Below are 267993 nucleotides of genomic sequence, written 5' to 3'. Positions count from 1 at the left end.
TTCATACAATTATAGTTTGCCAATTTCAAGTTAGATTCATATTGTTTCACTTTCACGGGGCCACAGTTTGTTTATTTCAGCTATCAACCCTTCTCTTACATACAGCTGGAAAACAACAACCCAAAAAAAGAAGAGAAAAAACGTCATACAGGTGGAGATATGTATATTATAAAGGGATAAATTGCCAATTTGTGATAGAGCAAAAGAAATCGGGCGCAGAACAGAACAATGGCCAACTATTTTGCACCGAAAGCCTCATTTAAAATTTGGAAGCTGTATGTTAATAATTATTTTGTACTCTACTTGACATTTACCGATGATAATTCATTGAACCAAGATCGTAATTTGTCACTCTATATTCATTATAATCCCAGGTTCTACTAATAAATAACATAGTTAATCGATACAAAAGTTATGCATTGTTTTAAGCGTAAAGAAAGTGACACATGACATAAGGAAAAGAGAGAAGGTTAGAGAGATGGTTAAGAAGAAGATTGCTAGAATTCCCCTTTATAATAAAGAAAGTTGTCATCAGGCAATTGTAAGATCATAATTGAGCTACTGCATGTTGAGAAACGTGTAAATAACATGATAATATTGTTTTGCTATATCCAACTAATTACATTCTGTCATATGTAATAAAGATTTCACATAACAGAGCATGATTGAATGAAGATAGTAAAACAATGTTATTCCCGTGACATGCAAGTTTTTTTTCATTGCATGACACAAATCTTAATAAAGCGTATTCATTGGGACCAATAGTACTTCTTATGTTCCTAAAGCGGCTTGGGTCTAACTTGAAAGAAGGGTGAAGATAATGACAAAGGGCCGGGTTGGAGTCGGGTATGTCATTATATCCTCGTCCCGTCAAGTCAATGGTGGAACTAGGAATTGTTCGTAGGGTGGGTTAGCTAAATTTTTTAGCTTAAAATCTAATGATATTTTGTAACTTACAATTTCTATATATTTTTTTTCTAGAAATAAAAGTATACATTAAATCATATAATTCAAGTTCATAGCTAATTTTCAATAAGTTTAGCATATAACAAATACATATTAAATGCAACAAAAGGGTTAATGTACGAACAATGGGGAAACCACCAAGAAGACCACAAAATAGACTTTGGAAAAAAAAAAATCCCTATTCAGCGGGGAAATTGCCAAAAAAACCACAAAACAAGGGCCCCAACCACAAGTGAGAACGACAAGTTGATGGGCTATATAGGTTTAATTTTGTTTTTATTTAAACATGGGCTACAAGCTACAGGCTACAGCGTAGGGTAGCCTTGTAGGCATCGGTTAAACGGTGTCACATGAAACTTATCTCTTTGAGTTTATTATCCATCAATTTCGAATCCCCACAGTATTATAATTGTGTGTGTGTGAGAAATCTCAATTATCTTTAATTTAAACTATCATTTGTATGCAAAAACAGAAAGAAAAAAAAAAGAGTGCTAATTCCATGTCTTTTTGCAACATAGGCCTCAAATGTTAAAAACAAAACAGAGGCCTCAAATGTTAAAAACTTGCCCCTCCTACCATCAACCATGGGAACTTTTCACAGTACTAGAACAACATAGGGCAACAAAACATACGAGCAATAAATGAGCACGAAAAATAATTTGCTCCTCCTTAAACGCAGCCTGCAACACTCGTGCAACTCTGAAATTCAAACAGTTTTCTCTCTCTCCCTTCTAGATTGTTCTTACCAAAATAATATAGTGCGTGTGTACGTGCAAGCAAGCATGCATGCACGTGAATGTCGGCCTATTTTGGGAGTAGATTAGTTGACTTCATTAATTTCATCATTTAATTTCGTGATTAGTTTAAGTTTGCCCTTGTATGTGGCCAATTATTATTATTATTATTATTAAGGCTAATTAGTATATTAATTATAGACAGAAAGCTTAGGCCAGAGAGCCGGCAAATCATGCTCTTGTTTCGCTGGCATCGCGCAGATTTCTGCTTTCATGATAAAGGATTAATTAAAATTAATGACTGAAGAAGGAGAGCCAAATGTCAATACTTAACTAGGCCTTTGGGCTTCCATCTGTGTGCAACAAGCCTCATTGAGTTAGTTTGGCCTATCACTGTGGCAATATAGATATAAAACTCATTTGAGTAACTCAAATTTTTGGAAAGTAACTATGGCTCATCTGGTAATGTTTTCAGAGAAAAACTATGGGCCGGGATTTTCCCACCATATTACATAATGAATCTAGTTAAATCTATCATTTCTTCCATAATTTTGATCATAGGAAAAATGTTACGATAAATGAAAAATCTTATGTGAGGAGGTCAGTTACTCAACTTGCCACATAACAAGAAAGATTGACACGAAATTTTTGCGTACACTAATTTCTTTGGATATACAGTATACTTGAAGAGATAATTGAAGTATGACCATGGGTTGTCAAATTCGTGAGAAGCCCATATGAAATTTGATGTGACCATAAAGCAAAGCAATGCCGTAGATGTTTATTTTTTGGTGACATCCTGTCACAAAAATGATCAAAACTCAAGAGAAGAGGAGTAAACCCAAAATATTGTGCTAAAAGGGTGAGCCAATCCGACACGCCGTCAACATGTTGAAGTAGAGAGTAGTAGTAGTAGTAGTAATTCCGGTTCGATGGTTTGAATGGAACGGTCAAAATTCAACCCAATCAAGTCTAAATATAGACACACACATATCTCCCTTCCTTCCGCATTCTCTCACTCTTTGTCCTTTTTTGGGTGACGTCTTAGCATAGCCTTGTCATGTTTGTTCATGTTGGATGTTGGCATTACCAACCGCAACAAGATTATCACAAAATTAGAATAAAACTCCTACTTATCCCATCTTAATTATCCTTGTATTGCACAACTTTTATAATACAAATACGAATATGACCCATTTTATGTATTGCACCACTTGTAAGTTGCGTCATGGGTGTTGTACTTTATTATTATAAATTTGAGGTGATTAAGTCGGGACTATCTATGGCCCTGTGTGACATTAAGTTGATTTTGCGTAACTTTAAGTGGAGGTGTAACATATGAGAATAATATTTGATTTTACTTATTTATCACTTACACTTTTTAGTTATAAAAACACCACTCTAATATTATTATATTAATGACTCATTTCAAACTCGTTACATATCTAATACTTCTATTTAGAAGTGCTTTTTTAGAAGTGTTTCTATTCTATCATAAGAACAATGTGAAAATTTGTATTGAAAATTGAAGTGCTTATTGAAAAAGCACTTGAAAATTATTCGTAGAAAGGTACTTGAAAGTGATTCTTGAGAGGACTTATGTGACCTCGAAACACTTACAAGTTTTTTTGCTCAACGCTATGAAAAGTTTGTACTTATTTTAGAATTATTCATAAACATACCATAACATCATAAGACCCATACACTATTAAAATGTTTTGAAGTTCGAACGTAAAACTACCGATGCGCAAAAATGAACACTGCTCGACTCCTTGTTAGTTGAAAAGTTTCAATTTCCGTACAAGAAAGATTCAGTTGTAACCACAAAATACAGCGGCGGCATACGAGCCCTCGTGTATTGTACAAGTCGTGTTTGAGTAGCAAAAGGGAGTCAAAACTGTCAAAAATTAAGTCTTTCTTGCAATTTTACCTTCTTCCATTTTCCCAATTTTCCATTTCCACAGTGTCTCTCAACGACTGACGCTACGGTCGCTATTACCACCACAATTGACAAAAGCTACAGAGCAACAATTTTTTTTCCCACAGCTGCCTTTCGAAGACCATCGTCTACTTCCTGAACTTCCAATCTTTTTTTCCCCCAATTTTCAACTATCGCCACCAGCAGCAGCAGCTCAAAACGCAGCGTTTCATGGAAGCTCCAACTCCGCCTTCGCCTACAGAGCTCGACGCGGCGGAGAGGATTATTCTCCTGTGGGACTCAACGGCCTCTGAAGAAGCCAGGGAACGAATGATATTCGAAGGCCACCGCGACGAAGTCGATCGCTACTTGCAGGCCGTCGATGAAATCCAACGCTCCATGTCTTCCGCCTCCCTCGTCTCCGACGACGACCAGGCCAAGCTCAACTCCGCCATCCAGATCGCCATGGCGAGGCTCGAGGACGAGTTCCGCAACATCCTCCTCAACCACACCTCTCCCATCGAGCCTGACTCACTCACCTCCGCCGATCCGAGCTCGTCCACTCACTCCTCCGCCGCTGATTCGACCTCCGAGTTCGAGGATTACTCTCCCGACGACGACTCCGGTTTGACCACTCCCAAGGCCTCCTCCGCCTCCGTCGGCGACGCCGACGAGCTGCTTCAGCGTGGCGATTCGTCGAACACTTGCAGCTACAGGTCCACCAGCAGCATCCGTGAGCTCGATCTCATCCCCTCCGATGCCGTCGTCGATCTCCGCAACATCGCCGAGCGGATGATCTCCGCCGGTTACCTCCGCGAGTGTATTCAGGTGTACGGTGGAGTACGGAAGTCCGCAGTAGACTCGAGTTTCCGAAGGCTAGGGATTGAGAAGTTGAGCATCGGCGATGTTCAGAGGCTTCAGTGGGAGCAGCTCGAGGCCAAGATCCGACGCTGGATACGCGCAGCCAAGGCCTGCGTCAGGATCGTCTTTGCCTCGGAGAAAAAGCTCTGCGAGCAAATCTTCAACGGCATCGGCACCGCCATTGACGACGATTGCTTCATGGAAACAGTGAAGGGCCCCGCGATTCAGCTCTTCAACTTCGCAGAGGCGATCAGCATCAGCCGGAGGTCCCCGGAGAAACTCTTCAAGATTCTCGACTTGCACGACGCTCTAATGGACTTGATGCCGGATATCGAATCTGTGTTTGAATCGAAATCGTCCGAGTCGATTCGGATTCAGGCGGTGGAGATCCTGTCGAGGCTCGCGGAGGCGGCGAGGGGGATTTTGTCGGAGTTTGAGAACGCAGTGCTTCGCGAACCTTCTAAGGTCCCGGTCCCGGGTGGGACGATTCATCCATTGACTCGGTATGTAATGAATTACATCAGTTTGATATCGGATTATAAGCAGACTTTGAATGAACTTATTGTGTCAAAACCCTCGACGGGGTCGCGGTACTCCGGCGACCCCACCACCCCGGATATGGAGTTTGCCGAGCTGGAGGGAAAGACCCCTTTGGCTCTGCATTTGATTTGGATTATTGTGATTTTGCAATTTAATTTGGATGGCAAGTCCAAGCACTATAAGGATGCTTCAATAGCTCACTTGTTTATGATGAACAATGTTCATTACATAGTTCAGAAGATCAAAGGGTCCCCGGAACTGAGAGAGATGATCGGTGATGATTATTTGAGGAAGTTGACCGGGAAGTTCCGCCAGGCGGCCACTAGTTACCAGAGAGCTACTTGGGTGAGCGTGTTGTATTGTTTGAGGGATGAAGGGTTACATGTGAGTGGGAGTTTTTCTTCTGGGGTGTCAAAGAGTGCTCTGAGAGAGAGGTTCAAGTCTTTCAATGCCATGTTTGAGGAGGTTCATAGGACTCAAGCTACTTGGTTGATACCGGACTCTCAGCTTAGGGAGGAGCTAAGGATATCTATCTCAGAGAAGTTGATCCCAGCTTATAGGTCGTTTCTTGGGCGGTTCAGGAGCCATATAGAGAGTGGGAGGCATCCGGAAAATTACATCAAGTATTCAGTCGAAGATTTGGAAACTGCTGTATTGGATTTCTTTGAGGGGTACTCGGTATCCCAGCACTTGAGGAGGAGATCTCAGTGAATGTGATCAAATTGAAGTTAAGTTTTGCAAGTTTAGAAACTAGGACACATTCTTTGAATTTTTTTGTGGAGTGTTCGGGTGATGATGGTGCTGGTCAGTCTGGGATTCAATGAGCTTTCCATTTCATTACAAATACATAGTTCAATATTCTGTTGATTGGAGGAGATCAGATTGTTTGTGAAGATCTCAGTTGTAGCTCTACAGAGTGGCCAAGTCTACAAGCCTGAATGCTTCTGCCCTGTAAGCATGTTATTTATTATCATTATTATTATTATTATTACTACTACTACTAGGATCTAGATTTTGTTTCATTTGTTCATATTGGAATTGTTGTGTGTGTGCTTTGTTCCACTCTTTTTAATAATATCAAGAAGCAGTTTCTTATAATTAGTTCCAGGTGACTTGTATACCATGTCATATTTTTAGCCTTTTCATAAGGCAAATTTGGAAAATGAAATCTTAGATAAGTTTTGACAATTGTAGCAATTTCCAACACAAGCTTCAGATGATTTCTATGCCATATCGTAACTTTCTGGCCATGATTGAGATGCATATGGAAAATGTTGTATAAATAGGCTTCGACATCAAAGAGGAAACCTTATGGACAATTGCTTCTAATTTTAGTAAGTAAAACCACGCATGTGGAGTCGATTTTAATTAAAGTTCGTTTGAAGTTGTTTGCATCTCTCAGTAACAAAACTACCATATATAATATGTAGCTTTGTCCCTTCAACTGCCCCTCTCAAGTTGCATTACGGTGCCTCTGCCATCTCTGCTTCAGTTGAGGTTTCTGTATGTTAAATGAGTTAGTTTTCTAATTACCTTAGTTTTGCTCCTTATGTTATTTATGATATATAATAAATTTAGGTTTATACTTGGCATTTTTATTGAATTTCTCTCGGTAAATGTAAATATGTTTTTATGGATTTTATAAGAGAGAGTTCTGTGATTAATAAGTTAGCTGTAGCCTGGATGTAGAATGTATTTGGCAAGAAGAGTTGGTGCTTCTGTTTGTTCTGAACCAATATTTTGGAATTCCTATTCCTTCCAACTCTGCAAATCTAGCTTAACTTGGGCAAAGCCATTCTTTCTTCATGTGGAAATGTTTCCCATGGCCGAGAGAGGACTTCCAACCAGGCCTTGGGGTATCGATCTCTCGTCGGGCCTGCCAGATTTTGCATCCACTAGTACAGAGCAAACAATTTCCTCACCTTTACATTTCATAATATAACCTTCAGGATCAGATGATGATTTGTTAAAATCTCACTTTAAGACATTTCCATTGACATAGTTCGTTCAATCAGTCGGTTCTACGTATTATAACAAAATATTTGAACCAGTCACTTATTTGCAGCCAGATGGCGTGAGCACAATCCTTCCACAAAAGCTAACAAATCGTTTTCCATGCAAAGGTACTATGATATCAAATGAGTACCACGCGCATCATAGTTTCTGTGTCACATGAAAAATTCCCATAAGAGGGAAAATGCTCAGGATCCACTCTATCAGGTACTAGATCTTACGGTAAAGAATCGCATACGTGCAAACACTTACAAACCATGTGCTAGAGAGATTAAAGTGTTGTTCTCCCCCGTGTTTGATCAACGAAAAGAAGGGAAATAACCTTAAATATTTTCAAACAGGAATTAGATTGATGGATAACAGGCGCGTTTAAGCTTTTGAAATCAACCAAGGGCTTCACCACCACCAGTACTGAGATAAAATGTGAACCGCCAATGATATAAATATATTTATCAGAAAAGAACACGACAACAACAGATCTCATTTGCGTATCTTTGACTACTTGTAAGTGGAACATTAATAATAATAACGAAATAATCGAATACACAAGGACATGAAACAAAACTAACTAACGTTATAATCCAAACATACAATTTGAATTTTCTATCCCATGACCAATTCTGCTCCTCTGTTTATCATATGTTCCCTTTGTAGTGTAAGGAGCAGCGGGATATTGTTGCAATGCAAACAAAATGTACCAGCTGAGTGGTTCTACTTTACTCTATCTTGTCTTCTTCATCATCACCTTTTGATAACCCATTGCTGCCTTGCATTGCTCTAGCTTCTGGTGCACTAAGGACATCCTTGGCAGGCGTTAGAGATGGCTTTATGAGTGTCAAGGTCGTATCATCCTTGTCAAACTCTTCGCTTGCATCTCCCAAGTAAGCATATCTAAGAAAACAGAAGAGAGATAGGGTGGGGATAAGGGATAATTCATATACCAAAAGAAGGAAGGGTTGCCAGTTTTCAAATAAAATATACAAAAAGGGTAGATTCATGTAACAAGTTTAAGCATGACAACTTTTCTGAGTGGAAGGATGGAAGCCAGATCTTTACCTTGTTGAGTTCTGCGATGGTGCCCAAAGAACACAGATGACAAATAGGAGAGAGAAAGATAAAACTTGCCAGAAGGCAGGGACGATCCATGCATTCTGCCACTGCTCATTGTATACATCATTTGATTTGAAATATAGCTGCAAGTACAAAGTTCAAAATGCTTCACTTTGTCAAATTAAAAACAATGAGAGCTGCACACACGATCATGTTGTATTCAACAGATGCAAATCATTTATAATTATCCTGGACATGCTAACCCACAACCAAATCACAAATACTTTATTCATCTTCTTAGGTAAAAGTGCATGCATTTCAATTTCGAGATTACCTCATAGCATATCCAACCCACGGACACAACAACAGTCACTGCCAAAGCGTTGGTAAACTTCCTGTAAATATCTAGTTTAACCATCATTCGCCTAGCCTGCCACATCACAGAAGCAAGAAGAAGTTATCAGCCAGATACTTATAAGTTAAAGTTCTTGACAGAAATTGGTGGCATCACATCATGCAGCATACATTAAACCTGAGTATACCAATACAATACCCCTGGATAAGCCACAAACAAGAGATGAATGGTAAACTATGGTTGACAAAGAGTATGATTTTACTTCATTTTCTCATATAATTTTCCTCAAGATTCAAGCATATTGGTTTTTCATTTTGTTAAGACAAATTGGCAGATTATATGAAGCAAGTGCAGCAAAATTAGTAAATGAAGTTTATATTGAAAATAATTCACTAAATATCCTTGGAATCAAAACCAAAGCACGTACCTGAAGCTTATTTAAAGTTGCGGAGAGGGAAGTGAATATCCAAAGAATGAAGAAAGCATCCAATATTGCAACAGGAAGAACCAAGAACAACCTTGCCTTTCCGGAAAGATCACTTACTGCACCTACGTTTTCTACCATCTCAAGAACCTCGGATGCCACAAAGAAGGTCAGTCCAAGCAAAATCACCTTTGATGTAAGCCCACCAAGGGAAGGCCTTACAACACCGAAGCCCATGGAGACCATTAAAAGTATCACACGTGCCACCGTACGTTTAACTGTCCCAAAGGTAACTGCCCATACAGTTATCCCAGTTGGTCGGACTCCGGTCTCGTTGAATTCAGCATACTCAAAATACCATAGAGCCATCTCAAACATACCCAGTGTTATTACCAGAGTGATACAGTTCTGCAATGGGAAAACTTCTCTCCAAAATCTTGCATACTGTGAGAACCAAAAGATCCCAAGTATGACAAAAGCAAGGGACATAAACCCATAGAAATTCATAAAAGGTGCCATTCTACCAGGTAAATACCCAGTAGGGTTTTTCCATATAGTTTTCCCCTCAACAACCAAATCGTTCAGCTTCAGATCGCAATGAATGAAATACAAATTGTACATCCCAGTTTTAGTAATCTGTATGGATTTGGATGGCAATGTGGCAACTTTCTCATGTGCTTCAAATGAGACACCAAATACCTGAGGCCAACCTGGATTCTTAGTAGACGGGCGGTGTATGATTTCGCCTTCGGTACAAACTCCCAGTTTTGCAAGATCCCCTGTGCAACACACTGCTCTTTGACCACCATAGGCTGAACCCCCAATAGTCTCTCTATCCTCCACCTCAAAAACAATGGCATGGACAGGCCATGAGCTCAAGTTAGCAGATTCTTTGCTTCTCCTAAATGTAATCTTTTCAAAGCTGGTTCCAAATTATAACACAAAATCAGACAATGGGTACAAACAAGGTGCAAGTAAAAAATAAAATAAAAATAAAAATCAGCTGCAGCCACTAACACATGAACTGGCCAATCACGTTCAAAATTCCCATGAAAAAGCTTGGTTTCTTTACAATTTACAAATCAGAATTACCAATTATGCACCCAATTAATCAAATATTCAAGTGAAGCAAATTGGGCAGCAGGATCTTATCCAACTACAAAGTAGACAGACTACAGCTAGAAAGCAAAGAGAGGAAATGGGAAAATGAAATTCATGATTTACCGTATAAATGAGTCGCCGTTGGCAGAGACGGAGGTCGATTGAGTAGGGGCAGAAGAGTAAATTCCCTCGCTGCCGCCATGGACGACAAAGGCGTTGCCTTTAGTGGCGAATCTCTCTCCGGCGTACTCGTGGACCGAAGCTTCCACGCTCAAAACGCACACCAGAAAAACAAGGGCTGAAGAAGAGAACCACATTTCAATTTCAAAGCCCTAAATTCCAATTCCTAAAACCCAAATCTAAGAGACAGAAGAGAAAGAGAGGAAGCTTCTCTCTGGTGGTCTCTGAAATCTGATCTGTTTTAGCTTTCAGCTGCCTTTGTCTCCCAAGACTCTCTCTCTCTCTTTCTCGTTTCTACTCTTTCCACTTGACACTTGCTGGGACTCTGTTTAATTAATGTTTGTTTAATGTTGAGGTGGGAGAGAAAGTCTTGTGTGTAATACACGTATGGCTTGGTTTTCGTGTGAGTGGGGTTAAAGCCGTTGAACTGAATGCACGAGGGAACGTGCGAAACCATGAGCGTCCGATTATTAACTTTTCATATAATAATTATTTATTATTTATGGATTTTGAAATATAAATAATGTGTTTGTTTGGTTTGGCCTTTGAGACTCTGAGTAAAAGCCTGGCCAGTAAGATTTTCATCCTTATGTTGCGACGAGACGAATGCCATCAAAGTCAATGCTGTCGGTGTTTAGAAGAATTGGACACTCCATTCCACTCTCCTGTTCTATACTGAATGAGAAAAACTTACTACGGAACAGGGTTACGTTATGTGGCTTGTTTGTTTGGTCAGGCCGCCTGATCACGTGAATTGTCCGGTCATCCGGCCAACTTCAAGAAAGAAAGAAACCCCTGTTCTTTGATCCCACTCTATGTGATAGGGCTGCCGGTGAGAGCGGCAGCCCCACCATTGTTTTCAGCACTACAAAATTATGTTAAGATGCCAATAACAGCTTGGCGGGGCTAGACCAAATAAGAACACCAGATGTTAAGCCGATGAGAGATTACCGGAATTAGTACTGCGTCGGCTTTGATACGTCATTCTTGGTGTTCATTTGATTCTTTGATGTTCTTTATTGCGTCAAAAGCCCCTGGACTTTCGAATCCACACAAATTTTTGTCATACTACTAAAAGCAAAGGGATACTTCTATTCAACTCAGACAAATATTACAGAAACAAATTTGAACTATTGTTCATTACAATTATAATTTCCAAGGATTTTAAAACCTCTACCATCTACGAACACCAGACAACCTGAGGGAGAAGACGAGAAAGAAAAGATGCCGCTATAATATTTGCGGATGGACGACAAGTGAATAACTCCATGAACTTGGTGCAAAATCCTTTAATCCATGTCAAGGAACTCCATTCTTTTTCTCATGGTACCTTTAAGATCAGACGCTTCTCGTTCTGCTTTCTGTGCCTGCACAATTACAAGGCAAATCATTAGTACAGGATTCCAATAAAAGCAAAGCACATCAAAATATAACAAACAAAGCAGAACCAAATATAACAAGAACACTGGAAAGGAAAAATGGAAAACCATTTGTTCATGTACCCTACCACCAGGAAAGCCCTAATTCAAACCCCACTCGGGGACCAACATCTTTTGGCCAGGTTTCTAGACATTCTGCCTCTTGGTATGACTTTTGCAAAATGGCTTACCAAGTTTACTCAAATTCACAGAATTATTTAACCCCAGTTTTGGTAACCTGGAAACCTTTTCTGTTGATCTGTTGACACCAATACATAAAGTAAACTGATATACAAGAAAACATTTTTATGAAGGTCATTTGGAAAAAAAAAAGGGCATAGACATTAAAGGTACTTAGAATTTCATATACTAACACAAACTCTTCAGAAAAGATATTTGGGCTAATCATTACAATCATCTTTACTCCAGCAATGTCAGATATTTCTCTCTTCTAGAAATGTTAATGATTTCTCTTATGGATACTTAAACACACATAGAACAAATGATCCTATTATCCCGCCAGACATTTGTATGCTTACATTTTGAACATATAGCGCAAAATTATACACCAGCTCAAGCATCCTATAAACTGGAATCAAACTTCCAAAATTGTGATGAACATATGCTTCTAAACTGCATCATTCACCTACTAATTTCCATTGCAAATTTTATTCCCCTAATCTTCTCAATATTTATTTTCAAACCAAGTGTTTTGAAATCATGCAGCTTTACAAACTCAATCTGAAACAACTCAGTAACTTAAACAAATTGAAGTCCAAAACGAAGTTTTCTTCATGAAGGAAAAAGGAAGGAACTGAGGGAGTTCATATCAACACACCATTCATAGATAACATCAAGCTGGTAAGACTTACACTTTTGATTTCTGCAGCCGAAACACGAGTCATGTGTGGTGGAAGTTCCTCTCTCTCCGAATCCTAGAACATCAAATGCAGATCTTAACATTATTCAAAGATGCAAAATTTCAATCTCTTGTAAGTTGTGGATGCCAAATCAACCAATAACTAATCATACCAGCTCGCCAATTAGAACAACATTCTCCCCACGGATTACATAAAGACCTAAAGGGATGTCACAGTAAAGTTCACCAACAATGACTCGCTCACATGCACCCTCGAGAACAGCATTGGCTGCAAATCAGAAATAATAATAATTTTAGAAGATTGAGCAAAAGTTTAGCATGCGTTTCCCACAACAATAGAGGAGATAATGTTGGTACCAAATTGATCAAAAGAACGAAGAATCCCCAAAAGCTTCCGACCATCTCGGAGCAGCACAAGAAGTTTTTCTGCAGCATGAAAAATAACATCAGACCACTGCGCCTTTACTGCAAGAAAACAATCGCTGAACCCACAACTAAAAAGCCAACCTAAACCCATCATGCAATCTTCGAGTCAATTTTATTAATATTCATTCAAAGATTTCACTGACAGTGAGATTTAAAGAAATATTGTTATGCACCATGCACCAACTTCAGACCTCATAACATATTTTTACACACTTCTGAAGTATTGATGTATCTACAAGGTAATTCAAATACGAGAAGAAGAAAAATTCAAATGGAAACCTATAAAGAACATAGATTACATTGAAAACAAAACCTTGAGATGAAATTGAATAAACAAATTGAACCACAAAGAACACAAACAAGAACAAATCAATGGCACAGTGACAAAGATGCATGAAAACAATCAGGAAAGAACTAGAAATGATATCATAACTTCATGCAACCATTAAATTCATAACCCCAGAAAAAGTAGAAATTAGAGAAAGCATACTGTCAAGATAGCTGGCAAGAACAAATTGAATAAACAATCAGGAAAGAACTAGAAATGATATCATAACTTCATGCAACCATTAAATTCATAACCCCAGAAAAAGTAGAAATTAGAGAAAGCATACTGTCAAGATAGCTGGCAAGAGAAGTGGAGAGGTAAACATCTTCGGGGCCCGCCCAAGACATTGGTGTTTCTTCCTAGCTCTAAAAACTTCAACCTTTTCGGTTTATCAAAAATCACCGAAAAATTTACCAATATCCAAACCAATAATGGCATTGGCAGCACAGGCTTCTCTCTGATGCCCCGCCAAGACCTTCAATTTCCTCCAAGATAAACACCACCAAAACCAAGGGCCTAACTTCGAACAAAATAAGCAAAAGACCCTAACTTTAACGAACTAAGCAAGAAAATCCTAGCTTTTCAGATCCAAAAACCCTAGAAATTGCGGAGAGAAAGAATTCGAGGCTTCTCTTCCGGATTAATGGGACCGGATAGATTTGTAATTAAAAAAACAATCAGATCCAATCGCCCCGGAAGAGTACGAGGGGGAGAATTTGGCCGGCGAAACGAGAGAGAAAGTGAGAGAAAATCCAGAAACAATGGAGGCAAGGGGTTATTTTATTTATTGGGTCGAGAATTACAATTATTCTAGGGTTTGGAGAGAGACATGGTTTTGTTTGGAAGTTAAGCAAATATCTTAGAAGTGTTTTTTTTTTGGTTGATCAAAGATCCTAGGATTGCTTCTTTAGGAAATACTAATACTTATAAGTGTTTCTATTATAAAAATTTAGAATTTTCAAAAAAGATATCTAAGTGCTTCGTGAAAAAAATACTTGAGAATGCTTCCTAACGAAGCATATAGCTCTAGAAAGTGCTTCAAGACCAGAAGGGCTTCTAAACGTTTTCAAACATTATCGTGTTTTTGTTGTTAGAAAACGCTTTTAGCCTTTAGAAAAATACTCTCGTAAGTTTCTTAGTAGTTCCTCAATTGGTTTTGTCTAATCTATTATTTAGGTCGAAATCTATTATTTGAATTTGATTCATAATTGGAAATCGTTGGATGATTCATAGATGGAAATAGTAAATTGTGACAGGTAATTAGATAGAAGGGTAACACTACTATACTAAATGAGTGCTGCTACTTTCATGTATGTTTTATTTCCATCTTGTAAATTTGAAAAAACACAATCTTATCTTTCCACCCACTATTATTCCTAAAATATCTTTTAATTATTAATTCTATTTTTCTCATTCTTTCTTCTCTTCCTTCTCCCCTCCCCTGATTCAATCTTCCACCATGAAGCAAGCTGGTTCCTTCATCTTCGGAAAATCTTGAGAGGTCCTTTTTTGTTCAGAATGAAAGGTCTCATTTTGTTGTTTAAAATTTTAGCGTTGTAGTTGGGTGAATGGCTGCTGAATTTTTGCTTCTATTTTTTTTTTTTCCATGCAAACTTGAACAACTCACATGCCCAATCCACCATGAAAGCAACATGTTTGAAGCAAAGAGAGAGCCCATATAGATGGAATGGAAGTATCGTTAAAAAAAGAAGAAGCAAACACAGTTTAGATATATGTCATTTTAGAAGCAAACACAGTTTAGTTTGTACAAAGAATATAAAGCACAAGCGCATGACCTCGCAGTACAAAAATCCTAGATTACTTATTCTAGGAGGATCGCTTGAGTATCAGAAAGTTCCGAACCAGTTGGCGTCATTACTACATCAGGTTTTGTTTTGTTTTGTTTTTACCTCTCTCTCTCTCTCTCTCTCTCTCTCTCTCTGTGTTGGGGAACTGAAGACAATTTCCTTTATCTTTCAAGAGAGCAAAACAAAAATGAATGGCCTTGCTTCCACCCCGTCCTTAGAGGTCATTTTACAGAGAAGTAAATTTGATTTCAAAATTTTGAAGATAAATGTGGGGCGAGTAGAACAAGGGTGAAAATAGCAGCTTTGTACTAAATTTTAATTTTGTCAATTTAGTAGTTGTATTAGAATTCGGTCTGATTTGATTCGATTTAGATCTAAAGGGTATACTAAATTTGTGTAATATTACAGTTCGAATAATACACTTTAGCCTTATACTAAAAGTATAATCAAATTAACCCTCACAGGTTAGCCCAGTGGTAAGGGCATTTTCCAGGCCCTATGTAAACGGGAGATTCTGAGTTCGATTCCTGTCGTTGGTGAATCAAGCGATGAGGGCCAGGGACGGGTGAAATTCCTATAGCCTCTCCAGATCCCGGAAGGGGTGGATGGCCGTGGCTTGCCACCAGCTGTCCCCCTTTTAAAAATTAAAAAAAAAAGTATAATCAAATCAGACCAACCTATTTAGTAATCGATTTGATTCAGTCATTTGATTAAACATCAATTGTAGTTCCTCTAGTACATTTCAAATAGAAATTCATGTTGTATTCTTTGACGTAGATTGACCCGAATCAAATCAAACAATTGTGATTTGTTATTCAATCTAAGATCATATTTTTTGGTGTAAAACGAACTGAACCACTAAAGTTGATTTGGGTTGCCCGATTTAAATGGTTCAAATGGTTTTTTGCTCACCTTATCTATGTGTTATTCTCTTAACACAATTTTTACTATCCTTCTATTTCATTTGGGAAAAACTTGCATCATTTCCCAAGTAGGAAGTTTTACATTCATGTCCATAACAGTTGGAGTTTACTATGTGTGTGTTTTTGTTTTTGTGTTGTTGACACATTGTTTTTGCACATGTGTGGGTTGATAAGCATGGATTAACGGCTGCAGGGAATTAAGCGAGCTCCTCCTAAGTTTTAAGGAGCCAAACTTTTTCTTTAATGAAAAAAATCCAAAAATGGGTTGATAAGTGTGGATTGTGGAAATGGCCCATGAAGTGCAAAGCCCAGTTTATTTCAATCCTACCTTAATAGGCCTTCTCACAAAATTTTCTCATATGATCTCTCAATTGCAATCTCCTTTTCCTTAGAAGTGTTCTTATCCATGACATCCCTGATTCAACAATTTGACAGTCTTATTTTCCATTTGACGTTTCTTATTGTGCTCAGTTCAACCATGTTTATAATTCATTATATCAAAGGTGGTTTTCTGTAATCTCACTTGGCATTTAAATAAAGAAAAGAAAAGAAAAGTGATGGGCTAATGGTTGGCATACAAATTGAACTTCATTTTGAAAACAAGGGGCTCTGGGCAGGTGAAGAGAATCAGAAACTCTGAACCATGCCTTCATAAGTTCATGTCAATCTAAAATTTATTCACCTCAAATTATATTACAAGATAGTAATTCAGCCAAAAAAAAAAAAAAGGAAAAAAGAGAGAGAAAAACAAAAGACAGAGAAAAATGTGTAGAAAATAAACAGGATGAAAAATGTAGATATCGTCTAGCTCAATTTGCCAGCACAGACTACAGAAATCCCTTGTCCCCTTGAAATTTCATAACATGCATTGCAACTGTTTACACAGATGCAACCATGAAAAAAAGGGGAACCGCCACCGTTAACAAAATAGAGAAGCTGTCTCAGTCATACATGCATATTTTATGGTCATCTCAGGAGCCACTGGGGATGAACTTATTGATGATTTGGTGTTGCCCCTATGAAATTTCTCAGACTTTGCCATTTCAAGTATTTGATTTGAGTCATATAATTGTATGAAGCATAAACTTCTGACTCTGCAGATAAAAAAAGAAGAAGAAGTTTAATTAGCATATATGAAAGTGAAAAGAGTGGCAGTCTCATTTCAATGAAACTGAAAAAGGGTTCTCTTACCTTTGTAATAACTAATAAGAATGCCAATAAAGTCAGAGGCACACTCAAATTTCTAGGACTATATCTGCAAATGAAAAAAAAGAGGTCACATCAGATCCACAGAGTTTGTGCAATTTGGTTCCCCTATTTCTTCCTCCCCTCTTCCCCACCCCCTTCTTTTTCTCTAAATTTGAGCATGTTATAAATCATGCTATTTGAAGAAAAGAAAACAGCACTTACATTCAGAATCTGTCTTGACCCATTTACATCCATCATTAATTTTCTCTTTTGTATCATCTTCAGTGTTACTTTCCTTCTTTGTTGGAATCTGTCTATCCTCCAGGTATTTCTTCATCGATGCTGCTCGAGAAGATCCTTGCGGATTGATGATCTTCTTGTTAAGCATTACCCTCAAAAGCTGCAAGCCAAAATATGGATGATCAATTAGGATGGTACTTAATTAAATAACTGACATAATTTTATAATTTTATAATGCATATGTGCATGTTCATATTCATGTAAGCTTTTCACATAGTTTTTGTGAGCATAGTCATGGTTTCATACCTTCTCCATTCTTGACTCTTGAAATGTATCTCTCAAACTTGGTTGTGGTGCAAATCCACTTCTGCAAACAAACATCTTCTTGAGAAGAAAAGAAATGGATTTCTTCCCAATTGCCTTCTTATTATTATCTCCACAAATTTCTTTGCATCTACCAAGTATGACACTAATAGTCTTCTCAATGTCTTCATCCTTGTGATCATCTGCTGAATCGGAGCAAAGTGCATTGCTGTTTCTCCGATCAACCTCCAAGCTTGATGGGCAGTTTAGAAATCTGTCCAATGGAAGATCTGCGATTTCCTTTTCGATGTTTGGTTTTCGCGTTAAGAGCTTTGTTAACTCTTTATGTAATTTGCCAACCTCTTCAGGAGTGAAATTATCTAGTATTTCTTCTGATGAAGTTGGATCTTCCTGAATATCTTGGCTTTCAGCTGCATTTTCTTTCAAATCATTGTTTCCAAAAGTTCCAATTGCTAGTAATCCATGAGGCCAGTCACTGAATTCTTCACGAGGCTCTTGTTTTGCAGGATCTACACAACAAATACATAATTACATGACAAATCCTAACTGACATGAATGATATGGGAGTTGAAAAGCTGCGTTACCCTTATTATATATATGGACAGGCCATATTGAAAATAGTGCAAGCCTTTTTCTTTATTTTTGCCTTTCTGTATATATAACTTTAACTTGTGCAGCATTTTCAAAGTGTCTTTTTGTAAAGACAGTAGATCTACTTTGTGCTCCAGAAAAATGATCCTTTTATGATCCCTACATCACATTCACTTTCCTATTGCTTTAATCTATATGAAAAAGTACGTGAAACCTCTTACTGAAACAAAAAAGCACCAAGACTTGATCAAAATCAAGAGCTTTGGGATCTGATCGTGGAATATTGTTGGATTTGAAACTTACAATGAGGTTAAGAATATGGAATTTGGCAGAAATTGCATGTACTGTAGATCTGGATCTTTATAAACAATACAACTGGTTAACTTAGTTCATTGATAATTCCATGTTCTGAATCTTAATCAATTTGAAGTACACGTCTGCTCATTAACATGATCCTAGAATGCTGGTGTTATCAACAAATCGTGCATTACTATGGATTCATCTTGAGATCCACAATTGTGCACAACTCACCCACTTATATAATACACGTGAACGACTGTTGCTAGCACAACTCTTTAATTAATTAAGATCCTAGTAAACTAATTGCTTTTCGCTTCAAAATGGCAAATAACCCTTAACATTGCATATATAGCTTGTTAAAGAAAACAATTCCCCTGATATAGGAAGCAAATCCCATCACTTAGATTGAACCACAAACTATGGATCATAAAAGTAACATAGAAATGCAGAGGTTTTTTTTTGGGGGTAAAAGAATAAAGCTTACGAGTAGTAGTAGGAACTGTATTTGGTTTCTTGTTCCCCTGCTTTCCATTAAGCTTATTTTGCATCCAACCAAAAAGCTGCAATCAAATAAAACCAAGACCATCATTGAAGAACCTCATTTGCCAGTCACTCAGGCCTGTTTCAGCTGGAAAAAAAGAAGAAAAAAAAACCAGACCAATCTCTCTGTCTCTGTCTCTCTGTTTCTCTAACACACACAAACAAATACATAAACACAAATGTAAGTTTATGTAACAGAAGCAAAGACTCACCTTCATTTTCTGATATACAAATAGCCAAGGATCTTCTGAGTTCTGACAGAAAGGTGGTGGAGATGGTTGGAGGAGAGTGGTGGGTTTTGTTTTGTAGAAGTGAGGTGTTCAAGAGTAGATCTTAAAAGCCAATGAGAATTGAGCTTTGGGAGAATAAAACTAAAGATGAGGGGTTGTTGAATTTCATGGCCAAGCTGATCAAAGAGGGTTGGCTAGCTAGCTAGCTAGGTAGCTTGATTTCTACTGGTTCAAGTTCCTAAACACAGGCTTTATATCTTTGTATCTAGCCACTATCTTTGCCAACTCTCCTCTTGCCTTTCTTATATAATAACTCACACTCCCATACACCACTAGCCCAAAAAACATTCTGTTTAATTCTTTACTTTTAGTTTAAGCCGTACACATACTTAATTACACATGGGTCAATCTGATTTTGCGGACACATTATTCTGGAACATCTGCTGTGAATTGTAGCCTCTGTGTCACCAATTTTATCCACATGAAATTTGGAACCAATCTCTATACAATTTTGCTATGCTACATTTTGTCCAACTTGTGGTTTTTAATGCCTAAATTGTGTACTTAAATCCCTTTTAATATTTCATGGTTTTCACCAACCTCTTCGACAACCTTCTTCTTCTTCTTCTTCTAACCTCAATACATGCACATAAATCAGTCACTTTTGTACTTTGTACTAGAACTCTGCAATTTTGCAAGTAATCAAATCATTTACTTTGGAATGAAGCATATGCTTAGTCTATTATGGTTTGCACAAAAAAGTTGCTTGCTTCAAACACTGCTTTTGCTATTAATTCTCACAAGTAGATGCCCCTCCAAAAGTGGCATTTGTTAACATAATGCAGTTTCAAAGTCCAGCCTATCAATATGCTGGCTTTTTATCACTGAGGGCTGTTTGGGAGTGATTTTGGATAGGCCAAAAATCACGTCTATGAAGAATCACTTCTCCATATAATCACTTAAGGTGGTTTTAAGAGATTTTATAGAGAAACGCATGGAAGCTTCTCCCCAAAATCACTTAAAATCACTTAAAGTGATTATATGAATAAGCGCGTAGGATATGCTTATCCTCATAAGTGGTTCTGGCCTTCCCAGAATCACTCCCAACTTACTTCTGAAAGTGCTTTTTTTTCCTTCTTCCATTAATACTAACATTTCATACAGATGGCAGATGGGAAAATGTTGCTCCCAAAAGGGCATATTGGTAGCATAATTCAGTTTTGAATCCTACAACAAATTATTTTGCCACTGCATTTGCTTGTCCAATGCACAAGCTTTCAGCAGGAAAAAAACAATGAGCCTAATGGGAACAGAAGAGAGTAGAGGAAGCCTTAAGAAATTTTACTCTGGCCAGCAGATAACAGTTGGAGGCTACCTAGCGATACACATCAGAAAACTTTGCTGAAAAGTTTATGAGAATAAAAATGACATATTGATGGCAGATCCAGACAAATGGTTTAGGTTATAGGAACTTGGAGGCATGGGCAGCATGCAACATTAGCAATATATCCAAATATAAATTAAAATAATGGGGCCATGAACAAAAGGCCATCAATCTTCAAGTGAAGAAAAACCTCACGTTCGCGTGGGAATGTCCCTCACTCACCGGACTGGCAGCCTCATAATCTCACCTGCCTCCCCCAAAATCTTGTAGGGCACAAAAAACCTCTCACAACAATGCCAAGCTGCTTCAAACTCATGGACCCTTTGGCCAAAAAGAACATCTCATGGACCCTGTTGTTCTAAGGACAAATAGAAATGCTACACTAAACACTAGTGTTATGTAGTTTGGCAATGTTTGGGACGGTTTTTGGACTGGTTAAAAGTGTTTTCTAACAATCAAAAGTACTTTTGACAACATTTGATAGAAAAAATTAAAATGACTTTTTTGGAAAGCACTTTGAAGCACTTGGGTTTTTAATAAAAATTTCGACATGCTTCTGTTAAAATTGCTAAAAATAAAAATATTCACGAGTAGTGTTTTCTATAAAGTTAGCTGCAAACAAGCTCTTATAGTACGTAGTTAGTGATTGTCTATTTGTTAATTTCCCTTTTTCCATAATAAAAGTACAACTAAAGTTTAGTTATCATCCAAGAGAAACATGTATTTTTTGTTACATTGGGAGGAAAGAAACCGCTTGGGGTTTTGAATTTGGGTGTCAAGCAGAAGGGAAAGGGGAGGCCATCACTGTGGTGCCTGCTCTCGACAGAGGAACATGTATTTGATAGCAATGAAAACTTACATTCTTTGAAGTTAAATTATACCTGAAAGGGCAAAAGGATAAATAATATACCACACATGCTAAAAGTACCATTGGTCAAGTTATTGGAAAGATCTGGTCATTTCCCAAGAGATATTTCAAAGTATAATCTCATTTCATGACCACCGTCACCAAGATATGCAGGAAACACAAATTTAAGATGAAGAACATGTTGGAAAAATCTCATTGAAACATGAGCAGAACAAATCCCTCTGCAACAAAGAGAAGCAGAAATTCTTCAACTACAGATCCCTATTTTGAAGGGACACCTACATATTAATTGACTTGAAATGAACCATATCAAGCAATTTGATGACTGCCCATTTTTCTGAAATCCTACTAAAAAATACCCCCATTGAATCCCAAAATTGATAAAAATGCATGGTTTTTGTTGTGTTTATCAAACCCTCATGAAAAAGATAATATATTTCATTGCAAATTATGAGTTGATTGGCCAACACGAACGGCGTCCAGCTCAATAAAAAAGGAAATAGACTTCCGGATCAGTGATATCACGGTCGGGCTCCTATGTCACTTTGGTAGCGTGTGTTTATATTAAAATGAATAGACTGGCCAACTGTGAGATGTGAAGAAAGTTTTCAATTCAATGTTGGCTTCCACATCATCGTATTGTGGACTACCACGGTGGAGCTGGGTTAGGTTATGGCAGTTGGCCACGTGTCACGACAAAGAGAGTCCCATCATCTTCTGTCGGACCAACACGTGTACCAAAGAATGAGAGGTTGACTTGTACCAAAACTACCATGATTCATATCGTTCCTCGACTGCCCAAAAAAGGCAAAAACTCTCTCTCTCTCTCTCTCTCTCTCTCTCATGATCTGCCAAATATCAAACAAATAGCAGCAAACCATCCTTCTGATTTCTGCATAATTAATTATATAGTTAATTCATTGCTTCTTTCAAGACCTCCCCGTCTTCTTCTATATCTTTCTTAAACATGATTAATTTGGATTATACCAATATAAACAGTAGTATCTTAGAGACAAACCCTGAGAATTATAATTAAGTGAGCATAATTAAACACAGTTTACTTGGCTGAGTGTTGTGTTCTGTCACTCTCACATTGCAGGATGCCACATCAAATAAAGGCATTGCCCCAAAATCCAAGGCCAAAGCTTGGCTTAAACAAACCCTTTGATTGGTGCAAAGTTGCAAACCACTCTCACATGCATGGACAAAACTTAATTAAACAAAAACCAACTTGTGAGATTGTGCAGTTCGTACAGAATTTTTTACATTGCTTAATTACTACTCGCATGTTGAACAAATCAATGAAGCTATGTGTAGGATGTTCTGTGGTTTATATTCTTAATACACGATTAACACTGCTAAACCGCACCTTAATTATAATCTATGAATGCAAGTGAAATTGTGAAAATATCCAAATATATATTATGTATATATGTATCGTCACTGCATTTGTCACACTTCGCCTTACATGCCTAAAAAGTTGCTCAGAATTCGAAAATTTTCTCGAGATGCAAGCAAGGGGGCAAATGCAAAGAGTTTGAAAGAAAATCACTCCCACCAAGATTCAACTTTAATGGAGAAAAGAAAAAGAAGCCATGTGCATCTACTAGATGTCTAGGGTTTAGAATCCCAGCTAAATTAAGCAACTGTAGATTCTAGACTTTCTAATTTTGGAAAGCTATTCACCTTCTCCAACATAAACTAAGGCCTTGTGAGATGTGGAACTCTCTAGGCCAGAAGGCTGGTGCCATCATTGTAATTTGTATTGACCAAGCTCTTCTTTTATTGGATCTTCAATTAAATTAATAAAATATAATGTGTCTTGCATTAAGACTAAGCAAATGTTTCATCTTGCAAGAAGGTCCTTAAGGACCTCAGAGCAATCAAAATGCAATATGTCAGTGACATGAAAGTAATAAACTCTGGCCTGTGTCTCTCAGAAACACAGAGAAATCCCTCATTTTTGGCTGTTGATTAGGACCTTGTTGGTCTAGTCTAGCTGTAGTTGGAATTTAATTAATTAGAGGGTTAAGTGTTTTTTTTTTGTACAAACGATAATCTAACTTAAACTAATCTAAACTATGGGAAGAGGGATTCGAACTCGGATGCAGAGTGGAGAGCACATCCACTCTAGCCAACTTGGCTAAGCTCATATCTGCTCTGCTTGAGGGTAATGTTTAGATAACTTAAAAAATTAGAGAAAAACAAGTTTCAAGGCCAGCATCCTACTGGCATGCATGCTTATATCAAGCAGTATCAGTTCACACTGAGCTTGTATGGAACCTTTTTCAGTATATTTCATTTGAAATCTTAGTGAAGAATGGACTCAACGGTCTACAACTCTTGAATCACCAAATGGGAAAAGAAAAAAAAAGGGAAATCTAGCATTCAAGATACTCAAAACCAGTTGGATAACCTTCTGATATAGGCTCTCCAAGTAGTTGGTCCATGCCACAAGAATTTATTAGCTTTCAGGAACAAAACCTTTTCTTGCTTATGCACAGAACCTCCCACTCTCGATATGTTGTGAGCAGTTCTGAAAAATAAAATGTTGTTAGCAGCTACACTCGGATTCAAATCACGAAAGAAAATGGAACTTATCACACACTTGTCATTTTTTGTTGCATCTATTACGTATGTTGTTTGATTGTCAATCTAGATCATACATTCAATCAATGGTTTATATTGGAGTCTCCTAATAACATGTCAGACAATTTAACAAGAAGACATTCCCCTTTTATACATATGTACCCATTGGATACAAATTACCACCTGATGTACAGTGTACTGTGTGATTTCCAGCCTGTGATACTTTACTATATCTAATAGATAAGATCACACATGAGTCTTTTTGGGATTTCCAAAAGCAAAAACAAAGAAGAAAATGAGAAAAGAGCGGGATTGATAACACGTGAGAGCTAAGAATAAAAAGATTTTTACAAGATAGCAATTGCCTAACTGTCATAAGGGATTGGTACAAAAGTTGTCCTTGCCCTTCTAGACATGGTGTGGGACAATTGAGTGTAAAAAGGCTTCTCGAAGACTTGTAGGTCTGCGAGTTTTCACCAGCTACAATTCGTCATGTTCTGTAACTGCGCTGCCTGTCAAAATAGCAGCATGTGTTTATGACACTTGAGGTTAGCAAGAGAAACTTCTCCTTTTCCCTTCACAAATCAGTTCAGCATTTCATTTAACATATTTAAATAACATTTTTGAGTCTGTAGTTGAGTTGTTAGACCATTTTCTTGTATGGAAACCATTTGTAGGTATGCTGAATTCCAAAGCTAACATCACAACGTAGAAAGATTATACCTGAAGACTTTTCTTTAAAGAAAAATGAGATCTCTCGTTGAGCCGATTGAGGAGAATCTGACCCGTGAACACAATTCTTTTGTAAATCCAGCCCATACATGGCTCTGATGCTGGGGAATAAAAAAGGAACTAATCAGGAGGAAATTCAAGGAAATGGATACCAGGTTACGTTGTATGGTAGTATGAAACTATTTGAAAGAAAGAATCAACAAGCAAAAATAATGATTAAATAATGACAAAAGACCTGTTAGGATGAGTAATCTTTGCTTTACTCGCATCAGTTGGGCCAATTAAAGCACGCCAATCAGCAACAGCGTTTTCCTTCTCCAAAACCATAATCAATACTGGTCCACTGATAAAAGTAATGAGTTGGAGGGGGAGAGAGAAGGAGAGCATAGTCCCAATATAATGTAACAACATAAAAACATCACAGAAACTACCCAAAATGTGTTGTGAATTGAAGCTCATTCAAGCATCAATAGGATGAGAGCTAGAAAGAAACCCAGGGGAGAATGCTACCCTCATAATATGTCTATCTTCTGATTAAAAGAAGGAAATATTTGCTACAACAGCAGTACATTGTAGGACAAAGGCTTTTAAACAAGCGAGGTAGGCCTCGCAAAAAAGACTTCTAATAATTGAGAACCTGGGGAGAACCTCAACCCTCCAAATAACTAGTTCTATTAAGCTTCAGATAATTCTTGTACATGCATGAATAGCTTATGCATAAGATGCATCTAAATTGCCATCGGTAAAGCACTGAGTGAAAAAAGATGCTTTGTTTTTTTTATCAGTTGTGACGAAGTGGTCTATGCTTATACACAAGTTTTGCACTTTGCAACTTCCATTGGCATGCATTTGTGCATAGGCAAAGCATGCATCTATGATCCATGCGTGTATGGCATAGATGCCAAGAAATTAAGAAAGATAAAAGTTGACATGTAAATGCATGTTATATAGAATAAGAAAGATGTGAAAGCAAAAAAGGAAATACAATCAAAGAAAAACCATCAAAGATGTACTATGCATACAAAAAAGTAATTGACATGAAGCTTGCAAAGAGCAACCATCCAAACATATTGGTCCAGAAGTTAGCCAAGGAAACTAAGAATCATTTCCGTGAGTTTAATGGATACCTTGTCATGTACTTGACTAGGCTAGAAAAGAAGCTCCTCGAAGAATGCTCGGCATAGAAGCTCATTGCAGCCTCCTCATCAAGTTGAATGAGCATTTCCTTGACGATTGTAAAACCCGAATCAAAGATAGCATTCTTTATTTTATCAGTGCAGTTATCATACAACCCATCTGGCTTTATTATTGCTAATGTTTTTTCCTTCTCTGCAAACCCATCAGACCTATATTTTGTTTGAAACATTAAATACAAGAAGATAGAAGTAGACTCATATTCTGTTTGGTTGTGAGGAAAATGTAACAATAAATGTATGGAAAAGCAAGAAACTTTGCAATTTTGAAATATGCTATCGATATTTATCCGATGTGGGATAGTAATCAAAAGAGAAAGTTGAAGCCTTTGCTTTAATTACCTGCAAGGGATAGACAGAGAGACCACAAGGACGACGATGAAGAGAAAGTTGGAGCGGAACGGAACTCTGGGGAGCATCGCGTAGCAGTAGATTCACTGTAAAAGCAATCAATTTACCAGATTAGCAACAATTAGAAATCGCAGAATCAGATAATTGACTGTTTGGTTGCCCAAATTGCCGTGAAGATTGATACTGTACGATCTGAGAGAGAGAGAGAGATTACTTTTTCTCGGTAACCAAACAGAAGTTCATAATTGAATAGGAAAATAAAAAGATGCGCGGGAAAGGGAAAAAAAATGGGACAAACCAGAAAATGACAACTTCGAACACGCTGAACTCAAGGCTGAGAGAGTTTCATTCAGCCTCGAACTCAACGCATATTAGTTCGAATTCAAAATTTCTCTTCGAACAAAAAAATAAAAGATATTTAGCGATGTACTCATTCTTAGCATTAAAACTATAAACTTTATATCATTTAATTTCTATAAACAAACAAAAAAAAATCCAAAAAATGATAGTTGGCCTTATTGAATTTAATTTTGATTATTAAATTACTTTGATACCCTATTGAGTGTTTTGGGTTTCTTTAGAACTTTTGAGGTTGAGTTTGTTTTAAGAAATCAATAACAGTTTTGTAATTTAAAAGAAGTTAAAAACCTTTTTGTTATGTTGTAAGAGCATCCACAACGATGTTCTCTATTTCTTAGCTAAAATTTGGCTAAGAATATAAGAAAGTTATTTTAGGAGCTCTCTAAAAAATTTTAACTCCAATCATACTCCATAATTTGGAGAGTCATAAATACTATAGCTCTTTTTTAATTGGTCCATCTCTATTAAAAAATAAAATAAAAAATAATTAGCATTAAATAGAAGTTTGAAATACTCATTAAATAAAGCAGCATTAAATTATAGGGAGTCACTAAGAGTCCTTTTTCTCTCCTCAGATTTAGGAGCTCCTAGAGGACTTCCTATTTTAGGAGGTGGATAAGGAGTGTGGTTGGAGTTGCATTTTTACGATTTCTCCCTAAAATTTGTCTAAGGAGATGGTTTAGGGAGCCCATTATGGATGCTCTAAATGAGCTTTGAGTGTATTTCTAAAGTTCATTTTATATAGAGTTTTTTTTTCTTCAATAATTTGGGCTCCTATATTGAGTATAATAGTGAATCTCCCAAAAATAAACTCCAACTAAATTGTGGTGTTACCACTGACAACGTTTATTTTAAAAAGGGTTAATATCACAAAACGTCTCTATGGTTTACGAAACTATCAGATTGCATCTTTAATTTTTTTTTGTCATTTGTGGTCCTCAATGTTCGTATATGTGATCACAAATGGTCATTATTAGGTCACATATACGAACCTTGAGGACCACGAATGACACAAAAAAACATTAATGATGCAATCTCATAATTTCATAAATCTTAAGGACGTTTTGTGATATTACGCCTTTTTAAAATACTCAAGGTTTTATTAATGAGAAAAATAAAATAAAAAATTGGAATTAGATTTTGGCTTTTATCGTATAGTTCCCATTGGATATGAATTGATGGCATATTTACTAATTTGTAATCGAAATTGGAGGAATTCAACGCGTCTTGCACTTCATTTTAGTATTTACCTATTTTTCCAATGATAATTTTAATAGAGTTGTGATTTCCCCACTCTTTTTTCTCCTATTTTATCCACTTACACTCCTTTTTTATAACTAAAAAAGGAGTGTAAGTGGATAAAATAGGAGTAGGGAAATCATTGCCCTTTTAATATAAAAAAACACTCTTAATGGAGCAATTCAAATGAGAAAATATATTATACATTGAAAATACAACACAAGGTTATATATACAAACATTGGATTCTTGTTTGTGCCTTACTGTTTTCAGTTGCATTTCATCCTGCAAATAATTCAAAGCAACAATTGATGCACTCAAAACAAGCAAGGGCAGCGCAGACTTGTGTGAGAAGAATTGCACACTGGTTGTTCATGTGTGAACAAGTCCTAATGAAACACATGCAACAGACGCGATCAAGTACTTGGCTACAGCAGTTGGAAGCAGCATTAAACAAGAGCTCTGTTGGATCAGCTGGCTTTACTTCTTCGCTTGCCGGTGCTTTATTCTCAACCGTTGCCTTCAAGTTACCAAATCCAACACCCAGGTTTCCGAGGACTATGACCTTCTGGCGATTTGACTCCGTCTTGTTCAGCTGGGTAAATTTGTTGTAGACCTACTTGGAAGTAGGAACAATGTGATTACGTTTTGTTGTTGCTAAGCAATAAGATATTTACTTTTTTGATCAATTGGGGGAAGGGGCATTCGATCTTGAAATTAGACCAATAGATAGTTGATCAATAAGAGATTACTTAGATTTGATGTGAAAGCTAACTGGTAAAAGGACCTAGAAAATTACAAGGTATGGGTGGCTAAGCTAAGATTTCAAAAACATGGGAAGAGCTGAAGATGCATACCCCTTGTATTGTAACGGATTCCGGCACTCTCTTCCCGTTATCAGTCTGCAGACTCTGCACTAGTATCATGCAACTGTACTCAGATGGGACTCCGGTTTGTTTGCTCATTTTGGAAACCTACAGCCAAAGCAGGTTGGACAATTGTGATTGATGTCAAATGAATACAGAAGTCAGGACTCGGCTACAAAAATATGAACATCATCATTGGCGTTAACACTCAATAATGCATCTACCAAAGGACCGTTAAACTATATTTAGAGATAACATGAAATTTGAATAGGAAAACAATGAGGGTTATGGTCTATGCTTAGCAACGAACCTTCTCTTCCAGCTCTTTACTTCCCAATAACCATGCATGAGCTGTAAGCATGTCAATGTGCCTTCTTGCAAGCACCTGTTCCAGAAAAAAAACAGGTAAGTTCACTTATTTGAAGAGAAAAGAAGGAGAAAAAAAATGGTAAGTTCACTAATATCAATAGTACGTGCAGGGAAGGGCAGCAAATTATTGAATACTATGGTTCAATTCAACATTTTTCAATTTCATATCACATATAAGGTACAAGGTCGGTACCCGATCAAGTGGAAATTCCTTAGATCTTTGTACTTTCAAGTCTATGACAAAATTACTCATATCAGCCAAGGTACCACGAACTTTGATGGAGTCGGGAAAGCTTCCCTCATATCTGCCTGATATGATCAATGGACTTCCAGATGAAAGGTCTGGGATATGAGATGGAAACAGCTGCAAGGAGGAACAAAGAAGAAGTACAACGTACCACTATGCAATTAGAAATTGGAATATACAATTTTTATTAATAAAAGAAACAAATAGGAATATACGAAGTCCTCCAAGTAAAATAGACACCAATATCAATAATCCTCAAAAGACAAACATGGAACACAAAATTTCAGCCAAGGTCCAAATCTAGCATACCTCAAGCGAATCGAGACATTCTAAAGTGTCGATGGTTATATTGGCAAGAATCACTGATGAAGCACTTGTGAATAGCCTTTGCATTTTATAGTCAATTGAATCTGGAAAAATAAAATGAATCATATAATAAGAGATCCCTATTTCAACAGTAAATAACAAATTTGCAGACTGAAAATGACTTTATTTAGCATTTAGTTTGTCTGTGACAACAATCAGTACTTACAAAAGAAAAATTACGTAATTTTGCATAGATGACTTGTTATCGCGGTGAACGATGATGAAATCACAGTAAAATAAAGGGGGAACGAAACTAACCTGCATCATAAGCAGCATCATAGTAACCCCTCCCAATTTGGGCTAGCATTTGCAGGAAGTAATGATTACAATATAAACCTGGCAAGAAATTTCAGAAACATTAAATTCTAAAACTCTAAAATAAAGATGGTAAGAAGATTTGTCAAGATTACAACAGTTATCGAAACAGCTAAAGGAATCTTTACCTATGCCAAAAGTAGATATACGAGGACAAACCGAACCAGCACTTGTAAGGTAACCTTTCATAATAGTGCAAATCTCCCTCTCATCTTCAACAGCACCATCAGTAATGAGGAAAATGAAAGGAATTGAATCACTGGTTTTGGCCAACAACTGCATAGCCTAAAGTAAACCAGATCACAGGATACAAAATCAGATACTATTCGAAGAGTGTGTGTGTGCACTGTTGAATATTGGACATGTAAAACTCAACATGTTATGCATGGCATATAGTGAGTACAGAGATGAAAAACGAAAGCTCAACAGAAATATAAAGATCTCTGATTTTCATTATAACCAATTAAAGATTATTGTTTTAACTCAAACAGACAAATCATTTGAATACAAATGATTGGTCAGTGGTCACTAGGAAGAGGTGTTAGCATACCTGTTTGAGGGGAAGCAAGATATTTGTACCACCATTTGCAGTAAGATTAGTGCTAGCCCACTCCTTAGCTTTTAGCATTGCTTCATTTGTTGCCAGCTCCATTGATGATGAGAATAAGTGAACCTCTCCATTGAAAGCTATAATGTTGAAAGTATCATCTCGGTTGAGATTAGAGAGTGACGCCAAAAGTGCATTCTTTGCATTTTCAAGAGGGTCTCCCAGCATGCTTCCACTTATATCAATAATAAATATAACTTCCTTTTTGAAAACCTATATAAAATTAAAACTAGGATTACACATTTGCGAAAAAGACTGCAAAGCCTCTGTTCAAAAATCAAAAAGGGTTTGGGACTCTGGGGCAAGATATTTAAGAAAATGGAACTGGCAATTTGACCATCTTTTAGGAGTGACAATGCCAATAAAGACTCAATGTAACATGATCAAGATGCATTCCTCCCCCGCATATTCACCCGTGGACTCACTCTTGCCCTTCCCTCCCACCCTCCCTTTAACATATGTTGGGATTTCCTCTGTTTTCTTAAGCAATGAATAGGTAGTATATTAGAGCTAACGAACCTTCCTAGTCTGGCTATTTCCGGGGAATAGATAGAAGCAAAACATCTCTCTATCATCAAAATCACGAAGCGATGGGGATTGCAAAAGCATACCACCAAATAAGTCACTTGAACAAACCTGTAAATACAGCCACCAACAGAGATTAATTAGACAAGTATCATTACTGCTTTATGACCATCATTTTCCCAAAACACTATTCAGAAATGGTGAATATTTAAAGATCCATTCACAACACAAACAAAAATTCAAAGTCTTACAGTGTATGAAAAGCTGAAGCCTGCACTTGACCATGATGATACCTCTGCTTCATATGAAAAACTCAATCTACCACTTTGGCGCCTAACTTCCTGGAAATAATAAATCAATATCAGTTCAAGTGTATCCAAGGCCTAAGTGGGACTTACGAAAATGATTTACCTTAAGAGGATGGCTGGTACTTTGGCATAAAACTTCTGCGTCAATACCCGTATTCACATTCAACAAAATCTTTTCTCCTTTCAAAAATTTTTTCGCCACCGGATTGACACATGCTGGAAAACTAAAAGGTATACTGAGGGAAAACTGGCCAGCGTGATACAACAATTTCTGAGACCATCGAATTTTGAATGAAAGGAAGGAGCCTCCGTAAACCTGAAATATACGATATATTGTAAGAACATATTCAATAAAAGTTACAAAAGTCACAGCTGGTCACCGCAAGTTGAAATCTAACCTGTGGGACTTTTAGGGTGTATATCTGGCGTTTCAGAAAGTACCCATCTTTGGCCACTTTCTCCTTATCTGTTGTGTCTTCTGCTGTGATTAGTTGAGTACTATATGATCTTCCGGTAATTTCAGCCTCAACACCTAGAAGTGAACCCTGTTAGCCACATGATGTTTTTCTTGAGAATTTAAAAAATATAGCTTCATCCCTCAGAGGAAAAGTAAATTCACAAACATCTATATAGCATGAAATAACCAACCAATCTTTCTAATATTAACAAGACAATTAGAAATTTACCATGTACCATATATTCTACTCGTATCTCATTCCAATTCCAATTACTAATCTCTTCAACTTTCTTAATTTGGATTAACTATTAGCACAGCCCATCACTTTCTCTTCAACATCAATGAAACTACAACACTCTTCATCAATTCACTCTTTTTTTTATGGACCAAATAAATACATAGTTTTTAGTTCTATACAATCCAATTCGTCAAGAAAACTCTTACTACCTTATCGCCCATCGGTACCGCGACGCGACAATCGCACCTCTTTCCCGCGGCAACACAATGCAAGCGCCACGTGCCGCTCACAGTGACGAACGCAGTGTCCAAATAGCTCTCGATTTCCATAGTTATCCCATGCATATGCAGAGGCATCAAAGCCGGCGGCTCACACATGCCGTGAACGTACGGCTGGTAGCTCGGAATGTCCGGATTATCCACGATTGACGGGTCGGGTACGACCGCGTACACCATCGGAGCCTCCGGCAAGTACGACTCCGAAGACCTGGTCATCGCCGACGGGTCTGGAACCGACTCTTTGCCGTAGAACACCCGCTTCGAGAGCCCGAGGCCGTACTCGACGCAGCTGGAGAACTCGGCGGCCATATCGCCGGCGGAGGTTTTCCGGCGACGGTGATGTCCTTGCAGCTAGAGGTGGTGATGGTTTTGAAGGGGATGTGTGTGAGAGAGGAAGGCGAAGGCCATTTTAAATAGCTGAGGCCTTTTGGCTTTTGAACGGCAGTTAGAAGAAGAAGAGAGTGAAGGCGAAGAGGGACGAACGCAGAGCTGGAGGGAAAATTAATTTTTTTATTAACTGTGAAATTAATGGATTATTTAATAGTGAAATGACGAATGGGCGGATGCCACGTAGTGGAATTATCTCGTGCAGAGCTTTTCACCAGAGAAAGACAAATTCGAAGAGGACAGGTCATATACGTGGAGGGTGGGATCATGTGCGGCGACGTTCGATGAGGAAGTCCTGTGCTCCCTACTGGGACCCTACCAACGATGCAGCCAGGGAGCCAGCCAACCACTGCCAACTGTGTAATACTTTTATTTATTTATGAACAACTGGGTAATAATTTCAATATTTTCAGGAAGGCTTTGAAAAGGACTAAAGGAGGGAGAAATTTTTTTAAAGAAGCCAAAATGAACAAAATTGCCTTTATTTATTTTTGAATTTTCTAATGAATTATTTACATTTGCATGTCTTTAGTTTGAAAGTTGAGAGGTTTTTCTGTATTTTTTTTTAAAAAGTTTTGGTTTTTTTTTTTGTAACTAAAACCTAAATTTACTTTGTTAGGTAAAAGGTAATTACTTTCTTAAAACTTTTTTTGTTGTGACCAATGGAAAATGACATTAACTTATACACCAGTAGTTTCAGGTTTAAATTTCATAACACTTTGATTCATTTACTGATGAGCCTAACTTTAGAGCATTTTTAAATGACAAGGAAAATGGGAAAGAAACTCACTCTGCCCACATCAATTTTTAGCCCCTCGAATGAATTAGGTTAAAAGTAAGGCAACCGTAAAACATGACATATATGTAGATTATTAATAAAGTGATTTGTTCTAACCATTTCACGCATCGTTCAAAATAATAAACTTTTGATGAAGTAAATGTCACAGGGCAAAGTGTCACATAGACTATCAAATCAAATGACACAATTTACCTAAATATCACAATTGTAACTTGTAACATAATTGGGGGGAGACAAATTGATATTGTGGTGCCCCATCAATCACCTTTGTTTTTTAATAGTTCCAAATAGCAGATTTGAAGATTCTTGGTGACGATGGTAAAAACATCATATTTAAAAGTGAATGACTTTTGGGGAAGACTTGAATTTCAAATGATGTTTTTAAGTAAGGTGATTGTGGAATTGGAGATAATTGTTTAGATAGAGGCCTTGAGCTTCTTTGCCTTACATGAAAGGGAAGCATGTTTGTGGTGGAGATTAATGCCTTATTTAGTTAGAAAGGGGATACCTACCTTTGATTCTATGCTATTTTGTTATGCACTTGAACTCTTGCCATGAACATAAACTAAAATAAAGATATTAGTTTATATGAAAATGGAAAAATGTGTTGATTAGACTAAACTTATTAAATGGGAGCCACCAACCAATTATTATTATTTTTAATTTTTGCTTTTAAAATTATGTAAAATTAAAAACCATTGTGGATTTGTAGTGGGATTAAATTATTAATTCTTCAACCCAACAAACTTAACCATGTCTAAAAACTTGTCAAAAGCTTCTTCTCTCTTAATCATTTTTATATGCTTATTCATCCATTTCATGTTTTTTTTAATAAAAAAAATTTGTATATGTGAATCACACATTAAAGAATAATCATATAATACATATGGTTAGGAAAACGCCAAAAGTCTCACGTTTAAAATATGAAAAAGGACCTCATTTTATGTTCATCTTCTAGTCTTCAACAATGACAGACACTTGCTAGAAGAAAAAATATCAGGTAGTGTTCTCAAATTTGAACTCTATAACATCTTAGTGCTCGTTTGGCATTGCTTATTTGAGGTGATAAGTAATTTTTAATTTTTTTTGGAAAGCCCAGCCTGTTTGGTAAACTATGGGAAAATCACTTATTATTAAAAAAAAATATTATGAGAGAAAGCGATAAGGAAAAATAGATAATGAGATAATTTCATTTTCTGATTATGCAGGAATCAGTTTGGAAAAGGCATTGAGTTTAATGAAATTTACAAACTTTCGAAATTATCCAAATCTCTTTCACGCAATTCTCTTTATCTTGAATCTCTTCCATTCTTCATACTATTTTTTCTTGCTGAATCAATTAAAGTGCACTCCTGAAAAGCCACAAGACTTAGGTAGGAGTCATATTATATTTATTTCTTATCTCATTCTTCTCTCTTTCTCTTTAATTTCTAGGGTTTTAACTATAAATTTTTTTCTTCACTTGCTCTTTAATTTCTAGGATTTTAACTTCAATAGTTGTTGCTGTTGGTTTTTATTTATTTAATTTTTTTTATAGTTCCTGTTTTCATTGACATAATATTTATTTTTAATGGAATATATTGGATTTAATTTGAAACATTAATTCAAAGCATTTGGATACAAATATTTAATTTTCAACACAATTCTTTATTTATTTTATAATTAAAATAATATGTAGGGTGTGATGGAAACTTATTTAATACCCAAAAAAAAAAAATTATCCAAACTAACTTGGAATTTTTTTTGGGATAAATTGAATACATTTAATAAGGGTAAACTTGGAAAGTAAAAGTTAAATTATATAATATATTAATGACATTATTTTAAATATAAAGAGAATGGCATATCAAAAAAGAAAGAATGTCTAAAAGAAGGTTAAAGAGAATGTTCTAGTATTCCTAATATCAAATTGACCTTTAACAATGTATTTAATTTAGCCTATTGCTTGTATTAAAAAAAAAAAAAATCAGATTTCCAACATAACCGCTAATTAAGGAGGGTGATTATTACTTGACAAGTTGCTTTTTAGTCTTTGAGTGGAAGACCTCAATATTTGTCTGCCACGTTTACTCAAATAAATGCAGCTACTAATCATGTATTAAGAGGACCACTGTGGTGTGGTCCTCCTCCATATGGCCTACTATGTGGTCCTCCTCCATATGGGCTACTATGTGGTCCAGCACTTGGAAATTCTGCCAAGATAAACATGTGTGAAATGACTTGTCTTTAATTCACCGTTGGATAGTTGTGGAGATTCGTGAGCTGAAATTACAATTTTAGGACTTGCCATCACTCATGATTTTATCAAAACGTGGGCCAAGCCATTTGATACCTTTTGCTGTTGCTTTGAGAGCAAGTCGTAAAGCTAAAAGGCATTCCAAATTTGATTTGAGGATCGAATTTTGGACCGACAATGTGAAAGAGACTTTTTTTGTTTTTATTTTTGTGCGGAGGGAAAATGTGGCATTGACTAGAAGAGGAGAACCACTAGTGATGAGACCAATTAGATTAAAGCAGGTAACTTTCTATATTTTGGTACATGGACAGATGTGACATGAATGACATTTTATCAACCATAATTTAATGTCTTGGACATTGGATACCAAAGCCGAAAGAAAGAAAGACCTTGCAATGACTTTTAGAAGTAGTCAAGAGGATTTACTCTTATATTATAGGTTCTATATTCGATTCACTCTCCCTCAATATCGCTTGTATTAAAAAAAAATAGACCGAGTCACACGTAACAAAGGATTATGAATTTACCAACACTTAACATAAGATGTTAGGCTAATTATATAACGACCGCAAAGCTGAAGAGAGAAGAAAAATGCATTTGAATATTTATAAAAGATTTGCGGCAAACTACATAAACAATTGTCAATATTGCATTTCACTTCCAGAAAAATCTTGAGGATGTGTTACAAGAATCGGGCCAAATGAAGCCCTACTTCAATGACTAAAACGGGATGCAACTAGTACCAAGTTCAACTCAATTGGCCAAACAATTTTTGTAACATTATTGTTTTATGAACATGATACATATTATAAAGCTTATTTGCTGATCAAAGTGCTCCACAACATACTAATAACCGATATTCGGATAGCAAAGTCACAAGTCTAAGGACCCGGATGAATCAGGCAAAAAGAATACAATACTTGCAAGAGTCTGAAATCACAATTTTACCATCAAATGGGATTAAACTTTCACTGTTGTCACCTGCTTCAGAAGCATTTGCACAACATCACTTGAAATCCTTGAGGCCTCGGAAGAGAGGTGATTGATCTTGTGCTCAGTTTCATGTTCAAGACGCTTCACATTAGCCCCTGAATCTCCACTGCTCTGCTTGGTGGCCATATGAAAACATAGGGGCAAAATGCCAGAATTAACACAGTTGTATCCACAACAAAAGTCAAGGGGCAGGTTCAGATAATAAAAAACAATGGGGGATAAACTTATAGTTGGTATACTCATTTTCTAGAAATTGTAAGGCACACATGAAAATGACATGGGCAAGCCATTGGAAAACTGAGAATGCCAGACCTAATGAACATTCAATGCATAGCTTTCACTAACATCTACATACCGCTGCAACTTTCTTCTGGAACTGAAGCTCCACTTGGGAACGGGATTCAGCAATCTCCCTTTCAGCCTCATCTTTGGCTTGTTTCAGTCTAGCCATTTTTGCTACAAGCAGAAAACCAACCACCAAAGCGATTGGAAGAAAACTCAAAATGCTAAATTATGGTGTAAAATCTAAAACCCTTTAAAAGAGTACATTAGGACTGCACATTTCATACATGATTTCACCTAAATAACGGTCTTGATCCATATTTTGACAACACCATATGTTAGACCGTCCACAAGAGAAAATTACACTATACATAAAATCATGGACAAAAAGAACATCCCTTCCAATAGGGAAGTTGGAGGCATGACGCTTCTCCAATTAAAAGCAAGAATTCATAATTCAACACAACTTCGCAAAGAGGCCAATTCATAAACAATGCAACATAGTCCCTTTTGTTTGCAAAATGCAAACCCAGAAATTCATGCATCAAGTTAGTGAACAAGTGCAGAAACAAACAGATAATAGATTCATATACAAAATACCCTAATCAAAAAGTAAATCTAAAAGGAAAAAAAATACCACTTCTGGCAGCATTGACAATGTATTGAGCTTCTTGCTCTGCAGTCAGCAATTGTTGAATTCCACCTTGACCCCTGTTGGATGCCATACTTTCTGGAAGGAAAAAAAAAACAGATACCGATTCAAATTAGGCATCCTATAGCATAATGTACCCATATATCATGCATCCTCAAAACTGAACAGAAACAGACTTTCCAAGCATACAAATTATACAATTCCAGAAATAGAGATTCAAACAATAGACCCTGCAATCCAGAAACCCTAGAAATCAAGCAAACCCCTTCAATCCAGAAAACATATGTAGATCGATGAAACAAAACAGAAACTCGGATACATTCACAGATCTCTAACATAAATCAGATAAAGACCCAAAAAAATGAGCTGAAAACTGAGAAGGGGCTCACGAGTTTACCTGAGAAGGTGGTCGACGGCACCGGCGCAAGAGGGCTCACCGGAGAAGAGAAAGATTGGAGTTCGACTGAGAAGAGAAACAGAGAGGGCAGCGATGAAAGAGTGTTATTCACCGTTGGATGGTTGGGCAGATTCGTGAGATGAAACTCCGGTTATGATTTGCCATGATTTTAAACGTGGGCCAAACCATTGGGCCCAGCCCACCTTGAGATCCATAAATCAAACCCGAAGGCCGAACCTGACCCGCCAAATCCAACGACGTCGTATTAGAGAATAAGATTTTTAGCTTTCAGCTAGCTTGGGAAAAAAGCTTTCGTTTTTCCTCTTCTAATAAATCCATCGCAGTAGCCCACTATAGTCTGATTCTGATATACACAAAGGTAGAAGGAAGACCCAGAAAGCCCTAAGCAGAGAAGAAGAGGCAGAAGCTCAGAAATCGAAGCATTTCAAACATGAGTCGTGGAAGTGGAGGCGGATACGATCGTCACATCACGATTTTCTCGCCCGAAGGCCGTCTATTTCAAGTCGGTAAGTGACAATATCCCAATACCTCCATTGATGTTTCTCCAGTCTCAATCTCGAACAGCGCCTCAAAGAGAGCTGATTTGTGGGTTTTGGGTATTTTATGGGTCAATGAGATTAAAGCCCATTTCAATTTTTGTTTGTTTGTTTTGTTTTAATGATGAAATCTGAGGAGAAGAGGGGAAAAATCACGATTATGAATCTCGTTCTGTCTAATACAAGATGAAAGGAAAAAGGAGAAAGTCGAATGATTAATTTGTTTGTATTAGTTTCACTTTGGTGTGTAATACTAGCGAGCTCAATGACATATCAGTAAAATTAAGTTGCTCAATTTATCCAGATTTATGGTTTCTCGGGCTCATGGGCTGAAAGCCCACTTAATTTCGATAGTTGATTTGATCCCTTGTTTGGATGCCGAGATTTCTGAGGGAAATAGCAGAAATTACAAATTTAAATATCATTTTTCATATTACCAAAACAAAATGCTTAAAAAAAGAAGAAAAGAATTTCAGATTGGAATGGGGTGTAAGAATATAATATGTTTTTGTGTTAATGTTGAGTAGCACATAAGGGCTCTTCTGTTCTGAATTCGCTTTTTTTTTATGATTGATAGAGTATGCATTTAAGGCTGTTAAGGCTGCTGGGATCACCTCAATTGGTGTCCGGGGAAAGGATTCTGTATGTGTTGTGACTCAGAAGAAAGTCCCGGTGAGTAGTATTGGTTGATTGAACTGAGTCTTAACTTTAGTATGGATGGAATTTGTGCGGGTTATAAATAAATTGTGAAATTAATGCAGGACAAGCTTTTGGATCAGACAAGTGTCACACATCTTTTCCCCATCACAAAGTTCCTAGGGTTGCTGGCTACTGGCATGACAGGTTTCTTTTTTGCTCCTTCTGGAAGCTTATTGGAAGCGCTAACTCAAACAGTTCATTTGACAAATTTAGATACTTATGTGCTTTTGTTGTTCACAAGCTCACATTTGGTTCATTCTTTTGGCATGTAATTTTCTAGCTGATGCAAGGACCCTAGTTCAGCAAGCAAGGAATGAAGCAGCTGAGTTTCGATTCAAATATGGATACGAGATGCCAGTAGACGTACTGGCTAGATGGTAATTACTTTATAACTGTTTACACCATATTATGTTACTCTATAATACAACTGAACTTTTAGCTTGCAGTTTTAGAGTACTCCTATGATGTATTATGTTTAAAGTTAAAATTGTTTAATTGCATCCATTTATGTTGTGCACTTGTTGAGGCTTTTTTATTTTGGGCCAGTGCAGTTGCTGATTTTAACTGCTCAAAAAGATTTTTCACCCCTTCCCCTTATTTGGATATGTAGAATGATGGACTCCATAATGGGATGACATGGTCCCATGGAATCTTGGACTTGTGTAGTGATAATTTTAAATGACTCCTCTCTCTCTCTCTCTCTCTCTCTCTCTCTCTCTCTCTCTGTGTGGGAACTGAAGACAATTTCTTTTATATTTCAAGAGAGCAAAACAAAAATGAATGGGCTTGTTTCCACCCCCTCCTTAGAAGTCATTTTACACGGGGTAAATTTGACTTAAATTTTTTGAAGATAAGGTGGGTGGGAAAATAGGACACATGGTGGAAATAGCAGCACCCTACTAAATTTTAATTTTGTCAATTTAGTAACTGTATTAGGATTCGGTCTGATTTGATTCAATTTAGATCAAAAGAGCATACTAAATTTGTGTAATATTACGGTTCGAATTATACACTTTCTCCTTATACTAGAAGTATAATCAAATCAAGCCAACCTATTTAGTAACTGATTTGATTCAGTCATTTGATTAAACAATCAATTGTAGTTCCTCTAGTACATGTCAAATAGAAATTCATGTTGTATTCTTTGACATAGATTGAACCGAATTAAATCAAACAATTGTGATTTGGTTTGATTCAATCTAAGATCATATTTTTTGGTGTAAAACAAATTGAACCACTCAAGTTGATTTGGTTGGCCTGATTTAAACGGTTCAAATGGTTTTTTGTTCACCTTAATATCATTTGTATGACAGGATTGCAGACAAATCACAAATCTATACTCAACATGCTTATATGAGACCACTTGGAGTAGGTTTGTTTCTACTCCTTTCTACAGCAGTGAATAACCTTTTCTTCTTGCAAAGAACTACATCATGCGACAATTTTTGCTTGATTAATTTGTGTTTGCATATTTACTGATCCTTTCCATTTATGTTTGGTTCTGAAGTTGCTATGGTTTTGGGTATTGATGAAGAGTTCGGACCTCAACTCTATAAGTGTGACCCAGCTGGCCATTACTTTGGTCACAAGGTATATTTCTGCTTGTGTAACTTATTATGAAGAACTCAAAATACACAATATCACTGAAAAACCTTCCCACACTTGTTTACAACTTTCATCTGTGCATCAACCATTATTTTACTCATCAACAGACACTCATGCAGTTTTCTTTCACCCCTCTTTAGAGCGCGTTTTTCCATTTATAAAAGCACTTAAGGTTAACTTGCACCACTACAATATGTGGATCGTTTCAACAAAGAATGAAAAAGTGTGTTCGTCTTGAGACATCACTATGAGCTCTACTCTGCCATAGTGCTATATCTATCTTTGTTAGAGCATCAATGTATGGTGCTTGTTCTCACTGATCAACTATTATGCATCTTAGGCGACAAGTGCTGGATTGAAAGAACAAGAGGCAATCAATTTCTTGGAGAAGAAAATGAAGAGTGATCCATTATTTACCTATGACGAGACTGTGCAGGTAGACATTTCTTATCCTTTGATTAATCTAAAGCTGTGATCTTGAGTTATTAGGACCCAATTTGTTAAACAGGTTCATAAGATATTTTGCACGTTTGTGAATTAACTTTTAGACTAAATTTCTTTCTGGAGATTTTAGTGGCTGTTAAATAATGAATTAAGATTATGTTAGACTTGTGAAAATAGGAATGTTAATACGCTCGTTTGATTCCTTCTCTGACTTCCCACATATCTTTCATTGTTAGACTGCAATTTCTGCCCTGCAATCAGTTCTGCAAGAGGATTTCAAGGCCAATGAAATTGAGGTATTTGAAACCCCCTTTCAGTGAAATTTTATACTGTTTTGTGATGGGAACTCTTAATGCATTGTTCGTGGCATATTGTTCATAAACTTTTTATTGCTTGTATGATGTGACAGTATCTGATTTCCACATAGGTTTTACCATGTCTCAAAATTGCTTTCCACAGTTGCTTTCCATATCCTATGTTTTATGCTTTTATATCTCAAATTGCAGCAGTAATGACTTTCATCAGATAAAATTTATGTTAATTTTCCATTGTCATTTGTTAGGTTGGAGTGGTGGTAAAGGAGAATCCTGTCTTTAGAGTGTTGTCGACTGACGAGATTGATGAGCACTTGACTGCTATAAGCGAGCGAGACTGAGTCCTTGGGAAAGCTGATACTGTCTGGGGCAATGTTTGGATTTGATAAAATGCTGGACATTTGTCTATTCCTTTTGGAGTATCAGACGTTAACTTAAATCCTTTAGCCAGTGCTTATGCAATTTGGCCGGGACGTTTACTCCACCTTCTGTAACTTTTGTCAGTTGAAGTTGCTGTTGTTGAACTGTTGAATGATTGTCAACTTCATATGTTTTCATGATTTGTATCCTTTTCCAGAATTAGTAGTTGAGTTGATAAACTTGAAACCTCAAAATTCCCTTGGTCTCTTCTGTGTTCTTTGGATGTTGATATGACGGAAGGATCTCTACTTTTGGACACTATCCCATGTCCCAAAAAAGAAATTTAAAAAAAAAAGAAAGGAAAATTATAACATAATTCATGGCTAACTTGACCACTCAGAATCCACACCTTATCCGTATTACAGATCAATCACCATTACTTAAATTAGATTAGATTGGGTGTTCTTTTCATGTCCCAAAGAAAAATACCATGGCTTCTTACTAATAAAGAGCTGTTATTCACAAATCACTGTTATGTTAATTTTCCTAAATTGTTTTGAAGTCTGAATTTTATTTTGACATTAGTGGTTGAAGTAGAACACTCTATTTTATAATTTCTTAACGTAGATTAATATTACAGACTAAATTCTCCAAGGATGTTATAACCATACCTGAGTAATTATTTGCATTAGAATTTTAAAATCGCGTTGGATTTCTAGTGATGTTAAACATTCCCATTCTTTTTTATTTATTTATATATTATATAAGTGATATTGGGGAAAGAGGAATCAAACATAAGACCTCGGATAAATGAGTAAATGTTCTTAACTACTTAAGTTACAAACACCTTACGCTCACTATCCAATTTTCAATAGGTGAGCATGAAAACTTTAGAATTAATTTATCATCATATTCTAGCAAAATAAATAAATTATTTTTGGTAAATTCATTTTCTTCTACTTGAGAGAAAACGTAGAAGCCAGCGTGTGCGGATCTGCGGCTGCCTGCAGATCTCCACCTGATCATCTGATTCATTCGCGCGGACTATCTCAGTTGAGGTCGGTTTCTACTTGCCACATCCCTCCCACTCAGCCTCTTTCCCTGCCAGCCACGTGTCCTCCTCGCCCCAACCCCTACAAAACTACGTCGTTGCCTCGGCGTTTTGCTTCAAAACTGCGCAAAAGCTCTCTCGAGTCTTTCACAAACAAAAAGGAAAACAGAAGAATAATCGGGGTCTCGTTCTCTTTGTCACAGAGAATAATCTTTTTGATGCCTTACAGACGAAGAGATATTAATTCCCAATAATTTACGCCAAAATCGATATCTTCAGGTATGCTTTCGCTTCCTCTTCCTCATAGCATCAAATCCTCCTGCTCTCGCAAATGTCTCGCAAATTTCGGATTTTTAGGGGTTTTCCGTTAACCCAATTTATCAATTTAATCAGGTTCGGTGCAATTTTTTGCCTCTTAACGTTTTTCTTTTCCGGTTCTATGTACTTTTCTTGAGGAAAAACGTTGATCTTTGGGTAATTAAGCGAAAATTAGGTGCAAAAGCACAAGAAAGTAATGCAATTTTGATTTATTTGGTGTTTTTAGCTTGAGAGGTTGAGTAAAAAACGAGTCTTGCTTATATATTTGTTAATTGCTGTTTGGATTTCAATATTTATAGGGATAGTAAGCTAATGGCAACTGCAACTATGGCCACCGCAGCCGGTGCAGCTGCCTTGTTGTATTATACATTGAACCGTAAGTTACAGTCCCCCACAACTGGCGGTGATGATGACGAAAATGGGGATGATAGTGTGCCAAATCAGGCTCCTTTGGGAATTGAACGCGTTTCGCATAGGTTAATTCAAGCCCCGGCTACATGGTTGGAGACCATCTCGACCTTGTCAGAGACTCTTAGGTTTACTTACTCCGAGACTTTGGGAAAGTGGCCTATAGGGGATTTGGCATTTGGAATCAACTTTCTTCTGAAGAGGCAGGTAAAATGCTTTCATGGCCATCGTTTCGTTACTGTGCTGAATTCAGTGCTTGCTTAGATTTCATGTTTATTGCTTGTGGGATTCTCTGTTAATGTGCTGAATTCAGTGGTTATGTTGATTTCATGATTACCGTTGTGGGTTCTGCACTACTTTGTTGGTCTTTGGTCTTTTTCATGAATATAGATGGTTATTGCTTTTGCACAACTCATTTACATATATCTATTTTCTGAATATAATACTCAAACTAGAGAAGTTAAAAAAAGGTGGTTGATTTATGAAAAGCTTCATTCTAACTGAGAGTTAGAAATAGAATTGGTGAAAAATGTGACTTTATATTTTGCAGCTTTAAAAATCATTACTCCATTCTTCTTTAGGATATTAATGACAATGAAACTGGCATTTTTGAGTTCAAATGTTGTTTGCCAATCTGGAGATGACAGATTTTATTGTTTGTTCCAAATTTTTAAATTAGTTTTTCATGTTTATACCAGGCGAATGAATTTATTTTATTTTAATTTTTTGGTTTGGATGAATGAGATTTGATACTATACTATCTGTACTTTGCAGGGAAACTTGAATGTTGATGGTGTATTTGGTGGAATAGACAGTCAACAGCTAAAAGGATCTCAAATAATTGCTGAACTCAAATACCTCTTAAACTTGCTGACACTGTGTTGGCATTTTTCAAAGAAACCTTTTCCTTTGTTTTTAGAGGAGACAGGCTATTCCGAAGAGAATGTTCTTCTTCAGGAACCCAAAGCAGGAGTAAGTATGTTAATTTAAATAGTGTTACTGTTGTACTGATTGTTTGCCAGTGCCTTTATGCATGATTTTACTGTCAACGGTATTGGAAAATAGTTGAGCCGTATCTATCCATTAATATCAAACCGTCTATATACTTTCTGCTGCAGATCTTGAAGCCTGCTTTTACAATTCTTGTTGATCATAATGAAAAATGTTTTCTCTTGCTGATTCGTGGAACCCATAGTATTAAGGACACTCTGACGGCTGCAACGGGAGCTGTTGTACCATTCCATCACAGTGTTGTACATGAGGGAGGAGTCAGTAATTTAGTTTTGGGTTATGCGCATTGTGGAATGGTTGCGGCTGCTAGATGGATTGCAAAGCTTGCGAAACCCTGCCTTCTAGAAGCACTTGACCAATATCCTGGTTATGAACTTAAGGTAATGGTATTGATGGGATGTTCTTTCTGCTACTACTCATCTTAACAAATCAATTAGTAGACGGTTTATGAAGATAAATTAATTGACTACTTAATTTCTTGTTTTCGTATACGATACTGTGCTTTTATTTCTTATCTTTGTGTCAAGATATCTTTTGTGTGATGTAGTAGTTTCTAGAAAGTATACTTTTGTAGGAGTCTTCTTGGTTCTTAAACTTTTCAGTATCAGATATTTTCTTGGCATCTGTAATCTGTGTCCCTGTAGCAGCCTTGCTGATGCAGATCTCGGTGGAGAATTTGTTGATTGGTTGATTAGTTATTTTCAGCAAAGTCTTCTACTGTTAACTGTATCATTCTTTTTCGTCCAAAAAAAAAGAACTGTATCATTCTTTACGTAAATTATATATACCATATGACCAGCTACTGTTCTTTCTTGGAACTTGATTGAACTTACTATCGTTGTCTCTTCTTGATCGCTTTGGTGGCTTCCAACAATATTCTGGTCCATAAGATTAAGAAATTTATCAAAAGTAATGGTTTCTGACAGATTGTAGGGCATTCTTTGGGTGGAGGCACAGCTGCACTTCTAACATATATATTGCGAGAGCAGAAAGAACTTTCAACAACCACCTGTGTGACATTTGCTCCAGGTTGGTGTTCCTTACATGCCATGGCCTAATATTAATTTCAGTGCTACATATCAAGTCTAGTTCCTTTCTTAAGTTCTGTCTTGTATTATTTTGTTCTGAATCCTGATGTTTGTTTAGTTTAGCATGGTGTAAATTGTTTGGTTGAGTATTTCTATTAGTGATGACTTGATATACATTGCAGCTGCCTGCATGACATGGGAGTTGGCAGAATCAGGTGGTGATTTTATTACTTCCGTTATTAATGGAGCTGACTTGGTGCCCACATTCTCTGCTGCATCGGTGGATGATTTACGTGCTGAGGTTATGTTCTAAACTCTGGTTAATTAAATCATGTTGATTTTGATGAGAGAGTGCTTCTTAAGCAATTGCTATGTTTTCCTTATAATTGATTTGGAAAAAGTGTGTAGTACTGAACTTATATTGTTGCTGCTGATAGAAGCTTTTTTACTGTACTTTTTTGGTTCTAAATATTTTGTGCTCTAACTTGTGATTTTAGTCAGATTACGACCATGAAGTTGAAAAAAAAAATGCATGCAGGAATTCCTTTTACTCCTAGCATGCTCTTTTCTCATTTATAATACACGGAGATATTATATTTGTCAAGTATACCCAATTTATTATTATTGTTATTATTATTTTTCACACAAAAGCTTATTAGCTTCAATAAGTTTTCCTACACAGCCATCCTGTGCTAGTAGTTGGATCTCTGGCTTGTTGGTACGTGACAGGCTTGCATACTTGCTTTGGTTCTTGTGGAACATTGCTAATGCTGATATACCTGTCATGCTTCTAATATGTGTTAATTTCTAATATATTCTTTTATTCAATTTATTTCTTTTTACAGGTGACAGCATCTGCTTGGTTGAATGATTTGAGAAATCAGATCGAGCAGACAAGAATCCTTAGCACTGTCTATCGTTCTGCCTCAGCTTTGGGTTCGCGGCTTCCGTCCATTGCCAGTGCTAAAGCAAAAGTTGCTGGGGCAGGGGCAATTCTGCGCCCTGTTTCCAATGGCACACAGGTAGCCTTTTGTCTTTCTAATGTAATTTTGCTACACACCATCTTCTTTTCCTTTCTGAACCTTCTTGTAAGAAATCGAATATTATTTTTAGTCTTTATCGTGTCTTGTGACATTCTTGTTATAGAAGCTATCAACCTTGTTATTTGGTGGTTGAAACCTATATTCCTCTTCGATCTAATCATTTGGTTGGCTTGTGAAACTTTCTAATTTCACAGGTTGTTATGAGAAGAGCCCAGAGCATGGCTCAAGCAGCATGGACTCGTCCTTCACTTAATTTGTCGTCATGGTCGTGCATGGCCCCTCGTCACCGAGCCTCAGCTGTTCATTCAAACTCAAATGATGAGGGAAGTTCTCCAGGATCCTCTGGCAGAAACAAAGAGACTTCTGAGCCTCTTCTTACATCCCCAAAGAGAATGACAAACTCAACTGGCATTGAAACCATTGATCTTCCTGTATCTTCATCTGTAGGAATGGAATGGACTTCAGAGGTTGGTTGTTCTTATTCTGATGGAATGCATCCAGGCACTGATGGTGATGTCGGTAATGAAGGTGAGAGGCTTATGGACCGTGATGGACATGAAGACCGCATGACCGAAGTTGAATTGTGGCAGCACCTTGAGCATGAGCTTTATGATAGAACAGAAAGTGAGGAGGCTGATGTGGCAACTGAAATAAGGAATGTGGAAAATGAAATAAGGGAAGAGGAAGAAGCGGCAATTGCAGAGGTAAGTGATGGTCAGCCAGAGAGCTCTGCCCCTGATATGAAGGAAGCACACAGATTTTTTCCTGCTGGGAAAATCATGCATATTGTTATGCTTCACCATGGTGGGCCTGAGTGTGAAAGTGGTAGCCCTAGCTCAAGTGCATCAGGTAATGAGCAGCCAGAAGAGACTAGGGTTGGTATTTTCCTCACTCCAAGATCTCTGTACAGTAAGCTGAGGTTGTCACAAACCATGATTAGTGATCACTTCATGCCAGTTTATAGAAGACAGATTGAAAAACTAATTAAAGAACTTGAGGAGGAAATAGCTTCAACTGGAGATGTAGTGTTATAGGGAGAGGGAGATTGGAATTATACTGTGTATATGCATTGCACCGGACTTGGAATTTTGACCCCATTGATTTTGAATCTGAGCTGCATAGAGACGTTAACCATCTTTCATTTCTTTGCCGCAGTGTAGGAAGAACGGTGATAGCGTGGCGCAGTCTAGGGATAAAAACATTCATTTGGCTGCCTCTTTATCACTTAAACCTGTATACAGTTTCCAAAATCCTCGTCTTCTGTAAATTGGTTCATTTTTTCTTTTAATTAGTTGGCAGGCAAGTTTTAGTATTTCTCTGTTGAACTTGTGGATTGTAACATGTCCTCTTTGTGGTTGCCCTGTTGGGCTTACTTATTTTCAGCCAGGGAAACGCACTCAGAGGTTTACCATCTTGGTTTTGTTATTGAAACATCTTCTTTATGATTTTAGAAGTAGGCAATATGGGAATGTAAATATTTTTGCAAATATTCGAATACATCAGGATTGACATTTTTTATATTTTTTATTTGCACATCAGGATTGAATAATTGATGCACTAATCGGACAATAATTTAAATTAATCATAGACCAAGAATCCCAGAAAGGAAATCCACTTGTAAAAGCTGAATGAGGATTTGGAGTTCCACGTCAAATCCAACTCTTTAAGAGAAAAAGTCCAAATATCATGCCGACTTCCACCACAAATTTTATTAATCAATTGATTAGCTTGTTTGTTTTTGCCGATATTTACAGGTTTATATTTAATGCATTGTGCCAAGCCAACGTTGATTTATATATTTATATATAAATAACCCAAAACCTCAATTAAGAAAGATAAAAATAAAAATACAACTTCATTTGAAAGGCACAAATATGTAACAGAGTTTTGAAAATACAAATAATTAAAAAAACCAAAAAGAAAATAAGAGTCGATGTTAAACAAAATTTTTCTATAATTAAGGATTACAAATTCAAAAAACAATTTTGGTTTATGAACTAGTTCGTGATCTCATGGTACTTATGTTCCTAATACTGAAAGAGATCCCGAATTCGAATCATCTGCTCTCCATTAATTAAAAAACACACACACACAATCATGATTTTGAACTTGTTGACCATAACTCATAGTAATTATCACAAATACTTGATTTATATATGAAGCAACTATTTCATATTTTAGACATCAAAACAGAAAAGAGTGGTAGAGAATTTTGTATTTCTATTGAAGTTTGTGTGATTGTTAATATATGATGAGTCACTCTCTATGCTCACATCATTCGATCGTTTGAAGATCTTCATTCATTTTTCTTCATTTATTGCTACACAACAGTTAAATATGGAAGTGATGGTCGACCGAACTTTAATTAACTCAATAAATCTTTGAGCTTTTATTATTTTATATTAATAGGGATGTAATTCATACTTGATGATGCTTTTGGTGATTTCTTTGTCGAGATCGATCACAACTTTGCCACTTTGCCAAAGGAACAAAACAAAGGTCTTCTTCTACCCCATGAAATGAAACTTAAAGGCCAATGACTTTTTGTGGTATGATGGATGGTGATGCAATGCAACCACATTATGGGAGTTTTATTTCTTTTATTTTACTCATGTATAGTTTTTCTTCCTACACCTTGACTTTCTAGCCTCCTTCATGCATTTATAAACGAATAACAAAATACTTTTGTGTTGCATTTGTTTGAGTTTTTATTTATTTATCAATTCATGCCACACAAAAAAAAAACACAATTAGAATGGTAAAATGATGAGAAACCAAAAAGAAAGAAGAAAAAAAAGGCAATTAAAATTATGTTAATGGCCCACTTGGATAATTTAACTAACTTGATTAGTGTGCAACACGTAGCTAGTGACTCAGATGCCATGTCAGAATTTCATTTCAATTAGTCACCACGTCACCCACAAGAATATTTCATTGTATGCATTGGATAATTATGGATGCCAAGCCAATTGGCTCTAGTTGCCCATTCAACAGAACCCAGAAAGCTAGCTTGACATCACATATGTTGATACCCAATCTAATATTTCTTTTTATTCTATATTGTATTTCAATCATCCGAAGCGTTATCGTTTAAGTATATATATCTCCTACTTTGGATAATGTATATTGATGCCAAATTGTCCTAGGCTAGCATGTGAAACATGCATGCATATAAAATATATAACGAGTGTGAAATTTATATATGTGCCCATGTGAACTTGTGGGCATGCATGCAGTGCAGATGCAGTTCCTCTGCGTCCTTCAATGAGGCATTAAGAGGAGCAACAAATATGGTCCTTGTTTTTGTGATAGGAACAGATCGTTTGGTGGGTTGCCTATCTATTCTTGCAAGGTGTCATAATAATAATCACTTGGAAAAAAAAAAAAAAAAAAAAAAAGGGTCTCTTTCGTGATCGATATCAGCAATAATTTCAAAAGTCTCTTTTAATTTTGAGGTTTGGCAGAGCTTGGTCCATTCATTATTTTTGAAAACAAAATTAGACATGTAATTTTGATGGCGATTGGTTGGCCTTTGATTACCAAAACAATCAGATTGTCAAATTGATCATGAAGAAGGGCCAACCAGGTAATATAGGTATACCCTCGTGCTTCAAAAATTAAAGGAGTGGGGGCTAAAGAGGGGGTTGCGTAAGATGCACTTGTGTTCAATATGAAACTCCAATAATTAAGGCGTGATCACATCACTGTGCACATCATATTCAAAAGCCCCACCTCTTAATTCTTATTCACTTACAAGTTAGACATGTGATAGCTCACGCGCATATGAATGGTTGTAAATCATAAACCTATATGAATCAATACTGAATAGATATAAGTCTCACGATAAGACTTGTACATCAACAACAATCAACAATCGTTATACAATTTAACATCGCATATTCATTTTCATGTTGTTTCTATAAATTGTTAATTAGAAATTATATAAAGGGAATTGCCATGATCTTACTTTTTATCTTTACTATTTTAACTTCGTTAGATCTAAAGGCCAGCCATCAACCACATAAAAATAATAATAATAATAATAATAATAATAAAATCTAAGTTTCCATTTCAATACACTGTTTATCGTACCCTAGTTTAATATTTTTCTTTTTGAATGAATATCTAATAGATTTCAATTTTACTGTCATGTAGGATTTATTTCGATATAGGATTAATCACTAAACCTTATAGTCTAGAATTGTACTTTTTCCTTTTACTGTGAGCAAAATATGTACGGCTTTATAATTCCGATAGCGTAACAGAGTTCGACTCTAATTCTTCATCTTCTCTGAGTTTTGTTTTAAAAATATGAGTGGTGATTTCCCCACTCCATTTTCTCCTATTTTATCCAAAATAGAATATATATTAGTTAGGTATCTTTAACTAATCTCTGACTTCCCATCCCACCCCTCACATGCTAATAATTACTCATTTATCTCCCCATAGTGAAGAAACAGACAGTCTGAAAACAAAATTGTTTGTTAGCTCAAATTAATGTGAAATGACCAAAACTAGCGTAAGCCTGGAAGACCCAATTAGGCTGTGTTTTGTACCCAGACAATACGAAAGCCTTGCAGTAATTTGATTTGGAAAGACTTCTGGAAGTTTAAGCAGAAAACCTGAAAAAATTAATTTTAAAAAAAGACTTGTGGGAGGAAGCAGACAATCAAACATGTAGCTTACACGTTTTTGATCTACACGTGGATGCCATTCATTGGTTTAAAATAGCAGGAAAGAAATTAGAAAAGCCTTCAAACAGCACATATTGGCTAAGAAAAGAAGAATATTCTGAAAACATGATAATGCTTAGTTGGCAATCCAATAATCAACGGTCAGAATTCCGGGACAGCAAATGTCGCTGACGTGGATTATACTTTGTAGACTTGTAGTCCTGCCCCTTAAGCCTTCAATCATTGGGTCCTCTCTCTCTCCTCTCTAGAAAGTGTTTGTGTTTCTCTCTCTACATCTCTCTAGTTCTCTACTATTCACATATGATTTAATAGCAGATTTTGCGTGGGAGAAACAAAAAGCAATCTCTTTGCTTGCTCAGAACAAGAGTTGGGTTCTTGCAGAAAACAAAGACAAAAGAAGAAAAGAGATCAAAGTTTGAGTCTTGATCATCAGGGAGGAGCTAGCTTTGGCAAGTTTGAGAAAGCTAGAAAAGGGCTTGTTTGGAGGTTTGAAGACTTCTTGGAAATGGTTTTCATGTCTGACATTTTCTTTGCTGCGGAAGAGAAGGTGGAAGAAGGAGCTTGGGAGAAAGAGCGATAAAAGATACGCATAAACAAACCCAAATTAGCAGAAAGTTGAGAGAAAAAGCTATATAAAAAAAAAAAAACGTTGGGATTCAATTTTGATCTGCTTCTTCTACTGGTAATTCTCTTGACTTGTTTTTGTGCTTCTGCTCTGTTTTCACTTTTGAAAGAGAGTGGAGTTTCACAAAAGTAAAGGATCTGATTGGATTGATTTCCAAAGAAAAGAGGTGTTTTTTTTTAATATTCAGAACCCAAAATTTTATATTTTCTATCTTTTGATAATTTTTTAAAACCAACAAAGCTAATTGAAGAGCATGGTTGGAAGTACAGCTTGTTCCAAATGCGGTTTCCAGCTCACCTCTGTGTTTTTTTTAGGTTTTGCTAAGAAGCTCATCCTTTTGTTATCCAAACCATAATTCTGTTTTCTTTCGGAAAGTGTAACTGTACAACCTAAAACCCACACACACAAACACAAATTTTTGTGCTTCTTTTGTCGTTGTCAACATTAAGAAACATAAATAATTTCAGTTTTCTGTTTTTGTGACAACCAAGTAGACATTTAACCTTTCCGTTTTTCCTCACCAAACAGAGCAGCATAAAAAAAGAACACAAGATTTTGCTTCTTGCCATCAACCAATTCCATTTGCAGTCAGAGAACTCATGATTTTGGCAATCTTGTTTGGATTGTTTGTATTGTTTGCAGGGTTTATAATGGCATTGTCTGCAACTATTCTCGGCGACCCAATGGTTCTGCCACCAGCCCCAGAAACCCAACAACCGCAAGCCACAAAACTCATTGCCCAAATCGAAATCGAGTTTGTTAAATGTGACTGCTGCGGCCTGTCGGAGGAATGCACCCCGGCCTACATTCATCATGTTCGGGAGAGATATCAGGGCCATTGGATTTGTGGGTTGTGTGCAGAGGCCATCAAAGATGAGATTGTGAGGTCTGAGAGGCTCATAAGCACAGAAGAAGCCATGGCTACCCACATGAACTTCTGCAAGAAGTTTAAGGCCTCAGGGCCCCCTCCAGACCCAACAGTTCACTTGATATCTGCCATGAGGCAGATTCTTAGGCGCAGTTTGGATTCTCCAAGGGTTAGGGTTTTGAGATCAACTCCAACTAGTCCAACAAAGATCAATGGCAAGGGGCTTACAAGGTCTGAGAGTTGCTTTCCAACTCTCACTGGTTGAGATTGATCTGGCGGTGTCGGAATTATGGGAATAAGAATCAAAATGGGAAAAAGTTTGGCAAATTTACAATTTCATTTGCTGAAAATAAAAACCCAGAAAGGAAAAAACAAAAAGAGAAATTTAATTTCTAAGGGTAGATGTTTAATTTAGGTTGTACTTAGTATTGAATACAGATCCTTTTTCTTTTCCTCTCCATTCCTTTTTTGTTCTTTCTGTTGCTAGAAATTCAATCTCTCTTTCTGATCAAAGCTTTTTCTTTCTTTCACATTTTTTAGCTATCATGATTAATGAGCTTTAATTTTATTTTTATTTTAGCAATTCATGAGATTTAATATCACTAATGCATTCTAGTTCAAAATTAAAAAAATACAGTTCGACTCTTCAATTTAAGATTATGAGAAATCTTGACGGCATGAGGAAATTTTTTTGAATGGTGTCAAAATGAACACCGGGGGTACATAACAGCCTAACCCCTAGAACTACAATCTTCCAACAATTTAGATTAAAGAGTTTAGATTTAACCAATTTGGTATGAAATAAATATTTGTAAAATTTAATGGTGATCTTGGCTAGCCAACTATTTATGTTCTGGAGTGATTCAGAACCATTAAAGATGATCTTGTTTTGGCAAGAATTTCTTGGCATATATAACTAACTAATGAGAATGGAAGGATCATTCTGCAAAGGAATCAAGAGAAATGTGGAACCTACATACATGGCCATCGAATTTCTAAAATAAGGAGTTGTGAAGTTGTGATGAGAATCATTCCTACTGATCTACAACTTTGACTATAACATTGAAAATGCCATAGCATTGGATTTGTGTTTTCTTTTTCACTTGCAATCAACCTCATTCTGTTTTCAATTTTAGACAATGCCTTATTCTTCCCTTCCATATTTTTTTTTCTCATTCTTCTTCTGTGATTTCAAATGATAAACACACTATAATTGTAGTACAAACCTACTTTTGATAATGCCCTTAGTGCTCAATTGCGCCGATAAATTATGTACATGGTTTTATGAGAATTCTTCAAACGTCCGTAAATGAGACATTTATTTTAAAAATATCATAAATATCACGCACGCACTTAGAAAAAAAGAAGAAGATATTGCATATGCCTAGGATGAAAAAGATTGGTGTGAGGAGGAAAATTAGGAGTAAAAATGGTGGCCAAAAACGGAAGTGAGACAATGTACCACCAATTATCCTACTCTTTGCTGATCAAGAAAGTTAATAAAATTGATGAAAATAGTAAGACTCTCATAAAGGGTCACTAGGAATTTAGCCCAAAATAATGCAGTGACAACTAAAAAGACAGTGAACATGAGAATCAGTGGGAGACAGACAGCAGTGCTTGTCTTAATTCTGTTGCGTGGAGTCTCTGCTGGATTTAGAAGGCTGTGGATTGATGCCTATGGGAATCGGATCTGGTGCATTGCATTGCATGAATGGCTGCCCTGCCCACAATATATATTCAGGCCTCAGAGGCTCAGGGTTTGATTAAATAATGGCACATCAATATATATTCTTCAGTATCTCTAACTCTCAATCATTGATCAACAGCACAATTTTACTCGATTCCTGCTTGTAGCTCCAATCCAAAACGTGTAAAGCAGTATGCACAGCTTGGCAATTGATTTTCGGGGTGCAGTTTATGCAGGGCGGTTTTTCTTCTGTTCGGATTGTGCAAACGCATTTTCACGTCGTCGGTCTAGTACATTGTGTGAAGGTAAAAAGTCCCATATTGGAAAGTTAGAAAACCTTGCAATAACTTATAAGGAGTTGTGCTACTCTCCCCATTAGCAATTGGTTTTTGGGTGGAACCTCAACTTCCTTTATGACACCAGAGCGAGTTGCCCAAGTGTGAAAGCCCAACGATCACACGTGCTCCACGTCACCCAAAATGCTCTAGTACATTGCTCTTTCAGAATAATAGATTAAGTCGCTCAAAATAATAATTTATCATTCCAAACACATGCATCATAGCAACAATTAGCATATCCAAATTGCTCACTAATTTCTAATGGAGGAGGTCAAAATTATTAGATGCACTCACCAACCAGACTGACAGAAAATTAAAATAAAAATAAATTTAAAAAAAAGAGAGGAAATCAAGTGTCTTTTTCTTTGGAAACTGGTGGTAACTTGTGAGAAAAACACCAACAGTACAAACCACCCTAATTAGCATCTAAAGTCTTGCACCAATTATAAGCCTAGTTTGCTCAATTATTTTAGGCTCATTTACCTAATCCCACAATAAGATATATCTAATATATTGCACTTGTGTTTAGTTTATGTCTAGACTCAATCATTGATCTCTTATTTAATGTGGAATTAAAATGGTCACATGATTCATTCTTTCTTGTCTTCACCTCAATAAGATCATTGGAGATTAGTTTTGAAGGAGTTTGGTTGACTTGGGTGTGGTTTTCTGTTTTTAACCCCAAAATATCTTGTGCCTTAAGTCTTTTCAACCAGAAGAATATGAACCTTCCTCCACAATCCACAGCCCTCTCTTGCCTCGCAATTAACATGGCTTCAATTATCAATATAAATTTAAGATTAAAATGCTAAAAAGATTGCGGAGAAGAAACACGACGAGTGTGGATGGCTTAAGGAGAAAGTCTAGATGTGCTCCCCACTCTGCGTCTACACACGAGTTCAAATCCCCTTCCACGAAGTTTAGATTAGATTAAAGTATAATATAGGTTTTATCCACACGCTCAAAAAAAATAAGAAGAAGAAGAAAAAAGAACTGTACCAGTCTGAAATTGAGCCTGGCCACATGCCTAAAATTGGATTTGGCTAAGAATTGGTTATTTGCTTTTACTGGGCTAAACCACAAGCCCATGAGCTGGTCCACGTTTTGTGGTCTGCGCCTAATTTAAGATTGACCCAAAATACAAATTTTGTGGTTTCAGCCACAAGGACCATTTCATGTGCTCAGTTTTTAATATAATCTTCTTCTTCTTCTTCTTCTTCTTCTTCTTCTTCTTCTTGATGTTCATCATGTTAATATTATTATTTTCAATAAAATATTTAAATGAAATAATAATTTTCAGGAAAATGGAAATTAGTGATAGCGAGAGAAATGAATGAGTGAGGAAGCGATGTGCCTTGCTTTGAAAGGAAAAGAAAGCATGGAAGAGCACATTTACTAAGGTTCATGCGTCATGCATACCCATGAAAAGCGGATCGGATCTAAGTCACCCACCAAACTCCACTTGAACCTTTTCTCCTTTTTATTGGTAGGAGGTCAACTTGGCACTATATGAATATGGATGTGTTAAATTTGTTTCCAAAAAGCGAATAGCAGAATTGCTGGAAGCATTGGAAACACCATTGAATACTATAGTTAGGAGATAATGAAAAATTAAGTGATATTATATCTTAATTCAAAGATATTTAGATTTTACGTTCGAATCGCCTCGTAAGAATTGGTTTATAAACCAAGTACACTTATGATATATTTAAGTTTCAATCCCCACGTCACATGATTTGATTGAATATAGATCAATTTCCCCACAACCCCACTTCCCTTTTTGTGTAAGGAATTTTGTGAATATGAGACAAAAAAATACGTAGGAAATAATGTAGTTAGGAAACTTCCCCCTGGTTGCCTGTTGAAATGCATGCCATAAGAAATTGTAGCAAAACTATCATCATTAATGAATTGGAGCTGTATTTTACTTGTACTCTTGAAAGTCCTTGATCTTTGATGTGTATTTCTCACAAACATGAATGAATGGTTAACAAAATCATTGTAAGAAGCAAACCTTCCTATCAACTGATTTATCATTGTCTGTCACTAAAATGAAAAAAAACAGAAAAAACAAAAAATCAAATAATCAAATAATAGGTAAAACCCGAATTCTTAATGACTATTGTTGTTCTTAATAATGTGGTGAAGCACAAAAATAAAAAAACACGGCCCTTTAGAGCACGAAATACCGTAACTTATATGCCATTGAGGTCTAGATCTCTAAACCCCATTAGCACACGAAGCGAAATGAATACCTATTGAACTTCAAAATAATAGAGCAAATTACTTGCTCTAAGAGTTGAAAGTCCTCATAGTTTGAGTGTACCTCAACTCAACGATTACTTGAGTAGATGGGAATTTTGCGAAATTATGGCTGTTATTCTCGCAAAGCTTGTCTTGTCGTAGATGGGCATTTTTGTTTGAATTCGTAGATGCGTAGAATAGAATCGAATCCATGCCATTGCCCATTCCCATAGGCCATAATAGTATATTCACGGACCACTCCACTTGATTCATCATCCATTTCATGTCGTTTTCTTCTAAAGCCCGCATTCATTGATTTGTCATTTACCAATTGGTTGCCATCTACCCCTTAAACCTCTTGGTCCCACATTTTGTACCATAAGCGGCGCGTACAAGACTCAATTCAGTTCGTTAAAATGGATCCATCCAATTTTATTTCAATCGATTTTGATGATTTGGTGAATTGAATTGAATTCGTAATTTTCAAAATCAAATGATTGAATTAGATAACGGATTTGCTTATGAAAATCTAATTCAATATAATTAGTTTTATACTTATTTTACTCTTGTAGGTATTTGTAGTTGAAAATATTATGAATATTTTAAGTCATTTAATGGAGTTATGTTTAATATATTATATAATCAAAGCAATTTTTTCTAGTATTTCATTTATATTTTACATTTACATCTATTAACATGTTTGATTAGATTAAACCTAAGGATAAATGTTTAATATTTCATTATCAAAACCGATCATTCAATTCAATTATCGGAATGAGTTTAAACATCTAATATGATTAGATCGGATTGAAAAAAAATCACAATCCAATCTATATTGTATCGTATGCGGATTGACTAAATTATATTAGCTTCGAAACGATGTACAACCCTTAAGCCGATCATCCATATTGTCCATTCTCATTGGTCCAAAAATCCCCACATAACAAGAAAAGCCCATACAATATTTTATCCAATAAAATAAAATATCCTTTGATTAAATCCCATAAATATTTATTTTCCCTTGGGCTCTTATTAATCGGATGAACCTGACCAAAATTCATGCACAAATTAAGGCCAAACAAAATTTGTGGAGAGACAAGTGGGCTTAAAAAAACCAGCCTAACAAACCATTTGTTGATCCCTCCAGTTTCTCAGGAACCAAACACAACACTCATGGCCACTTCCACTCTCTCCCTCTTCCTCTTCCTCTCTCTCTTCTCCTTCCTGCAACACTCTCAATCCCGCCCGACCTGTCCGACCGCCCAAAAACCTTCATCGTCCACGTGTCCAAATCCCAGAAGCCCTCCCTCTTCTCCTCCCACCGGAGCTGGTACACCTCCATCATCCAAAATCTCCCTTCCCCTCACCCCACCAAGCTCCTCTACACCTACGACCGCTCCGTCCACGGCTTCTCCGCCACCCTCACTTCCTCTCAGGCCACACAGCTCCTCAGCCACCCGTCCGTACTCTCCGTCACGCCCGACCAGCCACGTCAGCTCCACACCACTCACACCCCCAACTTCCTGGGCCTCGCCGACTCCTTCGGCCTCTGGCCCAACTCCGACTACGCTGACGACGTCGTTATCGGCGTACTTGACACCGGGATCTGGCCCGAGCGCCCCAGCTTCTCTGACTCGGGTATCGGCCCGATCCCCACCCGATGGAAGGGCACCTGCGTCACCACCGCGGACTTCCCTTCCTCCGCCTGCAACCGCAAGATTATCGGCGCTCGCGCCTATTTCAACGGCTACGAATCCCACATCGGAAGGTTGATGGACGAGACGGCAGAGGCCAAGTCGCCGAGAGACACCGAAGGCCACGGGACCCACACGGCCTCCACCGCCGCGGGCGCCGTCGTTGCTAACGCGAGCTTCTTTTCGTACGCTCAAGGCGAAGCCAGAGGAATGGCCACCAAGGCCAGAATCGCCGTCTATAAAATCTGCTGGTCTTCTGGGTGTTTCGATTCTGACATCTTGGCCGCAATGGATCAAGCCATTGCTGACGGTGTTGATATCATCTCGCTCTCTGTCGGAGCCGGCGGTCGCGCTCCGCCGTACGATCGAGACTCCATAGCCATCGGAGCATTTGGGGCTGCCCAGCATGGTGTTCTTGTTTCAGCCTCGGCTGGGAATTCTGGGCCTAACCCATTTACCGCCACCAACATAGCTCCGTGGATTTTAACAGTGGGTGCATCCACCATTGACAGAGAGTTCCCGGCGGACGTTGTTCTTGGCGACAATCGGGTTATTAGCGGGGTTTCGTTGTATTCCGGCGAGCCTCTTGTGGACTACAAGCTTCCGTTAGTATATGGCGGAGACTGTGGAAGTCGGTACTGTTATGAAGGGGCTCTTCAGCCATCGAAAGTTCAAGGGAAGATTGTGGTGTGTGATCGCGGAGGCAATGCGAGAGTGGCAAAGGGAGGCGCGGTGAAGCTTGCAGGTGGGCTTGGGATGATATTGGCCAATACAGAGGAGAGCGGAGAAGAGCTTCTTGCTGACGGTCACCTCATACCTGCAACAGAGGTGGGTGAGATCGCTGCTAATCAGATAAGAGAGTACATCAGATTGAGCCAATACCCAACAGCCACCATTGTGTTTCGCGGAACTGTAATTGGGTCTTCGCCATCTTCTCCAAGGGTCGCAGCTTTTTCGAGCCGAGGACCAAACTCTCTCACACCAGAGATTCTCAAGCCAGATGTGATTGCTCCTGGGGTGAACATTTTGGCTGGTTGGACTGGGGCTACTGCCCCCACTGATTTGGACATTGATCCTAGAAGAGTTGAGTTCAATATCATTTCAGGCACATCCATGTCTTGCCCACATGTGAGTGGAATTGCTGCTCTGCTTCGAAAGGCTTATCCGAATTGGTCGATTGCTGCTATAAAATCTGCTCTGATTACAACAGCTTACACTTTGGACAATGCCGGGAAGAAAATTAATGACCTTGGAACTGGGGAAGAGTCAACTCCTTTTGTTCATGGAGCAGGGCATGTTGATCCCAACAGAGCTCTTAATCCTGGGTTGGTTTATGATCTCAATGTCAACGACTATGTGGCGTTTTTGTGCTCAATTGGGTATAGTCCAAGGCAAATAGCTGTGTTTGTAGGGAAGCCTACTGGTTCCGATATATGCACAAGAAACAGTTTGGCTAGCCCTGGTGATCTGAATTACCCTTCGTTTTCAGTGGTTTTGAGTTCGGATCAAGGCCTGGTAAAGTATAAGAGAATCGCCACGAATGTCGGGGCAGACGCGGATGCAGTTTATGAGGTGACAGTGAATGCTCCAGCTGGTGTGGAGATCAGTGTTGAGCCAAGAAAGCTGGTGTTCAGTGCAGAAAACCAGACTCAGAGTTATGAGGTTACATTCAAAAGAGGTGTTGGGTACGATAGCGGGGAGAGATATGGTTCGATTGAGTGGACGGATGGCAGGCATCTGGTGAGAAGTCCAGTTGCTGTGAGGTGGAGCAGTGCTAGATCCTTAGCTTCCATGTGAGTTTTAGTAGTTTGAACAGCCGCCATAGCAATGGGTGGTGTTCTTCCGGGCAAAGATCAATGGGAGCATAGTCGCTTGCTTTGTTTGAACTTATTAATCAGCCTCTTGTGTAAAGTTGAAGGGCTTTTGAATTGTTATGGGTAGGCCCTGATTATGTGAATACGTTACATTGTTGTTGCAAAATCGAAGCTTGAGAACTTATCTAAGCAATAAATTGAATCACATTATGCTTCTCTTTTGTGATTATTTGCCATGAAAGTGAGATATAACAATATGTATGCTTTGGCTAGGGAGGACCCTGTTCAGTTCCACATTGATGCGTCTTTTGGTTACTCAATAAAGCTCTTGCATTTAGATATGCAAAAATATCCCCAATTTGATCTGCAAATGCAGTAATTTATTGTGTGCAGTATAAGAAACTTTTATTTTTGGGCTAAAGTTACGAATGGGGAGGGGGGAAACTCACACACACGGGTATCATGAGGGATTGAATACAGGATCACTTAGGAGCACAATACCAAAAGCCGAGCCAGTCCAACTGATAACCCATTGGTTAAGAAACTTCAAAGCTGAATTGGTGGAAGGGAAGACTTAACAGGCATTTGCAGTACGCATGCGTCACGTTTTTCAATTTTCTAATACTCTAACGTCTAGTTGTTAGTCTTCAAAAAAATGATCGAGAGATCAATTAATGTAACAAATGAAACACTCAATGGAATAGATAATGTGCAGCTCAAGGCATCAAAACGAGGATCGTCGCGTGTAGATCTGGACAGTGCTATAAGAATCATTGTTGTGTTCCATGTGCACGTGCCGTATGAATAAGTTAAATGTAACGTTTTCAGAGACGTTAACAACAACGACGCTTTGGCCGAGTGGTTAAGGCGTGTGCCTGCTAAGTACATGGGGTTTCCCCGCGAGAGTTCGAATCTCTCAGGCGTCGAATTAAATTTTTTCAATCTTTTTTTTTTTGGCAATTTTTTTTGTTTATATAAAACCCACATGAACAAAATGATCAAGGAAAACCAAGTTGGGCTCCAAAAGTGGCAGCCTAAAGAACCCAAACCTTTTTGAGAGAATAACATGGGCTAAGATGGATTTAGAGCTCAAGTCTATGCCCAAAACCCAACAAAAATAAAAAATAAAACTTGACTTAGTTTGTAATTTTGTTTTTTTAAAATAAAGATTTAGTTAGTTTGATGAGAATAATGTAGAAAATCCTAGGGCCATTTGATAAATCTAAATTATTATATGCCACATGGTTTAGTACAATAAAAAGAAAAAACTGCAGATGAAGAGGCATATATAATAATAAGAGAATCTTCCCCTTTTATTTTGAATTGGGAGCTGCCATATAAAATGGATACTGCTTGTCTCTTTCTCTGCAAAGAGATACTCATTCTTGCAAATCACAATTTGACATATATATAAACATAAAAATAAAACTTTCTGCACAAATGTCACACTGTTATTCACATGAATGTAGGAAATAAAGTATATCAAATACATATGATTTAAAACTTACATGTTAGAATTAAATATTTCAAACTTAATCATGTTTAATTTATTTTAGAGAGACTATTAACTTAAATTACAAGTTGTCGATCATTAAGTGTAAATAATCATGTCTAATATATTATTACGAAGTGTATATAATATATAATATAGTAGATATATAAAAAAATTGGGGGACCAAGGCCACTCCTGCTCCTACTTACGTAATAAGAAGAGAAGTATTTTCCGCATAAAATAGAGCATGAATTTGATAATGATGCTGCATAGCACAGTCATCACCTACGTAAGATTAATTGTATTATTAGGAGGTTGCTTTTAAAATTAGTGCATGGATGTAATACACATTATTATACAAGGAAGTTGCTTAATTATTATTTTGTTTAATAAAAAAATTTGTTTGTTATTCTTCTTCAATGTCAAATTTTATTTTTATTTCTACTTTATAATATAAAATTGTGAAAACACTCTTGAGTAAGTATGAGGCGCAAGATGACATATAATAAAGTACAAAAGAACAACTCAAAGTTCACCAAACCAACGAGAGACAAAGTCCAAATCCAAAAATATTTTTATTTATATGGAAGCTATGCTTGTGGATGGTATTCGAATTTACCAATCATATATGTATGAACTCAACTTCACCACCTACCTGAGTAGGTATACATGTGTGTACGCTTTTGACATATAAGAGCTTTGGTCAAATTACGAACCCAAAAGTTATAAAATAAAAACACTTGTTCAATTGATCTTCAACCCTACCCACACTACTATTTAAATAAAATTTCTCTATCCATACTACTATTTATATATTTCCAATTTTCCACGTTCTATTTTTCTCTTGTTTGGAAATTTAGAACATTGCATATGTTTGTGAAATATATACATATATTTGATTTCAATTATATGAACTTGCATGTAATACGATGATATTTATATCTTTCTATCTTTCTTTTCACGTGACTCGACACTCGTGTAGAGAAATGGAGCGAAACGAGTACAGATCCCCTTGTTGTTGCGGGTAAGTTTCACTAACTGCACGTAGAATTTCATCATTTTTTGAAAAACAATCATAAGGGATAAGAATAGCAAAAGAAGAACGAGAATACCCTAAACCTTAAGGCCCTGTTCAGTAACGTTTTAAGGAAGTTGTTTTCATTTTCAAAGAACAAAAATTAAGCAAAAACAAGTTCGGTGACCCAAAAACAGAAAACCCCTGAGAATGTTTTCATAAAATGAAAACAAGTTTATGTGTACTTGTAGAAAACAGAAAAAAGTTGTTTTCATTCTCATGGGAAACGTTTTCATAAAAATAACTCACATATTATTATTTCAAATTGTACTATCATACACCTGTTTTTAATTGTTTTTGTTTTCAGAAGATGTTTTCTAATTAATCTACCAAACGCAGTTTTATTTCCTGAAAATGCAAATTCATTTTCTTGTTTTCATTATCTAAAAATATTATAAGAAAACATTCTCCGAAAACGTTACAGGACAGGCCTAAACATCTGACCTCATAAAACATAGTCTATTATGCATGTTGTTCTAGTCATTCATTAATCCAATCTAATGGTCAGTATCAATCCTCATAATTATGGAAGTTATGATATGAATCTGATTATCCCCTTTAAATTAATCTGATTAAGGTTGCTCCACATCCACACTAGTTATGATTTCCAAATCTCAAACCTTAATTAATCATTACAAATTGACATGAGGGTCAACTTTTTGGGTGTGTTTACTTGGGTTTTTTTATAATTTCACATCCTTAATCAATTGGAGGGCCCCACATGCCTCATATACCCCACATACCCCACTCAAAGCGTGATGCTTTTGTTCTCATTTGGTCAACTTTCTCTCTTTTTGTAACTTATATGAAGTTTTATCACTATATCCTCCTCTCTGTTCCTCTCTCTCTCTCACACCTTTTTCACACCCCAAACACAAACACATGGCTCAAGATCATGATCTCCACAGCCAAAATCAGCGGCTGGTGAGGCGCGGTTTTCCTCTGCGCCGAGGCCGGAAACTGCCGGTTGCCCGCCTAGGCGGCCCGAAGCCGAAGCGGGGACTTGTGTTTGTTAAAATGCTCAAGAGGATCAGGATGAGGTGGCTGAAGCTTCAGTACTTGTGCATGTTGAAGAAGCTCAAGGAGTCTTACAAGAACATGATGAAGGACTTAATGACAGCTGGCGCGAGCTTGGAGACCTTCCACCAGAGGATTTTCATGGAGACTTCTTTCGCCATCCCAATGGGAGTCTCTCTTTCCAGCTACCCTTCTGTTGCTGGATCAGATCGGCCTCGAACCCTTTTCATGTAGAAGAAGTACTTGTTCTCTTTGTCAAATCTCATCAACTTTGAATCTCTTGAAAATTAAAAGAGAAAAAAAAAAATGTCACCCTTTTGTTGTTTTGTTTTGTACGTTATGAAAAATATTTTATTTTATTCTCTCTCTCTCTCTCTCTCTCTCTCTCTCTCTCTCTGTCTGTAAAGGAAATGAACAATTTATTTCCTGGAAATGTAGATTTATATATAGTTTGGTGGTTGCAGACTTTTGTAGGATTTGTTATTGTGGGAATTATATTGTATGGGAAAGAAAAGAGATGACTTAATTAAGTCTCAAAATCATAGTCTGAGGTTGGAGTAGATTGATTTCTGAATTTTCTCCGTTTTCTTGCATGTGATTTCTTTGCAACCAAACAGATCGGTGTTTGCAATAGCATTGGGCACAAAACTGTATGCATCTCATTTCAAGCATGAACAGTGGGATATTTTTTTGTGTAGAATTATTCAGTGGTGGAGGCAAGAAAATAAAGCATATAAAATCCTGGTCAAGATAAGTCAGAAACCAACATAAATTTCCAGCAGAAAGGGTCAGAATTTGGGGGGTGCAAGCAAGTTTGGCACTTGGCATCATCAGTTACAAGTGAAGACTTTACTCGCACGATAGACTATTGAAGAGTTTGGAGTTACTTTATGTCAATGTTTTTAATTGGGCTTAAATGCGCATGAATTGAAAAGATCGCCTTATAAAATTATCAATGCATTAAGCATCTTGGGTGCTGCGATCTGACTGGTTTGGGAATCAAAAGCAGAAGAAAAATTTAGCAGCCCACCCACGCAAGGAGAGAAACTCGCATGAATCTATACACTCTTCTTCTTGAACACTATTATATATCATCTCGTTATGAGAGAGAAAACGTGATCACTTATTATGAGATAAACTTGGTAAATTGGTGACTCATGTCGTGCTTAACATGTGATTAGTTATTATGAGAAGAAGAGATATTGTGTTTAACACGTGATCACTTATTATGAGAGAAAATCACATGCCAATTACAGGCAAGTTTTTCTTTGGAAGCCTAAAAGCAATAGCTGTTCTTGCTCTTACATAAGTCATTCCAAAAACCTATAACCGACAATAGCTGACAGAGGGAGCATGCAAAAGATGGGTAACATGATGTTGAAAACTTGAAAATTAGATTGGTGTCTAGTGCTTACATAGAAGGATGGCATGGGGATCCAATGAGATCTTCAATAATTTCTCATATTCTTTGATGATTAGGGTGCAGCTAGCAACAGCATTTCATGCTTTGTCTGTGTCTGAAATGGGAATTTACAATATATACATATATACACAGACATAGTACAAAAATATATTTCATTTTCATGGCTTTATTTGACCACTAACAAGAATTCTGTAGACAAAAAGGAAGGACCAAAATAAAATGAAATCTTAGAACCAAATATTATTAATGAATGCATTATTGAATTGAGTACCCCATTGCATGGCCAACAGGTGGGAGCTGATATGACATGAAAGCTGTCACGATATGCCAAAGTTTGGCAATGCCTAGCTAAGTCATAGCTCTGATGTTGTCTTCTTTTGTGCTCCACCATGTGACTAAGCTAGCTCTTCATTTAAATTATTGCCACTTGTTGTTCTCATATTTTTGTACGTAGCAGGATATGTTTCTCTTCACCGCCTGCTTCATCTGTTTAAGTAAAAGATTGATAGTTTATGCACATACACATTAATATTTTATTATAAAAAGATTGATAGTTTATTCATAACTTGCATGGGGATGCAATTGATCAGTACTATTTAAGATGGCTATGAAAGATTCACCGGTCGGATAAGACGGCAAGGTTACGGGTTGAAACTAAAACTTTAATTTAATTACTTATAATCATGCAACAATTAAGCTCAAAGCCAGACCACAATAATCTATATATGCGTTGGTGTGAAAGCAACTTGCTTATCAGATAATACTTTTGTCATTGACTTGTTAAATGGTTAATTAAAATAGTTGTTGGGTGGAATGTCCTTTGTCAATTCTGATAAGTTAACGCAAATATCTCCATCTCCTCAGGAAATAAAAAATGATTGAAATTATGGTTAACCACCCCTGAATTTCCAGGCAAATGACATGGTCAATGAGTCAATGAATCCTCAGACTCAGTCAATTAAACAGGTTAACCAGTTGGCTGGATTAAGTCGGGCACAAAGTATATATTCTCAAGAATCTCAACCCTGCAGCAGCTAGACGAAAAGGTCAAGAACAATATTTTGCAAGTAATTGATGCGTTCAATGGCAAATGGCAAACCAACTGATATATATTTCAGACCAAAAAAAAAAAAACTGATATATATACAAAAATATTTGCTTACCAGACATTTTAATATATAGTTGTTAGTCTATCAATTAAGTTACAAGTTTAATTTTATTCAATTCATTTTATTAATGACTGATAAACATGTATGTGTTCAAATTCAATGGACTTCGGTAGGAAGATTCCTCAAATAACACGAGTTTACGAATATATTGTAGAACTCGATCCGCGTTGTAGTTCAATGATTCAAACGTTTCAAATTTTCCATTTTTTTCAAACTTCATTTAAGTATCATCCCCACAATATGTCCGTCAAATAGTATTATTTGAGAAATTTCTCAACTGAAGTGGATTGTTTAAATTCTTAGATATGCACATACATAGGGTTATATGTATTTAACAGAGTGCTTTTAATGATATGATATATGTGTTATCTTTCTTTTTTCCTTTTTATCGAACCCAAAAGATTATCTTAAGAACTAAAAAGAACCATATACATATCCAAAAAGATAATCGTGGGCCCAAAAAAGGATCTGAGTTAGATGGGCTTGAACATATAGCCTGTTGATCCAATGTGATGTGTCTTCTTTTCCTTGACAAGCCACGTTACCCCAACAACCCACAATCAAAATGAAATTATGAATAACTGAAAAAATTGGAAAGGGCAGAATCGCTGATATCAATTTCTCTTTAAATCATGTTTCTTTACTATTTGTCAATCAACATTGTAGCCACTTAATCAAGCTTCTATTTAGGCATCGGCTAATTAGGGGGTTGATTTACTTGGGAAGCCTGTGGAGAGAGATTCTTGAGTGCGACTGTGGTATACGGCAACATAGTCAAAAGTGCGGGATTATTGTAGAGTCCAGTGGACCCAAATATATAGAAGCTTAGACTTTTGTGAAAGTGATCGGACTATGTGTATTGTCGATTGCTGGACTGAACATTTTTCGCCATTCATTATAACCTAGGTGGCTGGATCTATCAAACGTTATACAGGAAGGTGCCGAAAGATGACACATCAAATGGCACCTAAAGATTCGAAGCAGATCGGTCCTATTCCAAGCACTGAGCACCACCAGCTGCTTTTTTGTAAATTAAGAACATGTTTTCCATGTAGAGAGCTAGCTAAAAATATCAATATCTCCATATGGGAAAAATAGTAAAATTAAATTCGTCTTCTTCTTCCTATCTAATTTTATCCTAAAAACAATGGCCATGAAATTTTTAAACGTTGCATCCGAAAAAACGGCAGGACTGTGTGTTGGATTTTCACCTATGCTTCTTGGGCGGTGCTGCTCACATGCAGTGTTGGGTAGACTGATTTTCTCAATTATATCTGGCATTCTGGGTCAAGATTTGGTATTTTGGAAGGTACCCTAGACCAATGGGATTGTGGCAAGTTTGGGAAACCAGACCACAAAAGATTGCAACTTCTTATATGTACTACGTGCCCACAATTTGGTCTGCACCACACAATTCTTGTAAGATGTGTAAATATATACGGATCCCACGTACATGTTTGCAATGCATGGTATGGTAGTCTTGTCATAAAGGGTCCAGATGTATTTCTATTGTCAATTGCAAACAAAAATCAACCTGATTAATAATTCAAGGGTAAATTATTCAAATGGTCTTTAAATTTATACCCAATTTATATTTTGATTTCTAAACTAAATTATTCGTTCAAATGGTTCACTAACTCTTTATTAATTGGCGCTTTGGTCCTACCGTTATATTTTCTGTTAAATTTAGTCATGTGAGCAGCACATGTTACATTTGTGGGGGTAAAAAAGACTTTTGACCTATGTATCGCCCTTTTATCACCACTGTATCACTACTTTATCACATATTTGGAGAACATAAGACGGTTATGGACGGTTTTACCCTTACATTTGACGGCAACATTAACATAATGTAACAGTAGGATCAATTGAGCGATTAATATAGAGTTGATGGACAATTTGAACGAATAATTTAATTGAGGGACCAAAATGTAAATTGGGTATAAGTTTGAGAACCATTTGAGTACTTTACCCTTAATTCAAATTCACTGTTTAAAATGGGCTCTTTAAACCAGCTTCTTAAATTTTGGGGAGGATTTGAAAAAACACAACTTCAACCATGTTCCCTATCCACCTCCTAAAATAGGGAGACCTCTAAGAGCTCCTAAATCTGAAGAGAGAGAAAAGACTCCTAGTGATTCCTTATAATTTAATGCCGCTTTGTTTTATGAGTATTTTAAATTTTAAATTAATGTTAATTATTTTTTATAATATTTTTTTTATAACATTTATGAATCTCTAAATTAGAGAGTATGATTAGAGTTAAATTTGTATAAAGAGTTCATTGAATAGCTTTTGTATGTTTTTAGCTAAATTTTAACTTAAAAATAAAGAGTATGATTTTAACAACCTGTATGTCCGACACCATGACGTGCCGGCCAAAACATATTTTAGTAATGCATAAAGTCAAAATCAATGAGTTGTAACCTTTCATTGTTGTGATATGGAAACTTTGAATTCCGCTCTGTATGTAGGGTCAAATTCATATATCTTATGGGAATACAAAAACTTGTGTAGCTCATTTTTACAACTAGTCGGAATTTTTCTCATGTATAATAAGAGATCATACTCTCTAATTAGCGTTGTTGGCATGCATTAATTAGCCAGAATTTTAGGTACAAGGAGAAATAAAAGAAGTCAAAATATATAACAATATATAAATGAAAATAAATATATAAATTACAGAGAAGGACAGGAGGTCCGCATTTTATTTTTCTAACCCTAAAAAAAGTCAATGGGATGAATACTTTGATGACCTGAGGAAAAACCAAAGTTGACCTGCAACAACATTTAAAGAAGTAAATACAACTTCTCTCTTGTTTCCTCCCAATTGTTTAGTTTTATTTCCACGCGATAACCAGATTGAATTGGATTCTGATTTATACTTAATATTAATTACCATTAATTTGACCAAAAACCCCCAATAAAAAAACAAAAATCTGTCTTTTATATTTCTTATTTTGGCTACTTTTCTATTTCGGCCGTAGTCAAACTTCAATGCGGGTGTTCTGTAGTCAATCGCTAGCTATGACACTCAATCTCAAAGCGTGCGAAATGAAATCCACGGTTTACTACAATTCTATGACCCATTTCGTCTGTTTTGGCCTGCGTTTTGGTCATTTAATATGTTGACATTTGAAAATCGAAATTTCTGCATGGGAGGATGTTACTAAGAAATTATGTTGGCATTTTTTAGAACATAATATAGATTTTGAAGTGTTATTTAGTTAGAGGGTTGAAGCAAAATTGCTATATTTGATTTCCAGAAACTACAGGATTGAAACAGCTCAGCAATTCCCGAATTCTATAATTCCAGAATTGTGACTTAACACGTATAAGACATTTGATCTTAAGGGTAAGACATGTCATTTTTCATGCACTCATAATAGTAAAGTTTTTTGGAATATAATATAATTTTATTTCCTTGATTTTCCTTCATTTTAATCAATTAGAATCCCTTTAAGAGTGCATCTTATTTAAACATATTTCTTAATATCTTCTATTTTGTTTTCTTTTATTATTCAATTCTTCTTGTCTCTCATGTATTTTTGATTGAAAATCACATTGGTAATTGAAAAAGATCATGCTAAATAAAAATCAGTTTTTAATTGTGTGATTATCCATATCTTACTTTCTTGGTTGGCTTCACTTTTCTCAACTCTAGAATAGGAAAACTATCTTTGTGATTTTTGTCAAAAGTTAAAATGTGGAGATTTTGATTTAAACATGGGTTTTCACTTTTACGAAGAAAAACTCATATAAATCTAGACCTTTGTCTTCTTTCTTCGTAGAGCTTTCACGATCATATTTTCAGTCCATAAACTTTGGAAAGCTGAGTTTTTATTTGAGACAAATCATCAAATGTTCCATGTTTGCTTGATGATTTATCAAACATTTTTATCATTCATATTGCATTCATTTGGAAATTCGGTGACTCATACGGTTAAGGGCACCAAGACAGTTGTGGCGGTTTTTCTCCGGTTAGCTTAAATCGATCGTGACCAGTATTAGATTTAACATAAGGAGAGTTGGAAGAACTCCGGCGAGCTTGAAGCAATCGTGACTAATATTGCATTCAACATAAGAAGTGTCGAAAGATCATCCCGTGATAGAAGTTGAGTTAAGAAGAAGCCAGTAAACATTATTTATAATGTGTCTACGATAAGTGTGTGAGTACTTATTGTAATCATCGTTCTATAGTGGATTTGTTTTGGACTGAGGAGTCCTGTAGATTTTTCCAAAGGTAGGGTTTTACCATACAAATAATTCTCTGCGTGTTTCTTTATTTTATGTTATGCATGTTTAGGATTGATAAGTCATATTAATCATGCTACTGAAGTTTATTTTTATTTATTGATTATAATTTCAAATTGGCCTATTCACCACACTCTAAGCATACTTAGTCATCCTATAGGTAATTTATATTAGTTTAGAGCACTTCCACTCATTTGCCATAGCAAAGGGCAAAGGCAAAGGCAATGGCAAGTAAGGGTGGTTACTATTAACGTGAGTAGTATCTGCCATATCTTTTTTTTTTTTTTTTTGCTTTTCCGCCATTGCCATGGCAACCGAAGGGAAATTACTATTCACATAGGATTAATTTTATTTATATGTATGATAATTTTTTGGTATTTTTTCCATTTATTTTTTAAAAAAATTCTTCTCCGATGTCAGCGCTGACATCAGCGCCCCTATGCAACCACTTGAGTTCTTCTTGCCTTTGATGGAGCCCACCATCTACCAGGGGCCCTTTTGCCCTGACAATCCCAACCGGTGGAAATGCCCTTAAAATAGATTATTGTTTGTAATATATACACACACATATGTAGTGTATGCTTACAATGATATAAGTTTATAGCTTTACTTGCTCTCCTAGAAAAGTGGTTTGAAAAGGCAAAACATTTTGTACCAACAAAGGAGGAAAAAGATCTCAAGAGATTCACATAGGAATTATTAGACTAGTAGTGGACTGGAAAGCTGTGGGATGAATTTATATACTTTATATCAATATCTGTAGAAATTTAGTTGTAATTTTGAATTGTTCCCAATAATTAAAGAGATATTTGCAGCCTCAAGTCGACACGAAAATGCAGCCATCTACTAAAGTTTTTCAGAAAATTAAAACCATCCTTAAAATCAATGCACGTCTCATAAGTAGGAAGATAATTTGAAGTTCATTTGGAATTTGAGTCAATTGGGCTGCGATGCCATGTATTCATGCTATGCTACTTTGCATCTGGTATGATATTGATTAGACCCCTTCTCCTTTCAGAAGCAGTAGAGAGGAAGGTTCGAGTTGGGAATAGGTGCCAAACTGGCGGCAAGTGACCTATATAAATTATTATACACAAAATGTCACAATTGCAGCACAACATAAATTTGCCAATTTCCATTACAACCCACTAATTAGATGGCCCCACTGACCATGCACTTTTAGTGGCAATATATATATGTCCCTGTCCGTGGCTAATTATTTTAATCACTACTTAAATATATGAACCTATATTTGGTAACCAAAAGAAAAAGATTTTTAAAAAACTCCACTTATGGCAGCTTCCCAAATTATGATTTTATCTTTCCTAATCCTTAAGGCCTCGTTTGTTAGGTAAAATTAGATAAGATTGGACTAGATTAGCAAAATACCTGCATTTCACGTGCAATCAAGATATAATATGGATATTGTTGTCTAACTTAAAGGATGGATGAGGACTACTCATAATAAGGACTATTCATAATAAGATATTAAAATATCAAAGCATAATAGAAATAAATCTGGTAAGTGACCAAAGTACTCCTCTATTCCACTTGGAAATGTCATGGTGGTCAATGTGGTCATGGTCAATTGAGGCTCATTCTCTTTAGCAACTTCTGGGTTGCTAGAGTGGTAGTCCAAAACAGTAATAACACCCATCACCATGTTCCTGCATTTTGTAGAAGTTTTTATTTTGTATAATATATATATTTTTTAATACATAAGATTATGAAGTTGACATGGCTTGGGTTTGAGTTGGAACTGTGGTCCATTTCCCCACTAGCACATCTTATTCACATATCCCATCCGCCCATTAAATTGAGTGCAAACTTCAATTCAATATTGTTTTTCGTTGGATCCCCATACCATATGTTGGATAATACTTACATACCTGTATTATCTTTACATATTTGTATCAAATTTTTGTGCTACTAATTAAATATGGTCAACACCATTTCAAGCGGATGCTTATTGCTTTGAATTCATCGGATTATTAGAGTATCTTCAACAGCTTCTTCAACATTTTTGGAATTCTAAAATAAGTGAGCCGTATCAGAAAATCTCTCTCCAACAGTCTTTTCAACCTCAGTTATCAAAGCTCATTAAATAAGTTAATCGAAATACAAAGGAGTCCATTATGGTTATTATGCTTCCTTATTTCTATAACCTATGTAGTTATTTGTGTTTGTATCAGTCATTATGACTGACAACCATTAAGCTTAAATTATGAATGCAATATGTCGTTTTTCTTTCGGAGACTATGACACTAGGTAGTGCCCTCAATCTCTTGCGTTCAAATGAGGCCGTGCTTTCATTCATATCATTAACAAGGTACTAATATTAAATTGAATCTTGTCTCCTTGCATTCTCGCAACTCATTTATTATTGAGAAAGGGGATACTTAAAATTAAAATTGTGATATATTCAAATATTGAGAAGAAAATACCATTAAATTAATAGTTATTTGATTCTCAAGAACTGATTAACGCTTATATGATAATTTTTCTGTCTAATTATCTTATAGGATTTTGCATATAGAAACTTTAGGAAAAGGAAACAAAACTATAAATTGACTATAAAATGTCACCAAATATACCCAAAAAAAGCTTTTTGTTTTGAGGAAATTTTAAACAAGAAGCAAACTTTCAATGAAAGAATGAATCTTTAATTTAAAATATTTTTCAAAGACTTCAAATTTGGTCAAATCAACCATGGATTATGGACCGTAGACTAGTACAGTTGATCGCTTTTACACGATTCAATTTCTCACTCATGAAACTTTCCAATGAACAGGGACACAGTTGCCATTTTCGGAGAAGACAAGGAGACACATGTCCTTTGCACCCAACAACATATCCCAGTTTCTCTTTGCCTTCCCCCACGCCGCGTGTTTACTCGGAAACTCACGAACTCGCTTTGACTCGGGACCTCCCTTTGAACTTCTCCAAAGTCCCAAATGAAAAATATGTTTCCCGAATCGAAAAATACAAAAAATAAAGAAGGCCAACATTAAAAAGTAAAACCAAGTGTTTTCACAAGCACAATTTCTTAAAAACGTGTGTGGACGGTGAGATCAACAGTACCCCAACTTTTTCTCTGCCATGATCATTTTCTCTTTGTATATATACACCACAAAGCACAAACACCAACTCATCATATTCTGCATATTCTGCACTCACTTCTTTTACAACCACCATTCTTTCTTTTTTTTTCTTTCTCTGCACAAACCACAAAGCAAAAAGACTCAAACTTTCTGAACTAATTAAGTTTCAGAGTGAACTCTGTTTGTGCAGAGAATTAAGCCAGAAAAGATGGCACTTACTAAACAAATCATGGGTACTTCTTTGATGGACAAGTCTCAATTTGTTTCATCATCATCTAAATTGTTTTTGAGTCAGAACCAGTTTTTGGTCAGACCAAGTTTGGTTCCTTCACAGAGGAGGAGGGAGCATTTGAGGAAGGCTAACTGGAATATTGTGGCTGCCATCAGTGAAGATTTGGTGAAGATTGTGCCTGTTTTTTCTGCAGAGAAGCCTGTCAAGTTCAAGGTGAGGGCTGTTGTGACTGTGAGGAACAAGATCAAGGAGGACTTTAAAGAGACCATCTCCAAACACGTAGATGCTCTCACTGACAAAATTGGTAGAAATGTTGCTTTGGAGCTCATCAGCACTGAAATAGACCCAAGTAAGCAACTTTCTTTTATTTGGGGTTGTCACAAATGAAATATTTTGCTAATATTTTGGACCCAACTGAGAATTTTTATACTTTTTTTTTTTTAAAATTGTTGTTAATTGGGTTCTTCCTCAAATTTTTTATAGGAACCAAGGCACCCAAGAAAAGCAGTGAAGGTGTGCTCAAGGACTGGTCAAAGAAATCTAATCTCAAAGCTGAGAGGGTTAATTACACAGCTGAGTTTATGGTGGACTCAAATTTTGGTATCCCAGGAGCAATCACAGTTACAAACAAGCATCAAAAAGAGTTCTTTTTGGAAACTATAACCCTTGAAGGTTTTGCCTGCGGTCCATTACATTTCCCTGTTAATTCTTGGATGCAATCTAAGAAAGATCACCCTGAGAAAAGAATAGTCTTCTGCAACAAGGTAGATTAGATTTCATTTTTTCCATTTTCCATTGATCATGGTTTGCCTGGATGGAAAAGTCAAACGGTCTAATTTATTAGGTTTTGAATATCTGCAAGTGACTAATAATTAAGTTGGTACGTCAGAAAAGTTGAATGGTTCATGGCTAGCAGCTTAATATTTTGTTATCCTTAACTTAATTACCTGGTCTATTCCCCTTCTTTCATGAAATTAGTTTCTGTCTGTCTTCTCCCTTGATGAGCCAGTCATTAATTGGTTTAGATCATGGGCCCCATATTTAAAGCCTACCGACAACCTACCATGATATCATTCCGTGCTTTTGTTTTATACTTGTATATTACAGAACTAATATTTTTGGCAGCATGTTTAAATAAATATTGACTTTTGTAATTTTTCGTTTTGAGCAGCCATATTTGCCAAACCAGACTCCTGAGGGGCTCAGAGAACTGAGACAGAAAGAGCTGAAGAATTTGAGGGGTGATGGAAGTGGAGTCAGAAAATTATCTGATAGGATCTATGACTATGCTTTGTATAATGATTTGGGAAACCCTGATAAGGGAACTGACTTAGCTAGGCCTACTGTTGGTGGTCAAAAATTTCCCTATCCAAGAAGATGTCGCACTGGTCGCCTCCCAACTGATACTGGTAAATTACGCTGAAATATTTTAACACGTAAATGTTCCCTTGTGAGACGGTCTGAAAATCTATTATTGTAATATGTAACTAATTTTTATTCTGCTTTGTTTGTGGCACAGATATGTCGGCAGAGAGCAGGGTTGAGAAGCCACTACCAATGTATGTTCCTAGAGATGAACAGTTTGAGGAATCAAAAATGGACACATTTTCTTTTGGGAGGCTCAAGGGTGTTCTTCATAACTTGATCCCTTCCTTGAAGTCTAGTTTCAAGGGTGACAAAGATTTCCGGGTATTCGGCGACATCGACAGCCTCTACAGTGAAGGAATCCTCCTTAAATTGGGGCTGCAAGATGAGCTCCTAAAGAAGCTTCCATTGCCAAATATGGTCAGCAAGTTCCAAGACTATAACCAGGGCATTCTCAAATATGACACCCCCAAGATTCTAAGCAGTGAGTCTCATCATGTTTTTAATTAATCACTATACATTATTATAAAAATTATAATCCCTCCATGTGCCCACTATCACTATGCAGATAAAAAATACATGCAGTGCGAAGTCATTGTGTGTGGGAATATAATAATTAACTAAGATCTGATTCCATGTGCAGAGGACAAGCTAGCTTGGTTGAGAGATGACGAATTTGCCCGTCAAGCAGTGGCAGGGGTTAACCCATCGAGCATTGAGAGGCTCAAAGTTTTCCCACCAGTGAGCAAACTTGATCCTGAAATCTATGGGCCTTTAGAGTCTGCACTCAAAGAAGAGCACATTACACCTAATATCCATGGCATGACTGTGCAACAGGTACCACCAACTACACCATTTTCCATTTTAATACTTTTGATGTTTTTTAAGAACTGCTGTTCAGACTTCGAGTTTGTAAATCTACTACACTTGGAAAATAATAAAATAATAAAATATATTTTTTATGATAAACTGAGAATGCGAATAACAATTCTTTTCTTCAATTGTGTTTTCTTGCGTTTCTCATTTTGGTTTTATATTTTGTGCAGGCATTGGATGAGAACAAGTTGTACATAGTGGATTACCACGACGTTTACCTTCCATTTCTTGATCGGATTAATGCTCTGGATGGCAGAAAAGCATATGCAACTCGTACCCTTTATTTCCTGACGCCAAACGGAGCTCTTAAGCCCATTGCCATAGAGCTTAGCCTCCCAAATTCAGGACCAAGTTCGAGATCAAAGCGTGTTTTGACACCTGCAACTGATGCTACTTCCAATTGGATGTGGCAGCTTGCTAAGGCGCATGTCTGCGCCAACGATGCCGGGGTCCACCAACTCGTACACCATTGGTAAGTAAAGTTGTCGCCATAACAATAGTTGACCACATTATGTGTCATTTGATATTCTTGCTTAACTCTTGTATAATATATAGGTTTTTTTATTATACTGAATAATTGTTGCATTGGTTGCAGGCTACGTACCCATGCTACCCTAGAACCATTTATATTGGCAGCGCATAGACAATTGAGTGCAATGCACCCAATCTACAAGCTTTTGGATCCTCACATGAGATATACACTAGAGATCAATGCATTGGCTCGCCAGATCTTAATCAACGCTGATGGTGTTATTGAGTCATGCTTCACTCCTGGCCGCTATGCCATGGAAATCAGTTCTTCTGCATACAAAAACTGGCGCTTCGACCGTGAAAGCCTTCCCGCAGATCTCGTACAAAGGTACAATACCAAGAGCTTAGCAAGATTCTTTAACACATGTTATGTTTTAAATCGATGGTACTTGTCAGGTCATGGGGCAAGGAAGTCCTTCCCCCAATAAGCTTTATTATTATTATTTTTTCCCTTTTTTTTCCTTGGTCGGAAATTTTTTAACCATTTTATGTGTTGTCTTTCTGTGTTCTCTGGCTAATCTTATTTGGTGCATGATTTTTGTGATGCAGGGGCATGGCAGTGCCTGACCCAACACAACCCCATGGCGTGAGACTTGTGCTCGAAGATTACCCATATGGCAGTGATGGTTTGCTAATCTGGGGTGCAATTGAGAACTGGGTCCGAACCTATGTGCACCATTACTACCCAGACTCGAGCCTGATACGAAACGACAGAGAGCTACAAAATTGGTACTCAGAGTCCATCAATGTAGGCCACGCGGATCTCCGCCACGAAAACTGGTGGCCCTCATTGTCCTCAGCAGATGACCTAGTCTCTATTCTCAGCACTCTAATTTGGCTAGCATCAGCACAACATGCTGCACTCAACTTTGGCCAGTACCCTTATGGAGGGTATGTGCCCAACAGGCCACCCTAATGAGAAGGCTGGTACCAGAAGAAAATGACCCTGAATATGCAAGTTTCATATCAGACCCACAAAAGTACTTCCTTCTTCACTGCCTAGTGTCCTACAAGCCATCAAGTACATGGCTGTTGTGGACATATTGTCCACACATTCACCAGATGAAGAGTACCTAGGGGAGAGGCAGCAGCCCTCTACGTGGTCAGGGGATGCAGAAATTGTTGAGGCATTTTACAAGTTTTCTGCAGAGATGATGGAGATTGAGAAGGAGATCGAAAGGAGGAACAGTGACCCAAATCTTAAGCACAGGTGTGGGGCTGGTGTTTTGCCTTATGAGCTTCTTGCTCCAAGTTCTGAACCTGGGATCACTTGTAGGGGTGTGCCTAATAGTGTTTCTATTTGAGTCCAAAATAGAGGGCTTATGAATTAGTTTATTATTTTGTAATTATAATTTATATCATAATGTAATATGTCTTTTGATATCTAGCGGATGATGAATATGTTAAATACTACAGCTAATCGTAATTAATGGATGTTCTTCAAATTGGTCACATCTTTTGTCTATTCTCTGACTATCTCACTGACATTTTTTTTTAAAAAAACATCTTACTTTTTATATTCTAGAACAATATGGAAATCTCTACTCACCTTATGGGCTAAATGTGATGGAAGCTAGTGCGAGTGTGGCCCTTCACGTTTGTTTTTGACTGGTCACTGTTATTGGTCCTTACTTTTTTTCATAATTTTAATACAAGCACAGTCTAAACTTACAAGGAGGAACTCTCGACCCTTCTGCTCCTTTCCACTCTTTTTTTTTGTCTCTCTTCTTTGCAACCTCCTTTAGTTTTAGGGATTTTTACTCTTGGAACCAACCTCCTTCGGCTAATAAATCGGGAGACTCTCTCCTCCGTCATTTTATAGAGAGATTTTTTTCCATAGTTTTATGCTGGATTTTGCTTTTCTCCAATTTTGTGCCGAGGTTTTGTTTATCTCTAATCCTTTTGAATTGACTTTTAAAATCTCTTATATTGAGGAGGAAGATCTAAATGGATCTTTCATACTGAGTCTTGTGAGATCATGTGAGATTAAGGACGGAGCTACCTACAAGGCTATAACCCTGAAGCCTAGGTAGGATTTTTTATTTTCCCTTAAAGAATAGAACTATAGCTAAGGTAGGTTTAATATTTATTTTTAGATTTTTTCTTTGGTCGGAAATTCAAAGAATAGACCTATAGCCCATCAACACAACTTTCTGCCTCATTTTGGGAATATGGGTGCGATTGCTTTCTTTTTTATTCTTTTTATTTTTATTTTTATTTTTATTTATTTTATAATAATGTCTCTCTTGCCAGTTTCCCATTTAATTAAGGATCCTAGTGCGACATGATGAAGTATAAGTGGTCGAACTTGAAATCACAAGTTTACAAGTTAAGGCCCTTCCACTAGGCTAGACTCATTGGCTTATTGGTCCTTACTTTTGCTAGAGCAAATTAGAATCTGAATATCTTTATAATTACATTGTTTTAAGGTGTTAGTTTATTATCAAAACACTAAGAGCATCTCCAATAGTAGTAGCAAATTAAACTTTTCAAATTAAACTTTATTGACCTATATGGCAATTTGAAAATGTTTATTTGCTACTTGAATAATTTTTGCTCAAACGGACTCTTCAATTCAATTAATGTAATATCAATGAGAAGGAATGAAAAATATGAAAACATGTGAAAAATGTTCATGCATTTATTATCTGAAAAGTAAAAAAAAAATGCATGTTTTTAACCTTTTTAAGGTAGGTTTTATTTTTCCAAAATTAAATTAAATGTTTTGAAGAACCAAAGTCAACTTACCAGTCTTGAAGAGAGAGAAAAATTGCAGTTTTGATGACTAAATTTGACAAGGTTGTTGGAAAGATTTTTTTGTTATGTGGCTCACTTATTTGAGCGTCCCAAAGTGGTTGAAGAGGCTATTGGAGATGCTCTGAGGCCATGTTTGGTATGGAGAGTTAGATTGGACTAGCTTGGACTAGTAAAATGACTAGATTTCATGTGCAATTAAGGAAGAATATACATGTTGTCTTCTAACTTAAAGGATTAAGGTGAACTATTTATATGAGATTGATGTCTAAAACTTATCCTCACTAATTCTCTTGAAAATGATTGGATTAGTAGGGATGAATTTTAGGCATCAACCTCTTATGAATAATTCATCCTAATCATCCAAGTTAGAAGAGAACACCCATATTATTCTTTGTTGATTGTACATGAAATTAAAGCATTTTACTGGTCTAATATAATCCTCCATATGAAACATGGCATAAAGACACTGCGAATGCGTTAATGATGAGTTGGTATAGTCTCCACTTTATCAGTACAGATAATGAATTACCCAAAGAAAACGTTATTTCAGATGCAAAATACGATACCAACACATGAGATTCAAATTTGGGCACCTACAGCTAATCGTAATTAATCAGTATGTTCTTCAAATTGGTCTCATCTTCTGTCTATTCTCTGACTTTGTCATTGACATTTTTTCTCAAAAAAATCTTACTTTAAAAAAAATAAAATTCTAGAACAATATGGGAATCTTAAAAACATCTTACACAAACTATAAAAAATAAAGGAAAATACTTCACTCTTCCGTACGAGTAGAAACTTCTATATATTAATGTCAATGACAGTACGAAAAGTACGTGTGAAAATGTAATTTGCAGGGACTCCTTCTAGAAAAGGAGGCAAGTAGTATACCTGATATTTCATATGCAAAATGTGAAACCAACACAACATGAAACTCAACCCTAGACACAAAATGACGTTGTTTTCCTCAAATTTCGGCACCTTGTGTATGTAAAAGTTTCTCTAATACCAGATTGATCATGGACAAAGACAAATCAGAACAGTAGACAGAAATATTAGGGCGAAAATAAACAGAAGGAAAGAAGAGAGAGCTAGAAGGAGAAGTATGGAATCAAAAGCAAAGAGTTTTTGTAACTTGTGTTAAATTCATCCTTTGGTCCATTAGCAACAGTGTCTTGTGCTTGGGTTCCAGTCTCCTCTTTTAACTGGACCTAATGGGCTGCAGCCCATCCTTCTAATTTTGAGCCCACCAATTGTGTTAAAGTCAATTTGGGAAATTCTGTAGTTCCTTGTCTTTCACCAATTGGAGGCTCTTCTTGTAATTGGTGGCTGTATGAACTATAAAGAGCAATGTCAACAAATCATGATGGCCAGACTCTAAATGTTGTCACCTTTTCAATGGAGAGATATTTAAGTTCACTAAAGTTATAATGGTATAGGTGTGTTTTCAAATTATAATGATATGGTTTGCCACACTAGTATTCAAATTCCAACTTTTTCTCTAGTTTTTGTATATATCCAATTCTCTAATGGATAGTAGACCCTTTTATCCATTTGTATTGCTTGTTCCTATATTTTTAATTGACTTGCTTGATAATTATTGATCTATCTATATATGTAATTTTGTTGTTGTTGAAGATTTTAGCCTTTTAAATATTGAAATTAAATTGAACATATGCAAAGAAGGAAGTTGTTTAAATTAGATTAAAGTAGATTATCCCTTTTATATAAAAAAAGTTTAAATTTTTTTTTCAGATAGTACCCAAAAGCTAAAGAAAGAGGTGAACAAGAAGACATCACCTTATATGTCGTCAAGTTGTTAATGGAGGGACAAACTATGCTTTATTGGCCAGATTAAAAAATATAAAGAAGGAAGAGGACTATGCTTTATGCGGCTAGAAAAGTCTACAACCAATGCAATTGAATGTTGAACAATTGTTGCTGTGATTATTCTATATTATTAATCCGAATAATACAAATGTGTAGTAGTTACTAGTTAGCATCATAACACGTAATGAAATAAAAACCATAAAAATTTTATTACCTAAGAAAATACATAACCAATGGGGTTCTATATCGCGGACTATAAGAGAACCAGAGGCAGAATTAGAAATTTTTCAACGGGAAGGCAAAAAGCTAGCTAAAGTTATTAGCTTAAAATTTAATGATCATTTTTTTTTAAACTTACAACGTCTATAGTCTTTCTATAATCTTTTTTATTTTATTTTTATACTTAAATTAAATAATATAAATCAACGCTAGTTCATAGCTCATTTGACTAATTTCCAATAAGCTTTAACATTTAACAAATATTAGATGCAACCGAAAAGCATATTAACAAAATGAAAATTTGTTCAACAACAAAATTGAAACTGTACCTATTCATGTTGTGCCCTACGATTCTTGAGAGAATTGAAATATTTTGTTATTGCATATGAAAATGTAGAGAGTTAAAGTCGTGAATGTTTACTAGGGATTATGTCTCTTAATTGAGCAAACAAATTAATCTAATAAGATGATTATAGGCCTACACAGTTGAGTGGACAATGAATTACTAGGTTATAATTTGGTGGACTACTAAGCTTTTATGGGTTAAATCACATTATTAGTTCCGCCCTTAAAGATAACGTCATTTTAGCTATCACAACAGGAGAGAGAAGTTGTTGTAAACCTACATTACATGTTCACTTATGAGACTAGGATTCGAAGTATTGATTAAGTTGATTCATAAACTGAATATGCAGTTGAGATTCACTCAAAAACCAAATCGTAAAAATCAGAAATACTATTGGAGTTTGTGGGTTGTGAATTTTCCTGGGAATCATTATTGGTCCTCAAAAGTATGGGCAGGCACGCAACACTTTTGTACCTTCAATTATCTGTCCTCAAACTTTCCTTTCAAATTATAAGAAACAAGTTCACCCCACTCAGATAAAGCAAACAGTTTTTTCTTCTAAATCATTCACTGCATAGAGCCAAATAAATCTGGAAACGTCAAATTCCTTTCTAGTCCCTTTAACAACCAAATTGCTTCCTCCAACTCACTGAAGCACTAGGGCCACACGCACTCTGACTGCCGGGAATATGTGCAAATGTTAGTACATTGGAGCACATGCCGCCTAAATTGAAGTGGAAAACCCTAATCAGCCTTCTACCCTATACTCGACTTCTATTATTGTTTTGATAAGATATCTTGCATCTAAGCTTTTTAGATTCCACTCACATCACATGCTATAGTCCTTACTCTCAAAATTGCCCTAGTACTATTTTATCCAACGGACAGACAGATTTTTATTCCATATAGATGCCATTCTTCTTTCATCATTTACAATTGTCTTGCAGTGTATCACTTTGTTTGAAGCCTAGTTGAAGGCCGAAAAGAGATTATGGCCTAATTTCATCTATTTTGAGGAATTTTTTGACGTTTGAAGAATCTAGTACTAAGCACATGTAATATCTTTTAAACGAAGAAATAGATGAAATTCGTCATAAATGTCTCAATATTATAACAATATTTTAATTGAAGTGACATATTGCCTCAATTTTCTTTCTCAAGTGGCACTTATAATAATGCCTAAAATTACTCTAAACAATCTTATTATACGAGAATATGAAGTCAAAATCCTTTATCAAATTGTTCACACTGAATCTGAAAGTCGTACATATAATTCTTGTGTGATTGAAGTTGACCTAACCCCCTAAATTATTTCTCTATCTTTATGAGATAGAGATACACAAAATGTGATTGGTAAGTTTTATATTTCCAAGCTTCCAAGCTTCTCTCTTCTCGACCAACCAAGGGAGGGGATGCTGTTGGAAGACGAGTTCTAGTGGTCCAATTTCTTGCAGCTAGAAACACTACTCATCTCCCCCTGATTTCTTGTTCCTTTTCAAAGCTGCAAGTTACCACAGCCGTCGGACAATATCCAAGGGACCACGTTTGGGCCAAAAACCTTAAAGATTAAGAAACTAGAGGCTGAGCCTGAACCAGTACAGTTCTTGGGTGGTTGTGGGGAGGGGATGCTGACTAGAAATAGCGTTTTGCCTAGATTTTTTTATGGACGAAAGTAATATCATTCGTATATATCTCATTTGTACACATGACACACGCTATGTGTTACGTGATTTGCCTTTGATCTTGATGTACTTAATTTTATATAATTGTTTCCTGCAAATTTCAACTTACTATATAAAATCTGAATTATCATGCATGGAGCTCCAAAAAAAAAAAGAAAAAGAAAAAGAAAAAGAGAGCTCAAGAAAAACGAGCGAGTACAAAAATGTGTAACATTCAAGATTGTTTGACGTGGCACATTTAATACTGTTTTGATTGAGTCTACTAACCATTGATTGAAATGTCTACTTTATAAATAAATAAAAATTAAAAACCCGTTATTTAATTGTTCTTCGGATCTAATGATCTCAAATTTTCGGGAGTATTTTTAATTACCACTTTAATTAAATATGTATGTTCATTATCTTTCTCAATATTTGATACATGTCTATAAATATAATCATAGTTACATAAATTAAAGTAAAAATTTAACAGTAATTATGCTATGGAAAATTTTCGAGGAAATTCAGGAGAAATTAAAGTGATTTTCCAAGGCAAGTCAATGGTCAAGTCCTTCAAACTTTTCCCAACCACCAACTCAGAAAATATACTTTTTCCTTTTTTCTTTTTCTTGTTTTGCTTTTGGTGGGTTTCGTACTAATTTCACCAAAGACTAAGAGAGGGTCTTTCTTTTCTTTGTTTTAAACTAAGCATATTGATCATTGACCAAGTATTAGTCCTCTCCAAAATGCCCTTTATTTTCAAGTAAATTTCATTCAAATTATCAAGTTGGCCTTAAAACAACCACCAACGACTAAGTTAGTTATCAATATTATTTTGATTCAACCACAAGGCCACAATCAAATTTAATTTTGAGTGTGATGTGAATAAATGCGCAACCACTTGAGTTACAAGCTTCGCACGAAAATGCTTACCTTGCCGTATGAAAAGAGTAACCATTGACTAACGGGTCTTTCTTTAGTACAAAGACCAAAGATGCACAAGGACAACATGGTCAATTTATAATCGAACTAAAGCATGAATCAAGTCACGTGTAGTTGAAATCGAGGATATCGACAATAAAAAAACTGTTTGATATTAAAATATTCAAAGTGGGTCCACTTGTGCCCTGACTTGTTTCAATTATAAATCCCCCCCTCCCACCACCTCAAAACACACATCAAACACTAGACCACACAAACCCACTACACAACAAGTTCCACAATAATGGAATCCATTTCTTGGGTTGCATACGCTGCAGCATGGCTGGGAGCACTAGCTCTCATCCTCCTCTCCCGCCGCCTCCGCCACCGCAAGCTCAATTTGCCGCCCGGTCCAAAACCCTGGCCCATCATTGGAAACCTCAACCTCATAAGCCAACTTCCCCACCGGTCTATCCATGCACTCGCCCACAAATATGGGCCCATCATGCAGCTCAAGTTTGGGTCCCACCCGGTCGTTGTGGGCTCTTCGGTTGACATGGCTAAGGCCTTCCTGAAAACCCACGACGTTACCTTCGCCGGACGACCCAAATTCGCAGCCGGTAAGCACACCACATACAACTACACGGACATTACTTGGTCCCCTTACGGCCCATATTGGCGCCAGGCCCGTAAAATGTGCGTAATGGAGCTTTTCAGTGCCAAACGCCTAGAATCATATGAATATATCAGAAAGGAGGAAATGAACGCATTGCTCAGAGGCTTATTTGAGTCCTCCAACACCAACATTTTGCTGAAAGATCACCTTTCAACTGTGAGTCTTAATGTTATAAGCCGCATGGTGCTCGGAAAGAAGTACACGGACGAGTCGGAAGACTCGATCGTGAGCCCCGATGAGTTCAAGAAGATGTTGGATGAGCTCTTCTTGCTGAGCGGGGTGTTGAATATTGGTGACTCAATACCGTGGCTTGATTTCTTGGACTTGCAAGGGTACATAAAGAGAATGAAGGCTTTGAGCAAGAAGTTGGATAGGTTCTTGGAGCATGTGTTGGATGAACATATTGCAAAGAGGAAGGCAGGTGGTGAAGACTTCGTTGCAAAAGATATGGTTGATGTGCTTCTGCAACTTGCTGATGATCCTGACCTTGAAGTTAAACTTGAAAGACATGGGGTCAAGGCCTTCACCCAAGTATGATTAATTCTTTTATGCAATACTGCTAGAAGCATTAAAATTTTCCAAAACTCTAGTTGATGTCACATGTCATTTTTAGTGTCTCATGTGTTAGGACGAATTTTAGGCTTTGTCATCTACTCTCGAGTCAATGACAACGAGCCGTTGATTTGTGTGAGTCTTACATGCATTAACGGCTCACAATTACACGCTTATTTGGGATTGAAAACTTTTTGGTTTTTTTGGGTTTTACTCATCTTACTCACGCTTTTGTTGATTGATGGATTCTATTAGGACCTAATTGCCGGTGGAACGGAGAGCTCAGCGGTGACCGTCGAATGGGCAATTTCAGAGATGCTAAAGAAGCCGGAGGTTTTCAAGAAGGCAACAGAGGAGCTAGACAGGGTGATTGGAAGAGAGAGATGGGTTGAAGAGAATGACATTGTCAACTTACCCTATGTTGATGCCATTGCCAAGGAAACCATGAGGCTGCACCCAGTGGCACCCATGTTGGTGCCAAGACTAGCCCGAGAAGACTGCCAAGTTGCTGGCTATGACATCCCCAAGGGCACCAGAATCCTAGTAAGTGTCTGGGCCATAGGAAGAGACCCTCAACTTTGGGACAACCCAGAAGAGTTTTGCCCTGACAGGTTCCTTGGCAAGGACATCGATGTCAAAGGCCAAGACTTTGAGCTGCTCCCATTTGGGTCAGGCAGGAGGATGTGCCCTGGCTACAGCCTTGGCATCAAGGTGATCCAGGCAAGCCTGGCCAATCTCCTACATGGGTTTACATGGAGATTGCCTGACAACTTGAAGGAGGAGGATTTGAACATGGAGGAAATTTTTGGGCTTTCAACTCCAAAGAAGTATCCTCTTGTTGCAGTCTGTGAACCTCGTCTTCCACCTCACGTTTACTCACTCTGATTTTTGTCCTAGTTTCAGTTACTTCTCTTCTTCCCTCTGAATAATTACTATTGGCATGCTAAGTTTTACTACAAAATAAATTAGCACTATTGTAAAATTGTGATGTGTGTGATCAAAATCCAGAGGCTCTTGTTGTAATTTCCTGTTCTTTCCATTTTTCTCCTCCTCTGATCTGTTTTGCTATTACCGGTCAATCACAAAATGCCACATGAAAAAATTATCACACATGGCATACCGTGATCGGCCAGGGATAGCAATTTCATGTAAGTGTTTCCACAACCAGACATCTAAACTATACATTTGATGGGTGAGTTCCACTTGCTGACACACTAGAGTGCTAGCTGCCTCAGAATCCACTGGTATAAATTTAATCACTATTTTCACTGAACAATATTGCAAATCAATTGCAGAAACTTGACTAAATGATGAAAAGAGTTTGAACATGGGGGCCATCTTAGATTAAATAAAGGAATAATTGATGAAAGATAATAATATGATTCAGACTAATGACTTTTATTGCTGATTCACTGTATATATATATATATACAGTCCCCTTCTATTGAGGGATCCCTCAAATAATTTTATTTGAGGATGCCCTTTAGGGTACCCTACAATTTTTTTTCCAATGATCAAAACCATCTATTTTTTAGGTTTTCATTCATAGATCATCCTTACAAAAAATTAGACAAATCGGAAACCGTTTCGACATCCAATTATGTCCTACAAAATCAATGAACATGGTGCTTCAAGAAAATACTAAAATTTCAATAACTCAATTGCATGGTCAAAAGATATCGGATTCAAGTGATTTTTTGTAGAGATGATCTTTGAATATGTATCTACAAAATAGACGGTTTGGATTAGTGAAATACAATCCGAGTGGCCTCTGAGGTGTCCTCAAATAAGTTTTATTTGAGGATCCTCAATGGAAGCTCTCTGTATATATATATATATATATATATATATATAAATACAACTATAATAAACATATCTGAATCCTAGAGAAGAAGAGATCACTTAATTTAATAGATGCGACGACAACTTACCTCAAGTTTGTCTCCTATTTGGGCGGGGCCTCCACTAAAAGCCAACTTTGTAAAGGTTGTTGTAGTTGCAAAACTTATCTTGTCACCATACAAGACTTTTCAAAATCTCAGCATAGCAACCATGGTTTTCAGCTAACACAGCTATTACCCAGGATCATATGGAAGGCAATGACAACGGCATCAAACTCACATCTCACACAGAAAAAGTATCAATATCATAACCCCAAAAGACCAGGTCATGCGTTTGCAAACTTTGCATGCTGAAGCCTAAAATGTGCATTATTTCAAAAGTCATATCAAAGGGGACATTTTAGAAAAAGTAAAAGGAGAGAGAAAAATTTTAAAAGAAGCAAAAATGGACAAAAATGCCCTTATTTATTTTTAAATTTCCTAAGGAATTCAATACATTTGCATGTCTTTGATTTGAAAGTTGAGCGGTTTTTTTGTCTTTTTGAAAAAGCTTTGGCTTTTTCCAAAAGTGAAATTTTTTTTATGTCTAAAACCTAAAAAACCTTATTATTTATTCTAACGCCAGTTTGTAAGGATGCGGCCGTGAGCTACTTACCCCGCTTCTATGCTTTACGTTTATGCTGGCCCACTCTATTGATACGGACTTGGTACTAACCCTAAGTCATGCTGGCCCACTTTATTGACACGGACCTGGTACTAACTCTAAGTCACGCATTCCTTAAATAATTGTGTAGCAAAATTAGGATTTGATACCAATTGATTATAGTCATGACATGAGTATAACTTGTCCATTAAAAACCAGCTTATAAGAAGAAAAAAAATGACAACTCTTAAATCATCCCGATTAAGGAATAGAACCTCATCTAACAACCTTACTATAGAAGGACTCATCTAACAAATTCCAGGCATAGATCGACACTTTACAAATTAACGAAGTATGGTCATTGGCACTAGAACCCAAAATGAACCCATTGCTCTTCACAATTAGAAGCCCACATATAGTTAGTAGGCCCAAAGATATACATTGGGCCAGCCCATACATGACATGTCGTAACTTAAAAGAGGGAGGCCTAGTGCGCGCGCACAAACGAGAGTAAAACGACATACCGGGAATGAGATCAAGCATTGTGAGAAAGCCGTTAAGTCTAACGGCGACACTACTCCTCCGTTACCGTTTCTCAAGTCCGCCGTCGTTTCCATCTTCGCGCTTCTCTTCCTCTTCAGCTCCGATAGGCTCCGCCGCTGCGGACAGCTCGGCGGCGACTCAGTGCAGCGGGTTGACTCGTTTGGCGTCGCTGGTGGAGGGCTGCGACTACGAGCACTGGCTCGTGGTTATGGAACCTCCTAAGGGCTACCCTCTTCGTGATGAGATCATCAATGGCTACATCCAAACCCTAGCCACGGCCCTCGGAAGGTAAAAACTGACAAAACGCCATCAGGGTTAGCGTTTTAAGTTGCAAAGTTTGAAACTTGAATTATTGTTAATTATTATTTTTAATTGTTTTTATTTTGCATTTGTTTTTTCAACTAGTTTGTTGTATAATTGCAGTGCAGAGAAGGCAAAGAAGTCAATTTACTCTGTTTCTACAAAGTACTACTACGCATTTGGCTGCAAAGTCCCAGAGAAATTGACTTTTAAGATCAAATGTAAATTCTTCAAAACTCTTCTATTCCATTATTATTATTATTATTATTTAAAGTTTTTAATTTGGTTTTGAAAAAACAAAATTGGTTGCAGCTCTGCCCAATGTGAAATGGGTTCTACCAGATTCTTACTTGTGTCATGGTGAAAATGACTATGGAGGTATTTTTTTTTTCTTGGTTTATCTTCATTTCTTCATGTTGAGCTAGATTTTTTTAATATCTAAAGTGGAAGCTACATGATTCATGAACAATGATGTTTTTAAGAGATAAGAAGAGAACATTGAAAAATATGGATTTTGAAAGATTATTGATATTGGTATGATTCATTGCAAATAAATCCCAAGTCATAACTCATCAAGTGGAATTAGAATGTAAGCCCTACTCATCATAATACCATGTAGACTCATCAAGGTAATCTCAAGCCACAATGACTTGGTTCATTTCAGTAGGAAAATGAAGTTTGATTCTTGTTTCCAAGAAGAGAAAATTCCATAGGTGATCCGTCGTTGTCTAAATGCATTGGTTTTGGACAGGAGAACCTTTGGTTGATGGTGGGGTTGTTCCATATGATGAAAAATATCATGCAGACTGGGTGTGTGACGAAAATGACAGAACAGTTAAGTCTTGATCACACTTAAGCCCCCGAATTTTTACCCTCGACTAGTTAGTTTCGATCTGGATGCTCAAGTGTTTCACCTCCTGGAGATTTAAGCAGTAAGACGTTACAATGAGAAACTTTTTTGGTAATATATGAAGAGATGTAGCTATATACAGCATTGCAGATATAGACTTGTTTTAGAAACTTAATTGTATCTTTGGCTCCAACCATGGAGTTTTTTATATTTACATTATCACATGGTTTTATCTTCAAGCTAAACCTAGTTTTTGCCTTCTCCCACTAAAAATTTGGTTAAAATTTGCATTGCATTTATGTATCCCAAATCCTTGTCTAACCGTACTTGGTTTGAATTGGGGATGCATGATCCTTCCTTTCTGCAAATCCTTGAATTGGAGGGGACCCACTTTTTGTTATAGTCATAGACTCATAGGCAATAGCAAATTCTTCAGTTGCATCAGCACGTAACTTGTGATTTAGGCCAACTTGGGATTTGGGTGGGGTTTGGTGCAAGTGTTGAAATATGAGGCTGGCCCCGAAATCTGCTGGGTGGGTTGTTCAAACCTTTGATTGGTGCGCCATGCCGTTTGAGCTGATTTTGAACACACAAAAAAAGAAGAAATATTCATGGAAATTGACTTTGGAATATTGAATACATTATTTGCACTGGAGAATCTAATGGAAGATTAGAATAGTATAGGGTTTGATCAATCCACCAACATGAGGCCATAAACAAGATCATCTTTTATTCTTTCTATGACTTCATAGTTTGAAATAAACATTTTTTCCATTTAAAGGAAAAACTCGTTTTATGGGAAAGCATAGAAAATTGAAAACAGAGTGCTCTGAGAAAGACAGAGTTGTCTCAAAGTAGTTGTATTTCTTGTAATAATGTAAGAGAAGCTACAAAAACTCTGAAGCCAAAGACCCCACATGAACATCATACACAAGGGAAGATCTCCAACAAAGTGCAACAAATAAAACAACCCTAATGTATTATGGTACACATATATGCTTATAGTTTTTCTTTTCTTCTTCTGTGTTTGTTCTCCTAATTGTCTCGAATGCTTATTTGGGAGAGTATAAACCAGTTCCAAGAATTCTATACAGAGCTGTATCAGAATAAACAGTGCTAGACCTCAATGACTTAATCCGATTTCTATACCGATGACCTTTTCGGCTCCTGTGGCGACCCTTCGCTTTCACTTCCACCTCTTTTTCCTCACCATTTTTCCCATTTTTCACCACTTCACACTCAGCTTGACCCTCTCTTTCAATTTTATACGCGGGAGCTTTGTTTTTTTCCTCAGTTGGAACAACGTACACAAAGGGTCCAATTGGAATGTCATTCAAATCCATCAGAGGCTCTAAGGTCTTGACCACAGTGCTCATTGTTGGTCTACACTTGGGGTTATGGCTAAGGCACTGATGAGCTAATGCAGCTGCTTTCCTAGCACCTTCGGTTGAGTACTGACCCTCGAGTCCCGGGTCCATCACACGGTCAAGTTTATGTGAGTCCTTCAAAAATGGTTTAGACCACTCCACCAGGTTCTGTTCTCTACCATGGCGGCTCTCATCCACGGACCTTCTACCTGTTAGTAGCTCCAAAAGAACTACACCGAAGCTATAGACATCGCTCATAGTCGTTAAATGACCTGGAAAAAAAGAGTGTATATGATTAGTGAGCTGTGGAAATTTTCAAGGCCACTGATGAAAAGAAGGAATGAAAGTAGTAGCTTAAAATCAAATTGCATTACCTGTCTTGACATATTCTGGAGCTGCATAGCCATGAGTGCCCATGACACACGTTGTAATGTGCGTTTCATCTCCTTCCGGGCCATCTATGGCTAGACCGAAATCAGAGAGCTTGGCTGTGTAATCCTGGGGAGAAAAAGACAGATATTAGTACTCAATTTTTTCTGGAACTTCTTTTGTTTTGTATGAGCCATATTTATATGCTTGTATTAAGCGCAGAAGAGAGCTAAGTAGAAAAATTACAGAGTCTAGTAAGATGTTTGAAGCCTTAAAATCTCGATATATGACTTGCTTTTCTTCTTCATGGAGGCTGCTGAGGCCTTTTGCAGCTCCAATTGCTATTTTTATTCTTGTTAACCAAGGCAGGGTTCCACCATAACCTGCATTAATGAACAAACATACAAATTCATAAGTTCTGTCATCCTGCTAGTAAAATTGTGAACTCCCAAATCAATATTTTCTGATTGTTTCAAAACAAAAATCCTGCATGCATGATCTTAATTATTTGCAGTTAAATGTTAGCAGATGGTATATTTACATTTGAATAGTCGATTTTCTAGGTTGCCCCTCTCCATGTACTCATACACAAGAAGCCTATGTTCGTCTTCGCAGCAGTAGCCGATCAAGTTAACAAGATTGGGGTGCTTCAATTGCCCAAGAAAAATCACTTCAGCCTACAAATACAGAAGTTTTTGAGAATTAGCATTTTTTTAACTTAGGAAGCGTATGATATTGTTAGCAACATAAAATTTGAAATGGGCTAAAAAAAAGCAAGAACAAAAACAAAAAGCTTACCAGCCACTCCCGATGTCCTTGTTTGCCATCTAAATCCAACACCTTAACAGCCACAGGTTGAGCTTCCAACCCAGGCCTAAGCTTGTCATCAATGAACCCTTTGTATACCTTCCCAAACCCACCTTCATCAAGATAGTTGCTCTTAGAGAAGTTTTGGGTAATCTTTTTGAGTTCCTTCTGTGTAAAGATATGAAGGTTTGATCCAATAAGTGAATTTGACAGATCACTGAGGACAGTGCAGATTGATGAATTACTCACATCGGAGAGTGACAATCTCCGCGAATAGATTTCTTTCGACGTCTGGGATTTTTGATCTGAGATTGGTTTGTTGGTTTTGAAACAACCTGGTGTCAGTAAGTTGAGCGCCAGTTTTCTGAGACTCATATTTTACTGAGGCTATATGGTCTCAGGATCAGGTGAGTTAAAAGAAGCCTTGTTTGTGTGGCCAAAACATATGGTTGGATTAAATTAGAGAAAGATCTAGGGGGAATAGCTAAATATATAAGGTATATTCTACAAGACTCTGCAAAAAGAAGTCAATGATCCAATGATGATCATAAGTTAACCAACCATATTCTTCTTTTCTATTTTGTTTGATCTTCATGTCTTACACAATAAAATATATGATTCTTGAAACCATTTTATTTCATTTTCAGTCCTGAGTCTAAAGTAGTGTATAAACTTTGGTCTCTTCAAGACTTGGAAGATTCACAGCAGAAGAAGAAAAAGACACTTTTGGATGGTTTCATATTATGTAAGACCAGGTCTCTAAAGCCTTTTTTTTTCTTTTTTCTTGATCATGTGTCAGATTAATTAGCGGAGTTTAGGTTCAAGTGTGTTTTTGTTGGTCTTTGTGAGACCTCTAAGAATTGATTGGGAAACTATATATTTTTGTGGCAAGACTCATTCAAATGGAAACACATATGTTCTCATTTCCTTGTACACTTCCAAGTCTGGCTTTTCCCCCATGACTGCAGCAATTAGTGTTTTGGGTGCATGCACCATAAATTTACTACATGTATTTTATTCTAACAATGGTAACTTTTGTGCTTTGGAAAGCAGAATCTCCCAATATCTGGTACCGTTTGCTCTAATTGTTTGCTCTTGGCTATAAACACAGCAATTAGATGACAGATTGAAATTTTTTCCAAAAACCAAATCCCAGAACCTGTTTGGTAACCTTTTCATTTTTCCTTTATTATTAATTTTTCGGTTTTTTGGTTAAGAGATAGAGATGAAATATGTTAGAGAAAGGGAGGGTTGAAGAAATGTGTATGGAATGCTATGTAAAATGAAAAAACTGAAAATAATTTTACATTTTTCAAGTTTTTGTTTAATTCATTCTCTTTCATTTCTAACTCCTCTCTCACGCTCTTCATTGAACTTTTCCTCCATATATTTCCTCTCTATCTCTAATAAAGGAAAATGAAAACTAAAAACTAAAAACTACAACGTTACCAAACCAATCATTAAATTTCGACTAACGTGAATATATGTTTGATTTGTTTATATTGTGTACCACTAATATATCCTCGACCTGTTACATAATTCTATGACTAAAATTTGGTAGGGACTACGGTAACACAAATTATTGAACCATGAACTTTAGGAAAAGCAAAATGAATCATCTACCAATAGATGATAGACCTTTGTTGGTTACCACCTACATGATGAGCAAATGTAAACTTTAATTTTATAATTTGACGCAACCAAAAAGAAAAAGAAAGAAAGGCTCATAGTCATCCATTCACTGCTTTCCTTGGGACCGCCGTGTGAAATTGAGGCAGACTCAAAAAGTTACAGCCAGCTTAGGATACAAAAGGAGGTCAGCACATTTTGTAAGACCTACAATATTTTTTGCTTCAAGAGGTTGTAACCAAGAAAGTCAAGTGACTAATTATTTCCACTGATCTTCCATGAAATTTCGATTAAATCCTCTGTTTGTGTTTTCAAAGACAAAAAAATGAAAGTTCAAAAGCTAAATTTTTTAACCAAAAACAAAAGGGCTCTCTCTGCTTGTGTATGGGTGACGAATTAAAGCTGACGTATTTTCATTAGATCAACCCCATTACTAGTTGATGATTTCTGGTTCTCAAAAATTTAAAAATGACAAAATAAAAGTATAGCTTAGTTAGTTGAGCTCTTACCCCTTCACTCATACGGGCAGAGTTACAAAATCCCCAGACCCCAATGAATATTTGTGTGTAAATCTCCCTCTCCCAATCGCTTGTACTAAAAAAATTGACAAAATAAAAACAAAGTTTAGGGTATTTTCTGCTATAAAAAGAAAAAGTTTAGGATATTTTGTGACATGATTAGACGACACCAGTAGGAAATATAGAGAAAATCGCAGATGGCTAAGGGGTTTTTATTTTGCTTGTGTAATGGGGCGCATGACATTTGATATTTTTGCATGCTGCAATTGTACCTAACAGCAAGGAAACATATTGCCTCCATTAAAGGTTGATTTGATACTTTGATGGAAAACTTGGCTATAATCGTCTATGGTCAACAGCAAGAACGTCAAGAACGATGCCTCCAATAGGGTTTACAGAAACCTTGTTACAATCTCCCACAAGCCAACAAGAATTTCAAGTAACACCAGATGCCGGCTTCTGATGGTTGACGGACAATGCAGCAAGGAATTTTGTCATGCTTTATGGTCACAAAACCCATCAATGCAGGGGTGAAAATAGATTTAAAACAAAACCTACGGCCACATCAGTACTAAACCCTCATTTTGACGAGAAACACTTGTGTGATATAGGAATAGCACTATTTGGCTATCCCGGCCAATCATAGTGTGCCACGCATAATCACTTTACTATTTGGCATATCATGATTTGCCAGGGATAGCACATCCCCGTTTCACGAAGTTATTCTGCATTTTGAGCCCCCAAAGAGAAACATTTTGTACGCTTTGCTGCTTTCTTAAACATAAAGAGTAGATTTCCGGAACGGGCGGCATCCCAAAGTTATATGACATTCTGATAAACAAGGTACATAAACTTGAAGAAGAAAGCATTAGAGGGAGAGTTCCTCTCTTTTTTTTTTCTTTTTTTTAATTATTGACTTTATAAAGATTATACAAAAAATCTCGACGAAGTAGAGCTTCAAGCAGTAAAGCGTGACTAAAGAAACATAAAGACTTGGATGAATCAAAGATTGGAAAATTGCATATGGCTAAAAATACAAAAAGATGATGTTTACATCGGGTAGAAGAAAATAATCGCTATAGACAACACAAGAACCTTGATCTCAGACTAGGCAGCTCCAATAGATGGATGTAACAGAACTTCTTATACAATTAGCAGAACTTCCTCCTTAAATATACAACTGTAGAACAACAATTGGAAGGGCCAAAAAACAAATTAGCAACTATACAAGTCATTTGGACTACTTTATTTATCAGATTTGGTTTTAACCAATATGAAGAATTTATACCTTGTCCATAACATAGCCGCACAAAAGCTATATACAGAAAGAACCTGCAACATTTACCAGAGTAAGTACAACACAGAAATACATACAAAAATATAACATTCCAAATAGGTACAACAAATCAGCAGAGATACACAAACATCAGCTGTAGTTACCTTGAGTGAACAAAAATGCATCGCCAGAATTGCCACAAAACAAAAATAAGGAACACACTGACATGAGATGATGTCATTTGTCTACTGTGGCAATGCTATCTGACAACAAGACTCCCATTCTGCTGAAGTCTTAAATTTTCAATAAGAGACTGGTAGAATGACTTCAATGCCTTGATATCACTACCCTGCAGAAAAAATGAGCAAAAAAAAAAATCATAAACCAATAATTGGAAATGTTCTACTAAATATTGAGCTCTGGTTTATTTCTGTAAGCAACACTTTTAAGAACATCCTGTAAACCAACCCCAAATCCACTGGAATAAGCTCAAGACACTTGACCAACATCTTCAAATAGGTAAATATTGGAACAACATGACACACGTGCATTCACAGATCAACATATTAGATGACAATATTACATTAACACAACAGGTAAATATCACCAACCTTGACATCTTCTCATAATATCATATTACAAATTTAACACTCTTCAGGGAAACAACAAACTGATACTAGTAGCTTAATTAATATTAGCGGTGGCATTTGGCAACTGCCAGAGTGATGGGAAAGAACAGAGGCCATTCCTTTTCTTTTTCCTAATTTCTTTTAACTTAGCCTACTCAATTATTAGACTACTTTACCCCTTTTTTAATATTTTCTTCACTTTTAACCGTTGTAGTTATTGATGAAATTCTATGGAAAATCAGTATATGTCATCCAATAACCAAAGTACGTATTAGCACCACTCCAAGGAAATAGATATGCATAAACTACAGGAACAAATAAAGACAAAAATGACAAAATGCATCAAAACGAAACACTTTTGTATTTGGTCCACCAAAACATGGTAATCTACAGCCACTTTTTTATACCTGCAGCTTCTGGCAATATGTCTCAGCCAAATCTTGGGGGCAATGCGCTGCTGGAAAACCTTTTGAGACAAAATGAACTAGAAAATCATTGCCAAACTTTTCATACATGACCTTCTGAGCCAATACAATTTCTCCAAACAAAACAAGCTGTGACAAATGAAAATAACAATTATCAAGGTAAGTATGAAGTAATAAAATAAATCCAAGGAAAATTATAAATAAAAGTATTCGTCATCAACTTCTCATATAATTATATAATAAATCCAAGGCAAATTATAAATAAAAGTATTCGTCAGCAACTTCTCATATAATTGAACACTACTAAAAGAAAACATCTCTGTCTCCAAATCTGCTTCAGCAATTTAGTCCTCTTAGTTATATGGTGTATGGTCTACTCTTCGTTTTATGGTGTATATTCTGCTCTTCCTTTTATGGTTTAACAACGAAAACTATCAATAAAAGTATCACAAAGATTATTAATTCCAATCTTACAGTATTGGCGTCACGAAACTCGAAAGAGTTGTCAAGCAGGCTGTACAAACAACAGTTTGTAGCGAAGTTCTCTATTATAAAACTCTGGAAACCAGGTACCTGAAAACAAGGACCCCATATTAAGATGAAAAGCAACATAGTTTAACATTACCAAGCAGGAGGACTAAAGGTAAGCTCCTACCTTTTCTTCACCATTAGGCATCGCACACCAATCTCTGATCAGTCTAATAAATATCTGTACGCATACCTAAGTTACAGCAATAATATGTTAGAAATTATCCTAATGCAGAGTAATTAGAATGAATAAGAACAACACACCAAAGGTAAACCAAGAACAGATACCTTTCTTACAAGAATATCCTTGTGCTTACAAGATGTGAACAAAAGCAACTGCATGATTGGCTGCAAGTAGCTCCTACTTTTGGGGGATAGGAAAACAGAAGATAGATCATGTGTAGTTATCACATGAAGAAATGTATATAATGTTCGCTGAAGTTCTTGCAATTCGCGATTTTCCTACAAGGAGAATGGAGTATTAAATAAAAGTATAAAAAGTTTCGGCCTTGACATTCAAACTTCACAAATAAACTTTCAATACTGTTAATGTTCCAAATGATACTCTAAAGTAGTTTTGGTTCCGCAGAAGCTTTCACATCCAATAATGAAAATGAAGAACACACAAGCAGCTCATTGCTACCAACATTTGGGAAAAGGAAAAATAAGTGGAATTAAGTAAATTACAAAAATACGATCAATGAAATAAACATTGTAACTTTGTATTTGATATTGGGCATTTAAATTGCCTAAGTTGGTGTTCTTTTTTCCTTATTTTTCTTTTTATCCGATAGCAAAACAAATAAGAAAAAGAAAACACATACTCACACAAACAGAACTCGTCGTCCACAATAAGTTAAAGATCCTGTTGTAAGTACCATTAGAGCAAGCAATGATGCATTACTTTTTATACCATATGTCTGCCCAACTGTAATTGGTCTAAACCTAAATTTACATGGCACATAAAAGATGGACACAGGGGGAAAAGATACAAATCAATCATTTAAGTAACAACCTTTGTATGATGGCTTGATGACATCAACTGATAATACTTATAACAACATGTACATTCGCCATTAGCATAAAACTCTATGAGAGATCATATGCTTAGCACAAGGAACAGGTCATTCAATGTTGAAAAACAGCAACAGTCAGTGTCTCATACCTCAGTATTGGATCCAGGTCCTGAAGGGACTGCATCTACCGGAATAACATTTAATATCCGACCAGCAATGGCAGGAAATACTTCATCCAATATGTCACGGAATAACGTATTGAATTTGCATATCAGTTGATTAAGCAATATAAGCAACCCAACCAACTCCTTTGGCTGCATCATAATTGAATCCATAGTCAAATATTGTTGTCAACAAAAAAATGAGAAGATAACTGGTGCAAAATATACTTATGTGAAACAGAACTGTTATTTTTCTAAATTTTATTTCTTGGTGACACAGTACCTGTCCAAAATTTGTTCTCTATTTATTACCAAAAATTATTTTCTCAAAGTTAGATTTAACCCAAAATAATAATAATCAGAATAGAAGAATTTAGTTATAACTGCTTTATACCTCACTATCCACAAGCAATTGCTCCAGTGCCTTTGGGAGGTAGGGAAAAACAGATGCTCCTAGAGTGTCCACCATGCGGTGTACAAATGATGTTACCTGGATACCACACATTAGCATCAGGTTACAAGCGCAGATGATAAAATATCAAAACAAAGTACTTCTGGCATCCCACACACAACTCCTTACCTTACTGCGCAAAGTCTCTACATTAGGAAACACAACAAGTACTTGTAGGAGAACATCCAATGTCTGGATAACCATGGGAAAAGAAACACACATTGTTAAGACATGAAATATTTAGACAGCTTCTCCACAAGTACGGAAAGACCAGTTCCCATCCATATGCCAACAATCACTAATTACAAGGGGCTGTACTTAAAAAGGGAAACTGTAAGATCAAAACGTTATAAAACAGCATTGAAATATCAGAGAGCCCACGAGTGCTAATCATAAAGTTCATCAAATAGGCAAACATCAAGGTGTAGAGACAGTGAGTCACAAAAAACAAACAAAAAAGCAGAGAAACAGGCATTCAGAAAAATTAATCAGACCACGTACTTGAAGGAAGGTGAACAAAAGAAAGATATAGATGCTAACCTGCTTGAACATGAGACCTATTGCAGGGCGACTAGCAGTTACAAGACGCTCACTGAAGCCCTGGATGGCATATAAATTTCAGTAGAGTACTTTCATGTATATAAATACAAATCTCAAAGCATTCAAACATAGTGAATTTCCTGAAACCATACAGCTTACTAAGCAGGATTGGCAGAAGCGGTAAAGGACTGTGAAGACTTTTAATATAAGTGACAACATAAAAACTCCTCTTTTACCAGATCTTGTAAGTGAATTGATCAAGAGTTTTATAACTTTTTTTGGGGGCATATGCTATTTTACATATAAACAAATCAACCAAGAAACATGTTAACTAGAAGGTCAAAGGATGTTGAAAAACCTTGCTGAGAGAATTAATCGCCACGATTATCTGCTGAATATTAGCAAATTTTTGAGGTGCCTCTTCAGGAGTCAATACTTTGGCATTCCTGAGCAATGCTTCAACCTAGACAGTAGAAAGACCTCGTCAAATGCTTATCTCACATTTTCACTCGGTCCTTAATTTTGAGTCAAAACAAAATATTTTGGGGGTCGAAAGGAGAGGGTGACACCCATGCAATCATTATTTTGTAAGTGCAAAGTCAACAACCTGTTGGCAAAGAGGAGTGAGAAGTGAAGAGAGATAATCAGACTGCTTTGCTGGTGGTACATCTTCCATGCCAATTAATAAACCAATTGCCTGCGAAGAGACCCGATACAAGTTAGAATGGAACAGGCACCTACATTCTCTATTAAGAATACTTCCTTTCTTTCCTAAACACACTCATGAGCGCACATAAAAGGTATAGTAACAGATGTCAAAAAATATTAAGTGAATACCTCAAAAATATGACTACCATCTTCAGATCCCGAAAGCTCTTTCGATGTATAATCCATACTTGTAAACCCAGCGACTGTATCTTGCAAACTCTGTAAAATTAATTTAAATTAATTTAGCAGAGATGGAGATAAGTTGAAAAAAGGAGTGGTAATATGTATAAAGCAATTCAAAGGAGATCAAATTAAAAGGCGAAAGCAAATTAATGAGGTCTGGAGGAACTGAAATATAAGTACGTGGATATATAGGAAAGCAATTGGAGAACGAATGTTTGTTATCATACCTGCAAAATATTCTCTATAAAAGGCACAAGCTTCAATTTCAGCAATTTCACAACCCTCATAAACAGATAACTTGCCCTTCGACTCACATTGACGTTTGGATGGTGTATACCCCTTTCATCAAGGAAGGCAGCCAAAACCATGTGAATATATTGGGTATTCTCTTGAACAAACTTCATATATCTTGTTACTGTTTCCAGATACACAAGTGCAACTAGCCTATTTGAATGGCAAGGGAACCTTGTAGATAAAAGCATTGGTACCAATTCACCCAAGAGACCACTCCCAGTTCTCATTGCCTCACCATTTATTGACTCCCCAAATGCATAGAAAAGGGAAAGTGCAGCTTCCACTTCTTCAACATTCCAATTTGATGATGATCCAACAGCAGTAGCCAATGAGTTTCTAATAAATATCTGAGTAACATCAGGTGCTACACGACCTACATTACGCAGCAGCACAAACAAATCCTTTCTAAACTCCACCATCCTATCTTCCTCCTCTCTTCCAATCTTATCCAATATATCTAGATTTTTACGGTACATAGGATCATAGCGGATCTGCGAACGGATCACTTCCAAAATCCGGCCCACATGAAGCAACTGTGTTTCCCTCAATGGAGAAAGAGTCTTCATTGTGGCAACATAACCTGAAAGAAATTGCACAATGCTAAATGTAGAGTCCAACTCACAGTTCTGCATCACGTAAAACACAGAGGGCAAAACTTCATTCAAGAGCTCCATTGAAACACCCTTAGCATCCTCAGAATTCAACCTTTTAAAGCATTCAAGAACCTCAACCGCATACCCAGTAAGCAATGCAGCTACGTTAGAAACCAAATCTGAGTCACTATCCTGAGCTACTAACCCAAAAACCCGACGCATTTGAAGACTCTGCAACAGCGGTAGTTTTGACTGAGGATCCATCCTTTTTGATACTACTGCTGACAAACATCCAGCTGCAGCACCACGGAGTTGTTCTGAGAGCCCACCAACCAAAACCAACTCAAACAATAACGGGATAAATGCGTCATTCACAATTAATCCAATGTCAATCCAAGAAATATACCTCCTCATTGATTCTAATACACTAGCACAAAGCTCTTCATCAGAGTTCTTATACATAGACACAATGTCGTACCAAGCTCTAACTATTTGACCTACACACTGCTGCCTCATAGCATCCTTAACCCGCGCTGCCACTGCTAGTTCTTCAGGTGTCCGAGGGTAGTCTAAATTAATCAATTCCTCATCCAAAGCATTCAAAACCCGACAAAACATATCGATGACCATTGCCCCTTTACTCAATTGTGACAAAAAATCAACGAACACCGAAGACCAAACCAATGGATACTCGAAATATATCAAAGTCACCAAAACCTGCGCAAGTTTGTTCTTTATAAATGCAGGACCTTCTAAAACCCTAACAGTACTCTTATCATCAAATCCACCAAAACATGCAATTGAAAACACTGATTTTCTGATCAAATACCTCTCATCTAGACTCATTGATGAGTACCGGACCCTAATAACCTCATGCAGAGTCTGCAAACACCAAAACTGGACTTGAACTAAGTTCGAAAAGCACAACTTTTCAATGCAAACACTACATATTGCTTGTTCTTCCTTAATTTTATCACAGTAATCTTTTGCCTTCTGTTTCAGCTCAGAATCAACGGTGCCCGATTCATCAAACATTATCAGTATTGCTTTTTCGAGATCATCCATGGACCTAAAAGCCCTCAGGTCCAAAACCACAATAATAAATTTTCTTTCAAAGTTTCGAACTTTATTGCTGAGATTAGGTATTTTTCCAGCAAAATTACGGTTTTTCTATCTGGGTTTTTCACAAAGGCAGCTGTGGGGTTTGAGAATCCGACGAATATTGAAAAGGGTATAGAGCGAATGAGAGAGAAAGACAGAGAGATTGAGAGGTATTTGAGAGCTTACCTTTGTGTTTTTTTCTTTATTGGATCAGATCAATTGGAAGATCTTTACAAGAATGTGTGTTAGAGGTAGCTAGGGTTTTGTGACAGTGGCTTTTGTGTTTGTGTGTTGGAGAGCAAACCCTAGAGAGGGGTTTGGATTTGGGTCTAATTTATAGTTTTTTAGTCTTCTGGTCTCCCAGAGGTGCTAAACAGAAGACAGAGAGAAACAGTAATGACTGAAGTATGAACGAAGGGAAGAAGGCTAACGTGGGTTATAAAATTAATATGGCACAAGCCAATAATCAAAATACATAAATACCCCTGAATTTTCTTGGGAAAATAGAAAATATAAAAATATTCTTGTAATACCAATTTTTTTATAAAAGAAAATTAATATGGCGCAAGCCATTTTTGTAGCGCAGTTCAAAATATAATTTCATAATTTCATTTATATATATAAAGCAAAAGACAGAGAATTGTGAAACATTCAAAATATCAAAAAATGTCATTGGTTAATACAAACATTAGAATTTAAATTATTAATTAAATGATGATAATATGGTACTTTTTCATATTAAAAAATTAAAAATTAAAAGAAAATTAGATAATGGATCTTATTTTTATGAAACACAACTGCCCATTATCTTTTTTAATTCTAAAATAAATTAAAAAATTTATAAAAAAAACAACGTCTCGTAGGCGCGGAAGCGCGTGCGGAGAAGCTAGTATCTTTTAAGTTTAAATTTCATTCTCCTTGTTGATCTAAAAATAAAAATATAATTGAAATTCCATTCTCCTTTGAAAATTAAATCTCAATTATAATATGACTAGATAAATAGTAGGTAACTAAAATCCTAACATAGTAAGAAATCAAATCCTAACTAAGTAAGAATTAGCCAACAAGCATGATTTTATGATTTTCTATATTCATCAATTTTATTGTTTTGAAGAGAATAATATTATTCATAACACATAAGATGCAATTTTTAATTAAATATTTAAGAATATGATTCTCCTACTAATACTGAAATCAATTAAACAATATAATGTCATAGTATACATAGGCTTAGTCAAATTGGCTATAGTGGATGTGCTTCCACTCTGCACCCGAGTTCGAATCATTATTCATATAATTTAGATTATATTAAAATAAATTATCGCTTATATAAAAGAACAATATATATGCCATAAATTATATTGCACGTGCAAATCATAGAGTTTTTAATGTAATGAATTGGTCAGCATGCTCACAACACAACAATGAATCAATTATGAACAATTAGGAGTGACCAAAGTAAATTATTGAGTTGCCCACACAAACAGTCATGGGCTGATGAGTCGATTTAGAATTTGAGTTGTATTTTTTTTTTAAACTATGTGGGTATTTTAGGAATTGAAACATGAGTTTTTATTTATTTATTTTTAATTTGAAGGACAATAAGTTGGTCTTACTATATTTAGTTTTTTTAAGTGTCAAATTACGGTCTTGCCATTTAACTGCCCGTGGGAGTTCACATACGTTAAAAAGTATAGGGTGTAAATGGAATAAATGAAACTAGTGGGATCTAAACTAAACCTCAAGAGGGTGTAACTGAAATTCTCCATTTTTTACTACACCCTAAGGCCCAGCCCACGAATAGCATTCCAGTCATCTTTGGCTGCAGCATTTTGTCCCTGCGATGGATTTCATAGGCCTTTTACATCACATCTAGGAGAAATCCATTTGAAATTATTGGGCCGGGAAAAAAAAATTATACAAATAAAAAGTGGGATAATTCTTTGATGGATTATTGTTAGTATGAATTTGTATTGTCATTTCCTAGACTCTAGTATAGGTTGAAAATTAGTGTGTGAAGAATTGTTACTGGACGTTTTGACACAACTTGTTCAACCCCATACTTCCGAGGCATGACTTGACCGATATGAGAAACTGATTTCAGGTAAATCATGACATAATCATACATTCATTATAGGATTCCTAATTGGAGTTATTTTTATCTTAATATTATTTTTAATATGATTAAATTTTATCTCTTGAGATTACTTTCCTAGTTGGATTCTATTTTGATTTAAGTTTTATCTTTTCCCGTTATGACTTGCATGTTGCTCATCTCCTACTTGATTGTTCTAATTAGTTTGTTTTAGGAGATATTGTTTCTCCACAAAGATTGGTTGTTTGGCTTTGTCCTTTAGAGTCCATACTAGATCAAAGTTGATATTCATGATTGATACTTTTGTAGTCTCATGTTTGGCGTCCTTCCAAGAAGTTGATATTGAATCAAAGTTATTATTCATAATGGCATAGTAGTGTGTCTTTTGTTTTGACGTGATTGACTTGAGTCCATATGGGATCAAGTTTGAGAATCACAATTGAATATAATTGTTGGACTATTGGGTTTCTCTTTTACTAGAGAGAACCTACTTTGAATAAAACGTGGGTCTTTATTTTCACATAGATAGCTTTCAACATATTTGGTTTTGGTTAGATTGAATTTTTAAGAGAAAGCTCATGCGCATATTTTTCAAATAAGTCATCAAATGTTCCTTGTTTACTTGGTGATTTATCATACACTTTCATCATTCATACGCATGTCGGTGACTCATACGGTTGAGGGCACCAAGATCGTGGTGGCGGTTTTCCTCCGGCGAGCTTGAAGCAATCGTGACCGGTATTGCGTTCAACATAATGAGTGTCGAAAATCATCTCGTGACAGAAGTTGAGTTATGAAGAAGTCGGTAAACATTATCTAGAATGTGTATAGGATAAGCGTGTGAATACTTCTTATGTAATCATCGTTCTATAGCGGATTTGTGTTGGACTGAGAAGTCTCGTAGATTTTCCCCAGAAGTGGGGTTTTACCACGTAATATAATTATCTACGTGTTCTTTTATTTTATGCTCAACACGTTTCAGGATTGATAAGCATATCAATCATGTTATCGAAGTTTATTTTTATTTATTTGATTATAATCTTAAATTGGCATATTCACCATCCTCTAGGCATTTTTAGACATCCTCCTACAGGTATTTTCAATTATGATATAGGAATATGACCACATAGTGTTACCCATTCTCATTTCTACGATGGACTATATATGATTATAATATTTTCAGTTTATGACACATGAAGTATGTTATTCACTTATATTATAACATACATTTGACGTGAACGGAATTTTTTTTTTGTCATAAGGAATTTCATTACTAAGGAAAGATTACAATATGGTAATTACATAAGCTCAAAATAATCAGGTTGGAGAGATTTAGGCTTAGTTCTTTTTTTGGTAAGGTCCCAAAAAATACATAGCCTAATTTACAAAAAGACCAAAAGCCCAAACAAAAGCATACATATACAAGAATTGAACCGATGACGCACCAAAACGAACACAGCAACCAAGGGATCCACAACCAAAGGAATATGTAATTAACAAGAAACATGAAGGAGATGGTGCAAGCACCCGAGCTATAGTTTTACACATCTTCGAAATAATATGCTAGAAATTACATTTAAGACTTGTAGTTAGGGGCGGAGCTATATAGGGACCAGAGTGGTCCCAAAACCCCCTAAATCTTTTTACCCTTTGTATTAATATATATTATATATGATATAATATTGATTCTTGTTCCTCCATGGGCAAACATTCCAACCAAAAAAGAAGAAGAAAAAATTGAATTCTCATATTGATTTACTGTAAAATTTCTCTCTTTAGTATCTGCTTTGAATATGTTGAAACTAGACAATTGATATCAATAAAGTATAAAATAATGCACTACGAGGGTACTTTTAAAAAATAATACCAATAATAAACGGTATAGCCGTACGGCTATACCCCTTGTAAATTTTGTTTAAACAAATAGAATAGCCGCCCTGCTTTATTAAAAAAAATAGTATAGCCGGGCTGCTATACTTGTTTTGACGCGTAGGAGCGTAATTGCCAGCAGGTCTTTTTACCTGCAAAAGTATAGCCGCGGCTATACTGGGTTTTAAAAAATAGTATAGCCGCACGGCTATCCTTGTTTTCACACCGAGTGCTTGCTAGGCGGACTTTTTCCTTTATAAATCGTATAGCCGGCCGGCTTTACAGTATTTTTAGAAAAAATAGTAACGCCTAAGAGCTAGGCGGCTCGGTTTTGGCTTTATAAATAATATAGCGGCAGAGGCCTCCCCAAACAAGCACTATTTAAACATATAAACACACCCAAAACCCATCATTACACACACTCAAAACCCATTTATAAACACACAAAAGTTGACTTTCTATGTTTAAATAGTGTTTGGATTTTTATAAATACATGTCTAAGATTGGATTTATTTATAAATTTGTATTTTTTTTGAAATAGTATTTTTAAGCCAAAAATATTATGGCGGCCGCACGGCTGTACGAGTTTTCACACATGGGCGCCTAGGCGCTTGCGGCCCCTCTTTTATTTTCCTAAATAGTATAGCCGCACGGCTATACTCTGGTGGTACAAAATAGTATAGCCGGACGGCTTTACACGGGTTTTTTTCCCCCCTTTTTTTATAAATAGTATAGCTGATCGGTTATACTCTTTATTATATATTGGGATCCTTTATATATATATATATATATATATTTCATGATTTTCTTTTATCAATAAGAGTAGTTTAGAACATTATCCATTATTATTATGTCCATTACTCAAGTCTCTACTGTCCCCTTTCACTTTTTAACTTTGTGAGACTTATTACCTATATAAAAAATTTAGCATTTTCACATTTAATACTCATATTATATACGTATGTACATTTTTTTCAATAATACATAACATTCGTTTAATGTACATGTCTTGGGGTCTATGATTTAAATTAAACCCGATTAGTTAATTAATTAACTAATTACTTGAATTATTTTTAAAATTCAAATATCATATAATGCTTTTGTCTAATTGAGTTTATCCTGCAAATTCGCAGAGAACATTCATATCATCATTCTTGTATAGCCGCATATATAAACACTTAAATTTCGCTAGAAATCAAAGCCCTAGTGCTAGGACTTTGATTTAAATAGTTGTATCCTAGTGGAGCAAACGCCACATTTAATTTCATTATTCTATTTGTTGTTTAATTTAATTGTTTAATTAAATTATATATTGGAATATTTACTCTAAAATAAATAATATATTATGTTCTTTTTGTCAACAAATTAACCATAAAACTTCTTAATCACTCTTCTACTTTCCCTTAAATCTTCAAGGTTTGGTTATGATATTTGCACTAAAAACTCCTACACATTTTTTTTCCTGTCCTCTTCCTCTTTTGTTTAACTTAAGCTTTGTGAGTTTCAACCCCCCCACTCCCCCTTCTCTCCTTTTTACATGCCTAAGTAGGGTGCCATAATATTGGGACTTATGATCTTTTTTTGTATTTCTTCTCTTTGTTGAAGTATAAATTATAGAAGTTCCTCGTTAATAGGAGTTCTTTTAAGATAGTCGTGTAAGATTGGGGAGTATAGTAGTGGAGTCTTTATGTCCTCCACTACCCCTATTAACTTTTGAGCCCTTAATAGTGTAGATGATGAGACTAATATTCAACCATTTTAAAATATGAAATTCATAACAATTATAATTGTAATTAATGGATAAAATATTAATCAATATGAAAATGATATTATGAAGTGGGCTAAACCGAGTAGTTAGTATCGTATTAACTTATTAACCAGTTAGCGCTTGAGCGCTCTTATTCAAATGATTTTTTAAAATTTTGTGAAGGCCCCCTCTAATGTGGAATCATGGCTCCATCATTGCTTGTAATTAGAGAGAGAGAGAGAGAGAGAGAGAGAGAGAGAGAATTTGGGGTTTTGGGAGAGAAGGGAGTGGGATGGAGAGATAAGGCCATCTCCAACCATGGGCCAAATGTATCCCTAAAATAATGCAAAACTCTTCTTCAACCATTGGCTATAAAAAAAAAAATTTGGCTAGATTTGGAGGGCCACATTTAGTCCTTTAGCCCTCTAACCAAACCACTTGTAGCCTATCTAGGTAAGGGAAAATTCGAGTAGAGCTCGAGCTCACACCCACATAAGGAGTATAAGGGGTCACCAAAATTGAACCCAATAGAAAGAATAAGCCGTTCTATAACTCATAATCAAGAAGAAGAGAGGAGAGAGGAGGAGGAGCAGGTGGGGTGAGAAAGATGTTTTGAATAACAAAAATACAGGCTTACATTGATGATCACTTTTAAGTTTAATAATAGTTTTTGGATTTAGATATTGAGACCAAATATGACATTATCAATTGTACAAATAAAGTTACATTTGATGAGGTACGAAATTTCTTAGTCATTTTGGGTCCGTTTGATAACCATTTCAATTTTAGTTTTTAGTAATCATTTTTTGTAAGTATAGAGAAAAACGAGAGTGAGAATGTGTGTGAGGATGAGATTGAGAGAGAAAAGGGGAGGGAATGATGGGAGGAATAAGTAACAAAAGTGATAAAAACAAAAACTTGAAAGTGAAAACAATTTCAAATAGATTTTAGTTTTTGTTTTCACTTTTGTTTATTCCTTTCTCCCATCCTTCCTTCTCAATCACATTTTCACTCACATTCTCACTTCCAGTCTCCCTCTTTTTCCTCTATATTCTAGCCCAAAAAATAAAAAATAAAAACTAAAAACTAAAAACTAAAAATGAAATGATTATCAAAACGGGCTCTTAACATTTTAGAAATATGGATTAAAGTTATCTATTAGGATATGGATGATTTTGTATATGAAAATGAAACGACAGCGCTCAAGTTTAGTTTGGTATAGTCACGGAATGTGCATCCTTTGGCCATATGCTATTTGATTAACAAGAATGATACAAGTCTTCTTGTCACGCAGTTTCGTATACGTGGTGCTGATTAAGACTGTTTTGGACTCATGAAAAATTATTTGATGTACATACATATATATATATATATATATACATGCACCCTGACCCTGGATCTATTTTAAGCCAATATATTATATATGAGCCCTAATGTCAAAGAAATATAATAATAAAATCCAAAGAAAACTCAGAAATATATAGCATCTAAATTTTCTTATTTGTAATTCCTAATCAAACCATTAAAAAAAAAAAAAAGAGCATGTTGGAATTGAAACCCTAAAGTTGGGTGCACACTGCACTTGTCCCTATCAAATTATTGATCCCGTAGCGTGCATGGAAATAAGCGCACCCTAACACATGCAACTCTCGGCTTGTACGTTTTGTCAACAGTTTCATACGCAAGAACAAAAAGCTTTCACTCAACCTGTCATTATGCAAACTCAGTTTTTAATTTCTTTTTTTTTAATGGCAAAATTGTCCTTTTCATTTTTTCCAATTAATTATTATCACGAGAACCAATCATTCAAATAACGTAATGTTTTTGTTTTTGGGTTTCAATTGTTTTCTTTTCTTGACTAAAGAGAGGTACATGGGAAAAATATAAAGGAATGAGAGAAAAATATGTATAAAAATTGCAACTACACAGAAAACAATTGAACTTTTTTTATTTTACTGAAATATCAATTCATCCAACCAAATACTAACAACTTAAAAAAAAGAGGAATTGTAGCTCAAGTGATTAAAAACAATTAATCTTAAATTCGAGGTCTTGCACTTGTTTTTGGGGTCATACAAGCGGTATTGAGTATGAGGGAATCAAACCTAGAATCTCAAATACAAGGAAATCAAACCTAAGACCTCGAGATCTTCCACTATTTTAGGAGTGCTGCTAAACAAACCCTAAAGTTTATTGAGTACATTTTATAATCTAAGTACACTATAATATTTAAATCAAAATGTAAAATTAACTAAGTATACTATAATTAACTATCAAAAATACCCCTACTACATTCTAATACTTTTTGGCCATTTTATATTAGGGTAAATTAGTATCACCGAAACAATGTTGTCACTTTCTATGTCTTTGACAATCCGCAACAGCCAACAGTAAGTACCCAGAACCTAATTTTTTTTCTTTTGATAGTTCTCTTTTGAAATTTAAAGAAATGAATTCAAATCAGCCAAAATTTTGTGCAAAAAATCTCAAAATTCTTTTAGCTAAGGCAGTAACAATGTAAAATATTGGGTTGATTTTCGTCCAAGATGGAAACTTGTACTCCAAAACGCATTTTGTGTTCAGTTGTTGACAGTAGGGCCTCACCATTGATGGACTCATGTAGCGAATTGATGTATGAATTTACAGCACCATGCAGATCAAGCAGAGGAGGCAACAAAAAAATCTCCTTTTGACTTGTCAAAAACCAACCATTTTTAAATTTCCACAATTAATTATTTGAGGCTTGGTTGAGGATGGATATAATCCTATCAATTTTGAACAACAAGCATCTTTTCTTTCTAATTATATCTTAACTTGCAGGAAACCATTAGGCAGAGGACATCAAGGAAAAAAAAAGGGTAAACGAATCTTAAAATGAATTGAGTACACTTTAATTTATTATTATTATTTTATATTATGGTAAATTAGTAATTCAATAAATAGTATGGTAGTAGACTATACTCAATTTTAGGGTTCATTTAGCAGCACTCTATTTTAGTTGTTAATTATACACGAGATTTAGAAATAGGTTGATATATATATAATCAACTAACCTTTTATAAGATTAATAAAGGAATGTTCGGGAGTGCTTCTGAAAGGGCTAAAAATATTTTTTTATAGCTAAAAGCGCTTATGATTGTCAAAAATGTTTAAAAGTATTTATAAGAAACACTGTTATGTGCTTCTTTAAGAAGTACTTTGATTTTTATTTATTTATAAAAATTAAAATATTTTTATAATAAAAATGCTTTTATTAGAAACGCTTATGAGCATAAGTAGTTTCTAAAAAATCACTCCCAATTCCCAAATGAGTCTAAGTCAATAGCAATACGATCCAAATTAGCCTTCAAAAAAATATTCGAGTTGGCTGCTAGCTACCAATCAACCCAGCTACCCGCGAGAAATAAACATGAAAAAAACGAAAACCGCGAGAAAATTTTGATCATGAAGAAGAGCACTTATTTTGACTTTTGACCTTTTAGAAGCGGTTTTTTGTCACCGCCAGCCCCGGTTGTGTAGTCCACAGATTGTAACAGTCTCACAGCTTCTACTGACCGTCGGATTTGTCGGACGAAGTAAATGACAATCCTTCAATCTCGGAGCTGACTCGGCCTCCAGCACGTGTTTAGAGAGTGATCTGACCGACTCTGACCGTGTCTAGATGAAGGCTAACCCAATAGCCGTCATCCCCGAACAGGTGTAAGTCCAATGCTCCGACCATGTGGCGGTGTTTGCTGCGTGTGACAGTGCCACGTGCCGTGCCGGTTCACACTCACCACGGGACTGAACCGAATCTAACAGAAAAATACATCAAAGATTGGAAATAAATAATAAATGAAATAAGTATTTGGTGGTGACGTGGGTTCTTATCGTGGACTAGAATGCTCTGGCGCTTCCGGAGGGAGGTTGAGAGTTATCTCTCACTCCCCCCAATGAATTGTCAATAGTGCCCTTGTGATTTTTGTCTGGATTTGAGTTTAGGTGAATTATTTACAATTGTCATTTACATTTTAGAAACCCACCCGACATCTTCTAACAAAATAATTAAAACTGGGATTATTTTAATACATCATGCTTTATAAGGCATGTTCGGCATTATTGCCTAGGCTTAATTTTTCTAATAGCTGACATGGCATGCCACAATTGCAATTCAAGCAATGTACAGTACCAAGGGGTTGGTTTTGAAGTATTGCAAACATTGCACGAGTTGTGGAATCAGTTCATGCTGTTGTAGCTTGTCTTATTTTCTCTATGTTGAATCCAACATCAAAAATTGGTCGATGATGCGAAGTAGAAGAGGATTTGTACTGGTACGAGGGAAAAAAATTTAAAAAAAATCAAGCAATGCATTATGCATGTTCAATATTGTACTAAAGTATGCATTTGACATAACATGTTACACACCGGCCATCAAACGTTGGGGTGGAATTGGGGTTGAGTAGCTACCAGTGACGGAGCCATTTATAGGCCTGTAGTGGCCATGTCCCCCCATAATTTTATTTATGCTCTATTAAATTATATATAGCATATATAATTTGTAATAAACAACTTATAATTTAACTTATAGTTCTCTCTAAAACAAATTAGATATAACTAAATTATAAATATTTAGCTCTAAACTTGTAATTATTGAATATTTAGGTGTTTTATATATTTATATTCTCTATTTACAATTTAATTTCGCCATTGCTGCTCACCAAGAGGTTTTAAGTTCGATTCCCACCAACAGGTTGGGGTAGACATGCCGATTCCCTGGAGATGAAAGTGTGTAAGTGCATGACATCATGAGGGTGGCCAGGCTTACGTGAGGGTGGCCAGGCTTACGTGGGGGAGGGGGTGCCCTTTCACAACTCCTTGATGGACACCACCCTCTCTCCCTTGGATTTTTTTTTTCACAAAAAAAAAAAAGGAAGAAAAAAGATATAGCATGTTACACAACATGTTTAGGCTTTTGGCATGTCTTTGATCTAACTTACCTAAATTTGCACCTAATAAGGAATTATATTGATCATTCTTAAGTGCTTATAATCATCTTATGCGTCTTATCACATGTTCCTGTTGGCGATCATTTTATTTTCCTACAATTAGTGGAATCCAACGTAATTTAGCTTTACATAAAAAGTTTGATTGCATTTTGGGGGCACCATATGGGCACACCATTGGGAGATTGATGATTGATTCTGTCGTTAGTCTTAAACAATGCCACATCAAGTTCCTATATTCTGTTACCATTTTCAACTTCAACTAATATAAAATTAATCAAGTGGATAATCACAAGATATAAAATAATAGATGGAGGAACAGTTCTACAAACTTCCCCTTGAAGATTAATTATTATATTCATTGCTTAATGCATGCTCATTATTCGCCTGACCAAACCAAAGGTGAATTATCCAAATTGCTTCTTTGCTGTTTTGGATTAGGATAATGGGAATGAAATATGTATTTTAATCACAAACAAAAAATCATTCTATATTAACTCAAATAATTCCGATATTAAAACTTATTCGCGATTCGTAGTGATTGCGCGTATGTGGAATTTACTTTAGAATTTTATTTGCAAAGATCTTTGAGGTGGGTTACAAATTTTTCCTTTACTATCCAAAAGAATATTCTATATTTCTAATTTTGGTTAGTTTTCATTTGGTTTTCCTAATTAAGGACAGAAACACAGCCAGGTACATGTTTACTGCATCAACCCTTATTTGCTTTTGATGTGACCAATAGGAAAATCTATAATTAGATTAAAACCCTAAATTCCAGGTCATTAAGGATAATCAGATCATCCTTGTTGTCTATGTCCCAAATACGGTAATTAATTATATATGGAATAAAACTGGGAGGACAGTTATGTAATTTCACCTTCGATTTCCCTGGTCGATAAGCAATATAACTCAAAACACAGAGAGAGAGAGAGAGAGAAGAGAGAGATTCTCACCGAAAAAATCAAAGACGAAGAAAGAAGCTTCGCCTTCTTCACCTTCTCTTCTCTCTCTTTCGCTCTCGCTGGCTCTGCGTTTCAAGCCGTCTTTGACTCACTTTCCTCGAAATTTAGGTGTAGAGTTTTTCCTATTGAGCTCAATTTCTATAAATTTGTACATACTGTAGCTCAATTTCGCTCCATTATACTTTTCATTTTGGACAATCTTTCATTGTTTTAGATATAGAATAATTATTTTTATTGGGGTCTCAATAAACTTTACCCATTGGGTACCTCAAAAATTAACTAAATGGGTCTCTGAGAAACCCAATCAGGTGTCTGAAGCTGTTTGGTTTGTGGGAAAGTAACTGGCTTTTGCGAAGAAAATTAGTGGGTCTCAGGTGGAATTCAATTTGGAGCTAAAGCTTTTCTGGATTGTCTCGATTTGTGCTGTGCTCTTTTGGGTTTGTGATCTGAGGTTCAAAATCGTCGCAAACAGAAGCCATGACGGTGCCAACAATAGCCCTGTACGCAAGCCCGCCGAGCAGTGTGTGCTCGACGACCCACCCGTGCCAGATCAATGCGCATACCTCATACGATTTCGAATTGAGCTCTCGATCTGCGTCGTCGACGGCTTCGACGGCCTCCACGTCGCAAAAGCCGGTGACTGGTGGGCTCTCGTGCCTGTTCTCGTCGCCGACGGTGAAGCACGCGTCGTCCTCCTCGAGCTATTCGGGTGGAGGAGAGGAATTGGGCTCTCTATGGCACGATAGGGGCGAAGAATTGAAGGAATTGAGTAGCTCGTTTCGATATTCTCCGAGCAAGTTCAATGGGGCTTCGTTGAACCGGGACCAGAGCCCCATTTCGGTGTTTCAGGGCCCAGTTTCATCTTCCAGTAGTGGGGTTTCGAGCTCGGCGAGAAGCCCGCCAATGAGAATTACACGGGAGAGGTCTAACAATGGAGATATTAGTTTGAATTCAATCCGGTGTGGGAGTAATGGGTTGTTTAATGGGTTCGTGAGAGGTGCTTTGGGCTCTTCGTGCGTAGATTACGACTCGCCGAGTTTTGAGGCTCGTACTGATGCTTTGGATGTGGGTTCGTCAGCTGTGGTTATTGATGATTTGACTTTCAATATGGAAGATGGGTTCTTGGAGGGCATTTCTGAGCCTTATGCCAAAGAATTGCTTCTGGGTGCGCAACTGCGCCACAAGATTTTCTATGAAGATTTTATTATCAAGGCTTTTTGCGAGGCCGAGAAAGCTCATAGAGGGCAGGTAATTTTTGGGTCTGAATTTTACGCGTACTTTTGCCTTTGGGATTTTGGTGAATTGGGTTGAGAAGTTTCGTGTTGTATTTTGTTGTTTTATTGTAGATGCGGGCAAGTGGCGATCCGTATTTGCAGCATTGTGTGGAGACTGCGGTGTTGCTCGCATTAATTGGTGCCAATTCGACAGTTGTTGCTGCAGGGCTTTTGCATGACACGCTTGATGATTCTTTTTTGTGTTATGACTATATATTTGGGAAGTTTGGAGCTGGGGTTGCTGATTTAGTGGAAGGGGTAAGAATTTAAGGATTCTCATAAATCTATTGTGTTACTGAATTTGAGTAGTTAAAGATGTGTTAATTTTGTGTGTGCGTGCTAAGTAGTAATTGATTGTTTCTTATGTTGAACACGTTGAGTGTTACATGGTATCTACCAGCTCTTGTTTTATGGATTGCTCTTCAAAATTCACAAATTGGACCTTTTACAGACGGTCTTGTAGATGCCACGTAATAGAAATTTAACTGTGATCCACTTATAGAAGTACTTTTCAAGGCACTTGGTTATGCTATCAATTTATTCCATAAATGGGCTCATGTTATTGCAGTTTACATGATCGTCTTGCATAAACGGTGCAACTCTGTGAAGTTAAAAATCATGTTATGTGGTCTAATTGTAACTTAATAGAAAAAAGTAGCTATTCAGACTTACATAATGATACTCTATCCATAAAGTTATGATAGGAAATTTAATTTTGCAGTATTCTGACTGAAAGAATGAATGATGCATTTATTAATTTTTTCCTTTCTGTGGGTCTGGATGCGTGGACGAACACAGAGTTCTTCCCTTGATCTATTATTTGATGTGTTACCCAAAAGTGAAACGTAGTGTAGGATCCTATTTTAAAATGGTTTGTTATTGTGTTTGTCAGTCCCAGATTTAATTTTCTAATGGGCTATTATGAATTTTGTTATTTGATAATTCTTTTTTCAAGGTTGTCACATTGGTTCTGGAAAAAAAAGATCCAGAAGTGTTGATATGCTGATATAACTATGATCTGTTATATAAATTATATATACTGTAATATATGAATATAAGATTGACGTTTGCTAGTTTCTAATCAAGTTCTTTATGGCATTTACTTAGGTGTCTAAGCTAAGTCATCTGAGCAAGCTTGCCCGTGATAATAATACAGCGAGCAAAACAGTTGAGGCAGATCGCCTGCATACCATGTTCCTTGCCATGGCAGATGCCAGAGCTGTCCTCATTAAATTGGCAGATCGATTACATAATATGATGACACTAGATGCATTACCCTTGGCTAAGCAACAGAGGTTTGCGAAGGAGACTTTGGAGATTTTTGTACCCTTGGCCAACCGGTTAGGAATCTCTAGCTGGAAGGTGCAGCTGGAAAATTTATGTTTTAAGCATCTCAACCCAGATCAGCACAAAGAGTTGTCCTCTAAGCTTCTAGATTCATTTGATGATGCAATGATTACTTCTGCCACAGAGAGATTAGAGCGAGCTCTCAAGGATAAAGCCATTTCCTACCATGTACTTTGTGGGCGGCATAAGAGCTTGTATAGCATCTACTGCAAAATGTTAAAGTATGTTCTCTTTCTCTCTCTATTGCAGCATAAAAGTTAATCATAAGTTTAGTGATGAACATAGTTTCGGATTTTAATGCATCACAATATAGGTGCATGGTAGCGCATTATTTTCCATGCTTGAACAGAAATTAACACGATTATGTGATGGCTTATTTTGTGCAGAAAGAAGCTAAACATGGATGAAATTCATGATATTCATGGGCTACGTTTGATTGTTGATAATGAGGAAGATTGCTACGAAGCACTGAAAGTTGTTCACCAGATGTGGTCTGAGGTGCCAGGAAAGTTCAAGGACTACATAACTCAACCCAAGTTTAATGGGTATGCCATACATCAAAAAGTTTTAGTGTGCATTTATTTTTGTTACGCTATTCTCCTCCTAATATTCAGTTAAAAATATAGGTATCAGTCACTGCACACTGTGGTGATGGGTGAAGGCATGATTCCGCTGGAAGTGCAAATTCGAACAAAGGAGATGCATTTGCAAGCTGAGTTTGGATTTGCAGCTCACTGGAGATACAAGGAAGGTGACTGTAAGCACCCCTCATTTGTGCTTCAGATGGTCGAGTGGGCCAGATGGGTGGTCACTTGGCAGTGTGAGGCAATGAGCAGAGACCGGTCATCCATTGGGTATGCTGATTCAATCAAGCCACCCTGCACGTTTCCTTCACATTCTGATGACTGTCCATATTCTTACAAACCTCACTGTGGTCAAGATGGGCCGGTGTTTGTCATCATGATAGAGAATGATAAGGTTTGTTTTAGAAAACCTTCTGTATATGTTTATAATTTCATATATTTTGAACTTGTTTAATTGGTTTCTAGTTGGTTTCATGCTTTAAGTCCCACCAAGTCAATGGCCTTGAAGTTTTTCTATGGTTTAGTAGTCTTGAACTGATGTTCTGTAATTCTTTTGGTTTCGCAAATGCATTCACTTACTATGCATGTTGTCTTAAGTGGTGATAGCTATATGACATTGTTTAATGTCCATATAGTAGGCAAAGAAGAGACTAAGAGGCAAAAGTAATATGGTAGTGTGTTTTAATTGCTTGCCTTTTATAATGAAAAGGCATAAAAGTCTTGATGTAAAGTAGTTTTTGTGTAGGGAGTTTGTTTCTCAAATTTGAATATATTTACATATATTTATTTATTTTCATTTTAAAGTACTTGGCTTACACTCAAATAAGTGTACGGAAATATTTTTTGATAAATGTATAACAAGTACTTATTAACCATGCATCTGACCGTGTTTGTTCTAATTATGCAGATGTCTGTTCAAGAGTTTCCTACAAACTCCACAATTATGGATCTGCTGGAAAGAACTGGGCGAGGGAGCTTGAGATGGACACCATACGGGTTCCCGCTGAAGGAAGAACTGAGGCCTAGGCTGAACCATGCGGCAGTGAGTGATCCTACATGCAAGCTGCAGATGGGGGATGTGGTGGAGCTGACTCCAGCAATTCCTGATAAGTCTTTGACAGAGTACAGAGAAGAGATTCAGCGCATGTATGACCGGGGCATGAGTGTATCAAGTACAGGTCCTGCTGCTAGTAGTATGGTGGGTTGGAGAAGTTGACCCCTGCTCGATTGTCTCTCATTTATGGTTATCTAGTGACACTTAAGTCATTCTTGTATATAAATCAAAAAAGCAGTTGTAAAGAACAGTGACATGGTTCTGTTATTTGATGACTAACCGAATTCAACAAGTTGTTAAAACGGTTTATCTTGAAAGTTCTCAGATTGAATGCAATATATCTTTCATGACACTCCTTTCCAATCTGATTGGTTACATTATGCTTAATGCATGCTTCTAAAAAGTTGCTGTATATTGTTGGACGACTGAAACTTGGCAACGTGCTTTTTACATCCTTCGGTTTTATCTTGTTAAGGCAAATTTTCACATCTCTCACCATATTGGCTAATTGGTATTAGAAACTGATGGAGAAAACGTAGAAAATCTTTCATGATGATCATCATTATAAGTTTTCTTGAGCCTGATTTGTAGTAAGGGGGGAAAAACAAAAGCTTCATGCTCTCTTCGCATAATCAATTAATCATTCAAAAAACTACGAATGACCATAAGGCGTACGCATTCAAATAATTGTGAAGGAACAAGACTGCAGAAGTAAACATAATATTTAAACAGAACATTCTTTTACATGTATACAGATCGAATACGAGTCAGAATCTCTAGTAAGTGAACAACTGTCTCATCTCACATCTCTGGACTACAATCCCTCAGGCTGATTGATGTACCATGTAATCTCTCACTTGGTGCGTTTAGCAAGGGGAAAGGATACCCTTTGGGGAGTACCCTGAGGCAGATCAGAGGGCTTCTGTTCCTGGGGGGGGTTGGGTTCAGCAGGTTCTTCATCTTCCTCCATTTCTTCCACTGCTTGAGCAGATTGTTTCTTTGGGATTGCCAGTTGATAGTTTGGGCTGATCAATGTGTCCTGTTCAGGTGGCAATGCCACACCAGGCCCTGCAATTGATTTTGGTAATGGGATTTTGTTCCTGTTTCTAGCCAACTCCAGTAGCACCTGATAATGGCCGAATAATACACATAAGCTGATTGATTTCATAACGAAAAGGGTACATTTTTTGATGTGTAGTGTAATACAATTTTGTTACATGAACTCAAATTTACCAGAATAAATGAAAGGGAGTGAAATATATTACCTCTCTTGGAGGGGGCTGTGAGAAGCTGAAATTAACCTTGGACTGTATAGCAAGCTTGACATCGTCACAATCAATTGCGGGCTTACCAGCATGTTCTGAGTAGACCTGTGCATCAGTGAGCACATCGACCACATATCGATACCACAGCTCCAAGAATTGGTGGATAACACGAGGCTCATATTCCTCCACACCCATTGATTTTAACAGCGTTTTCACAATCTTTGCATCTCTGGGCAAGTCCTCATCTTCCCCTGCCATTTTTCTGGTTCCGGGTACTTCTGCTAGGCAGGGCCAGAGCAGTTGGGATGGGCTAAACCTCCAAACTACTTCACTTCTTTTTCTTTCAACAATCTGGACAACCAGCAAGCTACACAGCTCTGTTACTCCAAGGACAATAGAAACTGTAGCAAGAATAGCCTGGACATAGAGCAGTATCAGAAATACATATTTCGAGGAGCAAAATAACACAATTAGAACAGCAAACTAGCACAAATTTGAGGCAGTAATTGATGAATATACAAAACTTTGAGGCAAAAAAGCAGTGAACAGAAAATAGAACAATGAAAGAGGCTACTACCACTGCAAGTTAAATATTGTAGCACCAAAAATGAAAAGGAAACACAACCAGAGTCAATTTTATCAAGATACAAAAAGGGTTCCATTAAAAAAAAAGCACCAAATTTTGGTTCACGGAGCAAATCAATCTTCCCTGCTTATTGGAAATTTTCACATCAGTAACTCCACAAATTTGCAAAGGTTGAATTTTATATTACAATTGTGTCCATCGAACGAGAGAAAGTTTTCAAACCTATATCATATGATTATTTCCAGAACACAAAAACCATTCTGCTCGGTGAAAAAACAGAATTTATCTATTGGTGTACTGGATTTTATGTCAAATTTCTTCAGTGGAAGTCCTAATAACTAAATCCAAAATAAAATTTACCAAAATCAAAGGATTTCAAAATGGAGAGAGAGGCACAATCAGCAGGGAACGAGAGTAGGTAGCTCACCTGATTTTGTATGGCCGTCAAATTAGAGATAGTGAGGCTTCTGTGACTTGAGATTTGCTTGAGACACAGTGACGAGTGAATAAAACTGAAACTAGGGCTTTGCTGATGGGTGCGCGGGAGAAGAAAGAGGAAATGGGGAGAGAGAAAGAGAGAGAGAGTTTGGGTGGGACAATGGAAGAGTATTAATACTTATTGGGCTTAGCATTTCCTCCATTCAAAGTACGAATGTGGCCCAACTTCAATTTTTTTATATAAATATTTTATAATTTATTTTTGTTTTGGGGCAGTGGAATACACCCTTGTATTTTAATTTAGTTTTACAGTTTCAAACAATTTGAACTTTGTATAGTTTTGGGTTTTATTTATAATTTTTTTAATATATATATATATATATAAAGCAAAATGCAGAGAATGATGAAACATTCACAATACTAGAAAATGCCTTTGGTTAATACAAACATTAAGAATTGAAATTATAAATTAAATAAGGATAATATAGTAAATTCACACTTTTTCATATTAAAAAAATTAAAATTAAAAGACAAATTAGATAATGGATCATATTTTTATAGAACACAACTACCCATTATCTTTTTTAATTCTAAAACAAATTTAAAATAAAAAAAAACCTCTCGTATGCTGGAAGCGCATGTGAAGAGGCTAGTTATACATAAAAATGATTTCAAAAGCGGTATTAGAGCGTATACCGAGTAAATAGTGTACACAGAACATATAAAAATTTCTCGCATTGGAGAAAGAAAATTGAAGACATCGTTGAGGTACAAATTTATTGAGCTAAAAGTATTAGAAGTATAACTGCAGCTAATTATTCAGTTTGTGCACTTTTTTCACAGGGAATTGCAATATCGCATTTTGAATGAAGCAGAAAAATCTCCATTAACTAATACCACTTGCATTATTTGATATAAAATATAACTTTCCAGTACAATCCATTAAAGTGAAAACAACAGATAGAATTGGACTTAATTTTTCTCTCTCTATCTCCACAAGAATTCATGAACAGAACCTTGCCATGAAAGCACAAGCATCAGCAATACTAAAACCCCAGCAAGCCCCCAGCTTGAGCTCCCAATTCTTAGCACCCATGAAGGTTCAGGAGAAGGAACAAAAGAATCTCCTTGAGTTGATGAAGATGATGAACTTGATGAAGAAGTGGTTTTAATAGCAATGATAAGTCCAGCAAGAACCATGGGAAGGACAAACCCAGAGCTCCATTTTGTCTCATAATATCTTGCATCAGTTTTTCTGCTTGTCACATATAATGGTGAAAGTACAATTGCAGATACTAGAGCCAGCACCATGGCTGTTGATCTTTGAGATGAGCTATGGTTTGTGTATGCATAGCTAGTAGCAGCCATTGGTGGGCTCAGTAGTCAAAACTCAAGCTTGGTTTTTCTTTTTCTTGGAGAAAAACCAACTTGATGATGAGTTATATATGAAATCAGATGTGGTTGGAGATTTATAAATACAGAGAGCAAGAAGGAGGAAATGGTTAAGGAATCTAGGTTGGAATGATTGTATTTGGATGACAAAAGTGATAGACAGCCGTCCAAAAAGTGCAAAAAGGAGAAAGATGAGGAGACTAAATTATGAAAATAATGGTGGGATGGGCTTAAAAGTGATGGTAAAGGTTAAAGAAGATTGGAAGCTTTGGAAGTAAGGTATTTTTGATGTGTTTTTTTAGTGTGTGTTCATACATGACAATAAGCAAATGCTAGCTGTGGTTCATTATTTTGGGAAACGAGCTGTTCTTCTTAACATCTAGATTTCTCTTCCACAGGCAAAGCGAAGGTAAAGTATCAATGAGCAAAAATAGAATACAATATCAGCTGAGGTAGCCCCATCTGCAAGAATTTTCTTGTAAATGGGCTATTTTGAACAGAAAAGGGGTTATTCTAACAGAAAAGGGTCTTGAATGCTTTGGCCATTGGACCTTTTTTCTATTTTGGGTTTTTGAAATGTGCAATACCCTACTCGAGTTGTAGAATGTTGAATCAAATTAATTAACTGTTGAAATGTGCAATACCCTACTCTACTTTAAGTTTATTTAGATTTGAAGCCAAGTATAGATAATGAATTGGGCTTATCCCAAGATCTTGCCTAATTTAATCCTCCATGTCTGTTACGATGTTTTGCCATCTACTTGCATATTTCTAGTTGGCATCTTATTTTGTTGCCTTGTGTGCACTACATTTTAAAGGCATTTTTTTTATATGCACATGTAGTTCTTTAAAATCTATGACAATAACGTCCATTTCTGATTGTGAATTTTATATTTTTGGAAGTCAGTGCCCATCTTGAAGACAAAGTGATGCTTTCCCATGCCCTGATCCTGTAGATTCCTGCTGCACCTTATTGGTTGTGCTATTCTTTAATGGCTCAACTCTTTTGGGCCCATATGTCACACATGCTTTTTAATTAGTGTGAAAAGTGCCAGCTTTTGCGTCACTAAGTAGAAAAAAGTGATTAGCTTAGTTGAGGTATCTTCAGTTTTATATGATTCCCAATTGTCTTTCGGGGTAACGACACATCTCTTAAAAAAAATCTAAAGAGAGTCTAAAAAAAGAGAACATAAAAATTTAATAAGAAAACTCTATTTGTACTCTCTAACAACCTCCGTCACTTTTGCAGGAATGTACTTAATTCACTCCTGCAAAAGTGCGAGACTAACACGAATTGCAGTTATTCGCCCTCTCCAGCCTAATATCCTTACAATTACAGAGCAATCTCATTGTTTCCTTTTTTTGTCATTTTAGGGTTGGCAAGATTGGTTTCATCATCCAAACGAACATGCAAGTGGGTTATACAGTTGTCCTCTACCTCACAAATGGGGGATGTCTTTCACTCTCTTTTTAAGTCTTGTATGGTGAATGCGTGAAGCATAGCACAATAAGCAAATGTAAGTAGCCAAAAAGGAAAAGCAATCACACAGAGAGCACTCATATATGGCCATGGCCTACCCAAAATTGTATAATGTCCTCTCCTTCTACCTTGCAACCATCATAGCCATTTCTCAATTCTTGATTTCCATTTTACCTTATTTGAATCCAATCACACTCCTAATCACACTTGCGGATGCACTTTTATCTCTATACTTGAGATCATGTGGTCTTTGTCCCTGCACAGTTGAATTAGATGACCAAACCACAATGAACTTTTGGGTTGCAAATTCTAGGAGGTCTAATAAGCCTGCTCTTGTAATGCTTCATGGGTATGGCGGCAATTCAAAGTGGCAATTCATCCATCAAGTGGGTTCACTTTCTCAAAGTTTCTATCTGTGCATACCTGATCTATTGTTCTTTGGCAAATCCTACACCAACAGGCTAGAAAGGACAGAGGTTTTCCAAGCAAAATGTGTGGCAGAAGGGTTGAAGAGATTAGGGGTGGAGAGATTTGCTGTTTATTCTATAAGTTATGGAGGGTATGTGGCATATTGGTTGGCTGAGATGTATCCAGAGTTGGTGGAGAAAGTTGTGGTTGTGAGTTGTGGGGTTGGGATGACAGAGGAGCAGAAAAGAGAGCAGATCAATAAGGTTGGAAGCAATGCATTGAATCTCCTTGTACCTGAAAGTGCTCATGATCTGAGGCTCTTGGTGAATCTGACAATGCACAAACCTGGCCCTTCTAAGTGGGTCCCTGATATTTTCCTTCATGGGTTCATCAATGTGAGTCTAAAATTCCTCCATTTTTAGATCACCACCTTATATGGTAGATTATAGTTATTTATTCTTCAATGGTATTGGTATCCATCACGGCATAATAGTATGTTATATTGTCAAATTGTCAATAACGTAATAATTGATGTGTGTGGTCGGTGAACATTTATACGTCACACTAATTCTAATAGCACTGGATTTGTAAGATATCAATTCCTAATTGTATAGAGGTTTGCATGCTGCATATGCAGGTGACCTATAAACAACACAGGAAGGAGAAATTAGAGCTGGCAGAGCACTTGCTGAGGAAAAAAGCAGATATAGACCTTCCCATTCTAACTCAGGTAGTTAACTTAGCCATAATTTAAAAACTTAGCATAATTAATCTCTCTCTTCAGTCTTGTAAAAGAATGTTATTTTTGTGTGAAGGAAACACTGATAATTTGGGGAGACAAGGATGATGTCTTCCCTGTGTACTTGGCCTATCAGTTGCAAAGGTGACTTTAAACTAATTTATTATTTCATCTTCATGATCAAATTTAATCAGGATTTGAAACCAATCTGAACCTATTGTTAATGTTTTCTTTTCAATCTACAGGCAGTTGGGGCCAAAATCAAAGGTGGAGATAATCAAGGACACAGGTCATGCAGTAAACATGGATTCACCCATTTCCCTGAATGCTCTGATAACTTCATTTGTTTTGCGTTACTCTTAGTGTGACAGACTTGCATTATCAAATATATTGAATGATGTATTAGTTTTGGGTTAAACAGAGACTGCTGCAGGCTGCAGATGGAGCAAAAATGTATATATAATATATGAGTGCGATATTTTCATGTTATTGGTGAAGTTGGAATGAGAAGAAACCCAAACACAGAAACAGGGTTATGCTTGCTTATGGGTCATCTTTGATTAATTTATGCAGCTACAGCTGTGAGATGGCCTAACTTTTGGAAGCAGGCATGCCTTGAATCTTGATGTAACTTTTTTTTTGGTCGAATCTTGATGTAACTTTTGTTTCTCAAGAAATTGCTGTTTGTGCGCTCACTTCCTACACAACAAAACAAGCAAACACAAAGGTAGATTAGATTCACATGGTCACACCATATAGAGATATGACCAATAAGCGAAATTGATGTGCTTGTGATCAGGTTAAAGGACTTTCTTTGAACAATTTATAAGATGAAAATTGCTAGGATTGTTCGTGTATGGGTTGTTGGTTCATGCGTCCATATGCATCTATGGTTAGAAATCACTGTGCATGACCAGCGATCACACATCTTAGTTATAACATTCATGTCACCCAGGCTACCACACTGCATCATCTCAAGTTGAAAAACACATTTAACTTGATAGGCTTCTTAAAAGCTGGAAGTCATATGCGCGTGTGGGTCACTGTTGCTAGCATAATTCTTTAATTCATTCCTCAAGTACGTGAGTTGTGCTTGACTTGAAAGAGGAAAGGTCCATGACATGCAAACACCTTATATAGAATCATACTCATGATGACAATTCAACTATTAATATTGATACTTATCTTGGGAAAATATATCATGTCAATTTCAGATATTGGATATATCTTATTGCGTTGAATTTGCACTCCATTCCACCTCGAAATTTTGGTAGCTAGTAAACGTCAAACAAAAGTTTTTCCATTCTCTAGTCGATTTCAAACTATGTCACATTTTCAACCCAAAAATACTTATATAAGCATGCTTTTGAATTGGTTTTCTTTTGGTAAATAAACAAGGGTTTCTTAAAAAAGAAGAATACGAGATCTCTACCCAGATTTCGACTCACATGTCAACAATTTCGGTTTTTTCAAATATAATACATGTTGGTTGGTCTTCTAGTAAGTTTGTGTAAATTAGCTTAGTTTATGAAGACACTCAATAAACAATATTGCAATAGAAACCAAGGGAAAAAGTACAGCAAGACCATCAACAATAAAAATCAATTCCATGGGTTACCAAAAGTTTTGGAATGTCTTCTCCTACTACCTCTCAGCCACATCAACAATTTTCCACTGCCTCATATCAGTTTTGTTCAAGACAGACTGGGATTTTAATGTTCTTCAGAATTTCAGATACTTTTGTAGCACTATACTTCAGGCTATGTGGCCTATCACCGTGTACCATTGACATTGATGACCAAACCACCATGTACTTCTGGACAGCCAACCACAGGCGGTTCAATAAACCCGGTCTGGTTTTGGTTTTTGGTTTACGGTCTTAGCTATGGCGGGTTAGTGGCGTATTGGATGCTGAGATGTATCCAGAGATGGTGGAGAAGGTTGTGATTGTGAGTAGTGGGGTAGTTTGGACTGATGAACAGAAGGCTGAGCTGTTGAGCGTGAATTCAGATGCTTTGGAGATTCTTGTTATATATAACTTTGTTTATGCTTCCAGGCACTTAGGTCCCAAATCAAAATTAGAGAGAATCAAGGACACAGGTCATGCAGCAAATTTTGATTCGCCGGATAGTAACAATGCATTGATAAAATCATTTGTTTTAGGTAGTTGTCCCTTCATTGTTGGAAGCCCAATGGAAGTCGAAAGAAAAACCCAGCCACAATATATATATATATATATATATATATATATTTGCTTAGGTTGGGAACTAGGAAGCACCCACATGCTGTGAGGGAGGACTTATTTATCCAAGAGGGGATGCAAAAGGTAATGAGATATTGTCCCTCATTTTAATAGAGGAGAAAATACAGAGTCTCAAAGACACCCAAGGCTGCAGCAAAGGAAAAGGACAGTCACACAATCGATGAATCACTCAAGACACCCAAGACTCATCCAGGACAAAGCCAGCATGTATTGGATATGGATGAAGTAGGAATATAGGCATATTCTTTATTCTAGATTATTCTTATGTAGGTTATATATACATGTGCTATTCTTTTGTAAAGGTTATACAAGACGAATGTAAATTCAGAAAACCCTACTATACATAATGAGAAATAGACAAGTTTTCTTTTCCCCCCTGAAATCCTGTTCTTTTCCTTTTATGTGAAAAACTCTTTGTGGTTTCACGAACCTCTATACCTAATAGTCCCTAGCTTCCTTGGAAAACATCTGGCCAAGGAAAAAGAGTACCACACACCCCTAGATACAAGTAACTACTGCTCACTGCTATCAGACTCTTACTACTACATTTTACTATTTGCGTGACGGAGAAAATTTAGTCACGCAAAGTACATTTGAGTCGCACAAACCTCAGCGCGACAAAAACTTCGTCCCGCTGAATCAGTCGCCTAAAGGTAGTGAAGAAAGACTTTGCGTGACGAAAATTTTTAATTGGTCCCGAAAACCGAACGACGGCTAACCTTCGTCGCACAAAGTTCGTCTCTCAAAGCTGCGCAATGACAACATATTCGTCGCGAGTACGGTCGACGGTTTACCTTCGTCGCACAGAAATGTAGGGACGAGAGCACTGTTCGTCTCTCAAACCTTTGTGCAACAACATGGGTTGGCGCGACGAAATTATCTTAGTTGCTTTGACTTTTCATGAGCCGAAGTGTTTTGTCGCGCAAAAATAAAATATATTTTATTTAAATTTTATTTAAGTTTTTTTATTTTGAAAAAAAATTAAATTTGGTTTTTTTTTTTGTGTGTGGTAATAAAATGAAATTGCAATAAAAAAAATGTAATGAAGAGAAATTAAAAAATAAAAATAAAATAAAAATGTATATAGTACAAGAGAAATGTTTAAAATGTAATTAAGAAAGTAAAAAACTAATAAAAAAATGTTCCAAAATCTACGTGGTCGTCTTGCAAATGCGGCTTGGAGGTCTGGACATTGTCGACAGGGGCCGAGGTGTGGTGGCCATGCTCGGGGTGGAAGGGCTCTGAGGTCGACGAGGGACCAAAATCCAGGACTGGAATGCTGGACCAAACAAGGGACTCTAGAAGCTGTGACATCTGGGTACTATACGAGGCGAGTTGGGTCTTAAGCTCGGCCACCTATCTGTCAAAGCAGTCACCGATTGTTTGACTGCAACGATGAAAGGGCTCTAGGTTCCCGCCGCCGGGCATTCCCATCCCGACAATATGTCCCTGGTCTCCTCCCAAGAGTCTGATCCAAGGTCTTCGTCAGGATCTGAAACCCCGCATCCTGTGAAGGATCCACAGACTTGAGCGGAGTATCGGGAGGAAGTGGGAGGTGGACTCCTGAAGAACCAACTGGCTCTTCATCATCGTCGCCTGTTTAACATAACACAAAATATTAATTAAAACATTCATATAATAACCATGAAACTTGAATGCGTAAGATAATAATTAAAATTAAGGAATACTTACATGAAGGGACTCATTCCCAGGTTGAACATAAACGTTGCTAAAGACGTCGATCTCCGGGAATTTAGACCCCCCTGAATTGAACAAAAGAAAACTGTTAGTATGAAAAAACAAATTAATATTAATGACATATTAAAAATTGAATATAAACGACTTTATTATTACCCGCCGCAGCACCTCCATCCTATATGAGAAGGGCATGTGTCACTCCCCGGCCTCGGGGGTCGGTGGAAACCCCGTGCATGGTGCGTGAGAAAATAAAAAGAAAGTCGAAATATGGTTTAAAATAAACTTCTCTTATATATATATATAGATATATAAATAGCTCCAAAATCTTACAACTTTACAAGAAATAAATAAAGCTCTGATACTCTCTAATTCAGCCTCAACTGGTTTAGTCCTTGTCTTGCCCACTAATTCATCTGAAAATTAAACAGGGTGAGGGATGAGCAACCACCGCTCAGTGAGTAAATTATGTAATATGCCAGTGAAGCAATGCCGTTTTACACACTCTAAAAAAGATACACCAATCCAGATCATATCACATCATCCCTTCATATCTCGGTTATCCTTCATAGCATGTAACCAACCACGTGACCTCTATTGGCCTTACTGCCCTATGTCATCGTATGGTACATCTATTCCTCAGATACCCCAACATTGAAGTTCTCATGTTCCATGAATAATACATACTTCATAAATAATCCAATCAATATATATATATATATATATATAGTGTGAAAGATTACAACAAATTAGACATACTTAACTTGAAATAGAGAGATATTTGTAAATAGAACAAATCAACGATAATTCATGGTTTCATATTTTATCACAAAATAAGAACTTTTAGAACACATTACATAAACCACTCACCTCGATAATGAGAACTCTTGAAATAAATTGGCAAGACAATCCATCTGCCTATCTACATGTACTACCACGCATGCCATGAAAACAATCAAAGAAAAGGTTCCTATTTATAGTACTACATAGGTGGCAACTACTTTCCTTCAATTGGTCTAATGTATGGTAGTTGATAACGTTTGGCTCCAAGTTTAGATAGTTGTTACTGGAGTGCCAACACCTCATGCTCAAAATAGAGCTTAGTCATCTAGGAATAATGACACTTGGAGTCTAAAGTTTGTTTTACATAACAACTAGGCTATTGAACTTGGTCAGAAAGTAGCAAAGAGATAAAGCTGTCTAAAACAAAACATATAAATATTACTATTTTTAATGAGAAAAATTTCTGAAAATATAACACATACCAAAATAATTATATATATATATATATATATATCCTAAGAGGGTATGTTGAAAGCATGTATACTAGATTACATGGGATTCCTATTTTGATTGTTTCAGATAGAGATCCCAAGTTTACTTCCAAATTTTGGGGAATTTTACAGAAAGTGTTGGGTACACAACTAAACTTTAGTATTGCTTTTCATCCCCAAACTGATGGACAGTCAGAGAGAACCATTCAAATTTTAGAGGGTATGTTGAAAGCATGTATACTAGATTTTGGGGGAAGTTGGGAAGATCATTTGGTGTTGGTAGAATTCGCCTACAACAACAACTATCAATCTAGTATTCAAATGGCACCTTATGAAGCTTTATATGGAAGACCTTGTCGATCACCTGTGTGTTGGAGAGAGGTAGTAGAATCTGTATTGTTAGGACCGAATTTGGTTCAAGAGACAACTGAAAAGATTAAAGTTATCAAGCAATGTCTCTTAATTGCTCAGAGTCGACAAAAGAACTAAGTAGACCAAAGAAAGAAACCATTAATTTTTGACATAGGTGATTATGTGTTTCTTAAAATCTCACCGCGAAGAGGAGTAAAAAGATTTGGAAAGACTAGAAAATTGGCACCAAGTTTTTTTTTTTGGACCATTTGAAATCTTGGAAAGGATTGGTGAAGTAGCTTATAAGTTAGCATTACCACCTGAACTTTAGAATATACATAATATTTTCCATGTTTCTATGCTTCGGAAGTATGAGTCTGATCCAAACCATGTTCTAGATTGGGGAGAGCTCAACTTAGATGAAGAACTGTCATTTGAAGAAAGACCAATACAGATTTTGGATCACAAAGAACACAAAAAAAAAACAATACCATTGGTCAAAATTATTTGGTTACATAGAAATACACAAGAAGCTATGAGGGAATTAGAAACCAAAATATGTACGAAGTACCCAAAATTGTTCTTTGATTCCAGTAAGTTTTTAAATTTCGAGGAGAAATTTCTTTAAGGTGGGTAGATTGTGAGAATCCATATTCTTAAAAGTTTTTAAAGAAGATTAAACGTTTATATATATATGTACTGTTTTACGTTTACAATGCTATTTTAATAATTATTTGTACTTAGTAAATATATATACATATGTTCATTTGAATAACTATAAATTATATATTTATGATTTGTTTTTCTCTAAATCCTTAGATATTTCTTGGGTATTTAACTTATATATTTATAATACTATTCAATTGTTAGAATTGTGTTATTCACATCTTGTGTATTAAAGAGCTAAAACAAATCTCTTTTTATTTTTCTGAGCAAGTTAACTTGGACAAAAGGATTGACATGGTAATTATATATATATATATATATATATATGAGATTTAATCATCTTAACGTGGAGTGGATGGATTAGGCACATGCATATTTCATCCTTGTCACCAATATATGTGTCATTGTTTTAAAGCTTAAAGCTTGTGTGTTTTGACAGCTCCTGTAAGAAGTTAGATTTTATCTTCCTATATTCGTATTTATCCTTATTCATTAAGCTTATCCATATATCTATTCTTACTTCATGCCCAAGTTTTGTAAGAGTATAAATAAGGCCTCTCCCCTATGTTGTCAATAACAAAAACGAGAACCACAGAAATGAAGTAAAATACCAGAGAAAGGAGTGTGAGCGTGAATAAGGTGGAAAATTGGGAAATACATTACATTTCTAGCAAAAGCTTTGATGTCAAGGTAGGGGTTTCTTGGGGGCATTTACGGAGATTGATCTAATTAAATTTTGTGAGCTCTATATTATGTGTAATATTGTATAATGTTCTTGATATAGGATATTTACGTATTGTGAATTATTTGAATAATGTTGGCATAATTATATCATGTCATGGTAATTGGTTGGAGTTGTTGGATTGAGAAAATAATGATGGAAAATAGGGTAATGGAAATAGTATTTTGTGTAGTTGAGTCTAACTCTTGGCAGGTACCAGGTCTCAGGGATTCCACAGTGCACATGGTTTTTATTAGGTGATTCGGGACTGGCGAAAGGGAGTTAGACAAGATAACTAACAAAAGGGGAATTATGAGATGATTAAAATGGATGTTAGTTCATATAAATAGGCATTCGGGACCAAGTGGTATAAGCATGGTAAGGGACGTGCAGGTCTGCTTGTCCAGTTATATGAATTAACGGGATTAGATGAAGAGCATTCATGCATTGTTATTAATAATGAGAAATTTGGCTGTGTGATTGCATGTCACTTAATTTAGTTATATCAATATACTGTGGTAAGGTCTCATGTCTTTACTGAGCTATGGTTGCTCACCCCTCACCCTGTTTAATTTTTCAGATGAATTAGTAGGCAAGAAAAGGACTAAACAAGTTGAGGTTGAATTAGATGAGAGTGATAGAGCTTTGTTTATTAATTGTAAAGTTGTAAGATTTTTGGAGCTATTTTTATAAGAGAAGTTTATTTTAAACCTATGTTTCGGCTTCTATTTATTTTATTTTAGTTTTTATTTTCTCACGCACCGGGCGCAGGGTTTTCACCGAACCGCGGGTCCGGGGCATCCAGAATGGTATGGACGAAGAAGTATATTATGCGTGATATGATTATTTGGATCAACTTGTGATTGTGTTCATTGATGATATTCTCATTTATTAATCATCTCAAGAAGAACATGAACAACACCTGTCAATTGTTCTACAGACATTGAGAGAACACAAGTTATTTGCCAAGCTAAGTAAGTGTGAGTTTTGGTCGACAAAAGTAAAATTTCTACATGGGTGATATATTAATTATTATGAATACTATTATAATAATACTTATATATTTCTATATTTATTTAATAATCAAAGAAACTAAATATTATCATAAGCATAGAAATATATAAGTATTATTATAATAGTATTCATAATAATTAATATAAAAGTATAACAACAATATTTACATACACGTACCAAGATAATTACACATATAAATATAACCAATATATATATATTTTAAAATACGGGTCTTCACAATCTATCCTCCTTAAAAGAAATTTTCGTCCTTGAAATTAAAAACTTACTGGAATCAGAGAACAATTATGGGTACTTTTTACGTATTTCTGTCTCTAATTCCCATGTAGCTTCTTCGGTATTTCCATGTAACCAAAGAACTTTAACCAATGATATTATTTTCTTACGTAAAACTTGTTCTTTGTGATCCAAAATCTGTATTGGTCTTTCTTCAAATGACAGTTCTTCATCTAAGTTGAGTTCTCCCCAATCTAGAACATGGATTGGGACGTGACAAGTGGAGAAGAGTCCTCTTGTCCCTATTGCCCTTATTTGCTTTCGCCTTCATTTGTTAGACAAAAAATAAAGGTATTAGTTGAAATTGAAATGAAATATAAAAAATTAAATAAACATTAGTAAGAAACGTCTAATAATTTTCAACTTAATATTAAAAAAATACCACATAATCGGGCACCTGAAAATGATTGCAGAGCCACGCCCAACTATCCTCCCGCCCCTCAAGCTCCTTTGGGCAACCCTCCTGAAGAGTGACATGCAGATCATCAAATGCCTGAAAATGGTGGTGCAGGTCGCACTTCCACTGCTTGTACCTCTCAGCAAAGAGTCTGTTGACGTACGCCAAAGACTTGTATTCGAGGTCCTCCAAATTGTAGTTCGTCTGCAATAAATTAATTACATACATTAAGTAATAAAAATACATTAAAAGGTAGGATACATACTGACAACTGTCCCCGCACCTTCGTCCTCATCTCGTCAGGAATGACCTTCCAAGACTTCCATTTCATCGAGCAATGGGTCTGAACGACGTGACCAATGTCATGGGCCAATGAGCTATGCTGGTCTGCTGTTGGTGTAGCCTGATGCCGCTCGTCGTATACAATGTTGATACTACTGTTGGTCACCCGGGTGTTCTTCTTGGCTGCAAAGAAAGATAAACTTAACGTTAAATAACAAATCCTACTAAAATCTTAGTCCAAAAGAGCTGGAGTTCAAGGAAATCTTTACAGGTTGTGACCCCGACGCACCAGTAGCGCTTGTCGATGTTGTGTCGATCGTGTTGGGGGGTGGTGACGACGCCTGGTGCTAACAGGTTGCGCCACTAATGATGCTGATGGTGCCGGCACATGGGAGACCTCGGGACCAACCGGCAAGTGGTCTATCGGTCTTTGGAGCGTGGCAAGGTGTCAGCCGGGAGAGGCGAACTTTGTGCAGTCGTCACCTTCTTATGACTTCTAATAAGGTTTGACATCTGCACAACTGAACAAGCATCCAAAGTTAATCCAATTTACAAACATAAAAATTAACAAACATAAAAATTAACGAACATAAATTCCAGCAACTAATAAAACAAAAATATATAAGAATCTTCATTAATGAACAAACATAAAAATTAATCCAATTTACCAAGATATAATCTAAGCATATACAACCTAATAAAAATCCCTAATTTATTAATACTAACTAACCAAAATAAATACTCAACAAAAAAATTAGTCAAGAGAAACAAAAACGTATAAGAATCTTTACTAATTAATTGAAGCATATCTTGCCCTAGGGTTCGCGATTTCGGATTATCCAGCACTTCGATCCACGATACGTTGAACCCTATACGATCCTAGAAATACAAGGTACAATATACGTGAGTTTAAGTTCGATCCAATGGTACGAATATATCAAACCCGAAAATTGCACAATAGGCGAAATTCGTTTGAGGCTCAAACGGTATCCAAATTGGAATCCGAACATACCTATGTGTTCATGACAACTAGGCGATTGCATCGGGACACAATGTTCTTTGGATACAAAGCCCACATGCCAGCAGTGCGTGGGTGTCCAAAGCGGTAATGATCACTGAAAAAATCTCAAAATCAATGGCCAACTTCCCACAATAGGTTCAGGGTATCGATTAGAGCAACTTTTGTTCTTGGACATACCCCAAAAATGACAGGAAGTGGCCAGAATTTCATCTAGAAATCCGGCCAAACTTTGGGTTGAAAATTGAACCACCTACTCTAGGAACTGATCAAATCCTACCCAACTATCAGCTAGAGCATGGAAAATAGTCAAAAATCCATATCTTACTCAACTGAATTGGTGGCCGGAGGAGAGAGATTGAGAGGTTTGAATTTCAGGGAAAAACCGACCAAATCTTTCGATTTTCCGGTGGTTGGGGTCGTTGATCGGGGCGGCAAAGGATTGGGATGCGACGCTCGGGGTCCGACCGGACGTGTTGGGTCTAGTCTTGGGGCTAGCCGTGGCCATCGGTGGTGGTATGGAGGTTTGGGAGGGCACGGTTGGAGGAAGTGAGAAAGACTCGCGGGGGAAGAGAGAGAGAGAGAGAGAGAGAGAGAGAGAGAGAGAGGGTTTTCAAAAGTAATGAAAAATTTTCGCGAACTTGCTTGATGAAACAATTAATGTGTTGCGCAAGTTCGCAAAATTTTTAAAAAAGGTGCTGTTTTTTTTTTCCTTCAGAGGTTAGGGTTTAGGGTTCAGGTTAGAGTTTGCGCGACGTAGAAGAACCTATTACGTCGCGCAAGTTCGCAAAATTTTTGAAAAAGGAGCTATGTTTTTTTCTTTAAGGGTTTAGGGCTTAGGTTTAGAGTTTGCCCGATGTAGAAGAACCTATAACATCGGGCAAGGAAATATTTTCACGTGAAAATTAACTTACCTTGCGCAATGTAGAAGAACCTTTTATGTCGCGCAAACCCTGAACCTGAACCCTAAATCCTAAACCTTAAATCATCAACCATCAAATTTTTTTATTTTTTTATTTATTTTAAAGAATGAGTTTAAAAATTACTGTTGAATCATATCAAAAAATCTGCAAATATTGTGAAATAATAGAAATAATTGTAACCAATTGCATTGTCAAATGCAAATGCACGAAATCTACATTCTTGCATTTTGAACTCTTATTTTTGTAACAAACATACTAATATTTAACTTTACAAAATGAAAACATTAAAACATTTATGAATTTGATTTGTGATTGTTATTACATGCTAATTGATGATGAATTTTAGTTATAAAAAAATTGACTTATGATATTAAGTCGTTGCAATTGTTTTTTTTTTTTAGCATTGTTATATGGCTTAATTATGTACGTGCATTTCGCCCCATTCTCCCACATCGAGAAGTTGGGGCGGATTGCCGACTGGACCCGGTCCAAGAACCCGTCGGATTCAGTCTTCGACTTCTCAAACTACGAGTCGTTCCCTGCCTTCGCCGATGACGACGCCTCATTCCGTCTTGTCGACGGAAAGGCCCCGCCGTGCCCCAGTGTTCGGCCCCAAATGGCAATTCGAACAGCAGTGATAGCTGCCTCACCGCCGCGGTAAAGAAGTCGAAGCCAAAAAGCGGGAGGTCGAGAAGGCTATCGTTTTAGGTTCCATAACCAGAGGACCTGCTCCTCTGCGACGGGCTCGAGTTTTACGATCGGTCCTGCGATCGAATCACGCTCAAGAATGAGCGAAGACTCGAGCATTTCAAGAATCAGAACTTCTTCAAGGCACCACCACCGACGACCCAGTCATTCGCCGACTTGCAAACGAGGACAAAGCTATAGTATTTGCCACTGATACCATTCTCTCGACTCTCATGTGTGCGCCCATGTCTATTTACTCTTGGGATATCGTTGTTCAACGAGTTGGGAACAAGTTATTCTTCTTATGCAACCTTTTTTATTTATTTAATTTTTTATAATTTTTTTAAAAAGGGGTATAGCCGCCCGGCTATACTTTTAAATATATTTTAAACGAAGTGGGGCCCAACACACGTAACAGAATGTCTATAAAACTGACGAAACGGGTAACGTGAGACTGTTTTTAAAAGGTTGGGGGGTACTTTGAGATGTTTGCTAACACATGTGGTAATTCGAGACAAGTTTGAAAGCACATGGGGCATGTACATAAGTAAGTCTTTTTCTATTAGATTATGTGAGGGCTCCAATTTAAGTTTCAGTAGTGGATACCACAAAATCTTTACACTAACATAATTAAATTACAAAAAATTCCATTTACTATGTTTTACATGGCAAGTCGCAAGTAAATTGCATTATTCATCATCGGAACTATAATAACCTTCATTATCGTCGCTATCATCACTTTCGGTTTCCCAATCCTCCTCCTCTATAGCTACATCACCGTCGTTGTTCAGGTCCACTGCAACATCGTATTGCGGAAGATCATCGAGGTCAATTGTAATTGACTGAATCGGTATTTCGATTGTAGACACTCCTTATATATGAAATGGTTCTTGTATGGGGTTTATGGTTTAGGGTTTAGGGTTTAGAGTTTAGGGTCAATTTCGTTGTGCAAAATACAATTTTCGTCGCACAAACTTTACGCAACAAGACAACGTTTTCGTCACTAAACATTTCGTCGCACCAATGCTCAATATCGTCGCGCAAAAGACCACTTTATGCGACGACAATGACTGTTCGTCGCGCAAGTGTTTGGCGCCAAATAAAATAAACCCTTACGCGACGATAACGGGTATGGTCGTGCTAAGTTAGAAATTCGAGACAATAGCTGTCGTCGCGCAAGTGTTTGGCGCCAAATAAATATAAAATTATTATTCGAGACAATAACCCCGCGTTTTTCTTGCTAACTTTGCGCCTCGATAACATGTATTGTTGTGCTAAGTGTTCTTTCGCGACGAATATTTTGGTCACACAAGTTTAGAAATATAAAATTATTATCCGTGATAGTTTGAGCTACAAATGAGTTTTTGCGTCGCGCAAGTGTTTCTTGTGCAATGAATTTCTGTGCGGCGCGCAAATCGTAAAATGTAGTAGTGTCTAAAGTAGATAAAAGCCAAAATGGTGTTGACTCTTCTGAGTAAAAAGACCTGCCTTCTTGCAAACAGATTGAGCAAGAGAGTGTAACGCTCCGTTTATCCTATCGAGGTTGAAAGAGAAAATCAATGAGACCCACCCCGAAAACGCTTTCTCCTCCCATTCCTATCGTTCTTGAAAAAAAAAAAAAAAACAGGCTTTCTCCTCCAAATTTTTTTTTTCTTCACCTCAAAACGGAAAAAAAAAAAAAAAGTTAATGCCTTCTTCTTTTTCTTAAACTCTTATTTTCTGGTAAGTAATCATCATCATCCATCAATATTTCTTTGCTTTTTTTTGTTTTTGTTTTGTTTTTTTGTTTTCTCAATTCTTTGACAATTTCAGGAATTTCAACACCAAAAAGGGAAAACCCTGTTTTATTAAATTATTATCACATGTCGATTGGTTATATAGAAAATATAGTTTATAATACCATGACAGTTATAATTATTATTAGGGTTTCTATGTACATTCGCCTCTCTCTCCTCTCAATCCAAAGCACGTCAGCATCTCTTATCTCTTCAATCCCTTGTGCACCTATGTATTTTTTTTTTTTTTGGGTCAACGATCTGTGTTTCTTTTGATGCTTGTATTTTACTTTTGGTTTCATTTATTTCTTATGATATGGTATTAATATTTCTTTTGCATTTTATTGGACTCAATTTGAATTGCCTGAGTCTATCTATGACATCTATGACATTGCCTGAGTTGAAGATACAAAAGAGATTGAGATAGGTCTACATGTTTTGAAATCTATGACATTTGTATCTTTTTGTAATTTCGTATTGTTGTTACTTGTTCTTCTCAAAAGCTTGAATAACATGACAGTGGAAATTAGGCTACTAGGAATAGACATACTATTTTGGTGCGGATATTTTTCTTAATTCACATGTATTTATTTATTGATTTAATATTTTGGTGCAGAAAAATGAAAACGGCAAATCGGGTAAGGTAAATAGAATTCCTCATTCAAAAAAGTATCATAACTGGTAACTAGGACTTTGGGTTGGAGTCAAGTCTTACAAACAAGGGTTTTCTTTTGACGGCACGCTTTTGTATTGGTTTTCTTTTGGTAAATAAACAAGGGTTTGAAAAAGAAAGAAAAAAAAGAATACGAGATCTCTACCCAAATTTCGACTCACATGTCAACCGGAATTATAGATACTCTTGTAGCACTATATACTCAGCGGCAGTCCTGGGGTGGTGCAAGTGGCGCCACCTGAGGCCCAATTTTGAGGCCCCTAAAAAAAATATTTATATTTTATATATATTAATATTATAGAAATTGTATATATTACATATCGTGCTAGACATTTGCACAAGAGTGCGTCCGGTGGAGTTGGCTCTACTGCGTATTCACTTAACAAAACTGCCTGAGTTCGATTCTCATCGAAGTCCATCTGTTTGCCCTTTTATTTTATTTTATTTTTATTTTTTATTTTAATATACTATTTTTGCATTATAACAACAAACTTTACATAATTATAAACTAGTCCCTTGACACATGCTCACGCATGTGCCAATTGGTTTTTTTTTAATTTTTTTTTTAGAATTAAGAAAAGATATCATAGGTAGTTATGTTCCATAAAAGTAGGACATATTATTTGATTTTGTTTTTAATTTTAATAATTTTAATATGAAAAAATGTGAATTTACCATATTATCCTCATTTAATTAATAATTTCAATTCTTAATGTTTGAATTAACCAAGGGCAATTTATGGTATTTTGAATGTTTCACCATTCTCTGCCTTTTGTTTTATATATATAGATAAATAAAAATAAAAAAGCCTTTGAAAAAACCGTTTGAGTTCGATTCTCATCGAAGTCCATCTATTTGCCTTTTTTAAATACTATTTTTGCATTATAACAACAAACTTTACCCTAGGTTCAGGACATCGATTATTTGTTCTTGGACCTACCCCAAAAAATGGCCGGAAGTGGCAGAATCTCATCCCGAAATCCGGCCAAATTTCAATTCGTGATTTGGGTTATCTACGCTAGAAATTGATCCAATCCTACCCAAAGTCTTTCTTTACGATCTTTGTGCGACGGATTCTACGCGACGAAGTTTCTATCGCGCTGAAATTTGTGCGACTAAAATGTACCTTGCGCGACGAAATTCTCATCGTTGCGCAACTTGTAAAATGTAGTAGTGTGTATAGAAGTGATATTAAAAGCAATATTGGAGAAGAAGGAAATTGAAGGCATGGTGGAGCTACATGTCTTACAGTTCACAACAATTTCTGGTTTGCACAGTTGACATCAATTTGATCTTTGTATGGTTTTGGGTTTTATTAATATATATTTTTAATTATATATAAAAATGATATTAAAAGCGATATTGAAGGCGATGTACACGGAACATATATATAAAAGTTTCTCGTATTGGCAGTGAAGGAAAAATTGAAGACATCGTTGAGGTACAAGTTTATTGAGGTAAAAGTATTAGAAGTACAACTGCAGCTAATTATTCAGTTTGTGCACTTTTTTCACAGAGAATTGCAATACCCACATTTTGAATGAAGCAGAAAAATCTCCATTAACTAATACCACTTGCATTATTTGATATAATATAACTTTCTAGTACAATCCTTTAAAGTGAAAACAACAGATAGAATTGGACTAAATTTTGTCTCACTCTATCTCCACAAGAATTCATGAACAGAACCTTGTCATGAAAGCACAAGCATCAGCAATACTAAAACCCCACCAAGCCCCCAGCTGGAGCTCCCAATTCTTAGCACCCATGAAGGTTCAGAAGAAGGAACAAAAGAATCTCCTTGAGTTGATGAAGATGATGAACTTGATGACGAAGAAGTGGTTTTAATGGCAATGATAAGTCCAGCAAGAACCATGGGAAGGACAAACCCAGACCTTCATTTTGTCTCATAATATCTTGCATCAGTTTTTCTGGTTGTAGTTATTCTACCAAGAAAAAATCCCCATCAAGAGTCAGTTTTCATGATGATCAGTTTTGACCTTCTAACAACCAACTCTCTTATTTCTTGTTTATCTCTTGTAAACCCATCTTGTACTGACCAAATCCTCACGAGTATGGGAAGGAAACTTGGCACTTTTTCCTGGCATTTAATGGTTATGGGGAGTGGTTTTTGATTTTGCCTTTCTACCAACTCCCCTACATGTCCTCTACCCTTTTTCTGTTGATGTCTTGTCATTGGGGTAACGTGGGCATTGTGGAGAGAAAAATCCTCCCATTTATCTGCTTATTTGATTTTTGAATTAGTGATCCACGGTGATGATCAAACCTTGAGCCCCTTGGAAAAATTTGGAAGTTGGATACCAATTAAATCATTTAAAACTCACTATTTCACATTAAATTACCATTAATTGTAATTAACCTTTAACTTGTGATAATTTATTTTGCAATTGGTTCGAAATGGTCTAGGCTTCTAAAACATCCTGGGATGACTTCCAGTTTTGGTAAAACAAAGCCCAAACCCATGTCATTGACATAGTTCAATACCTAGATGGGCTGATGCGCGGAAATTAGGCTCAATCAAGTTGAAGCTCATTTTGACCAATTAATGAAAAACATGCAATGTAAGACCAAAAAACAAGTAATTGAGATTTCATGGATTGAAAGGGTGAGCATTGTAAAACATCAAAGTTTTAAACCTTGTAATCGCCACGTTACCTTCTTCTTTTTCTTCAACTCAAAATGAAACAAAAAAACTTAATACCTTCTTCTTTTTCTTAAACTCTTATTTTCTGGTAAGTAATCATCATCATCCATCAATTTTTCTTTAGTTCTTTTTTTTGTTTTCTCAATTCTTTGACAATTTTTGTTATTCTTTCAATTTCAGGAATTTCAACACCAAAAAGGAAAAACTCTAATTCCTAAATTCATAAAGACCACTCAAAACGGATCAAATCGTCATATTCAAATCCAGGTATGTATCTAAATTTCAATCTATATATTAAATAAATTATTTTATTAAATTATTATCACATGTCTCGATTGGTTATATAAGAAAATATAGTTTATAATACCATGACAATTATTAACCTACATAGGAAGCAAAGCAGCAAGTTCAGTGCCCAATACATCCAAACGTCTGTAAAGCCCAACGCCACCGCCTCCGCGTTCACGTCCGCCTCTCTCTCCTCTCAATCCAAAGCACATCAGCATCTCTTATCTCTTCAATCCCTTGTGCACCTATGTTTTGTTTTTTTTTGGCTCGACGATCTGTGTTTCTTTTGTTGCTTTTATTTTACTTTTGGTTCCATCTGTTTCTTCTGATATGGCATTAATTAATATTGCTTTTGCATTTTATTGGACGCAATTTGAATTGCCTGAGTCTATCTACATAACTGATTAGGGTTTGATTTTGGTATCTAGTGAGGATAGAGTTGAAGATACAAAAGAGATCGAGATAGGTCTATGCGTTTTGAAATCTATGACATTTGTATCTTTTTGTAATTTCTTATTGTTGTTACTTGTTCTTCTCAAAAGCTTGAATAACATCACAGTGGACATTAGGCTACTAGGAATAGGCATATATTTATTGATATAATATTTTGGTGCAGATATTATTTATTTTATACTGATTTTGGTGCGGATATTTTTCTTAATTCACATGTATTTATTTATTGATTTAATATTTTGGTGCAAAAAAATGAAAAAGGCAAATCGGGTAAGGTAAATAGGATTCCTCATTTAAAAAAGTATCATAACAGGTAATTAGGACCTTGGGTTGGAGTCAGTCTTACAAACATAGTGGTAGAACCAAATCTCTCTCTCTCTCTCTCTCTCTCTCTCTCGTTGAATTTAGGGTTTGGTATAATTGCAAAATATGTTTATTTAGCTTGATGAATTGAACTACTGTCTTTCTTCGCATTAGATTGGGCTTTCAATCAGTTATGCATGGGTTGTGCAAAATAATTAAACACTTTGTTTCAGTCTCTCGAGGTGCTTAGTGGTTTCCAGCTTGCGTACATGGAGGGGGGTGATTATAAATCTCTGCTTGTATTGCTGACATCTTATTCAAGTCGATATCATGGTGAGATATATGAAGTTAAAATCCAAAAAGGATCTGGACAAATTATGGGGGGAGTACGAGGAGCAATTGGAGATGAATATGGCAAAGATCAAGCCCCACTGCGTCCTGTAACTACCTTCTTCAACAAGAATACTTACTCCATCCCGGACAGTTGTCTCTGTGATGCTACAGACTTATTTGGTGGCTCCAAGTTGTATTTGTTGTTCAGAGAGGGCATGCAAGCTAATCCTCCCCACTCTGTCATGACACCGGACTCCTTGAAGGGATATGTATTCGACATACAGAACAAGTCATTCTCTACCTTCCAGGGCCCCAGAGTACCCAAGCCACTTGGAAATGTGATTTCTGCATATGAAAAGTTATATCATCTTGCAATCCCTGTAACCTCTCCGCATGAGCCAAATGACCCAGAATCAGTGTTTGAGCGGTACGATCCTCTGAATGACAGTTGGGAGTTTCTTCCACCTGTTCCCTCTGTTATTTCTGATCAAGGAGTGGAGATAGTCGGTTATGCTGTTTACAACCACCATATTTTGCTCTCGTTGACATGCGGCCCAGGATATGAATTCCTTGCCTTTCATGTAAGAACTCAGAAATGGGTTCATGTCAAAGTCGAGAAATCTCATCGCATGGCCTGTTCGCATTTTCCTTTCCGAGGGAGGGCGGTGGTTTTGGGCGATCGGATGTATGCTTCATCATATTCATTTGGAGTGGTTCTTGAATTTTCCTTTGATTGTGAAGCCTATTCTTTAACCCCAAAGTTGGTGTTTCCGAGGTTTAAAAGAATGCATCTTGCGAACATGGATATTGGTGTTCAGACAGAGTATTTGGTTCATTTGGGTGGCTGGGATTTTTGTTTTGTCCAGACTGCCTACGACTACAAGAGGATTGATCGTCAGCCTTTGTGGATCACCACGTTCCGAATCATTGTTGGAAGTGGAGGAAGTAGCAACATTGAGATCTTGCATTCAACTATTCGTGATGTGTACATCCATGGTGGTTGGCATGTTCATGTCAATTTCAGCTTCACGCCGTAAGTTTCTTGCTTGCTTGCTTCCTTCCTTTCTCCATGTGTTTGTCTTTCTTTAAATTGTTTCAATATGTTTGATTATTTTGTGACTCATAGATTGCTGGAATAGTGAACACCAAAGAGAAGAAGAAGAAACAAGGCGCCAGGGAAAGGACGCAAAGGGACTCGAAGGGAAAGTATGGCGGATCACTTCTTCCTCCCAGAAAAAAAAATCAAATGAACCCACAGATTCTCAGTTCAATGCGGTTCAGTTGTGTATTTATGTGTTTCCAATTGTGAGAGTTTTCTTTTTGAGCTATGAATTTTGTGACTTAGTATTGCTTTCCAGTCATTTCTTATTCAAAATAGACATTGAAAGTCCTGTTGGTTAAAGTTGAAGCCTGGAAAACATTTTGACCAATGAAATCCATTTCAACTTCTTTTAACCTTTCTCTTTTATGTCTTCCAAGAGTAGAGCTGTGCCTCCTTTGATTTTGTTTAACCCTAATTTTTGTTGTCAATGACTGAGTGGTGGACAAGGGACATTAGTACAATGATCAGTGATGAATTTCAACAAATAGATGGAAAGTGTGTGGAAGCAACAACCGCTTAAATTAAAGAAGAAGAAGAGGAACAGATAAAGGAGAAATTGGAGTAACTAGAGCAGTTGGTGGCCAAAATACTGGATTCGAACCCTTCAGTATTGTTAATCATTAATGTATGTGAGAATTTATATATGCTTTAAGAAAATCATGGTAGACGTACACGTAATATGTTGAACGTGTGTGTTATAATAATTTTTAGTTTATTAGGATAAATTTGTGGACACTTTTAGGATAATAAGGAAAACAGAAAGGAGAAATTGGAGCTACTCCAACACTTGGTGGCCAAAAAAGCAGATTCAAACCTTCCTATTCTTACTCAGGTCTAAATGAGGGTACGTTTGTGTGAAGGAAACGCTAATAATTTGGGGTGACAAAGATGGATCTCGAGCCTCTGCATTTAGAGTCCACGCATTTACCTGCATTTAGCTTCATCGTGGCCATTACAATGATCCAACGACGTAGGTAACCTCCGAGCGCTCGGAGTCTTTATCGCCTTGTGCGATGGGCTGAGACACATGTGGAGCCTTTTGGGCTTCGAAACCCAAGTATATCTTATTGGTTCCATTATGCTTAAACTCGGTTGCTGTATTTTGTCGGATGACCGAAACTCATGGAGAAAACATACAAAATCTTTCATGATGTTCATTTATAAGCTTTCCTGAGCCTGACTTGTAGAAAGGGGGGAAAACAAAAGCTTCATTCTCTCTTCACATAATCAATTAATCATTCAAAATAGTATGAATAACGTATGGCGTAAGCATTCAAATAATTGTGAAAGAACAAGACTGCAGAAGTAAACAGCATAATATTTAAACAGAACATTCTTTTACAAGTACACAGATCCAATACGAGTCAGAATCTCTAGTAAGTGAACAACTGTTTCATCTCACATCTCTGGACTATAATCCCATAGGCTGATTGATGTACCATGTAATCTCTCACTTGGTGCCTTTAGCAAGGGGAAAGGATACCCTTTGGGGAGTACCCTGAGGCAGATCAGAGGGCTTCTGTTCCTGGGGCGGATTGGGTTAAGCAGGTTCCTCATCTTCCTCCATTTCTTCCACTGCTTGAGCAGATTGTTTCTTTGGGATTGCCAGTTGATAGTTTGGGCTGATCAATGTGTCCTGTTCAGGCAGCAATGCCACACCAGGCCCTGCAATTGGTTTTGGTAATGGGATTTTGTTCCTGTTTCTAGCCAACTCCAGTAGCACCTGATGATGGGTTTGCTTAACAATTTCAAAATTTGTACCATAATGGCCGAATAACACACATAAGCTGATTGATTTCATAATGAAAAGGTACATTTTTTTGACGCATAGTGTTATACAATTTTGTTATATGAACTCAAATTTAGCAGAAGAAATGGAAGGAAGTGAAATATATTACCTCTCTTGGAGGGGGCTGTGAGAAGCTGAAATTAACCTTGGACTGAATAGCAAGCTTGACATCGTCACAATCAATTGCGGGCTTACCAGCATGTTCTGAGTAGACCTGTGCATCAGTGAGCACATCAACCACGTATCAATACCACAGCTCCAAGAATTGGTGAACAACACAAGGCTCATATTCCTCCACACCCATTGATTTTAACAGTGTTTTCACAATCTTTGCATCTCTGGGCAAGTCCTCATCTTCCCCTGCCATTTTCTGGTTCTGGGTCCTTTGCTGGGCAGGGAGGCAGGGCCAGAGCAGCTGGGATGGGCTAAACCTCTAAACTACTACATTTCTTTTTCTTTCAACAATCTGGACAATCAGCAAGTTACACAGCTCTGTTACTCCAAGGACAATAGAAACTGTAGCAAGAATAGCCTGGACATAGAGCAGTATCAGAAATACGTATTTCGAGGAGCAAAATAACACAATTAGAACAGAAAACTAACACTGATTTGAGGCAGTAATTGATGAATATACAAAACTTTGGCAAATAAGCAGTGTACAGAAAATAGAACAATGAAAGAGACTGCTACCACTGCAAGTTAAAAATTGTAGCACCCAAAATGAAAAGGAAACACAACCAGAGTCAATTTTATACAAAAAGGGTTCCATTAAAAAAAAAGCACCAAATTTTGGTTCGCAGCGCAAATCAATCTTCCCTGCTTATTGGAAATTTTCACATCAGTACCTCCACAAATTTGCACACAGAAAGGTTGAATTTTATATTACAATTGTGTCCATCGAACAAGAGAGAGTTTTCAAACCTATATCGTATGATTATTTCCAGAACTCGAAAACCATTCTGCCCGGTAAAAAAACAGAATTTATCTATTGGTGTACTGGATTTTATGTCAAATTTCTTCAGTGGAAGTCCTAAGTACTAAATCCAAAATAAAATTTACCAAAATCAAAGGATTTCAAAATGGAGAGAGAGGCACAATCAGCAGGGAACGAAAGTAGGTAGCTCACCTGATTTTGTATGGCCGTCAAATTAGAGATAGCGAGGCTTCTGTGACTTGAGATTTGCTTGAGACACAGCGATGAGTGAATAAAACTGAAACTAGGGCTTTGCTGATGGGTGCGCTGGAGAGGAGAGAGAGAGAGAGAGAGAGGGAGAGAGAGAGTTTGGGTAATTGTGGACAATGGAAGACTATTAATACTTATTGGGCTTAGCATGTCCTCCATTCAAAGTACGAATGAGGCCCAACTTCGATTTTTTTATATAAATATTTTATAATTTATTTTTGTTTGGGGGCAATGGAATATACCCTTGTATTTTAATTTAGTTTTACAGTTTCGAACAATGTGAACTTTGAATGGTTTTGGATTTTATTAATAATTTTTTTAATTATATATAAAAATGATTTCAAAAGCGGTGTTGGAGCGTATACCGAGCAAATAGTGTATCCGGAACATATAAAAATTTCTCTCATTGGAGAAGGAAAATTGAAAACATCGTTGAGGTACAAGTTTATTGAGCTAGAAGTATTGAAAGTATAATTGCAGCTAATTATTCAGTTTGTGCACTTTTTTCACAGAGAATTGCAATACCCACATTTTGACTGAAGCAGAAAAATCTCCATTAACTAATACCACTTACATTATATGATATAATATAATTTTCCAGTACAATCCATTAAAGTGAAAATAGAATTGGACTTAATTTCTATCTCCACAAGAATTCATGAACAGAACCTTGCCATGAAAGCACAAGCATCAGCAGTACTAAAACCCCAGCAAGCCCCCAGCTTGAGCTCCCAATTCTTAGCACCCAAGAAGATTCAGGAGAAGGAACAAAAGAATCTCCTTGAGATGATGAAGATGATGAACTTGATGATGAAGAAGTGGTTTTAATGGCAATGATAAGTCCAGCAAGAACCATGGGAAGGACAAGCCCAGAGCTCCATTTTGTCTCATAATATCTTGCATTAGTTTTTCTGGTTGTCACATATAATGGTGAAAGTACAATTGCAGATACTAGAGCCAGCACCATGGCTGTTGATCTTTGAGACGAGCTATGGCTTGTGTATGCATAGCTAGTAGCAGCCATTGGTGGGCTCAATAGTAAAAACTCAAGCTTGGTTTTTCTTTTTCTTGGAGAAAAACCAACTTGATGTTGAGTTATATATAAACACAGATGTGGTTGGAGGTTTATAAATACAGAGAGCAAGAAGGAGGACATGGTTAAGGAATCTAGGTTGGAATGATTGTATTTGGATGACAAAAGTGATAGACAGCCGTCCAAAAAGTGCAAAAAGGAGAAAGAGGAGGAGACTAAATTATGAAAAGGCTTAATTATGTACATGCGTGCTTTTACGTTTTCTCGATTACCACTGTGGTGAAAACGCGTCTCAAAGTACCCCCAACGTATAAATAACCGTCTCAATTTACCCCATCCGTCAAATTTCTTGACGGTCCGTTACGAATAGTGGGCCCCACTTCGTTTTAACCTTTAAGCCGCTTGAATAAGGGTTTCTCAGTTTGTAACAAAGGGGAAATTGGGTTTAGGGTTCATTGGAGAAGAGGGTTGTTGTCAAAATCTGAGGGTTCCTTCGATTTTGGGAGAAATTGGAGAAGAAATCATTCGTTGGCGTTAGACTTTAAGGCTAGAAGGTGCGAAGATGGTGGTGCTTAGAGAATCTGGAGGTTGTCAACCCATATGTAAGTGGACCCATTGTTACTCGATTTTCTTGATTTTGGCATGTGCATTGAACTGTTGTTAGGATTTTGTTTTTGTTTTTTGTATACTTTTTGACTCTGCTGGTTCTGGTGTGATCATTGTGTGGTCCTTGCATGTTCCTAGTGTGGTGTGTTGCTAGAAATTTTTTGTTCTTTCATATATTTTTTTATTCTGTGCTGGCCCCAATATACCTTATGTGGTCCTTGGGTGTTCCTTGTATTATCCTTTGTGTGGTCCTTCTTTTCTCTTTGTGTGTTTTTTTCCATTTGTTAAGTGAATGTTCCTATTACGCAGATAAAGATGCTGATGAGGTTGTCACATTTAAGTTTTTCCATGGAGGTAAACTAGTGAAAAATAGAAAGGACAGTCAGTGGTCTTATTTAGGTGGTGAAGTCAGTTGGTTTGATTACTGTGAGGTTGACTATATGTCCATGTTAGAGCTATTTGGAATGGCTAAAGATTTGGGATATGACGATGGGTATGATGTGAGTTTTTATGGTGAAGAGTTTGGAACTAGCAGACTCATTCAAATAATATCTAATAGTACACTTTTGGCTTGTATGAGCATGGTACCTAAAAGCAATAGCAGGGTTGTAGTTTTGTACTTGAAGGTAGTGAGCTTAACTTCAAGCCAAGTGGGGAATGATAGCAGTGATAAAGAATATTCTTGTTCTGAGAATGATGATAGCAGTGATCCAGACTTTGAAGACAGTGACTATGCACAGAGTGATGAAGAGATTGAATTATTGAAGAATGATGATAAGTGGTTTGAAGGTTATGTGGATCATAGTATTTTTGACAATGATCCTAATGCAGAGCAAAATGATGAGTCATACAATGGAGAAGAGTCACCTACACTTACCTGCCCAAATAGTTCACAAAGTGAAGATGATGCAGTGGGTGAAGTAAGAAGGAAGAAGAATAGGATGCCAAAAGGTGAAGATTTCAGACCTGAAATTGATATGGGAAGCCCAAGTTTCAAAATAGGTTTAAGGTTTGCAACTGCCGAGTTGTTTAGAAAAGCTGTGAGGATATACTCCATTAATTGTGGAAGGGAGTTGATTTTTATGCATAATGACCGTAACAAAATAAGAGCAGTATGTGAAGAGGGCTGTCCTTTTGTTATCTATGCTTCAAGTGTTAGTGGTAGCACTTACCTGCAGGTGAAAACCTTTAATCCTACACATGTTTGTAGCAAGGGGACTAAAAATATACATGCTACTGCTGGCTGGTTGGTGAAAGATATTCTGGCGCAGTTAAGGCTCAATCCAAATTGGACCGCTTCTTCTTTTGTAGAGCAAGTTCACCAAGACTATGGTTACAGACCATCTAGAGCAACTGTGTACAGAGCAAGAGCCATGACAGTTGACATTGTAGAGGGGTCTTACAGCAAACAATATGAAGTATTGTGGGAATATTGTCATGAGTTAAGAACCAGGAATGTGGGAAGTACAGTTATCATTAAATCTGAAATGGAAGGTGATAGGCCACGGTTTCAAAGAATTTACATCTGTCTTGCAGCCTGTAAGAAGGGGTTTTTAGATGGTTGTAGGCCTGTGGTTTGCTTGGATGGGTGTCATGTCAAAGGGCCTCACCCTGGGCAAGTGCTTTCTGCAATGGGAGTTGATGCAAACAACGGAATGTTTCCACTTGCCTATGCATATGTAGAGATTGAGAGCAATTCAACATGGCTGTGGTTTTTAGAATTATTGAGTGGTGATCTCAATATTACGAATAGCCATGGTTATGTATTTATGACTGACAAACAAAAAGGGTTAATAGATGCTGTGGATGCTCTATTCCCTCAGGCAGAGCATAGACATTGTTTGAAACATCTATATGGGAACTTCTATTTGGAACATAGAGGTCTTGCCTTGAAACATCAAATGGAAGCAATTGCTAGAGCCACAACAGTGCCATGGTTTCATGCAGAGATGACAAAGATGTTGCAGTTGTCTAAACCTGCACATGATTGGCTCATGGAGAAAGATCCTAGGCATTGGAGTAGGGCATATTTCAAGAGTGATTCCAAGTGTGACATGCTTATGAACAATCTATGTGAGGCATTCAACCGTAGCATACTGGATGCCCGAGACAAGCCTATTCTGACTATGCTAGAAAGAATTCGGTTGTATATAATGTTGTTGATGGCGGGAAGAAGGGTTCTCTGTGAGAAATGGCATGGACAAGTTGGGCCAAGAATTAGAAAGATATTAGAGAAAAACAAAGCAAAAGCTCAGTGGTGCATTCCTAAGACTGCTGGACAGAATCAGTTTGAAGTAATGCACCATAGTGGCCGCACCTTTGCTGTTGATTTGAATGACCACTCTTGTTCATGCCATGCTTGGGATTTGAATGGAATACCATGTTTGCATGCATGTGCTGCAATAAGTTGGTTTCATGGGAATCCAGAGGACTTTTGTGATGCAGTGTACAAGAAAGAGGCTTATTTGAGAGCCTATCAACCAATGATTATGCCTATGACTAGCCAAGATCAGTGGATGAAGGTTAATTTACCTCCATTACTCCCTCCGAAATACCACAAGCAGCCTGGTAGGCCTAAGAAGACAAGAAAACAAGCTGTTGAAGAACCTAAACTTCCTTCTAATCCATATAAGCTTCCTAGGTATGGTTTACCTTTAAAGTGTGCCAATTGCGGTGGAGAAGGGCATAATCGAAGTAGTTGTAAGGTATGTGGTTTTTAGAATTATTGCTTTACATTTAAATGTATTTGATTTGGTTTCTGACTTGATGACTTTGGTTATTAGGAACCTAGAAATCCCAACATAAAGCCTACTAGGAAGAGGAACATTGCCAAGGACAAACTTGCAGTAAGTGCCACAGTTTCAACTATGTTTTCACTCATCAAAATTTTATATCATGGAAACGTCTAATTATTATTTGTTTTAGGTAAGAAGGAGAGATGGTGGAGACCAAAGTGGCGGACAACAGAGTATGCAATTAAGGCAAAGGAAACAGTCAAGCACTTCCCAAGGGCCTTCTCAATCCCAGGCATCTCAAGTAGCTGCTGCTTCTCTATCCCAACCATCTGAAGCAGCTGATGCTTTTCAATCCCAGCCATCTCAAACACTTGAACCTGCCAAATTATCTCGAGTACAACAACGTCGGAAGAGGATGAAAGATCAACAGAGGAGCCATTTTGTCAAAGATCCTTTTTTTCATCCTTGAATGTTGTGGAAGACTTTAATGGTTGTTGGTTGTTATGTTTGGAACCTGTTATGGTTGGACCTGTTTTGGAACCTAAGTATTTGATGTATGTTATGGTTTGAATATTTGATGTATGTTATGGTTGGACTTGTTTTGGAACCTGAATATTTAATGTATGTTATGGTTGGAACCAATTTTGGAACCTATTTTGGTTTGTGCATATTTCCTGAGGTTGTTATGGTTGGAATCTGTTTTGGAACCTGTTTTGGTTTGTGCATATATTCATAAGACTGTTATGGTTGGAACCTGTTTTGGTTTGTGTTCTGTTTTGGAACCTTTTCTGTTTTGGTTTGTGCTTATAATGACAGGTGCTTTTGCTAGTTTTGGGCTTTGCCTCTTGCTTTCCAGATTCCAGTAAACTTTGGCATGTTACCAAAAGCTACATATCCACCATAAACTTTGGCAAAGAAGGCAGGTCCTGCTTTTTTAGGGAAAACTGAATTTTGGTTATCTTCTTCTACATTCATCAAGAAATTACCATTCAATTTACCATTCATATCACATATCAAACTTAACTAGCATTACATTACTTAACTAACTAGCATTACATTACTTAACTAACTAGCATTACATTCATGTCACCATTTGTAACCTCTAAACAGCTTACCATTCATGTCACCATTTGTAACCCCTAAACAAATTACATATCCAGTAAACTTAACTAGCATTACATTACATTACACCAAATGACATTACATTACACTGCCAAAGTGTCTTACATTAGATTAGCATTTGTTCTCAAATTAAATTTGCCCATTAAACTACTGCCAAAGTGCTTAACTACTGCCAAAATGCTTAACTACTGCCAAAATGCCTTACATTACATTAACATCAGGTATCAAATTACAATGCCCAATGAACTACTGCCAAAGTGCCTAATTCATCTTCATGGCAAACACCACCAACCACGAAAGCAACATAGCAGCCCACAATATTTTTGACTTTGCTCGAATATTTGCATTTTCCTTCTCCACCCTATCAATCTTCCTCAGCAAACCAGGTATCAACGATTTTGAACGCTCACACATTTCTGCATCAAACCACTGAAAAAACCTACATCCTTTTTCTCCCCTTCCCTGTATCAACCAAGAACAATGACTGAAAATTTGGGTGGTAAAATGACTGAAAATTTCATCAATCACTGACAATTTCATCACTAACAACTCTATCAATTTGTGATGCCCAAAATAATGACTGAAAATTTTATCTTAAACATGCTTACCTTTGACTTTGGGCAGACTAGAAATCTTCGCCCTGGGTTTGAACTGGTCCAAGAAGTCTGCATCCGTGCTAACTTCCCACAATGACACCATTGGCCATGCCCTCCTTCTCCTTGCTTCTCTCCTGTTTCCATCATCCCAAATCTTCTACTCCACAATCTTCCAATTTCAAACTCCACCTCAGAGTTTTACAAAGAATGATTTCTTCTCCAATTTCTCCCAAAATCGAAGGAACCCTCAGATTTTGACAACAACCCTCTTCTCCAATGAACCCTAAACCCAATTTCCCCTTTGTTACAAACTGAGAAACCCTTATTCGAACAGCTTAAAGGTTAAAACGAAGTGGGGCCCACTGTTCGTAACGGACCGTCAAGAAATTTGACGGATGGGGTAAATTGAGACGGTTATTTATACGTTGGGGGGTACTTTGAGGCGTTTTCCACCACAGGTGATAATCTGAGAAAAACGTAAAAGCACAGGGGGCATGTACATAATTAAGCCTTATGAAAATAATAGTGGGATGGGTTTAAAAGTGATGGTAAAGGTTAAAGAAGATTGGAAGCTTTGGAAGTAAGGTATTTTTGATGTGTTTTTTTAGCGTGTGTTCATACATGACAATAAGCAAATGCTAGCTGTGGTTCATTATTTTGGGAAACGAGCTGTTCTTCTTAACATCTAGATTTCTCTTCCACAGGCAAAGCAAAGGTAAAGTATCAATGAGCAAAAATAGAATACAATATCAGTTGAGGTAGCCCCATCTGCAAGAATTTTCTTGTAAATGGGCTATTTTGAACAGAAAAGGGGTTATTCTAACAGAAAAGGGTCTTGAATGCTTTGGCCATTGGACCTTTTTTCTATTTTTGGTTTTTGAAATGTGCAATACCCTACTCCAGTTGTAGAATGTTGAATCAAATTAATTAGCTGTTGAATTAACAATAGTTAAAAGATAGAGCCTCATGTGTCGACTTTAAGTTTGTTTAGATTTGAAGCTAAGTATAGATAATGAATTGGGCTTATCCCAAAGATCTTGCCTAATTTAATCCTCCATGTTTGTTATGATGTTTTGCCATCTACTTGCATATTTCTAGTTGGCATCTTATTTTGTTGCCTTGTGTGCACTACATTTTAAAGGCATTTTTTTAATATGCATATATAGTTCTTTAAAATCTATGACAATAATGTCAATTTCTGATTGTGAATTATATATTTTTAGAAGTCAGTGCCCATCTTGAAGACAAAGTGATGCTTTCCCATGCCCTGATCCAGTAGATTCCTACTGCACCTTATTGGTTGTGCTATTCTTTAATGGCTCAACTCTTTTGGGCCCAGATGTCACACATGCTTTTTTTAAAAAAAATTTATTACAAGATGTCACACATGCCTTTTAATTAGTGTGAGAAGTGCCAACTTTTGCGTCGCTAAGTAGAAAAAAGTGATTAGGTTAGTTGAGGTATCTTTAGTTAACGACACATCTCTTAAAAAAAATCTAAAGAGAGAGTCTAAAAAAGGAGAACAGAAAAATTCAATAAGAAAACTCTATTCGTATTCTCTAACAATCTTTGTCACTTTTGCAGGAATGTACTTAATTCACTCATGCAACGCGCTCTCCAGGCTAATATCTTTACAATTACAGAGCAATCTCATTGTTTCCTTTTTGTCATTTTAGGGTTGGCAAGATTGGTTTCATCATCCAAAAGAACATGCAAGTGGGTTATACAATTGTCCTCTACCTCACAAATGGGGGATGTCTTTCATTCTCTTTTTAAGTCTTGTATGGTGAATGCGTGAAGCATAGCACAATAAGCAAATGTAAGTAGCCAAAAAGGAAAAGCAATCACACAGAGAGCACTCATATATGGCCATGGCCTACCCAAAATTGTATAATGTCCTCTCCTTCTACCTTGCAACCATCATAGCCATTTCCCAATTCTTGATTTCCATTTTACCTTATTTGAATCCAATCACACTCCTAATCACACTTGCGGATGCACTTTTATCTCTATACTTGAGATCATGTGGTCTTTGTCCCTGCACAGTTGAATTAGATGACCAAACCACAATGAACTTTTGGGTTGCAAATTCTAGGAGGTCTAATAAGCCTGCTCTTGTAATGCTTCATGGGTATGGTGGCAATTCAAAGTGGCAATTCATTCATCAAGTGGGTTCACTTTCTCAAAGTTTCTATCTGTACATACCTGATGTATTGTTCTTTGGCAAATCCTACACCAACAGGCTAGAAAGGACAGAGGTTTTCCAAGCAAAATGTGTGGCAGAAGGGTTGAAGAGATTAGGGGTGGAGAGATTTGCTGTTTACTCTATAAGTTATGGAGGGTATGTGGCATATTGGTTGGCTGAGATGTATCCAGAGTTGGTGGAGAAAGTTGTGGTTGTGAGTTGTGGGGTTGGGATGACAGAGGAGCAGAAAAGAGAGCAGATCAATAAGGTTGGAAGCAATGCATTGAATCTCCTTGTACCTGAAAGTGCTCATGATCTGAGGCTCTTGGTGAATCTGACAATGCACAAACCTGGCCCTTCTAAGTGGGTCCCTGATATTTTCCTTCATGGGTTCATCAATGTGAGTCTAAAATTCCTCCATTTTTAGAACACCACCTTACATGGTGGATTATAGTTATTTATTCTTCAATGGTATTGGTATCCATCACGGCATAATAGTATGTTATATTGTCAAATTGTCAACAACTTAATAATTGATGTGTGTGGTCGGTGAACATTTATACGTCACACTAATTCTAATAGCACTGGACTTGTAAGATATCAATTCCTAATTGTATAGAGGTTTGCATGCTGCATATGCAGGTGACCTATAAACAACACAGGAAGGAGAAATTAGAGCTGGCAGAGCACTTGCTGAGGAAAAAAGCAGATATAGACCTTCCCATTCTAACTCAGGTAGTTAACTTAGCCGTAATTTAAAAACTTAGCCTAATTAATCTTTCTCTTCAGTCTTGTAAATGAATGTTATTTTTGTGTGAAGGAAACACTGATAATTTGGGGAGACAAGGATGATGTCTTCCCTGTGTACTTGGCCTATCAGCTGCAAAGGTGACTTTAAACTAATTTATTATTTCATCTTCATGATCAAATTTAATCAGGATTTGAAACCAATCTGAACCTATTGTTAATGTTCTCTTTTCAATCTACAGGCAGTTGGGGCCAAAATCAAAGGTGGAGATAATCAAGGACACATGTCATGCAGTAAATATGGATTCACCCATTTCCCTGAATGGTATGATAACTTCATTTGTTTTGGGTTACTCCTAGGTGGCAGACTTGCATTATCAAATATATTGAATGATGTATTAGTTTTGGGTTAAACAGAGACTGCTGTTGGCCACAGATGGAGCAAAAATGTATATATAAGTAGGATATTTTCATTTTATTGGTGAAGTTGGAATGAAGAGAAACCCAAACACAGAAACAGGGTTATGCTTGCTTATGGGTCATCTTTGATTAATTTATGCAGCTACAGCTGTGAGATGGTCTAGCTTTTGCAAGCAGGCATGCCTTGAATCTTGATGAAACTTTGGTTTATCAAGAAATTGCTGTTTGTGTACACTGTTGTAACTTGATAGGCTTCTTAATAGCTGGAAGTCATTTGCGCGTGTGGCCACTGTTGCTAGCATGATTCTTTAATTCATTCCTCAAGTACGTGAGTTGTAATTGACTTGAATGATTTGTAATATATCATGTCAATTTCAGATATTGGATATATCTTATTGCACTGAATTTGCACTCCATTCCACCTCGAAATTTTGATATCTAGTAAACGTCAAACAAAAGTTTTTCCATTCTCTAGTCGATTTCAAACTATGTCACATTTTCAACCCAAAAATACTTATATAAGCATGCTTTAGAATTGGTTTTCTTTTGGTAAATAAACAAGGGTTTCTTAAAAAAGAAGAATACGAGATCTCTACACTGATTTCGACTCACATGTCAACAATTTCGGTTTTTTCAAATATAATACATGTTGGTTGGTCTTCTAGTAAGTTTGTGTAAATTAGCTTAGTTTATGAAGACACTCAATAAACAATATTGCATTAGAAACCAAGGAAAAAGTACAGCAAGACCATCAACAATAAAAATCAATTCCATGGGTTACCAAAAGTTTTGGAATGTCTTCTCCTACTACCTCTCAGCCATATCAACAATTTTCCACTGCCTCATATCAGTTTTGTTCAAGACAGACAGGGATTTAATGTTCTTCAGAATTCCAGATACTCTTGTAGCACTATACTTCAGGCTATGTGGCCTATCTCATTGACATTGATGACCAAACCACCATGCACTAGCCAACCACAGGCGGTTCAATAAACCTGTCTGGTTTTGGTTTTCGGTTTATGATCTTAGCTATGGCGGGTTAGTGGCGTATCGGATGGCTTAGATGTATCCAGAGATGGTGGAGTAGTGGGGTAGTTTGGACTGATGAACAGAAGGATGAGCTGTTGAGTGTGAATTCAGATGCTTTGGAGATTCTTTTACCAAAAAGTCCACATGATCTACGGCTGTTAGTGAATCGATCTGTGTATAAGTATGATGCTTTCAAGTGGGTTCCTTGAACACTTGGTGGCCAAAAGAGCAGATTCAAACCTTCCTATTCTAACTCAGGTAACTTGAGTATATTCTCAATTTTCTCTCTCTTGAAAAGCATTCTCCGCTTAGGTTTCTAACTTGTTATATATAACTTTGTTTATGCTTCCAGGCACTTAGGCCCCAAATCAAAATTAGAGAGAATCAAGGACACTGGTCATGCAGCAAATTTTGATTCGCCGGATACAATCAATGCATTGATAAAATCATTTGTCTTAGGTAGTTGTCCCTTCATTGTTGGAAGCCCAATGGAAGTCAAAAGAAAAACCTAGCCACAATATATGTGTTTGCTTGGGAACTAGGAAGCACCCACATGCTGTGAGGGGATGCAAAAGGTAATGAGATTGTCCATCATTTTAATAGAGGAGAAAATACGTACACTCAAAGACACCCAAGGCTGCAGCAAAGAAAAAGGACAGTCACACAACCAAAGAATCACTCAAGACACCCAAGACTCATCCAGGACAAAGCCAGCATGTATTGGATATGGATGAAGTAGGAATATAGGCATATTCTTTATTCTAGATTATTCTTATGTAGGTTATATGTACATATGCTATTCTTTTGTGAAGGTTATACAAGATGAATGTAAATTCAGAAAACCCTAATATACCGGATGAGAAATAGACAAGTTTTCTTGTTCTTTCCTTTTATGTGAAAAACTCTTTATGGTATCACGAACCTCTATACCTAACAGTCCCTAGCTTCCCTGGGAAAAATCTGGCCAAGGAAAAAGAGTACCACTCACCCCTACCCTAGATACAAGTAACTACTGCTCACTGCTATCAGACTCTAGAGTAGATAAAAGCCAAAATGGTGTTGATTCTTATGAGTAAAAAGACCTGCCTTCTTGCAAACCAAATTGAGCAAGAGAGTGTAACGCTCCATTTATCCTGTCGAGGTTGAAAGAGAACATCAGTGACACCCACCCGCACCAAAAGAACCCTACATCTTCAATTAGATTTCCATAGTTGCTCCAAGACTCACCACCACCAGAAACTAGTAACAGTGCTTGTTGCGAGTAAGAGGCTAGTTGAATATGATTAAACCACCGCGGGTAAGCCATGATCTGACGGGGTGGCCCTGCCATGGTGCAAGTGGCACCACCGCCGCACAGGTGCCCCCCACATTGTTTTTCTTTATATTAAATGATATTAACATTGTATATTGTAGTGTGCTACATATTGACAGAAAAGTTTTTGTTGTGTATAGGTGGCTTTGTACTTATTTTATACAAAATTTAAATAATTATACTAATAAAAAAAAAAGAAACACGTGGAAAAAAGCGAATTATCAAACTTTAACTAACCAGCAGCAATATATATCCCCCAAAACGCTTTCTCCTCCCTTTCCTATCGTTCTTTTAAAAAAAAAAAGGAGGCTTTCTCCTTAAAAAAAAAAAGGTTTTCTTCAACTCAAAATGAAACAAAAAAACTTAATACCTTCTTCTTCTTAAACTCTTATTTTCTGGTAAGTAATCATCATCATCCATCAATTTTTCTTTAGTTCTTTTTTTTGTTTTCTCAATTCTTTGACAATTTTTGTTATTCTTTCAATTTCAGGAATTTCAACACCAAAAAGGAAAAACTCTAATTCCTAAATTCATAAAGACCACTCAAAACGGATCAAATCGTCATATTCAAATCCAGGTATGTATCTAAATTTCAATCTATATATTAAATGAATTATTTTATTAAATTATTATCACATGTCTCGATTGGTTATATAAGAAAATATAGTTTATAATACCATGACAATTATTAACCTACATAGGAAGCAAAGCAGCAAGTTCAGTGCCCAATACATCCAAACGTCTGTAAAGCCCAACGCCACCGCCTCCGCGTTCACGTCCGCCTCTCTCTCCTCTCAATCCAAAGCACATCAGCATCTCTTATCTCTTCAATCCCTTGTGCACCTATGTTTTGTTTTTTTTTGGCTCGACGATCTGTGTTTCTTTTGTTGCTTTTATTTTACTTTTGGTTCCATCTGTTTCTTCTGATATGGCATTAATTAATATTGCTTTTGCATTTTATTGGACGCAATTTGAATTGCCTGAGTCTATCTACATAACTGATTAGGGTTTGATTTTGGTATCTAGTGAGGATAGAGTTGAAGATACAAAAGAGATCGAGATAGGTCTATGCGTTTTGAAATCTATGACATTTGTATCTTTTTGTAATTTCTTATTGTTGTTACTTGTTCTTCTCAAAAGCTTGAATAACATCACAGTGGACATTAGGCTACTAGGAATAGGCATATATTTATTGATATAATATTTTGGTGCAGATATTATTTATTTTATACTGATTTTGGTGCGGATATTTTTCTTAATTCACATGTATTTATTTATTGATTTAATATTTTGGTGCAAAAAAATGAAAAAGGCAAATCGGGTAAGGTAAATAGGATTCCTCATTTAAAAAAGTATCATAACAGGTAATTAGGACCTTGGGTTGGAGTCAGTCTTACAAACATAGTGGTAGAACCAAATCTCTCTCTCTCTCTCTCTCTCTCTCTCTCTCGTTGAATTTAGGGTTTGGTATAATTGCAAAATATGTTTATTTAGCTTGATGAATTAAACTACTGTCTTTCTTCGCATTAGATTGGGCTTTCAATCAGTTATGCATGGGTTGTGCTAAATAATTAAACACTTTGTTTCAGTCTCTCGAGGTGCTTAGTGGTTTCCAGCTTGCGTACATGGAGGGGGGTGATTATAAATCTCTGCTTGTATTGGTGACATCTTATTCAAGTCGATATCATGGTGAGATATATGAAGTTAAAATCCAAAAAGGATCTGGACAAATTATGGGGGGAGTACGAGGAGCAATTGGAGATGAATATGGCAAAGATCAAGCCCCACTGCGTCCTGTAACTACCTTCTTCAACAAGAATACTTACTCCATCCCGGACAGTTGTCTCTGTGATGCTACAGACTTATTTGGTGGCTCCAAGTTGTATTTGTTGTTCAGAGAGGGCATGCAAGCTAATCCTCCCCACTCTGTCATGACACCGGACTCCTTGAAGGGATATGTATTCGACATACAGAACAAGTCATTCTCTACCTTCCAGGGCCCCAGAGTACCCAAGCCACTTGGAAATGTGATTTCTGCATATGAAAAGTTATATCATCTTGCAATCCCTGTAACCTCTCCGCATGAGCCAAATGACCCAGAATCAGTGTTTGAGCGGTACGATCCTCTGAATGACAGTTGGGAGTTTCTTCCACCTGTTCCCTCTGTTATTTCTGATAAACGAGTGGAGATAGTCGGTTATGCTGTTTACAACCACCATATTTTGCTCTCGTTGACATGCGGCCCAGGATATGAATTCCTTGCCTTTCATGTAAGAACTCAGAAATGGGTTCATGTCAAAGTCGAGAAATCTCATCGCATGGCCTGTTCGCATTTTCCTTTCCGAGGGAGGGCGGTGGTTTTGGGCGATCGGATGTATGCTTCATCATATTCATTTGGAGTGGTTCTTGAATTTTCCTTTGATTGTGAAGCCTATTCTTTAACCCCAAAGTTGGTGTTTCCGAGGTTTAAAAGAATGCATCTTGCGAACATGGATATTGGTGTTCAGACAGAGTATTTGGTTCATTTGGGTGGCTGGGATTTTTGTCTTGTCCAGACTGCCTACGACTACAAGAGGATTGATCGTCAGCCTTTGTGGATCACCACGTTCCGAATCATTGTTGGAAGTGGAGGAAGTAGCAACATTGAGATCTTGCATTCAACTATTCGTGATGTGTACATCCATGGTGGTTGGCATGTTCATGTCAATTTCAGCTTCACGCCGTAAGTTTCTTGCTTGCTTGCTTCCTTCCTTTCTCCATGTGTTTGTCTTTCTATAAATTGTTTCAATATGTTTGATTATTTTGTGACTCATAGATTGCTGGAACAGTGAACACCAAAGAGAAGAAGAAGAAACAAGGCGCCAGGGAAAGGACGCAAAGGGACTCAAAGGGAAAGTATGGCGGATCACTTCTTCCTCCCAGAAAAAAAAATCAAATGAACCCACAGATTCTCAGTTCAATGCGGTTCAGTTGTGTATTTATGTGTTTCCAATTGTGAGAGTTTTCTTTTTGAGCTATGAATTTTGTGACTTAGTATTGCTTTCCAGTCATTTCTTATTCAAAATAGACATTGAAAGTCCTGTTGGTTAAAGTTGAAGCCTGGAAAACATTTTGACCAATGAAATCCATTTCAACTTCTTTTATCCTTTCTCTTTTATGTCTTCCAAGAGTTGAGCTGTGCCTCCTTTGATTTTGTTTAACCCTAATTGTTGTTGTCAATGACTGAGTGGTGGACAAGGGACATTAGTACAATGATCAGTGATGAATTTCAACAAATAGATGGAAAGTGTGTGGAAGCAACAACCGCTTAAATTAAAGAAGAGGAACAGATAAAGGAGAAATTGGAGTAACTAGAGCAGTTGGTGGCCAAAATACTGGATTCGAACCCTTCAGTATTGTTAATCATTGATGTATGTGAGAATTTATATTTGCATTAAGAAAATCATGACACGTAATATGTTGAACGTGTGTGTTATAATAATTTTACAAATTTATAAAGAAACTCAATCCTAGACATGTATTTATAAAAAAACCTAAGCACTAGTTAAACATAGAAACACACCCAAAATCGACTCCAAAATCAATAATTGTAAATTTTTTGGTGTGTTTATAAATGAGTTTTGAGTGTGTGTGTGTAATGATGAGTTCTGAGTGTGTTTATAAAGTGTTTTGGGTGTTGAGTTTTTTTATAATTTCAGCCCCCATTTTGGGTGTTTTAGTGAAACTCCCTAATAATTTTTAGTTCATTAGGATAAATTTGTGGACACCTTTAGGATAATATGGAACACAGAAAGGAGAAATTGGAGCTACTCCAACAATTGGTGGCCAAAAAAGCAGATTCAAACCTTCCTATTCTTACTCAGGTCTAAATGAGGGTACGTTTGTGTGAAGGAAACACTAATAATTTGGGGTGACAAAGATGGATCTCGAGCCTTTGCATTTAGAGTCCACGCATTTACCTGCATTTAGCTTCATCGTGGCCACTACAATGATCCAACAACATAGGTAACCTCTGAGCGCTCGGAGTATTTATCGCCTTGTGCGATGGGCTGAGACACGTGTGGAGCCTTTTGGGCTTCGAAACCCGAGTATATCTTATTGGTTCCATTATGCTTAATGCATGCTTCTAATAAGTTGCTGTATTTGTCGGATGACTGAAACTCATGGAGCTATAAACATATTTTGCTAGGCGAGTCCTCATCTTCCCCTGCCATTTTCTGGTTCTGGGTACTTCTGCTAGGCAGGGATGCAGGGCCAGAGCAGCTGGGATGGGCTAAACCTCTAAACTACTACATTTCTTTTTCTTTCAACAATCTGTACAATCAGCAAGCTACACAGCTCTGTTACTCCAAAGACAATAGAAACTGTAGCAAGAATAGCCTGGACATAGAGCAGTATCAGAAATACATATTTTGAGGAGCGAAATAACACAATTAGAACAGCAAACTAGCACAAATTTGAGGCAGTAATTGATGAATATACAAAACTTTGAGGCAAATAAGCAGTGAACAGAAAATAGAACAATGAAAGAGGCTACTACCACTGCAAGTTAAATATTGTAGCACCAAAAATGAAAAGGAAACACAACCAGAGTCAATTTTATCAAGATACAAAAAGGGTTCCATAAAAAGAAAAAGCACCAAATTTCGGTTCACGGCGCAAATCAATCTTCCCTGCTTATTGGAAATTTTCACATCAGTACCTCCACAAATTGGCAAAGGTTGAATTTTATATTATAATTATGTCCATCGAACAAGAGAAAGTTTTCAAACCTATATCATATGATTATTTCCAGAACACAAAAACCATTCTGCTCAATAAAAAAACAGAATTTATCTATTGGTGTACTGGATTTTATGTCAAATTTCTTCAGTGGAACTCCTAAGTACTAAATCCAAAATAAAATTTACCAAAATTAAAGGATTTCAAAATGGAGAGAAAGGCACAATCAGCAGGGAACGAAAGTAGGTAGCTCACCTGATTTTGTATGGCCGTCAAATTAGAGATAGCGAGGCTTCTGTGACTTGAGATTTGCTTGAGACACAGTGATGAGTGAATAAAACTGAAACTAGGGCTTTGCTGATGGGTACGCGGGAGAAGAAAGAGGTTATGGAGAGAGAGAGAGAGAGAGAGAGTTTGGGTAACTGGGGACAATGGAAGAGTATTAATGCTTATTGGGCTTAGCATTTCCTCCATTCAAAGTACGAATGAGGCCCAAATTCAATTTTTTTATATAAATACTTTATAATTTATTTTTGTTTTGGGGCGGTGGAATATACCCTTGTATTTTAATTTAGTTTTACAATTTCAAACAATTTGAACTTTGTATGGTTTTGGGTTTTATTAATAATTTTTTTAATTATATATAAAAATGATTTCAAAAGCGGTATTGGAACGTATACCGAATAAATAGTGTACCCGAAATATATAAAAATTTCTCGCCTTGGAGAAGGAAAATTGAAGACATCGTTGAGCTACAAGTTTATTGAGCTAAAAGTACTAGAAGTATAACTGCAGCTAATTATTCAGTTTGTGCACTTTTTTCACAGAGAATTGCAATACCCACATTTTGAATGAAGCAGAAAAATCTCCATTAACTAATACCACTTGCATTATTTGATATAATATAACTTTCCAGTACAATCCATTAAAGTGAAAACAACAGATAGAATTGGACTTAATTTTTCTCTCTCTATCTCCACAAGAATTCATGAACAGAACCTTGCCATGAAAGCACAAGCATCAGCAATACTAAAACCCCAGCAAGCCCCCAGCTTGAGCTCCCAATTCTTAGCACCCATGAAGGTTCAGGAGAAGGAACAAAAGAATCTCCTTGAGATGATGAAGATGATGACTTGATGAAGAAGTGGTTTTAATAGCAATGATAAGTCCAGCAAGAACCATGGGAAGGACAAACCCAGAGCTCCATTTTGTCTCATAATATCTTGCATCAGTTTTTCTGTTTGTCACATATAATGGTGAAAGTACAATTGCAGATACTAGAGCCAGCACCATGGCTGTTGATCTTTGAGATGAGCTATGGCTTGTGTATGCATAGCTAGTAGCAGCCATTGGTGGGCTCAATAGTAAAAACTCAAGCTTGGTTTTTCTTTTTCTTGGAGAAAAACCAACTTGATGATGAGTTATATATAAACACAGATGTGGTTGGAGATTTATAAATACAGAGAGCAAGAAGGAGGACATGGTTAAGGAATCTAGGTTGGAATGATTGTATTTGGATGACAAAAGTGATAGACAGCCGTCCAAAAAGTGCAAAAAGGAGAAAGATGAGGAGACTAAATTATGAAAATAATGGTGGGATGGGTTTAAAAGTGATGGTAAAGGTTAAAGAGGATTGGAAGCTTTGGAAGTAAGGTATTTTTGATGTGTTTTTTTAGTGTGTTCATACATGACAATAAGCAAATGCTAGCTGTGGTTCATTATTTTGGGAAACGAGCTGTTCTTCTTAACATCTAGATTTCTCTTCCACAGGCAAAGCGAAGGTAAAGTATCAATGAGCAAAAATAGAATACAATATCAGCTGAGGTAGCCCCATCTGCAAGAATTTTCTTGTAAATGGGCTATTTTGAACAGAAAAGGGGTTATTCTAACAGAAAAGGGTCTTGAATGCTTTGGCCATTGGACCTTTTTTCTATTTTGGGTTTTTGAAATGTGCAATACCCTACTCGAGTTGTAGAATGTTGAATCAAATTAATTAACTGTTGAAATGTGCAATACCCTACTCTACTTTAAGTTTATTTAGATTTGAAGCCAAGTATAGATAATGAATTGGGCTTATCCCAAGATCTTGCCTAATTTAATCCTCCATGTCTGTTACGATGTTTTGCCATCTACTTGCATATTTCTAGTTGGCATCTTATTTTGTTGCCTTGTGTGCACTACATTTTAAAGGCATTTTTTTTATATGCACATGTAGTTCTTTAAAATCTATGACAATAACGTCCATTTCTGATTGTGAATTTTATATTTTTGGAAGTCAGTGCCCATCTTGAAGACAAAGTGATGCTTTCCCATGCCCTGATCCTGTAGATTCCTACTGCACCTTATTGGTTGTGCTATTCTTTAATGGCTCAACTCTTTTGGGCCCATATGTCACACATGCTTTTTAATTAGGGAGTTTCACTAAAACACCCAAAATGGGGGTTGAAATTATAAAAAAACCCAAGCACTATTTAAACATATAAACACACCCAAAACCCATCATTATACACACTCAAAACCCATTTATAAACACACCCAAAAAGTTGACTTTGGAGTTGATTTTGGATGTGTTTCTATGTTTAAATAGTGCTTGGATTTTTTTATAAATACATGTCTAGGATTGGGTTTATTTATAAATTTGTATTTTAATTAGTGTGAAAAGTGCCAGCTTTTGCGTCACTACGTAGAAAAAAGTGATTAGCTTAGTTGAGGTATCTTCAGTTTTATATGATTCCCAATTGTCTTTCGGGGTAACGACACATCTCTTAAAAAAAATCTAAAGAGAGTCTAAAAAAAGAGAACATAAAAATTCAATAAGAAAACTCTATTTGTACTCTCTAACAACCTCCGTCACTTTTGCAGGAATGTACTTAATTCACTCCTGCAAAAGTCTGAATTGCATTATTCGCCCTCTCCAGCCTAATATCCTTACAATTACAGAGCAATCTCATTGTTTCCTTTTTTTGTCATTTTAGGGTTGGCAAGATTGGTTTCATCATCCAAAAGAACATGCAAGTGGGTTATACAGTTGTCCTCTACCTCACAAATGGGGGATGTCTTTCACTCTCTTTTTAAGTCTTGTATGGTGAATGCGTGAAGCATAGCACAATAAGCAAATGTAAGTAGCCAAAAAGGAAAAGCAATCACACAGAGAGCACTCATATATGGCCATGGCCTACCCAAAATTGTATAATGTCCTCTCCTTCTACCTTGCAACCATCATAGCCATTTCTCAATTCTTGATTTCCATTTTACCTTATTTGAATCCAATCACACTCCTAATCACATTTGCGGATGCACTTTTATCTCTATACTTGAGATCATGTGGTCTTTGTCCCTGCACAGTTGAATTAGATGACCAAACCACAATGAACTTTTGGGTTGCAAATTCTAGGAGGTCTAATAAGCCTGCTCTTGTAATGCTTCATGGGTATGGTGGCAATTCAAAGTGGCAATTCATCCATCAAGTGGGTTCACTTTCTCAAAGTTTCTATCTGTACATACCTGATCTATTGTTCTTTGGCAAATCCTACACCAACAGGCTAGAAAGGACAGAGGTTTTCCAAGCAAAATGTGTGGCAGAAGGGTTGAAGAGATTAGGGGTGGAGAGATTTGCTGTTTATTCTATAAACAACACAGGAAGGAGAAATTAGAGCTGGCAGAGCACTTGCTGAGGAAAAAAGCAGACATAGACCTTCCCATTCTAACTCAGGTAGTTAACTTAGCCATAATTTAAAAACTTAGCATAATTAATCTCTCTCTTCAGTCTTGTAAAAAATGTTATTTTTGTGTGAAGGAAACACTGATAATTTGGGGAGACAAGGATGATGTCTTCCCTGCGTACTTGGCCTATCAGTTGCAAAGGTGACTTTAAACTAATTTATTATTTCATCTTCATGATCAAATTTAATCAGGATTTGAAACCAATCTGAACCTATTGTTAATGTTTTCTTTTCAATCTACAGGCAGTTGGGGCCAAAATCAAAGGTGGAGATAATCAAGGACCAGGTCATGCGATAAACATGGATTCACCCATTTCCCTGAATGCTCTGATAACTTCATTTGTTTTGCGTTACTCTTAGTGTGACAGACTTGCATTATCAAATATATTGAATGATGTATTAGTTTTGGGTTAAACAGAGACTCCTGCAGGCTGCGGATGGAGCAAAAATGTATATATAATATATGAGTGCGATATTTTCATGTTATTGGTGAAGTTGGAATGAAGAAGAAACCCAAACACAGAAACAGGGTTATGCTTGCTTATGGGTCATCTTTGATTAATTTATGCAGCTACAGCTGTGAGATGGCCTAACTTTTGCAAGCAGGCATGCCTTGAATCTTGATGTAACTTTTTTTTTGGTCGAATCTTGATGTAACTTTTGTTTCTCAAGAAATTGCTGTTTGTGCGCTTACTTCCTACACAACAAAACAAGCAAACACAATGGTAGATTAGATTCACATGGTCACACCATATAGAGATATGACCAATAAGCGAAATTGATGTGCTTGTGATCAGGTTAAAGGACTTTCTTTGAACAATTTATGAGATGAAAATTGCTAGGATTGTTCGTATATGGGCTGTTGGTGCATGCGTCCATACGCATCTACGGTTAGAAATGAATGTGCATGACCAACGATCACACTCATCTTAGTTATAAAAATTTATGGCACCTAGGTTACCACACTGCATCATCTCAAGTTGAAAGAACACATTTAACTTGATAGGCTTCTTAATAGCTGGAAGTCATATGCGCGTGTGGCCACTGTTGCTAGCATGATTTTTTAATTCATTCCTCAAGTACGTGAGTTGTAATTTACTTGAATGAGAAAAAGTCCATAACATGCAAACACCTCATAGAATCAAACTCATTCTTATTGCACTGAATTTGCACTCCATTCCACCTCGAAATTTTGGTAGCTAGTTAACGTCAAACAAAAGTTTTTCCATTCTCTAGTCGATTTCAAACTAAGTCACATTTTCAACCCAAAAATACTTATATATATATATATATATAGGCATGCTTTTGAATTGGTTTTCTTTTGGTGAATAAACAAGGGTTTCTTAAAAAAGAAGAATACGAGATCTCTATCCAGATTTCGACTCACATGTCAACAATTTCGGTTTTTTAAAATATATTACATGTTGGTTGGTCTTCTAGTAAGTTTGTGTAAATTAGCTTAGTTTATGAAGACACTCAATAAACAATATTGCATTAGAAACCACGGGAAAAAGTACAGCAAGACCATCAACAATAAAAATCAATTCCATGGGTTACCAAAAGTTTTGGAATGTCTTCTCCTACCACCTCTCAGCCACATCAACAATTTTCCACTGCCTCATATCAGTCTTGTTCAAGACAGACAGGCATATAATGTTCTTCAGAATTCCAGATACTCTTGTAGCACTATATGTACTTCAGGCTTTGTGGCCTATCTCCTTGTACCATTGACAATTTGACATTGACGACCAAACCACCATGCAATTCTGGACAGCCAACCACAGGCAGTTCAGTAAACTTACAATCTTAGCTATGGCGGGTTAGTGGCTTATCGGATGGCTGAGATGTATCCAGAGATGGTGGAGAAGGTTGTGATTGTGAGCAGTGGGGTAGTTTGGACTGATGAACAGAAGGATGAGCTTGTTGAGTGTCAATTCAGATGCTTTGGAGATTCTTTTACCAACAAGTCCACATGATCTACGGCTGTTAGTGAATCGATCTGTGTATAAGTATGATGCTTTCATGTGAACACTTGGTGGCCAAAAAGATTCAAACCTTCCTATTCTAACTCAGGTAACTTGAGTAGTCTCAATTTTCTCTCTCTTGAAAAGCATTCTCTGCTTAAGGTTTCTAACTTGTTATATATAACTTTGTTTATGCTTCCAGGCACTTAGGCCCCAAATCAAAATTAGATAGAATCAAGGACACAGGTCATGCAGCAAATTTTGATTCGCCGGATACAATCAATGCATTGATAAAATCTTTTGTTTTAGGTAGTTGTCCCTTCATTGTTGGAAGCCCAATGGAAGTCAAAAGAAAAACCTAGCCACAATATATATGTTTGCTTAGGTTGGCAACTAGGAAGCACCCACTGTTGACGTGAGTCTCCTAATTAATCAAGGGGATTTACTTCTTTGATTAATTAAGAGATTTACTTTCCTATTTTTATATAGTTGACAAATCACTATATAATTAGGAGATACTTTCCTAATTCTTTACTGTATTTAATTCCTTGTAAAACACCCTGTAAGCTCTTATATATACATCCTTATTGAGAAGAATAAAGTTAACCTAATACATTCAAACCATATTCAGATTTTAGCATGGTATTAGAGCAATTGATCCTCGATTGTCTCTAAATTCTCATATCAAATTTCTTCAAACACAAATCCTAGTTCCTCATATCAAACTTCCTCAAACACAAACCCTATATCATATTCCTCACCTTTATCTTCCCCAAATTCAGATCTCCATACACATATCCCTCATACCTTCAAATTCCTAAACACATATTTTTGATCCTTCTGTTGCCATGGATATCGTCTCGACTTCCGAACCCACCAAATCCACTCCACCATCCTCCCAAATTGTTACTATTCATAGTGACAACAATCCGTTTCCGACCGGCATCATCTTGACTGAGACCAATTATGCCTTATGGTCTCAGGTCATGGAGATGCGTATTGCTGCCCGCGAAAAATTGGGGTACCTCACTAGCGACGCCCCGCAACCTTCTAAGCTCTCCTCTACCTACTCAAAATGGTGTATGGAGAACTTTCAGGTGAAGGGGTGGCTCATTGACTCCATGTCTCCCAACTTAATGAGCTGTTTCATTCGTTTAAGTACCGCCAAAGAAATCTGGGATGCCGTGAAGAAAACTTACTTTGATGGTGGGGATGAAACTTTCCTTTTTGATCTCAACAAACGGGTGTTCACCATTAAGCAGAATGGTGCCTGTCCATAAAATACTACACCAGTGCAGACCATCTTTCAGGAGATTGATCACGCACTCCCAGCATGCACTACGATGCCGACGTGACTAAACATCAGACAGAACTGGATCGTCTTCGTGTTCACATGTTTCTTGCCGGGCTCGACCTTCCATTTGATCAAGTCTAGGGGGAAATCTTTGGCAAAGATCCCAAATTAGACCTTGACCAAACCTTTGCATATGTCCGTCGCGAAGCTCAATAATGATGACCATGACTAGTACTCCAGACACTTTGTCACTGGCCACCCAGCGACCACGGGTCCTCCGACTTCTACCAATGGTGCTTCTCGGACTCAGGTCACAAACTCTCGTCCGGAACGCAAATGCACTCATTGTGGTGGAAGCAAACATACTCGTGCTGAAGATGTTGCTTATTTCTTGACTCAAGACCCATTCTCTTTAGGGGGAGAGGAGGAGTGAAGAGAAGTTGTGTCTACGTTAATTAACTTAAGTTTATATGAAATAATTTATTGTTGTGGTTGCCTCTACTCACCGTTGATGTTCTTTGTGTTCGATTTGTCTCTACCTTAACCTAAACACTACCTATTTCATTGCACTATACACCTAGCCTATTTCATTTGCATCGCCGTCGTCTACCTTGCTCTGTCACCACCGCCTACCTTGCTATTGCCTTACCCTCTGCCGTGCTCACGAGGATTTACGTATTCGCCTTATTTATTGCCGTGCTCACGGACTTCTTTGTTATGCCTTATCTAGTGTCGTGCTCACGGGGTTTCGTGTTATGCCTTATCTACTCTGTGCTCACGGGGCTTACGTGTTCGCCTTATCTACTACCGTGCTCACAGAGCTTACGTGTTTTACCTTACCTCTTGCCGTCTGCCGTGCTCGCAGGTGTTACGCCTCTTGCCGTGCTCACGGGGTTTCGTGTTCTACTTATCTATTGCCGTGCTCACAAGGTTTTACGTGTTCGCCTTATCTACTGCCGTGCTTACGAATTTCTATGTTCTGCTATGTGCCATATTTTTACTGTGTTCGCCTTACCTATTGCCTTGCTCACAGGATTTCCGTGTTCTGCTATATGCCCTATTTTTTAAGGTTTGCTCTTGTGTTTCCGCTGCAAACTTTGCTTTAGTTTGTCACTTGTTTCACTCATGGTTGACTAAAAGACCTTCTCTACAATTGGTGCTTCTCAAGTATGGTGTTGTGACTCGCTTGTCAAGTTGGGTTTGCGAAATATCTTTGCCCAACTTGAGGGGGAGTGTTGGCGAGTCCTTACTTAGTTAGGATTTTGGTTCCTTACTATGTTAGGATTTTAGTTACTTACCATTTATCTAGTCATATTATAATTGAGATTTATTTCCTATTATAATTTATATTTATTTTCTATTGTAATTTAGATATATTTCCTATTTTATTTAGGGTTAACACATCTTTGTACATGTATAAATACCTCTATATTGGAAAAGAATAATAATATGAGAATATCTGAATTTTCCCCCCTACTTTGTTTGACTGTTTCTTCCACTTGTTCCCTTTGTTATTTCTGATAAAGGAGTGGAGATACTTGGTTATGCTGTTTACAACAACAATATTTTGCTTTCGTTAATAAGCAACTTAGGATCAAAATTCATTGCATTTCATGTAAGAATTAAGAAATGGCACCATGTCAAAGCTGATATATCTAGTCGCATGGCCTGCTCGCATTTTTTTTTCCCGAGGAAGAGCGGTGGTTTTAGACAATCGTATGTATGCTTTATCCAATGTATTTGGGGTGATTACTGAATTTTTCCACATGTTCCCTCCTATATAATTTCTAAGAACATAGCGAGGATATTTGGTTATGCCGTTTATAACAACAATATTTTGGTTTCGTTAAGATGCGGCTTATGATCTAAATTCATTGCCTTTCATGTAAGAACTAAGGAATGACGCCACGTCAAAGCAGATATATCTAGTCGCATGGTTTGCTCGCATTTTCTTTTCAGAGGGAGAGCGTTGGTTTTAGGCAATCGTATGTATGCTTGATCCAATGTATTTGGGGTGGTTATTGAATTTTTCCACATGTTCCCTCCTCTATTATTTCTAAGAACATAGTGGGAATATTTGGTTATGCTGTTTGCAACAAAAATATTTTGTTTTCGTTAAGATGCGGCTTAGGAACTAAATTCATTGTCATTCATATAAGAACTAAGAAATGGCGCCATGTTAAAGCAAATATATCTAGTCGTATGGATTGCTCGCATTTTTTTTCCCGAGGAAGAGCAGTGGTTTTAGGCAATCGTATGTATGCTTTATCCAATGTATTTGGGGTGGTTATTGAATTTTTCCACATGTTCCCTCCTATATTATTTCTAAGAACATAGTGGAGATATTTGGCTATGTCATTTACAACAACAATATTTTGGTTTTGTTAAGATGCGGCTTAGGATCTAAATTCATTGCCTTTCATGTAACAACTATGGAATGACGTCATGTCAAAGTAGATATATCTAGCCGCATGGCCTGCTCGCATTTTTTTTTTCCGAGGAAGAGCGGTGGTTTTAGGCAATCATATGTATGCTTGATCCAATGTATTTCGGGTGGTTATTGAATTTTTCCAAATGTTTCCTCCTTTATTATTTCGAAGAACATAGTGAGGATATTTGGTTAGGGCGTTTACAACAACAATATTTTGCTTTCATTAATATGCTGCTTAGGATCTAAATTCATTGCCTTTCATGTAAGAACTAAGGAATGACGCTATGTCAAAGCATATATATCTAGTTGCATGACCTGCTCGCATTTTCTTTTCCGCGGGAGAGAGGTGGTTTTAGGCAATCATATGTATGCTTGATCCAATGTACTTCGGGTGGTTATTGAATTTTTCCACATGTTCTCTCCTCTATTATTTCTAAAAACATAGTGGAGATATTTGTTTATGCTGTTTACAACAATTTTTTTTTGCTTTCGTTAAGATGTGGCTTAGGACCTAAAATCATTGTTTTTCATGTAAGAACTAAGGAATGACGCTATGTCAAAGTAGATATATCTAGTCGCATGACCTACTCGCATTTTTTTTTTCAAGGAAGAGCGGTGGTTTTAGGCAATCGTATGTATGCTTTATCCAATGTATTAGGGGGTGGTTATTGAATTTTTTAACATGTTCCCTCCTATATTATTTCTAGGAACATAGTGGAGATATTTGGTTATGTCGTTTGCAACCAAAATATTTTGCTTACGTTAAGATGAGGCTTATGACCTAAATTCATTGCCTTTCATGTAAGAACTAAGGAATGACGCCATGTCAAAGTAGATATATCTAGTCGCATGGCCTGCTCGCATTTTTTTTGTTGAGGAAAAGCGGTGGTTTTAGGTAATTGTATATATGCTTTATCCAATGTATTTGGGGTAGTTATTGAATTTTTTCACATGTTCCCTCCTATATAATTTCTAAGAACATAGCGGAGATATTTGGTTATGCCGTTTACAACAACAATATTTTCTTTTTGTTAAGATGCGATTTAGGACCTAAATTCATTGCCTTTCATGTAAGAACTAAGGAATGACGCTATGTCAAAGTAGATGTATCTAGTAGAATGGCCTGCTCGCATTTTCTTTTTCGAGGTAGAAAGGCGGCTTTAGGCAATCGTATGTATGCTTAATCCAATGTATTTTGGGTGATTCTTCAATTTTTCCACATGTTCCCTCCTCTATTATTTCTAAGAACTAGTGGGGATATTTGGTTATATTGTTTACAACAACAATACTTTGCTTTCGTTAAGATGCGGCTTAGGATCTGAATTCATTGCCTTTCATGTAAGAACTAAGAAATGATGCCATGTCAAAGCATATATATCTTGTCGCATGGCCTGCTCGCATTTTATTTTTCCGAGGAAGAGTGGTGGTTTTAGGCAATCGTAAGTATGCTTTATCCAATGTATTTGGGGTGGTTATTAAATTTTTCCACATGTTCCCTCATTTATTATTTCTAAGAACATAGTGGGGATATTTGGTTATGCCGTTTACAACAACAATACTTTGGTTTTGTTAAGATGCAGCTGAGGATCTAAATTTATTGTCTTCCATGTAAGAACTAAGGAATGTCGCAATGTCAAAGCAGATATATCTAGTCGCATGGCCTGCTCGCATTTTCTTTTTAGAGGGAGAGCGTTGGTTTTAGGAAATCATATGTATGCTTGATCCAATGTATTTGGGGTGGTTGTTGAATTTTTCCACATGTTCCCTCCTTTATTATTTCTAAGAATATAGTGGGGATATTTGGTTATGCCGTTTGCAACAAAATATTTTGCTTTCGTTATGATGCGGCTTAGAATCTAAATTCATTGCTTTTCATGTAAGAACTAAGGAATAACGCCATGTCAAAGCAGATATATCTAGTCACATGGCCTGCTCGCATTTTCTTTCCCGAGGGAGAGTTGTGGTTTTAGGCAATCGTATGTATGCTTCATCCAATGTATTTGGGGTGGTTATTGAATTTCTCTTTGATTTTAAAGCCTATTCTTTAACCCCCAAAGTTAATGCTTTCAGGTTTGAAAATAATGTATCTTCCAAACATGAATTTTGGTGTTCCGACAGAGTATTTGGTTCATTTGGGAGGGCCAGAATTTTTGTCTTGTCCAAATTGCCTACGATTGCAAGAGGCTTGATCATCAACCTCTGTGGATCACCACGTTCCGAATCATTGTTGGAAGTAGAGGAAGAAGCAACATTGAGATCTTGCATTCAACTTTTCTTGTTATGTACATCCACAACGCTTAGCGTTTTCATGTCAATTTCAGCTTTACGCAGTAATAGTGAAACAATTGAGCCCCTCAAATGAGCCAAATGCCCTTTGAATCCTTTCCATGTCACCTTGTTTCTTCTTCTCCTCCTTGGGGTTCACTACTCTTGCAATCTCTAAGTCACAAAATAATCAAATATATTGAAACAACGCTTGTGTTTGTCTTTCTATAAATTATTCCTCGAAAAAAAAAATGCGAGCAGGCCATGCGACTAGATATATATGCTTTGACATTATGTCATTCCTTAGTTCTCACATGAAAGGCAATGAATTCAGATTCGAAGCCGCATCTTAATGAAAGCAAAATATTATTGTTGTAAAAAGAAAAAACGCTGTGTTTGTCTTCCTATAAATTGTTTCTATAAATTGTCTCTCCATAAATTTTTTAATATATGTGATTATTTTGTGACTTAGAGATTGCAAGAATAGTGAACCCCAAGAAGAAGTCTTTTAGAAACAAACTCCAAGTACTAAATAAACTCATAATTTAATTGACTAGTGTTATTTGAATTGGGCATTTTTTTACTGTGTTATTTTGTAGGTGAGAAGGAGAGATTGTACACAATTCCAAATGGAACTAAGGCCAAGAGGTCAAGGTACTAGCTCTCAGCAAGAAGGCAATGGACTATGCACAAGGCAATTGAGGAAAAGGAAAGATTGAGGGCCTAGTTCCCAAGGGGCACAACTGACTCGACAACCTCAAACTAAAAGCCACCCTCCTTCAAATGAGCCATAAACTGGTCAATCAAGGCCAATTTCACTGCATGTTCCTACCGCAGAAAGGAGTCAAGCTAGGAAGACGATGAAAAAAATTGCACAGAGGAAATACTTTATCAAAGACCCCTTCCTCCACCGTTGAAGATGATGTTTTTATAGAAATGGTTTTAGTGATGTTTGAATGGAAAATGGACATTAGTTATTAAATTCAAGAAATTCCATTGTTTTGTTCTTATATCTAAAGAGAAAAGAAGAGGAGAGACAAAATAAATAGATTTCCCTTCCACATGTTCCCTCTTCTATTATTTCTAAGAACATAGTGGAGATATTTGGTTATGTTGTTTGCAACAACAATATTCTATTTTCGTTAAGGTGTTGCAAAATATCTAAGTTCATTGTTTTTCATGTAAGAACTAATGAATGTCACCATGTCAAAGCAGATGTGTCTTGAGATATGGTCAGTTAGGTGATCATATATATGCTTCATCTATTATATTTGGTGAGGTTATTAAATCTTCCGTTAATTGTAGAACCTATTCTTTAATCCCAAATTAAGTGTGCTTTCAGGTTTGAACACATTGTATCTTCCAGACATGTCTTTTGGTGGTCAAACATAGTATTTGGCTTATTTGAGGGGTTGTGATCCCCATAATGATTGCTTGGAGACCCTTCACATGTTTCCTCCTCTATTATTTCTGAAAACATAGTGGAGATATTTGGTTTTGCCATTTGCCGCAACAATATTCTGCTTTCATTAAGATGTTGCGGAATATCTAAGTTCATTGCCTTTCATGTAAGAACTAAAGAATGTCACTATATCAAAGCAGATATGTCTTGTGATATGGTCAATTGATATTTTCTTTTCCAAGGAAAGGCGGCAGTTTTAGGCAATAGTATATATGCTTCATCTATTATATTTGGAGAGGTTATTGAATTTTCCTTTGATTGTAGAACCCATGTTCATTAATCCCAAAGTGGGTGCTTTAGGGTTTGAAAACATTGTATCTTCCAGACATGTCTTTTGGTGGTTAGACAGAGTATTTGGTTTATAATTTAGAAAAGTTGATAGAGGTCCAAAAATCCAACTAATAGTTGGGTCTAGTCCTTGAATAATTGTTTGTTGATACAAGTCCTTTGACTAGTTTGCTATGTAGATTACATTTCATTTTTGACATGCTGACTCAATCTTTTGTATTTAACTGATTTGTATTTAAATTTTTTGTTCCTATTATATCCATATTGTATAAAACGGGTAAGATGAGGATTTATAGGCCATTAATAATCATATTTGATCATGTAATTAAAGGAATAATTACATTTTGAATGTAAATGTCGAAACATGCTTGATTTGTACAAATTCCTATTTAACGTGGATTTTATTAATGCACATATTGTGCATAAATATGTTAGTCCATTGCCACTTATTTTATTGTGTACTCCTTTTATTATTCGTTCATAATACAATTGCCCACTCATATACTATTATTGTTTTATTTCCCATATTTTATGTTTGTTTTAGGTTTTAATTTCATTGTTGTGTAGCTTTTTGTAGTATAATATTTTTTTTCCACTCTATGTACCTAAAGATAATAATGATTAAAATTTTCAATTGTTTCTCACCAATTGTCAAGTTGTACTATTTTTTAGTTTTATAACTTTGTGAAAGGAATTAATAATTCACATGTTGTTTTTTTCCCTATCTCATTGTACTCGTTTATTTCTTCATGAACTATTAATATTATTCTTAAATTTGATAACCTATGCTCCAGGTACAATACCCTACTAACCGTTGAAATTGATATACCTATCTAATAGGTATAGTACATATTTGATGCACCTTAGTACTGGGTAAAACACATATTGGATGCACCTCAATGACAAGTAAAACACATATGTTTAAAAAAAAAAAAAAGTTATAGTATATTAAAAAATTAACATTATGACAAAAAAATTCCATCAAAGAATTTTGAAAAACTCAGTATGTAAATTAATTTAGCTAAAAGGTAGGTATATGCTACCAATTTAATAAAGCTACGAATATAGAATTCTAAAAAATATAGTTTCCATATATATAGATGAAATTTGAATTAAATAGGTTTTTAATATGTGAGGAATGAATTAAATAGGGTTTTTCCATATTTAAAAGTGGTATTTGTATTTACTTGCCATTTTCAACCAATGTCATATCTTGTAAATCTCTCGAATATGGTGGCTACAAGGTTTGCATACCTGGCCATACAATTGATTGGGAGGACTGCAATTGAAAAGAGCCTAATTAGTGTCCTGCATTCATATTATCTAAATTAAAATGGACCCATATCTAAGAAGCCCTTTATTTTTTGGGCTGAGATTTTTGTTGTGTCTAGATTGCCTACGACTATAGGAGGCGTGATCGTCAAGCTACGTGGATCACCAAATTCTGGGTTATTGTTGGATGCAAAAGAGGAAGCTACATGAAGATCTTGCATTCAACTGTTCGTGATGCATGCATCAATGGTAATTGGCATGCTCGTGTAGATTTCAGCTTCATGTCGTAAGTTGCTTGCTTGCTTGCTTCATTTATGTTTGTTTTTCGATAGATTCTTTCAATATATTTGATTATTTTATGACTCATAGATTGCGAATGTAGTAAACCCCAAGCAGAAGAAGAAGAAACAAGTAGCAGAAAAAGTACGCATAGGACAAGTTAGAGCAAGACTGCACCAAATGCATGTCCCAAAACAAAACAACACACCAGAAGATAAAACAAAGGCAGATGGCAACTGGATTTGATTATGACAAAGAGCAACCCCCACTACTTGATCATGTACCACCTTTTTTGACAAGGACACTTGCAAAATCTCGAGGAGTTGTCTTTTGGATGTTACGGTGTTGTTTGGTGGATCCAAGTTGTACATGTTGCTAAGAGAGTGCATTCATCATTGTCTCTCTCGCTTGACATCGGATTCCTTCAAGGAACATGTTTTTGACACACACAAGAAGTCCTTAGCTAAGTTCAAGGGGTCCAAAGCACACAAGCCACGTGGAGCTGTGATTTATGCGCATGAAAAGCTTTACCATCTTGAAGTTCCTTCAGTTAACCCAGAACCATATTTTGAGTGGTACGATCCCCATATTGATTTTTGGGATACCCTCCCACATGTTCTCTTCTATATTATTTCTGAGAACATAGTGGGAATATTCGGTTATGCCGTTTACCGCAACAATATTCTGTTTTCATTAAGATCCTGTGGAATATCTAAGTTCATTGTCTTTCATGTAAGAACTAAAGAATGGCACCATGTCCAAGCAGATATGTCTTGTGATATAGTCAGTTAGGCGATTGTATATATGCTTCATCTATTATATTTGGGGAGGTTATTGAATTTTTCTTTGATTATAAAACCTATTCTTTACCAAAGTGGGTGTTTCTAGGTTTGAACACATTGTATCTTTCAAACATGTCTTTTGGTAGTCAGACAGAATATTTGGTTCATTTGGGGGGCATGGATTTTTGTCGTGTCCAGACTGCCTATGATTACAGAAGGCGTGATTGTCAAGCTAGGTGGATCACCACATTCTGAATTGTTGTTGGAAGCAAAAGAGGAAGCTACATCAAGATCTTGCATTCAACTGTTCGTGATGCACGCATCCATGGCAATTGGCATGCTTGTGTCGAATTCTGCTTCATGTCGTAATTTGCTTGTTTCCTTCCTTCCTTGATGTTTATTAATTTTTTTTTATATATATAATAAATTTGACTATTTTATGACTCAGAGATTGTGAGCATAGTGAACTCTAAAAAGAAGAAGAAGAAACAAGGTAGCAGAAAAAGGATGCAGAAGGCAAGGTAGAGTAAGACTGCACCAAATGCAAGTCCCAAAACAAAACAACACACCAGAAGACAAAACAAAAGCAGAGGGCAAAAACGAGGCCAAGCCTTAGACGAGAGAGCAAAGTAATTTATCAGTCGTAATTAATGTGTATACAAATAATTTTGAATTGGCATTTTGGCACCTTATAATTAGGCTGCTTATTACTTTTAGTTTATTTATTTACTTGCACGTGATGAGATTAGTCAATAATTAACGTCTCTCTGCTACCTCATATATGTTTTGTTGAAGACAAATTGGGTTTTAATGTTCTTCAGAATCGATGTGTTTATAATTATGATGTTTTCCAGTGGGTTCCTAATTTGTCCTCCGCAAGCTTATCAATGTGAGTTTTGTTATCATTGTTTATAAGAGAGGGGCACAAAAGTGTGTTACAAATGTACTTAGTTTTTTTGTCAAACACCGAAAGCATTTTATTGAAACTATTTCATTTATTTCAAGTGTTATGCCTTTTGTATCTATAGTTGTTTGCATGTATAGACAATTGTTAGTCATTAACATATGTGAGAATTTACATACACATTAAGACAATTATGGTAGACACGAGTAAATAAGAATACTAATCTTATAACATTCGTGTTAATGTAGTTTTGAGTTTGTTAGAACTTAGAACAAAATTTTCTCAATCTTAAGATCATTTGGATATTTTTAGGCTAATAAGGAGCAAAATTTGAGTTATGCTTCAATGAGAAGAATTCCCTAACACTCATGAGATCAATCCACCCTTGGAGGTCTTTTTAGTTTTTTGGGGTTCTTAGGCCCAAAAGGGATGCATGGGATGCAGAAGGACTCAGAGGAAAAGGATGCAAAGGGAGCACTTGTTCTTCCTAAACGAAATGAGAAGAAATTCATGAAACCCAAAAGAAGATAATAGAATCCCAGTTCTTTGTTTTTATTTTGGTGTAATATTACAACATGCATTAGAAATTTTGTTTTTATTTTGGTGTGATATTGCAACTTCTGTACCCACCCATTAGAATTTGAGAGAAGACATGACATGGAAATAGTTAAATAGTGATGATCACAGTGATTATAGATGAATTTCAACAAATCGATTTGCAAATATTGTCTCAGGAAGTGAAATAGATGGAAAGTGTGCAACCAACAAAGGCGGTTACAACAACATTGAAGCTCAAATTCAACAACGCATCTAAGGAACCAATACACCCACAACAAAGCTACACCACAATTAGGTATCGTTCTCGCTATTCATATGAGTAGAACATTAGACTTCCTCTAATCAATTGAAGACAAAATATCACTAGACCAAAGGCTAGTTGGTGGTCCCAACTACTACTTACAACGTCCTTCATTTTGTCCACATTTCTCCAAATCAAACATTTAAAATTAAATAGAGATTAAATGTGAAATAAAAAATTTAATTCTAAAGAGAAGTATTTACTTTTAAAGTATACTAGACATACTTCAATAAACTGTTTCAACTGTTCATATTATTTTTTTTGGTAGTGGAAAAACATATTAGGATTATGTTAGGTCAATGGTCGGGTTCTAAACCAAATGCCCATCTCTCAAACCCTAGCCACTCTCTTACTCTGTGAGTCATAAAGAAAAATTTCATAGAGGGGGGGAGGAGGAAGAAGCGTTACTGCCCCTCCTCCCCCTCATCTCTTCTCGTCTTTTCCTTTTAGGTTAGTGAATAAGTCCATTTAGGTGTTTTGAATAAAAAGTCCCTTGTGGTGGTTTCTTCTAAGCCATGATTAGATTGAAGTTCCCTATCACCTCTTTTAGTCTATGTTCTCAATCAAATCCTACTCCCAAAATCTACTCCCTAACGCCGCTCATGTTATTTTAATTTGATTCTACATTGTCTTTGACGGAGGTTGCTGCACATCACCCGATTGTTTTTTTTGGCAAAGTTGTTGTTTTCGTTTATTTGTTTGCTCTTATGCGCAGGTAGATCGCTGAAAATCATATTTTCCCTAGATCTGTTACTAATGCGGTGGTGGGTATGGTCGTGACGGAGCTTCTTCAAATGGTTGTGGTAAGGTTCATTTAGGCTCATGGGTTGATTTAGGGTTTTGGTTATGTTGGGTTTGTAGACTTTGTTTGGGCTTATATCTAATTGTGGTGATGTGAGCTAGTAGTTTTAGTGCGGCTTTTGTCAGCGTTAGTTTTGCTTTTAGCATATTAATTTGTTGCCCTATTGTGATTGGTATTTTAGATGTTTTGTTGAGTCTTTGATTGTACTGTTGAAGTTTATCTAATGAAATTTTTATTTGATAAAAAAAATTGTTCATCTATATATATATATATATATATATAAAGCAAAGGGCTGAGAAAAAAAACCCTTGATTAATTCAAACATTAAGAATTAAAATTATTAATTAAATAAGGATAATATGGTAAATTCACATTTTTTATATTAAAAAAATAAAAATAAAAATAAAATAAAATAATAAGTTCTACTTTTATGGAATATAACTACTCATTTATCTTTTCTTAATTCTAAAAATAAAATAAAAAAGATAAAAGAAAACCAATTGGCACATGTGTGAACATGTGCCAAAGAGCTAGCTTTTATTAAAATAAATTGAATTGGGTTGGATTGAATCTTGAACAATGTTTATGGAGCAGTATCATGCCACAAGGACAAGGCCCAAATGAAACCGCTCTCGTATAAACTCAACAGTTGAAGTCCATCAATTACTAAATCACCCATGGTCTTTGATTAAATCTACTAAAAAAACCATTTCCCGACCCTTCTCTCTCTCTCTCTCCAGCCCGCCACCCGCCAGTCACCGCCATATCACCACGTTCTCTCTCTTCACTTTCCCCCCCTACCGAATGTAGAAACCAGACGACAAACACAGCAATGTCATCGCACGAGCAAGCCCTAATCTCCCTGGTTTCCCAACTCGCCCTCTCCTTCGACGGCGCCATTTTGGGCGTAGCCCTAGCGTACGCCGCCGTGCGCACCGTCCTCAAGCTCAACTCGGTCTCCTCGGCCCTTCGGAAACTCCATAACGCTCCCTCTGTCCAAGTCTCCGATCTCCGCTCAATCCTCTCTCTCGATCACTCCGACGAATCGCAGCCGTCCGATGCAAAGCTCGTCGTTGTACGCGGCACCGTTGAAGCCAAATCCGCCGTCGACGGCAACTGGAATATCCTCAACTCCGGCGTGCTCGTCTCCCAGGGTACAAAGGAAAGAGCCGTGGTTCTTCAGAGAACTCAAACGGTGCGTTTTCTTTTCTTTCGTTGCTGAGAAAATTGAATCTTTGTTATTTATTGTGGTGTATTTCGATGAAAACTGAATTGTAAATTGAATTCTTGTAGTGCGTTTATAATGAGTGGAAAGGTTTCGTGGGATGGCCGTCGGATTTGAGAGCTATATTCTCTCGGTCTTGGAGGGAGCGCGAATCGAAGGTTTTCAGAACGGTTCCGTTCATTCTTGCTGAAGGTGGCCGAAGACCGATTTCGGAGTTTGTTGCTGTGGATATGGATGGATCGAGGCATCCCCTACCTCTTACCACAGTTTATCATCATCTGCATCCTGTTAATCCTTCTCCGTACACATTCCTGGAGGCACTTTTTGGCCATCGGTACCCAGTAAGTTCTGCATTTGGCCCTCATTGTTCTTGTTAGTATCTGAGTTTTAGTGTTCTTTAGCTTCACATTTTATTACAAATCTTGTAATGTCATTTTTTGTTTCTGGTTTCTAAGGTTGGTTTGCTAGATGAAGAGAAGATTCTTCCATTGGGAAAGGAAATTAGTGCTGTTGGTCTCTGCAGTGTTAAAGACGGAGTACTGGAAATCAAGTCTTGCAAAGATTTTCCCTATTTTCTGTAAGTGGGCTTGTTCTTGAGCATGTTCTCTTGAATCTTCAGTATTGCAGTTGGATATGGAAAAGTGGTTACTCTTACTCTGGCAGATGTGTTCTCTATATTTTCTGCTATGTCTAGGACGGGCTTTTATATTCTAATCCGGTAAATATTTGTAGGATTTCTTGGATCGATTGACCTCGGTTCTTGTACCCTTCCATCTTAATTGTTGTCAAACAGTTTAACTTAAAGTTTCTTCTATTATAATGTATTGGTGCAGCAGTGCTCTCATCTATTGGATTATTCAGTGGTTAAAAACTAGCATCCCGATTTAAGATTCAGTCTGGTCATCCAGAGGATAGAAATATTATATACAGCTTTACCTTTTTTAATTTTAATTTTTGAAGATTCCAGTTCTTTCCTTTATTCCTTCACCCTCCCTGATTGATAATATGTGGCTGTAGGAAGGTCAGTTTATTTGTTGCTTGACGCCCTAAACTGATATTTATCTTTTGCAGCTCTGAGATGCCTAAGGATCAGATGGTGGTAGATCTTACATCACGCACAAAAGTACTATTCTGGAGTGGGATTTTTCTTGGTTCAGTGTCAATTGGAGTCCTTGCCTATGCTGTTTCCAGGTACAAATTTCCCTTGAAATGTTAAATTTTTTTCCTCCACTCTGCTTGCGACTTCCTGTTCAATCTCGAAAGCTATTAAATGTCTGTAGGCTGGTGTGTGGGACAACTTTGTATAATGCTGAAGTTCTGTAATGTGTGTGTAGTTTCCTATTGTTCCTTCCATGAGATTCATTCAACCATGTTGAATTCCTGATTTCAGTTTCTTTTAACCTTTCTCTTTCATGTCTTGCATGAATAGAGCTGTCCCGCGTTTGATTTTCCTTAACCTAACTTGTCCTTGTCAAGGAGTGGTGGATGATAAATTTTTTACGTAATAAATTTCCATTCTGTTGTCCTTATATCTAAAGAGAAAAAAAGAAGAAGAGGAGATTGAATAACTCTAGATTTCCTTCTCAACTACTCTACAAAATAGGTGAGAGCTGAGAGAAAGTCGGCTCATAGAAAATGAAAAACTACTGATTTTCTCCTTCTTTCCAAACCTATGAAAATAAAAGCATCCTTTCTTCTCTCCACTATTCTCCCTTTTGTTTTACCTGGCCTAAAGTGATCCAGAAATAATTTCTTCAAAGATATGTAATTCAGATACAGAAATGTATGACATATTACAAATTCTGGTTTACTTTTGGTCTGATACTACAACTTCCGTAGTTATTACACAATTTACTCATTCTGGTATGGGATCTCATACTCACCCATTCAAATTTAAGAGAGGAAAAGGAACTGGTTAAACACAGATGATCACAGTGATCAGGAATGAGTTTCAATAAATTGAGTTACAAATATTGTTTCAGGAATTGGAATAGATGGAAAGTGTGGAGGCAGCAAAGGGAGTTACAGCGATCAATCCATGCCAGCAATGCTGAAGCCCAAATTCAAGAGGAAGAAGAAGAAGAGGATGCAGGAGATGTTCCAGATGGACAGTTGTGTGTCATATGTCTGATGAGGAGAAGGCGATCAGCATTCATTCCTTGCGGGCATCTAGTTTGTTGCCAACTCTGCAGCATATCAATTGAACGGGATGTAGCACCAAAGTGCCCTGTTTGTCGCCAGCAAATACGCACTTCAGTCCGGATATATGATTCTTAACATGAGTTAGCTAGTATTAGGGGGAAGCTAATAGGGGATTTGCATAGTGGCTAAACATACTTGGTTTGACATGTAGTAATTTTGTAACCCAATGAAGTAAATATGGATGTTTTGTGTATATACTTGAAGCTTTATGCGAATCATGTGCAGATGTTCTACAAGGTTTTGGTAATTTCTCTTCCAGCTTGAGTAAAAAGGATAATCATTTCGGCTTAGATAGAGTAAGCTCATTTGAATTTTAGCACCGCTCGCAGGTTTGCATCAAAACCATACGTGTTTGTCTTTTGTTTGGTTCCTTGTCTCTAGTAATCTGCGTGTAATTATTCCTGTGTTCAGAATCCCACATCGGATACACAAGGGCTTTTTGAGTTGTTTATAATCAAGCGTGGATGCTCCCGGCCGTGACATCACTGGGCGAGGAGAATGGGCCACGATTCTATAAAAGGAACTAGGCTCAGGAAAGTATCCGGGCCCCCACTAACTGCGGAGATGCAGGCCTGGAAACAGGTAACCGCCGAGCGCTTGGAGTCTTTTATCGCCTTGTGCGATGGGCTGAGACATGTGTGGAGCCTCTGGGCTTCAAACCCGGAGTAGATAGACATGTGTGTCCTTTTTGTTTTCTTGATTTTACTGGTTCTCAAGTTCTCAATGTCTCTGTATGGTGTGGTTTAAAGGAACTGACTTCTTGGTAGTGATAATAAGGCAAAAAAGTATCACAAATTGTTGCCCACTGTATATAGTTGGGCAAATCACAAAAAGAGCAATGAAATGAAATCAAGGAGATATAGCTGGAACACTAAATTGCAAAGCCAGCATTTACATATAAAAACTCTTATCTTATACCCTCTGAAATTCAAGACAAGAGAAAAGAGAGAGAAACACTCACTACTAACAAATGTTTTGTGTGTGCGTGTGTGTGTGTGTTTTTTTTAACTGTTACTTACTTTCACATCAGTCTTCCACAATGAACAAAAAGAAACAGGCTGCCCTTTCCACCACAACCCTGCACACCCATCTTTCTCATCCATTCTCATCTCCCAATTGTTGTCATACTTCCTCAGCAAGGCTCTTCCTCCATCTATGGCATCCTCTCCAAACACCTGCCCTACGAACCCCACCCCCTTCATTCTCTCACACCATTTATCCTTCCCTTCATTCATCTCTCCGCGGTTTGTCAAAGCCTTTGCTGCCTCTCCTTCCATCACTCTCCTCTCATCGCTCTCTCGCCCTTTAAACGCCGAGCTAGTTGAGTCCAAGAACCTCCACAAGTACTCCACTTGCCGCGAAAACCCCGTGGCAAAGTCCCCACAATTGTTGCAGCTACACTCCATGTTGTTCTCACTTAGGATCACCCCCTTTGGCTCCATGTTTCTCAGTGCTTTCAAGAACTCAGTTCTTTCATCTGGGGTGTTGTGGTTCAAGTTGTGGAGTCTGAATTGCACACAGACAATCAACAGTTCGTCGTTGGAGGTGTCAATCACTTGAGCATTTAGATTTTGTAATGGTTGGTTGTCGAGACGGTTGATCTGTAAATTGATGTTCATGGACTTGGCAAAACCAAGAAGTCTAAAGGAGAAATTGTCACCGGGAGGACCTATTGAAAATGGGGTCTCTCTGTTCTCTCTGTTTTGGTTATTTTCAGTGTTGGCAGCAGCAGAAACAACTGTGATCTTCACCAATGGGGGAGGACCACCCGGCCTCCGAGTCAAAGCCTCAAGCAGAGTAGGCCATTGCATACCATGAGACACACCAACATCAACAATGTGAAGGTTTCGGGTTCGATCAGATTCTTCAGCAATAAGTTGAAGGATTGAAGAGTTTGCAATGTTATTTGGGAAAGCAAACCATGGACTAACCTCATAGAATTTGAGCAGAGATTTCTGGAAAAATCTTGGCTCTGTGGAAGCAAAAGTAACAGGTGGTGCTGAGGCAGAGCCATGGGGGACAGAGGAGGACAGATGCTGAGTCAGTGCTCGGAGGCCATGAGCCGCCAGGCGGTGGTTGGCGTCGCCTGTAAGAGAGGCAAGTTCATGCAGAACATACAGAAGGTGTTGGACACGTGTCAGATTCCCACATGTGATGGCTAAAGCACAAGGGTTTAGTAACTGCTCTGCCCACCTCCCCTCCTTGCTATTACCGTTATTACAGTTATTCCCTGTAGTCTTAGCTGTGCTTTTTTTGTTCCCATTTGTTCTCTTAACTGGCACCACTATGTCTTCAACTAATTGGTCCCCCTGGCCCGCCTGACTGATCGGACGGACATGATTCTTCTGATCAATATGTTGGTCATCGGAGACTTTTTGTTTCTTGGACGAATCAGACGGCGACTGCTGATTCAAATTTGTGGGATTTGGGGGCCTTGTGGTGGTAGGGAGAGCAATGCTAGTAAGGTTGTTGAGAGAAGTAGAAGTGGTGTTGGAATGAATCAGATCATGGCTCTCATCCCACCACTGAAGGCCATTGATGTCATTTGAATGGTAAGGATCATCCAAGAAAGTTGGGAAGAAAGTAACTGAATCTTCAAGCCAGTCCAGGATGTGATCTGAAGTTGAGTTTGGTTCTGGTTCTTGAGTGGTCATTGTGATGATGGGCTGTTGAGACAAGATGTGATGATGTGTTTGATGAGAGAAAGAGAGGAAGTGGATGAAGAAGAGAGAGCAATATGGTTTGTGGGGTGACTAAGTTTGATCATTGACCAAAAAAAGGAGAGAGAGAGAGAGAGAGAGAGCAAAGGTTCAGAATTGGTTTTCTCTGAAATGTGTTAAATTAATGGATTAGAGCAATGGTGGTGCTTGAAAGAGACAAAGGAAGGCATTTTCTAATGTTGGGTGTGCTGTTAATTTGTTGGATGTGATGTTTGATTATGGATTTTTAACTCTAATATCTCTTGTGTGTCTTGAGTGGTTAACTTATTCTTTGGTATGTCATGCTATAGTGGAGAGATCCACAAATTACGATTAGAGAGAGAGAGAAAGAGATGAACTTGTTTCAAACTGTGATGGGTTGAATTTGAATAGTCTGCCGACGGCAGATTCTGCTTCAAGAAATAAATATATATTTAAAAAAAACTATAAATGTTTTTGTTTGTTACTGCTTCGTGCTCTTGGAGAGACTCTAAATATGTTTGGTTTTGTCCTCCTGGGACCAGGTGGACTTTTTTTTTTTTTGTGTTGTTAAATATATGTTCTTCTTTGCCTCTAAATTATTTATTTTACAGCAATGGTTAGTGTGGTATGATTTTCTTAGGCACAAGAGGACCAATTAGAGAATTTGAGTAGCTATACCTTACTTCTCTCTCCCAACCCAACAATGAATTTACACCTCTTTTTCTCATCGAATGAAAGAATAAACTTGTAATTCCTCATCCTGCGTCTAAATCTATTATTGGCCAAATGAAAAATAATCTATGGTCGAGTGGTTCAAGACGTAGCATTGGAACTGTTATGTAGACTTTTGTTTACCGAGAGTTTGAATCCCTCTTTTTCCATACTCGTCAATATATATGGTGTTAATTTTCCTCACTTTATGTCACAAGATAATGTTGTTAATTTTTCTTGACTCCACCAACTAATTGATGATAAATTCAATTAGCCAAAGTATTTCATTTGACTAAGCAAAGGTGCATATCAATATCAAATTGACCAAACGAAAAGCTCATCACTTGGGAAATATCAATGCCAATTTGTGTCCAGCAAGTTCAGGCCTTTATGATATCCATATGCTCCGACTTGACTTGAGTGGGATTTGTATAAGAATTTCTTCCATTGGAATTGCAAACATGGTCTGTTGAATGGCGTTGAGGCTAACTTTCAGGGAAAATCTGCTCCAGCTTCCTCTGATTTGTAACTACTAATAAATATCTAATGTAATTGTAACTGGATAATTCTAGAATTATGGGACAACTAGTGGCTAAAAATACTATAGATAGTCGGTTACTTTAAACAACCGACTTGTCTAGTAATTTGCCAACTCCAAAAAAAAAAAAGGATGGTCGGTTTAGCACCTCTATGTAATCAAGCTGAAAAACTACCGGCTCCTATATCTAAATCTAAGTTCCATATCTAAAGCTTTGTACCTTTCCTCCCTTCATTGAAATAAAATTACTTGTAGGTTTCTTCACTTGGGTTTGTTAAGTTTGTAGGTTTACTTAGGTTTGGGCTTGTAAGATCATCTCCAACCATGTTGGGGCTAAACTCAAATTTTCACCCTCCAAAATACAACTATTCATGTATTTTCAGGACTCAAATTTTTTTTTCCTCCAACCTTGTAGACTCATAATTTGAGTCTGCAACTTTATTAAATTGTTTAAGAATGATTAACCCCTAAATTTTGTTTCTTGTTAATTTTTCTTGACATTATTTTTGTTTCAACACTCGTGATTTAATTTTCTAAACATTTTAATCTAAAAAAAATAAAATTCCAAAACATAATTGAATTTCACTTAAAAAATAAAAATAAGTACAATACCATACGTATGCCCGGAATAATTCGAACTCTTCATTGAATTATGTAAGTGTGTTTAAATTATCTAAGCATTTTTAAATAAACGACAATCATTAAATTTTGCCATTGAGATTGCTTAAAATTAATCATGATTATTGATTACAAATATAGTTGTTGGAATATTTAAAACAAAACAAAACAAAACAAAAACAAAAAAAAAAACAAACAAACCAGCAATATCGATTTTTGGCACAAAGTTCTTTGCCAAATAAACCAAAGAAACATTGTGCATGGGCTTCAAAAAAAAATAATAAAAAAGCAGATTTTGGGCCCACAAAATTATCAGTCCAGGCAAAAAAGGGATTGGAATTCCACCCAAGATTTGAGATTTCTCAAATTTCCACCCCCCAAAATACATGGGTTGGAGATGGTTTTTGGAGGCTAAACTCAAAATTTGAGTTTCCACCCCAAAGGTTGGAGATGGTCTAAGTGGTCTATTTCCCATATTATGCATTGCATTTGGGCTTCAAAACCACTTCGTCTTCTTTTTTGTCCCGCAAATTACTGATAAAAAACAATAAGTTGAGTGGGGTTTACCACAGTGGTTGCGTTCCTCCTCTTCCTCCTAGCTTGGCACTCAAACAAACAAACAAACAAACCACCAAATTTGAACTACTCAGAAACCACAACTAAATCTCATCTTAATGATAATTTTAATTAATGTCTATAATTTGAGAACTTGATAAAGATGTGTGGCACAGGAATTCAATAATTTGGTTCATATTCCTGCTTTGAATAAACTACTACTACCTGTTGTTAATACATGATTGATGCGTTAATACGTATTAATTGTTAATACAAGCTTGAACTATTTGATACAGATGTGAAAAATAAAGATATGAGGGATCAAAATACATGCTTGAACGGTGTTTTTTGAAGGATCTAAATACAGATGTGAAGAAACCAACACAAAATCAAACTATATCAGCCCTGAAAGAATTGATAATTCGTATGTATTGATGATAAAAATAGAATGAGGTACAGAACCTTTATACAAATACAATAGCCAATTAGGGTGCTGAAAACTAGCCTAAATGAATCATTCCTTAATATACATGTCTACATAAAAGGAAGGAAATAAACTAAATATCTGTACAGATCAATGATCAATATTCAGAATCAATCACGTTGATTTAATTGGGATTTTACGCTCCTCAACACTGCCCTTCAAGTTGGAATGTATGTTAATGATTCCTAACTTGCTGAGTAAAATCGCAAATTGTGGAAGACTCACGGCCTTTGTGAATATGTCTGCTGGTTGTTGTAAGGTGGAAATATGAGCCGTTTTGATCATTCCACTTTGAACCTTTTCTCTCACCAGATGGCAATCAATTTCAATATGTTTAGTCCGTTCATGAAATACTGGATTCGAAGCAATGTGGAGCGCTACTTGGTTGTCACAATATAACTTGACTGCATGTGAATGCTTAATGCCTAAATCTTGCAAAATATATCGTAACCAAGCAATTTCACAACAAGTGGCAGCCATGGAACGATATTCAGCTTCCGCACTAGATCGGGATACTGTGGTTTGCTTCTTGGTCTTCCAAGAAACCAAAGAATTGCCAATAAATACACAATACCCAGTAGTAGAACGTCGAGTATCACGACATCGAGCCCAATCCGCATCACAAAAAGCATTTAATTGAATTGGACTGTTGGCAGAAAGAAAAATACCTTGCCCTGGTGCACGTTTGACATAGCACAAAACCCGATAAGCTGCCTCTAGGTGTGGTGTTCGTGGTTTATCCATGAACTGGCTTAGAGTGTGAACAGCATACACCAAGTCAGGCCGGGTAATTGTCAAATAGATCAGCCTCCTCACAAGCCTTCGATACGAAAATGGATCATCAATGTAGTCGCCATCATGTTTGCTAAGGGATAAGTTCTGCTTCATGGGTGAATCAGCTGGTTTTGCACCAAGCTGTCCTGCATCCTCTAGTATTTCAAGGGCATACTTGCCTTGTGAAAGGGCTATGCCTTTGCTAGAATGAGCAATCTCGATGCCAAGAAAATATTTCAGTTGACCAAGGTCTTTCAATTTGAATTGTTGCAGCAAGTATGACTTGGTTGCTTCAATGTCTTGTAAACTATTCCCTGTCAAAATGATATCATCCACATAGATGAGTAAGGCTGTGAATGTGTTACCTCGGGTTCAGACGAATAATGAATAATCTGCCTTCAATTGATGATAGCCCGCTTGCTTAAGGGCTGTGGAAAGTTTAATAAACCATTGACGTGAAGCTTGCTTAAGTCCATACAAGGATTTATGAAGCTTGCATACACGAGTCTCCCCTTTTCGTCCGAATCCAGGAGGAAAATGCATATAAACATCTTCATCAAGATCACCATTGAGGAAATCATTATTGACATCAAGCTGATGAAGATGCCAACGACGCGTGGAAGCAACGGCAAGAAGGAGGTGGACGGTGACAAGCTTTGCAACAGGGGTAAAATTTTTCCCGGTAGTCCAAACCCTCAACCTGACTATAGCCTTTTGCCACCAAACGTGCTTTATACCGATCAAGAGAACCATCAGGATGGAGTTTGACCTTGTAAACCCATTTACAACCAATGGGTTTCTTGCCCGGGGGTAAAGATTGAAGAGTCCATGTGCCATTAGCTTCGAGGGTAGCCAATTCTTGGGTCATGGCATGACGCCATTGAGGGTCATAAGCTGCTTGAACAGAAGAGGTGGGTTCTTTGACCACTAAAAACACGATGGTGTGGGGACAAGCGATCATATGTAAGGACATGAGAGAGAGGATGTTTGGTACCTTGGGGTTCAATTGACGCCGAGTTAGATGATGGGAGAGACTGAGCAGGTAATTTTATGTTGACATGATATCTTGCTAAAGATAAGCTGGGCCTGATGGTACGCAGGGGCAGTGGTGGAGACACAGTGCAAGAGGAGATAGAGGTGCTGGAAGCACGAGATCGTGCATCTTGGAAGTGCAAGATCAGTCTGGAAGGGTAAAGTCGAATCTTTGGAAGCGCAAGGTCAGTCTGGAAGCTTAGAGGCGTGAGAAAGGTTTCAGCGCAAAGTCAGCGCTGAAACCGTGAACCAGGAGAATTAAGTCCAGGAGTTGGGGCATCATCAAAATGGGTGGGATGAGAAGTTGGAAAGACAAGAGAAGAGTCGGTAGCGGAAGATGGAAAAGGGAAAGTAGTTTCATGAAAGATGACATCCCGAGAAATTTTTTTTTTTACCCGTATTGAGATCATAAACCCGATAGCCGTTTATGCCATATGGGTAACCAAGAAAAATGCAACGTGTGGCCCTAGCATCAAATTTGGTTAGACGTAGATGATGAGTAGAGGCAAAGCACAAACAACCAAAAACCCTTAAGTGGTCATAGACTGGGGGTTTTCGAAAAAGGATTTCGTAGGGAGTTTTTCCTTCAAGAACTTGTGTAGAAGTGCGGTTGATAAGATATGTGGCAGTGCGTATGGCATCCCCCCAAAATTTCTTAGGAAGTTTGGCTTGGAAGAGTAAAGTTCGGGCAACATTGAGAAGATGTCTGTGTTTTCTTTCGGCTACTCCATTTTGCTGTGGAGTGGAGACACAATTAGTGTGATGTAAAATTCCTTTATCAGAAAAAAAAAATTGTGTCATTAGAAACTCAGGTCCATTATCACTGCGAACAATTTTAACCTGGGAAGAGAATTGTGTTTCAACAAGATTGATAAAGGTAGTGAGCTTTTGGCGTGCATCTGATTTGTGGTGCATTAAATAAACCCATGTACATCTGGAGTAATCATCTACAATGGTTAAGAAGTATTGTGCCTTAGTGATGGAAGGGACATGATAACCACCACAAATATCAACATGAATTAATTCAAATGGTGCAAGTGAATTAATAAAACTCAAAGAAAAAGGACGGCGAGTTTGTTTGGCTAAAGGACAAACGAAACAATCATCAATGTCACAAAATTTCATGTTTTTAACAGAAAGGGAAAGAGCACGTAGGCTTTTATTTGAAAGATGACCAAGTCGTTAATGCCAAAGTTGAGAAGAAGAAGAAGGAACAAGGGCTGAAACGAAATTGCACCCAGCTGTCTTCGCAGTATCAAGATAGTAGAAACCTTCCCTCTCAGTTCCCATCCCAATCATCTTCCCCGAACGTCGGTCCTGAACAATACAAGATTCATTAGTGAACATTGCATGACAAGATGAGCTTTTGGTGAGCTTGCTCACAGAGATTAAATTTAATCTAAATGAGGGAACACAAAGCACATTATGAAGAATAAAATCATCCGAGAAACGGATAGTGCCGATGTGGGTGACATTGACAAGGGCATGATCAGGAAGGTACACTTGACGACTGGAGTGCATGTAGTCAACAACTTAGGCGAACAAACCATGTGATCGGTGGCACCAGTATCAAAAATTCAGTCGAGTCCACTAACGAAAATAGAGACACATAAGGTGTTACCTGAGAGATTGCTGGTGCTGGAAGCAGTGCTAACATGATTAGCCAAAATTGTGGGTTTGTTTTGATTGAGGAGAGCAAAGAAGCTTTGGTATTTTGCTGCGGTAAGGTTGTATGATGGGGGAGCTGTAGTGGCCATAGGAGTGGCATCAACATGATGGACTGAATGAGAAAATGACCCCCGATGACCTTGAGAGTTACTGTTACTGCCAGTGGATTGAGCCTTCTTCAATTTGCGGCATTGGTCAATGGTGTGCCGACGCCAACCACAATAATCACATTTAAGATGTTCTCGACATGTATCAGAGGTGTGTCCTGTGGCATCACAACGTTCACACTTAAGATGAGGGTTTTTAGGTGAGAAATTTCTACCAGAATTTTGAGGACCATGAATGGCGAAGGCTGCGACGTCGATGGTGATGTTTTCCGAGGGCATGAGTAGAAACTGCTCGTTGCTTTTCATCCTGCGTAATAAGGGAAAAAGCTTTGTTGACTGCAGGAAATGGGTCCATCAGTAGGATTTGTCCTCGAACTCCAGTGTATACGTCATTTAATCCCATAAGGAATTTCATGGTCTTTTGGTGCTGGTGGAATTGGAACATCTCTTTGGCTGCTCCACAGTTGCAAGATGGAAGAGAGAAAAGTGCATCTCTCGCATCCCATAAGCCCTTCAACTTGGTGTAATAGGCACCGATGGTCATGCTTCCTTGAACGCAGTCATGAATTTCTTGCTCAATATGAAAAAGGTGGACACTATTAGCGTGAGAGAATCGTTCCTTCAGATCATTCCATATGTTGGACGCAACATCGTTATAAATGATGCTAGCACCAATATTCGGGGATATGGAATTGAGGAGCCAGCTCTTGACGAGATTGTTACAACGTGTCCACTGTTGGAGAGTTGTGGAACAACCATGTATAGGCTTCTTGAGGGTGCCATCGACGAAACCTTCTTTGTTTTTTGTGTTGAGCGCCATGAGCATGGAGCGACTCCAGGTTGGATAATTTTCGTCATTCAGGAGTTGTGTGACAAGAACAACCCCTAGTTGATCAGAGTGATGAAGGTAGAGAGGATCATTAGGATCATCATATTTGGGTTGCTCAGGCTTGGCTGAGGCTTGAGGTGATTCGCTGTCGTTGATCGCCATGGAGGTTAGCGAGAAGACAGGCTAGGGTTTGGGTTTGTGTAGGTAACCTTAGGCTGCTGATACCATGAAAGAATTGATAATTCGTATGTATTGATGATAAAAATAGAATGAGGTACAGAACCTTTATACAAATACAATAGCCAATTAGGGTGCTGAAAACTAGCCTAAATGAATCATTCCTTAATATACACGTCTACATAAAAGGAAGGAAATAAACTAAATATCTGTACAGATCAATGATCAATATTCAGAATCAATCACGTTGATTTAGTTGGGATTTTACGCTCCTCAACAAGCCCTTCAAATCCGTCTTTAGCTTCAATGTCTCAACTGAGAGAGCTTTTGGTCAATTTTCAATTGGAGAAGAGCTCAAATGTATACATTGTATTGTAGTTATTTTTTATTTAAATTTTTTATCAAGTGAAATTGTCATAATGTAGACGCAAAAGGGTCAATACATCATCAAGAAAATATCCAACCATAGCCACAAAGGTTAAGACAGATTTGCTGCATAAAACCAACAGACTCGGTTAAACCAAACATCATCAACAGAAAGAAAGCCAACATGCTCAGCTAAGACACAGTTGCTGTATAAAGCCAGCAGACTTGTTAAACCAAGCACCATCAACACATTTGCTGCATGAAGCCTAAAATCAGTGAGATTACAATAGAAAATGACCAAGCTGTACTCACCAAAACTATAACTTTCCCCAAATCAAACTAATAAAGAATTGTCTAGTACATAACTATGAGTGAAGTAAACGATGTAATACTAAAAAATGATCTAGGCATCAAAGCTTATCAAGTAAACGAGTCCATAGTCAATAAAATGTCAGAGTTTGCGACATCCGAGACTAGATCAAACATTACTATAAAATTTTAATCGTCTCCCCAACATTAGGCCAAATGCATTAGTTAGAGCAATCAACCAAATACTAAAAAATGTCAAGTTCTGCTGCCGGCCAAGGCTAGCTCTTGAAAATGAAGAGGGAGAAAACCTGATGCTTCTTTTAGCTTTAAAGTAGGAGGTAAACTTTCCCACATTTTACTCAGAATTTGTTCAGTTTTTTCTCTCTTTGTTTTTGGTATGATTGTTGTTTAGTATTATTCACTCAGACTTTTGTTCAGTTTGTTAATAACTTGGGCATATCCTGCTGGATGTGAATGGTGTTCTACATCATTTGCTGTCAAAGAACCATAAAGATGCAAAAGCCATTGGCCAACACATGTCCCTATTCCTTCTCTCTCCTCTCTCCCTCTCTTTCAAAATAAAATGGCTTCTTCTACTTGATGGGTTTCTCTTGTTAGGAGATTACATAAACCTTGAATTAATATTGATAATTTCACAGTCCAAATATTGGTACTGTTCTTGGTTAGTTAACCAAAATTCAAAATTCACAGTTCCAAATACATGGAGAGACAACTGAAGCTAAAGAGGAAGTGAAACATAACTGATTAATCTAGTTAAACAAAGTTAGACTTGTAACTATTTATTCCTCATTAAAAAACACACATTGCAGAGAAAACAGATCATTTCTCTTCAAAATCCCCAGATAGAGAACAGAGCCATTTCTTCTTTACAAATCCAACCATTTCCTCCTTGGCTGAATCTGAAAATATCAGTTTCAATGATCATATTCCTATTCTATTTCTATGTAAACCAGGTAGGCTGGAAACCATGTGTATATGCGTATTAATTTATTCTTTCTTAGTTTCTTCTTTGAGCATCGATTCATTAAGAGACACTGGAGGATGTGGAACACTTTTAACTAAATATGCTGTTTTAGTTGCTTATTATTTTGGGCTTACTTTTTATGTTATGTTATTTATTAAAGATTCCTCATTTAGAACATGCATTAAGATAAAGGTTTTGAAATCTTATGCATCTGGATAACGAAATTGTTGCAGTTCACCCCCCTGGCCTACTGATTGGTTTACATTGATACTTATTAAAACATATGCTTGAACTATTGATCCCTTGATTCTATCGAATTGATCATCTCTCTGTTACATATCAATGAGCCGAAACGCATATGACAGTATCTCATTTTAGTTATTCCCTCCTTTGCAGGTGCCTGTAGTTACTTTCCATTTCTCCAGTATACACACATATATGTCACTATGAGCAACTCTAAGCTGCGGGTAGATGTCGTCAGCGCCTATGATCTTTTGCCTACAGATGGGCAAGGCTCATCCAATGCCTTTGTGGAGCTTAACTTTGATGGTCAAAGGCTCCTTACCACCACTATAGAAAAGAATCTTAATCCAGATTGGAATGAAAGCTTCTGCTTCAACATTTTCGATCCTTCGAATTATCACAACCTTACTCTCGATGCATGTGTCTACAGTAGTGCCACAGCTACCTCCTCAAGATCGTTTATTGGAAAGATTAGTCTTACTGGGAATTTATTTTGCTCTTATTCTGATGCTGCTGTTACGCATTACCCTTTGAATAAAAAGCGTCGCCTCTCATGGTCTTCTGTAAGAGGAGAGCTCGGCCTAAAGGTTTATGTTACTGATGACCCATCAATTAGGCCCTCCACCCCAATTGCTGTTGTTGGAGCCCTAGGTACTATGGATCCAAGCGTAGCTCATGGATCTAATCAAGGAGTTTCAAATCCTGTGACGAACACTTCTCCAAATGCAGAAGTTGAGATACCACGTCTCCGTAATCCAAGTCATGGCCACCAACTTTTGCTGGAGTATGCTCCTGCTGATGGGACTGCCAGCGGCGCTATTGTGGAAGCTGGGACAAGGCACAACTTTCCTCAAATTCCTAATCCAAGCCAACTTCTGCTGGGGTATGCTCCTGCTGATGAGACTGCAAGCACCGCTATTGTGGAAGCTGAGAGAGGGCGCACCTTTCGTCATGCTTCTACTCCTGCTGATGAGACTGCCAGCACCGCTATTGTGACTTCCAGCACCGCTATTGTGGAAGCTGACAGAGGGCGCCCCTTTCGTCATGCTGCTACTCCAAGTCATGAAAGCCAACATTCACATATGATGAGGGATGTTGCTGCTGATGAGAATTCAAGCATCGACGATGAGGGATTTAGGACAAGGTCCAACTCTCTTCATAGTTCTAATCCAAGTCACGGCAGCCAACATTCCCGTATGGGGGATGCTGATGATGATGAGAATGCAAGCTCCTTTAATGCGGAAACTGAGACAAGGCGCACCTCTCAACGTATTTCTAATCCAAGTAGTAACAGCAGCCAACATTCGAATATGACGGATGCTGCTGCTGATGAGACTGCAAGCACCTCTAATACAGAAGCTGAGACGGGGCATACCTCTCAACATAGTTCTAATCAAAGTCGTGATGGCCAAGATTCACATCGAGGGGATGTTGCTGCAGATGGGACTACAAGCACCTCTAATAATTCGGAAGTTGGGACAAGGCCCACCTGTCGTCATCCTCCTAATCCAAGTTATGACCGCCAACGCCAACAACATCCTCCAGTTGCTCCAAAAGTTTACGATAATGCATTTAAGTATGAAGCCCATGAATTTTCACTTACAGAGACAAGCCCTAAACTTGGAGGTGGAAGAGTTGCTGGTAGCCGTGTTATTCATGGAGAGAAGACTGCAAGCGCCTATGATCTAGTTGAACAGATGTATTTTTTGTATGTAAGGGTTGTTAAGGCTCGTGATCTTCCTGCCACGGATGCTACAGGAAGGCTTGCTCCATATACTGAGGTACGAGTTGGAGACTATAAATGGTTTACCAACTACTATGAGAAGGAACAAAATCCAGTATGGAATGAGGTTTTTGCCTTTTCGGGGGATCGGCTAAAATCATCTGAGTTAGAAGTCATGGTTAGGGACAATGATGTTAGGGATGATCATGACTTTGTGGGGATTGTAAAATTTGACATCCATGATGTTCCATTGCGAGTCCCTCCTGAATCTGATAATCCTCTTGCTCCACAATGGTATCGGATTGAAGACAATACAGGGCATAAAGCTAGGGGTGAACTAATGCTCGCAGTCTGGTTTGGCACCCAAGCAGATGAGGCTTTCCCCGGTGCATGGCATTCTGATAATGCAAGCAGTCATGTTGATGTCAGACTACTTACCTCCACAGTGCTAGGCTCAAAGGTCTATCTTGCACCAAGGTTGTGGTATTTACGTGTTAATGTTATCGAGGCACACAACCTGTTTATTGATGACAAGAATCGTTTCCCATATGCTTATGTCCTGGTAAAAATAGGAAACCAGGTTTTGGTAACACAAAAAATTCAGGCGCAAAATCTAAACCCCCTTTGGAATGAAGATCTTTTGCTTGTCGCTGCTGAACCCTTTGAAGATGATCTCATCATTTCTGTTTACGATCATGTGTGTCCCGGAAAAGATGAAATCATTGGGGGGGTCACAATAGCGCTGCAATCTGTCGATAGGCGTGCTGATGATTGTATGATCCGTGGCCGATGGTATAAACTGGAAAAGCCAGTGGCTGTGGATCAAAATGAGTCGGAAAGAGAAAAGTTATCGTCCAGCATCCATCTCCGACTTTGTCTAGAGGGAGGATACCATGTCGCCAATGAATCACCTCATTATAACAGTGATTTACGACCCACATCAAAGAAGCTATGGAGGCCATCAATTGGGGTTTTAGAGCTCGGAATCTTGGATGCTGTAGAGCTTCATCCAATGAAAACACGTGACGGAAGGGGCACAACAGATGCATACTGCGTAGCAAAGTATGGTCATAAATGGTTCCGGACAAGAACCATTGTTGGGGAACTGTGTCCAAGATATCATGAACAATACATATGGGAGGTTTTTGATGTTGCTACGGTTCTTACTGTAGGTGTATTTGACAACAACCTACAGTTTGGGAATGACTCCAGACACGCGATGATTGGGAAGGTTCGAATTCGTATCTCATCACTGGAAGCAGGCCGTGTTTACACGCACCGATATCCACTGCTGGCTGTTCACCCGTCTGGTGTTAAGAAGATGGGGGAGTTGCATTTGGCAGTTCGATTTTCTTGCACCTCTTGTGTTAAAACGCTTTACTCCTACTCACAGCCACAGATGCCCAAGATGCACTACTTAAGGCCCATCACGGCGGAGCAGCTTGACACATTAAGGATGAATGCTATTTACCTAGTCCAAGCACAGTTTTCTCGAGCTGATCCTCCACTGAGAGGGGAAGTGGTGGAATACATGTGTGATGGGAACTGCCATTTTTGGAGCATACGACGGAGTAGAGCAAATTTTTCTAGGCTAGCGACAGCTTTGTCCGGAGTCATTTCTGCAGGCAAATGGTTTTGGGAAATTTGCATGTGGAAGAATCCCATAATGACAGTTCTTGCCCATGTTTTCTTTCTCATGCTCGTTTGCTTCCCACAACTAATTCTGCCCACGGCTTTTCTTTGCATGGTTCTATCTGGGTTATGGAACTTCCGCTTCCGGGCTAGGTATCCTCCCCACATTAACATAAAGCTCTCACAACTTGAGCTCGTGACCATTGATGAGCTGGATGAGGAATTCGACACTTATCCGACCAGCCGGAATATGGAGCTGGTGAGAATGAGATACAATCGGCTGAGGAGCAATGCTAGTAGCGTTCAGGCTCTAGTGGGTGATGTGGCTATTCTGGCGGAGCGATTTCAGTTGCTGTTAAGTTGGCGAGACCCGCGTGCCACTGTCGTCTTTGTAACATTTTGCGTTGCGGTTACCTCAGTGTTATATCTGACACCATTCAAAGCGGTGGCTGCAGGCGCAGGGTTGTTTGTCATGATGCCTCCAAGATTTCGCCATGTGTTGCCGTTAGCAGCATTCTTCAACTTCTTCAGCAGGCTGCCTACTAAGACTGATACCATATTTTGAATTAACAGTCTGCAGCCATTCCATTCATTTGCTTTGGATTTCCTAAGGAATCTTTTACATTTGTATGTCTTTGATTTGAAAGTTGAGAGGTTTTTCTGTCTTTTTTGAAAAACTTTGGTTTTTTCTAAAAGTGAAAGCTTCCTAGGCAATCCATAGCCCATGGGAGTCTCCCCTGCCTCCGCCCTATTTATCACAGTTCACATAGCGTATCAATAGAACACTTGAACAACCAAACTTTGATAAATTTGCAATATCAATCATCAGGCACAAAAGCAAATCTCTTTAAAAAATAAAAATAAAAATAAAAATAAAAATAAAAATAAAAGAAAAAAGAATGTCATTGCAAAGCCATTATATTTTATGGAAATTTGAGGATATTCCTAATATAGCCTGATCATTCTGCGGTCGAGACCCCAATGCCAAATCCTCTATGCATCAGCATCTTTGTCACCTGAAATCACAATAAGTTGTACTAATCAGTATTACTAGGTGAGTTTATTTTTATTTTTATTTTAAAGAAGCTAGAAATGAGCTTGTAGCTCAAATAGTTAAGAGCATTTCATCTATATACTTATAGTCTTGTGTTCAATTCTCCCCCAAATATAGCTTTATATGATGGGGGAAAAATTTGCATATCCATGGAATATGTAAATGCATGCCGATGATTCATATTTATACGTACTTAATTACATTGAAAAAATTTCATCTAGAGGAGAACATACTATGCTTGCATGATGCATATATTTATGTCTATAACATAAGCATTGAGATAATTAGATATATGATATATATTTACTGGAACATGTTTCGGTATATGCATATCCAAATCCTCCCTAATTCGTTGCAGTATAGTGTATACAGAGAAATCAATTGCAGTTTTGATATTAGCTTCATGAGTTACTGATGGATGGAAATGTTGAAGCAACAGAAAGCAAAGTCAAAAAACAAAGATAAGAAAAGAAAAGAAAAACATACCATCCTACGTGAGCCTCTTATCTGAATCCTTTCACTTAGCTGCAATGATTGCTGGGGAGTGGACAACGTCATCCCAAAGTTGCCTCTTATTTTTGGCTATGTCTACAGCAAAGTCTCGTGGCATATCAGTTACCTTCAATTCAAGGAGAGTCTTCAAGTGTCCCAACCCTGTTGGGATCTTCAAATTTTTGCAGGATCTTATCTCCAACTCCCTGAGATTTTGCATTGCCTTCTCCTCTACATCCCAAACTTCTAGTTCCACCAGATTCCACAACCTTAAAACTAAAAGCCGAGGAAAGCCCTCTGCGGCGCAACGCATCCCTTTACCTCTATAAGAATTAGAGTAAAAACATAGTAATTTAAGGTTGGAGAGCTTCTCTAATTTGGGCATTGGATCATCTATAAGAGAAGAGGCTGACAAAGTAAGGTCAGTGAGGTTTTTAGGGAATTCAGCTATGATGGAAGAAGTTAGCTTCCCAAACAAATTTAGGCTGGAGAGATGGTTGAGGCCTGACAAAGGCATGCACATCAGATCACAGGGTTTGCCCTTTTCCCCAATTGATCTTATTCTTAAAGACTTAAGGTACTTCAGCTTTTTAATCCAGTTTGCTAATGCCTTTTGCTCTTCCTGCTCTAACTGGAATGCCAATCCCAATTTTCTGAGGTTGGTCACCTTGTCAAGCCCATCTTTCAACGGACTATCCTTATCCACAAATAAACCCCATAATGTCCGGAGATTCTTCAAGGAATTACCACCTTGATGATGCTCAAGTCTACTTCGACAATTCTGGTTTAAGTATAGGTTTCGAAGTTCTTGCAGTTTCCATATTGAACCAGGGAGATTTCGGACAGATGTATGCTTCACATCTAAGGTTTGGAGGTTCACCAATTCACCAATGGATGATGGGATTGATCCAAGGCAAGTCCACCTCAAGCCTAGATACCTCAACTTGCTTAATGGTCCTAACATGTTTGGCAATTCAGGTCTAAACAGACGTTCAAGATCAAGAACCTGTAGCTTTCGGAAGCAACCGCCTGCAATGCCCTTTCTAAGAAAGTTACCCGCTTCTTCTCCAGGTGTATTTCCTTCTCGAGTATCAAAGGTTAGAATTGAGAGCAGATCTCGATAATCGTTTCGAAAATTTGAGCTTTTACCAGAAGTAGGACTTGGATCATTTCTTCTAAAATTAACAATCCTCTTTTGATTCTTGTAAAACTCGAGTTTTTGTAGACTATAGGGTAAGCAGCATGTCTTGATTGTACCATTAAGCTTTCTTTCAACTACTTGAATCATGTCCCGATTAATCAACTCCGTTAGATACTCATTTGCAACATCTTCAGATTCAGGGGATTCTGTCTTCTTTTCCACTTTTACCAACCCTTCTGCAATCCACAAAGCAATTAATCTCCTTGCAGGAATTTCAATCCCCATTGGGAAGAGTTTCAAGTAAGATAGGCACCTAAACATATGAGGATCAGATTTGGGAAGGCTCCCTTGTATGGACTCTATGGTAGGGTAAGTTTCTAACATTGGCTTCTCTTTCTGCTTGATCACCCTTTCCAACTCCTCAAAATTATAAACAGCAGTCCTTGATATTAGATATCCAAGGCGTACAATGGCGAGTGGGAAACCCCCGCACTTGCCTAAAATTTCCTTTGCTTTCACTTCCTCTTTCAGATTAAAGTGCACCATCTTGTTAAGTAACTTCCAGCTCTCTTCTTTGGTTCGTAGACGAAGGTGGTGGGGAGGATTGCCAACTTCTGAAACCAAATTTGTGTCTCTTGTCGTGAGCAGAATTCTGCTTCCACTTGGTGATGCTACTGTCAGAGCTTCTTCCAACTCTTCCTTGGTCGAGATGTTTTCTAGAACTAAAAGGTACCTCACATTTTTGGGTACCGTTTGGACCCAGGATTCACTGGACTTCCAAGGTAGAGAGATCCATACACGTTGAGGAAAGTGTGTTGCAACATCTGCATGGTTATAGATTTCCTTTGCCAGTGTTGTCTTACCTATGCCTCCAATGCCTAAAATGGAAAAAAAAGGGTGATGTTCGTTGTAGGTTGTCAGTCGTGACACCAGTTCATGTACATCTTCTTCCAAACCGACCACTGAGTTTGACTCTTTCGTAAACTTAATGTTGTACGCTTTTATGGTCCTTGTAACAAGATTGACAGTATTCTCCATTTGGCCAATTTCGCGCCAAAGATTTGTCCCAGCGTTTGTTCTGAATTGAATCTGCTTTATCCTTACGTTCTTTGAACTTTTCATGAATGTTTGCACGGAGTTCTCTGCACGTTTAACAATATTACTCATTTGTTCCAACCAAGCCATTCTGGAAATATATCTTCTTTCAATCATTTCTGCATCATCTACAAGTTTATTCATATCGTCCAAATGAGTGCATAGCAATCCCAATTTACCATGTATCTCACGAGATATATCTGGCTTCGCCTCGAGGTAGCTGTGAATTGTGCCAGCTACTGGTGAAATAATGCCATCTGGGGTATTGTGATGTGGGGATTGATTGACAAACTTCGATGAATCTCTTCTTATAAATCTGAAGCCATATCTCTCCTTCCTCTCCAAAAGTTCTGTGAACCGACTGTCAATGCACCTTATGTCCTCCTTGAGCTTTCTCCGTGCCTTCCAATTGTCGATAATCGACAGCCACTTAAATCGGTGCTCTGGTCTCTGCAGTAAGAAGCTCTCAATGGCAGGTTGTGTTTGATTAATGACCTCTTCCATTTCCTCCACCCAAGCCTCTTCAATTTCACTTTCGAAACGAACTTCTTCTATATCTTTCAGAAAGGGATACAGTAGCATCAACTGCAGATATATTGAATGTATTTGCTCATCTGGTTCTTGAGTCATCAGACTATTCATCTTCTTTGTAATGGAGAAAGTCAAAGCAGCTGATGTTTCAACTCGCCTTTTAGACTCTACCCATTTTTGTTGATGACTGCTTTCATAAATGGGTCTGTCTACAAGGCTTCTCATTTCAGATCTCGACCTCTCCAGCGATTCACATATGTTAATCCCACGATCCGCCTTCATCTTAATGCGCTCGTTTATTTCCTCCTTAACTTGCTTAGTTTCAGTTAAAAGCCATTCTACCTGCTTCACCTTCTCACTGATTGTACCAAAACATATTCTGTGGATCATGTGGGAGTCTCTTCTCCTCTGGTTCTCAAAGGTTGCCACTAAAGCATTTGCTCTTTTAACTACTGATCTGGTTTTGGCCACCCATTCTGCCTCAACATAATTTAGTCCTTCTATAGTTGCTCCACCAGAGTAAATGCTGGGATCCAGGATTTCTTTTGCTCTGGTATCTATCTGATCCCTTAAACCCGCCACTTTTGCTGTATCCTCTGAAATAGCATTCAGTAACCTCGACTCTCTTCGAATCCACATGATGTCTTCTTGTAAGAACAGAAACGGCACATAGTGGATGTAGACGTATAGAAACGACAGGCTAATTAGAGAGATGCTGAAGAACACTAGATACAACGGTATATGGCTAACATACCGGCCAAGAAGGAACACCACAAACATCACCAAAAAGCGACCATGTTTGAGAAAGGAATCATAGAATGCAGAGGGCTTGATGGCGCTCCCCTGCTCTGCTATGCTAACCATAACCTGAAGTACATCAAGCAATCGGTTATCATTGATGATGATCGTCAATGCTGGAGCTTCAATACTCTCCCCGTACGTAAATCGGAAAGGCTGAGCTGTTGGAGCAGCAGGTCTCTCTGCATCATCAGTTGTGGATATGAATGACTGAGCACCAGTTGTTTCTGCATAGTTCCATTCCATGATCGCTCCGCCGCCTAGTTGCCTAGTTGCCTTGGCAGCTAGCTTTTGGTTTAGAGAAAACAAACTTCCCACTTTGCAGAAAATTTGATTATTATTGGAGTTGAATATATGGTGTTCATGGCTTCAACTGAGTTTCTGGACAAGAGCTTTGAGTCTTTGACATAAGCAGAGTAGTTTTCCTCCAGTTGAGATATATCTAAATCTAATTGTTATATTTTTAGCAATGCCTTGCACTATAGGCTTTGTTCCACTTTGCCCTCTTAACTTTCAATTTGGTTTTAAAACCCCCTAATCTTTCAAAACATGCCAATGTGTCCCTAACATCAAGTCTAGTAAAATTTCTGTTAGTTTTATGGGCATAAACGTCAATTTACTCTAAAATTTTAAAAAAATAAAAAATAAAACAGGGGATACTCTGTTTCAGTTTCAACGTAGGGTTTGTTCCAGAATATGTTGTTTCAGTGCCTCAAATATCTGGGTTACTCTGTTTTCTCTTCTTCTTTTTCTATAGAGGGTGACAAATTTCCCTCTTGATTTCCCCTCTTCTCTGAGCAGCCAAACACTCAAACATGAATAATCCAACAAACCAAGCTAGCTACACATAAAATTTCTACAAACAGAATACATAAATTGAATTGATGAAAACCAAATTACCTGATACAAAGCCAAATGCCCAAAACAATCAGAGCCGTATCGAACAAAGCGAGGCCGAGATGGATCTGTTCCCCAAGAGCCAGCCAAAGACGGCAGTGGTGGCAAAAGTCGCTGCATTGGTGACGGGCACGCCAAAGAAGATTGGGGTGTGGCCGAGGAGGAGGAGGTAAGCGAGAGAGGTGTCGGTGGGTGGGGGTGAATCGTGCAGGGTAGAGAGAAGGAGATAGTTTTTTATTTTATTTTAAAGTTTTTAGAGTGAATTGACGTTTATGCCTATAAAATTAACATAACATTTATTCAGACTTGACGGAAGGAGCACATTGGCATGTTTTGAAAGATTATGGGGTTTCAAAATCAAATTGAAAGTTAAAAGAGGGCTAAGGTGGAACAAGATCTATAATTAAGGGGCGTTGCTAAAAAATTTCCATTTTTTACTTAGATCTTACACAAACTCATTTGAACTTAAGAATTCATTAATCAAAGACAAGCAGTTACACCAATAACAAGCAAAGCACGTGGGAAGCCAAAAAAAGAGGTAAAAAAAATCATCCATATGGCTTAAAATTACAAGTTCAAGTTCAAGTTCACATGTTACAATGGACGAATTCACAAACTAATAATATTAATAAATCAATGAGGGTTTGTTGAGTTGGTAAGGATCATTCTGTTCACTATGAAGGCTTAAGTTCAAGTCTCATTGCTGACAATTCCTCTTGATAGGTAATCTGTAAAAACCAAAAGGGGTAGCCTCTCCTAAGTAAGTGATGATTAATAATATTTTTCCTTGGTTATATTAGAAAGGATTCAACTCTTGCTTCTTCTGCAGCTCCCTTGTCTTGTTTTCTGGGCAGCTATCAATACAAGTCCATCAATTCTGAGAGAGCTTCCTCTCTTTCTCTGGCATCACCGTCGGCATGCTGGAAAGCTAAACAAACACAAGCCGCTGGAAGTGTTGCTACTTTACAGCTGCCTCTTAAATCCTAAAACAAAGAAAAATCATGCTAGTCACAAGTGAGATTTTTACTAATTTCTGTTTCCTTCTAAATTCATTAACTTGATTGAAAACAATTGTTTTTTTGTACTTCAAGAAAAGTTATATACTTCCTAGAATGAGTATGCAAACTTAAAATGCTGTGTCTGATACGTTCTCTTTCATTTCCAGTTATAAGCACCTTGCTCTTCACAAAGAGGAGGAAGGCAATGCAGCTTTTCCCAGAACGGGTGATCAAAATCTGGAGCCTGTGGGAGCTTCGTGTTGCAGTACTAATCAGCCTCGGCTTTCAAAGCATCCTAATCCTGATTGGGAACTGGAGAAAGCATTCAACCAATGACTACCTCAGAATTGTTTTGTGGCTCGCTTACTTGTTGGCTGAGTCAACTGCAACATTTTCACTCGGCGTACTCTCCAACAGCCAAGAAGACTCTCAAGGTGATTCTGCAAACCCAGACTATATAATAACAGCATTTTGGGCACCCTTTCTTCTCTTGCATCTTGGTGGCCCAGATATTATTGCTGCTTATTCCTCAGAAGACAATGAGTTGTGGCTGAGGCACTTGCTTAGGCTAGGTTCCCAGTTACTTGTAGCTTCCAATATCTTATTCAGAGCATGGTCTAGTGAAGCCTTGAATTTTTTGGCATTACCAATGTTCATAGTTGGGATTATAAAGTCTGGGGAGAGGACTTGGGTTTTAAGATCTGCAAGCAGTGAGCAATTTAGAGATTCTATGCTCCAACCTCCTGACCCCGGTCCGAATTATGATAGATACATGGAAGACTACAGCTCAAGGAGAGATGAGGGCTTCAGGGTAGAACTTGGAACATTCAGCGCATCCAAAGCTGCCACAGGTAGCGATCAATCACGCGAACCTGCAGCTGATGATGACAGTAGCCAAAATGATCCAATAAACAAAGCTTACACTTTCTTTGAAAGTTTAAAGAAGCTCTGTGCTGATCTCATCCTCAACTTCCATGATGTAGATAACAGCCAAAACTTCTTCCAAGCCACAACCTGTGAGGAAGCTTTTGACGTTATTGAGATTGAGCTAGGTTTCATATATGATGTGTTTTATACTAAAGCAGTCCTCGTTTATTCTGGCCTTGGTGGCATTCTCCGTTGTTTTACTTTTTCTTTAACAGTTTTAGTATTCCTAATTTTCCTTTTCATCGAGAAGCAAGCATACAGGGAAATGGATGTGATTATCACATTTATTATGTTGGCAGGAGCTATCATCCTAGAAATTTATGCTCTAATCATACTGCTTTCCTCAGACTGGACAAAGCTGTGGCTGAACAAGAACAAGCACACAAATACGGTGGCTTGTGTGGTGGGTTTCTTGCATAAAACTGTTTCATACCTCCCATTGGTTAACAACAAGAGCTGGTCTAACTCCTTGGGACAATACGAGCTCATAAAATTTTGTCTTAAGACTAAGCCAGCTAAGTGCATTCTTTTCAAGAAGGACTGTTATATAAATACGTTTTTAGAGAAGCATCGGTACAAAGACTACAGCGATGAATCCCTAGATTTCGTGAAGAAGTTGATATTCGGGCAGCTCCAAGAGAAATCAAAAACTGCCAAGAGTTTCAAGGATCGGAAAGAATTATGCGCTGGAAGGGGTGACAAGGTGCTCGACAAAAAAGGTCTAAAGATACTTGGCTGGACCATTAATGATGCTGAATTTGACCAGAGCATCCTTCTTTGGCATATTGCTACAGATCTATGCTACTATTCTGATCTCAATGAAGAAATGAACCCTGCTACGAACCTAAATTGTCGAGCAAGTATGCGATTGTCGAACTACATGTTGTACCTTTTAGTCATTTGCCCCTTCATGTTGCCAAATGGGATTGGAGAGATAAGGTATAGAGACACATGTTCTGAGGCTGAGGATTTTTTCACAGAAAGAAAATTGAAATCAGATGGCAAGGAAGCTCGCATAGAGCTCATGGAAGTGTGCACTGACCTCCATCCAGCTAAAGTGAAAGGTGACAGAAGCAAGTCAGTGCTATTTGATGCATGCAGGCTTGCAAAAGATTTGCAAGCAAAGGAAAATTGGGATAATAAGAAGAAGTGGGAGCTGATAAGTCATGTGTGGGTGGAAATGCTATCGTATGCGGCTAATCAGTGTCGATGGAGAGATCATACTCAGCAACTCCGGAGGGGAGGAGAGCTGCTCACTCATGTCTGGCTTCTTATGGCACATCTTGGTCTAACTGAACAGTACCAAATTTCTGTGGGCCATAAAAGGCCAAAATTGATTGTGCAGTAAACAAGTTTGCTTGCAGACAAGTTCCAAATTAGTAGGCCACAATTTTCTGTGAGACTAAATCTTGTTTGGTAGATTGGAATTTAGCTTGTAATCTTCATCATATATATTCTGTTATAATATATGTCAAAGCTAAACCAAACTCGGAGTGATGCTGCATGGTTATCTTTTCAGAAAAAATAAAAATAAAGGACTCAAAATTCAGTAAATAATAGGAGAAAAGCTTGGTTGCAATAATGCTATGCCACGTGAACAACAAAATAATTACTCGACAATCGACAATGTTCAAGTTTTGGGTAAGATGAGATGATCATATTCAAACTTTAAGTCAACTGATAGTATCACACACACTAGTAGAGCCAAAAGCTGTCATGGACTCTTGTTGCTCTAATTGTAATTTCTTTTTCCTTGGTCCTTACCCCCTACTATATTCTAGAAGACTGGACAAATGTTATCCCTGCTTGAATATCAGACAACCTACCAAGTCAACGAGGTCATTGTAATTTATATAAAAGCTAAACATTGATTGATAAAAACAAATGGAAGTTGATATTATATTAGAAATTTTTTTTCTGGTTTGTAATTTCAACGTTCTGAATATTTTCCAGAATCCTTGTTTCATGGTGATCAGGACAACAGCTTTGTAGATCTCTAGACAACTAAGACCTAGCTTAAAAGATTATTGAGCATAACGAGACTCAAACTTCCATAAAAATGAGTTTACACATATGGGTCTTCGATTAGGGATTGAATTATGCCAATTGCAGCCAAGGTTAAAATTCACACATCACAAACCTTAAGCCTCGATTAAACTTTTAAAGTTTCCTTTTCTTCTAGGAGAGGAGTATTATTTTTTTTATTTTTGGATGAATAATTGCTCCAAATCACTATACTAATTAGTAAATATTTATAGTGTTGCAATACGTGAAAATTAGGTGAACAATGAGCGAGGAATGTATAAGATGCTATAAAAATAAGGTCACTTGAATACATATCCGAGATTCAATTTCTCACCTGAATAAGTAGCATTTTTCTGTTCTTAGCATGAATGGCAGTTGCAACACACGCCGCCGGAAAATTGGCTACTATATACTTGTTTCTATAGCATCTTGGTACATTAATCTGACATATAATTAACCAAATTTCACAAGTTCATCTCTAAGGAAAGTGAATTAAGTACGACTTAGCATTAAAAAAAAAATGACAGTGTTCACATCTAAAAACATAATTATAGTTTATCTTACTAATTTCGTCTACATTACTCTGGATCTTGTGTTCAACCAAAAAGCTATAAATAAATAAAAAATTGATCTAATGCTGATTATAAAAACTGCTGTATCATTTAATCCCAAGTTAACAGCTTTGTAGATCTCTAGACAATTTTAGACTTTCTAACCCAAAAGGACAAATTAGTAGTGGATGCTTGCTTAGGAAAATGTAGCTTTCTTTTTTTATGTAAGATTCAATTTGCTTGATTTACGCTCAAGACTCAAGAAGAATCATTTGTTAACTAGCAAATAAATCAAAGACCCTTGTCAACTAAAAAGCCAAGATGCATGCATGTTATAGAATACTGGTTTCCCCTCTCTAGAAGTTAAAAAATGAAAAAGAAAAAACTTTTACTTTTTACTTATAGACTAAATAATACTAATGTTGCATCATTCATTTTATAGTAAAAGCCTTATCGAAGGTCATGAGATGAGGCCCTATATTTTAACTGTTGAATCAAATTAACCAATTTGATCTAACATCTAATCAATTTGATCCGGCAGTTAAAAGATAGAGTATCATCTAAAAGCATCGGATAAAACCCTCATTATAGGATTCCTGTACTAATGTCCAAGCTAACTATATGACCTTGCCAAGTTTCAAGTTGCCACACACAACTTGGTCCTCATTGTGTGCAATTTGGGCTTGGGTTATGCCTTGGACACGACAGGCAAATGGTTTTGTAAAGAGGGTAGCTACTAGGCCGCCAATTAATGGATTTATAAAAAATTTACACTCGATCTTTCAGGTATTGTGCTGCTGGAAAGTGGTTGGAGGTTTAAGTCTCTCATGCTTCTTACTGGAAATGATAATTTTCCAGCAACTCAATAAGCTTGAGGCCAGATTATGTTAGGAATTGCCTTACAACTAATTCTGGAAATCCCCTAATATATACAATTGAAAAATGTCAAATAACCACGAACTCGTTTTCCAAAACAAAAAATTAAAAAAACCTAACTATCAAATTTCAGATACTAAATTATTATAATTAGAAAAATACTACTTGTCACTCAAGCATATAATTAATCCTCAAACTCTACTTTCTTTCGTAATATAAGATATATAATCAATATGTCATCAAAATAAATAAGTAAATAAATGAATATTGGGCCTAAATGAAAAGTGAAAATAAACCCGTATGTCAAAGCCACTTCAAACTTTCCAAACACATCTTCTTGCGAGAATGACTACAAACTCTAGAGAGAGTAGGGATCATCATTTGGCCTTACTATAGAATTTCCCCCATTGGTGAGAATAGGGATCATCATTTGATCACCGGGCCGCAAGCCAAAGTAGGTAAATCGAGGTCCGATGGGCCAAAGTGCGGCCCGTCCTGATGGTTACGCCAGCTCAGTCCATCCCACTTTAAGGTTGGGTAGGACTTGGGCTTAGGATTTGAAACCCTTAGCTTGCCCGCCTATGCCCTTATTTTTAAAAAAATTTAATTGAAGCACTATCTAACCTCATTTTATACTTAATCAAAATAATGTAATATGTATGATAAACTAACAAACTTCTTATTTTGTTTACACATGTTATAAATTAAGTTAATTTTTTCAATGTTGTCTAAAATTTTGTAACAAACAAAAATATATACATTATCTTTTAGTGCCCCTTTTTTTGTCAAGTTCAAATTTAATGGTTCAATAAAGAATTTGAAAGCTTATTTTGATTTTATTAATTCTAATGTCACAAATTGCTTTAATTTCCATGATGTTAATTCTAGTTTGGGATAGAAGTAACACATTTTCATAAGATTCATTTTTAGGTATAATAGTTTTAAATATATTGGCTATTGGTCTAGGTTTAGTAAAAGAGTTTGGCTATTATATTTTTATTTTCTTAAGTTATGTAGTAATCTATACTAATGTTTAAGAGAAGACTCTTTATCCATCACTTTTGACCACCCAAAAAAAAAAGTGTAACAAAATGATTTAATGCCCAACCTGTTTAGACCTCGGTGGCCCAAAAATAAAAAAACCCATAAAGCCCGACCCAAACCCAAAAGTTTAGTCGGGCCGACGAACCCTAAGTGAGAAAACTATCAAGGCTTCGGAATACCCATAAGACAATGGCGTAACCCTTGGGCCAAATCTTTTGATTTTCTTTTGGTTGAGCCTTAAATAATTTCGAAATTTAGAGAAAATGAAGGCCAATTTAGTGATCTTGGGCTTCAGAAGAATAAGGGCTCTAAGGCAATAATTTAGCTCGACCACCATGGTATATCAAATTGTCAAATTTGAATCAAACTCTTCTACAATTTCCTATTTGGTAAGATAGAAACTCCTGCGATCTTTTTTTAACAATGAAAAAACTACAAAAAGTCTTATTTTTGTCGTCCAAGTTTTGTAGTATAACTTTTCAAATGGTAGCCATCAAATGTTGACGTGAGCCTTCCTAATTAATCAAGGAGATTTATTTTTAATCTCTAACAAAATAGGCGTCATTTCACAATTTTCATAGTGCCTGTTTGTGCAAATAATCTCGCGGGAGAATATTCGCTTTGTGATTCTTCAACCTTTGATCTTCCTTCTCTCTCTTCCTCGATTCCTGTAAAAAAGATAGAAGTAAATAGACCACACCTGGAGGGTGTTGGCCAAAGGTCCTCTGATGTCTAAGTTAGTTTGATTGAATTTAGGTGAAACAATAGCTAAAAAATGATACGGAGATTTCTTTAGGGTGAGAAGATTTCTTTAGGGTGAGAACTGGGTGGTCAGAGCCGTGTATGTAATATATAGAGAGAGAGAAATGTGTGGCCAGCGGCGGTGGTGGCGTCGCCGGTGGCTAGGGAGAGAGAGATGGAGAGTTTTCTCGGGTTTTTCAAGTAGATTTAGATATACCTTAAATAATGAATGAAGCCATCTATTTATAAGAGCCTCGGAGGCTAGAGTTTCGTAAAGAATAAAACTCTTATTAGAAAGGAGTTTATTCTTTCTCCAAATTATAGAGATTGAGTCCATTAGGGATTTGATTGGGATCCAAATCTCCTAATTTGATGATGATTATATCTTCTTATTAGGATAATATCTAAATTAATGACATTATCTTATTAATTAAAGTTAATATCCTATAATTAAGATATTATCCCTATTAATTAATTAGCCAAATAAATTGGTTTAATTAATTAATTTAAGGGATATTCTTCTTTTCCACGTGATGTGCTATGATTGGAGACGAAAATATTTACTCTCACAGTGCCATTTACAAAAGAGTGATGTTAAACAAATCCTAAAATTAACTGAGTACACCTTATGATCTAAGTACACCATAATATTTTAATTAAAATGTAAAATTAACTAAATACACCCTATTTAACTACCGAAAATACCCTTGATACACCCTAATACAATATATCACACAACACCCTAGTTCCAATCCTAAATCAAGTTTCTCTTTTTACATGAATTCGTTCCTCTTTTCAGATTTTGGGTTTGCATCAAATCTTTAATTTCATGAGCTACAATGGAAGTAGATTTGCTAACTCCTTAAATTCAAAGCTTCATCATCTTACTTCTCTTTTCAACGTGTTTTAGTGCCCATGCACACAAGAAACAAACTAAGTTATAAGGAAATCAAAGTGTGCATAATTTTAATTTCCAATAAGACAATAAAATAAGATTTTATTTGTTTATTTTTATCTATGTTGCTATTTGCCTTTCTTGGAGATCTGTGCATTGAAGTTTCTCTTTCATAATTCTCCTATTTCTCAGCTGTGCATACTCTCCCATAACCCATTACAAGTTTGCCTTCACTTTAACTCACGGGACAAACCATTAGGTTCAATATTCATGGCTCTGTTATCCTTTTTCAAATCAATGATTTTCATCAAGATTGGTAGGCAAATAAGCGGGGTCAAACTCAAAGGACTCTTTCAGAACACCATCTCATTCATCATCAGTCATCTTAAACGACAGAATTCAATGAGAAGATCTATATAGCTCATTGGGTGGTACTTGAAACAAGATCCTTGTACTAAAACAAGCTGACAAATCCTTTTAATGGAACCAAGCAATACGAAAACTTCTCTAAGTTTGATTAGGGCTGAATATGGTGTACTTATTAAACTTGTATTTGTTTCACAATTCAATATATCATTTTTGGTCATTTTATATTATGGTAAATTAGTAATTCAATAAATAGTTTGGTAGTATGGTGTACTCAGTTAATTTTAGGCTTCGTTTAGCAGCACTCTTTACAAAATTATGTCATTTGCAAAATTCGACATACATACACTACAACATTTTACAATTTAACGAAGAGAATTTCATCGTGCAAAGTATATTTTAGTCGCACAAATTTCAGCGTGATGAAACTTCGTCGGGCAAAGATCGTGAAGAAAGACTTTGCTCGACCAAGTTTTTAATTGGTTGCGCAAGTCTTGCTCGACGAAAAGTATTGGTTGCTCAAAGTCTAAAAAATTTATTAAAAAAAAAATTCCTCGTCCCATTTTTGGTACCACCCAAATTTTTAGAGTTTTGCACGACGAATACTAACGTCACGCAAATATTTGTGTGACGAATATTTTTGTGTTTTAAAATTTTTTAATTAAAATAAATTAATTTAATAGTTTGTGCGACGAAATATTTTGTTGCGCAAGGTTTTTGACCTTTTGTTTTATTATTTCTTTAATATTAATTTAATTATATTAATTTTTTTTCAAAATTTTACTTTTTAAATTTAATTTAATTGTATGATTTTTTTAATTAATTATTTTAATTTTAATTTTACGCCAGCTCTTATTTTAGTTGTATTGTTCACACATCTAGTTTTATTGTTTAATACATCTAGGTCTTTGTGACTAGATCAAACTTTAATTTCGTAATATATAATATCATCCACATGCATTCAATAGCTGCCAATAGCTGCAATACTTTGACCAAAAATAAAATAAAATTAATATCACACAACTTGCCCCAATAGCTTCCATCGACTCTTATGATTTTACCTACTTAATTAACATACACAAATATTATATTTTCTGATCTATATACAAGAAAAATATTTTACTTTCTGAATCATGTGTTCCAATTAATCATAGTAATTAGTATATATTTTTTAGGCTGCCAAAGATCTGATTTATATTAAGTAGTGTGTGGATCCTTGGTTGTTAGAAAAATCTTCTGACAAAAGTAAAAATAAAAAATAAAAAAGAGAGTATGACTTTGTAAATTTATTGTATGAAAAAACTCAGTTCAGGCGAATAAATGAAGAAATTTGCTTGGAAAAAAAAAAAGAATAAATGAAGAAATTTGTGAATTCGAAAGCGCAGGTTGCATTGCATTGCATGCAGACATGTTAGAGTAATGGGCTTCAAAAGAATAAGGGCCCATTTAGTCATATTGGGCTTCAAAAGAATAATAATGACTTTGAATAATACCGACCATGACATCTCAAATTATTAAATTTGAATCACTCTCTCAAATTATCAAATTTGAATCAAACTCTCCCAAAGTGAGTCATTCTATAGTGAGCACCTTATATACGGCCTTTAAGTAAGGTTCTATACCTTAATTGTTGAATCATTATACTAACCAATTTAATCCAACGACTAACTAATTTGATCTAAAGATTAAGAGATATGGCATCTCATCTACGACCCTAAGGGCCATATATAAGGCCCTCATTATAGAATTCTTGCTCTCAAAGCATACTTTCCTTTCCTATTTGTTAAGGCTCAAAATGTTTAAAATACAGAGGCAAATAAGTCTCGTATGCATTTCTATTTTCTATAAATCATAATTTTACATATATGCAAACATAATTTATCAAAGACACAAAAAGAAAAATATTTACACACATATCAAAACTATGATTAGCAGGAAAATTGGAGTCCTACTTCCAGAAAGGAGACAAGTAATTTCCTTTTAAAATTTGAAGTCTTTGTTCAGTTCACATGCGACAATACCTAACGGGTCTATCAGGCCAAGCCATTCAATGATTTTGCATATATGAGGGAGGAACGTTATGTTGAGAACTTAAAAATGGGTGTACTGAGGGGTTCAATTCAGCAGTCAAATGATAACATTTTCATTGATGAGAAGATGAGCAAGTTTTTTTTTACCTTTGCTAGAAATTAGTAAATTACTAACGGAGGGCAAGGGAGGCCGTCGTTTCTGAGAGAACTCCGAGCAGAGAAGCAGGCAGGTGAGAAACCCAAAAAGAAACGCACTTTCCCCTTGCAGGATTTGAATGCTTAAATTTTATTTTTAACTAGTTGCCCATGCGTTCCAGGTTCAGAAAATTCCCACACAGCTAACTTGGTTGCTACAAATTATAGCCACAGAGGGGTTTATAGAGCAACTCTGGGAATTATGTTAAGTGATGCTGACAGAGAACAATGCAAGTAACTTCTACTAGAAAGGTTAGAAATTCACAAGAACATAACTGAGTTTTATTTGAATTCAAATTCTGATATAATAATATTCTTCAGATGAAATGAAACAATCCTTGAACACTAGCATTATTTTACATCCATAATTTTCAATGATCTCATATCATAAAACACAGCATGTCAATAAACAAGTAGAAAAACAAATCCCAAAACCTCCTGAAGATAGAATCTCATCACAACCCCAATTTATCCGTGGTATTTTGATCCAATGCTTTGTTGCTACCTGTAGTGACAATAAATATTACTTTGTCAGTAAACTAGAACATGCTTCATGTAAGAAAACAAGCCAACTGTACTGTACCCAATATTTATATACAAACATGCATCCCTAACTAAAACCTTATTTGCAATAGAGTCATTTTTTAGGATACCACTAGATATCTGTCAACAGGACTTAACTTAACTATCCCATTTTATAGGAGTCATAAGTTATCTGTCAAAATCAACAACACTCATAGCTGAAGGTTAGAGCCATACCCCTCCCATGATCATTGGAAAACCCTCTCAGAGGCACTGATACATCTCCACACAAATGTCAAAACTCATTTGTCATAAGATGATGCAGAAATTCACTTGTGTAGATCTTAGTTAAAAACCATCGCATGTAGAGATACTTGTGTCCAAATATTAACCATGCATATCCTATCAAACTTCTGCTAGATGCAGTTCTCATATTAGCTATACTACCATTTTTTAAGTTTAATACATGGCAAACATGTGACGTTATTTCATTGAAATGCTTCAGAAACCAAGCAGCTAGCGTATGTATCAATGCTATAAAACACACAGCATATAGACATGGCTTCCAACGGATATACACAAAAATAAAGTAGGCAGTTTAAAATCATATTCCTGATTTGTTTATGCATGGAAATGCAGAAGCAACATAATTTTTTGTATATAAATAATAATAAAAAAGACATACCATGAGTTCATGAGTGGAAGCTTATGATTTATTCCTCTGACTCCCAATTGATTGGAATGATTTTTGGGGGGTGGTTAATGCCAACCCAAACTTGCCTCATTGTTTCTGTGATTGTTGTAACAAATACTTCTGGCATATTTGTTAGCTTCAATTCAGTGAGGGTTTTTAAGTGTCCCAACCCACTTGGGGCATTCAATTTTTTGCAAGATCTAATTTCCAACTCCCTGAGATTTTGCATTGCCTTTCCTTCAACATCCCAATCTTCTAGTTCTAGCATCCACAACTTTAAAACTAAAAGCTTTTCAAACCCCCAGTTGGAGCAAACCATCTTGTTACCGGTATAAGACTTGGAATGGAAACAAAGTGATTTAAGGTTTTGGAGCTTCTCTAACTTCGGCATTGGATCTTCTTGAAGACAAGAGGCTGACAAAGTAAGATCAGTGAGGTTCTTAGGTAATTCAGGTATGATGGAGGGAACTAGCTTTCCAAACAAATTTAGGCTAGAGAGATTCTCAAGTGCTGACAAAGATTCCAACGCTAGAGCATGAGGTTCACCCAATTCATCAATTGATCTCAATCTTAGAGATTGAAGGTGCTTCAGCTTTAGAATCCCGTCTGCTAACGCCTTTTGATCTTCCTTCTCTAACTGGAATGCCAATCCTAATTTTCTGAGACTGGTAAACTTGTCCAACCCATCCTTCAAAGGACTATCCTTATCCACAAATACACCCCACAGTGTCTGAAGTTTCTTCAAGGAACTGCGACGTCCTTGTTGACGCATTAGTTTACTTCGGTAATTCTGGCTTAAGTATAGGTGTCGAAGTTCCTGTAGTTTCCATATGGAATGGGGGAGAGTGCGGACATATGTATGCTTCACATCCAAGGTTTGTAGGTTCAGCAAATTACCAATGGAAGTAGGGATTGATTCAAGGTAAGTCCACCTCAAGCCTAGATACCTCAACTTGCTTAATTTCTCAATGGTTTTGGGCAATTCAGGTCTGAATACACGTTCAAGATCAAGAACCTGTAGAAGCTGGAAGAAACCACCTGCAATGCCCTTTCGTAGAAAGTTGCCTATTTCTTCTCCAGGCTTATATCCTTCTCCAGAATCAAAGGAGAGAATAGAGATGAGTTTTTTGTATGAGTCTGGAAAATCTGAGCTGTCACTATGAATAAGACAAAAACTTGGATCATAAGAGTTTAAGTGATCAGCAAGTCGCCTCTGATCTAACATCATAGATTTGGACCTGATCGGTTCTTGTAAATCTTTGTGCAAGCAACATGTCTTGACTCTCCCATTCACCTTTCTTTCAACTACTTGAACAATGTCCCGATCAATTAACTCTGATAAATACGTGTTTGCCACATCTTCATATTCTGTCGCCTTATCCCTTACGTGTGCCACATCTTCATAAGGTTCTGTCGTCTTATCCCTTACGTCTACCAAACCTTCTGCAATCCACATAGCAATTAATCTCCTCGTAGGAATTTTGAAATCCCTTGGGAAGACTTTGAAGCAAGAAAGACAATGGGATAGATGAGGAGGTAACTTATCCGCACACCCTATGGTGTAGGTATGAATCGATGCTGTATCATTCTGGTTGATGTATTGGATCACCCTTTTCAACTCTTGAGCAGTATTCTCATCTTTCCCTAACATTAGACATATGATGGCTAATGGTGAACCCTTATATTTACTCAAAATTTCTTTTGCTAGCATTTTCCATTTTGGAGGGAAGTGCACCGCCTGGTTGAACAACTGCCAGCTCTCTTCTCTGGTTAGTGGTCGAAGCTGGTGGGGAGGGTTGTCGCTGTCGACTTGTGAAGCCAACTTGTGGTTGCGTGTAGTGAGCAGAATTCTGCTCCCACTTGATTTAGTTACTGGAAATGCTGCTTTCAGAGTATTCCACTCTACCATTGTGGATATGTTGTCAATAACTAAAAGGCACCGCTCAGCTTTTAAGATATTATGTGCCTCGTCGATCCTGCTGGATGCATTCTGATTGATCTCTTGGCGCCCTTCTGGTTTAAGAGACCTCAAGACCTGCTTTGCTACACCTTCCAAAATCAGCTGTTCTTTGTTATTAGAGTCGCCGTGAGGTAGAGAAACCCATGCACGGCAGGGAAAATGGTCCACAACAACTCCATGGTTATAAATTTTCTTTGCCAGTGTTGTCTTACCTATTCCCTCAACCCCCACAACTGAAATAACAGAGTGATGTTCATTGTTGGTTGTCAGCTGTGACACCACTGCCAACATGTCTTCTTCCAAACCAACCACTGAGCTTGACTCTTCGGTCAATTCAATGGTGTATGCTTTTATGCATCTTAGAAAAATATCAATTGTACGATTGATTTGGTCAATTTCATGAAAAAGCTTCATCCCATCTCTTGTTTTCGAAGTGTCTGAATCCTTCACGAATTTTTTCACAGATTTTTCTGCCCTTAGAACAATTTTCTTCATTTGCTCCAACCCAGCTTTTCTGGAATTATATCTGCTTCTAATTTTTCCAGCATCATCTAGAAGTTTAGGCATCTTTTCCAATTTATTGCATAGCCATTTGACATGAAAATATACCTCAAACACCGATGACTCCAGGTGCTGTCGCAAACTGTCTAGTACAGGTGAAACAAATTCGCCAGCAGTGGTGCGGTAGGAGGGTTGATAGACAAACTTTGATGAATCTCTGCTTATAAATCTGAAGCCATATCTATCTTTTTTTTCTAAAAGGTCTGAGAACCCAACTTCAATGCACCTTATGTTCTGTTTGAGATTCCTCCATGCCTTCCAACTGCCAGCAACTGATAACAACGGAGGCCTCTGTGAGAAGTTTTCAATGGCAGGATGTGCTTCATTAATGATCTCTTCCAGTTCTTCCACCCACGCCTTTTCAGTTTCGCTCTCAAACTGAAGTCCTTCTATATCCTTCAGAAAAGGGTGCAGCAGAAGCAACTGCAGATTTATTGCCTTTATTTTCTCTCCAGTATCACGCATTAAGACTGGGTCTTGAATTATCAGCCTTTTTATTTTCTGTGATGTAGAGAAAGTCAAATCAGCTGGTGAGGCAGCTCCTCCTTTGGAATTTAGTACCCATCTATGCTCTTGTTCTTCAACAGATCTGTCCCGAAGGCTTCTAATGTCAGACCTCAATCTCTCTAGTGATTCGCATATGTTAATCCCACACACCTTCTTCTCAATGATGTTTTTTATCTCCTCTTTAACCCGGTTAGTTTCACTGGAAAGCTCTCCCATCTGGCTGAGATTCTTCCTGATTGTAGCAAAACTTATTATGTGGGAGTCCCTTCTGTGTTTCTCAAAGGTTTCGACCAAATATTTTGCTCTTCGAACAATGGATTTGGCTTGCTCAACCCATGCCAACTCGGTTTTATCCAGCCCTTCTATAGTTGCTCCAACAGAGTAGTGGTCAGATTCCCAGATTTGACAGGCTCTGGTGTTTATCTCTTCTGTTAACTCCATTACTTTTGCTGCATCCTCTGAAATAGCATGCAGTAACCTCGATTCTCTTCTGATCCGCTTGATATCTTCCTCCAAGTAGAGAAATGGCTCATAGTTGATGTAGAAGTAGATAGAAAGTATTAGTGGGACAAGAATGACGGGGAAGAGCACATGATACAGTGATATTTGAAACAAATAACGGCAAAGAAGAAATACAGCAAATAGGACATGAAACTGAGTGCTGTGAAGAATGGAATCAATAATCAATGCTGAGGGCTTGGTTGCTCCTTCCCTCTGGTATGCCAAACCGAGCATAAACACAAACATCGAGAAATATTGATGATCATCAGAAGCTGGATTTTCAGTTCCGCTGTGATCCTTCGTAATCATCTGCGGCTGAGCAGCAGGTATCTTCATATCTTTCCACTCCATCGTCCGTGTGGATTCGAATAGCTGAGCACCAACTGTTGCTGCATTGTTCCATACAATGGTGGTTTCCATGTTTAGCTGTCTTGGCAGCCTTGGTTTTTTTGTTTAAATCTTGGCAGCTTTGGTTCAAAGAAACCAAATTGCCCAATTTGCAGTGTGCTGAAACATGTTTAGCTGTTTTTACTTTAATTAAAATTGATTTGTATAACGTTAAATATCACTCAATTACAATACTCTGTGGTTGGAAAATATATAGTCATTTTTTAACATTTTTCAATGAAGTTGTAGCTTCTATTACGCCAAAACAGTCTTTCAAAAATAATTGATTGCAGTTGCAGAGAAGAGTCTTTGAATAATTCAGGAACTTGGTGATGCCATTGCCCGCTTGCCGCGGTGTGCCATGTTTCGTTTAATCAGTCAATTTTATTTATTAATTAATTCAGCATTATTGTTAATTTATACAATGATTTGTCAGATTATCATGGAACGTGGTTTTGATATTATGTTAACAAGTTCAAACACTGACTTCTAATATTAATCATTGTTTTGCTCTGAATTCAAACTCAAATTATTTGGTGAGAAGTCTCTCTCAATTTAACAAATGAACTGGAATGATGAATTGAACAAACTTATGGGAAAAACAAAAAGAAAGACTTAGAGGTCAATGAGCTCCCAAATGTCTTACGGGAATAAAATATATATATATATATTCTCTAGGTAAGAAGTTATTTTTTTTTCTTTTAGACTAGAAAACGTTAAGTCTCAACTCTAAATAATAATTCTAAAGGCTAAAATAATCAATAAATAGAATTAAGTTGAAGTAAATTGAGAAAAAGTGAGGTTTTCTCAACACGTCCTAAACGTCTTGCAAAATTAGTCGAATTGGTATATATATCCCACATTACTCCGCCACAACCTCCACTGCACCACCTTAATTACCGTGCTCTCAAACTTCATCCAAATGCACCGTAACATATTTGAATTTCTGTATTTATTTGTTTTAGGTGCTGATTTTCACAATTCCATGTGTACATTTCTTATCCTATTCTTATGCTTTGATAATTGAATAGAAACATTGAGGTGATAGCATGAATGTAATGGGAAAGAGTGTGAAAATGTACAATACGAGTGTGAAAATTGCCAATTAAAAAAAAAAATTACAATATGATGGCCCTGGACCTACAAACACCTAAAACATCCTCAGCCAAAAGAATTAAAATAGAGATGGGAGGGGAAGACGAAGATTCTCTAGAACATGATCACACTTCTGCCCCAATCAAACATGTTGCTTCAGAGATAAGACCACCGTCAACATTTCACCAAATTCGATTTCTTGGTGAACAAGAAATCACCAAATTGGTAATTTCATACTGGTATTATTTAAAAAAATAAAAAACTACACCATACTAAGAATTTGATAGTAAACGCATAAATGAATCTACCATATGATGGAGATTACAACTCTCATTAAAAGAGAAATCAGAACACTTCAAACCAATTTTCTGGATATACAATAAATAACCAAATTGATACTTTCCTATATTTAATTGTTCTTCACTTAAAGAACATTATTACTTCTTCTTTTTTTTTCAGAATAAGAAACTGAATTACACTAGAAATTTTAGGAATAGACAAACATAAATGTGATCATAAAAACTTGTATGTGTGCTGGTTTACTCCACAGTCAATTTTGTCCTGACATGGCCCTCTGAAATTTGGAGCTTTTCAGTCAAACCAAAATGTGCCATAAGAAGCCAGACATGAGTGAGCAGCTCTCCTCCTCGCCTGAGCTGCTGAGCATGATCACTCCATCGGCACTGGTTAGCGGCGTAACATAGCATTTCCACCCACACATCACTCATCAACTCCCACTTCTTCTCCCCGTTTTCCTCATCTCCCAGCGCTTGCAAAGCTTTAGCAAGCCTGCATGCATCAAATAGAACCGACTTGCTTCTGTCTCCTTTCACTTCAGATGGAAGAATTTTTGTGCTCACTTTGAGTAGCATTTTGCAAGCATTTTTCTCATTCGCTATGGATTTTCTTTCTGTGAAAAATTCCTCAGTCTCAGCACATGTGTCTCTAAACCTTATCTGTCCAATCCCGTCCGGCAGCATGAAGGGGCACATGAGTAAAAGATACAACATGTAGTTTGACAACAGCCTACTGGTTTCACAACTGGGGCTGCTCTTAGGGTTCGGCTCCGAATGATAACAAATATCAGTTGCAATATGCCAGAGAATGATGCTTTGGTCAAACTCTTTAATGGTCCATCTAAGTTCCTCTTGACAATTTGCTTTTTCAAACACCTCGTCAACCCTCAGAGCACACAATTGTTTGCAATCCTCCAAGTTAGCAGAAGCTCTGTCTTGGAGCTGCTTATATATCAAATCCTTCAACTCTTTGCAATCAACCTTCAAGTCTTTGTATCGATGCTTCTCTAACACCTGATTTATGTACAAGTCCTTGTGGATTAAAATACACTTTGCTGGCCTAGCTTTAAGACAAAAAGTTATGAGGTTGCACTGTGCCACAGTATTAGACCACCTCTCGTTTTTAATCAATGGGATTGATGAAATGGCTTTGTCCAAGTAATCCACCACTCCCACCATTATGCTTTTATGCTTGCTCGGCCGTAGCTTGCTCAGCCATAGTTTTGTCCAGTCTGAGGAAAGTATTATGGCAACTGCATAGATTTCTAATACGATAGCTCCTAGCAACAACACATATGTGATAGCTACATCCACTCCCATGTATGCTTGCTTCTCTACAAACAAGAAGGCGACCAATACAGCAACTGTGAAGGAAAGACTAACACAACGAAGTATGCCTCCAAGCCATGAATAAACCAGGACTGCTTTAGTGAAAAACAAATCATACATGAATCCTAGCTCGATCTCGATGACTTCGAAAACTTCCTCATAGCTTGTATTTTGGAAGAAGGATTGGCTGTTTACGATATCATGAAAGCTGAGGATGAGATCAGCACATAACAGCTGGAAAGTTTTGAAGAAATTGTAGGATGTTAAGATTGTAGGTTGGGTAGTGCCATTAACTTGAGTAATAGGGGAAGCCTCTGCACTTGTGGATGCTTCAATGAAATGTGTTGGTACAACCCTGAACCCTTCAGCTTTCTTTGATATGTATTCTTCCATGTATCTGGCATAATTGGGACCAGGGTCAGGATTTTTGAGCATAGACTCTCTAAATAGCTCACTGCTTGAAGCCCTCAGAACCCAAGTCCTCTCCCCAAATTTTATAATCCCAACAATGAACATTGGAATTGCTAGAAAATTCAACACTTTGCTGGACCATGCTCTGAAGCAGACATAGAAAGCTACAAGCACCTGGGCAACTAGCCCAAGTAAGTGCCTTAGCCACAACTCATTGTCTTCTAAAGAGTAAGCAGTGATGGTATCTGGGCCACCAAGATGCAAGAGAAGAAATGGTGCCCAAAATGCTGTTATTATATAGTTTGGGTGCACAGAATCACCTTGAGAGTCTTCTTGGTTGTTGGAGAGTATGCCAAGTGAGATTGTTGCCACGGCGTCGGCGGATAAGTAAGAGAGCCATAGAACAATTCTGAGGAAGTTACTGGTTGAATGTTTTCTCCAGTTTCCAATCAGAATGAGGATGGTTTGCAAGGTGAGGCTGATTAGAACCGTAGCCCGAAGCTCCCACACGTTCCAGAGGTGCCTCACATTTTCTGGGAAAAGTTGCATTGTCTTCCGCTGCTTTGTGAAGATCAAACTGCTGATAACTTGGAATGAAAATTTTGAAAACATCAGACTTTATTAAACAGAGCATTTTAAGGTTGCATGATCATAGAGAACGAATGATATAGTAAGCTCACCTGTGGCAAACATGATTTCTCTCTTTTCAAGGATTTGAAAGGCGGTAGAAAAATAGAAAGGCTTGTGCTCTTTGGTTTTTAAGCATGGCCATGGTGATGGCTTCAGAGAGAGGAAGCCATGGACTTGGAATGCTAGGAGGATAAAAGAACAAAGGGATGATACATTTAAATATGGTAGGACCTCACCAAATCAAGTCATTCGGCACAACCACCCAACCAAGTTAAACACATCTTACTTCCTTAAAGTTTGCATTTGCGTCAATTTTTTGTATGACTTTTTAAGTTGTAATGTTTGTATGACGTAGCAAATGCTGACGTTACATTTTTATCTAAGTCTTTGTTCAATCATTGTGTTTCAGTTTACATACATTTTTTCAAAAGCTACTTGATCGAAACAAAAGACTGAAATTATGAATGACTGAGATATTATTGTAGACGAAGAAAAAACCAATAATGCAGGAAGGTATTCCTTGTCTGAATTCTGAACATGCCATAAAATGCAAACTTTCAAATATTTTATAAGACTAGATGGTGAATGACAGTGACTTTGCACAGCATGCCACCGAAAATAGCGTTCGAACTTAAGACACATTCCAACTTTTACCTATTAAGAAAGCCGCATAAGAATTGTCATTTCTAGGCTTACCTCATATTATCTGTCTATCTATATTAATAAACTTCAGAAGTCTTTTATATCATGCTGCATGCATAATGATTTGGATTAAAGTAAACTATACGATCTATAATACTAAACTATGACTTGCCATAAAAAATCACAGAGTAAACGACTCAAAATTCAATAATATGTGTGAACTTAGAACTTAACATATGTGTGAACTAAGAACTTAACACTAATTAAGTTTCCATTATTTCTAAATCAAAGCTGTCACTTACGATGAATAAAAGTCAACTTAATCATGATACAAACAAAAGCATAAAATAATCTCGTACAAATTACAATACATATTTTTAAATGACAAATAGTCATAATTTTTTTTCTTCATATATATAATAGTTACATGTGTTTTTCATGTCAAAATCGAGTTACTTGAATTTTACACCAACCGGTCCATTTATTATTCTTGTTAGCGGGTCGTGTGCTAATTGTAATCTCGTCGTAAGAAATGATCAATCTAAACTAGCTAACTTCGTGTTGGATTTGAATCGTGTTAAAAGTTACTACATTGACCAAAAACACACAAAACAAATTCACAAAATGGATATCATTCACTTGCTCAAGCTTTGGTCATTAGACAAAGAAAAAGAAATGTTATGGTATGGTGCCTAAATGTGTCTTGAGCTTGGTCAAATACCTCGTGTATCAGAGATGTTTTTCTTCTTCTTCTTCTTCTTCTTCTTCTTCTTGTGTTTTTCTTTTTTTTGGTAAATATTAGAGATGTTTTCCAATTGAGAGAAAATAAAGGCCCGATACTTCAGCTACCATAACATGTTAAGTACATAACACTCTCCGGCTTATGGGGTGTATTTCAAATTAATTCCGAAGAACTAAAACATTTGAAATTTACACCCTACCTGACATTAACTTGAACTTCTTTTATTTTTATCAATCTATGCATTTATAGGATCCCTTACAATGATACAAATCCACAATTGATCACAACTTAAATGCATCCTTGGCTAAGCTATAGGGCTTAGAAGAAATCTGATCATTTGTCGGAGTACATTTGCAAATAAATTTTAGATAAAACTGTCTACTAAGAATGATTGCAACAGTTTATATGCTCCAACCTTACAAGAAGACAATAAACAGAACACGGCAGCAGCAGATATACAACAAAAGATTGACAAATCGAAAATCGATACGCTAATGTGCAGGACAAACTTTACCACATCTGTATGGGCAGTTTACAACATATAATCTGTCTTGGCTGGCAGGCGTTGGAAGAAGTTAACCAGGGCTGATGGTACTGGCATCTTGCTCCTGTATTTGGGGTGCCTCATGTAGTAAAACCCGGCAACAAGAACCACAACCTGGAAAGGTGTCACATAAAACACAACAGCAGCCACAAGACAGAATATAGCAAACATAGCATTGGCATGAGAATCGGGCCATCTGAGAATTTCCTGAATCCGCTCCAATTCAGTAGCAACATCACCCATCATATTTTGAAACCTTCCGGCAATACTCCTCAAACGATCATACCTCATCCGGACTATATCATCTGGAAGATCTAATGTTGATGTTGGGAGTGTGTGAAGTTCTTCGTCAAGCTCATCGGGGAGCACAGAATCTGCTTGTGAGAGCTTTGTGTCCATGTGAGCAGGGTATCTTGGTCGGTACTGGAAATTCCAAATCCCTGTAACAAACATGTAGAGGAAAACAGTTGGCAAGATCAGCTGTGGAGAGCTTATGATCATCACAAACAGGACATGCACTAGAGCTGTCGTAAGGGGATTTTTCCACATGCGTACTTCTCCAAACCATTGTGCAACACCAACCAACCCAGAGAAAACTGACATAAGCCTGAAAACGTTTGCCTTGCTGCGCCTCACGCTCCAAACATCAGACTCTTCTGCATTAGAGGAAGTGTATTGAACTACTTCCTTCTCAAGACCAAGACTATCTGCCACCATCAACACAGCTTGGTCATACAACATGTCTTGCTGCATGCCAGTCAAAAGGGGTTGGGAGTATAGAAACATCATGTTTACCAGTGATGTGCATGAAAATCTAACTGCAAGGTGCAATTCACCCGTCTTCTTGACACCCGAAGGACGAAGTGATATCAATGGATAAGAGAAAGTGTAGACACGGCCAGACTCAAGGGTGGAGATTCGAATCCGGACCTTGCCAAATTTCTCATCTTTGTTTCCATTTGCATGGTTACCAACCCGACTGTTATCGAAAACCCCCACCGTGAGAACTGTGTGAAGATCGTATACATCCCAAGTGTGTTGCTCATTGAATTTTGGGCTTAGGCTGTCAGTTATGGTTCGAGTACGAACCCATTTGTGCCCATACTTTGCTACACAATATGTGTCTGATGTATCCTTCCCCTCCCTTGTTTTCACTGGGAGTAGCTCTGAAGCATTTAGAACTCCGAGTTCTATGACCCCTATACATGGCTTCCAGATTTGTGTAGCTGCCGGTTGAAGGTCGCTGCTGTAGTTAGTTGGCTCATCAAGCGCATGGTACCCTCCTTCAAGACAAACATGGAGATGTATTCTACTGGATAACTTTTCATCTTTGTCTTTGCTCTGCTGCTTCCCCTTCATAGAATCTGACATTATTGAGGTTTCAAGGGTAAACCACTGGCTAGAGATACTTTGATCATCAGTAGGCTTCTCAATAGAGTTTAATGCTATGGCTACCTTTCCTAAGGTCTCGTCTTTGTCTGGACTTACACGGTCTTCAACTGAAACCATCAGATGTTGATCATCGCCAAAGGGTTGAACAGCAACAAACATCAGGTCCTCATTCCACACTGGGTTCAGAATTGGAGATTGTGCTGTTTCTGTCTCTTCTTTTCTTGGTTGCGAAAATATCTTTGTCTTCAAACACTGATTACCAATCATCACTTGTGCATATGCCTCAGGGACACGAGACTTGTCAGATGCAACCAAGTCGTGTGCCTCAATCACTTTTACCCGTATGTACCATAATCTTGGCGAATGGTAAACTTTTGCTCGGATATGCGCATCAGCATCTGAAGAAACATGAGGAGGAAGGCTGGCATCAGAATGCCAGGCATATGGAAAAGCCACATCTGCTTGGGTGCCATGCCACACAGCCAGCTTCAGTTCCCCTTTCTTCTTGATCTCCACATCCTTTTCTTCTATCTGATACCATTTTGGAGCCCCTGGCTTATCAGGTGGAACTCGTGTAGTAAATTCCTTGAGATCAAAATGCAAAGACCCAAAAAATTGATCATCATCTTTGACCACAACATCCAATGCAGATGGCTCCAGATTGTTGTCCTTTGCAAAGGCAAATACCTCATTCCATTCAGGGTTCTGTTTTCTCTCAACACGTTTTGTAATTGCATTGCAATTCCCAACTTTTATTTCAAGATAAGTTTTAAGGCTCCCTGCCACATCCTCCGAATTTAAAGCAAAGTCAAGCCGGGCCTTCACAATTAATACAAACAGGTAATGCATTGTTTCAACAAGGTCATAGGTGCTGACATCCCCAGGTACTAATCGACCTTGAACAATTTGCCCCCTTCCCAGGTAAGGATTTGTCTCCTTCAGCAAATAATCCGAAGATGATGACAAGTCATCATCTTTAGAAGACTCTGGTTTAGACTCCGGTTCAGGCTGTGGTTGTTGAGACTCAATCTCATCATGCATCCCAGAGTTCATTGGAAGGTCATGGCCATCTCCATCAATAACAAAAACTTTCAGACCAAGCTCTCCTTTCACACGTGAGTTAAACAAAATGCCTTTTTTTCGCAGAGGGTGGTGCTGCAAAGAGTATGGGACAGATAAAGATCTCACAGGAAGACAAACCTTGCCAAGGAAAGATTTGGAGCTGTCTTCTTTAAAGTGGTAAACATGAGCTTCAAGAGTGAGGTTAGGTAGGCGTTTTGGATCAGAGATGTTGAAGTAGAAGCTTTGATCCCAAACAGGATTGGCATCTCTTTCTTTTGTGACGGTTTGGAATGTCTGATTATCAAAGTGGAGCTCCACAAATGCACTGGCTGCGCCCCGCCCATCTTTGGGCACAATAAGGTCATGAGCACTCACAACCAACACCCCTAACTTGAGGTTGCTCATGTCATGGGACCTTGAGAAGAATGATGAAGAAATCCTGGCTAAGGAAAAATAGCTAGCGGCTTAGGCATGGGCAGAGCTGACCCTGCTCAGCCTTTTTCTTTCTAAGAGAGGGGATTCAAACGTAGAAGCTACAACTTCTAACATTGCGAAGAGAAATGTCATTAAAATAATAGTTATCAACTAGTTCTTAGTCTAGTAATATTTCTTTTCCAGGATTGGAAGAGCTACAAATTCGACTCGCCCTCCCTCCCCTCCTCATTGATCAAAAGAAAAGGAAAAAGAAAAAAAAACGAATAGTTAGTTAGTTGGTCTTTTAATAATATATAGAATTCCTTGATAACGTGCATGGTTAAATGATGTAGTGCAACTAAGCCCCAAAAGAAGAAAAATGATGGAGATTTAAGGGAAGTAAACGATCTAATACTAAACTATGACTTGGAATTAAATTTATCAAGTAAATGTTTCCAAATAAAAATACGGCATCTCAGAGTTGAAGTTCACACATCTGACTGAGACTAGATCAAACTTCAATTTTGTAATATGATATCCTACACCTTTATGTCTCCAACTCCATATAATATAACAGCAATCAGCCACTTATGATATCAGCACCCGATTTCTAAGTTACTCAGCAAAGCATACTCAGCCATGATCCATTCTCATTGACCCAAAAAAACCAAGAAAACTCACCACTCAAAAATAATAGTTCACACATCTAAGACTGGATTAAACTTTAAAGTCAACTTAGTTTTAATAACATACTGCTTCACCCAATAGTTGGCATCAATTCTTATGAAGGAATTTCGATACACCTACTCGATGATTACGATACAAATTTACAACACAAATGTTTTCTTTTAAGTAGCGAGTGAGAGGGGGATTCGAATTGGAGACATCTTCCGATGTTTTCTTTTAAGAGCAAATGGTAAATGGAACATTATATTCATCACCATATTTCTAGTGACTTTTGAATGTTTTGAACACAATCCAATTAATCATAAGATTACTAGGACAAACAACTTTCATCAACAATGTGGTTAAGAAATGCAAAACATATAGCATCCCTCATCAACAAAAGAACAAAATATGCTTATTTAGAAATTTAAATTTAAAATAAATAAATAAAACCCTAGGGGGCCGCACTGAATATATGGCCCAATCTCTTTGGGCTTCCACTCCCAAGTCACTCAAAAAAACAAATAAAATCAACAAATGGCCCAACTTTTGTTCTTACTTTCCCCCGTCACCCTCTTTCCGGAGGGTGCTAATATTGAGATTACAAGCACTAATTTACATAAATTATCTTCAAAAATAAATAAATAATTAATTAATTACCCAGTCCCCAACTAAACAATGCTTTCTGGTAATTATCAAGCCATGCAATGCAATGCAATCTCTTAATTACAAGTCGAAATGCATAATTAAACAAGGAATTACACTAAAACATTATAAATTCTGTGCAGTAGCAGGTAATCTGTTGAAGCAAAAGGAGAAGAAAGAAGAGCACTAACTAGTTTAACACGCATCCACTGCTGCCTGTGATTCAAAAGACTGCCGCGGTCGGCTTCAACTTTTTGTTTGGGCCTCCCACCGAGTTTCTCAGGTTCTCTCTCTCCAACTTGTGGTTTTCCTTCTCTTTATATATTATTTTTCAAGAGTTAATTTTGTTTTGCCCTCGGAGTTTTGAATATATTTTTAGGTGTAGTGAGTAAATTCAATAATCCCTTTGTTTTTAACAAATAAAATAAAATTTGCACCACGAGCCAACAGGTCTAGCCAGTGAAAAATTTACAGATTAGTGGTTGTTCATAGCACCATCATAGTGTATCATAGTCATCTCATTGTAGTTTAGACTATCTTTGTATTCAGAGGAAAAAAAAAACTCCCCTTCTGTTTTTTTTTTAAAAGAAAAAAGTAAAATCTGGGAATAGGTGCCATTAACAATTGGGTGCACTTTAATCAGGCCCAACCACTGAACGTTCTGTATGAGGCTGATACAGAGAAACAAAAAAACTTCAAAACTTCGCAGGATTATGGAAAATGTTGCTTTTGAAGGACCAAGTTGTCATGAAAATCCATTGTTATTCTATTCAACTTCTGACAGCAGATCGTTACATGATCAAACCCTAATCTTAAATAACCTTACAAAACTTGGCAAACTCAGTAATCACAATAATCAAGTGCTAAAGCAAATCTGCATCACAAACCCAATTTTGCTTTGAAGGAAATTTGAATGAAGACATTCTTAATCCCCTGTCACCCTGCGGCTACGGCGTTGCAACTCACCAAATTGTCAGGTTCTCTGTGCCTCAAGAGCATCAATGTTACCTGAAATCACAATAAACCACTAATAAATTAATATTACTCGAACCAGAACATGCTTCCGGTAAGAAAACAAACCTCATTGCAAAATTCTTATACATAATGTATGCATGGGGATGAAAAATGCACTAACACAAACTTAAAACCTTATTTCCAAAGGGAAAAACAGTAAATTTATGAAAAAGAAAATCATACCATTGCAAGAGTGATGATTGTTGCCTGTGATTAATTCTGCAGGGACTACCAGCTATTAGTAATGATTGTTGGGGAGTGGGCAATGTCACCCCAAATGTCCACATTAGTTTTTTCAATGGTTGCAGAAAATTCTTCTGGCATATTAATTAGCTTCAATTCAATGAGAGTCTTCAAGTGCCTTAAGCCGGTAGGGACCTTCAGCTTATTGCAGGATCTGATCTCCAACTCCCTGATGTTTTGCATTGCGTTTTCCTCCACATCCCAATCTTCTAGCCGTTCTAGCTTCCACAACTTTAACACTACAAGCTTTTGGAATCCCCAGGTGGAGCAAACCATCTTCGTACCGGTATAAGAGTTGGAGTAGAAACATAGTGATTGAAGGTTGGAAAGCTTCTCTAACTTGGGCATTGGATCTTCTGAAAATGAAGAGGCTGACAAAGTAAGATCAATGAGGTTTTTAGGAAATCCAGCTATGATGGAAGGATTTTCTAGCATCCCAAACAAATTCAAGCTGGAGAGATTCTCAAGGCCTGACAAAGACTCCAACACCAGAGGACAGGGTTCACCCATTTCATCAATTGATCTCATTCTTAAGGACTTGAGGTAGCTCAGCTTTACAATCCTTTCTGCTAATACTTTTTGCTCTTCCTTCTCTAACTGGAATGCCAATCCCAATTTTCTGAGGTTTATGAACTTGTCCAAACCATCCTTTAAGGGACTATGCTTATCCACAAATACACCCCATAATGTCTGGAGATTCTTGAGAGAATTGAGACCTTGGTGACGCATAAATTTACTTCGATACCTTTGACTTAAGTATAGGTGTCGAAGTTTGAGCAGTTTCCATATTGAACGGGGGAGAGTGCGAACATATGTGTGCTTCACATCCAAGGTTTGGAGGTTCACCAATTCACCAATGGAATCTGGGATTGATTCAAGGGAAGTCCACCTCAAGCCTAGATACCTCAAATTGCTTAATTTTACTATGGTGTTGGGCAGTTCAGGTCTGAATACACGTTCAAGATCAAGAAACTTTAGCTGAAGGAAATAACCACCTGCAATGCCCCTTCGTAGGAAGTTGCCTATGTCTTCTCCAGGTTTATATCCTTCTTGGGAATCAAAGGATAGAATGGAAATGATATCTTTGTAAGATCTTGAAAAATTGGAGCATTCACCATGAATAAGATCAAAACTTGGATCTTTACAGTTTACGTGATCAGCAAGGCGCCTATAATCTAACCTCATAGCTTGTGACCTGATCACTTCTTGTAAATCTTTGTTCAAGCAACATGTCTTGACTTTCCCATTAAGCTTTCTTTCAACTACGTGAACGATGTCACGATCAATCAACTCCGATAGATGCTCATCCGCTGCTTCTTCGTAAGTTTCAGCCTTTTTCTTTGGGTCAGATTCATGATTGTCTGTCTTGTGTTCACTTACTTCTACCAACTCTTCAGCAATCCACAAAGCGAATAATCTCCTAACTGGAATTTTATAGTCCTTTGGGAAGAGTTTGAAGCAAGAAAGACAATCGGTAAGATGAACAGGAAACTTATTTATGCACTCTTTGGTGTAGGTACAGAACGACGATGTATCATCATCCTGTTTGATGTATTGAATCACCTTTTTCAACTCCTGAGCAGTAGTCTCATCTTTCCCTGACATTAGACGTACCATGGCTAGTGGTAAACCCTCACATTTACTCAAAATTTCTTTTGCTAGCATTTTCCCTTTTGGAGGGATGTGCACCACCTGGCTAAACAACTGCCAGCTCTCTTCTTTGGTTAGCCGTGGAAGTTGGTGGGGAGTGCTGTCGCTATCCACTTGTGAAGCCACTTCGGGGTTACGTGTAGTGAGCAGAATTCTGCTTCCACTTGATGTACTTAATGGAAATGCTGCTTTCAGAGTACTCCACTCGTACATTGTGGAGATGTTGTCAAGAACTAAAAGGTACCGATTCTTTTTTAAAATAGCATGTGCCTCCTCAATCCTGTTGGATGCATCAGAATTAATCTCTTGGTGCCCTTCTGACTTAACAGAGCTCAAGACCTGCTTTGCAACGTATTTCAAGAGTGGCAGTTTATTGTTGTAGGAGTAGTCGTGAGGTAGAGAAACCCATGCACGACAAGGAAAATGGTCCACAATGACTCCGTGGTTATAAATTTTCTTTGCCAGTGTTGTCTTGCCTATGCCCTCAATCCCCACTATGGAAACAAAAGAGCAGTGTTCATTGTTGGTTCTCAGTCTTGACACCACTGCATCTATGTCTTCTTCCAAACCGACCACTGAGCTTAAGTCTTCCCTTGATTCAATACTGAATGCTTTTATGCATCTCAAGAAAAGATTGATAGTCTGATTAATCTGGTTGATTTCAAGGGAAAGCTTTCTTCCAGAATTCTTAAGCTTTTTCTCATCTCTGTCTTCTTCTAAACCTGAATTCATCTTCATAAAGGTTACCACAGATTCATCTGCACTTTGAACAATTTTCCTCACTTGCTCCAACCAAGCGACTCTGGAATTATATCTCCTTCCAATCATTCCTGCACCGCCTACAAGTTTATGCATGATTTCCAGTTCATTGCAAAGCAATTTGACATCAAAAAATACTTCACGGAATACATTTGGCTTCTCTTTGAGGTAGTTGCGCATCCTGTCTATTACAGATGAAACACTATTCTCATCTGCGGTCTGATCTGGGGATTGATAGACAATCTTTGATGAATTAGAAATTCTTCTTATAAATTTGAAGCCGTACCTGTCCTTCCTTTCTAAAGCTTGTGTGAACCCTACGTTGATGCACCTTAGGTCCCCTCGAGCTTTCTCCTTGCCCTCAAACTGCTGATATATGATAGCCACCTAAATCTATTGGATGGTGTCTGTAAGAAGTTTTCAATGGCAGGATGTGCTTCATCAATGATCTCTTCCACTTCCTCCACCCAGGCCTTCTCAATTGCGCTCTCAAATTCGTTAATTCCTTGTATATCTTTCAGAAAAGGATGTAGCAGCTGCAATTGCAGATTTGTTGACTGTAGTTGCTCTCCAGTTCTACTCCTGTCTGGCATTAAATCTGGGTTTTGAATGAGTAGAGTATTTATTTTCTCTACAGTAGAGAAAGCCAATGCAGCTGCAGATTCAACTCGTTCTCCGGAGTTTACCCATCTTTTTTCATGTTCATCAAAAGGTCTTTCCAGCAGCCTTCTAGCATTAGACTTTAATCTATCCAGGGATTCACATATGTTAATCCCACTTTCCTTCTTCATCACAATGCTGCTTTTTATTTCCTCCTTTACCTGCTTAGTTATACTAAAAAGCTTATCTGTCTGCTCGAAATTCTTTGTAGTCATCCCAAAAAATATTCCAAGTCTATGGGAGTCTCGTCTCTTTTCCTCAAACGTTTTAACCAAACCTTGTGCTTTTTTTACAATGGATGCAATTTTGTCCACCCATTTTGCCTCAATTTCATCTAGTCCAGCCACAGTTACGGTTTTGTCCACCAGTTGTACCTCAGTTTCCTCTGGTCCAGGAACGGTTCCTTTACTAGGGAAAATAGAGTCCCAGATTTGATGTGCCCTGGCATCTATCTTAAAGCATAAACGCTTAACTTCTTCTGCATCCTCCGAAGTAGCACTTAGTAACCGTGACTCTTTTCGAATCCATTTGATGTCTTCCTCCAAGAACAGAAACGGAAAGTGGTTGATATACAAGTAGAGGAACAATAGGGTGATTAGAGAGGCACACAAGGGCACCCATATGAGCACATAATTGTTTGCAAGCGTCGAAATCAGTAGCACCCGATACAGGGATGTATGGTTTACATAAAGCAGTATAAGGTCTACAACAACTAAGATATAAACATGAGCATCATGGAGAATGGAATCATGGAATGCCAGCTTGGTTGTTGTTACCTCCTTCTGGTTGGCAAAATTATCCAGACTTCTATCAAAATGATAACGATAAATACTATATTTTTCCAGTTCTTCAGCATTGGAAGCAGTCCACTCCTGATCAGCATCGGAAGCCGTCCACTCCTGATCAGCATCATCTATCTCTATGCACTGTCCCATAGCTTTCCAATCCGTCTCCGTTGTTGAGGATCCCAATGGCTGAGCACCAGGTATTCCTGCAATGAACCATTCTGTGATCGTTTCCATGGCTGAGCAGCTTTGATGTATCAGAAACAAGTTCCCCAATTTACAGTAGGTTCAACATTGAGCATTATCAATTGAAGTTGAAGAACAAGTGCATGTTATCGCTCTGGACCTCTGCCAAAACTAAAATCAAATATGGTGGACTCCAGATGGGGACATGCATCAGTCCATTTCATCTGCACAGTTTTTCTTGTTTCTTGTTTCTTTTCATGTCTAATCTTTATAATGGTGGCTTTTCTTGGGGTCCCCATTCATCTTGTCCCTAGCTCTTGGTTTAAAGATGACTCTGGTGGATTGTCCATTCATGTCATCCTTGGGTCAGGTCAAAAGCATTGCATTTATATTAGGAAAATAATTCCCTCCTTCCCTATAAGTATGAACTCCTGCATTCCTACGAATGGCAGTAGTAGGAACTCCTATATTGTATATGTATATGTATATGTATATGTAATGTATGCATACAATATGTATTTCATATGTACATCCGGATTACGTTACAATTAACTGCAGTACGGTTTGTAATTTTGCTGGTTGACTGACTCCCATGTGTATATTCACAGTCCCATTACTACCTAGTACCTACCATACCTACCATACCTACCAATTTGAGTAGTGTTCTTATAGCCATTACTTTGTTGCTTTTTGACAAAGTCACAAGGAAAAGAAAAGATTGAACCCTCCAACCCCACTGCATTATTGCACTTTTGTTCTTTTCCATTGCATTATTACAAGATTTTGGGTGCGCTCTGATATTTTATTTAGTTCTTTTACCCTTTTTACTCTGTTTCTAGGCACAAGCTCGTTTAGTTTGAGAAATAAGCTTCATCTGACTCTCCGTTATCACTGCCGCCGTGCTTGAAACTTTAACATGCACAAGCCACAGGTCCTGCTATACTTCTCTTCCGCCTTTGAAATCCTTAAAAAGAGAGATATCATGTGTTCATGTGAGATAAGTAGTTCGTGTCAGCACCATGAAGAGTAGCGTCATGCAATGTGAACAACAAAACTATCACGATGCACCTAGTTAAATGCAGAGAATCAGAATTCCTAAAGATCATAATAATGCAGTTCAGTCCAAAACAAGAAATAATAAAAAGATAAATACAGACCACACTCTCCTAAATAAAATATTAAAACTTGCGTGCATCATTTGTTTACTGCACAACCAGCTTTGCCCTTTTGTGGCCCTCTGAAATTTGGAACTGTTCAGTCAAACCAAGATGTGCCATAAGCAGCCAAACATGAGTGAGCAGCTCACCTCCTCGCCTGAGCTGTTGAGCATGATCACTCCATCGACACCGATTGGCTGCGTAAGAGAGCATTTCCACCCACACTTGACTTACCAACTCCCACTTTTTCTCATTAGTCCCCCAATGTCCCTCAACCTCCATGGACTGCAAAGCTTTAGCTAGCCTGCATGCATCAAATAGAACCGACTTGCTTCGATCTCCTTTCACTTCAGATGGAGAGATGTCTGTGCTCACTTTAAGTAGCATTGTACAAGCTTTTTCCTCGTCAGTTATGGATTTTCTTTCTGTGAAAAAGTCCTCAGCCTCAGCACATGTGTCTTGAAACCTTATCTGCCCAATCCCATTTGGCAGCATGAAGGGGCACATGACTAAAAGGTACAACATGTAGTTCGACAACTGCTTGCTGTTTTTACAATTTTGGTTAGGTACAACGTTCGAGTTTCTCTTCACATCAAAATTATAACAAAGATCTGTTGCAATATGCCAGAGAAGGATGCTTTGTTCAAATTCAACCCCCAAAATGGTCCAGCCAAGTCTAACTAGACACTTTGCATCTCGAAGCACCTGGGCACCCCTACGAGCACATAATTGCTTGCAAGCATCAAAATTAGAAGCACTCTTTGATTTCTCTTTGAGCTGCGTAAATATCAAATTCTTCAACTCTTCGGAAACATCCTCCGAGTCTTGGTATCGATACTTCTCTAACAACTTATTTATGAATAAGTCCTTCTCAACAAAAATGCACTTGGCTGGCCTATTTTTGAGACAAAATGTTATTAGGTTGTATTGTCCCAATTTATTAGACCACCTATTGTTTTTAACCAATGGGATTGATGAAACGGCTGTATGGAAGAGCTTCAACACCCCATTTTTGTGCTTATTCAGCTGTAGCGTTGTCCAGTCTGAGGAAAGTAGCATGACCACAGCATACAGTTCCAGGATTATAGCTCCTACCAACAATACATATGTGATAGCTACATCCTCTCCCGTGTACGCATGCTTCTCTTTGAACAAGAAGGCCAGGAATACTGAAACTGTGAGAGAAAGGCTGATACAACGGAGAATACCACCGAGACGAGAATGAACTAGGACAGCTCTAGTATAAAACACATCATACATGAATCCTAGCTCAATCTCAATGACTTTGAAAGCTTGCTCGGAGTTTCTATTTTGGAAGAATGTTTGGCTTTTCTCTATATTGTGGAAGCTGAGGATGAGATCAGCACATAGCCGCTTGAAAATTTCAAAGAAACTATAGGCTTTGTTTAAAATTACAGCATTTTGGATACTGTCATCAAGTATTCCTCTGGCATCGTTGGAATTATTCTCAGCTTTGGGAGCTTCAATGGGTGGTCCTAGTTCAACCTTGAATCCCTCAGCTTTCTTAGAGCTGTATTCTTCCATGTATCTAGCATAATTGGGACCAGGGTCAGGATGAGGAAGCATGGACTCTCTAAAATGCTCACTACTTGCAGACCTTAGAACCCAAGTCCTCTCCCCAAACTTTATAATCCCAACTATGAACATTGGTATTGCCAAAAAATTCAGCACCTTATTGGACCATGCTCTTAAGAAGACATAGAAAGCGACAAGCACCTGGACAGCTACCCCAAGCAAGTGCCTCAACCACAATTCGTTGTCTTCTAAGGAGTAAGCAGTAATTGTATCTGGGCCACCAAGATGCAAGAGAAGAAAGGGTGCCCAAAATGCTGTTATTATATAGTCTGGATTGACAGAATCACCTGGAGAGTCTTCTTGGTTGTTGGAGAGTATGCCAAGTGAGACTGTTGCAACTGAGTCTGCTGACAAGTAAGCAAGCCACAGAACAATTCTGAGTATGTTACTGGTTGAGTGCTTTCTCCAGCTGCCAATGAGGATGAGGATGGCCTGCAAGCTGAGGCTGATCAAAACCATAGCCCGAAGCTCCCACTTGTTCCAGATTTTTCTCACACTTTCCGGGAAAATCTGCATTGCCATCCTCTTCTCTGTGAAGATCAAACTGCTGACAACTAGAAAGAAATATTTTTACACAACATCAGATTGTATCAGAATAAGTTTGCTTAACACATTCATTGTATGTATAAAAGTAACATAATCTTACCTGTGAGGAACATGATTAATCTGTTTTTACAAGATTTGAAAGGCAGTGTACTTAAATTTTGTAATGATGCAGGGGAGGCGGAGGATGCTTTCCTCTGCTTTTTGTTTTTCTTATTTTCAAACAGTAAGAGTGAAGATAATAATCCAAAGTCATCCAATATAATTGACAAGTCGTGGTCAGTCAATGCCCTACCAATATGGCCCATTTCCATTTGGGCAATGAGAATACTCTAGATAAGGAAGAAAAAGAAAAGTAAAGAAACAAAAATGGATAAATTATTATTTTAGCTCATGTGTCCATTTGGGTGCAAACATGAGAAAGGAATGGTGGGTTTCTCATTCCCACAGATGTCTAAACTAGATCTCAGAAAATAGGGATTTTGCATTCCCAAAGGAGGAGGTGCATTTTCTCATTCCAATGATTGGTTTCAAATGTTGTGGTCTCATATGTAATTTTGACTCCATACCTAAACCCATTATGGCTGCAGCTTACTCAATTTGAAAAGTCCACACAGACAGTTGCATTTATCTCTTTTCTTCAGATGATAAATGTTACATATTGCAGGACCTCTAAGATACAGGAAAACCCATTTCATGATAACTTAAAATACATGGCAGTTGAATGATTGTATTTGTGGGAGCAAAATCCAAATGACCTCTCTGCTTTTAAGCCTAGCAAGTGAGATAGACTGAAACCCAAGATCCCTTTCATTTTGTATATCTGGGTGTCAACCTGAACATGTTGAACACTAATTGTTTTAACTTCATGAATATATTTTACTTCTTGTACAACTTTGGATCCCGAAATTTCATGACTGGCAGAAATTTTGTTCACCAAATGAAGTGACACCATGTTATATATTCGAATCTAAGCTCACTCTTAACTTGATTTACTTTTAACGAGTAAGATATTGACATGTATACGGGTGCATCATTCGACAATAAAGTAAGATGATTTGTGTATAAACTAAAAATTTTGCGTGAAGCTCTGTGGAAATAAAGTAAGGCTGCTTGCCTGCTTCCGAGTCCGACCCTAGTTTTAGGGGTGTTTTTTTGTTGTCATTACTAATTAGTGCTTCTTTATGAGTTTGAAAATGAATCATTCTTGCATGGAGATAGACAATTGTAGTTTAATAACCATGCAGAGCTAAATATAACATATGTACAAAGAACCAGTTCAGATTTGTTTGCCGTGATTTTATTTTGGCGATGGAAATAGAACACTAGTATTACTTTTGTTGCTTTTTAACTTTATGAATGGATACAAGACCAAAAATACATATTGAACTAAATAAATGCTTAATTATAGACGCAGAGCAAAAGTACAATCTTACAATCTTACAAGGAAGAAAAACTTCAATTAACAAATCAGCAAGGCTTAGCCAGTGCCACCAAGAACACCCTTAAGCTTCTTGATCTGAGCAAGGTCAAGGAAAGTGGTCTGCCCCACCAATGCAGAAGGCAAGTTGTTAGCAAAGAGGGCAAAGTCAAGGATTTGGAGACCAGGGCTTGCACTGCTGAAGCTAACAAAAGCACTGGAGTGTATTTTAGCAGCATTCACTTGAAAATGCAGCAACCCTTGAGGGAAAACCATGACATCTCCCTTCTTAAGAGTCTCCAAGTACACAGTGCTGGCTGAGGAAACAAAGCCTGCTGTGATGTGGCCTCTTGTCACAACCAGAATTTCTGAAGCACCAGGGTGAGTGTGGAATGGGATGACGCCACCTGGCGCTAAGTCTAGCCTTGCCATAGAGAGGCCAAGCCCATTGACACCAGGAAACTGAGCCACAAATGCAGGGGTCACAGCAGCTTGGATTATGTTGGTGGTGTTTCCACCTTTGGCCAGGCCAGAGAACACAAAGTCACTGACAGTGACATTAGCAGGGCTCTTGCAAGGGTAGCCTGCAGGGCCGTCTGGGCCTTTCAAGTCTGCCACACAAAAGTCTTGGACGGAAGCATGAGAAGAGGAGGAGAAGAAAATGAGAAAGAATAGGACGAGAATGTAGTACTGAGGCATTTTCACAAATGGGTTGTGGGCAAAAGTGAGTGTGAGGCATCTTGGATGGCTTGGTTAGGGTTTATATACAAAATTGTAGATGAACTGATTGGTGCAAGTAGACAGCATGCCATGCAGGACACAATTGACCCATGGAGAAAACAGAGCCATATCTTTGCTGGGCTGAAGCTAAACTTATTGCATTGGACATAAAACAGGATGTCACTTTTGGTAGTTAGTAGTGGTAAAGTGACTTATAAAGCAAGCATTCAATCTTCCACTCTGTCAAACAACTTGCATGCACAACCAAACAATGGATAATAGGGCACTGGATATCTATAACAAAAAGAATTGTTTGAGAATGCTAAAATATTAACAATGAAAGCAACCTACATTCATGTCCATTCACCAAAAAAAGATTGCATAATATATAATTATCAGACCAAGATTCCTTGATTGATCACGTTCACATATCAACAGCCAAGATGAAACAAAGATTTCATTATCAATTTGAAGGTTTAGTTGAGGAAATTTCAGTGGGCTAAACTAAATTTAGCATGCATAATGCATTAGTATTTAGTAGTAGAGTGGAAGACGGTGGTGAGGAACTTAGCTGTTTGTGGTCCAAATTTCCAATAGCACATGGGAAGTGAGAAGGAAAGTGCATAAGCAGCCAGTCTGACAGCTAAAACCTTCAAGGGTGTACCTACGCTACAATTCTTTCTTGGGTGTGTCCTTCAAATTGCAACAATGGATTTCATGTGTGGACTATAGTCATTCCCTCTAGCTAAGATTTCATGGAATAGCTAAAAGCTAACATAGCATGAATCTGAAAGTTAGAAGCTGAGAAATTGACAAGGTCAAAATGAAAAAGTGTAGAACTCCTAGGAAAATCAGAGGAGTTTTACATGGAAGGTGGACGAAATAGTTGGAACGTACATAGAAATTAAGGAGCAATTTTAGTTTTTAATACAAGCGATTAATCTAAATTACAAAAAGAAAGGGGAATTTTCACAACAAAGATTCGAAGATAAGACCACTGTGTAAATAGCATGGTGTTGCCATATTGAATTACTTGATATTTATTGAAAATAAATGCAAATATTTGGTCGAAGACTATCCCAAACAACAGCCCAATATTGCAAAGAAACAAAGCCCAAAAAACAATTAAACCAGACCAAAACAGAAGGAACCAAAAATCCTGTATGAATTTTTCTCCTCCCTTTCCCTTTGACTAATAAGAACAAACAATATACCTGCTACCAATATACCTTCTACCAGCAGTTCCATGTTGGTGGGTAATTTAGAAAATGTTCTGTATAATTCCATATTGGGGGCAGGGGAGATAATAGTCCCTTGCGTCAGTTCAACCGGCTTTAGAAGGTTTTCCATGACTCTAGATGTGGAAGTAGCCTCTTCTTCTATGGGAGTCTTGTGGCCTTCTCTTTTTGGACCTTTTCTCTTCTTCTCATGACAAGTGTCAATTTCTTTACACTTAAAACAATGTCATTAATACATCATACAAACTAGTTTTTGTTTTCCAAGTTTACCCTTATTAAATGTATTAAATTTTTTTAATAACAAGCTAATTTTTTTTTACAACTTTCTTACCACCTTGTTAAAAAAATAAAATAAGAAAATAAAAACTAATTTTTTTTTTCCAAAGAGAACGTGTGTTTTGTTAAAAACAAAATAAATATGATAACAACATCTTGAAACAAACTTTATTTTTAAAGAAAAAAAATAACGTTTTTTTAATTATATAAAATTATTATAATGTGCTAAAGAAGTGAAACAAAATTTGAATAAATTGAAGGAAATATAAAAGCTAATATATTTTAAAAGGGTAAACTTGGAAAATAAAAACTAACTTGTGTGATGCATTAATGACATTGTTTTAAGTGTAAGGAAAATGACATTTGTCATGAGAAGAAGAGAGAAGATCCAAAAGAGAAGATTAGAGAGAAAATTGCTAGCATTCCTCTTTGTATAAAGTTACTTTTTTTTTATGAACTTTGTATAAAGTTACTTGGATGCTATCAGACTTCAGCAAAACATCTGCCAATCTATTTGGTGTTGATTTTGTGCTTTATCTAAAGCTACGTGGTTTTCAACTTTTATTCTTCCAATATAATATCTAAATCTCAAATCTCAAATCTAAAAACTACAAAAAAAAAAAAATTAATAATAATAATAATAAATACTTGCTTAAAACCAAATTCACGTTATTTTAACATATAACTTCAAATTCAAAGGAGAAAATTTTAGTAAAGAACTCATTAGTGCGGTAGTTCAGAATAATTAAATTTTCAAGAAAAGTCCTGTATTTGAGTCCTAGTATTCGTATATATATGTACGTAGTGTGTGTGAGTTTTGAAAAAATAATCAAAGAATAGTATCTCAATTCGTTTATGGCTGGCAGGAGGCAGGAGACTTTTAGGAAAGGCTGTGGGAAGCTATGAGAAGTTGCATTATTTTGATGCCTTTACCTTAATTTGTTTTCTAAATCAGAACCTTTCTGAATGGAAAAAAGAAAAAAGAAAAAAGCAAGCCTGAAAGGGTCTTTGGATTTATTGGCTTAGAAATTATGGGAATTTCCTTTTAAATGCAGGGCTGCAGTGGAATATGTCAGGCCACACCATACTTACTCAGAGCAAACCAATGCAGAAAGATCAGTCCATCAGTCCATCAGTCCATCAGTCATATCATATTACCAGTATGCAACCCTCTCTCCTAAACTAAACCCCTTTGTCAAATTCAAGTATTTTCTCTTCAGCAAATTAACTCCAAACAACAGTTTGAGACAAAGGGCTCAGATATTTTAATCTGAATGATAAGATATTAGGATGAACAATCCACCACCAGTGCCAAAAAAAAAACATTTAAACCTATGTACCTGCTATATAACTTCTTCAACTAACCCTACCTCTTTTTCCTCTCGAATCTCTCCCCAAAAGGAGAAAGAAGTTATGGTCTTCCATCCTATACTTGTGTTTATTTATTTGGGTTGTTAATCCCACAATAAATTGGAGTGGATAAACATAAATAATCCAAAGTTTGGTCCACTGGTTGTTCCAACTTCCAACATTGCAATTTTGCCGCAGCAGCAACAACTTGAAATTCAATTAGAAAGGCATTAAAGAAGGCAGTGGAGGAAACTGGTGCTGAAGAAAACAAATGTGACACATTATTTATGAAAAACATGAAGAAAGTTGATCAACTATTATGAAAAAATGAAAACAGACTTAAAAATAGACGATTTAAATTATCGAAATACACCTCAGTTTGTGGGGGACCCGCAAAGTCTATGTTGCAGTCAAAAACGCATCCTTCCCAGGTGAGCTTTATTTTTGTCTTGAGACCTGCAATGTAAAACAGCATCACTCTATGTGACTAATATGGAAAGAGGTGTTTCAAAGACATGCACCTTATTGCGTTCATTGACCAAACCTGACTTAGTTGAGGCACATCGATGAAGGACATGGGGAGCATGTGTTTTGGCTCAGAGAGTAACAGGTTTCAACAGTCAAGCACAGAAGATATGTTGTTTTTTTCTATCTTGCTGTAGACATGCAAGAATATAGATGTGATACAGATGTGAAAAAAAATATCATTTATGATCTTGATGATGAGAAATGGGTGTCCAAATATTTTTATTTTTTTATTTTTATTTTTGTTAAAAATGGGTGTCCTATGATATTTCATACAAAAGTATGCACTATGATCTTGCATATATGATTTGTGTGAAAGAAAAGAATGAATTAGAAACACAAGGAATAGGGGCAAGAATGTTTCTTTTTCTCAGCATTTGTCTCATTCCTTCGATTTGTGTTTCATGCTTGTTGAATTAACCCTTTGTCCTTCCCTTTTCAGTTCAGTTTCTGCACCAGCTGCAAGATTTTCCAAACCCAAGATGGAAACCACTTCTGAAATTCACACCAATCTTGATAATTCAGATACTACCAACATGGTCAACTAGGCCAAGATCATCAATTTATTTTTTCCATGGTCATACTTTTTTCTGCAATGAATCAGAGTAATCTTTTGATGACCTTTTTAAATTCTTGAGATTTTATCCTTCTTTCTCGTTTCAAACTCTTCAACTTCGCTCTCCATTTCTCACTCTTCACCATTTGGTGCATTCACTATTTACATTCATGAGTTAAAAAAATCTCCCACTATCTAGATGTATCAATCTGAAAACAAATTATCACACACAGATGCACAATCTGCGTCCCCCAAAGGCTTTCTGCTCAATAATAGATGAGATGGCCTACCAAGTCACCTCAAAGAAAGAAAAAAGTTAAAACCCAGGGATATCAAAAAACCATAATGTAAACGATCATGGGATTTTTTTATATATAAAAAAAAGCACTACTTCATAATCCAGAAAAGAAAAAAAACAAAAATCATTGTTTTTCTCTCCAAATTTTCACGTTTGAAAGTCAGATGAAGTAAATGTGGTGGGGATGTGGGGGAAAAAGAAAAGAAAAGTAGAAGAGTAAAAAGCACTTGTCTGTACCACAAAGGCAGGCCTAAGCTAGAGTATGCCCCCAACTGAGGAGAAAAATTTAGTTGAAACGGGATAATGCTGTTTTGCTATTTTCGGTTTTTATGTGATTCATAATAACCTGTTTTGTTATTTTTAGTTATCATGGGATTCATAGTGTTATTAGTCGAAAATATTAACATAATATTATAGAAGTCTTTCTCTACACTGAGAGGGAGGATGACAAATATAAAAACTCTCACTTTGCCATTAACAAAGAGCTTCACATTTCACATTACAAAAGAGATTTGCTTTGCTATTAAATTTTGCAGCCTCACGTAAAAACAAGGCACGCTTCTCAAGGAGACTATATATGATGTGGAGACAGCAAACCAAAGAAGAAAGGTGCATTTTTTCTTAATGACACTTCATTTTTTTATTTTTTTGTTTTATGGATTTCTGTCGTGTAGAGATTGAGAGACAGGAGCGGCAACAAGGAGCAGCTATCCTGTGCCAGTGGGACATTTCCGTCAGGCCTACACACGTGGGACCATGCAGCGGTCACACGTGGGCCCACACTCATGTGAGTAATGCGCAGGGGCAGCTGCAGAGCAGGAGCAGGGTCAGAGTTGCAGTCATAATAAGAGCAGACTCTGTCAGACGGACAGGGTGCACAGAGAAGAGAGAGAAATAGAGGAGAGAGAGTGTCTTCAGAGGCTCTCAAGAGCCATTAGTTTCACCCATGCATAAAAGAAGCCTGCAACCCACTAAACAATCAGCTCAACAAAAAACAAACCCCCCTTTCTGTGTCTCTTATAATCTCCAAAGCTGTTCTTCCTGAATCCTTCTTCTTCTTGTTTTTCATCACCTTGGTATTTTGGAGGATAATTAATTCTTTGTTTTGTTTTCTTCTTCTTTTTTTATATAAATTTGTTCTGCTTGAAAAATCAGAAGGAAAAAAAAAATGTTGAGTGGAAATCCAAATACTGCAAGAAATAGGTACCCTTTCACACCAAATCAGTGGCAAGAGCTTGAACACCAAGCTCTCATCTTCAAGTACATGGCCTCAGGGATACCTATTCCAACTGATCTTGTCTTTTCTTTAAAGAGAAGGTTGGACAATTCAATTTCTTCAAGACTCTTCCCCCATCCCAGTAAGCACATGTTTTGTTCATGGTTTTGTTTTGTTTTTTGTTTTTTTGTTTTTAGTTTCTATGTTATTTTAATTTTTTGAGATTAAAAAAAGTAATGATAAATTTGTTTTGTAATAATTTGGGTGTCTTTGGTACTTGTGTGGGTGCAGTGGGATGGGGCTGTTATGAGATGGGTTTTGGCAGAAAGGTAGACCCAGAGCCAGGGAGGTGCAGAAGAACAGATGGTAAAAAATGGAGGTGCTCAAAGGAAGCTTACCCAGACTCAAAGTACTGTGAGAGGCATATGCACAGAGGCAGAAACCGTTCAAGAAAGCCTGTGGAAGTTTCTTCATCAACTACAACTCCTTCAACAACAACTGCAACAGAGCACCCTTCATCTTCTTCTTCTTCAGCCCTCTCATCACCGAACAACAAAAACCTCTCCAAAACCTCTTCCTACTCTCTCTCTCCACTTTCCTCATCCATGTCCAATGAAACACAAACCCAACATCACCCTCACCAATCTAATTCACCCCTTTATCCCTTCCTTAATTACCCTCAGTCTTCCTCTTCAAGTTCTAGGCCTCCTCCCGGTTCTGTTTTCTCACCTCAGAACAACAGCTCTTCTGCTACCCCTCACCTTTTTTTGAACTCTGGATCTTATAACACTCAAGCTGAAAAAGATTACAGGTTTGTGTTGACAAAAATCAGATTAACCCATGATTTATTTTTGTCTTCTTTTTTTGTTTTTCCCATTAAGTTCTGTTCTTTCTTTTGCCAGTAGGTATCTTCATGGAACGAAGGGAAGTGTGGATGAGCTAGCTTTCTTTCCAGAGTCTTCAGCAAATGGAAGAAGCATATTGACTGGGGGCTCATCATCATGTCAGCCACTGATGAGTTCCTACAGAGGCTACTCTCAACCACAGTTCCAAAGCCTCACAGATCATCATAATCCAGAAGTTTCTCAACAATCACAGGAGGAGGAGCAGCATTGCTTTGTTTGGGGCACTGATTTCAAATCAAGCAGAGCAATCAAAACAGAGAAAGAAGCAGCTGAAACCCAAAAGTCACTGCACCACTTCTTTGGAGACTGGCAGCCACCAAAGAGCACAGACACCTGGCTTGATCTTTCATCCAACTCTGGAGTTCCTAATGGTAATTAGGTTTTTACTGTCAATGTTCTCATTTGGCTCTGAGCCTCTGACCTCTTTGTTGTCAGTTGTTAAATTTGAAACGTTTCCTTTGTGGTGCAGATGGCTGAAGTCCCATATCTCAATTATGGGGAGTTGATCAAAGGCCAAAAGAGTACTCTCTGGTGGGGCATTGCCTTTTCTAACTTGAACTGGTGGCTAGGGAGCTTTATTTTGCTGAAAGGCTTGTGAGTGAGTGAGTGAATAATGGAGGGGCCACACAGAAGGATTTCTGTCTTTTGCTTTTTCTTGATATTTATTTCCTTCCTTCTTCCACCCCTCTCTAAGAAACATGTCTCATGTCTGGTATTTATAGACTTGCTTGTTTGACTGGAAGCATGTTGAAATGATATGGGGCCATAGGCTCAAAGTTCTGTATGGGTAGGAACTACTTTATCATATGGAATTTGGTTACACAAGTTCATATTTATGGACCCAAGATGGGGAACATCTGCAATGAATTGGCTCATTTACCCTTTTTACCTATGTGGACTTTTTGTGTGTTTTCCAAAGGGTTTATTTTGCCTCTGCTCATCCAATGGACAGCACTCAGACTTCCATTTTTCTTTTGTTAAAGTTTTTAACTCATTAGACATATATCGGCTTTCAACAAAATCAAGGTAGAAAATTTCAACCTTGGCTGACCGCATGTAATCTTTCCATTCACTAAAGATTTTGTCGCGGACTTCAGAGCATATAGCTTCTTTTTATTTTTTCCTTCAATCAATCATGGGTTATATATATATATATATACTGTGGTCTCTTTTCTATTGAATCTCACCCCGTTTTATTATTTTCCATGTCCCAGTCTGAGACTTTGAATTTTATAGTATTTTTAGTCAGTTGCACACTCGGATCATGTGAGTGAGTGGGTTTTTCATTGAACTTGACATTGCCAAATTGATGCGCTTTCCCCATAAAATTAAATTAAATCTGGCTTGAGTTATTTTTTCTTTATTATATAAGTTTAAATAGTGCTCCAAAACATCCCTTCGACAAAAATTAAATAGTGATGAAATATACCAGCATCATGTATCTTGTCTCCTAGGAGTACCCTGTTTTTTTTCTTTTTTTCTTCAATGTTAAGAAAGAAGGAGGAGATTTTTCTCATACATACCATACCACACTGCAAATGTATTTTGGAGGTCCGAACTTGAGACTGGTCTGCAAGTCAGGCTTTTTACAACTGGACTGGACCTGTTGGTGGGGTTGAGTATGTCGGTTCTCTTCTTTGTTATTTATGTGTTTGGGCTGCTCTTCCGAGCCTTTGCTTTCTGTTTGTTGGGCCTAGCCTCTTCCCTTTGAGTTATTTACCTTCAGGCTTCTTTGAAGTATCTTTTGGAAGGAAAAGTTGAAATCAAAATTAACGTAAAAGGAGAGCATTTGCATTTGATACTGTTCATTCAGAATATCAAGTCAAACGTAACAAGCACTTGAAAATATCATATTGGATGGATCATGAACACCACTTCAATGTTCTGATATCTATAGTGAGGGCTTATCTAAGTTCCTTAAATCAGACCTTATCTCTTAACCGTTTAATCAAATTGATTAGTTTAATTCAACAATTAAGAGATAAGGTCTCATCTAAAGGCCTTAGATAAGACCCTCACTGTAGAATAACACCTGATACACCATTTAATTGGTCTAATACTCCATCTGATTTGATCATTTGTCTTGAAAAATCGCATAACATGACGTCTTGCTTTTGATTTTATATTATGACACAAAAGCCAAACTGTTCTATTTTTTTGGTAGAAAAAATAGGCCAAACTTTGTCCATCAATTCCAAGTTACAACAAAGGAAACTGACATAGTCAAACAAATTATATACTGTACGCATGGGCCAAATTATGCTGTCTTTGCGTAACTCTAACTCAGAGGGAAGTCAACTTCCTGAGATTGGTCCTCAGTTTGCAGCTATTGAAAGGAGACTCGATAGCTGCTGTCTTTCTCATCCCTATGATAAGCAAATAGAATCGAAGTCATAGCTCATAATATAGCATTTACAAGTTGAGAGAATCCCTTAATTTCAATATATGGAAGTAAGCAAGCAACGAAAGATAGTAGATGAACTTTGTACATAAACTTTAGCAAAAACAGAAAAAGAAGAAGATAAAAGATGGAACTTTATACATAAACTTTACCAAAAAAGGAAGAAGATAAAAGACGAACTTTATACATAAACTTTACGACAAAAAATAAAAGAGATTACTTATGCGACCCTCCCAAAAGGGGAAGGACGCAGTATTCCTCCCACAATCTGAGCAAAAAGGAAATGCTTATAAGAACAAGTCTCGTCAACAGTAAAAGTACATGAAAACTTCTGATTCCAGGCAAAAATCTGTATCATTATCATCAGAATGTAGGAGAAGTGAATGATGATACTGCTTCACTGGTGAATGTTCTTCCAAGCATCTTTCACCATAAACCTCTTTGCAGGGCATTCAGCAGATGCAGCTCTAAAAGCTAACTGAAAGGGAACAATTTTCCCTATTTTTAAAAAACACTTTCAGAAGACCAAGGAAAAATAGTTTTGGTATGATTCATATTCTACAATCAGCACAAAGAGCTAAGATGTAACAAAAACCAGAATGCCTGGCAATTCCTCCTACTCTCCAACATAGTCATGCAAAAAGTCAGCACACACCACTGATAAATGTACCAAAATGAAATCAGAGCATCAAAACAACATTTGGATATGTTTCCAGACAAAACTAGAATGTGTATTTCAGCAGTGAAAGTCAGAGTATTGATATATAGAACACAAACTAGACTGGATCACAATATGAACCCACAAAATCATTGATGCCAATACCATAATGTGTATTGCAGCAGTCAATGTCAATAACTTGTATATGCAACCCACAAATTTGATATTGTCATCACTCTCATAGAAAGAGAGAAAACTTGACACTGTCATTGTAATTCTTCCGTGATTTCTAACATTGTTATACAGTCAGAGGGTTAAAGTTAGCAGGAAATGAGAAAAGGTAATCAGCTCAAAACACAAATCCTAAGATGGTTTCTTCTGCTTTAAATTATAAGCCGTGTAAACAAAGCTAAAGAACAAAAAAATCAACAGAAAATTGAAGAAACATGAAGAAAATTCCAAGCAACAATAACCAATTTACAGAGCAACCGCAAGGGGGCCAAACAGAGCAGCCACCAATCCCCAGATCCATTCACAACATATCGATCTGTTCGTGATTCATATACTGCCTGCCGCTCACCAAAGAATCATAATTCCCTAAAAGCCCCACTATGATATGCTCATTGAAGAATATCCAATCCACTCGTAGCCCCAACTACATAGCTCTCAGCGAAACAAAAGAATTTGTAAGAAGTCTGCAACTAAAATATTCAAGAACAAGTCTCATATCTATCCTTCACTCTTAGCAGCTGCCTTCTCTTGAAAACCAAGAACCCAATCACACCAATCTGAAGAATGGCAGCCATACCAACAAACAACAGCCCAATCTTCTTCCCTGCATTGTACTTGTGGCCAGGATGAGGCGGTGGAGGATGCGGACGGCGATTATTGGTCGGTTTTGGCCCCCTTTGTGAGGGAGGTGGCAGTCTCTTCTGATCATTCTTGGAATTGAGCTGATTTGCCGGGCGAGCAGGTGGTGGCGGGCCAGGAGATTCTAGTGGAGATGGTGAATTCGAAGAATCTGGTCGAGATGGGGAGTTCGGAGATGGCGGGGTCGGAGATTCCGGAGGTGGCGGGGTCGGAGATTGTGGAGGCGATAGCGGTGGTGGAGGCGGTGGCCATAGAGGTGGTGGAGGCGGTGGCCATAGAGGTGGTGGAGGCGGTGGCCATAGAGGTGGTGGAGGCGGTGGCGATGGAGGTGGTGCAGGTGGTGACGGGGGAGGTGGCGATAAGTGTTGAGATTGAGACTCGACAAGAAGAGCACATAAGCTAATAGTAAACCCCAAAACCACAAAAACTACGCTTGAAAATGGGGATTCCATGAAAACAACAACCACAGGACTTGCACTCTCAAGGCAAATTAGGGCTAGGGTTTCTGGAGCACTCCCGCATCTGAGTCTAACACAAAATTCTTACTTTCCTTTTCATCAGCTTTGAATCGAAGGGAAGAGAAAAAGGGAATACCTTGCCTCTTCAGATTGATTGCACCCAAGAACTAGGGTTTCTGAATCTGAGCCGTTTTCCAATCAGGCCTCTCTGATATCCTCTTCCTCTGAAACTGCAACCAAAAGGGTCAGATGGGTTCGGCCCCAAATGCTCGATTTCGTCCTCTCGGGGCCTGCCTCAGAAAGCTCGGTTCGTTCTACAGATATAGTCCCAGAGGTCTAGGGTTTGGGCATGAGCTCGCTTGATCTTCCAATCTCGGTCGTTCTGATTTATCGTTCAGCAGAATCAAACCAATCGGTCAAATGGTCAGAAACTCTTTGATTCCATATTCAAAATCGTCATACAAGGGTTAGCTTTTTGACAAAAAGGAATTGGATTGAAAGTGAGTCTTTGGGGCTTTCTTGTCTTGTCCCTGTGGAAAAGAATTACAGAAATGAGTCAAATGGGTGGTTGGAGAAAACATTAATTGAAAGGTATAATGGGAGGAGAGAGCTTCTCTGTGATCTTCGCCACCTTCTCAGAAACAGCGAAACTAGAGAGAGAGAGAGAGAGAGACAGAGAGACAGACAGACAGCGACGGAGGTAGATAGATACAGAGAGAGGGAGAGAGTCTACGCGGGGTTCAACGGTTGGGCTAATTTGGGTGAATGATTGCATAGGAAGAATCTTTTAAGCTGTTTTCCAATGAGAGAGAGAGAGAGAGAGGGGAAGGGAAGGGAAACTGTGTAGATGGAGAAAGAGAGTGTTCGTGTAGCTTTGTGACTTGTCAAATGGTTATCATGAAGTTGGTGACAAAAAAATATTCACAAGTCTATGCAAGTCACTGGTGTCAATTTGCTATATATACCCAATTGAAAGTTTATAACTTTCTATGCAAAATGTCCTCAATCTCCCATCTCTATCTATCAAATATGTAAATCAAGACTCTTTCTTTACCCTTCTCAAATTTTAATGAGAGTTTGCAGTCCAAGACTCCAAACCAACAACACTATTTTCAACAAGAAAAAAGGAAACCAATGGAAAGCAAAACAAAATATATCTTATAAAAGAAAACCAGTCTTTGGACCATGTGGACCCAGTTAGTAGGTATATCATGGCTTTCGCTTTTTCAGTGTGAATTAATGGTGGAAGGGCCTATTGGGCTCATCTCAAAGATTTGGTTGGACCTTGAAATTAGGTAGAAGGTAAGGTCTACGTCCGTGGTCCACCAATTTGTCCGGCTTTAGTACGGCTCAGCCCATTCAATGGGATGGTCCGGTTCGGGTCGTATTTTAGTTTAGCTCCTGCTGTGGGTTGACCCTTTTGACCGGATTTTCAGTGCCCACCGACAACGGTGTTGATGAACTGGACGGCGTTGTTGAGGATGCCTCGTTCATTTTACTATGGTAATGTCTTAAGTCATGGGTGTCCAAAGATGATGTTTGGGTGTCCATAACATCCCTCTTTTTACAAAGCTAGGAGAATGGCCCGTTTCAAATGGGTGAAAAGCTGGATCGACCCACAACTCTTGAAACTCCCTTTTCCATATTCCCATTTTTTCTATTTTCTTTTCTTGGGTGAACGGTTATCGTCAATTCTTTTCAGAGGAAGAGGACATCAGAGAGGCCTGATTGGACGGTTATCGTCAATTCTATTCTCATGATCTGGATCTTTAAAAATAAAAATAAAAATAAATAAATTGTGACCAATTTGTATTAATTTTTACATTAAAATAATCAAGCACATTATTTAATTATCTTTACAATTCTCCATCTCTTCTTAATCATGTTCACATCACCAAATTCAATGGGGGTGCAGCCACTGAAGCCATGGAGAAAAAGTCATCTCCCTCAACATTTTTAAATAAAAAAACTTAGATTTAAATTGATTACTTACTTGTCCAGGAGAGCTAGAAATTCTGTGGAATCCAAAGGTCTGTCTGGCAATCTGGTGGCCTGGCTTAAAAGACAGTCTAGCAAAGCTCCCTCATCATGGAACCCACAAGTTTATTTGCTTGAGGGATCTTTATCAAAATCTTATACAAATTAAATAATTGGATTAATGCCAATTAAAAATATTAAATAATTGGATTAATGCCAATTAAAAATATTGTATTTGTGGAGTGAATTTAGAAAAAGAAAAATTGACAACTGAAAGATCATTTTTGAGACTTCCAGCTGGATCCAGGAACAAATGTATACTTTACAAAAGGGGGCATAAAAACTTTTAGGGGTGGCATTTTAAACCGAAAAATAGCAAAAACCAACCGACAATTTACCGCAATGAAACCGCAATCGCGGTAAACCGAACCGCATTTGCGGTATTAAGAACCGAACCGCATTTGCGGTTGCAATTGCGGTATTTGATTTTCAAAACTTGCGGTTACCGCAAACCGCAAAGTATAGCCATACGGATGATGAAATTGAATTTTACAAGGAAATGGAACATATGACAACTTGTAAGTAATTAGTTTATTTATACTAATGTTATTTATGCTTCTTCTTATAATAAAATGTACTAAATTATGTTGTTTTATTTGTAAATAACATTGGTGCTCAAACAACACAATAGGGTTCTTCAAATACACTCACCACCAACACTTGAGTTTGTAACTTTAGTTTGTAACATTGGTGCATTGCATTTTCCTTTTAGTTTGTAACTTTAATTAACTTTGAATTGGATTTTTCTTTTTTGTTGTAACTTTAATTCATTTTGCTTTGTATTTTCCTTTTGGTTTATAACTTTAAATGATTTGGAATTAGAATGCTTGGAATTGTAACTTTAATTTTCTTAGGTTGTGAATACTTGTGAAGTTGAGGAGATTATGAATTTATATATGTTTGAGAAATTGAGGTTGTGTATTTATTTATTTAGGTTGTGAATTTATATTTTTGTGAATGTTTGAGAACTCGCGGTTTTAAACCGCTAATTCGCGGTAACCGACCGCGTTTTGCGATTTCAAAAATCACCAAACCGCAAATAGTCGGTCAGTTTGCAGTTTGAGTAAAAATTCGCGGTTACCGAACCGCAACCACCCCTAAGAACTTTGCAAACCTTATATCAATTTAAGGCATTGCATGCAAGAAATAAATTTACTTGAACATAAATCATGAAATATTTTATGTTGCTGGAATTCTAATGGGTCTTTTCATTTGATAGTCTAAATTAAAAGGAAAGGGAATTTCTCACACACACACACATAATTATGATGTCATGAAAGTTCGAACCAGGGAACTATAATATGTAAGTTAAGACCTTTTTCTACCGTGCTTGACCGTGTTGGCTTTCATTTATCTTTTTATGTCAAGCATGAGATTTGAACTCGGGATTTTTCTCCATCTAAGTGAAAGCTGAATATTTGACCAACTGACATGTTTGTCATATATTGGGCTTTAGATTGATGGCTGATGGGTTGAAATTGCAGGAGGAATCGTTGGTTGGGACCTTAGAATATTTTAATCATTCTCTATTTTTGGATGAAATTCCTTTCATTTGAATGGGATCAATAATCCAAAATGATTTGCATATCACATAAGTTGATGGAGTGTCATAAGGATATCCATCCATCCATCCATGGATGATCAATGGTGGTTCATAGCTCAGGCTAAATTGTAGTCATTCTATATTGAGGGCATTATCTTAACATTTGGACAAATTAACTAATTTAATTCAACGACTAATTAATTCGATTAAATAGTTAAAAGATAAGACCTCATATAAAGAATAAGGCCCTCACTATAGAATTCTTTGGCTAAACTGAGTTTCAACCTTTGATTATGGGCTTGTGTCTAATTTGCTTTTTATTTTGGGCTTTTTCTAGTTTGTTTCTTTGTTTTGGGCCTTTGGCCCCAGTTGTAAGATTTTTTAAAAGAAGGTTAAATTGGTTGGAGAGAGACGTCTCATTCATAATATCATTATTCTTTGATTTTGGGTATTCAAAATTAACTTACACACTAATCAATAAAATGTCTTGCATAGCAAATAGAAATGCACACCCGCAAAGGATTCACTAGTATAGTGGTTTACAGCTATTACTTCTCAAAGTAAGGTTTTAGGTTCGAATCCTAAGCATCCGTATAGTATGTGTGAATTTAATATATACTACTTATCTCAATAAGAAATATCCTTTAAAAGAAATGCACACCGTCTCCCTGAACAATTTACTTTTAATTAAACTTAAAATAAATAATTGAGAAAATAAATAAAGATAAAAGGAGAGTCTATATTGTCTACGGAGGTATGATATTTTGGGACACGCATAAACAAGACAGTGAATGCAAATACAAGTACACTTGCAAAATGGCATGCATGGCATGACACATGTTAATATGCTATGCAAATTTATTTGACATGTTGTTGTCCCCAAAATGACAAAAGTAACCTTGGTGTGAAGGGAGCAAGGTCACATGGGAGAGAGAGCAACAAGCATGTTTTGGCTGGATCTAATAAGTCTTTTTACCAGCGGCAGCAGCAGCATCGCAGTCTCCTTTTTTTTTTCTTTTTTCATTTTTAAATATATTTTATAGCGTCTCAAAAACAATGTCAGCCAAACGAAGCAAATGGATCTCACCCAAAACCCTAGCTGGAAGCTCTTGTCCCATCAGAATTCCAAAAGGTTTCTTCTTCCCTTTTTTTTTTTTTTTTTTGTGGGTTGGTAAAAACCCTAACAAAGAGAACGAAAGTGACCCATTCACTCTACTGCTGAATGCTGATCCTAGATAGTGGCAAATTGGTCATTCAAAACCCTACCCAAGTTCACTTTAGAGAGGGAGAGAGATGTTGGAATTGCAGAGACAGATGGAGAGAATAAATGGGGCAGGGATGGGCCAAAGGCCACATAACAGTGAAGGCTTTTTCACATAGATATAGATGTAGATTGCTGCATTATTTGATGTGTCTTGGAAATTGATGCTTTTGTTTCTTTTATTTTAGTGTGTTAGATGTTGAAACTCAGCACCTGGCTTCAGGCAATCGATGTGACCATGGAAACAAAGCTTCATAATCCATCATCCAAAAGCCCTTTATAATGAGTAGTAATTCTAATTAAACTATTCATACTAATCAAGAATGCCAAATATTTACATGGTTCATTCATACTAGTTAAAAATGCCGATTATTTACATAGTTCGTACTAATCAACGACTATCAATCATTCGATGAAAACACAATAATACGTAGTAATGGAAGAATCTTGTTAATTAATGTATGTTTAGGTGGTCAATTTGAACGCTCAATAACAAAAATTCGTATATAGTAACAACATAACACATGTTTACAAGAAAAATATCAATTTTCTTTTGTTCAGTAATTTTGTCTTTTTCTTGGGTTTTTGACAACCGATCTCAAGAAGCAAGACAACAAGTGATGCATGCAGCATAGGTTCTTGAAATATCCAAAATCCTATTCACCAAACACAGAAGCTTGAAGCACAGAGCAAGTAAAACCTAAAGCCGGTAATTAAAATAGCTTAATTAAATGATTCCAGGAGCCAGACGCAAACTGAGCCCTACAGACCTAAGCACTGCAAAAATCCAACCCTAATTCTGTGCCCTAGCTCTAAAAAATCTTACATAGATTATACATTGATGTAAAAGCAAAGAGGGCGTGGCCAGTAGGGCAGCCTAGGATAGTTATGATGGAGAAATGTCGCTGCTGGAGGTATCTAGTCCTGTGGATATTGTCTCTTTGTGTGTGAGAGCTATAAGGTTCTGTCCTGCCTGCCAGGTCTTGTTGTTAGATTTTTCTGTGGATCCCCCCCTCCTGCCCCAAATCTATCTCTAAATTTTCTCCCTGCAACACCCTCTCAGTCCGTACATATTCTCTAACATAAAGCATCGAAACTGAGTTGAATAATATATAGTTGGAATGTTGGATATTCGAAAAATTATTTGAATAATGATTAATTTCATGAGTGATATATTATATTGATATTTTCGTACCTAAAATGTGTGTATGTCGACTCACGGCAGATTCTCTAATAAATATTTTATGTAAAGAATTAGTTACATACTTCTAATTTTGGTCGTTGTATTGTATTTATTAAATCGTTGGTAGTCTCTTATATGCAATTCAACAACAAAGATTAGAAGTATGTAACTAATCCTTAACTTAAATACTTATTGGAGAATCTATCGTTGACTCACTATATGCATCATTACCGTACATTATAAATTATGATTTTTTATATACAAATTTATAAATAAACTTAATCCTAGACATGTATTTATAAAAAAATCCAAACACTATTTAAACATAGAAACACACTCAAAATCAACCCCAAAGTCAACAATTGTATATTTTTTGGGTGTATTTATAAATGGGTTTTGAGTGTGTGTAATGATGAGTTTTGGGTGTGTTCATAAAGAAAGTGTTTTAGGTGTTAGGTTTTTTTTATAATTTCAGCTCTCATTTTGGGTGTTTTAGTGAAACTCCCTATTTTATAATCAATGATTCAGATTAATAATTTCAACAATGTTATTAATAGAATAATTTGATTAGTGAAAGTTCCAGTATTATTATTTCATTTTTCAACAAAGCAAAAAGCTACAATAAGGGCAGCACTTCTCTTCTTCTAACCTTTAAAATATAAAGTTGTAAGGGATCTTATGATAATTCTAAGCTAGGTTTTGTGAGGACTCGTTCCCCAAAATTTGTGGAAGAAGTATAATCTGGGGACTTCTTATAAATATGAGTACCTCATCCTCAACCAATTTTGTATCCTTTGTGTATGTCAGTAAAAGAATTAAAATCTCAGAAAATTTTAAATTGTGTATGGTCACAAATGTGAGTGAAGTAAATATCTCAAAACCTAATGATATTGCAAATTATAGTCCCGAAGTAAAAGGCAAACCTCAAGTAACCAAATCATTCCAATTCTTTCACCAAAATATTGCTTTTATGTTCTAAAATATGAAAAACTTTATTACAACAAATTATGTTCTAATTTGCATTTTGCATCTATATGTAAACTAAGTTACTAAATTTTGTAGTTCTCAAACTCCATCTCACATCATATTTTAGTCATTGTCTGTTAGAGCATCCACAATGGGAGGGTGTATAAGAGGGTGTATGTTAAATATACACCCTTATTACCGGAATTATCTCCAATGGAGAGGATTGTAAACATACATCACCACCATGAAAATGTAAAATAAAATGCACATTTGCATCTATTTTCATATCTTTTACAGGCGGGACCCACCCGAGAAAAGAGAGGAAAAATGAAGAAAATGGGATGTAAAAGTGGCTTTACATTGTTTCCTATTGAAGCAAAAAACGTATTTACACCATCCGGATGTGTAAATGGGATATAAAAGTTACTTTACACCCCCAAAAAATACACCCCCTACTGTGAATGTTCTTACAGTAATCACTTTAACCTTCATGGACAAACTTTTGCTCGCACTCCATAGTTGAAGAAAGCAGGCAAATCCAATACTTCCGAATTCGAATCCCTAATCAGTCAATGCAATCCAAAATCAAACCCTAAAATGACCAAATATACCTCAAATTTGCTCTAATTAATACGCAAGTTAAACCCTAATCCAGTGGTGAGTGTAAGCAGCAAATACCCGATCACTCGATTTCATAACAAAGAATCTCAACTGACTCCTTTACCCATCAGATATAGAAAGAAACTTGATTTGGTCTAAAATGTTAATTCAAACTCTTCTTATTTAGGTTTCGACCAAAAAAAAAACTCTTCTTATTTAGGTGTTAAAAGCGAAGAGACTTCTATATTGTACTTGTTGACTTGTCTTCGATTGGATTTAGACTGATGGCTTGGTTGGCTGCATGCCTGCAAAGAAAAAACACAAAATTACAGAGAGAGAGAGAGAGAGAGAGAGAGAGAGAGCCCACTGCGCCATTGCACACGTCATCACAGAAGAGGCCAAAGGGCACGCAATTTAAGGGGTTGGATTCTTTGTTTCTCCACGAGTCAAAGGGGGGTTGTCCCCACTTCTTTGACTTTTTCTCCCACAAAAAACACTACTTCACCTGCGCATTCTAGCAAACCGCCATGCACTCACCGCTTTGCCGACCGTGCCCGAGGAGAACAACAAGAACTGCACTGTGAGTGAGTGAGCTGTGGTGATCAGCTGTAGCAGCGCCTCATTGGGACTTCATACTCTCTCTCTCTAGTTACTAATTGCCTGTGAGTTTGAGATGGTAAATTCTAACTTGAATAGAAGAAAATTTAGAAATAAACAGCTTTTCTGTGAGTTACTTGTCCACCAAATAATGTGTTAGTATAATAGCATTACTTGTGCAACAAATAAAAGTGATTGTATATAGGGTTAGGTTAGTTTATCTCACGATCATAAGTTGATCAAGATTATAAATCCGTCTTTTTACGGCTAAGTTTGAATTCCCCTATTTAATAATATATATATATATACACACACGCTCTATTTTTAAATGTGAATAATATAAGAGTGTTGGTTAATTGAGATTTTCCACTGTTTTTGTGAGGAGATGAATTTGGTGTGTAATTATACGATTTTCCTTTCCTTGTTTCTTTTTCTTACAAATGAAGATGTGCATTTTTCTTTTCTTTTATCTTCCCAAGAAAATTTAATTCTTAATTTTGACAAGTTGCTCTCATATATATTCAGACCGCAACAAAAAAGAGAAAAATGCTCTCATTTAATAGGTCCCATCGTTTTCATAATTAACTCAAAACTGCTATATAAATCGTACTTCGAATTGTCCATTTCAATCTTCAGAGGTACCATCGCAAACAAAAAAAATCTTACATGTAACAGGAATAACAATGTTTTACTATTTTCGACCAATAACATAATAATAAGTAAAAAAAAGTTATTTTACGTAGCATTGCGTTATTAACCGAAAATAACAAAAAATACTATCCTTATTACATGAGTCTCTCTGCAATCCACCACACTGCATAGAAAATTAAAAGCAAGAAAAGTATAAACCATATTTTGGTTAATATCTAAATATGTTAAAACATACATATTAAAGGAGTTAAACTTCAGATGACAGCAAATGTTTTTAATGAGTTATTTTTGCATATGCATCGAGGAAGTAGAAATGTTTCCAATATAAAGAGGAAAGCAATGTCCAATATATATATTAAAACATATATATATATATATACATATATTAAAGGAGTTAAAATTCAGCAAATATTTAGGTAGGTCAACCACTGAACCAAAACTAAACCAAAAAATAAGTACTTGATCAGTATTTATTGTTTATAATTTTTCTTCCTTTTTCAAAGCGTCATTCATCACAATTAATGGGGCTGAAATCAGCTGCTAGATTTGGTCAGCTGAAAACACAGCAAAATGCAGCTTTTTCCATTCCGACAGTGACAAAGAAATTAACTTTCACCACTAATTAATTTCTGTTTGTTCTTTTGGATAATAATATCAGTTACAGTTAATAAGATGCAAACACCAAAACAGTAACTGTTAGGGCTTTTAGAACAACTCAACCCACATTTCCATGTAACCTTTTTTTTTTTTTTTTTTTAAAACTTCCTACCATCTACCTAGCTTGCTTAATTTCTTCCACCACAAATTAACCAATTCTCCCTAGACTAATTTGTGTTCCTTAATTATGCTTAATATTAAAACACAGTTCTTTTCCACTAATCAGTCATTCCACAGTGCAAACATAGGCACTTGTGGAACCAAACCAAGATTTCCAAGCCTTGAATGATCATTCCCACCACCATTGCCATCTTCATACTTGGCACCCTGCAATGAGAAATAAGCATGGGAATAGTCTCCTCCACCAAGGCCAAACTCACTAGTGTGGTCAAATGAGCACTTGGGGCTTTGTGGGCTTGAAGAGTTCCTGCTGCTTGAAGCACCCAAAGCTGCATTGTTGTTGGCGGTGTTTGAATTCTCATGATGTGAATGGGAATGATCCTCTGAATTATTATTATTCCACACCATTTCAGCCATGTCATCACACGGTTCACCACTTGCTATGGCCAAAAGGGGCTGTGCAGAAGTAGATGATCCACAAGAATTGAAGTCTTCGATTGCTGCCGGAGTATAATCTTTCGGCGAACGCTTGGCCAGCTCACTTGCAATTAGGGTGGAGCTTGAGCAAATTCTCTTCACATCATACCTACTCATATCAAAGTTGGTCACAGCACTTGTGCCCCTAAACTTGATTGCAGCAATGTCATAAGCCTCAGCTGCTTCTTCTTGTGTGCCTATCATATTTAGGATTTGGATATAACAGTTGATCAAAACTGATCAGAAGTTGTTAACTATGAGTTTATTCTTAAATGAACAGATCAATTGGTCATTTCATAGCAAGGTGGTAAAAAAAAACTTACTAAATGTTCCCAAGTACAAGTCTTTGTTTCCAGCCACCCTGCCAATTCTAGCTTGCCACCTTCCATGCTGATGGTGTCTGCCAAGACAAAGAAAACAAGGTTTTGACAGATAAAGAGGAAAAAGGAGGATAGGAAACTGGATGGGGGGGCCTTGAATAATGTATTAAGTTTACATACGTTTTGATATCATATGGACATTTTTCTAATAATGTTTTCCTATTATTGCCTATGATAATTGAAAAAAAAGGCTGCAAATGCAGAAAATAATGGCAACTCTATTATTAAAGTTGGATTTCTGCCATACCTTGTCACTCCTCTGTACACAGAAGCTCCTCTTGAAAACCCACTGCTTTTCCTACACAACATCAAAAGATGCCATTCAGACTTTAAAATAAATAAAAATCAAAGCATAAAAGAAGAGAACAAAAGTAACAGAAAAGTATGGTCCAATAGGTATCGGTATCAAGTTGAAAAAAGTGCTGATGATAAAGGGTATATACCTTCTCAAATTGGCTACAAATTCTTGCCTTGTCATGTTCTTCATCTCTTCCAGCTCTTTCTCATAAGTACTCAGCTGAGCAACAACAATATCAAAAGCATAAGAATTGCATAATGGTTTTAAATATTGTTACAAAAAGTGAAACAGGGCTTTTACTTCATTTCTAATTTCTTCAAGAGAGACTTTCATGTAACGGCGATAGATAGCAAAATAGGGTAAAGTTATTCCCATTACAAGATATTTTTTTCTAAATTTCTTGAGGTAATAACAAAACTCACAGGAAAATTAATGTGGGTGGTTGAACCCCAATACTTGAGTGCAGCTAAATCATATGCCCTTGCTGCTTTTTCCTCCTTATCATAACCACCTGATGATCGTAATGCAGGAAGGGAATATGAAGGGTATTAAATCATATATCACACCTTCCAATGCACCATATATTTTTATTTTTAAAAAATAATAAAAAATTAAATGTTCAACTATATACAAAATTCAAAGAGAAAAAGTACGTCCACAGCATCAATAAAGAAACAGCATGCAATGCGTATCAGAGCATCAGAGCTACTAGATTCGCTTACCCAGATAAACTGCAGTTGCAAAAGTGTTGAAGATGTGAAGAAAGACCACCAACCCAGAAGAAAATCGCACGAAATAAAATACCAGACCGTTAGTATATTCCTTCAACAAACAAAAGTACCCAAAAAAAGAAACTAAGGAAACAATCTTTCTTCCATCACCAAAAAAACAATCTGGCAAAAATAAAAACCTCACCTTGCCTTCCTTTCCTGGTTTGCCCTTCTTTTCTGCAACTATTATCCCACAGATGGGCCTCATATCTCCCAGTCCACCTATGCCTATAACAATAATTTCATCCCCACAAAAGTATTTTTCAGTGTTTTCTTTTTGAGAACTCAGTTTTTTTTTTTTTTTATTTTAAGGAAAAGAAAATAGTTGGTAGTGTTTTATTACCTGGTGACACCACGGAACTGAGAAGTTCGCTGACCAAAAGTGTCAATAGATTTTCTAGGAACTGGTTCTCTAGCTGCAGATTTCCCAACAGGCCTTTTCTTGCTTTCCACTATTTGCAGTTGAGAGATTCCGCCCATATTATTACCATTTTGTTGTAAGCTTGGGCTCATAGTGAGAGAGAGATGTGATTGATGAAAGCTGTTGCCATTTGCCTGGTGGTGATCACCACGTGGTGTTGATTTTTCATTAGAAAACGGTACCGTTTGGCCCAACCAAGATTTGTACATGCCATTACTTTGGACGAGGCTTGGTGGGTTTAGGGTACAATAATGGCTGTATGGTTGAATTAGGTGGTGGTTGTTGTTGTTGTCTTCTCCATTGTTGGTGGTGGTGTTGAAGTTTGGGGCCTCATTAACATTGATCTGAGAGATGGTTTCTGGGTTTTGGTCTTGTTGGGTACTTTGGCAATTGTAGACTTTGGTTTCACTTGGAGGGGGAGAGCTTGTGTAGCAGCTGCCCAAGAAATCTTCAAGCTTTGGACCCCCTTCATCATTTGGGTCTGTGACACTTGTTGCACCCATGTGATTTTCATATCTCCAATCTTCCATAATCACCATGCCAAGAAAAACACTCAAAGTGATTATCAAAAGTCAAAACCTGCACATAAAAAAAAACCCACCAAGTGGTCATAGAAACCATGTCCTAACAGTGACATGCAATACCTTCAGAACCGTTGGGTCGCCTGAAAGGATCAGCAGGAGGAACACAAAGAGATCCATCAGAGCGCAAGGGCATGATGGTCATTTGAGAAGTGAAGCCTTCTCCTCCTCCTCCTCCTCCATGGTCTTGTTGATCTTCTCCCCCACCAAAGCCTTCATGGATCCTCAAGTGTGGAGTGAGAGAGAACCCCAACCAGTTACTCATATTGAGAATAGAAAACAACCCACAAATCTAAGAATTTGGTGTTTTATTTTCTCTGTCTAAAGTTCAAACCTTTGGGTTTTTGGGAAGTTTTCAAAGGTGGTAATGGTTGTGTGGTTTTGGGGAACAGAGGAAGGGAGTTGATTGCATATGCATAAATGTCTTTTGCTTCATAGATTTACTTGTGAGTCATATGATGATGGAAGGAAAGGAGGGGCTCATTTGTCCTTGGTGGTCTTTTTGCTTTGCTCTATGGACATGCAAACCTAAAAACCAGATTTGTGAAAAACTACAAAAACTCAGCCCTCCTCTTTATATTCTCGCCTTACCTCTGCTTCTGTTTTGTATTGAAATTCTTGGGCTTTGTGCCCCACCCTCCCTCCTTTCATTTCTTTGTCATATTCCTGCAGTGGTGGCCATGAGACATGGACATAATGTTGTAGACAAACATAAAATTCAAATTTATTACTTATTATTTATTATTATTATTATTATTATTATTATTATTTGATACATGAATTCAAAATGAATTTAAA

At 37.1% G+C, this 267993-nt stretch overlaps 37 protein-coding genes, 2 long non-coding RNA genes, 1 other non-coding gene and 9 pseudogenes across 47 annotated transcripts; 26 read left to right on the top strand and 23 right to left on the bottom strand.

Moving 5' to 3' along the window:
* Positions 1-3611: 3611 nt before the first annotated feature.
* On the top strand, positions 3612-6207 carry LOC103327764 (exocyst complex component EXO70A1 pseudogene; annotated as a pseudogene). Its single transcript, XR_016125981.1, has one exon. The product of XR_016125981.1 is annotated as an exocyst complex component EXO70A1 pseudogene (transcript).
* Positions 6208-7456: 1249 nt separating this feature from the next.
* LOC103327606 (Lung seven transmembrane receptor family protein) lies at positions 7457-10522 on the bottom strand. Its single transcript, XM_008229944.3, has 5 exons — positions 10086-10522; positions 8865-9783; positions 8417-8512; positions 8089-8225; positions 7457-7923 (listed from the first exon to the last, which is right to left on the bottom strand). Exons 1-5 carry the CDS (start codon positions 10277-10279, stop codon positions 7749-7751), a joined length of 1521 nt encoding a protein of 506 aa, XP_008228166.2. The 5' UTR covers positions 10280-10522; the 3' UTR covers positions 7457-7748.
* A 692-nt stretch (positions 10523-11214) lies between these two features.
* On the bottom strand, positions 11215-14099 carry LSM1B (Small nuclear ribonucleoprotein family protein). The gene is made up of 5 exons (XM_089050013.1): positions 13481-14099; positions 12798-12866; positions 12593-12708; positions 12433-12495; positions 11215-11509 (listed from the first exon to the last, which is right to left on the bottom strand). Exons 1-5 carry the CDS (start codon positions 13539-13541, stop codon positions 11432-11434), a joined length of 387 nt encoding a protein of 128 aa, XP_088906139.1. The 5' UTR covers positions 13542-14099; the 3' UTR covers positions 11215-11431.
* Positions 14100-16581: 2482 nt separating this feature from the next.
* On the bottom strand, positions 16582-19625 carry LOC103327608 (protein DEEPER ROOTING 1). The gene is made up of 6 exons (XM_008229947.2): positions 19321-19625; positions 19053-19128; positions 17660-18186; positions 17336-17513; positions 17117-17180; positions 16582-17019 (listed from the first exon to the last, which is right to left on the bottom strand). The coding sequence occupies exons 1-5, from the start codon at positions 19324-19326 to the stop codon at positions 17161-17163; spliced, it is 807 nt and encodes a 268-aa protein (XP_008228169.2). The 5' UTR covers positions 19327-19625; the 3' UTR covers positions 16582-17019; positions 17117-17160.
* A 4679-nt stretch (positions 19626-24304) lies between these two features.
* LOC103327609 (Nucleoside diphosphate kinase family protein) lies at positions 24305-26875 on the bottom strand. Of its 2 annotated transcripts, none has more exons than XM_008229948.2 (6): positions 26754-26875; positions 26447-26541; positions 26039-26257; positions 25147-25254; positions 24903-25012; positions 24305-24691 (listed from the first exon to the last, which is right to left on the bottom strand). In XM_008229948.2, exons 2-6 carry the CDS (start codon positions 26521-26523, stop codon positions 24660-24662), a joined length of 546 nt encoding a protein of 181 aa, XP_008228170.1. In that variant the 5' UTR covers positions 26524-26541; positions 26754-26875; the 3' UTR covers positions 24305-24659. The 2 variants fall into 2 exon arrangements, with proteins under 2 accessions (XP_008228170.1, XP_008228172.1); XM_008229950.2 differs by having other exon boundaries at positions 26670-26810.
* Positions 26876-28227: 1352 nt separating this feature from the next.
* LOC103327610 (inter alpha-trypsin inhibitor, heavy chain-like protein) lies at positions 28228-33098 on the bottom strand. Its single transcript, XM_008229951.3, has 13 exons — positions 32561-33098; positions 32055-32201; positions 31760-31972; positions 31600-31689; positions 31343-31459; positions 30767-31036; positions 30345-30501; positions 30160-30237; positions 29845-29945; positions 29482-29652; positions 29230-29304; positions 28911-29027; positions 28228-28669 (listed from the first exon to the last, which is right to left on the bottom strand). Exons 1-13 carry the CDS (start codon positions 32936-32938, stop codon positions 28334-28336), a joined length of 2250 nt encoding a protein of 749 aa, XP_008228173.2. The 5' UTR covers positions 32939-33098; the 3' UTR covers positions 28228-28333.
* A 3584-nt stretch (positions 33099-36682) lies between these two features.
* Positions 36683-38511, bottom strand: LOC103327611 (V-type proton ATPase subunit G-like). The gene is made up of 4 exons (XM_008229952.3): positions 38376-38511; positions 37964-38056; positions 37400-37500; positions 36683-37155 (listed from the first exon to the last, which is right to left on the bottom strand). The coding sequence occupies exons 2-4, from the start codon at positions 38049-38051 to the stop codon at positions 37012-37014; spliced, it is 333 nt and encodes a 110-aa protein (XP_008228174.2). The 5' UTR covers positions 38052-38056; positions 38376-38511; the 3' UTR covers positions 36683-37011.
* Positions 38512-38713: 202 nt separating this feature from the next.
* LOC103327613 (proteasome subunit alpha type-6) lies at positions 38714-42608 on the top strand. Its single transcript, XM_008229953.2, has 9 exons — positions 38714-38902; positions 39510-39604; positions 39694-39775; positions 39912-40008; positions 40945-41003; positions 41139-41221; positions 41577-41672; positions 41917-41976; positions 42243-42608. The coding sequence occupies exons 1-9, from the start codon at positions 38827-38829 to the stop codon at positions 42333-42335; spliced, it is 741 nt and encodes a 246-aa protein (XP_008228175.2). The 5' UTR covers positions 38714-38826; the 3' UTR covers positions 42336-42608.
* A 935-nt stretch (positions 42609-43543) lies between these two features.
* LOC103327614 (Alpha/Beta hydrolase fold-containing protein) lies at positions 43544-48733 on the top strand. The gene is made up of 8 exons (XM_008229954.3): positions 43544-43684; positions 44023-44338; positions 44906-45103; positions 45250-45522; positions 46069-46171; positions 46353-46471; positions 47016-47192; positions 47408-48733. Exons 2-8 carry the CDS (start codon positions 44036-44038, stop codon positions 48245-48247), a joined length of 2013 nt encoding a protein of 670 aa, XP_008228176.2. The 5' UTR covers positions 43544-43684; positions 44023-44035; the 3' UTR covers positions 48248-48733.
* A 3711-nt stretch (positions 48734-52444) lies between these two features.
* Positions 52445-53860, top strand: LOC103327615 (DUF1677 family protein (DUF1677)). Its single transcript, XM_008229955.2, has 2 exons — positions 52445-52589; positions 53175-53860. The coding sequence occupies exon 2, from the start codon at positions 53183-53185 to the stop codon at positions 53663-53665; it is 483 nt and encodes a 160-aa protein (XP_008228177.1). The 5' UTR covers positions 52445-52589; positions 53175-53182; the 3' UTR covers positions 53666-53860.
* A 4757-nt stretch (positions 53861-58617) lies between these two features.
* LOC103327616 (Subtilase family protein) lies at positions 58618-61402 on the top strand. Its single transcript, XM_008229957.2, has one exon. The coding sequence runs from the start codon at positions 59445-59447 to the stop codon at positions 61161-61163; it is 1719 nt and encodes a 572-aa protein (XP_008228179.2). The 5' UTR covers positions 58618-59444; the 3' UTR covers positions 61164-61402.
* A 622-nt stretch (positions 61403-62024) lies between these two features.
* Positions 62025-62106, top strand: TRNAS-GCU (transfer RNA serine (anticodon GCU)). The gene has a single exon. It is a non-coding gene; the product is annotated as a tRNA-Ser (tRNA).
* A 2432-nt stretch (positions 62107-64538) lies between these two features.
* Positions 64539-65303, top strand: LOC103327617 (uncharacterized). Its single transcript, XM_008229958.2, has one exon. It carries the CDS (start codon positions 64630-64632, stop codon positions 64996-64998), a length of 369 nt encoding a protein of 122 aa, XP_008228180.1. The 5' UTR covers positions 64539-64629; the 3' UTR covers positions 64999-65303.
* Positions 65304-74644: 9341 nt separating this feature from the next.
* LOX4 (PLAT/LH2 domain-containing lipoxygenase family protein) lies at positions 74645-79167 on the top strand. The gene is given in 10 exon segments (XM_008229959.2): positions 74645-75292; positions 75427-75707; positions 76115-76352; positions 76463-76792; positions 76952-77145; positions 77355-77656; positions 77780-78043; positions 78265-78623; positions 78626-78700; positions 78703-79167. Coding segments are annotated over 10 exon segments (2733 nt in total). The 5' UTR covers positions 74645-74919; the 3' UTR covers positions 79020-79167.
* Positions 79168-85677: 6510 nt separating this feature from the next.
* LOC103327619 (trimethyltridecatetraene synthase-like) lies at positions 85678-87700 on the top strand. Its single transcript, XM_008229960.2, has 2 exons — positions 85678-86656; positions 86933-87700. The coding sequence occupies exons 1-2, from the start codon at positions 85754-85756 to the stop codon at positions 87560-87562; spliced, it is 1533 nt and encodes a 510-aa protein (XP_008228182.2). The 5' UTR covers positions 85678-85753; the 3' UTR covers positions 87563-87700.
* A 1980-nt stretch (positions 87701-89680) lies between these two features.
* On the top strand, positions 89681-94352 carry LOC103327765 (plastid developmental protein DAG). 2 transcript variants are annotated; one of them, XM_089051141.1, is made up of 4 exons: positions 89681-89992; positions 90128-90225; positions 90317-90382; positions 94045-94352. In XM_089051141.1, the coding sequence occupies exons 1-4, from the start codon at positions 89691-89693 to the stop codon at positions 94059-94061; spliced, it is 483 nt and encodes a 160-aa protein (XP_088907267.1). In that variant the 5' UTR covers positions 89681-89690; the 3' UTR covers positions 94062-94352. The 2 variants fall into 2 exon arrangements, with proteins under 2 accessions (XP_088907267.1, XP_008228356.2); XM_008230134.3 differs by lacking the exon at positions 94045-94352 and adding an exon at positions 90756-91093.
* LOC103327766 (Protein kinase superfamily protein) lies at positions 91683-93979 on the bottom strand. The gene is made up of 5 exons (XM_008230135.3): positions 93389-93979; positions 93132-93267; positions 92837-92973; positions 92596-92719; positions 91683-92493 (listed from the first exon to the last, which is right to left on the bottom strand). Exons 1-5 carry the CDS (start codon positions 93770-93772, stop codon positions 91907-91909), a joined length of 1368 nt encoding a protein of 455 aa, XP_008228357.2. The 5' UTR covers positions 93773-93979; the 3' UTR covers positions 91683-91906.
* A 2190-nt stretch (positions 94353-96542) lies between the features above and the next one.
* On the bottom strand, positions 96543-103756 carry PSD (ARM repeat superfamily protein). Its single transcript, XM_089050892.1, has 15 exons — positions 101689-103756; positions 101408-101497; positions 101178-101267; positions 100929-101033; positions 100571-100630; positions 100160-100222; positions 99974-100069; positions 99568-99732; positions 98691-98864; positions 98530-98595; positions 98349-98447; positions 97857-98003; positions 96985-97169; positions 96833-96876; positions 96543-96724 (listed from the first exon to the last, which is right to left on the bottom strand). The coding sequence occupies exons 1-13, from the start codon at positions 103411-103413 to the stop codon at positions 97080-97082; spliced, it is 2970 nt and encodes a 989-aa protein (XP_088907018.1). The 5' UTR covers positions 103414-103756; the 3' UTR covers positions 96543-96724; positions 96833-96876; positions 96985-97079.
* An 11313-nt stretch (positions 103757-115069) lies between these two features.
* On the top strand, positions 115070-119718 carry RSH2 (RELA/SPOT homolog 2). Its single transcript, XM_008229962.2, has 6 exons — positions 115070-116355; positions 116454-116639; positions 117489-117949; positions 118115-118273; positions 118355-118706; positions 119220-119718. Exons 1-6 carry the CDS (start codon positions 115585-115587, stop codon positions 119526-119528), a joined length of 2238 nt encoding a protein of 745 aa, XP_008228184.1. The 5' UTR covers positions 115070-115584; the 3' UTR covers positions 119529-119718.
* A 352-nt stretch (positions 119719-120070) lies between these two features.
* On the bottom strand, positions 120071-121780 carry LOC103327622 (transcription initiation factor TFIID subunit 9). The gene is made up of 3 exons (XM_008229963.3): positions 121645-121780; positions 120632-121048; positions 120071-120492 (listed from the first exon to the last, which is right to left on the bottom strand). The coding sequence occupies exons 2-3, from the start codon at positions 120887-120889 to the stop codon at positions 120220-120222; spliced, it is 531 nt and encodes a 176-aa protein (XP_008228185.3). The 5' UTR covers positions 120890-121048; positions 121645-121780; the 3' UTR covers positions 120071-120219.
* Positions 121781-124304: 2524 nt separating this feature from the next.
* On the top strand, positions 124305-126314 carry LOC103327767 (uncharacterized). 2 transcript variants are annotated; one of them, XM_089049573.1, is made up of 4 exons: positions 124315-125330; positions 125573-125665; positions 125751-125818; positions 125920-126314. In XM_089049573.1, the coding sequence occupies exons 1-4, from the start codon at positions 124611-124613 to the stop codon at positions 126035-126037; spliced, it is 999 nt and encodes a 332-aa protein (XP_088905699.1). In that variant the 5' UTR covers positions 124315-124610; the 3' UTR covers positions 126038-126314. The 2 variants fall into 2 exon arrangements, with proteins under 2 accessions (XP_088905700.1, XP_088905699.1); XM_089049574.1 differs by lacking the exon at positions 125751-125818 and having other exon boundaries at positions 124305-125330.
* A 2995-nt stretch (positions 126315-129309) lies between these two features.
* On the bottom strand, positions 129310-136157 carry LOC148917957 (uncharacterized; annotated as a pseudogene).
* Positions 136158-136993: 836 nt separating this feature from the next.
* Positions 136994-141512, top strand: LOC148917956 (eukaryotic translation initiation factor 3 subunit D pseudogene; annotated as a pseudogene).
* A 2139-nt stretch (positions 141513-143651) lies between these two features.
* On the top strand, positions 143652-146198 carry LOC103327625 (uncharacterized). Of its 2 annotated transcripts, XR_016125976.1 has the most exons (3): positions 143653-144782; positions 144876-144953; positions 145962-146198. XR_016125976.1 is itself a non-coding variant. In XM_089049984.1 (2 exons), exons 1-2 carry the CDS (start codon positions 143686-143688, stop codon positions 144886-144888), a joined length of 1110 nt encoding a protein of 369 aa, XP_088906110.1. In that variant the 5' UTR covers positions 143652-143685; the 3' UTR covers positions 144889-145204. The 2 variants fall into 2 exon arrangements, 1 of the variants encoding a protein (XP_088906110.1); XM_089049984.1 differs by lacking the exon at positions 145962-146198 and having other exon boundaries at positions 143652-144782; positions 144876-145204.
* Positions 146150-147927, bottom strand: LOC103327629 (transcription initiation factor TFIID subunit 9-like; annotated as a pseudogene). Its single transcript, XR_001677746.2, has 3 exons — positions 147767-147927; positions 146750-147172; positions 146150-146574 (listed from the first exon to the last, which is right to left on the bottom strand). The product of XR_001677746.2 is annotated as a transcription initiation factor TFIID subunit 9-like (transcript).
* Positions 147928-149418: 1491 nt separating this feature from the next.
* Positions 149419-152101, top strand: LOC148917955 (uncharacterized; the record flags this gene model as incomplete). The annotated part of the gene is made up of 2 exons (XM_089050460.1): positions 149419-149458; positions 149772-152101. Coding segments are annotated over exons 1-2 (2370 nt in total), but the record flags the coding sequence as incomplete, so codon positions are not given.
* A 12-nt stretch (positions 152102-152113) lies between these two features.
* On the top strand, positions 152114-152768 carry LOC148917954 (uncharacterized). The gene is made up of 3 exons (XR_016125768.1): positions 152114-152167; positions 152246-152308; positions 152388-152768. It is a non-coding gene; the product is annotated as an uncharacterized LOC148917954 (long non-coding RNA).
* Positions 152769-153357: 589 nt separating this feature from the next.
* Positions 153358-154351, bottom strand: LOC148917953 (uncharacterized). Its single transcript, XR_016125848.1, has 2 exons — positions 153928-154351; positions 153358-153781 (listed from the first exon to the last, which is right to left on the bottom strand). It is a non-coding gene; the product is annotated as an uncharacterized LOC148917953 (long non-coding RNA).
* Positions 154352-155507: 1156 nt separating this feature from the next.
* Positions 155508-157498, top strand: LOC103327627 (uncharacterized). Its single transcript, XM_089049983.1, has 4 exons — positions 155508-156500; positions 156743-156835; positions 156921-156988; positions 157090-157498. Exons 1-4 carry the CDS (start codon positions 155781-155783, stop codon positions 157205-157207), a joined length of 999 nt encoding a protein of 332 aa, XP_088906109.1. The 5' UTR covers positions 155508-155780; the 3' UTR covers positions 157208-157498.
* A 541-nt stretch (positions 157499-158039) lies between these two features.
* Positions 158040-158808, top strand: LOC107880883 (uncharacterized; annotated as a pseudogene).
* A 1307-nt stretch (positions 158809-160115) lies between these two features.
* Positions 160116-162754, top strand: LOC103344357 (uncharacterized). Its single transcript, XM_089049536.1, has 4 exons — positions 160116-160185; positions 160310-160384; positions 161198-162330; positions 162424-162754. Exons 3-4 carry the CDS (start codon positions 161234-161236, stop codon positions 162437-162439), a joined length of 1113 nt encoding a protein of 370 aa, XP_088905662.1. The 5' UTR covers positions 160116-160185; positions 160310-160384; positions 161198-161233; the 3' UTR covers positions 162440-162754.
* A 4542-nt stretch (positions 162755-167296) lies between these two features.
* LOC103327630 (uncharacterized) lies at positions 167297-168765 on the top strand (annotated as a pseudogene).
* An 835-nt stretch (positions 168766-169600) lies between these two features.
* On the top strand, positions 169601-170378 carry LOC148917952 (uncharacterized; annotated as a pseudogene).
* Positions 170379-170864: 486 nt separating this feature from the next.
* LOC148917951 (uncharacterized) lies at positions 170865-171526 on the top strand (annotated as a pseudogene).
* An 11816-nt stretch (positions 171527-183342) lies between these two features.
* On the top strand, positions 183343-186328 carry SPL2 (E3 Ubiquitin ligase family protein). The gene is made up of 5 exons (XM_008229972.2): positions 183343-183849; positions 183948-184220; positions 184335-184456; positions 184951-185070; positions 185862-186328. Exons 1-5 carry the CDS (start codon positions 183487-183489, stop codon positions 186154-186156), a joined length of 1173 nt encoding a protein of 390 aa, XP_008228194.2. The 5' UTR covers positions 183343-183486; the 3' UTR covers positions 186157-186328.
* Positions 186329-186867: 539 nt separating this feature from the next.
* Positions 186868-188878, bottom strand: LOC103327632 (GRAS family transcription factor). Its single transcript, XM_008229973.3, has one exon. It carries the CDS (start codon positions 188733-188735, stop codon positions 187086-187088), a length of 1650 nt encoding a protein of 549 aa, XP_008228195.1. The 5' UTR covers positions 188736-188878; the 3' UTR covers positions 186868-187085.
* Positions 188879-194753: 5875 nt separating this feature from the next.
* On the bottom strand, positions 194754-196240 carry LOC103327773 (uncharacterized; annotated as a pseudogene).
* Positions 196241-198361: 2121 nt separating this feature from the next.
* Positions 198362-202078, top strand: LOC103327774 (FT-interacting protein 3-like). The gene is made up of 3 exons (XM_008230141.2): positions 198362-198942; positions 199342-199352; positions 199632-202078. Exons 1-3 carry the CDS (start codon positions 198362-198364, stop codon positions 202076-202078), a joined length of 3039 nt encoding a protein of 1012 aa, XP_008228363.2.
* A 219-nt stretch (positions 202079-202297) lies between these two features.
* On the bottom strand, positions 202298-207924 carry LOC103327775 (putative disease resistance protein At1g59780). Its single transcript, XM_008230142.3, has 3 exons — positions 207525-207924; positions 203054-207417; positions 202298-202529 (listed from the first exon to the last, which is right to left on the bottom strand). Exon 2 carries the CDS (start codon positions 206868-206870, stop codon positions 203085-203087), a length of 3786 nt encoding a protein of 1261 aa, XP_008228364.2. The 5' UTR covers positions 206871-207417; positions 207525-207924; the 3' UTR covers positions 202298-202529; positions 203054-203084.
* A 792-nt stretch (positions 207925-208716) lies between these two features.
* Positions 208717-210956, top strand: LOC103327776 (uncharacterized). The gene has a single exon (XM_008230143.2). The coding sequence runs from the start codon at positions 208725-208727 to the stop codon at positions 210792-210794; it is 2070 nt and encodes a 689-aa protein (XP_008228365.2). The 5' UTR covers positions 208717-208724; the 3' UTR covers positions 210795-210956.
* A 7338-nt stretch (positions 210957-218294) lies between these two features.
* On the bottom strand, positions 218295-223334 carry LOC103327778 (putative disease resistance protein At1g59620). Its single transcript, XM_089050459.1, has one exon. The coding sequence runs from the start codon at positions 223332-223334 to the stop codon at positions 219405-219407; it is 3930 nt and encodes a 1309-aa protein (XP_088906585.1). The 3' UTR covers positions 218295-219404.
* Positions 223335-224933: 1599 nt separating this feature from the next.
* Positions 224934-227298, bottom strand: LOC103327780 (uncharacterized). The gene has a single exon (XM_008230147.3). It carries the CDS (start codon positions 227042-227044, stop codon positions 224936-224938), a length of 2109 nt encoding a protein of 702 aa, XP_008228369.2. The 5' UTR covers positions 227045-227298; the 3' UTR covers positions 224934-224935.
* A 1448-nt stretch (positions 227299-228746) lies between these two features.
* Positions 228747-233438, bottom strand: LOC103327781 (FT-interacting protein 3-like). Its single transcript, XM_008230148.3, has one exon. It carries the CDS (start codon positions 231847-231849, stop codon positions 228979-228981), a length of 2871 nt encoding a protein of 956 aa, XP_008228370.1. The 5' UTR covers positions 231850-233438; the 3' UTR covers positions 228747-228978.
* Positions 233439-233911: 473 nt separating this feature from the next.
* LOC103327782 (disease resistance protein RPP8-like) lies at positions 233912-237017 on the bottom strand. Its single transcript, XM_008230149.3, has 2 exons — positions 234367-237017; positions 233912-234177 (listed from the first exon to the last, which is right to left on the bottom strand). Exon 1 carries the CDS (start codon positions 237013-237015, stop codon positions 234412-234414), a length of 2604 nt encoding a protein of 867 aa, XP_008228371.2. The 5' UTR covers positions 237016-237017; the 3' UTR covers positions 233912-234177; positions 234367-234411.
* A 2526-nt stretch (positions 237018-239543) lies between these two features.
* On the bottom strand, positions 239544-242019 carry LOC103327783 (uncharacterized). Its single transcript, XM_089050064.1, has 2 exons — positions 241866-242019; positions 239544-241773 (listed from the first exon to the last, which is right to left on the bottom strand). The coding sequence occupies exons 1-2, from the start codon at positions 241876-241878 to the stop codon at positions 239669-239671; spliced, it is 2118 nt and encodes a 705-aa protein (XP_088906190.1). The 5' UTR covers positions 241879-242019; the 3' UTR covers positions 239544-239668.
* Positions 242020-243114: 1095 nt separating this feature from the next.
* On the bottom strand, positions 243115-244023 carry LOC103327635 (auxin-binding protein ABP19a). The gene has a single exon (XM_008229975.3). The coding sequence runs from the start codon at positions 243879-243881 to the stop codon at positions 243243-243245; it is 639 nt and encodes a 212-aa protein (XP_008228197.1). The 5' UTR covers positions 243882-244023; the 3' UTR covers positions 243115-243242.
* Positions 244024-249126: 5103 nt separating this feature from the next.
* GRF5 (growth-regulating factor 5) lies at positions 249127-251228 on the top strand. Of its 2 annotated transcripts, none has more exons than XM_008229977.2 (4): positions 249127-249503; positions 249653-250172; positions 250267-250637; positions 250736-251228. In XM_008229977.2, exons 1-4 carry the CDS (start codon positions 249314-249316, stop codon positions 250741-250743), a joined length of 1089 nt encoding a protein of 362 aa, XP_008228199.2. In that variant the 5' UTR covers positions 249127-249313; the 3' UTR covers positions 250744-251228. The 2 variants fall into 2 exon arrangements, with proteins under 2 accessions (XP_008228199.2, XP_008228198.2); XM_008229976.2 differs by having other exon boundaries at positions 250264-250637.
* Positions 251229-253669: 2441 nt separating this feature from the next.
* Positions 253670-255586, bottom strand: LOC103327637 (uncharacterized). The gene is made up of 2 exons (XM_089049982.1): positions 255285-255586; positions 253670-255183 (listed from the first exon to the last, which is right to left on the bottom strand). The coding sequence occupies exon 2, from the start codon at positions 254645-254647 to the stop codon at positions 254036-254038; it is 612 nt and encodes a 203-aa protein (XP_088906108.1). The 5' UTR covers positions 254648-255183; positions 255285-255586; the 3' UTR covers positions 253670-254035.
* Positions 255587-264085: 8499 nt separating this feature from the next.
* Positions 264086-267770, bottom strand: LOC103327638 (Integrase-type DNA-binding superfamily protein). Its single transcript, XM_008229980.2, has 9 exons — positions 267259-267770; positions 266537-267137; positions 266339-266421; positions 266146-266154; positions 265846-265934; positions 265569-265642; positions 265373-265423; positions 265069-265145; positions 264086-264942 (listed from the first exon to the last, which is right to left on the bottom strand). Exons 1-9 carry the CDS (start codon positions 267458-267460, stop codon positions 264371-264373), a joined length of 1758 nt encoding a protein of 585 aa, XP_008228202.2. The 5' UTR covers positions 267461-267770; the 3' UTR covers positions 264086-264370.
* Positions 267771-267993: the final 223 nt, after the last annotated feature.

The sequence above is a fragment of the Prunus mume genome, linkage group LG4 (genome assembly GCF_029339155.1).
Source record: "Prunus mume cultivar Tortuosa linkage group LG4, ASM2933915v1, whole genome shotgun sequence".
Classification (NCBI taxonomy): Eukaryota; Viridiplantae; Streptophyta; class Magnoliopsida; order Rosales; family Rosaceae; genus Prunus; species Prunus mume.
Note: the sequence above shows the minus strand (reverse complement) of the source record. Positions and strands in the feature narration are given on the sequence as shown.

Coding starts and splice junctions, on each gene's coding strand:
- LOC103327635 (XM_008229975.3), bottom strand. CDS start 243,881: ATGCCTCAGTACTACATTCTCGTCCTATTCTTTCTCATTTTCTTCTCC.
- LOC103327767 (XM_089049573.1), top strand. CDS start 124,611: ATGGCCATGGCCTACCCAAAATTGTATAATGTCCTCTCCTTCTACCTT. Junction 125,666..125,750: donor ACCTTCCCATTCTAACTCAG/GTAGTTAACTTA, acceptor TTTTGTGTGAAG/GAAACACTGATAATTTGGGG. Junction 125,819..125,919: donor TTGGCCTATCAGTTGCAAAG/GTGACTTTAAAC, acceptor TTCAATCTACAG/GCAGTTGGGGCCAAAATCAA.
- LOC103327766 (XM_008230135.3), bottom strand. CDS start 93,772: ATGAGTCTCAGAAAACTGGCGCTCAACTTACTGACACCAGGTTGTTTC. Junction 92,720..92,836: donor CAAACATCTTACTAGACTCT/GTAATTTTTCTA, acceptor TTTTCTCCCCAG/GATTACACAGCCAAGCTCTC. Junction 92,494..92,595: donor TCCAGAATATGTCAAGACAG/GTAATGCAATTT, acceptor CTTTTTTTCCAG/GTCATTTAACGACTATGAGC.
- LOC103327608 (XM_008229947.2), bottom strand. Junction 18,187..19,052: donor TACAGTTCCTACTACTACTC/GTAAGCTTTATT, acceptor TTTGTTGTGTAG/ATCCTGCAAAACAAGAGCCT. Junction 17,181..17,335: donor GGTCAAGACAGATTCTGAAT/GTAAGTGCTGTT, acceptor TTTCATTTGCAG/ATATAGTCCTAGAAATTTGA.
- LOC103327613 (XM_008229953.2), top strand. CDS start 38,827: ATGAGTCGTGGAAGTGGAGGCGGATACGATCGTCACATCACGATTTTC. Junction 39,776..39,911: donor GCTGGCTACTGGCATGACAG/GTTTCTTTTTTG, acceptor GTAATTTTCTAG/CTGATGCAAGGACCCTAGTT. Junction 41,222..41,576: donor GCCATTACTTTGGTCACAAG/GTATATTTCTGC, acceptor TATGCATCTTAG/GCGACAAGTGCTGGATTGAA.
- LOC103327774 (XM_008230141.2), top strand. CDS start 198,362: ATGAGCAACTCTAAGCTGCGGGTAGATGTCGTCAGCGCCTATGATCTT.
- LOC103327610 (XM_008229951.3), bottom strand. CDS start 32,938: ATGGCCGCCGAGTTCTCCAGCTGCGTCGAGTACGGCCTCGGGCTCTCG. Junction 31,973..32,054: donor ACACCCTAAAAGTCCCACAG/GTTAGATTTCAA, acceptor CGTATATTTCAG/GTTTACGGAGGCTCCTTCCT. Junction 30,238..30,344: donor TATATCTACTTTTGGCATAG/GTAAAGATTCCT, acceptor ATTTCTTGCCAG/GTTTATATTGTAATCATTAC.
- LOC103327622 (XM_008229963.3), bottom strand. CDS start 120,889: ATGGCAGGGGAAGATGAGGACTTGCCCAGAGATGCAAAGATTGTGAAA. Junction 120,493..120,631: donor CACAGCCCCCTCCAAGAGAG/GTAATATATTTC, acceptor GGCCATTATCAG/GTGCTACTGGAGTTGGCTAG.
- LOC103327606 (XM_008229944.3), bottom strand. CDS start 10,279: ATGTGGTTCTCTTCTTCAGCCCTTGTTTTTCTGGTGTGCGTTTTGAGC. Junction 9,784..10,085: donor AACGGCGACTCATTTATACG/GTAAATCATGAA, acceptor ATTTGGAACCAG/CTTTGAAAAGATTACATTTA. Junction 7,924..8,088: donor CCATCGCAGAACTCAACAAG/GTAAAGATCTGG, acceptor CTGTTTTCTTAG/ATATGCTTACTTGGGAGATG.
- LOC103327627 (XM_089049983.1), top strand. CDS start 155,781: ATGGCCATGGCCTACCCAAAATTGTATAATGTCCTCTCCTTCTACCTT. Junction 156,836..156,920: donor ACCTTCCCATTCTAACTCAG/GTAGTTAACTTA, acceptor TTTTGTGTGAAG/GAAACACTGATAATTTGGGG. Junction 156,989..157,089: donor TTGGCCTATCAGCTGCAAAG/GTGACTTTAAAC, acceptor TTCAATCTACAG/GCAGTTGGGGCCAAAATCAA.
- LOC103327615 (XM_008229955.2), top strand. CDS start 53,183: ATGGCATTGTCTGCAACTATTCTCGGCGACCCAATGGTTCTGCCACCA.
- SPL2 (XM_008229972.2), top strand. CDS start 183,487: ATGTCATCGCACGAGCAAGCCCTAATCTCCCTGGTTTCCCAACTCGCC. Junction 184,221..184,334: donor TTTTTGGCCATCGGTACCCA/GTAAGTTCTGCA, acceptor CTGGTTTCTAAG/GTTGGTTTGCTAGATGAAGA. Junction 185,071..185,861: donor CTTGCCTATGCTGTTTCCAG/GTACAAATTTCC, acceptor ATATTGTTTCAG/GAATTGGAATAGATGGAAAG.
- LOC103327625 (XM_089049984.1), top strand. CDS start 143,686: ATGGAGGGGGGTGATTATAAATCTCTGCTTGTATTGCTGACATCTTAT.
- LOC103327782 (XM_008230149.3), bottom strand. CDS start 237,015: ATGCGCAACTACCTCAAAGAGAAGCCAAATGTATTCCGTGAAGTATTT.
- LOC103327765 (XM_008230134.3), top strand. CDS start 89,691: ATGAGATCAAGCATTGTGAGAAAGCCGTTAAGTCTAACGGCGACACTA. Junction 89,993..90,127: donor CTAGCCACGGCCCTCGGAAG/GTAAAAACTGAC, acceptor GTATAATTGCAG/TGCAGAGAAGGCAAAGAAGT. Junction 90,383..90,755: donor TGGTGAAAATGACTATGGAG/GTATTTTTTTTT, acceptor GGTTTTGGACAG/GAGAACCTTTGGTTGATGGT.
- LSM1B (XM_089050013.1), bottom strand. CDS start 13,541: ATGTCTTGGGCGGGCCCCGAAGATGTTTACCTCTCCACTTCTCTTGCC. Junction 12,867..13,480: donor TCTTGCCAGCTATCTTGACA/GTATGCTTTCTC, acceptor TTCATGCTGCAG/AAAAACTTCTTGTGCTGCTC. Junction 12,709..12,797: donor TCGTTCTTTTGATCAATTTG/GTACCAACATTA, acceptor TCTGATTTGCAG/CCAATGCTGTTCTCGAGGGT.
- LOC103327614 (XM_008229954.3), top strand. CDS start 44,036: ATGGCAACTGCAACTATGGCCACCGCAGCCGGTGCAGCTGCCTTGTTG. Junction 45,104..45,249: donor TTCAGGAACCCAAAGCAGGA/GTAAGTATGTTA, acceptor TTTCTGCTGCAG/ATCTTGAAGCCTGCTTTTAC. Junction 46,472..47,015: donor TGGATGATTTACGTGCTGAG/GTTATGTTCTAA, acceptor TTCTTTTTACAG/GTGACAGCATCTGCTTGGTT.
- LOC103327776 (XM_008230143.2), top strand. CDS start 208,725: ATGCAGCTTTTCCCAGAACGGGTGATCAAAATCTGGAGCCTGTGGGAG.
- LOC103327611 (XM_008229952.3), bottom strand. CDS start 38,051: ATGGCATCCAACAGGGGTCAAGGTGGAATTCAACAATTGCTGACTGCA. Junction 37,501..37,963: donor TGTCAATGCTGCCAGAAGTG/GTATTTTTTTTC, acceptor TTCTGCTTGTAG/CAAAAATGGCTAGACTGAAA. Junction 37,156..37,399: donor TCCAGAAGAAAGTTGCAGCG/GTATGTAGATGT, acceptor GCCACCAAGCAG/AGCAGTGGAGATTCAGGGGC.
- LOC103327781 (XM_008230148.3), bottom strand. CDS start 231,849: ATGAGCAACCTCAAGTTAGGGGTGTTGGTTGTGAGTGCTCATGACCTT.
- LOC103327637 (XM_089049982.1), bottom strand. CDS start 254,647: ATGGAATCCCCATTTTCAAGCGTAGTTTTTGTGGTTTTGGGGTTTACT.
- PSD (XM_089050892.1), bottom strand. CDS start 103,413: ATGGATGATCTCGAAAAAGCAATACTGATAATGTTTGATGAATCGGGC. Junction 101,268..101,407: donor ATGGTAGTCATATTTTTGAG/GTATTCACTTAA, acceptor GTCTCTTCGCAG/GCAATTGGTTTATTAATTGG. Junction 98,596..98,690: donor AGGATATTCTTGTAAGAAAG/GTATCTGTTCTT, acceptor GCTGTAACTTAG/GTATGCGTACAGATATTTAT.
- LOC103344357 (XM_089049536.1), top strand. CDS start 161,234: ATGGAGGGGGGTGATTATAAATCTCTGCTTGTATTGGTGACATCTTAT.
- LOC103327632 (XM_008229973.3), bottom strand. CDS start 188,735: ATGACCACTCAAGAACCAGAACCAAACTCAACTTCAGATCACATCCTG.
- GRF5 (XM_008229976.2), top strand. CDS start 249,314: ATGTTGAGTGGAAATCCAAATACTGCAAGAAATAGGTACCCTTTCACA. Junction 249,504..249,652: donor AAGACTCTTCCCCCATCCCA/GTAAGCACATGT, acceptor GTGTGGGTGCAG/TGGGATGGGGCTGTTATGAG. Junction 250,173..250,263: donor CAAGCTGAAAAAGATTACAG/GTTTGTGTTGAC, acceptor TTCTTTTGCCAG/TAGGTATCTTCATGGAACGA.
- LOC103327778 (XM_089050459.1), bottom strand. CDS start 223,334: ATGGAAACCACCATTGTATGGAACAATGCAGCAACAGTTGGTGCTCAG.
- LOC103327780 (XM_008230147.3), bottom strand. CDS start 227,044: ATGTTTTCAAAATTTTCATTCCAAGTTATCAGCAGTTTGATCTTCACA.
- LOC103327617 (XM_008229958.2), top strand. CDS start 64,630: ATGGCTCAAGATCATGATCTCCACAGCCAAAATCAGCGGCTGGTGAGG.
- LOC103327775 (XM_008230142.3), bottom strand. CDS start 206,870: ATGGAATGGAACTATGCAGAAACAACTGGTGCTCAGTCATTCATATCC.
- LOC103327638 (XM_008229980.2), bottom strand. CDS start 267,460: ATGAGTAACTGGTTGGGGTTCTCTCTCACTCCACACTTGAGGATCCAT. Junction 267,138..267,258: donor GCGACCCAACGGTTCTGAAG/GTATTGCATGTC, acceptor TGATTATGGAAG/ATTGGAGATATGAAAATCAC. Junction 265,146..265,372: donor GTGTACAGAGGAGTGACAAG/GTATGGCAGAAA, acceptor TTGTCTTGGCAG/ACACCATCAGCATGGAAGGT.
- LOC103327616 (XM_008229957.2), top strand. CDS start 59,445: ATGGACGAGACGGCAGAGGCCAAGTCGCCGAGAGACACCGAAGGCCAC.
- LOC103327619 (XM_008229960.2), top strand. CDS start 85,754: ATGGAATCCATTTCTTGGGTTGCATACGCTGCAGCATGGCTGGGAGCA. Junction 86,657..86,932: donor GGGTCAAGGCCTTCACCCAA/GTATGATTAATT, acceptor GGATTCTATTAG/GACCTAATTGCCGGTGGAAC.
- LOC103327609 (XM_008229948.2), bottom strand. CDS start 26,523: ATGCTCCCCAGAGTTCCGTTCCGCTCCAACTTTCTCTTCATCGTCGTC. Junction 26,258..26,446: donor TCTCTGTCTATCCCTTGCAG/GTAATTAAAGCA, acceptor AACAAAATATAG/GTCTGATGGGTTTGCAGAGA. Junction 25,255..26,038: donor CTAGTCAAGTACATGACAAG/GTATCCATTAAA, acceptor TACTTTTATCAG/TGGACCAGTATTGATTATGG.
- RSH2 (XM_008229962.2), top strand. CDS start 115,585: ATGACGGTGCCAACAATAGCCCTGTACGCAAGCCCGCCGAGCAGTGTG. Junction 117,950..118,114: donor ATCTACTGCAAAATGTTAAA/GTATGTTCTCTT, acceptor TATTTTGTGCAG/AAAGAAGCTAAACATGGATG. Junction 118,707..119,219: donor TCATGATAGAGAATGATAAG/GTTTGTTTTAGA, acceptor CTAATTATGCAG/ATGTCTGTTCAAGAGTTTCC.